Below are 216,147 nucleotides of genomic sequence, written 5' to 3'. Positions count from 1 at the left end.
TTATCTGCGATCTGTTGGGGAATCTGCAAAAAGCAGTAGGTCACATTTTCCCGACTAACGATCTCAATCATTTTTTGGTCAGAGTCAGCTAATTGAGGAATTCCAACATGTTTGGTATCCCAAATCTCCCGACCCAGCCATTGGGAGAACAGGGAATTGCCCCGATAACCTGCCTGATGTATGGGCCTATTTATTTAGTAAACAGACTAACCACAGCATGGGGCATGGCCCTCTTTACCTGATAAAACTTTTGTTTTCATGGGTTCAGTCTGATGACAATGGACTCATGTGAAAGGATCTGCTACTTGTTAGTGGCAAGATTTAGGAGATTTATCACACCTACCAAAGAGAATAAGAGGAGGTGTCAAGGAGCCCCGTGCAATAGGGGAAATGCCCCAATGCCTGGATTGGGGAATCCAACATGTTGTGAATCCTCAAATTGCCGTAAATAAATTATTGTGATTTTTAAGGTTTATTTTCTCATACGTTCTAGAGGATGCTGGGGATGCTTCAAGAACCATGAGGTATAGACGGGATCCGCAGGAGACATGGGCACACTATAAGACTTTGAATGGGTGTGAACTGGCTCCTCCCTCCATGCCCCTCCTCCAGACTCTAGTTAGATTCTGTGCCCAGTGAGACTGGATGCACACTGAGGAACTCTCCAGAGTTTCTCAGAAAAAAGACTTAGGTTTATTATTTTCAGGGAGACCTGCTGGCAACAGGCTCCCTGCATCGTGGGACTGAGGGGAGAGAAGCAGACCTACTTCTGTGAGTTCAAAGGCTCTGCTTCTTAGGCTACTGGACACCATTAGCTCCAGAGGGTCCGATCACTTGGTGCGCCTAGCTGCTCGTTCCCGGAGCTGCGCCGTCACGACCCTTGCAGAGCCAGAAGGCAGAAGCCGGGTAAGTAAAAGAAGAACAGAAGACTTCAGTGACGGCAGAAGACTGCTTTTGAGGTACCGCGCTGCGCGCCATGCTCCCACATACAGGACGGCACTGCAGAGTGCAGTGCGCAGTGGGGGCACCCTGGGCAGCAAAAAAGCCTCAAATAGCACTGGCAGAAGTGTAAAAAGTGCCTAGGCACTAATTACAGACCCCCGCCAGTATAAATATGTAAAATTAAGCAGGACTGAAGCGCGCCTTTAAGGGGGCGTGGCTTAGCCCTCACAGCTCTGACCAGCGCCATTTTCTCTTCACAGAAGCTGCAGAGACGTGGAGCCTGGCCTCCCGCACTACTGTACAAGTAACAGGGTGCAAAACGGGGGGGGGGGGCACAAGAGATTTGGTGCTAATTATTTAAAAGTGAAAGCGCTAACAGGTCTGGGCAGTATTTTACTTTCTTCAGAACCGGGATAGGCGCTGGGTTGTGAGCTGGCAGAACTCCCTCTGTGTTTCTCTAACAGGCTTTGTTGTGGGTCTGTCTCCTACAGCCCCAGTGTGGTTGTGGGTGTCGGTACATGTGTGTCGACATGTCTGAGGCTGAGTGCTCTTCCTAGGAGGAGGCTGGAGTGGGGACAGAAAAGACTCTGAGAGTGACCGTGTCGGCACCGCCGACGGATGATTGAGTAAATATGTTGAGTGTTTTGAATGCAAATGTGGCTCGGTTGACTAAGAGATTTGATAAATCTGAGTCTAAGAACCAGACATGGAGGAAATCCATGGAGGATGCATTGTCACAAGCTCAAACTCCTTCGGCGTCACAGAAACGTGCATTTACCCAGATAGCAGATACGGATACCGAAACGGATTCCAGTGTCTACTATAGTGATGCCAGATTGAATCCTAAACTGGCTAAGAGCATTCAGTACATGATTGTGGCAATAAAAGAAGTGTTGCATATAACAGAGGACCGTGCTGTTCCTGATACTAGGGTCTGTATGTATAAAGGAAAGAAACCTGAGGTGACGTTTCCTCCCTCTCATGAACTGAACGCTCTTTTTGAAAAGGCTTGGGAAAATCCTGACAAGAAGGTACAGGTTCCCAAAAGAATTCCAGTGGCATATCCGTTTCCTTTTGGGGATAGGGAAAAGTGGGAGTCAACCCCCACGGTAGACAAAGCTTTATCGCGTCTATCCAAAAAGGTGGCGCTTCCGTCTCCTGACACGGCATCCCTAAAGGATCCTGCGGATCGTAAGCAGGAAAATACACTAAAATCCATTTATGTCACTACGGGTTCACTACTCAGGCCTGCCGTTGCTTCGGCATGGGTAAGTAGCGCTATTGAAAAGTGGGCAGATAACTTGTCATCTGAGAGAGATTCCCTGGACAGGGATAGCGTGCTTTTGACTTTGGGTCATATCAGGGACGCTGCAGCATATTTTAAAAGAAGCTGCAAGGGATATTGGCCTTTTGGGATCAAGTGCCAATACCATGGCAGTCTCAGCTAGGAGAGCATTGTGGATTCATCAATGGAATGCTGATACTGACTCTAAGAAGGTGATGGAGTCGTTACCGTTTAACGGTAGTGTCTTGTTTGATGACTGCCTCACTGACCTGGCATCTACGGCTACGGCAGGTAAGTCATCATTTTTACCTTATGTTCCTGCACAACAGAAGAAAACGCCCCACTATCAGATGCAGTCCTTTCGGCCCAATAAATACAAAAAAGGACGAGGGTCCTCCTTCCTTGCTGCGAGAGGAAGGGGAAAAAGGTCACAGGCTGTGGCAAGTTCCTAAGAGCAGAAGTCCTCTCCGGCTTCTACCAAATCCACCGCATGACGCTGGGGCTCCTCTGCGGGAGTCCGCACCGGTGGGGGCACGTCTCAAACTTTTCAGTCAGGTCTGGGTGCACTCGGACCTGGATCCTTGGATATTAGAGATAGTAACCCAAGGGTACAAATTAGAGTTTCAAGACGTGCCCCCTCACCGATTTTTTTAAATCAGCCTTGCCAGCTTCTCTTCTAGAAAGGGAGGTTGTATGCGCTGCAATACTAAAGCTGTGTCAAAATCAAGTCATTGTCACGGTACCCCCGTCACAACAGGGGGAAGGCTTTTATTCGAACCTGTTCGTGGTCCCGAAGCCGGATGGCTCAGTCAGACCGATTCTGAACCTAAAATTCCTCAATTTCTTTCTGAAAAAATTCAAATTCAAGATGGAATCTCTCCGAGCAGTGATCTCCAGTCTGGAGGAGGGGGATTTTATGGTGTCGGTCGACATAAAGGATGCCTAGTTACACGTTCCCATATAGCCTCCACATCAGGCATACCTGAGGTTTGCTGATCAGGATTGTCATTACCAATTTCAGACGTTGCCGTTTGGTCAGTCCATGGCTCCGAGGATTTTCACCAAGGTTATGGCGGAAATGATGGTTCTCCTGCGCAAGTAGGGAATCACAATTATCCCGTACTTGTACGATCTCCTCATAAAGGCAAGATCCAAGGAGCAATTGCTGAAAAATGTTGCGATTCTGCAACAACATGGTTGGCTCCTAAACTTGCCAAAATCACAGTTGGTTCCGACGACACGGCTGTCGTTCCTGGGTATGATTCTGGATACAGAATTACAGAGTTTTTCTTCCCGTGGAAAAGGCTCTGGAAATACAGATTCTGAAACCAGCAAAAGTGTCAGTTCTTCAATACACTCGGTTGCTGGGGAAGATGGGGCCGGCCTACGGGGCCATTCCGTATGGCAGGTTCCATGCCAGGGTTAAGGTGGAATTAAGGGCCATTTACAACGGCATTCTGCAAGCAGAACATCATCTTCGCGGTCTGCCCGTCTTGATTCAGTCAGACAACATAACAGCAGTGGCGTACATAAACCGCCAGGGCGGAACAAAGAGCAGAGCGGCGATGGCCGAGGCCACAAAAGTTCTTCGCTGGGCGGAAAGACATGCAAGCGCTCTGTCAGCGGTCTTCATTCCGGGAGTGGACAACTGGGAAGCAGACTTCCTCAGCAGACACGATCTCCATCCAGGGGAGTGGGGTCTTCATCAAGAGGTCTTTGCAGAAGTGACAAGTCGTTGGGGAACTCCTCAAATAGACATGATGGCGTCCCGCCTCAACAAGAAACTTCAGAGATATTGTTCCAGGTCAAGGGACCCTCAAGCAATAACGGTGGACGCCCTAGTGACACCGTGGGTGTTTCCGTCGGTCTATGTGTTCCCTCCACTTCCACTCATTCCAAAGGTGGTAAAGATTATAAGAAGAACAAGGGTTCTGGCAATACTCATTGTTCCGGATTGGCCAAAAAGGGACTGGTATCCAGATCTTCAGGAGTTGCTCATAGAAGATCCCTGGCCTCTTCCTCTACGGGAGGACCTGTTACAACAAGGGCCGTGCGTGTATCAAGACTTACCGCGGCTGCGTTTGGCGGCTTGGCGGTTGAACGCCAAATCCTAGCCCGGAAGGGTATTCCCAGTGAAGTCATTCCCACGTTTCTTCAGGCTAGAAAAGAAGTAACGGCAAAGCATTACCACAGTATTTGGAGAAAATATGTGTCTTGGTGTGAATCCAAGAAGGCTCCTACGGAAGAATTTCAACTGGGGCGTTTGCTCCATTTTTTGCAAGCAGGTGTGGATGCGGGCCTGAAGTTGGGCTCCATTAAAGTACAAATTTCGGCCTTATCAATCTTCTTTCAGAAAGAATTGGCCTCCCTTCCAGAAGTTCAGACCTTCGTGAAGGGCGTGCTGCATATCCAACCTCCATTTGTGCCTCCTGTGGCACCGTGGGATCTTAATGTGGTATTGCAGTTCCTGCAATGTCATTGGTTTGAACCTTTGCGTAAGGTTGAGTTAAAATTCCTTACTAGGAAAGTAGTCATGTTGTTGGCCTTGGCGTCCGCAAGGCGGGTGTCTGAGTTGCCGGCTTTGTTTTACAAAAGCCCCTATTTAATCTTCCATGCTGATAGAGCGGAGTTCAGAACTCGTCAGCAATTTCTGCCAAATGTGGTTTCATCATTTCGCATGAACCAGCCTATTGTGGCTACTGACGCCTTGGCGGAATCGAAGTCTCTCGATGTGGTCAGAGCTTTGAAAATCTGTGTCGCCAGAACGGCTCAGATTAGGAAAACAGAGGCTCTGTTTGTCCTATGGGCTTGCAACAAGATTGGGGCTCCTGCTTCTAAGCAGACTATTGCGTGCTGGATCTGTAATACGATTCAGCAGGCTCATGCTACGGCAGGATTGCCGTTACCAAATCTGTGAAGGCCCATTCTACCAGAAAGGTGGGCTCGTCCTGGGCGGCTGCCCGCGGGGTCTCGGCATTACAACTTTGCCGAGCTGCTACTTGGTCGGGATCAAACACCTTTGCGAAGTTCTACAAGTTTGATACCCTGGCCGAGGAGGACCTCTTGTTTGGTCAATCGGTGCTGCAGAGTCATCCGCACTCTCCCGCCCGTTCTAGAGCTTTGGTATAAACCCCATGGTTATTGAAGCATCCTCTAGGATGTATGAGAAAATAGGATTTTAATACCTACCGGTAAATCCTTTTCTCTTAGTCCGTAGAGGATGCTGGGCGCCCGTCCCAGTGCGGGCTGTATCTGCAGTTTGGTTATGGTTGCGCTCATGTTGAGTTAAGTTCAGTCAGTCTGTGACTGATGTTGGTCATGCCGTTGCATGCGTTGTTGAATGCCATGTTGTACGGCGTGTTTGAGGTGTGAGCTGGTATGTATCTCACCTTAGTTTAAAAACATTAAATAAATCCTTTTCCCCGAAATGTCCGTCTCCCTGGGCACTGTTCCTATAACTGGAGTCTGGAGGAGGGGCATGGAGGGAGGAGCCAGTTCACACCCATTCAAAGTCTTATAGTGTGCCCATGTCTCCTGCGGATCCCGTCTATACCCCATGGTTCTTGAAGCATCCCCAGCAACCTCTACGGACTAAGAGAAAAGGATTTACCGGTAGGTATTAAAATCCTATTTTCTCTTACGTCCTAGTGGATACTGGGGTCTTGTACTTTAGTACAATGGGGTATAGATCGGGTTCACTGGAGCCTTGCACTTTAAAACTTTTAGTGTGTGCTGGCTCCTCCAATCTATGCCCCTCCTGCCAGACTCAGTTTAGAAAAATGTGCCCAAGGAGCCGGGTGCACTTCTCTGGTACTCCAGAGATTTTTTCTTTAAATTTAATTTAGATTTTATTTTCAGGTAGCTCTGCTTGGCAGACAGACTACCTGCTTCGTGGGACTTAGAGGGGGGACCGAACCAACCTCCTGAGGGTTAATGGTTCGTAATCCCAGCTGACAGGACACTGAGCTCCTGAGGTGCTGATCACTCATCGTCAGTAAGTGTGCCCACGCCAGCAGCTAGCCGCCACCCTCTAACAGATGCCGAAGACCAGGTGCAGTAAGTGTTACACAGGGGCCCCGGTTAGCGGGTTCCCGGTGCAGTCTGGCGGCATGTCATGTGGCGGTCACGGGCCCAGAGCTGCTGTACCCGCCGCGGACGAAACTGGCTCAGGGCTATTAGCCCCGCAGTGCTCACTGTCATCTAAGGCTTTGTGTGGACATTTCTGATGTGTTTTACACTTGTGGCCAGTATAATATTGTGAGGGACCGTGCGCCATTGCAAGGGGCGGGGCTTCCCGGAGCGGGACCAGCGGCGGGAAGGCTCAATTCCTGCTGCTGCAGATCAAGGCTGCATGCTTGCTGCTCCTCCAGGACCCACGCTGTTACAGACTGTTTAAACTGGTACCAGGGGGTGATAGTCTGGGAGGAGCATGCCAGTGGTAGCGCCGCTGCTTGCATACACTTATTATCACACATTGTGCGGCTGTGTGCTGGGCCCGTTCCTCAGTGTCACTTCAATGGCTCTCTAGGGGGGTCTGTGTGGGGTGTTTGATAATGGGGCTGTACTGTGGTTTGCCTACATAATGTCTGTGGACTTGGTTGTGTGTGCTGCTTGTAATTCTACCCCGTCTTCAGCGGGGTCACTCATGTGTGAGCAATGTTCCTTTTCTTCTCGGGCTCAGCTCACAGGCACCTGAATGGTTAGATAGCTTTAAGAGCATGATTCAAAATGTAAATTCTGAACTAGCTGCAGCTAAAAGAGATAGACAGGTGTTGAAACACTCCATTGATTGTGTGACTAAGCCAGCAGATTCCAGGAAGGCTTCTCAGCCCCCTCTAGTGGCTTCCCATAAACGCTCACTGCCACAGGTTTTCCAGTCTGATTCTGACTCTGATCAGCCAGATGTGGATGATGATGATGCTTATATGGACGAGGACAGCTCTCTGTCCCGAGGCTCTCATTTTTGCTGTAAGGGAGGTCCTCCACATACCGTTTCAGCAGGTGGAACCAGATGAGGAGTTATACTTTAATGTTAGACCCAGGAGTTCAGCTATCTTTCCGGTGTCTAAAGAGTTAAACTCCCTGGCAAGGGAGGCCTCGTTAAATTCTGATAAAAAATGTAAGATGCCCTATCGGTTGATATATCTGTATCCAGACTCTCTTTAAGAAATTGGTACTACCAGTCCCCGGGGCTGTATCCCTGAAGGAGCCAGCTGACCGTAAAATTGAGAGAATGCTCAAGGCAATTTATACGGCAGCAGGCTCAGCACAGCGCCCCACAATAGTTTGTGGGTGGATCTCCAGGGCTGTGGTAAAGTGGTCTGATAATGTTATTGATGGTTTAGACTCTCTACCCCGGGATGAGGTCGTTACTCTGTTGCAACATATGTAGGATGCTGCTAATTTTATGAGCGAAGCTGTTAAGGAGTTGTGTAAGATAAATGGCCGCACTACTGCTATGGCTGTCTCAGCACGCAGAGCTCTGTGGTTACGTCAATGGGCAGCGGACACTGTTTCCAAAAAGGGTGTAGAAAAATCTACCCTTTATAGGTGATGCCTTGTTTGGAGACCGCTTAAATAAGTGGATCTCCCATGCGACATCGGGTAAGTCTTACCTATCTGCCGTCTGCTGCGCCACCTGCTAGACGTTCTTACACCGGACACTGCTTGCAGTCCTTTCGTGTGGCAAGGTTCAGAGGCAGGGGCCAAGGGGTCTCCACCACTTCCAGAGGAGCTCGTGGTAAGTCCCGTAAACCTGCACCTGCCGTCTCCCTGGACCAGACCACCGGATCCCATCGCTAAGCCTTCTGCATGACGGCTCCAGTAGAAAGGCGACTTTCAGGTAGATGCTCGCCTTCAACACTTCTCCCACGGGTGGGCGGAGTCCTGCCAGGATTTTTGGGTGAGGGACCTCGTTTACCACGGATACTGGCTGGAATTTCAAACACTCCCCCTCAGATTTTTCAAGTCAGGCTTACCAGCAGCAAAAGTTACCTTACAAGGGGCTATTCAAAAACTTTTGCAGACAGGGGTGGTAGTTCCTGTACCACCTCAGTTACGCAACAGGGGTTTTTACTGCAGTCTTTTTGTCGTTCTCAAGCCAGACTGTTCGGTGCACCCCATCTTGAATCTGAAGTTTCTCAACCTGTATCTGCGGGTGTTTAAATTCAAGATGGAGTCTCTGAGGGCAGTGGTATCCACTCTGGAGGAGGGGGAGTTCCTGGTGTCCCTGGATGTCAAGGATGCTTACCTACACATTCCCATGTGGCCCCCTCATCAGGCTTACCTCAGGTTCGCCATCTTGGATGACCATTTCCAGTTTCAGGGCTTACCCTTTGGATTATACACAGCTCCGAGGGTCTTCACCAAGGTCATGGAGGAGATGATGCAGCTGTGCATGATGGGTGTGAACATAGTCCCCTATTTGGACGATCTCCTAATAAAGGCTGTGTCCAGGGAGCGTCTACTGCACAGCATCGATCTGACTACTTGCCTACTACCGGATCATGGGTGGATCCTAAATTTTCAGAAATCTCACCTGGAACCGACCCAACTTCTTCAGTTCCTGGGGATGATACTGGATACAGTATCTCAAAAAGTGTTTCTCCCAATGGACAAGGCCTTGACTATCCAGGCTATGGTCCGCTCGGTACTCGGTCCTCGCAGGGTGTCTATACATCTTTGCATCAAATTACTGGGCAAGATGGTGGCTGCTTACAAGGCAATCCAATACGGCAGGTTTCATGCCCGACCGTTTCAGCTGGATCTGCTGGATAAATGGTCGGATTCTCACCTGCATATGCATCAGGAAGTGACCCTATCTCCGAAAGTCTGGATTTCTCTGTTATGGCGGCTTCAAATTCCTCAACTGGTAGAGGGCAGAAGTTTCAATATCCACTTGTGGATTCTACTGACAATGGATGCCAGCCTCCGGGGTGACCCAAGGGGCCCAGTTCCAAGGGTTCTGGTCAGTTCAGGAATCGGCTTTACCGATAAACATCCTGGAACTTGGCAGTTTACAATGCTCTTCTACAAGCCTCCCATCTCCTGAAGGGTCAGGCGATCCATGTTCAATTGGAGAACGCCACGGCGGTGGCGTACATAAACAGACATGTGGAAACAAGAAGCAGAGCGGCGATGCGAGAGGTGTTAAAAATCCTCCTTTGGGCGGAGGCCAACGCAAGGGCCATCCCAGCCATATTCATTCTAGGAGTGGACAACTGGGAAGCAGACTTCCTCAGCAGGCACGACCTCCATCTGGGGGAATGGGGCCTACATCCCCAGGTGTTTCAACTGTTAATTTACCGGTGGGGCTGTCTGCATATAGATCTGATGGCTTCTCGTCTCAACAAGAAGCTATGCCGTTACTGTTCCAGAACGAGTGATCCGCAGGCTGTAGCAGTGGACGCACTGACGACACCGTGGACGTACCAGTTTGTGTACCTGTTCCCTCCTCTACCGCTGATTCCAAGGGTGCTAAAAAGGCTATGAAGGGAAAGCATTCTGTCAATTCTAATTGCCCCGGATTTGGCTTCGACGGGCATGGTACTTGGATCTCCTGGCTATGGCTCTGGAGGATCCCTGGCCTCTGCCACTCCAAGACGATCTTCTTCAGCAAGGTCCGTTCGTCTATCCAGACTTGGTGGTTCCGGTGTTGTCTGACGCTTCCGTTGGTCCTGAATCCTTGGATGTGGTCAGGGCTCTGAAGATTTATGTCAAAAGGATGGCCCGTCGTCAGAAATCTGACTCGCTCTTTGTCCTTTATGATGCCTCCAAGATTGGTCGGCCAGCTTCTAAGCAATCTCAGCAAAATCCCGGCGCCTTTATTGCCCAGAAAAAAATCTAGCAGCTTTCCCAGGGGTAATTGGTTTAAAAACCCCTTATACCAGAAAAAATAGAAAAAGACAATAGGAAGCGCAAATTTAATCTGTTCGTAGATTTTATAATATGATTATTATATATTAAAACACAAATTCATACCGGCCAGTATGCATAAATTACATATATTTAAGAATCTCTATAAAAATAACCTTAAAAAACCACAATATATATTCCCATCAAATCTATATTAAATGTACTTCAGGTGATACTTTGTAACACACTTGCTGTCTAGTGAACATATACCATGTAATCAATTAGAAGTGCACTTCTGCGACCCTTTCCTATATATTTGGTATTTGTCTGTGATTTATATACTGCAGTTGAATGTCTTGTTATCAAACAATTTAAATGTTACATGTATTCCTGCATGGCCATGCAATATGTTTGTGGATAATTCCGAGCTCTTATGCACAAATCCAAGTCACAGCGTGATGGTACTTAATGAGCAAACCTGGCAGGGTCAGATATTCGTCCTCCCGGCTATTGGTCTCACTTTCAGCCTTGTCTGGAGTTCATGGAACAACTCACTTCGGATGTTGTCCCTCCTGGCTGTTTGTGTAGCCTCAGCCTTATCCGGAGTATACGTACACTTCTCCTCCTCTGATCACTATTAGCAATGGATCAATTATCAGCCGGCCGGCTAGTAGGTATGCAGCACTCGATCCAGTCAGTGGGAGAAAAACACAGACGCGTTTCCCCGCCTTCCAACCTCGGCGGCTTCCTCAGTGTGAATGGCTCTCCCTGACCGCACGGCTTTTTAAAACACAGATATTTTACACAGCCCGTGCTGGCGCTAGCGTAATGCTGCTCACGCCTCATTTCGACAGCTGTCACCTGTACTTGTATATAATTACTTAGCTCCTTAGTTAGATCACAATGCCCCATCTAATCTCATCCTTATAGCCGCATCAATTACACTTATTCCTGGTTATAATCACTTAAACCTCCAGGTACTATGTATGACTATTCATATCACACTAAAAAACAATATAAATGAATACATACAGGTGATTTATCTTATTTATTCTGCATCACTGGTTGCTATCCCCTCTATTCAATTTAAATGGAATGTATATTACCCTTCATAGTACAAGACTTATCTCTATTGTCTACTCTAAAACATATTTACATATATCTAGAGAGTTATGCCCATAGCATACGTATATAAAGATAAATATTTATCATTATTCATTTTTCATTATTCGTTTTTATAATTAATTCATACTTGCTACGTATGCAACAATAAAATAATAAAATATCCTGACACATGAAATCTTAATTATATAGCCCCCCATTTACTTTCTGTATTGCATTTCATTTATACTTCAATTGCACAAGGGTTCCTCTAAAATGGATGGTATATAATAATTGACTCAGATCTTTATAATTATACCATAATATGTAGATATATACCGATGAAGTGTGGGATATTGATATCCTTTTAATTCCAGATTTGATCTTTATATCGATTTTTATTACTTCCTATTATAATTGTCTAGATCTATTTACAATACATATGATTAAATTATATCTGCATTTTTATACTCCATTAAGTTCTATCATGTCATTAAGACCTGAAGGGACCATTGTATCCATTCTAAATGTCCAATATGCTTCTCTTCTTCGGAGTCGGTCAAATCGATCACCACCCCTATTTGTTGCCTTAATATGTTCTATACCAATCATTTTAATATTTTCTACCTTGGAATTCTGACAGTTCACAACATGATCTGACAATGGATGTTTTGCTCCATTAACAATATTTCTCCTATGCTCCATATATCTGACATGAAGGGTCCTAGTGGTTCGGCCTATATATTGTTTACCACATTGGCATGAGATAAGATATATAATGTAAGTAGACATGCAATTCATAAATTCATCTATAGGGAATATTTCTCCTGTTCTAAAGGACTGAAAACTAGAGCTTTTCCTAGGTATATTTTTACAGGATAGACAATTTATTTTCCCGCATTTATGATATCCTACTGGTTTGGTCGGGAGCCATGTATTTTGCATACCTATTTCCAGTTTCTCTTTATTCACATAGTGACTAGGCACCAGTTTATTTCTTAGGTTATCCGCCTTTCTAAAAATTGGATTTACCTGTGGTTTTAAATATTCATCTAGGAGTAGCAGTGATGTATTCTTTCTTATAACTTGGCTGATCTTATGTGCACAACTATTATACTTTGTAGCAAATGCTACACACCTATCTTCATTTTTCTTATCAACCTGACTCCAATCCCTTGGTCTCAGCAATGACTCTCTATCAATTCCTTCTACTTCTACCATTGCTGCCTCTAATAAATCCTGTGGATAGCCCTGTTCCTTGAATGACTCCATAAGTTTTTCTGCTTGTTCACGATATGTAATTATCGAGGTACAATTTCACCTCAATCTGACAAACTGACCCCTGGGAATATTATTCTTCCAGCATCTCTTATGAGAACTGTTATAATTAAGGTATCTATTCTGATCAACCTCCTTTATATATGTTTTAGTAATTAATTCATCATCCTCCACTGATAGCTCTATATCCAAGAAACTAATTTTAGTGTTGCTATAATTGAATGTAAATTTAAGACCATAATCATTAATATTTAAACTATTAGTGAAAACATGCAGTGCCTCCAAACTCCCACCCCAAATTATAAACAAATCATCTATAAAACGGCCATAGTAGACCAGATCCGCCCCGAGTCCCGCACCCCAGATGTGTTGTTCTTCAAATGCTCCCATATACAGGTTAGCGAAACTCGGAGCGAATCTGGCCCCCATAGCCACACCCCGTGTCTGCAAATAATATTTAGTGTCAAAAATAAAATAATTATGTGATAATATAAATGTAATTGCTGTTAATAGGTAATCACGTAGAGAGTCAGAGATATCCCCCTGTTTTAAATATCCATCAATAGCTTTAATTCCTTTTTCGTGCGGTATATTTGAGTACAATGCCTCAACATCGCATGTTAATAAATAATAATTCTTTTTCCATGTTGTTTGATTAATATTATTCAGAAAATGCTTAGTGTCCTTTAAATGAGATCTCAACCTCTCCACATGTACCTGTAAAAAGTGATCAACAAAAAGAGATAAGTTGCTGGTAAGGGACCCCACACCTGAAATAATAGGTCGCCCAGGTGGATTAATTAGTGATTTATGTATTTTTGGCAAATAATAAAACGTGGCAGTGATGGGATGTGCACAAACTAAAAAGTTAAATACTTCCTTGAATATAGCTCCACCTTCAAGAGCTTCATCTAACAGTTCCAAATATTGTTTTTGATATAGGGCAGTGGGGTTGGAATCAAGCCTGCGATAAAAATCCACATCAGACAACTGTCTGTAGCATTCGACAGTATAACTCTCTACGTCCAGGATCACAACCCCACCGCCCTTATCTGCAGGTTTGATAACAATGTTTTTATCACTTTGCAATGATTTTAATGCCTTCCTCTCCCCAGGGGTCAGATTGTCACAATACTTGATATCTTCTGAGTTCTCACAGATCTCCCTAAAACTCGCCAGGGTTGATCTATAGAAACTATCCACAAACGGACCCTTGTATGACAAGGGATAAAAGTCAGTTTTCTTTTTAAAGGGATTAGTTTTAATATCATAGATTGGAGTCTCTCTTTCCATATTTTGATCATTTGTAGCACCCTCCTGTTCCAGGCATTCAAGGACCTCCCTCATTTTATCATCATCTGCATCCAAAATTATAGGGATCTCATCACTTTTGCTTTTTTTCAAAGATTTTAAAGCAAAGTACCTTTTCCTACTCAGAGTACGCACATAGCGATTCAGGTCCACAAATAACTGGAACAGGTTAGGTTTTGCTACTGGGGCATAATTCAAACCTTTTTCTAATATTTTAATCTCCTCTACCGTTAATACTTTTTTTGATAAATTAAATATGCCCTTACCTGTTGTTACCCCTTTTACCTTCTGCGTGGTGTTTTCAGCCTGTTTTCTTCTCCCTCCTCCCCTACATCCTCTGATTCTCTGTTTCTTTCCCTTTTTCCCTGATAATTTGATATCCGCCACATATTTGTTCCTATCCGCCTGTCTAAAAAACGCTGGTCAGGTGTATGTTCTTGTTCATCCTCAGTTTCTGATGGTTTTATATTCCTACCCCTCCAACCATCATTAGTATGATGTTCTAACACCTGAAACCTATTCCTATGTGCGAAACTGTTTTTTTTATAATTAGTAGCATTATCATTATGTATAAATCCTCCACCCCTTCTATAGTTATTTGATTTTTCTCGATACTGTGTAGAGTTATATTGTCTATACGTTTGTCTTTTCCTACTTTGTTCTCTTGGTGTACCTTGATTATACTGATAATTATATTGATTTTCACCCCTCTTATAATTCCGTGATGATCCATTTTTATAATCTCGAATATCCCTTTCCATCTTATGTTCCTTTCTATCCACTAGGGATTCTTCAAACTCCATTAATTTTCTACATATTATGGTATAATTATAAAGATCTGAGTCAATTATTATATACCATCCATTTTAGAGGAACCCTTGTGCAATTGAAGTATAAATGAAATGCAATACAGAAAGTAAATGGGGGGCTATATAATTAAGATTTCATGTGTCAGGATATTTTATTATTTTATTGTTGCATACGTAGCAAGTATGAATTAATTATAAAAACGAATAATGATAAATGATATTTATCTTTATATACGTATGTTATGGGCATAACTCTCTAGATATATGTAAATATGTTTTAGAGTAGACAATAGAGATAAGTCTTGTACTATGAAGGGTAATATACATTCCATTTAAATTGAATAGAGGGGATAGCAACCAGTGATGCAGAATAAATAAGCTAAATCACCTGTATGTATTCATTTATATTGTTTTTTAGTGTGATATGAATAGTCATACATAGTACCTGGAGGTTTAAGTGATTATAACCAGGAATAAGTGTAATTGATGCGGCTATAAGGATGAGATTAGATGGGGCATTGTGATCTAACTAAGGAGCTAAGTAATTATATACAAGTACAGGTGACAGCTGTCGAAATGAGGCGTGAGCAGCATTACGCTAGCGCCAGCACGGGTTGTGTAAAATATCTGTGTTTTAAAAAGCCGTGCGGTCAGGGAGAGCCATTCACACTGAGGAAGCCGCCGAGGTTGGAAGGCGGGGAAACGCGTCTGTGTTTTTCTCCCACTGACTGGATCGAGTGCTGCATACCTACTAGCCGGCCGGCTGATAATTGATCCATTGCTAATAGTGATCAGAGGAGGAGAAGTGTACGTATACTCCGGATAAGGCTGAGGCTACACAAACAGCCGGGAGGGACAACATCCGAAGTGAGTTGTTCCATGAACTCCAGACAAGGCTGAAAGTGAGACCAATAGCCGGGAGGACGAATATCTGACCCTGCTGGGAGTCGTGACAGGTTTGCTCATTAAGTACCATCACGCTGTGACTTGGATTTGTGCATAAGAGCTCGGAATTATCCACAAACATATTGCATGGCCATGCAGGAATACATGTAACTATTGCATGTGACATTTAAATTGTTTGATAACAAGACATTCAACTGCAGTATATAAATCACAGACAAATACCAAATATATAGGAAAGGGTCGCAGAAGTGCACTTCTAATTGATTACATGGTATATGTTCACTAGACAGCAAGTGTGTTACAAAGTATCACCTGAAGTACATTTAATATAGATTTGATGGGAATATATATTGTGGTTTTTTAAGGTTATTTTTATAGAGATTATTATATATGTAATTTATGCATACTGGCCGGTATGAATTTGTGTTTTAATATATAATAATCATATAATAAAATCTACGAACAGATTAAATTTGCGCTTCCTATTGTCTTTTTCTATTTTTTCTAAGCAATCTATTGCTTGTTTGCTCCAGTTGACCATTCAACAGGCCTAGGTTTCGGCGGCGCTGCCTTTGCCGACGTCTATTGAGGCCCACTCGACGAGGTCGGTAGGCTCTTCCTGGGCGGCTGCCCGGGGTGTATCGGCCCTACAAGTTGTGCCGAACTGCGACTTGGTCTGGTTCGAACATGGTTGTTAAATTCTGTTGGTTCGATACCTTGGCCAAGGATGACCTTCAGTTTGGTCAGATGTTTTACAGCGGTCTCTGCACTCTCCCACCCGTTTGGGAGATTTGGGACTTCCCCATGGTACTAAAGTACAAGACCCCAGTATCCACTAGGACATAAGAGAAAATAGGAATTTGATACCTACCAGTAATTCCTTTTCTCCTAGTCCGTAGTGGATACTGGGCGCCCGCCTCAGTGCTTCCTTCCTGCTTACCTGTGTAAGTATTCGGTTGGACCGGCGTTGAGGTCCCGTTATGTTGTTGGAACAGCCGTGCTAACCGGGTTAGGTTGGTGTTGCTACCCTCTGTTCTGGTTAGCACCCTCCTTACGTTCATGGATGTGTGTTGGCTTATTGCCTCACCGCAGTTGTATTGTTCTTCTCTCATGGTATGTCTGTCTCCTGTGTCTGACATGAAATGACCGCTAACATTGGCTTTCTAAGGCCAGAGACGTGTACTCTTCTGCATCTGCCCAGAGACCATCATAACAGATGCTGTTAGATCATTAAATATAGAATAAGAATTGTATATGATATTTGCAAAAGTAGGATTTTGGTACTTACCAGATAAATCCTTTTCTTTGAATCCATAGTGGACACTGGAGTACTCTTGGGATATGGACGGGGCGTAGCCGGGAATGGCACATTTAAATATTTAAATTAGTAACTGGTCACCCCCTCCATACTCCCATAGAGCCTTCAGTATTTTTACTGAGCCGAACAGGAGCGATAGGATGAACCATAGAGAATTACGTATAACCTTATAATGTAACGGTCAACGCTAAAGTTGACACATAACGTAACTGACAACTAAGCAGTTGACACCATAATAGATATCACCGTAATATCGTATCCATCGGTCATAGGGGTATATGCAATTGCGGTCGAATTCCTGAAAATGTCGAAAAACTGGACTTTTTCGGCAAAAAAAAAAAAAATCGACAATGCAATACAGTACTTTTCGTCAAAAAAACGGACTTTTAAAATTCGACTTTTTGAAATTCGACATTTGACAAATTCGACATTTCTGCAATGGTACAAATGCGGCTTTTCGACAAAAGTATATTCAATTGAAGAATGTAAATTCGACAACAGTGCTTTTCGTCAGTAAATTCGTCATTTTCAATCCGCCTCACTTTGCTGGCGAAATGTAATAAAACATTTTAAAAACATGTTTTTTTGGGGTTTTTTTTTTATTGCTAATAGCATATCTATTTATATTAGAAGGGATTAGGTACTTGGTTTGTCTATTTAGGAGGCACAAGTATTATTTATATATTTTTTAAAATATATATTTATTTAAATGGAATGGGTTAAAAAAAAAAACGAAATTTTTTTGCGTGGGGTCCCCCCTCCTAAGCATAACCAGCCTCGGGCTCTTTGAGCCGGTCCTGGTGCAAAAAATACGGGGGACAAAAAGAGTAGGGGTCCCCCGTATTTTTTGTACCAGCACCGGGTTCCACTAGCTGGACAGATAATGCCACAGCCGGGGGACACTTTTATACCGCTCCCTGCGGCCGTGGCATTAAATACCCAACTAGTCACCCCTGGCCGGGGTACCCTGGAGTAGTGGGGACCCCTTCAATCAAGGGGTGTCCCCCCCCCCCAGCCACCCAAGGGCCAGGGGTGAAGCCCGAGGCTGACCCCCCCCCATCCAAGGGCTGCGGATAGGGGGCTGATAGCCATGTGTAAAAATGAAAGAATATTGTTTTTTGCAGAAGAACTACAAGTCCCAGCAAGCCTCCCCCGCAAGCTGGTACTTGGAGAACCACAAGTACCAGCATGCGGGGGGAAACGGGCCCGCTGGTACCTATAGTTCTACTGCAAAAAAAAATACACAAATAAAAACAGGACACGCACACCGCGAAAATACAACTTTATTTCACAGATGCCTACACATACATACTAACCTATGTTGACACGCCGACTGCCACGTCTCCAATGTCGATGAATCCGGGTACCTGAAAATAAACTTATACTCACCTAAATCCAGTGTCCTGTGATATTTGTAATCCACGTACTTGGCAAAACAAAAAAACGCGTACCCGATCCACACGGACTGAAAGGGGTCCCATGTTTACACATGGGACAACTTTCCCCGAATGCAGAGACCCCCCGTGACTCCTGTCACAGAAGGTCCCTTCAGGCAATCAGGGAGCGCCACGTCCTGGCACTCTCCTGATTCCCTATGCGCGTCTGAGCTGGCAGACAGCGCATCGCACAGCACCTCCATTAGTTTCAATGGTGGGAACTTTGCGGTCAGCGGTGGGGTTACCCGCGGTCAGCCGCTGACTGCGGTCAGCGGTGAGGTCACCCGCGAAGTTCCCACCATTGAAGATAATGGAGGGGGCTGTGCGATGCGCTGTCTGACAGCTCAGACGCGCATACAGCCAATCAGGAGAGTGCCACGATGTGGCGCTCCCTGATTGGCTGAAGGGACCTTCTGTGACAGGAGTCACGGGGGGTCTCTGCATTCGGGGAAAGGGATCCCATGTGTAAACATGGGACCCTTTTCAGTCCGTGTGGATTGGGTATGCGTTTTTTTGTTTTGCCAAGTACGTGGATTACAATAAAAGAACCGGACACTGGATCAGGTGAGTATAATTTTTATTTGCAGGTACCCCGGATTCTGCCGACAGACGGAGACGTGGACAGAGTCGGCGTATCAACATAGGTAAGTATGTATGTGTCGGCATGTATGTAATAAAGTTTAACTTTCAAGGTGTGTGTGTGTCCTGTTTTTATTTGGGTATTTTTTTTGCTGAAGAACTACAGGTACCAGCGGGCCCGTTCTCCCCCCCCCCCCTGCATGCTGGTACTTGTGGTTCTCCAAGTACCAGCTTGCGGGGGAGGTTTGCTGGGACACAAAAAATACGGGGGACCCCTACGCATTTTGTCCCCCGTATTTTTGCACCAGGACCAGGCGCAGAGCCCGGTGCTGGTTGTTAAAATACGGGGGATCCCCTGTCATTTTTTTTCCCGTATTTTGGCAACCAGGACCGGCTCAAAGAGCCCGAGGCTGCTTATGCTTAGGAGGGGGGACCCCACGCAATTTTTTCCGTTTTTTTTTAAACATTTTTAAAAATCGAATCAAAATCCGTCAATTGGTCCGTTTTTCGACAGCAGGACTGTCGAATCCGTTTTTTATTGAATATGTCGAATTCCGGCACTCGCCGGCCGGAATTCGACAGTCGAATCGTGTCGAATTTAAAAACGGGCGAAAAAGTGTCGCAATTCGCCCGGAATTGCATATACCCCATAATGTGTTACCATAAGATCCACTGAACTTACCACAAGACAGGTAAACTGCTCTGGGTGGGCGTCCAGTGCCCCCTATGGATTCAAAGAAAAGTATTTATCTGGTAAGTACCAAAATCCTACTTTCTTTTTCATCCACTAGGGGTCACTGGAGTACTCTTGGGACGTACCAAAGTTTCTCCCTTGGGCGGTAGAGCTGTTTGGCACCTGTAACACTAGATGGCCAAAGCTAGATGCTGATGCCGTAAATGTAGCAAACTTCTAAAAGCGCACCAACATGCGCACTGATGGTCATGCACCGATGACCATGTAGCAGCTTGTTTAAGTTGTTTCTTAGAAGGTCCACGACCTGCTGCCCATGACACTCCCAAAGAACGTGTGGAATGGTCTGACACTGATGTAGGCGGTTGTAGCCTATGATGAAGCTAAGCCTGACGTATGGTATAAGGTCTGCTTGGAAGCTGGGCAAGCCATCTTAACTACATTATAGAGAACAAACAATGTGTCTGTTTTACTTACAATTGATGTTTGGGCTACATAAACCCGTAGTGCGCGTACCACATCTAAAGTAACTGAAGTTCCTGAACCTACTGATAACACAGGAACTACAATTGATTAAGTGATGTGTAACATCTTTGGTAAGAAAAAGGAATTTGTGCGAAGTTCCGCTCTATGATCCTAAAACACCAGATACAGTGGCTTGCATGACAAGGCACCCAATGTTAAAACACGCCTTGCTGAGGCTAAGAGAAACTGTTTTCCAAGTGAGAAACTTAACATCCACGTAAGGGTTCAAAATATGAAGACTGTAAAAAATCTAAAACCAGATTCAAGTCCCATGGCGCTGTAGGTGGTATAAATGGAGGTTGTACTCTGAGGACACCTTGCAGGAAGGTGTGTACAATCGGCAAAAGAGCCAAATGCCTTTGAAGGTAAATTGACAAGGCAAAGACCTGCACCTCGAGTGTAGAAACGTAGTCCTTCACCTAACCCAGTCTGTAAAAAATATTAAAAGACGGGATAACTTGAAAGATGTCGAAAATTTCCGAGCTTCCCACCAACCTATATAGGCTAGTGTTCACTCTAGGATTTTTTTAGGGCAGGGTGCTGATCACGGGGAGGGCACATTTTTCATTCGTGAGGGCACATTTTTCATTCGTGAGGGCACATTTTTAAGTTAGAAGGGCAAAAATAGGTACATACTATAACGCTTGGTGCTCCCATTCCTATAGGTGAAAGCATGGACAGTGCGCGCCGGAATTTTTTTTAGGGGCGTTGTTTCGTGGGGAAGGGGCGTGACCACATAATAGTACTAAATAACATTATACCACACAATAGTGCAGCTTATACACATTGCATCAGGTAGAACCTCCTATACACACTGCGCCAGGTAGAGCACATTATACATATTGCGCATATTGGAGAGAGCACTGAGGCACACTGCACAAGGGAGAGAGCAGTTGGGACAGTGCTGGGGGGCAAGGGGATTAGGAGCAGGTAGTACTGTAGGCAGTGTTAGGGGTATGGAGGCATTAGTACCCAGGATACCCACTCCCCAATTACCTTTTAAGATCAGCTCCTCTCTGAGATGTGTGTATGCTGGGCACTATGTGTGGACATGGGATTGTATGTATGCTTGACACTGTGTATGGGAGAGGGGGGGTGTATAATGAGCATTATGTGGGTATGGAGGGTGTTATGGGCACTGTGGGGTGTGTATGCTGGCAATGTGGGAGTGTACATATGCTGGGCACTGTGTGGGCATGAAGGGTGTAGAATAAGCACAGTATGGGTATGAAGGGTGTTATAGGCACCGTGGGGGTGTACATATGCTGGGCACTGTGGGTGTATAATGAGCACTGGGTGGGTATGGAGGGTGTTATGGGCACTGTGGGGTGTGTATGCTGGGCACTGTGGTGGTGTACATATGCTGGGCACTGTGGGTGTATAATGAGCACTGGGTGGGTATGGAGGGTGTTATGGGCACTGTGGGGTGTGTATGCTGGGCACTGTGGTGGTGTGCATATGCTGGGCACCGTGTGGTTGTATGTTGTCCACTGTGGGGGTATTGGGTGTGTTTATGTTGGGCAGTGTGGTGGCATGGGTGAAGTAAATAATAGGCACTGCCCCAGCCCCGACCATTTCTATCATTAGCCGAATTACGCCACCCCCCCCCCCCCTCCGTTAGTTGCTTACAAGTTTAACTTTGTCCCCATGGAGTACAGCCGCATGTAGCCAGAGACATGCCTACAAGATGGTGAAGCTCTGCAATACATGCATTGGGTTAGGGGGCGCGTTGCTCACATGTGACATACAGTATCTACCAGAACAGTCTCCCAGCCCTGCCGTACCTTTAGTTACAACAATGCTGTCAGTAGGTTCCGTAGGGCGGAAGCAGAGAACCTAACCCGTTCCAGCGTCTCCGCTATTTTCCAAGCGACCTCCCACCAGCAACAAGTAGTGTAGTCAGTCCCTGGAGCAGCATGCTGGCGGGCAGGGAGGAGGGAGGGACATCTCAGGCGGGCTTCGATAGCGAGACACTGCAACTGGATGGGGAGACGCTGCCGGCACCGACTGGATGATAAGCCGCTGGCGGCGATTGGATGAGGCGGCGCTGCCGGCGGTGATTGGATGAGGAGGCACTGGCGGTGATTGGATGAGGAGGTGCTGCCGGCGGCGATTGGATGAGGAGGCGCTGCCGGCGGCGATTGGATATAGCGCGTATTTTGTGATCACACGGGGGGAGAAGTGACAGCGCGGCGGGGGGAGAAGACAGCCCTTAGCAGGGCAGCAGGGCGGGCGCAAACGGGCAGGGCGCATTCTGTCACTCAAAAAAGGGGCAGGGCGCAGCGCCCTGCGAAAGAAGCTTAGAGTGAACACTATAGGCACGCTAAATCCTGTGCTAACGAGCTGCCGTAACTGGCTTCTTAGCACGTAACATGGTTGGTAGTACAGATTCTGGAACGCCCTTCCTTCTTAAGAGGGAGGTTTCAACAGCCACCCCGTCAAACGCAGCCGCGCTAATCGGGGTAAAGGAACGGACCCTGTTGTAACAGGTCCGAAACGTGGCGGAAGCAGTCAAGGATAGTCTGTGAGTAGGTCGCGGAGATCTGAGAACCATGCTCTCCGAGGCCAATGAGGCACCACTAGTATGACCGTCGAAGACTCTCGTTTGGTCCGCTTTAGCAACCGAGGAAGCAGCGGAAACGGTGGAAACAGATGTACAAAGCTGTACGGCCACGCGATCGTGAGAGCATCCACTGCCACTGTCTTTGGAGCTCTTGTTTTGGACACATACTGGGATGTTGGATTTTTTTTTTTCTCATACGTCCTAGAGGATGCTGGGGATGCTTCAAGAACCATGGGGTATAGACGGGATCCGCAGGAGACATAGGCACACTTTAAGACTTTGGGTGTGAACTGGCTCCTCCCTCTATGCCCCTCCTCCAGACGTCAGTTAGATTATGTGCCCTGTGAGACTGGTCACACACAGGGGAGCACTACTGAGTTTCTCTGAAAAGACTTTGTTAGGTTTATTATTTTCAGGGAGACCTGCTTCGTGGGAGTGAGGAGAGAGAAGCAGACCTACTTCTTCTGAGTTCAAGGGCTCTGCTTCTTCGGCTACTGGACACCATTAGCTCCAGAGGGTTCGATCACTTGGTGCGCCTAGCTGCTTGTTCCCGGAGCCGCGCCGTCACCCCCCTCACAGAGCCAGAAGACAGAAGCCGGGTGAGTATAGGAAGATCAGAAGACTTCAGTGATGGCAGAAGACTTCAGTGTTGAGGTACCGCACAGCGATCGCGCTGCGCGCCATGCTCCCACACACACAGTGGCACTGGCAGGGTCCAGGTCGCAGGGGGGGCGCCCTGGGCAACATGAACACTGAGGTCTACACTGGCAAATAAGTATTTAAAGTGCCTAGTCACTAAAGACCCCCGCCAGTATAAATATGTGGATTTGAGCGAGACTGAAGCGCGCCGGTGAGGGGGCGTGGGTTAGCCCTCACAGCTCTCTCCAGCGCCATTTTCTCTGACGTCCTAGTGGATGCTGGGACTCCGTCAGGACCATGGGGAATAGCGGCTCCGCAGGAGACAGGGCACAAAATTTAAAAATTTGACCACTAGGTGGTGTGTACTGGCTCCTCCCCCTATGACCCTCCTCCAAGCCTCAGTTAGGTTTTTGTGCCCGTCCGAGCAGGGTGCAATCTAGGTGGCTCTCCTAAAGAGCTGCTTAGAAAAAGTTTGTTAGGTTTTTTATTTTCAGTGAGTCCTGCTGGCAACAGGCTCACTGCAACGAGGGACTTAGGGGAGAAGAAGTGAACTCACCTGCGTGCAGGATGGATTTGCTTCTTAGGCTACTGGACACTAGCTCCAGAGGGACGATCACAGGTACAGCCTGGATGGGTCACCGGAGCCGCGCCGCCGACCCCCTTGCAGATGCCGAATAGAGAAGAGGTCCAGAAACCGGCGGCAGAAGACGTCTCAGTCTTCATGAGGTAGCGCACAGCACTGCAGCTGTGCGCCATTGCTCTCCGCACACTTCACACCAGCGGTCACTGAGGGTGCAGGGCGCTGGGGGGGGCGCCCTGGGCAGCAATGTAATATACCTATTCTGGCTAAAATATATCACATATAGCCCCTGGGGCTATATGGATGTATTTAACCCCTGCCAGGTTCCAAAAAAAACGGGAGAAGAAGCCCGCCGAAAAGGGGGCGGGGCCTATTCTCCTCAGCACACAGCGCCATTTTCCTGCCCAGCTCCGCTGCGAGGAAGGCTCCCAGGACTCTCCCCTGCACTGCACTACAGAAACAGGGTAAAAACAGAGAGGGGGGGCACTTATTGGCGCTATTTATAATATTTGAGCTGCTATAAAGGGAACACACTTATTAAGGTTGTCCCTATATATATTTATAGCGCTTGGGTGTGTGCTGGCAAACTCTCCCTCTGTCTCCCCAAAGGGCTAGTGGGGTCCTGTCTTCTATCAGAGCATTCCCTGTGTGTCTGCTGTGTGTCGGTACGTGTGTGTCGACATGTATGAGGACGATGTTGGCGTGGAGGCGGAGCAATTGCCTGTAATGGTGATGTCACCCCCTAGGGAGTCGACACCAGAATGGATGGCTTTGTTTATGGAATTACGGGATAGTGTCAGCACGCTACAAAAGTCGGTTGACGACATGAGACAGCCGGCAAACCAGTTAGTACCTGTCCAGGCGTCTCAGACACCGTCAGGGGCTGTAAAACGCCCTTTACCTCAGTCGGTCGACACAGACCCAGACACTGACACTGAATCTAGTGTCGACGGTGAAGAAACGAACGTATTTTCCAGTAGGGCCACACGTTATATGATCACGGCAATGAAGGAGGCTTTGCATATCTCTGATACTGCAAGTACCACAAAAAGGGGTATTATGTGGGGTGTGAAAAAACTACCGATAGTTTTTCCTGAATCAGAGGAACTGAATGAAGTGTGTGATGAAGCGTGGGTTACCCCAGATAGAAAACTGCTAATTTCAAAGAAGTTATTGGCATTATACCCTTTCCCGCCAGAGGTTAGGGCGCGCTGGGAAACACCTCCTAGGGTGGATAAGGCGCTCACACGCTTATCAAAGCAAGTGGCGTTACCGTCTCCTGATACGGCCGCCCTCAAGGATCCAGCTGATAGGAGGCTGGAGAATACATTAAAAAGTATATACACACATACGGGTGTTATACTGAGACCAGCAATCGCCTCAGCCTGGATGTGCAGTGCTGGCGTGGCTTGGTCGGAGTCACTGTCTGAAAATATTGATACCCTGGATAGGGACAGTATTTTACTGACTATAGAGCAGTTAAAGGATGCATTTCTTTATATGCGAGATGCACAGAGAGATATTTGCACTCTGGCATCAAGAGTAAGTGCGATGTCCATATCTGCCAGAAGAAGTTTATGGACGCGCCAGTGGTCAGGTGATGCGGATTCCAAACGACATATGGAAGTATTGCCGTATAAGGGGGAGGAATTATTTGGGGTCGGTCTATCGGATCTGGTGGCCACGGCAACGGACGGAAAATCCACCTTTTTACCCCAGGTCACCTCCCAGCAGAAAAAGCCGCAGGCTTTTCAGCCGCAGTCCTTTCGTTCCTATAAGAACAAACGAGCAAAAGGACATTCCTATTTGCCCCGAGGCAAAGGAAAGGGTAAGAGACTGCAACAAGCAGCTCCTTCCCAGGAGCAGAAGCCCTCCCCGGCTTCTACAAAGGCGTCAGCATGACGCTGGGACCTTACAAGCAGACTCAGGGGCGGTGGGGGGTCGCCTCAAACATTTCAGCGCACAGTGGGCTCACTCGCAGGTGGACCCCTGGATCCTGCAGGTAGTATCTCAGGGTTACAGGTTGGAATTCGAGAAGTCCCCTCCTCGCCGTTTCCTAAAGTCTGCTTTGCCAACGTCTCCCTCCGACAGGGCGACGGTATTGGAGGCCATTCACAAGCTGTATTCTCAGCAGGTGATAGTCAAGGTACCCCTCCTACAACAGGGACAGGGGTATTACTCCACGCTATTTGTGGTACCGAAGCCGGACGGCTCGGTAAGACCGATTCTAAATCTAAAATCTCTGAACCTGTACATACAAAAATTCAAGTTCAAGATGGAGTCACTCAGAGCAGTGATAGCGAATCTGGAAGAAGGGGATTTTATGGTGTCCTTGGACATCAAGGATGCTTACCTTCATGTTCCAATTTGTCCTTCACACCAAGGGTACCTCAGGTTCGTGGTCCAAAACTGTCATTATCAGTTTCAGACGCTGCCGTTTGGATTGTCCACGGCACCCCGGGTCTTTACCAAGGTAATGGCCGAAATGATGATCCTTCTTCGAAGAGAAGGCGTCTTAATTATCCCTTACTTGGACGATCTCCTGATAAGGGCAAGATCCAGAGAACAGCTGGAGGTCGGAGTAGCACTAACCCAAGTAGTGCTCCAACAACACGGGTGGATTCTGAATTTTCCAAAATCCCAACTGATCCCGACGACACGTCTGTTGTTCCTAGGGATGATTCTGGACACTGTTCAGAAAAAGGTATTTCTTCCGGAGGAGAAAGCCAGGGAGTTATCCGATCTAGTCAGGAACCTCCTAAAACCAGGAAAAGTATCTGTGCATCAATGCACAAGAGTCCTGGGAAAAATGGTAGCTTCTTACGAAGCGATTCCATTCGGCAGATTCCATGCACGAACTTTTCAGTGGGATCTGCTGGACAAATGGTCCGGATCGCATCTGCAGATGCATCAGCGGATAAAATTGTCCACAAGGACAAGAGTGTCTCTGCTATGGTGGTTGCAGAGTGCTCATCTGTTAGAGGGCCGCAGATTCGGCATACAGAACTGGGTCCTAGTGACCACGGATGCCAGCCTGAGAGGCTGGGGAGCGGTCACACAGGGAAGAAACTTCCAGGGCGTGTGGTCAAGCCTGGAGACGTCTTTTCACATAAATATACTGGAGCTAAGAGCAATCTACAATGCTCTAAGCCTGGCAAAACCTCTGCTTCAGGGTCAGCCGGTGTTGATTCAGTCGGACAACATCACGGCAGTCGCCCACGTAAACAGACAGGGCGGCACAAGAAGCAGGAGGGCAATGGCAGAAGCTGCAAGGATTCTCCGCTGGGCAGAAAATCATGTGTTAGCACTGTCAGCTGTGTTCATCCCGGGAGTGGACAACTGGGAAGCAGACTTCCTCAGCAGACACGATCTGCACCCGGGAGAGTGGGGACTTCATCCAGAAGTCTTCCACATGATTGTGGTCCATTGGGAAAGACCAATGGTGGACATGATGGCGTCCCGCCTCAACAAAAAACTGGACAGGTATTGCGCCAGGTCAAGAGACCCTCAGGCAATAGCTGTAGACGCTCTGGTAACACCATGGGTGTACCAGTCAGTGTATGTGTTTCCTCCTCTGCCTCTCATACCAAAAGTACTGAGAATTATACGGCAAAGGGGAGTAAGAACGATACTCGTGGCTCCGGATTGGCCAAGAAGAACTTGGTACCCGGAACTTCAGGAGATGCTCACGGAAGATCCGTGGCCTCTACCTCTAAGACGGGACCTGCTTCAGCAGGGACCGTGTCTATTCCAAGACTTACCGCGGCTGCGTTTGACGGCATGGCGGTTGAACGCCGAATCCTAAGGGAAAAAGGCATTCCGGAAGAGGTCATCCCTACCCTGGTAAAAGCCAGGAAGGAGGTGACTGCACAACATTATCACCGCATTTGGAGAAAATATGTTGCGTGGTGTGAGGCCAGGAAGGCCCCGACGGAGGAATTTCAACTGGGTCGATTCCTACATTTCCTGCAAACAGGATTGTCTATGGGCCTCAAATTAGGGTCCATTAAGGTTCAAATTTCGGCCCTGTCGATTTTCTTCCAGAAAGAATTGGCTTCAGTTCCTGAAGTCCAGACTTTTGTAAAAGGAGTACTACATATACAGCCCCCGGTTGTGCCCCCAGTGGCACCGTGGGATCTTAATGTAGTTTTGGATTTTCTCAAATCCCATTGGTTTGAGCCACTCAAATCGGTGGATTTGAAATATCTTACATGGAAAGTAACCATGCTACTTTGAAAATATATATTTCAAGGACGGCTGGAGTCAGAAAATCTGACTCGCTGTTTATACTGTATGCACCCAACAAGCTGGGTGCTCCTGCTTCTAAGCAGACGATTGCTCGTTGGATTTGTAGCACAATTCAACTTGCACATTCTGTGGCAGGCCTGCCACAGCCTAAATCTGTCAAGGCCCATTCCACAAGGAAGGTGGGCTCATCTTGGGCGGCTGCCCGAGGGGTCTCGGCATTACAACTCTGCCGAGCAGCTACGTGGTCAGGGGAGAACACGTTTGTAAAATTCTACAAATTTGATACCCTGGCTAAGGAGGACCTGGAGTTCTTTCATTCGGTGCTGCAGAGTCATCCGCACTCTCCCGCCCGTTTGGGAGCTTTGGTATAATCCCCATGGTCCTGACGGAGTCCCAGCATCCACTAGGACGCCAGAGAAAATAAGATTTTACTTACCGATAAATCTATTTCTCGTAGTCCGTAGTGGATGCTGGGCGCCCATCCCAAGTGCGGATTGTCTGCAATACTTGTACATAGTTATTGTTACAAAAAAATCGGGTTGTTATTGTTGTGAGCCGTCTGTTCAGAGGCTCCTACGTTTGTCATACTGTTAACTGGGTTCAGATCACAAGTTGTACGGTGTGATTGGTGTGGCTGGTATGAGTCTTACCCGGGATTCAAAATCCTTCCTTAATGTGTACGCTCGTCCGGGCACAGTATCCTAACTGAGGTTTGGAGGAGGGTCATAGGGGGAGGAGCCAGTACACACCACCTAGTGGTCAAATTTTTACATTTTGTGCCCTGTCTCCTGCGGAGCCGCTATTCCCCATGGTCCTGACGGAGTCCCAGCATCCACTACGGACTGCGAGAAATAGATTTATCGGTAAGTAAAATCTTATTTTCTCCTCACAGAGACGCTGGTCCTTCCTAAACACTGCTGTATAGATCAGAGTGGAAAACGAGGGGGGGCACAGTTGTTGGTGTAATATAAGTTGAAATAAAAACACTATCATTGGCGCTGGGGGAAATGAGCTGGTAAACTCCTTCTGTGTTTCCATGACAGAATGTACTGGGGTCTATCCCTTATAGCCAGTGTAATGTCGGTGGGTGTCCCTGTCGGCACCAACAATATCTGACTGGGTGGATATGGACATGATAATGTGATGCATGTAATATGTATGTATAGTAAGATTATATAGGTCTGTGGCACGATCACAGACGTGATGATATTTATGGAGGGAGTCATATTCATAGAATAGATTTCTCTCAGACCCCTCAGGGTCGCAAAAAAATTATTTTGCCCAGTTACTACTCCCTGAGATCGACTCGTAAATCTTTCTTAGGTCGACCAAAATGTTTCCTGATCAGATCCTCAAAAATTGGCATTCAGTACCTGTTCATACACATTAGAATATTAACGTCACTAGGGACCTTGCTGTTCCTGATAAAAAAAATATGTCTACATACTAGATATGTATATGTAGATATATGTGTATGTATGTATGTATATATATATATATATATATATATATATATGTGTGTGTGTGTATAGGTGCATTGGAAGGTATATATGTATATAGAGATATTTATAATGAATGCTGAGGTAAAGTTTTTCCTTCTCAATGGATAGAAGGTGAGTCACCCCCTGTTCTGCACGGGGATCTGTCACAAAGGATCGTATGCAGGAAGATATGTGATACTCTAAGTATGTGTCCGCATGTACGTTGATTATACTTGCATTACATGCGCATGGGGGAGTAGTTGTATACAACTTAGAGTCATGTCTATATCATTGCAACATACTGCCGTGCGACTACAAGGGATATAGGACTCTTGTTTTCGCGGGCCACTTCCATGGTGGTCTTGACTAGGAGGGCGTTGTGGATTCACCAATGGAATGCTGAGGCTGACTCCGAGAAGAACTGGAGTATCTTCCCTATGAAGGTGAAACCTGGTTTGGGGATGGCTTTGTTAAGTTGATCTCGGCAGATACCACTGGTAAGTCTACCTTCTTGACCTATGTTCCCTCACGACGGTTGGTGACGCATTTTTGTAGGATGCAGTCATTTCGACCGAATGGATGCGGTTTTCCCTTTCTTTGCAGGTAGAGGAAGGTGAAAAAGGTAAGAGGTCAGCAGCCTTTTCAAGTTCGCAGAAGCAGAAATCATCCTCTGTTTCTACCACATCCACCGCATGTCACTGGGACTATCTTGCGGGAGCCTACACCGGTGGGACCACGTCTAATACTCTTCAGTCAGTCCTGGAACGGACATGGACCAGTGAGTTTAAGAATAGAGTCCCAAGGGGGACATACTGGAGTTTTCAGCCGATTCCCCTCACTGATTTTTCAAAATCTCCTCTGGACGGGGAGTTAGTATGCGACGCCATACTAGGTCAGGATCAGGTCATTGTCCTGCTGTCCCGGTCACACAAAAAAAAAGCTGTTATTCAAGCTTTTTCGTGCTTCTGAGGCCGGAAGGCCTGGTCAGAACAATTTCTACTTAAGAAGTTGAACTACAAGATGGAATCTCTCGGGGCAGGGATCTTCAATCTGTTAAAGGATAAAGAGGGTCTAAATACGGTTCTTCCGCATTAGGCTTACCTGGTTTGCTATTCAGGATTGTCAGTGCCAATTCACCGGAGTGATGGAGGTATGATGATTTCCTTCAATAGTAAAAGCATTATTACTCTGTACTGGGACGCTCTCCTGCGTACGGGGAGGGCAAGAAACAAATGGTGCAAAACGTTGTTTTATCCCTGACGGATCTTCAACAAGGTGGTTGGCTCCTGAACTTGCCAGAATCACGGTTGATCCCAACGACGCGGTTGTCAGCGTTGGGAAATATGTTAGATACAGAACTGTTGAGAGTTTGTTTCTTCCAATGGAAAGAGCTCTGAAGATCCAGAGTCGGGTCAGATCTACACAAGTGTCAATCCATCAATACGTTCCATTGATGAAAAAGAGGGTTGCGGCCTACGAGGCCATTCAGTGAGCAGGTTAAATGCCAGAGTGTTTTTTAGCGGGACCAATTGGACATGTGGTCCGGGTCTCACCTGCACATGCACCAGAAAATTATCTTATCCAGGACCAGAATTTCTCTCCTGTGGTGGCTGCTCAGTTCTCACCTCCTAGAGGGACGAAGGTTCGGGATCCAGGCTGGGATCCTGATGTCCATGGATGCAAGTCTCCAGGGCTGGGGAGCAGTCATTCAGGGGGAAATGAATTTCCAGGGAAAATGGTCAAGCCAGGAAGCTTGTCTGCACATAAACTTTCTGGAACATCTTGTTCGTGGTCTGCCCGTCTTAATTCAGTCGGACAACATACAGCAGTGGCGTACGTAAACCGCCAAGGTGGATCGGAGAGCAGAGCGGAGATACAAAAGTTTTCCACTGGGTGGAAAGGCATGTAAATGCTCTGTCAGCGATCTTCATTTCGGGTGTAGACAACTGGGAAACAGACTTCCTCAGCAGACACGATCTCCATTCAGGAGAATGGGGTCTTCATCAAGAGGTCTTGGCAGAAGTGTCAAGTCGTTGGGGAATTCTCAAATAGACATGTTGACGTTCCGCCTCAACAAGAAACTTCAAAGATATTGTTCCAGGTCGAGGGCCCTTCAAGTAATAGAGGTGGATGCCCTGGTGACACCGTGGGTGTTTCAGTCGGTCTAGGTGTTCCCTCCACTTCCACTCATTCCAAGGTGATAAAGATCATAAGAGGGACAAGGGTTCAGGCGATACTCATTGTTCTAGACTGGCCAAGGAGGGCCTGGTATCCAGATCTTCAGGAGTTGCTCATAGAAGATCCCTGGCCTCTTCCTGTTACAACAGGGGCCGTGCGTGTATCATGACTTACCGCGGCTGCGTTTGACGGCATGGCGGTTGAACGCCAAATCCTAGCCCAGAAGGGTATTCCCAGTGAAGTCATTCCCACACTTCTTCAGGCTAGAAAAGAAGTAACGGCAAAGCATTACCACCGTATTTGGAGAAAATGTGTCTTGGTGTGAATCCAAGAAAGCTCCTACGGAGGATTTTGCGCGGGGGCGGTTGCTCCATATTTTGCAAACAGGTGTGGATGCGGGCCTACAGTTAGTCTCCATTAAAGTACAAATTTCAGCCTTATCAATTCTCTTTCAGAAGGATCCAGCATCCTCTAGGACGTATGAGAAAATAGGATTTTAATACTGATAAAGTCAGTAATTACCTATAAACATTAAGCTATATTCTATTACTGACTAAGTACGCTATTGGCGCACTGAGTACCGTAAGGGTACGCACTTAGCGTAGCAGACGCTAGGCCGTGGGCGCGACGCACGAGCGACACGTACGCTCACGGAATGTTACACAGTAACCCTTAGTAACAACACACCGTAAGGGTATGCTTACACTTTAAACCTTGGCAATGTACTACTATAATGATGTAATGCTTATTAACCTTGTTAATATGAAAAGCTGTTTGAGCGATTGAGACGCTCAGAAAACCCTATACAGTAACTAGTGAAAACACAAGACCTGGTTTGGATTTAAAAACCACTCAGGCTCTAACACCTTCGTGGATAATTCTTTTAGAGTAAAAAGGGGAAAACAGTACAGCTTATACACTACAAAACTAACATCAAAATCTGAACAGAATAACAAGGAATAATATGAACAATAGCGAACAATCGCAAACACAAGCAAACAGAATGAGTACACAATGAGAACAAATGGCAAACACAGAGGATAACAAAATGGCTACAGAGAACTTACACACGTGGGAATGATTCGCAAGCGCGTCCTGGATCCAGCCCTCAGCCTTCAATGTAAAAACCTTGCAGAGAGAGTGAGTGACTGGACAGGCAATGGTGGTCTTTATATACACAACATACAGTAACAATACAATGGTCCCTATAATCTCATGGTTCATTGGACACAGGAATGTGTCTCTGCATTATAACAAAAGGTCATAGGTGGGTTCGAACAGGTGGGCTGTGCCTTTCTCCAACTGCTCAGGTGGGAGGTATCCTCAGGATTCCCGCCGCATGGATAATGAACAGCAAATACAGTAAATGTCCATAAACTGCTTTTGTACATAACTATACGCAGGAGCGAGCAATCTCTTCCTAACCAACACCGAAATGTTACCATTAAAATACTCTACAGCTGGATACTAGACACCACCGTTCAACCTTTTTCTGACCCTTCCTATCATGCAAAGAGGAATTTCCCTGTCCAAGAACCGTTTAAACTAAACATACTTGCTGACATTGTTAAGGGGAATATTATCTATAAAACACACTATATGGGTTAAATATGTTATGATCGAGTCGCACGCTAGACGCTTACAAACTCTACCGTAAATGCGCATACACCGCGCGTGATCGCCGAAGCGATCTTACGCAAATTGCGGATATGTGCACGCACGGCAGAGCGTGTGCACGTGCAGCGGGCATGTGCATGAGGGGTTAGTACAAGGCAAGTGATTCATGATATTTTTCGACTTTGACAATACCTACCGGTAAATCATTTTCTCTTAGTCCGTAGAGGATGCTGGGCGCCCGTCCCAGTGCGTACTGTATCTGCAGTTATTTGGTATGTTTACACACATGGTATGTTGTGTTTAAGTCAGCCTGTTGCTGATGATGTTCATGCCATGGCATGCGTTGTGCTGTTATTGGTTGTGTTTACTCACACACAGGTTGTTACGCTTTGTCAGCATATTGCTGCATATTCTTCAAGCCGTCGGCTGGTGTTCTATTGAATACCACGTTCTGCGGCATACTGAGGTGTGAGCTGGTAAGATGCTCACCGTGGTTTAACAATAAATTCTTTCCTCGAAATGTCCGTCTCCCTGGGCACAGTTACTTAAACTGAAGTCTGGAAGAGGGGCATTGAGGGAGGAGCCAGTTCACACCCAATCAAAGTCTTAAAGTGTACCTATGTCTCCTGCGGATCCAGTCTATACCCCATGGTTCTTGAAGCATCCCCAGCATCCTCTACGGACTAAGAGAAAAAGATTTACCGGTAGGTATTAAAATCCTATTTTTTTTGCGAAATGCCATTAGATTCCCTTGTGGGTAATTCCACGCTGGACCAACATCTGGAATGATTCTGAATTCCATGCCCAGTTTCCTGGATGAAAATCCTGACAACTGGGATATCTGCCTCCCAGTTGTCCACTCCCAGAATAAACACTACCGACAATATCATCTGGTGACGCTCGGCCCAATTGAGGATTCAAGCAACTTCCAGCATGGCCATGCGACCTCGAATTCCTCCTTGTTCTGTATGCGACCGCCGTTGCGTTGTCCGACTGCCCTGGACAGTCTGAGACCGGAGCATGTGCACTGCTTGTTGCAGCACGGTGTAAATTGGCCTGAGTTCCAGGACATTTCATTGACCGCAATCTTCCGTGATCTGACCAGAGACCCTGAAGTTGACAATCTTGGACCACAGCTCTCCAACCTCTGAGACTCGCGTCCATTGTAAGAATTACCAATTCTAGACGCCGAACATTCTCCCTGCGGTGAGATTGTGTACTTGGAGCCACCAGGGTAGTGATACTCTGGCATTTGGAGACAACTGCACTTCCTGTTGAAGGTGTAAATGTGTGCAATAACATTCAGGTGAAAATGACCTGAGTGAACTCCTGCGAACTGGAGTGCGTCGAAAGACGCCACCCTCCTTCCTAATAGTCGAATGCCCAAATGCACAGATACAGTCAGTGGATTGCATACTAACTGTACGCGATGACGCACATATTGTGTGTTGTGTTCAGGCAGGGAAATCCGTTTATCCACGGAATCATTCCTATGTTGATTCTTGAGGTTGACAATCCAACCGTGCTGAACGACGCCGTTGTACGTTAGTAAGGCACGTTGCAGGAATAAGCGTTGAGACGGAGCTTTGATGAGCAGCTCTCCAAAGTACGGAACTGGTATCACTCTCAGGGATCTGAGATGAGCTATCATGACAGCCTTTACTTGTGACTACCCGAGGCGCTGATAAGAAGCCAAATGGTAGCGCTTGAAAGTGAGAATGGTTTTTACAGCAAACCATAAGTAGGCCTGATTCGTTTAAATATGAGATACATCGTAATCCGGTATTACTGTGGATCTAACCTGCAGTCACCGACAGCAAGTATTCCAAGTTGAATCTGTAGCAAGCGACGTACTGTCTTCAGGGTCAGTATCGGACTGACAGAGTAATCCAGTTTTGGAACTATCCCAAACCGAAATATAACCGCGACTCGGTTGTTGACTGCGGTATCAAACTACTGAGACTACTAGAGCCTGTGTCTCCGCAGAACCGCCGTCTTGTCCTCTGACCCAGGCAGACCTGCAAATGGCAATGATGGGAAACCGTCGTCTTTCATAATCTGTGAATCCAAATTTACAGGATCCACCCCAATGTGGATGTCCACAACTGATGATTGGAGATGCTGGAAACCCATGATGGCACTGGCTTGTCAGTGGCCTTAGGTGTAAAGGCCACTGAAACTTGGTTAGAGATATCTCGAAGTAGGTGACAGTACCATGACTGTAGCCTACCACATGTTCTGTGTATGGCTGCTCCTGTAGCACGTGTCCGAATGGACTGTGGCGTAAAGCCAATATCCTGAATAGTTACATTCAGGAATTTGCGTATACAATGACAGGAAATCAGATTTTCCCCCTCGGGGTCTGCGAAAGGCAGGTGTCCAAGACACAGGACCATACCTCTAGCCAGCGTAAGGTAATGCCTCTATTCTCGTTTGAAATCCGACTCCGCCGGTTAAGAACGTAGCCAAAGTGGACGTCGTGCCGCACTAGTGAAGCCAAAAATGCAAGAACAAATCTGGCCAACGTCCACAGAAGCCATAATCAGCGAGAAGTGTAAGGTGTTCTTCTTGTAGGGCAAACGTGTACTGGAGTGCCATGCCACTCCAGCTGTGCTAACCCAAACCCCCCACCAAAGCAGGGCGAATCAACACCCCTACTGCTGTATACTGTAAGGTACGCTCCGACGGTTAGTTAAACGTCGTAGACTGAAACTGACAAGGGATATCACCCATAATTCCAATTGTCTCTCATTGGAAATTGGTGAGCCTTTGTTGAGAATCTGACGTACTGGTCTGTTAATATGAGGGCTGGCGGCGAATTGACCGCAAACAATCTAGCTGAAACAGTCAATTGATAAGACAATCACAATTTGTCCCCCCAGGCAGTACCTGCGCCCGCTTTCCCCCTAAAGGGTCCGTCCGTCTGTGCAGTCGTATTTGACTTTGCATTAGACTTACTCATTATGTACACCGACCAGCAAGTACAGAAGGACAGACCAGTATCGTGACTTAGTACCACGGAAGTAAAGTGTCTATAAATCCGCATTACAGTGCTGTTTAACTGCAATAGTTAATGTACAAAAACAAACAAAATAAAATTCCGAACAACACCCTGGCTCCTCAAGTGGCTGAGTGTTGTAGGGCAGCAACTTCCTGGGAAGAACCAGGAAGTAATGTTAAAATGTCCGCCATGTGCTTGCTTATTGCAAGAATAGACTTTTAAACACCAATCTCCATATCTATCTATCTATCTATCTATCTATCTATCTATCTATCTATCTATCTATCTATCTATCCTGGATGAGTATCCCATATCCAAATATTCCGAAATACAGAATTTGAGTGAGAATGAGATAGTGAAACCTTTGTTTTCTGATGGTTCAATGTACACAAACTTTGTTTAATACACAAAAGTATTAAAAATAATAAGAATTTACTTACCGATAATTCTATTTCTCGTAGTCCGTAGTGGATGCTGGGGACTCCGTCAGGACCATGGGGTTTAGCGGCTCCGCAGGAGACAGGGCACAATAATAAAAGCTTTAGGATCAGGTGGTGTGCACTGGCTCCTCCCCCTATGACTCTCCTCCAAGCCTCAGTTAGGATACTGTGCCCGGACGAGCGTGCATAATAAGGAAGGATATTGAATCCCGGGTAAGACTCATACCAGCCACACCAATCACACCGTACAACCTGTGATCTGAACCCAGTTAACAGTATGATAACAACGAAGGAGCCTCTGAAAAGATGGCTCACAACAAGAATAACCCGATTTTTGTAACAATAACTATGTACAAGTATTGCAGACAATCCGCACTTGGGATGGGCGCCCAGCATCCACTACGGACTACGAGAAATAGAATTATCGGTAAGTAAATTCTTATTTTCTCTAACGTCCTAAGTGGATGCTGGGGACTCCGTCAGGACCATGGGGATTATACCAAAGCTCCCAAACGGGCGGGAGAGTGCGGATGACTCTGCAGCACCGAATGAGAGAACTCCAGGTCCTCCTCAGTCAGGGTGTGCCCCTGACCAAGTAGCAGCTCGGCAAAGTTGTAAAGCCGAGACCCCTCGGGCAGCCGCCCAAGATGAGCCCACTTCCTTGTGGAATGGGCTTTTACTGATTTTGGCTGTGGCAAGCCTGCCACAGAATGTGCAAGCTGAATTGTACTACAAATCCAGCGAGCAATCGTCTGCTTAGAAGCAGGAACACCCATCTTGTTGGGTGCATACAGGCTAAACAGCGAGTCAGATTTTCTGACTCCAGTCGTCCTGGAAACATATATTTTCAGGGCCCTGACAACGTCAAGTAACTTGGAGTCCTCCAAGTCCCTAGTAGCCGCAGGTACCACAATAGGTTGGTTCATGTGAAAAACAGAAAACACCTTAAGGAGAAATTGAGGACGAGTCCTCAATTCTGCCCTGTCAGAATGAAAATTAAGTAAGGGCTTTTATATGATAAAGCCGCCCATTCTGACACACGCCTGGCTGAAGCCAGGGCTAATAGAATCTTCACCTTCCATGTGAAATATTTTAATTCCACAGTGGTGAGTGGATCACCAATGTGACTTTAGGAAACTCAAAACAACATTGAGATCCCAAGGTGCCACTGGGGGCACAAAAGGAGGCTGTATATGCAGTACCCCTTTTACAAACGTCTGAACTTCAGGCACTGAAGCCAGTTCTTTCTGGAAGAAATTTGACAGGGTCGAAATTTGAACCTTAATGGACCCTAATTTTAGGCCCATAGACAGTCCTGTTTTCAGGAAATGTAGGAAACGACCCAGTTGGAATTCCTCTGTAGGGACCTTCTTGGCCTCACACCACGCAACATATTTTCGCCAAATGCGGTGAAAATGTTTTGCGGTTACATCCTTCCTGGCTTCGACCAGGGTAGGGATGACTTCATCTGGAATGCCCTTTCAGGATCCGGCGTTCAACTGCCATGCCGTCAAACGCAGCCGCGGTAAGTCTTGGAACAGACAAGGCCCCTGCTGGAGCAGGTCCTTTCTTAAAGGTAGAGGCCACGGTTCTTCCGTGAGCATCTCTTGAAGTTCCGGGTACCAAGTCCTTCTTGACCCATCCGGAACCACGAGTATCGTTCTTACTCATCTCCTTCTTATGATTCTCAGTACTTTTGGTATGAGATGCATAGGAGGGAACACATACCCTGACTGGTACACCCACAGTGTTACCAGAGCGTCCACCGCTATTGCCTGAGGGTCCCTTGACCTGGCGCAATATTTGTCCAGTTTTTTGTTCAGGCGGGACGCCATCATGTCCACCTTTGGTTTTTCCCAACGGTTTACAATCATGTGGAAGACTTCCCGCTGAAGTCCCCACTCTCCCGGGTGGAGGTTATGCCTGCTGAGGAAGTTTGCTTCCCAGTTTTCCATTCCCGGAATTAACACTGCTGAGAGTGTTATCACATGATTTTTCGCCCTGCGAAGAATCCTTGCAGTTTCTGCCATTTCCCTCCTGCTTCATGTGCCGCCCTGTCTGTTTACGTGGGCGACTGCCGTGATGTTGTCCCACTGGATCAATACCGGCTGACCTTGAAGCAGAGGTCTTGCTAAGCTTAGAGCCTTGTAAATTGCCCTTAGCTCCAGTATATTTATGTGGAGAGAAGTCTCCAGACTTGATCACACTCCCTGGAAATTTCTTCCTTGTGTGACTGCTCCCCAGCCACTCAGGCTGGCATCCGTGGTCACCAGGACCCAGTCCTGAATGTCGAATCTGCGGCCCTTTCATAGATGAGCACTCTGCAGCCACCGCAGAAGAAAACACCCTTGTCCTTGGAGACAGGGTTGTCCGCTGATGCATCTGAAGATGCGATCCGGACCATTTTCCCAGCAGATTCCACTGAAAGGTTTTTGCGTGAAATCTACCGAATGGGATCGCTTTGTAAGAAACCACCTTTTTTCACAGGACCCTTGTGCAATGATGCACTGATACTTTTCCTGGTTTTAGGAGGTTCCTGACTAGCTCGGATAACTCCCTGGTCTTCTTCTCCGGGAGAAAACATCCTTTTCTGGACTGTGTCCAGAATCATTCCTAGGAACATTAGACGTGTCGTCGGAAAAAGCTGCGATTTTGGAATATTTAGAATCCACTCGTGCTGTCGTAGAACTACTTGAGATAGTGCTACTCCGACCGCCAACTGTTCTCTGGACCTTGCCCTTATCAGGAAAGCGTCCATATTTCTTTTAGGAAGAATCATCATTTCGGCCATTACCATGGTAAAGACCCGGGGTGCCGTGGACAATCCAAACGGCAGCGTCTGAACTGATAGTGACAGTTCTGTACCACGAACCTGAGATACCCTTGGTGAGAAGGGCAAAATTTGGACATGTAGGTAAGCGTCCCTGATATCCAGTGACACCATATCGTCCTGGTTCGCTATCACTGCTCTGAGTGACTCCATCTTGATTTGAACCCTTGTATGTAATTGTTCAAATCTTTTAGATCTCACCGAGCCGTTTGGCTTCAGTACCACAATATAGTGTGGAATAATACCCCTTCCCTTGTTGTAGGAGGGGTACTTTGATTATCACCTGCTGGGAATACAGCCTGTGAATTTTTTCCCAATACTGCCTCCCTGTCGGAGGGAGACGTTGGTAAAGCAGACTTCAGGAACTTGTGAGGGGAAGACGTCTCGAATTTCCAATGTACACCTGGGATACTACGTGTAGGATCCAGGAGTCCACTTGCGAGTGAGCCCACTGCGTGCTGAAACTCTTGAGATCACCCCCCACCGCACCTGAGTCCGCTTGTATGGCCCCAGCGTCATGCTGCGGACTTGGCAGAAGCTGTGGAGGACTTCTGTTCCTGGGAATGGGCTGCCTGCTGCAGTCTTCTTCCCTTTCCTCTAACCCTGGGCAGATATGACTGGCCTTTTGCCCGCCTGCCTTTATGGGTACGAAAGGACTGAGACTGAAAAGACTGTGTCCTTTTCTGCTGAGATGTGACTTGGGGTAACAAAAGTGGATTTTCCAGCTGTTGCCATGGCCACCAGGTCCGATGGACCGCCCCTTTATACGGCAATACTTCCATGTGCCGTCTGGAATCTGCATCACCAGACCACTGTCGTGTCTATAAACATCGTCTGGCAGATATGGACATCACATCTACTCTTGATGCCAGAATGCAAATATCCCTCTGCGCATCTCGCATATATAGAAAATGCATCCTTAAAATGCTCTATAGTCCATAAAATATTGTTCCTGTCAAGGGTATCAATATTTTCAGTCAGGAAATCCGACCAAGCCCCCCCAGCGCTGCACATCCAGGCTGAGGCGATTGATGGTCGTAGTATAACACCAGTATGTGTGTATATACTTTTTAGGATATTTTTCAGCTTCCTATCAGCTGGCTCTTTGAGGGCGGCCGTATCTGGAGACGGTAACGCCACTTGTTTTTATAAGCGTGTGAGCGCCTTATCCACCCTAAGGTGTGTTTCCCAACTCGCCCTCACTTCTGGCGGGAAAAGGTATACCTCCAATAATTTTCTATCGGAGGAAACCCACGTATCATCACACACTTTAATTTATCTGATTCAGGAAAAACTACAAGTAGATTATTCCCACCCTACATAATACCCTTATTTGTGGTACTTGTAGTATCAGAAATATGTAACACCTCCTTCATTGCCCTTAACATGTAACGTGTGGCCCTAAAGGAAAATACGTTTGTTTCTTCACCGTCGACACTGAAGTCAGTGTCCGTGTCTGTGTCGACCAACTGAGGTAAATGGGCGTTTTTACAAGCCCCTGACGGTGTCTGAGACGCCTGGACAGGTACTAATTTGTTTGCCGGCCGTCTCATGTCGTCAACCGACCTTGCATCGTGTTGACATTATCACGTAATTCCTAAATAAGCCATCCATTCCGGTGTCGACTCCCTAGAGAGTGACATCACCAATACAGGCAATTTGCTCCGCCTCCTCACCAACATCGTCCTCCTACATGTCGACACACACGTACCGACACACAGCACACACACAGGGAATGCTCTGATAGAGGACAGGACCCCACTAGCCCTTTGGGGAGACAGAGGGAGAGTTTGCCAGCACACACCAAAAACGCTATAATTATACAGGGACAACCCCTTATACAAGTGTTTCCCTTATAGCATTTTCACATATGTAATCATATCGCCAAATAAGTGCCCCCCCTCTCTGTTTTAACCCTGTTTCTGTAGTGCAGTGCAGGGGAGAGCCTGGGAGCCTTCCTCACAGCAGAGCTGAGCAGGAAAATGGCGCCGTGTGCTGAGGAGAATAGGCCCCGCCCCCTAAAACGGCGGGCTCTTCTCCCGGAGTTTGTGATATCTGGCAGGGGTTAAATACATCCATATAGCCTCAAGGGCTATATGTGATGTATTTTAGCCATAAAAAAGGTATAATACATTGCTGCCCAGGGCGCCCCCCCCCCCAGCGCCCTGTGACCGCTGGTATGAAGTGTGCTGACAACAATGGCGCACAGCTGCAGTGCTGTGCGCTACCTTATGAAGACTGAAAGTCTTCTGCCGCCCGTTTCTGGACCTCTTCAACTTCGGCATCTGCAAGGGGGGTCGGCGGCACGGCTTCGGGACGAACCCCAGGGTGAGACCTGTGTTCCGACTCCCTCTGGAGCTAATGGTGTCCAGTAGCCTAAGAAGCAAATCCATCCTGCACGCAGGTGAGTTTACTTCTCTCCCCTAAGTCCCTCGTAGCAGTGAGCCTGTTGCCAGCAGGACTCACTGAAAATAAAAAACCTAACTTAAACTTTTATTCTAAGCAGCTCAGGAGAGCCACCTAGATTGCACCCTTCTCGGCCGGGCACAAAGATCTAACTGAGGCTTGGAGGAGAGTCATAGGGGGAGGAGCCAGTGCACACCACCTGATCCTAAAGCTTTTATTATTGTGCCCTGTCTCCTGCGGAGCCGCTAAACCCCATGGTCCTGACGGAGTCCCCAGCATCCACTTAGAGACGTTAGAGAAATTGTTTTAAATGACCTTCAGGCTATGTGTATAAGGTATATATGGAACATAAATGAATTGTGTGTATGTACACAAACTTTGTTTAATGCACAAAGTTATTAAAAATATTGGCTAAAATTACCTTCAGACTGTGTGTATAAGGTATATATGAACCAAATGCATTCTGTGCTTAGACTTGGGTCCCATTGCCATGATATCTCATTATGGTATGCAATTATTCCAAAATACGGAAAAATCCAATATCCAAAATACTTCTGGTCCCAAGCATTTTGGATATGGGATACTCAACCTGTGTGTGTGTGTATATATATATATATATATATATATATATATGTATCACCAATAGGTAACAGAGGCTCTTATATTGCCCATCTGTGACCCCCTCACAGGCTTAAAAGCCTGAGGTGTTTGCTGCCTAAACACAGCTTAGTTATTGGGGCCTCCCTGTGGGCATACCTCCCTCCCCCTCTTTCCTATCTCCCCTGCAGCGTCGGACCGCGGCAGCAATGAGAGCTGTCCGCGGTCATTTGGCCCCGAAGCGGCAGACTTCCCCCCACTGCTCCCCCCTTGAGCTCCGGGAGCGGCGGGTACAGGGAGCCGGGGTGCGCGGTGCTGGGAGCGGCACTGAGCATCCGGAGACTGGGGAGCGGATGAAAGAGCGATCCGCGGCAGCAGGGAGAGCTGTCCGCAGTCAGCTCGCCCGCTCTCCCCTCCAGAGCCGCATGTGAACCGTGGGAGGGCGGCATGTGTGCGTGCGCCGGAGAGGCGGCGAGCGTCCCTGCGGCAGTGCCGGGGACTGCTCGCTGGCTCCCCCTGCAAGTGCCCAGTGGCGCCGGGTTACAGTAGCCGGCGGCAGGGAGCGGGCAGATGTGTGGCAGGCAGCAGTTACATAAATGTAGTTTGATAATGAATAAGCACATACAATCCTCACATAATGGGCGGCAGCGTGAGCTGACTGCCCAGAAAGTAACAGTAAAGTAAGTGAGTGAGCGGCGGCAGTGAGAGCTGCCTAACCGCTCGGTACCTGCACCACCCGTGGAGGCTATGACGGGGCTTCTCTGCTAAGCTCCGTCCTGCGGCCTTGTGCAGCCAGAGGCTGCAATCAGCTCTGCTGATTGTGGTCAATGGCGGGGCTCCCCTTATGAGCACCGACAGACCATCTGCTGCCCTTCTGCAGCACCAACGATCCCGGACCCGAGCTTCTTGATAAGCTGGGAAGGGATCAAGGAGAAAAAATGTAAAACAATCTTGAAATTGAGGTTTCGGTGGAGTTCGTCCACTTGTACCTTCCCGACTAGAGGCACAGAAAAATACTGAAGGCTCTATGGGAGTATGGAGGGGGTGACCAGTTACTAATTTAAATTTCTCTAACGTCCTAGTGGATGCTGGGGACTCCGTCAGGACCATGGGGAATAGCGGCTCCGCAGGAGACAGGGCACAAAAAGTAAGCTTTTAGGATCACATGGTGTGTACTGGCTCCTCCCCCTATGACCCTCCTCCAAGCCTCAGTTAGGTTTTTGTGCCCGTCCGAGCAGGGTGCAATCTAGGTGGCTCTCTTAAAGAGTTGCTTAGAAAAAGTTTTTAGGTTCTTTATTTTCAGTGAGTCCTGCTGGCAACAGGCTCACTGCATCGAGGGACTTAGGGGAGAGAAGTGAACTCACCTGCGTGCAGGATGGATTGGCTTCTTAGGCTACTGGACACCATTAGCTCCAGAGGGAGTCGGAACACAGGTGTCGCCCTGGGGTTCGTCCCGGAGCCGCGCCGCCGACCCCCCTTGCAGATGCTGAAGATTGAAGAGGTCCGGAACCAGGCGGCAGAAGACTTTCAGTCTTCATCAGGTAGCGCACAGCACTGCAGCTGTGCGCCATTGTTGTCAGCACACTTCACACAGCGGTCACGGAGGGTGCAGGGCGCGGGGGGGGGCGCCCTGGGCAGCAATGTATAATACCTGTATGGCGAAAAATACATCACATATAGCCCTTGAGGCTATATGGATGTATTTAACCCCTGCCAGATATCACAGACTCCGGAGAAGAAGCCTGCCGAAAAGGGGGCGGGGCCTATTCTCCTCAGCACACAGCGCCATTTTCCCTCACAGAAATGCTGGTGGGAAGGCTCCCATGCTCTCCCCTGCACTGCACTACAGAAACAGGGTTAAAACAGAGAGGGGGGGGCACTGATTTGGCGATATGAATATATATTAAAATGCTATAAGGGAGGAACACTTATATAAAGGTTGTCCCTGTATAATTATAGCGTTTTGGTGTGTGCTGGCAAACTCTCCCTCTGTCTCCCCAAAGGGCTAGTGGGTCCTGTCCTCTATCAGAGCATTCCCTATGTGTGTGCTGTATGTCGGTACGTGTGTGTCGACATGTATGAGGAAAATGTTGGTGAGGAGGCGGAGCAAATTGCCTGTAATGGTGATGTCACTCTCTAGGGAGTCGACACCGGAATGGATGGCTTAATTATGGAATTACGTGATAATGTCAACACGCTGCAAGCCGGTTGACGACATGAGACGGCCGGCGAACAAATTAGTACCTGTCCAGGCGTCTCAAACACCGTCAGGGGCTGTAAAACGCCCATTTACCTCAGTCGGTCGACACAGACCCAGACACGGACACTGATTTCAGTGTCGACGGTGAAGAAACAAACGTATTTTCCTTTAGGGCCACACGTTAAGGGCAATGAAGGAGGTGTTACATATTTCTGATACTACAAGTACCACAAAAAAGGGTATTATGTGGGATGTGAAAAAACTACCTGTAGTTTTTCCTGAATCAGATAAATTAAATGAAGTGTGTGAGATGCGTGGGTTTCCCCCGATAGAAAATTATTGGCGGTATACCCTTTCCCGCCAGAAGTTAGGGCGCGTTGGGAAACACCCCTTAGGGTGGATAAGGCGCTCACATGCTTATCAGAACAAGTGGCGGTACCATCTACAGATAGGGCCGTACTTAAGGAGCCAGCTGATAGGAGGCTGGAAAATATCCTAAAAAGTATACACACACATGCTGGTGTTATACTGCGACCAGCGATCGCCTCAGCCTGGATGTGCAGAGCTGAGGTGGCTTGGTCGGATTCCCTGACTAAAAATATTGATACCCTTGACAGGGACAGTATTTTATTGACTATAAGAGCATTTAAAGGATGCATTTCTATATATGCGAGATGCGCAGAGGGATATTTGCACTCTGGCATCAAGAGTAAATGCGATGTCCATATCTGCAAGAAGATGTTTATGGACACGACAGTGGTCAGGTGATGCAGATTCCAAACGGCACAAAGATGTATTGCCGTATAAAGGGGAGGAATTATTTGGGGTCGGTCCATGGGACCTGGTGGCCACGGCAACTGCTGGAAAATCCACTGTTTTTTACCCTAAGTCACATCTCTGCAGAAAAAGACACCGTCTTTTCAGCCTCAGTCCTTTCGTCCCTATAAGAGTCATATCTGCCCAGGGATAGAGGAAAGGGAAGAAGACTGCAGCAGGCAGCCCATTCCCAGGAACAGAAGCCCTCCACCGCTTCTACCAAGTTCTCAGCATGACGCTGGGACCGTACAGGACCCCTGGATCCTACAAGTAGTATCCAAGGGGTACAGATTGGAATGTCGAGACGTTTCCCCCTCGCAGGTTCCTGTAGTCTGCTGTACCAATGTCTCCCTCCGACAGGGAGGCAGTATTGAAAACAATTCACAAGCTGTATTCCCAGCAGGTGATAATAAAATTACCCCTCCTACAACAAGGAAAGGGGTATTATTCCACACTATATGGTGGTACTGAAGCCAGAAGGCTAGGTGAGACCTATTCTAAATCTGAAATATTTGAACACTTACAAAGGTTCAAATCCAGATGCAGTCACTCAGAGCAGTGATAGCGAACCGGGAAGAAGGGGACTATATGGTGTCCCGGGACATCAGGGATGCTTACCTCCATGTCCCAAAATTTGCCTCTCTCACCAAGGGTACCTCAGGTTCGTGGTACAGAACTGTCACCATCAGTTTCAGACGATGCCGTTGGATTGTCCAAGGCACCCCGGGTCCTTACCAAGGTAATGACCGAAATGAGGTTTCGTCTTCAAAGAAAATGGACGACCTCCTGATAAGAACAAGGTCCAGAGAACAGTTGGAGGTCGGAGTAGCACTATCTCAAGTAGTTCTACGACAGCACGGGTGGATTCTAAATATTCCAAACCGCAGTTGTTCCGACGACACGTATGCTGGTCCTAGGGATGATTCTGGACACAGTCCAGAAAAAGGTGTTTCTCCCAGAGGAGAAAGCCAGGGAGTTATCCGAGCTAATCGGGATCCTCCTAAAACCAGGAAAAGTGTCAGTGCATCATTGCACAAGAGTCCTGGTAAAAATGGTGGCTTATTACGAAGCGATTCCATTCGGCAGATTTCACGCAAGAACTCTTCAGTGGGATCTGCTGGACAAATGGTCCGGATCGCATCTTCAGATGCATCAGCGGATAACCCTATATCCAAGGACAAGGGTGTCTCTCCTGTGGTGATTACAGAGTGCTCATCTTCTAGAGGGCCGCAGATTCGGCATTCAGGATTGGATGCTGGTGACCACGGAGGCCAGCCTGAGAGGCTGGGGAGCAGTCACACAGGGAAAAAATTTCCAGGGAGTGTGATCAAGTCTGGAGAATTCTCTCCACATAAATATACTGGAGCTAAGAGCAAATTTATAATGCTCTAAGCTTAGCAAGACCTCTGCTTCAAGGTCAGCCGGTATTGATCCAGTGGGATAACATCACGGCAGTCGCCCACGTAAACAGAAAGGGCGGCACAAGAAGCAGGAGGGCAGTGGCAAAACTGCAAGGATTTTTCGCTAGGCGGAAAATCATGTGATAGCACTGTCAGCAGTGTTCATTCCGGGAGTGGACGACTGGGAAGCAGACTTCCTCAGCAGGCACGACCTCCACCCGGGAGAGTGGGAACTTCATCGGGAAGTTTTCCGCATGATTGGGAACCGTTGGGAAAGACCAAAGGTGGACATGATGGCGTCCCGCCCGAACAAAAAACGGGACAGGTATTGCGCCAGGTCACGAGACCTTCAGGCGATAGCTGTGGACGTCCTGGTAACACCGTGGGTGTAACAGTCGGTGTATGTGTTCCCTCCTCTGCTTCTCATAACCAAGGTATTGAGAATTATAAGACGTGGAGGAGTAAGAACTATACTCGTGGCTCCGGATTGGCCAAGAGGGACTTGGTACCCGGAACTTCAAGAGATGCTCACAGAGGACTAATGGCCTCGGGAGCTAAGAAGGGACTTGCTTCAGCAAGTACCATGTCTGTTCCAAGACTTACCGCGGCTGCGTTTGACGGCATGGCGGTTGAACGCCGGATCCTAAGGGAAAAGGCATTTCGGAAGAGGTCATACCTACCCTGGTCAAAGCCAGGAAGGAGGTGACCGCACAACGTTATCACCACATGTGGTGAAAATATGTTGCGTGGGTGAGGCCAGGAAGGCCCCACGAAGAAATTTCAACTAGGTCGATTTCTGCACTTCCTGCAAACAGGAGTGTCTATGAGCCTCAAATTGGGGTCCATTAAGGTTCAAGTTTCGGCCCTGTAGATTTTCTTCCAGAAAGAATTGGCTTCGGTTCCTGAAGTCCAGAAGTTTGTCAAGGGAGTATTGCATATACAGCCCCTTTTGTGCCTCCAGTGGCACCGTGGGATCTCAACGTAGTGTTGGGATTCCTCAAATCATATTGGTTTGAACCGCTCAAATCTGTGGATTTGAAATATCTCACATGGAAAGTGACCATGCTGTTGGCCCTGGCCTCGGCCAGGCGATTGTCAGAATTGGCGGCTTTGTCTTACAAAAGCCCATATTTAATTTTCCATTCGGACAGGGCAGAACTGCGGACTTGTCCCCAGTTTCTTCCTAAGGTGGTGTCAGCGTTTCACCTGAAACAACCTATTGTGGTGCCTGCGGCTACTAGGGACTTGGAGGACTCCAAGTTGCTAGACGTTGTCAGGGCCCTGAAAATATATATATATATATATATATATATATATATAATTCCAGGACGGCTGGAGTCAGAAAGTCTGACTTGCTGTTTATATTGTATGCACCCAAAAAGCTGGGTGCTCCTGCTTCTAAGCAGACTATTGCTCGTTGGATTTGTAGTACAATTCAGCTTGCACATTCTGTGGCAGGCCTGCCACAGCCAAAATCTGTAAATGCCCATTCCACAAGGAAGGTGGGCTCATCTTGGGCGGCTGCCCGAGGGGTCTCGGCTTTACAACTTTGCCGAGCAGCTACGTGGTCAGGGGGGAACACGTTTGTAAAATTCTACAAATTTGATACCCTGGCTGAGGAGGACCTGGAGTTTCTCTCATTCGGTGCTGCAGAGTCATCCGCACTCTCCCGCCCGTTTGGGAGCTTTGGTATAATCCCCATGGTCCTGACGGAGTCCCCAGCATCCACTAGGACGTTAGAGAAAATAAGATTTTACTTACCGATAAATCTATTTCTCGTAGTCCGTAGTGGATGCTGGGCGCCCATCCCAAGTGCGGATTGTCTGCATTACTTGTACATAATTATTGTTACAAAAATCGGGTTGTTATTGTTGTGGGCCATCTTTTCAGAGGCTCCTTCGTTGTTATCATACTGTTAACTGGGTTCAAATCACAGGTTGTACGGTGTGATTGGTGTGGCTGGTATGAGTCTTACCCGGGATTCAAGATCCTTCCTTATTGTGTACGCTCGTCCGGGCACAGTACCTAACTGAGGCTTGGAGGAGGGTCATAGGGGGAGGAGCCAGTACACACCATGTGATCCTAAAAGCTTACTTTTTGTGCCCTGTCTCCTGCGGAGCCGCTATTCCCCATGGTCCTGACGGAGTCCCCAGCATCCACTACGGACTACGAGAAATAGATTTATCGGTAAGTAAAATCTTATTATTTAAATGTGCCATTCCCGGCTACACTCCATCCATATCCCAAGAGTACTCCAGTGAACCCTAGTGGATGAAAAAGAAATATACACTCTGGAATACACAGTTGGATCTTTGGCGCAAAATTGCTGCCAAAAACTGAAACCAATGAGACTGATAATCTCCGATAAACCCTTCAAATATTAACACATAAATGTTATAAATGATATAGAAATACACGCCTATCTCACTGGTTAAAGTATAGAAATCATTTGATATAGACCATGGGTCTGCAAACTCGGTCCTCATTACCCCACACAGTGCATGTTTTGCAGGTAACCCGGCAGGTTATGAATTACTCACAGACATATTTTAAAAGGTCCGCAGGTGGTTAATGATTTCACTTGTGATTCTGTGAGGAGACCTGCAAAACATGCACTGTGTGGCTGCAAAACATGCACTGTGTGGGGTAATGAGAACCGCATTTGCAGACCTATGATATAGACATTATATAAATTATCAATGGAATACCACAACCTGCAGTGTTAGCCCTGTCCTCACTGCATTTACTGATGATACAGATAGCAGTTCCTTTATTTTAGAACAGTAGTATCTATTAAATTACAACTGGTCTCTACAAGTGCAAGTGTGAACTTGCTGGATATTGTCGTTCTGTAAGTAACAGTATGCAATAATACTCATAGGCTGTCAGTGCATGCAGACAATTGTAGAACATGAGCGCGCTGCAACATTATGGGCAGTATTCAATTCTAGTCGGAACTGCCGTCTTGTCGGAAAGACTGCAGTTCCCGACATGATTCAACCTATTCAATCCTCCTGCCATTTTTCTGACAAGTCGGCAATTCCTACTATTCGGAAAACACATGGATCGGTGGAACAGCCACGGATCCATGTGTTTTGTGGGAATTGCAACCAAATCCGACAGGTTTTAGCCCTGTTTCTGACAATGTCAATCAGACTTTTAAAAGAGTTGGATTAGCATTGTCGGGAACGGCTATAACCGAACGGATTTGGACGGTAATTGAATACACCCCAATGTCTCAAGCATCCAATTGGGAGACATTGGATAGCATTGTGTTCTCGTGGTATTCCTTACCCTCCCTATGCTAGAGAATACTGTATTTCTGTCCTTGCGTGATATACTTTTCTCTCAGTTCATTGTGGAAACGGGGCACCCTCTCTTTACTGTTGTTAATTTTGTATTCTTTTGTGGCTTTCCTTATGAGGACCGTTGTTTTGTCTTCTCTCAGTCTGTACTCATGGTTATGTCCTGCAGGGCTTTGTTACACATACAGAGATTCCTACGATGTGCAAGCTATAATAAGCAATGCTTCTTACCTGTACCATCTGATAGGCTCGTTTTGGGATATTGCACTGTATTGAATATGCCCCATATCGGTCTGTGTGTTCCTCCAGACACTTCTTTATCCTTTCTAGATTTCTCTGTTCTACAGCTATTTGCTTTAACACACCTGCCTGTTTTCATGCAGGAGAAAACGTCACATGCTTATGTCACATGATACTGTTCTACAGTTGAAAGCAAGTGAGTAAAGGCAGTCCATAGCTTGATTTTCTAACAAGCACCTTATTTAATGCATCCAATATTTGCTAAATAGTTTTAAAAAAACAGATGACAAATATGAATATTTTATTCAATATACTTTATTTAATATACTTTATTGGTGTACATCAAAGTCAATAAATTCTCTTAGGGGAGATGTTCTCCTTTGAGATTCATGGATGTTTTTCCCTGCCACAATGAAAATGATTCTCGACCTTAACATCAGTACATATATAATTAACTATTAAGGGAAATGTTGGTTGACGCAATTGGCACCTTCAAACATCGTTACACATTTTAATTTTAAAGAGCATGTTCTAGAGCGTTGCAAAAGAAAGCTGATGAGGAGTCACAAAGTTATTTTGCACCATGGAAGCAAACTGCAAGTTGGCTGTTTTTCCCGTAATTCTAAGGGTATGCAGTTAGCATTACAATCGTCGGGATCACGGCAGTCACAATACAGATACGGGAACCAGTCGTGTCCACGACACCCGTAGAGGGCAAATAGGACCAGTGGTGAGCTTAGCTCGCCACTGAGCCCGCAAGGGGCTTTGTTGCGGTGGCCACCCTGCCAGTATACCACCGCTTGTGATGCAGATGTCGGGATAATGACATTCGGCATCTTGGGCGGCGGTATTACATACTGAACCCATTATAAGTATGTGTGGTATGGGGTTCCTTTCTTCAGCTTAAGGTAACCCTGTTAACTGATACCAAGCGCAGACCGCCATGTTGTGGGTTGACCAATACTCATGAGAATGTTTATCAAACAGCACATAGTTGTGACATCTAGGGAGACACAACGATGACTCACGCTGTGATCACCGAAAATAACAGCAACAGCCACTTTGTTTAGCCAAGAGACATTCTAACAAAATGAAAGATTGGTATTCCCATCAGTGTAAGACTACTTATTCTATTGTGGCTTGCTGAAAGCAGTCATGAGCCACAATGGGCAAATAAAAAAAAAAAAAGTAACACTTAAGGGGCAATGCACCCACAATATTCAATAAGAAGATAATGTTCAAGTCTCTGTAATAAAAGACATGCCTATTTATGTCAAGGTTATTTGAACAGCCTCATACTCTGCATAAAAGACACCGCTCAGTTTGGCATGGTCATTTCTTCTGTTCGTATATAAATTTTAAAAGTAAGGTTAGGATTCTGTTGAGGAGAGAGGAAACAAAGAAAAAGCAGCAGCTCTAATCTTGGGATGCTGAGCTGGTAATGCCCTAGCCTGGAGTGGATGCTGGTTATAGCATGGGGTTTAGGAATCTTGAGAAAGCTTGTCAATATACCCAAGTTACTGGTACCCATTGAGAAGAAGCACAAGCTTTATCGAAAGCCCCGAGTAGATCTTGAACAGTGTGCTCCACATCATTATTAACCAGGATTAGATCAAAATATTGTGCGTAGCGGTTGCGAAGAATTTCTGAATCTGCACGAAGCTTCTGGAGTGCATCACTCTGCAAGGAGAACAAACAAATATAGAGAGAATATAAGATGTGGGTAAACAAAGGAGAAAAGAGAACAAAATATAATCTACAACATAAACTAAGTAAACTTTGTTTTTTATGAACACAGTATATGTGGTTGTAGGTCAGTGGGAGCCAAACGCCCCCGGCCTCAGACAGGATTCTGCCGGAACTCCAAAGGTTGTTTAGATTTTTGCAGCAGTGCTGCCCAGCGAGGACACCAGACTGACCACCTGCACAGATGCACATGAATGAGTGCAGACTGCAGTGGAATGCAAGGACCCAGCAAGTTGGCAGCCAGGCAGGCTCCAGTGATTACATTCAAACAAAGACTTGGGGGGGGGGGGGGGGGAATCAGTGGTTGTAGGCTGGCACAAAGATGTCCGCAAAGAACCTTTACCTCGGTGGTTCTCAAACTCTGTCCTCATGTCAAATGCGCTATAACCAGCACTATTTGATCTTACAATCAACTTTGGCATGTATGAAAGCAGATAACGTAGAGAAATATCACTATTTATGGGATCTGTAAACATAAAACGATTTTACTGCAATGGAAAATCAAGATGCATTAAAAAAACTTATCGTGCCCTTTTGTGGTATATCAATTTTTTCCCCCCTATATTGGCAGGATTACCTACGGTGAGTCCAGCTCCACATGGGACATCTTGCACATGTGCAGTGGGGCTGTCTGGGAGGGAAGACGCAGCGTGTCAGCACTAAACTAATGTGCTGTGAGCCTTGCATGGATCATCGGTGTGGGGAGTTTCCTCTTCCCCACTGTGGCGGAGTGGTATTGTTTCTTGCTTTGCTTCTATAGGTGGTGAAGCAGAAAGACTATAGCCCTGATGAAGCTTTAGACAAGCGAAATGCGCATGGGTAGCGTAGTACCCGTTATAGGATTCTAATAATTAGACTTCTTCACAATTGTGACTGGCCTAATGTTTGAGAGTGCATTGCTATATTATTCTGATTACTAAAGGTCATGATGGCTGGAGAACTTATTTACTAACAGAATAACAGTGCATACAGACTTATAAGCTCTTGGAGAAGTGGGGACGCCAACCGCAACCAGAGCAACGTATATAAAGCATATCTGTAACACATCTGGTATTTGATGCATTATAAATGTAAAGGCATTTTTCATTCAACCCTCTCTGTTAGTAGAAGAAATTAAATACACACAGAGAATTGTGCTTTGAAATTGCACACAAATAATCCTGTCTATAAGAGAGTAATAAAAACTGTATTGTTTGTGTAATAACACTGCACTATTGTCAAGTATTGCTGCAGCTGATTTACTAGGTCTGCCGGCAATATACTAAATATTACGTACAGCACAAGTGTGAAGACACTGCACAGGCTAATTATCCATGTAAGCTGAAATAAACCACATGTGCACAAAGGGGAGTGTGTTCCAACGTGACATGCAGTACAAGTGTTAAGTCGCGCTGAGTGAATAATTCTCTACATGAGCCAAAGAAATACAATGGACGCAGAGGGGTTTGTGCTGCAAAATTGTGTGTAAATAGTCCTATGGATATAATAGGGCAAAAAAGAACAGTATATGACATAATTACTTGTGCAATAATATTGCACGGATGCTGAATGTTACGTCAGCTGATACATAGAGCTTACTAGTAATATACCTAGAATTATAAACAGTACAAGTTCTACCAAGATTAACCATCCATGTGATTCGAGAGACTATCAATAGCCACTAATTATTAATCGTCTGACACAAGATAGCTCTTTGTCTGTCTAAAAGGGCGTCTTTTTATTATAAAATGTGGATTGAATGTATATATGTGATCCATCATCTGCTCTCTTGATCATAGCATCATCCTGATTGATATACTTAGTATTACATCACTTTCAGATTACCATAATAGAAGGGTTAAATTCCCAATAAGGCATATTTCTGGACATATTAATTTACACACAAGGTATCAAAACCACTGTAGATACAAATGTATCAGTTAACATTCTGTATGTAAACACTTGGCTTTAGGCTTCAAAACACCAGCAATAAGATCAGAAATCAACATTAGAAGAAGTCTTCAATAAATTATATCCACATGATAGAACGGGTACAAAAATAATTTTAACACTTTATTCACCAACACATATTTAGTTGTTTTCATCACATTATTCTTGTTTTTCTCTCCTTTTTTTAATTCACTCTTTAATACTTCGCTTTACTCAGACCAAAATAAGGCTGAACTGGAAAATAATATGTTTAGCCCTACAGGCTCTTAGATAAGGGAGGTATGTCTATACCAAATTTTAATAAATGAAATAAATTGTATTTTAAACAAATTCAAGGGATGGAGTGCACCCACTAGAATCGGATTCTTTTTCTCCTTGTGAAACTCCTAACATGTTGCTTAGTTGGAGGGTGGCACCCACAAAATTGGTCATAATTATTTCAACAATATAGTTTGTCAATATTTTAAGGACCATTAGTCTCTAATTCTGCTAAAAAAATAATTTGTGTCTCTAGTGCGGATGAAAACTTCCTTCTCTATTTCCGGTGAAGCAGAAACAGCTGCTACCGTGCATCCGGAAAGTATTCACAGCGCTTCATTTTTTCCACATTTCTTTTACATCCACTAGGGGTCACTGGAGTACTCTTGGGATATGGACAGCTTTAGCAGGACAGGCACTGAATATTTAAATTTAGTAACTCTCCTCCCCTCCATACTCCCAGAATACCTCACTGTTTTTTCGGTGCTCACAGGAGTGACAGCACGAGTGGATTCTTCCACACATACTTCGTTTTTTTTATACTATTTTTTCTTTTTAATACTTCAGCACATCCCTTCCCAGCTTAGCAAGAAGCTTGGTCCGGGATAGTGCACGCTGCAAGGGCAGCTACTGGCATGTCAGTCCTCACACAGGGAGCGCCCTCACACCACAAGCAACTCTCGTCTCTGAGCTGCAGGAAAGGCTGGACAGAGCTTATAGAAGAAGCCCCTCACTACAGGAGATCAGGTATGCTGGGGGGACAGGGCGGTCCCGCTGTGTGGGGAACGCGCTGGTCAAAGGTCCAAGCCCGCTTCTATCCGCCGCCGCTCAGTGCCACCATTCCCCCCACTTTCTGGCTCCCAGCAGTGCCACGCCTGCCCGCGCGGCTCCCAGATCACGCCTACCGCTGGGCGCCCGTCACCCTCTAGGCTCCGTACGGAGCTACTAACCGGCTTCCAGCAGTGCGGCTCAAATCAGCGCCACCGCTGGCCACTTCACTCCCCGTCACCCTGCACGCAGCTCCCATCCGCTGCATGGAGCTCAAGGGGGGAAGCAGTGTATCAGGCAGCGCAGCTGCGAGGGGGGGGAAGGGTAGAGTAAATGCCCATAGCAGTAGCAGCATTATAGTAAAGGCTGCATGGGTTTAATAGGAAGATAGGCTGTTAAGTCTATATTAACAGGGTTACAGGTTATAATGTGTATGATAGCCTGAAATGTGACTCTGACTGTAAGCATGGCATGGGGGCCATTTTAACCATGCTTCCTGTTTCTCCTTCCAGAATGTTCCTGTCCTACAACACTACTCCACCGGATGGCACAGGGGTGTTAGTGGGAATTTTGGATCAGGTTTCATATAGTACTGACTGGCCACGTTCGGCCATATACACACCTTAGTAATAATTTTACTGAGTCGTGTGAGCTGTCTGTCTTGTCTATTTGTGTTGTCCGTCTGCATAATGAGTAAGACACCAGCTAAAACAAAAAAGCAGTTTGTCTGTAAGAGTGTGTTACCGGATGGTTCTACCACATGCACAGTATGTTTTGTAAATTCAGCTACACATACAATTTCTACTCCGATTTCATCCCCGGATCCTCAATGGGCAATATTAGCAGATGTAATGGCTGGGTTGCAATCAGAATTGGCCGCCACGAGCGGGAGGCGGCAAGATCTGAGTCTTGGGTGAACCGCCACAGATACCAGAAGGTTCTCAGCCTTTGCCACGGTCCAAGTCCACTTCGGGTAGAAAAGGATCATTTTATTTTGTCTTATAATTTACCAGTTTCGGCTACGTTGTTTTCTGACGATTCTATGCCAGACCTCACTGCGCAAGATGAGCATGAGGAGGGTGAATTGGACCAGCAGTCAGATAGTGAGGATATTGACAGTCCGGGCATTGATGATCTCATCAGGGCGCTGCGTCAGTCTCTGAAGTTTACAGAGACTGAAGAACCTCTGACAAATGATGAGGTGGTATTTACTAAACGACAGAGATCTCCAGTGTGTGTTCCTTTTTCGGAATCTCTTAATAAGATGTTAATAGAGACACGGAAGAATCCGGATAAACGGTTTTCTATACCTCGCCGATTTAAGTCTAGTTACCTGTTTCCAGAGTCTGTGACATCTACAGTACATGGGAGAATCCGCCAATGGTGGATTCGTCTGTGTCTAAACTTACTAAAAAATTAACCACTCCAGTACCAACTGCTACTACGCTTCAAGACCCTTCAGAGCGTAAACTAGAAGCTATGCTAAAGTCCATGTATACAGCAGCAGGGGTGTTGCTTAGACCTGGTTTGGTTGGCATTTGGGTAACTAAGGCGCTAATTGTATGGATAACAGAACTCAGGTCCGCCCTACAGGACGACCACCTTATGCTGCTCGCTGATCATCTTTGTACAGCTTCTACGGACGTCTGTCAGGTCAGTTCTCGCCTTTCATCGTCACTAGTTACGGCACGACGAGCACTCTGGCTGCGTTCTTGGCAGGCAGAGGTCAAGAGAGGAATAGAAGCGTTACCTTACAGTGGCGAGAAGTTGCCTGGTCCTGAATTGGACAAATGGATTTCTAAGGTCCTTTAGACCTCAGCCCTTTCGAGGCCGTGGTAGAGGAACAACCACACCTGGTAGACGAGGTAGAGGACATGGTTTTCAACAAACCACCACCCGTCGTCAGGACGCTAAGGTCACCGACAAGCCAGTGGCATGACGGGCTCCCAGCCCATCTTGGATCTCCAGTTGTGGGGGCACGCCTTCAGACGTTCCATTTGGCGTGGTTCCAGACATCCACAGATGGGTAGATCTGCAATTTAGTGTTAAAAGGTTACAAAATAGAGTTAGACTGTCTCCCACCAGTGCGGTTTTTCAAGACAGGACTGCCTGTGTCGGAAGACAAGAAGGCGGTTCTTCAAATTGCCATTCAGTCTCTGCTGGATTCAGCAGTTTTGATTCCGGTCCCTGTTCACAAACAAGGTCAGGGTTATTATTCCAGTCTTTTTGTAGTACCAAAGCCGGATGGCTCTGTCGGACCAATATTGAACTTAAAAGGGTCTCAATTAGTACATCACTTACTACAGATTCAAGATGGAATCCCTGCGGACTGTAATTGCAGGTTTAGAGCCACAGGAATTCATGATTGCGCTGGATCTCAAGGATGCATACTTACACATTCCAATTTGGCCACCGCATCAGAGGTACTTACGGTTTGCGGTACGGAAAAACCATTACCAATTTCAGGCTCTACCGTTTGGTGAATACCCGAGGCGCTGACGAGAGGCCAAAGGAATGTCTGTGATGATAGCTCATCTCAGATCCCTGGGAGTGATAATAGTCCCGTACTTGGACTATCTACTCATCAAAGCTCCGTCTCAACAGATGCTCCTCCAACATGCGTTGCAACGTACAATGTACTAGTTCAGCACGGTTGGATTGTCAACTTCAAGAAATCAAATCTGATTCCGTCTCAACAACTTCAATTCCTAGGAATGATTCTCGATACGGTGAATCCAAGAATTTACCTACCAGAACAGAAAGTACAAAGTATTAGTCATCTGGTACAGTTGGTACATTTGTGCATTCAACTGTTAGGGAAAATGGTGGCGGCTTTTGAAGCGCTTCAGTTCGGAAGATTTTACTCACGTCCTTTTCAACTGGATGTGCTCGCACAGTGGTCAGGCTCGCATCTGCAGATTCACCAGATGGTGCGGTTGTCTCCACGGGCCAGAGTATCTCTACTCTGGTGGCTCAAAGTACACAATCTCACCGCAGGGAAACGGTTCGGCGTCTGGAATTGGATAATTCTAACGACGGACACGAGTCTCAGAGGTTGGGGAGCTGTGGTCCAAAATTGTCAGCTCCAGGGTCTCTGGGCGGATCACGAAAGATTGCTGTCTATTAATGTCCTGGAAATCCGGGCAATTTACAATGCGCTGCGACAAGCAGTGCACATTATCCGGTCTCAGACTGTCCAGGTGTAGTCAGACAACGCGACTGCAGTTGTGTACATCAACAAACAAGGAGGAACGAGAAGCCGCATGGCCATGCGGGAAGTAGCTCGAATCCTCAATTGGGCCGAGCATCACCAAGTGATATTGTCGGCAGGGTTCATTCCGGAAGTGGACAACTGGGAGGCTGGTTTTCTCAGCCGTCGGGATTTTCATCCAGGAGAATGGGTATTAAATCCAGAATTGTTTCACATGTTGGTCCAGAGGTGGGGTTACCCACAAGTGGACCTGATGGCATCTCGCCACAATCACCAAACACCCCAGTATGTGTCCAGAACACGAGATGCAAAGGCAGTGGCAGTGGATGCTCTCACAATCGCGTGGCCGTACAGCCTCGTGTATCTGTTTCCACCGTTTCCGCTACTCCCTCTGTTGCTAAAAGGATCAAACGAGAGTCCTCATTGGCCTGAGAGGATGGTTCTCGGATCTCCGCGGACTACTCGCAGACGATCCTTGGCCGCTCCCGCTACGACCAGACCTGTTACAACAGGGTCCGTGTTCCTTTACCCCGATTTAGCACGGCTGCGCTTGACGGGGTGGCTGTTGAGACCGCCCTCTTAAGCGAGGGCATTCCGGAATCGGTTATACCAACCATGTTACGTGCTAGGAAGCCAGTTGCGGCAGCTCATTATCACAGAATTTGGCGTGCCTATATAGGTTGGTGTGAAGCTCGGAAGTTTCCGACATCATCTTTCAAGTTATCCCGTCTTTTGTTATTTCTACAGACGGGGTTGGATGGAGGACTACGTTTGTCTACATTAAAGTTGCACGTCTCTGCCTTATCAATTTACTTTCAAAAGCGTTTGGCTCTTTCGCCGACTGTACACACTTTCCTGCAAGGTGTCCTCAGAGTACAGCCTCCATTTATACCACCTACAGCGCCATGGGACTTGAATCTGGTCTTCATATTTTGAACCCTTACAACAAGTGGATATTAAGTTTCTCACTTGGGAAAAAAAAATTCTCCTAGCCTTAGCTTCAGCAAGACGTGTTTCAGATTTGGGTGCCTTGTCATGAAAGCCACTGTATTTGGTGTTTCATGATGACAGAGCGGCACTTCGGACGAATCCCGCTTTCCTGCCAAAAGTAGTGTCATCTTTTCACATCAATCAACCAATCGTAGTTCCTGTGTTATCAGAAGGTTCAGGAACTTTGGATGTGGTACGCGCACTACACTTTTATGTAGCCCGAACGTTTATAGTTCGTAAGACTGATACATTGTTTGTTCTCTATGATGCTGCAAAGATGGGTTGGCCAGCTTCCAAGCAGACCTTATCCAGATGGATTAAACTGACCATACTTCATGCTAGGCTACAGCCGCCTACATCACAGTGATCGCGCTGAGCAAAAAAAATTGTGGGTCCTAGGGACCCCTCACTATAAAAAATTGGGGTCCTACTCCACCGTTTCTGGGTCCCATCACACTTTATGAGGGGTGAGGGAAGGCTGCAGTTGGGACTGTGCGGGGGCCAGGTGGCATTTAGGATAGAGGGGTAAAAAAGCAAGTAGCATTTGGGGCAGAAGCAGGGAGAAGTTGGGGCAGAGCTGGGAGTAGAGGGGGGCTGTAAAGGTAGACAGCACTGGGGGTAGGGAGAGGGCAAGTTCAGACAGCAGTTGAAACTGTGTTGGGGTGGCTAGTGGCAGGCAGTGCTGGGATTAGTTAGGGTTTAATATTAGATAGCAGCTGTGGCAGTACTGGGGGGCAAGGAGGGATTTAGGGCCAGAAAGTACTGGGGGTAGAAAAGAGGCATGGCTAGATAGCAGCTAGGGCAGTAGTGGGGGCATGGAGGGGGTTAGGGACTGGTAGTATTGGGGGTATAGAGGGAGCACGAGTAGATAGTTTGGGTGGTACAGGGTGACAAGGAGGGGGTTAGGGGCAGGCAGTACTGGGGGTAGGGATACGGCTTGGGTAGATAGCAGCTGGGGCTGTACTGGGGGCAAGGAGGGGGTTAGGTGCAGGAAGTGCTGGGGCTAGAGAGATGGTATGGGTAGGTACTGGGGGCAGTGGATAGGTGGGACAGTGCAGTGGGGCAAGGAGGGGGTTAGAGGCAGGAAGTACTGGGGGTAGAATAAGGGTAGATGGCTGCTGGGGAACCGGAGATACGACCTCTACACGTGTATGGCTGGCAGTGGGGACCGTGGGCGTATATGACAGCACCCCTATAGTACTATACACATCTTACCAGGTGCCAAGTGCGGGAAGTAATGCTGAGGAAGTAGCCGTGGCTGTGTGTGGGCACTCTCCAATGATGGCATCCTGGTCAGCGTAGCTGCAGCCAAGGAGAGAATACTGAAGCGCTGGGTTTGTAGGAGGGGCGACGGCTGGTATCTAGGAGGCGATGTCCGGTGCTTGGCAGATGCTCCTTTCGGGACTCGTGAGATGGCTCTGCGTGTGACAGCTCGGCCGGTCTCTGTCACAGGGAGAGGGTGAAGGCTGAAGACAGACATTCTGCTGCCCAGGAGGTACTCTAGCTGCTGCTGCTGCGTGGGTTGTTATTGTGAAGCAGTGGGGTCAGGCCACTCTGATGCGGTTGGCTGCTGTCAGTGTATCAGAGCAGACAAGGGGAGCAGGTCAGTGAATTCTTATTGGCTGACACGGTGCACACAGGCATCAGCGCGTCCTGCAGGACCCGCTCATTTTTTTAAACTGGGTCAATGCGCTATAACGCGTATTTTGTGATCACTGGAGGGTGTTACAGAGAGAGGGGGAGGAGCAGGAGATGGGGAGGGGAGTAAGAAAGAGAGACCGTGTCAGGGAGAGGGACAGAGAGACTGTCAGGGAGAGAGAGACAGCGTCAGGGAGAGAGAGAGGGGCATTTAAGAGGGTGTCAGGGAGAGGTGCATGAGAGAGTATGTCAGGGTGAGAGATAGAGAGAAGCATGAGAGTGTGTCAGGAAGAGGGAGGGAGAGGCGCATGAGAGTGTGTCAGGAAGAGAGGGAGAGGCACATGAGACTGTCAGGGAGAGAGAGGGAGGGAAAGCTGCATGAGAGAGAGGGAGAGGCACATGAGAGAGTGTCAGAGAGAGGGAGGGAGAGGCACATGAGAGAGTCAGAGAGAGGGAGGGAGAGGCACATGAGAGTGTCAGAGAGAGGCACATAAGAGAGTGAGGGAGGGAGAGCTGCGTGAGAGAGGGAGAGGCACATGAGTGTCAGGGAGAGGCACATGAGAGAGTGTCAGGGAGAGAGGGAGAGGCACATGAGAGAGTGTCAGGGAGAGAGGGAGAGGCGCATGAGAGAGTCAGGGAGAGAGAGGGAGAGGCACATGAAAGTCATGGAGAGGCACATGAGAGTGTCAGGGAGAGGAGCAAGACAGTGTATCAGGGAGAGAGGGAGAGGCACATGAGAGAGTGGAGCAAGACAGTGTTAGGGAGAGGCACATGAGAGTGTCAGCAAGAGGGAGTGAGAGCTGCATGAGAGGGAGAGGCACATGAGAGATTGTCAGGGAGAGACATATGAGAGATTGTCGGGGATAGAGAGGGAGAGGCGCATGAGTGTCAGGGAGAGAGAGGGAGAGGCACATGAGAGTGTCAGGGAGAGGAGCAAGACAGTGTATCAGGGAGAGAGGGAGAGGCACATGAGAGTCGAGCAAGACAGTGTCAGGGAGAGGCACATGAGAGTGTCAGCGAGAGGGAGGGAGAGCTGCGTGCGAGAGGGAGAGGCACATGAGTGTCGGGGAGAGGCGCATGAGAGAGTGAGGGAGAGAGAGAGGCACATGAGAGAGAGGGAGAGGCACATGAGAGAGAGAGGGAGAGGCACATGAGAGATTGTCAGGGAGAGAGAGAGGCACATGAGTGTCAGGGAGAGAGGCAGAGGCAAATGAGAGTGTCAGGGAGAGGCGCATGAGTGTCAGGGAGAGAGAGGCACATGAGAGTGGCAGGGAGAGGAGCAAGACAGTGTATCAGGGAGAGAGGGAGAGGCACATGAGAGTGGAGCAAGACAGTGTCAGGGAGAGGCACATGAGAGTGTCAGCGAGAGGGAGGGAGAGCTGCGTGCGAGAGGGAGAGGCACATGAGTGTCGGGGAGAGGCGCATGAGAGAGTGAGGGAGAGAGAGAGGCACATGAGAGAGAGGGAGAGGCACATGAGAGTGTCAGGGAGAGGAGCAAGACAGTGTATCAGGGAGAGAGGGAGAGGCACATGAGAGGGAGAGGCACATGAGAGGGAGAGGCACATGAGAGGGAGAGGCACATGAGAGGGAGAGGCACATGAGAGGGAGAGGCACATGAGAGGGAGAGGCACATGAGAGGGAGAGGCACATGAGAGGGAGAGGCACATGAGAGGGAGAGGCACATGAGAGAGAGAGAGGCACATGAGAGAGAGAGAGGCACATGAGAGAGAGGAGCAAGACAGTGTATCAGGGAGAGAGGGAGAGGCACATGAGAGTGGAGCAAGACAGTGTCAGGGAGAGGCACATGAGAGTGTCAGAGAGAGGCACATAAGAGAGTGAGGGAGGGAGAGGCACATGAGTGTCGGGGAGAGGCGCATGAGAGAGTGAGGGAGAGAGAGAGGCACATGAGAGAGAGGGAGAGGCACATGAGAGAGAGGGAGAGGCACATGAGAGGGAGAGGCACATGAGAGATTGTCAGGGAGAGAGAGAGGCACATGAGAGTGTCAGGGAGAGAGGCAGAGGCAAATGAGAGTGTCAGGGAGAGGCGCATGAGTGTCAGGGAGAGAGAGGCACATGAGAGTGGCAGGGAGAGGAGCAAGACAGTGTATCAGGGAGAGAGGGAGAGGCACATGAGAGTGGAGCAAGACAGTGTCAGGGAGAGGGAGGGAGAGCTGCGTGAGAGAGGGAGAGGCACATGAGTGTCGGGAAGAGGCGCATGAGAGAGTGAGGGAGAGAGAGAGGCACATGAGAGGGAGAGGCACATGAGAGAGAGAGGGAGAGGCACATGAGAGATTGTCAGGGAGAGAGAGAGGCACATGAGAGTGTCAGGGAGAGAGGCAGAGGCAAATGAGAGTGTCAGGGAGAGGCGCATGAGTGTCAGGGAGAGAGAGGCACATGAGAGTGGCAGGGAGAGGAGCAAGACAGTGTATCAGGGAGAGAGGGAGAGGCACATGAGAGTGGAGCAAGACAGTGTCAGGGAGAGGCACATGAGAGTGTCCGCGAGAGGGAGGGAGAGCTGCGTGAGAGAGGGAGAGGCACATGAGTGTCGGGAAGAGGCGCATGAGAGAGTGAGGGAGAGAGAGAGGCACATGAGAGAGAGGGAGAGGCACATGAGAGGGAGAGGCACGAGAGAGAGAGGGAGAGGCACATGAGAGGGAGAGGCACATGAGAGGGAGAGGCACATGAGAGAGAGAGGCACATGAGAGAGAGAGAGGCACATGAGAGGGAGAGGCACATGAGAGGGAGAGGCACATGAGAGAGAGAGGCACATGAGAGAGAGAGAGGCACATGAGAGAGAGGCACATGAGAGAGAGGAGCAAGACAGTGTATCAGGGAGAGAGGGAGAGGCACATGAGAGTGGAGCAAGACAGTGTCAGGGAGAGGCACATGAGAGAGTCAGCGAGAGGGAGGGAGAGCTGCGTGAGAGAGGGAGAGGCACATGAGTGTCGGGAAGAGGCGCATGAGAGAGTGAGGGAGAGAGAGAGGCACATGAGGGAGAGGCACATGAGAGAGAGGGAGAGGCACATGAGAGAGAGAGGGAGAGGCACATGAGAGAGAGAGGGAGAGGCACATGAGAGGGAGAGGCACATGAGAGAGAGAGGCACATGAGAGGGAGAGAGGCACATGAGAGATTGTCAGGGAGAGAGAGAGAGAGGCACATGAGAGTGTCAGGGAGAGGGAGAGGCACATGAGAGTGTCAGAGAGAGAGGCAGAGGCAAATGAGAGTGTCAGGGAGAGGAGCAAGACAGAGTGTCAGCGAGAGGGAGGGAGAGCTGCGTGAGAGGGAGAGGCACATGAGTCAGGGAGAGAGAGGGAGAGGCACATGAGAGAGAGGAAGAGGCACATGAGAGAGTGTCAGGGAGAGAGGGAGAGGCACATGAGAGAGAGTGTGTCAGGGAAAGGCACATGAGAGATTGTCAGGGAGAGAGAGGTGCATGTGAAAGAGTTAAATATAGAGGAACAAGATAGTGTCTGTGTGAGAGAGAGGGGGGGGGGAGGGGGCAGCATGAGATACACTACCAACTACAGCAGCTAGCTCAGGCACAGGTCTCTGATGGGGGCGGGCAGTTCATTGCGTTAAGCCCCGCCCCCTAATTACCCGCGAATCGCGGCACGACCTGCATGTACTAGGGGCAGACACTGCAGAGCAGACTGAGTGGGCCAGGCTTAGTGAAGGGGAAAGGTACATTCCTCCGGCCGGACAGCTGAGCCTCTCCTCCTCCCTCAGCGATGCGGACACCTGCCAGCCCACTATAATGAGTCAGGCTGACTTACTGTAGTACCTGGCTGTCTTGCATAATGTCGCCGGCCGCGGACACTTCATTGAGGCTAGTTCTGCCCCCTCTGGCTCTGCTGCGGGATCGGAGCTGAGACTTCCGATCGTAGCAGGGAGCCAGCGTCCACTACACTACAAACAGCAGCTGTCACTGACTGCTGTGACACCATGATGATTCCTGTCTTATGCGCGCGGAGCAGACGGTGAGGGGAGGCGGGGCGGGAGAACACACTGTGCATGGTCTCCTCTCCTTCCAAGTTCCTCCCTCTGCTACCGTGGAGACGGAACTGACTGACAGCGCAGGACAGCGCTGCTGGTCAGAGCGCGTCCTGATGGACCCTGCGTTTTTTTATTTTTGAGTCCCCATCATCAATTCTCGGGTAAAATACGCGCCATAGCGCGTTTTTGCGATCACTGCATCAGTAACAGCTCATTCCACACGTTCTGTGGGAACTTCATGGGCAGCAGGTCGTGGGGCTTCTACGACGCAGCTTTGCCGTGCAGCTACATGATCATCAGTGCACACGTTTGTGCGCTTTTACAAGTTTGATACGTTTGCGGCATCAGCATCTAGCTTTGGACACCTAGTGTTACAGGTGCCAAACAGCTCTCCCGCCCAAGGGGGGAAACTTTGGTACATCCCAAGAGTACTCCAGTGACCCCTAGTGGATGTAAAAGAAATTAGGATTTTGGTACTTACCAGGTAAATCCTTTTCTTTGAATCCATAAGGGGCACTGGATGCCCACCCAGAGCAGTTTTACCTGTCTTGTGATAAGTTCAGTGGATCTTATGGTAACACATTCTCAACGAATTGTTCAAAGGTTCAAGTTATATCGGTTATGGTGTCAACTGTTTAGTTTCCGTTACGTTGTGTGTCAACTTTATTGTTGTCCGTTATGTTATGTTATATGTAATTCTCCATTGTCATCCTCTCTATCGCTCCTGTTCGGCTCAGTAAAAAACACTGAGGTATTCTGGGGGGTTCACTACGGCTGGCCGGCGGTCGGGCTCCCGGCGACCAGCATCCCGGCGCCGGGAGCCCGACCGCCGGCTTACCGACATCGTGGCGAGCGCAAATGAGCCCCTTGCGGGCTCGCCGCGCTACGGGCACGGTGGCGCGACTATTTTATTCTCCCTCTATGGGGGTCGTGGACCCCCACGAGGGAAAATAAGTGTCGGTATGCCGGCTGTCGGGCTCCCGGCGCCGGTATACTGAGCGCCGGGAGCCTGACCGCCGGCATACAGAAGACCACCCATTCTGGGAGTATGGAGGGGAGGAGAGTTACTAAATTTAAATATTCAGTGCCTGTCCTGCTAAAGCCATCCATATCCCAAGAGTACTCCAGTGACCCCTATGGATTCAAAGAAAAGGATTTACCTGGTAAGTACCAAAATCCTATTTTTGTTATGTTACAGCCTTATTCAAAAATTGAATAAATTCATTTTTTCCCCTCAAAATTCTACACACAATACCCCATAATGACAATGTGAAAAAAGTTTGAGATTTTTGCAAATTTATTAAAAATAAAAAACTAAGAAATCAATATGCTTCAACAAAAATGTTGTATTTTTTAAAGTTAGGGTTTCTGGTCATCTACATTTGTTTTCTGCATTTAAAAATGGACCTATTTGTGATACTTTTGTACACATGCAACCTCTGGTGCTACAGTGCATCTGGAAAGTGCTGACAGCACTTCACTTTTTCCACATTTTGTTATGTTATAGCCTTATTCCAAAATGGAATTCATTCCCCTCAAAATTCTACACAATTTTGAGATTTTTGCAAATTTATTAAAAATAAAAATTCAGTCTTTGCGCAATACTTTGTTAATGCACCTTTGACAGCAATTACAGCTTCAAGTCTTTTTGAATATGATGCCACAAGCTTGGCATACCTATCTTTGGGCAGTTTCGCCCATTCCTCTTTGTCCACTGACACTTCCCATCCAACCTGATGGAGCTTGAGAGGTGCTGCAGCCATTTTCAGATCGCTCCAGACATATTCAATCGGATTAAGGCTGGGCCATTCAAGGACATTCATAGAGTTATCCTGAAGCCACTCCTTTGATATCTTGACTGTGTGCTTAGGGTCGTTGTCCTGCTGAGAGATGAACCGTAGCCCCAGTCCGAGGTCAAGAGTGCTCAATTAGGTTTTCATCCAGGATGTCTCTGTACATTGCTGCATTCATCTTTCCCTCTATCCTGACTAGTTTCCCTGTTCCTGCCACTGAAAAAACATCCCCACAGCATGATTTTGCCACCACCATGCTTCACTGTAGGGATGGTATTGGCCTAGTGATGAGTGGTGCCTGGTTTCCTCCAAACATGACACCTGGCATTCACGCCAAAGAGTTCAATCTTTGTCTCATCAGACCAGAGAATTTTGTTTCTCCTGGTCAGAGTCCTTCAGGTGCATTTTGGCAAACCACAGATGGGTTGCCATGTGATTTTTACTAAGGAGTGGCTTCTGTCTGGCCACTGCAGCAATCAGGCCTGTATGGTACAGAGATGGTTGTCCTTCTGGAAGTTATACTCTCTCCCCAGAGGAATGCTGTAGCTCTGATAGAGTGACCATCGGCTTCTTGGTCACATCATCCCTGCCTAGGGCCCTTCTCCCCCCAATCGCTCAGTTTAGATGGTCAGCCAGCTCTAGGAAGAGTCCTGGTGGTTCCGAACTTCTTCCATTTACGGATGATGGAGGTCACTGTGCTCATTGGGACCTTCAAAGCAGCAGATATTTTTCTGTATGTCTCGGAGGCCTACAGACAATTCCTTTGACTTCATGCTTGGTTTGTCCTCAGACATGCATCGTCAAGTGTGAGACCTTATATAGACAGGTGTGTGCCTTTCCAAATCCTGTCCAACTGAATTTACCACAGGTGAACTTCAATTAAGCTGTAGAAACACCTCAAGGATGATCAGTGGAAACAGTATGTACCTGAGCTCAATTTTGAGCTTCATGGCAAAGGCTGTGAATACTTATGTACATGTGATTTCTTAGTGTTTTATATTTAATAAATTTGCAGAAATCTCAAAAAACTTTTTTCATGGTGACATGCGGTATTGTGTGTAGAATTTTGAGGGGAAAAATTAATTTATTCCATTTTGGAATAAGGCTGTAACATAACAAAATGTGGAAAAAGTGAACCAATGTGCATACTTTCCAGATGCACTGTATAGTACATCTGCCCCCGAGTTTGAGAATCACTGCTTTACCTATTTGCTAGGAGGAAGTCTATGACAAGAAATTACTTTTAACGTAGGGCTACTAATTTTCCTAACATGCACTCAAAAAAAATAAAAATGTAAACATCCAGAATTGTAGCGTCAAAACATGTTCTAACATCAAGGTTAAGGTTGACACAACAATGCCCTATAGTTTAAAGATGTACTACCGAGTAAGGATTGCCTAAGGTGGCACTTCCTCTAGACCAGGGGTGTCAAACTCATGAGGTCTTTTTGCAGCCCAACCGCCTTGCTTGCAGCGAGGGCTGGAGAGTAAATTCTTACCGACGTTACTGAGGTAAGGATGTGACCATCTGTCTACTAAAAGTCGCGTCTCCCCCCCTTAGAGATTTTGACTATATAGTACAGTCTACTGTAAGAGGTGTGGAAACATTTGCTGCCGGGGACACCATCAAGGGGGTACCATTGGGATACATGGTCTGCTGCAAATTCCGTATGGTGAAACGGGTCCCCCGTCTTCCCACCACCACTACAGTAAGTTGATGGTGGGGCCCCGGTTCTCCCGTCTCCTGCTGCCCATGCTGCAAAGTGGAGGGAAGGACACTGGCACTGTAGCAGCTGTACAATAAAGTTTAGTGTAGGGCAGGCATATCAAACTCAAAATCCCAAGTGGGTCAAATAATCAAGGTCTAAATCTTGTGTGGGCTGCAAGAAAAAGAAAATTCTTATATACAATTTTCAAAGGTTACTTAGAAAAACCAACAATGAAGTATAATAAGATGTCAAGTATCGGGAAGAAAACAACTAATAGTGTGAGCTGTGTTATTCCCCCACATATTTCACTGTACAGTCTCCTCTCCTGTGTAATACATATCAGTGTGAGCTAGTAAAATGTGTCACTTTCAGCCCCCCTCTATCCTTCCAGTCCAGACACATGCCCCCTGGTATCCCCTCTTGCTCCCTCTGTCCCTTCCAGCCACAAGCCCTTTGTGCCTGCCCCCTTCAATTTACCTTCTTCATTGGAGACATGTTTTTCTATTCAGAGTCCAGAAGAAACCTCCTGGAATTAGGTAAGCTGGGAACACAGGGCAATTAGGCACACACACATACAAGGCGTGATGGCACTGAGCAGGTAGGATGTGGCAGGGGGCAGATCTTTGCAAAGGCAGCCGTGCATGCGCAGCAGCTCCCGCGTGGACATTTCCCCATCGCTCACTATCTTGTCACGCATGTGCAGAACGGTGAATGCTGCTTGATAGGAGATGAGCTCCAAGCACGCCAGACATGCCAACAGTAACTCATCCGGTGGTGGGCCGCATTCCATTGTTTAGAGAGAGAAAAAAAAACTTGGGCCGCAAAAGTATGCGTTGTGGGCTGCGAGTTTGACACGTCTGGTGTAGGGCACGTGTGACAGCATGACATCACACTGCGCCAATGCAGCAGAAAGTAGCCATGGCACTAGAGAAGCACCGTGGGGTTAGAAGAAAGGGTAAGTTTATAATTGCTGACAGGAAGAAGGGGAGAAAGAAATGTGGCAGACCTCAGCCGGTGGAGTCCTCTATACAATGTATCACAAATAGCAGATAGTGTAACTAATAAAATCTTTTTTAATGAAATTTGTGTTCAGTCTCCTCCTACAGTACATAGATTTATATGGCAGGTTCAGCATGTTACCTAAAGACAGACACTTACAATATGTCCCCCTTGGTTCATGCACATCATGGTTTTTCTCTAGCTGAGGGCATCACTGTATTTCTCAGCGCTCGGTAGTCAGTACCAGGTGCTAGAAAAGTTACAATCCTTTTTAGGTTCAAACACAGTCATTCACACCAGTGGTGACATAAGTATCCATATCGCGCTATATAAAAGGAAAAGCAATATCCCTTGTACCAAATATTTAATATAAAACCTTTTACAGAGACACACATAATACAACAGTATTTGCTGCAGGATCGACAGGTACAATACCCTCTCAGTGTCCTGGAAGGTTTCAGGATATTCCAGGCTAGATGATTTGTGTGCAATCTCATGCTTAATGAGTAAGTCCAATTAGATGTCTCTCAGACAGTCACAGCAAGCACATCAACACATTTCAGAGATGGTGTCTGCCTATTTGGTCAGGCCCCACAATTTCTGATGGCAACCCTGCTTGCTGCATGGGGCAGTGGGATTCCTTGTTGTGGTGTACAAGTTTCAGACTTGCACAGTTGCATCTTGCACCGCGCATGGGGAATCAGCACTGTCACGTTTAAATACAGAAAGGAGGATCACAAATTATGTGTGATTTAAGGTGTGGTGATTACCTGCAGGAATAATCACCAATAATGTTTTCAAGTGACAGTATATATATAATTTTGTATTCTTTTCAGCCTAGATGTGACAACATGGCTGACAGGCAATATCCTGCATTTGACCTCACTAGGTCCAGGCTGGGGCAGATCTGCAGACCATAAAGTTTGAGATGACATGTGCCTGACTGGACCATTGTAAAGGGGGATGACATTTCTACATCAAAAGCAGATATTTGCAAGCTCTGGACATTGAGGGCTGATAAGGCCAATTTGTTTGTTGTGTCAACAGAGGGGCTGTAAACAGACCAGGGATCCTGTTTCCTGGCTAATGTCATAAACCTCACTTTCTTTGAAAGAGATTCATACAGTACACCTTTGGGGCTACACCCCTTACCTCCCCCCTTGGCTGTTGCCAAGCACCAAGTATGTAAAACCTGGTATAGATGTAGTCCAGAACAGAAGTGGTTAAAAACCCCAAGGGAGGGGGCCTGATGAAGCTGGAGACTATATCTGTCCCTCTCATGAAAAAGTTTGTGTGAGCTCTTGGGGAAACAGTACATGCTGGAGATGACCTGAGTAATCCTGTGAAATCCCCCACAGCAGAAATATTTAAAACTTATTTGCGTAAGTGAATAGGGTTTCTGTAAGTTTTTATTTCCTTTTCATTTATGGAGATTGCTGTATTCTGTGTGTGTTTTTAAAATATTCTTAATAATCTTTGTAACCAAAGCTCTGAAGTATTCTTGAAATTAAAATCCTAATTTTAGTTCTGATTCTGTTGTTCTTATGAACTCAAAGCCTGTGTATGGCTCACGCCTACCTATTTTTCGAAGTATTGCAGTGTGTGTATGTGACAGGTAAAGTTAAAGACACCTGCAACGTCCGTAATCACTTCTCTTCATCCATGGCCATAAAGGGGGGTATACACGGGAGATGGGTGCTGAGCGATGCGGGGGGCCGCTCATTGCAGCCAGCGGGTGAAATGAGCGACCTGCTAGATTGGCCTGCACGCAGGCTCAATCTAGAAGCGGCGATAGCGATGTGCGGAGTCGCGCATCGCTATCGCTGAGGGGGCTACACACGAGTGATCTGTGCATGGATCTCTCCGTGAGTATCCCCCTTAACTAGAGCCCTTACAGAGGTCTCACAGATCCCTTTCTCTTAGCTGAGCTGGATGGCTTTAGTGTGGCATACCTTTACATTCTATTAACACTTTTCACTTATTAATTTTCTAACACTTTCTCTATTTTAATTACATTTAATTTTTGTATCACCCTCTCTATAGCTTTGGCTTCCTAAATACTAATTTATTAACACTATAGTTTTTTCAATGGTATGCTACGCTGGGCTTTCTGGCTTATGCTGGTGTTTTGGGCTGCTATACCCTGCACCTAGATATAGCGCTAGGGACCCCAAATATACAGAGACGCCTTGATGCGGCTTTGGGGCTTAACCACACATTTGCGCAAATATGTGTAACGAAGATCTCTGAATTCTATTATTATGTGGGATTTATAGCTGGTTGCTGTTATCATTCAGGGTGCTGGGGGAAACCAAATGCCTTTTTTTCTTGCTTAGACACCCTGTTAGCCAGCACGGGAGGTGCATGTGCCTTACTAGGACAAGGAAGTTGTAGTTCTATAAACTGATCATTCTGCACACAAACATGAAATTGAAGAATGTACATCTACAGATCATGACTTCTAAGTCACATTTGCAAATGTAGAGGAATAATAAACATTTCTGATTATGGAAGCAGTTTATAAAGCAGAACTTAAACAAAATAAAAAAAATGCCAATGCGGATATTTCCACTTCCTGCTGGATATTTTGCTTTAAAATGCAGATTAGTTGTAGAAACAAATAAAATCATTTAATAAGTAGGTTTAAGGTGGAGGGCAGGGGAGAATAAATAAAACAATTTTTTACATAATATTTAGAACTGTGGGAAAGCCCAAGCATGCAAAGGTGTGAGTGTTTATAATGGGAAATGGGCAAGACAGGAAGCATGTGTTTGAATACTGCACTGTAAATAAATGTTCCACAGTCCTTCACTTTTTCTCGGTCCGACGCCGGTACCTGCGGCATCATGCATACCTTCACCTGGAGACACGTGTGAGCAGGGGACTCGCAGCCGCACATACATCCCGCAGCGATGAGTGCATCACCATCGGGAGGGCAGGCTCATGCAGAGACTCCTGCAGCCAGCTAATAACAGAGACATTGAGCGGTAATTATAATACGATATTCTGCCTGAAAGTGAACTGCCGGCGGGACTCTGGCAATACTTACACTCTGATTCAGAACTTTGTTTATTTCGAACGGATACCATTTGGACACAATTGTTACTAAATTATTCATTTCAACTCTGGAGAAGAGACCTATCGGGCGTTCATGAAAAAGACACAGTACAGTGCTACTGTTAGATTAAAAGGTAACTTTTTATAATATGTGCATATTTGGGAGAGAAAAAGCTAATATTTATGCCATTACGCATTCTAAAAGCTTGTCTATTACTGTTTCTAGATTTGTATGTGTAAATGTGATTTTTATTAAATGTGACAATACAATACGGGCATTCTTTAATTATTCACACATTTGGAGGACCACTAGTTTTATTAAAGAAATTTTAAAAATTAATATAACCCAAGCCTATGAGAAATAGGCAAAAAGGAAAAACACGTGTAATTACTGCGCTTGTGGATACCTAATAGGGGTTCTAACCAAATCCTTAATTACATGCAGCTCAGGTGGATTATAATACTTATGAGTGTGATTAATTACATGCTTTGTATTATATATATTTGTATAGTAATTTTAACAGCGCCAGGAGTGGTAGTGTTTGTTACTACCAGTGTTGAAGTATTTAGGGTCTCGATCGGATTCAAGTCTGGGCAACTGAAGGATATTCACAGAGTTGTCCTGAAGCCACTACTTTAATTACGCTTGGCTGTGTTAATCTTTCAGCAGGACAACAACCCTAAGCACAGTCAACAGGTTTTCATCCAGGATGTCTCTGTACATTGCTGCATTCATCTTTCCCTCTATCCTAACTAATCTCTCAGTTCCTGCCACTGAAAAACATCCCCACAGCATGATGCTGCCTCCACCATGCTTCACTGTAGGGATGGTATTGGCCTGGTGATGAGTGGTGCCTGGTTTCCTCCAAACATGGCGCCTGGCATTCACGCCAAAGAGTTCAATCTTTGTCTCATCAGACCAGAGAATTTAGTTTCTCCTGGTCAGAGTCCTTCAGGTGCATTTTGGCAAACTCCAGGTGGGCTGCCATGTGCTTTTTACTAAGAAGTGGCATCCGTCTGGCCACTCTAACATACAGGTACGATTGGTGGATTGCTGCAGAGATGGCTGTCCTGGAAGTTTCCCCTCACTCCACAGAGGAATGCTGTAGCTCTGACAGAGTGACCATCGGGTTCTTGGTCACCTCCCTGACTAGGGCCCTTCTCCCCCAATTGCTCAGTTTAGACAGACGGACAGCTCTAGGAAGAGTCCTGGTGGTTCCGAACTTCTTCCATTTACGGATGATGGGAGGCCACTGTGCTCATTGGGACCTTCAGAGCAGCAGATATTTTTCTGTACCCTTCCCCAGATTTGTACCTTGAGACAATCCTATATAAGAGGTCTACAGACAATTGCTTTGACTCATGCTTTGTTTGTGCACAGACATGCACCGTCAAGTGTGGGACCTTATATAGACAGGTGTGTGCCTTTCCAAAGGATGTCCAATCAACTGAATTTACGACAGGTGGACTCCAATTAAGCAGCAGGAACATCAAGGATGATCAGTGGAAACAGGATGCACCTGAGCTCAATTTTGAGCTTCATGGCAAAAGCTGTGAATACCTATGTACATGTGATTTTAGTATTTTTAATAAATTTGCAAAAATCACGAAAAAATAAAATAAATTGCATGTTGTCATGAGGTATTGGGTGTAGAATTTTGAGGAAATTCTGAATATATTCCATTTTGGATTAAGGCTGTAACATAACAAAATGTGGAAGAAGTAAAGAGCTGTGAATACTTTCCGGGTGCACTGTATACTTCCATTTATATAGCGCACAAACATTCTGCAGTGGAGCTTACAATCTATATTCCCTACGTTATGTACATATGCACACATTCACGCTAAGGTTAATTTTTGTTGGCAGCCAATTGACCTACCAGTCTACTTTTGGATTGCGGGAGGAAACCCATGGAAGCACAGGGATACTAAACAAACACCACATTATGGGAATCAAACCCATGACCTCAGTGCTGTGAGGAAGCAATGCTAACCATTACACCATCCATACTGCCCACTCATAGGAGAGATTAGGTGCTTGAAATTAACTGCTGAGAAAATGCCCACACGAGGCACACTGCAAGATTGACTTTGGTGGAGTAGTATTGAACACACATTGGCTTATTGCAGTGTTTCTCAAGCCAGAACTCATGAAACCTTAGTAGTATAGGTCTTCATACACCTAGCTTCAAAATGCCACATGGTACGAGTAATCCGCAACTCAGTGTATCATTAGCTTGAATGTGGTGGTCACATCTGCTTGTGACTTTGACATACAAAGACGGCTGGTTAATTTCACATGCAACATTTGTATATATGTGTGTCGAGCCTGAATCTCTATACAAAGCAAAGGAATTTGCAGTGGGGAAAATGAAAAAAAAAAAAAAAAAAACCCTCAGCTACCATTTTGCTTACAGATGCAGATGAGGAGCCCAAGTTGACACCAGTGCGCCTCACACAATAGCACATTGTTTACAGTGTCCCCCAGGGATGAAAGCGGTATACATTTGTATTATTACACTTTATTTATAGGGCACCACAAGTGGCCCACAGAGCTGTACCCAGTGCAAACCGTAAGACAGTACAGCGTAAGCATAATAAGAAATATAGGTTGCTTAAAAAAAAAAAAAACATACGCACTTCTCCAGCGATGCAGAAAAAGTAGACAAGCCAGCACTCACGTGTAGATGAAAGAAAAGCAGGATTTATTCCTTCACCATGCCGTTTGGTTAAGTACAGCAAACACAGCCCAACAGCTGTTTCAACCGACTGGTCTTCCTCAGGGGCTACCCCTGAGGAAGACCAGTCGGTTGAAACAGCTGTCGGGCTGTGTTTGCTGTACTTCACCATGCCATTTGGTTAAGGAATAAATCCTGCTTTTCTTTCATCTACACATGAGTGCTGGCTTGTCTACTTTTTCTGCATCGCTGGAGAAGTGAGTGTTTTATATTTACTGCTGCCTTGTACCACCATTTTTTGCTTTATATACATAGGCTTTGAGTGCTGTCGTGATTTTATAATATATATACACATACATACATTTTTTTATTTTATTTTTTTATTTTGATGTGGGGTACATTTTACTCTATAACAGAAACTGATTAGTAGGTTTATTATAAAATGAAAATTGGCTTGGACAGTTTGCATCGCTCAGTACCCTATTGCTAAGGTACTGGGAAAGCTCACATTGGGCTTGGCAGAGATTCTGCAAGTCTCGACCTCTGTAGGAGAACATGTAACACTATTCTAGAAAGATCCAGAATTGCTTATGCACATGAAAAAGTGTGGCTGGGATAGCAATGTCACTCAGTAGATACGGTCTTCGTGTTCAAATCCTTATAGTGACCATTTGAATGGTGTTATCTACCATGGACTAAAGAAATGCTTCACCATAAGATACAGTAAAGGTGATCATGTAGAATGGCTGTCCTTATCTTGCAATTTACTTTCCTCTAAAGGGCATGACTGGATATGAACCATGATAAATAATTCCTCCCTACACAATAACAGAACCAAAAGAAACGGTCACTGTGGGAAACAAAGACCTGTATCCCGCTTATTGCGCATGCCTCACGGATTAGGTCAAACGTCAGAGAAAAAGGAGGATTCCGCTATGCCAGCAGTTCCCAAATTGGGTGCGTTGGCAATACGGTGCTGCAAGGCAGTTGCAGGGCTAGCACGGGTTGGTGATCCAGGACCAAATCAAATTTATGGTCAATGTGATTGCCAGCCACCAGCACCAGTTTTGCTGGTCATAAAATGTGGACTAACAGAAGCGCAAACCTGTCTGTCACCCCATAACTACTGACCCTAAAGGGTGAAAGGTAAGCACAGTTTACTTTGGTTGGTCTTTCATGCTGAACCCTAACCATGGACAACTTAATCACAACCACAGAGAACGCTAGTAGTTAGAATAGAAACCTATGGGGCATGCCGTCTGAAATGGAGGGGCCACAGGGTCCCTCCTTAATACATTCAGGGGATCCTTAATATTTGCCCATATCTCCCACAAATTGGTGTTTTTAGGGGATAGGCTGCAAATATTCAATGATAAATAGGCCCTTAAGTAATTGTATTCTCTTCCAGCTACAGTAGTCAAATTAACGGGAAATGGAGCCTTCCAGTTATTCGTATTAACTTAATAATCATTAGGCATCAGACGGCCAATTGAGACTTGCACGCAAGTCGGTTTTGCAGTTGGATCTCAAACATTTTTGCTTGCCCTTACTTTGTAGAGGAGCATACGCGACTTAGGGCAACAACCAGCGATTCAGTCACACACATACCACTCACATCTCCATTTGCACAGTTCAGTCGGTGTAGCTAGGCGGTCACATGTAGGATAAGTGTTAAGAGGACATGTCATGGGTATGCAGGTGTAATTGTAGGCTATTGCCAGGTGAGCATATGCAGCAATCCATCCGATTTCAGACAGATCTTTTGCACGAAGGACAGAGCTAGTGTAAAATGCACGCCAATAGTGATGACCACTACTTTCGAAAGTTGCTAGATAAGGGTAGTGCAGCCACATAGAGGTCATCAACTCTGAATGCAGGCAAATATCTGCATTTATTTGCCAAATACTAAACACCTGCAACCCGTGCTCTGGTCCTAAATGCTTCCTGCAGAAAGCATTGCTGCTCACCACTTTACACAACTTTCTTTGACTCACCTGATCGGTAACAGTGGGAGATATAAACACAATGAATGGAGCCAATTCTGCTGTACGAACCATCTTCAGGGTCTAGGAAACAAAACACCATGTGAGATGTCAATTAGTAAGGGAAAATACCAACACGCATACATTGGATAACTATTTTAGCACAATATACAAATAATCTGTTTATGTGTGTTGCAGCTACATCTGGGCACTGGTTGTAATGGACAGTTGTAACCACAGGAGGAGAGATGGGGAAGGGGGTAGGGGGGAGTTAGGCAGATAGTGTTCTGCGCACTTCCTGTCACACAAGATGCAGCATATAGGATGTGACTAACAGCACCAAGTCTGCACCCTGGCTGTAGGAATACTATTAATACAATAGTTATATCTTCTTAAAACATGCAGGCAAGGCAATACTGAAATGGAAAGAACATTCATGGGGGAAATGCAGGCCAGTGTAATGGTTATCCTGCATCTATACTACAAAGTCAGAGAAAACAAACTGGGTATTGTCATGTAGATTTAACTCTTACCATGTAAACCTAGTTACCAGTCTCATTAGCTTCCCCAGGTCCCTTTCCTGGCCTACCAACTAGGCAACACTTCTTCCCAACATTACCCACAGGCAGGGCCGGATTAAGGCTTAGGGGTGCCCGAGGCACTTAAGACAGGGGGTCCCTGGTGGAAGGGGGGTGGGTGTATATTAGATTGTGCATACCTCCCAATATGACCCATACTTGGTCTTCCCTCTTATTATATGATTGGTGTCACCTGTGTTGAACTATTTAATGTATAAGAAAGGTGTTTCAACACAGGTGATTGTAATCATAAATTAAGACGGAAGTCCAGGTAGAGAGCATTTTGTCTCTCCTGGAATGGTTCCTGTTGGGAGGTATGGATTGTTTAAATAAAATTTAAATCCATGGTGTATATTAGATTTAAATGGATAGTTTAATAATACCGGAGTACTGTTTATAGCCCCATCTAATTGAGAGACAACTATTTTATAAAATTTTCTTGTAGTGGAACAAAGACAACTTAAACAACCTTAAAATACACATAGAAAAATAAAATCTATCTTCTATGCCTATGGTGTCCCATGTAGAATAGCAGCAGCCTCTGTACTACTTACACACTGGGACAGGAATTAGGAGGACACTGTGTGTGTCTTTCTCTCTAGACCCAAATGCACTTATTACAGTACAGGTTACAAAGGACCCAGGCAGGGAGGAGGAGAAGCTGGGATCCCTTGGTCACTTACAGCTCTCTCCCCCCTTCTAGCTCTCCTCTAGACAGGAAGCTCCATCAGTAGCTCATAAAACCTGATTCTCCTGTGCCTCTGCCTGCACTGCATACTGACCTGCTCACATTCTTGCTGCCTGGGTCAGCTACTGCACAAAAAGGAGAGCTAGTAATATCACTGTGCTCCGGCCAGGGGGTCCCCTGACAGAGGGGGGCCCAGGGTACAGTATGCCCTGCATCCCACTCTTAATCTGGCTATGCTCACAGGGTATGGCTTTAAAACATTACTTCTTATGAAATGCTCACCTGAGGCTCTATATCAAGAACTGCCACCTTTCCTTCTTTATGGATGTCCTTTACGGTCTGGATCTTTGTACCAAACATGAATCCACTAAAGCTACCATACTCCAGAAACTGGTTTTCTGAGATTCCCTGGCTCATATTCTCTGCCGACACAAAATGATAGGAGGCTCCGTCCTCTTCTCCACGCTTAGGGGGTCGAGAGGTGTCTTTGGAGAAAAATAAAATTATGTAAATATGAAGAGTGGTTATATATAAATTTAGCAGAATCTGCCAAATCACCTAATTTCTAAGAAAAATAAAAACCCACATGATCTTGGTAACTGGTTGGACTATGCCGTTAGCTCCTTATCTATGCACTAACACTGCGAACTGTACAGAAGCTGGAATCTGTCACTTTGCTACTTCAATCTAAAAGTAGATTTCTATGGATATATTTCTTTTTATGTCCTAAACTGACGATTTTTCCCTTCAAAACTGTTAAAAATACATTTTAAAAAACAATGTTATAAGGTTTAAAAAAAAAAATTTTTTTAAACATTGTGCACATCTGCAGAATGGATCTCATCAAAAACGGGGGGGCGCAGTCGCATGAGATCTGACCATGCCAGTTAAGTGGTTAATAGACATTGTACATTTGCAATATTATGGGCTTAAGCTGGGTACACCTACACAATCAGCGGCCCGGTCTCCAGAGCTGCACTGTGAAGTGTTCATTTACCATTTTCAGATAAAATGATTGCCCTTCTCAGTCTGGGAACATATATAGTGAGCTGCCAAGGCACCAATCCTGCCACATACACACTTTCCTAGAAATATTCAGCTCCCTTCCCAACAGAAATTTGATAATCATAATTCGCCTTAGCTCAACCATGTGAGTAATTAGAAAGGGAATTGTGTGATCACATATATTAATCTTATCAGGACACCAGTTTACAGAAGTATCCTGCAAGAAAAGCCTTTTATATGATCCTTAATATAAAAGAACCTCTCTTACTCCTCTTAGGCAGCAAAAATAGGATTTTAGTACATTTAGATACATTTTTCTTTGAATCCACAGGGAGCACTGGAGTACTCTTGGGATATGGACATTTAAATATTCAAATGTGTAACCCTCCTTCCCCTCCATACTCCCAAGATGCCTCAGTATTTTTTTGCTGAGCCAAACAGGAGAACGAAGATGAACAGAACTGACACTAGAAAGTTGACACGACAATATATAACAATCACCTTAACATTTCAACAAGTTGGTGAGAATGTGTTACCAAAAGGAACTTACCACAAACCAGGTGAAAGTTTGTCTGGATTCAAAGAAAAGGATTTATCTGGTAAGTACCAAAATCCTATTTTCTTTTTCATCCACTAGGGGTCACTGGAGTACTCTTGGGACATACCAAAGTTCCCCCCTTGGGCGGGAGAGCTGTTTGGCACCTGTAACACTAGACTGCCAAAGCTAGATGCTGATGTCGCAAATGTATCAAACACGTGCATGGATAACTATGTAGCCGAACGGTTTAGCTGCGTAGTAGAAGCTCAATGACCTGCTGCCCATAACGTTCCCACAGAACGCGTGGAATGTGCAGAAACGGATGCAGGCGGATGTAGACTAGCATAAAAGTAGGTGTGACGAATGGTCAGCTTAATCCATCTGGCCAAGATCTGCTTGGAAGCTGGCCAGCCAATTTTGACTGCATCAGAGAGAACAAATGTATATGTTTTACATATAGTTGATGTTCATGCTACATAAACGTGAAGTGCGCGTACCACATCCAGAGTAGCTAGAGTTCCTGAACCTTCTGAAAAAAACGGAACTACGATTGATTGGTTGATTGATGTGAAAAGATACTACCTTTAGTAAAAAAGCAGAATTAGTCCGAAGGTCCGCTCTGTCATAGCAGACACGGTGCTTTGCATGACAACGCACCCAATTCAGAAACACGCCTTGCTGAAGCTAAGGCTAGGAGAAAAACTTTTCCAAGTAAGAAACCTAAAATCCACTTGTTGTAAGGGTTCAAAAATAGAAGACTGACAAAAATCTAAAACTAGATTCAAGTCCCATGGCGCTGTAGGTGGTATAAATGGAGGTTGAACTCTAAGGACACCTTGCAGGAACAAGTGTGAAAGGTTGGCAAAAGAGCCAAACGCCTTTGAAAGAAAATTGATAAGCCTGAGACCTGCACCTTTAATGTAGCTAAACCTAGTCCTCCATCCAACCCAGTTTGTAAAACTAGCACACAAAAAAAAAAGACAGGATAACTTGAAACTTCCGAGATTCACACCAACCTATATAATGTCGCCAAATCCTGTGATAAAGAGCTGATGTAAACTGGTTTCCTAGCATGTAACATGGTTGGTATAACAGACTCTGGAATGCCCTCTTGTCTTGAGTGGTTTCAACAGTCACCCCGTCAAAAGCAGCCACGCTAAATCGGGGTAAAGGAACAGACCCTGTTGTACTTGGTCTGGACGCAGCGGAAGCAGACACGGATCGTCTGACTAGACCGCAGAGATCCAACAAACACTAGTATGATGGTTGTGGACTCTTGATCCGATTTAGCAACAGAGGAAGCTACGGAAATGGTGGAAATAGATACAAGAGGCTGTACGGCCACGCTATTATGAGAGCATCCACTGCCACTGCCTTTGGATCTCTTGTTCTGGACCCATACTTGGGTGTCTGATGATTTTGTCGAGATGCCATTAGATCCACCTGTGTATAACCCCACCGCTGGACTAACATCTGGAACACTTCTGGATGTGAAGCCCATTCTCCTAGAAGAAAATCCTGACGACTGAGATAATGTAACCCCATTAAGTTGGGCACGCATAAGTGAGACAACTTAGTTTTTCTCCTCTTCACGGGAACCTTTAGTAAAAGGCAAAAGATGTGTTTGTTCTGAAGAGAAAATAGACCATTGCTTTCCAGTTGTCCACTCTTGGAATGAACACTGCCAATAATATCACTTGTTGATGCTCGGCCCAATTCAGGATTCAACCAACTTCTTGCATGGCCATGCGACTAATAGGGACTCTTAGTTTGTTGATGTATGCAACTGTTGTCACATTGTGTGACCGAACCTGAACAGGCTGAGACTGGAGTTGTGAAGTGCCCGTCGCAGCAGGTTGTAAATTGCCGTGGGTTCTAGGACATTTATTGACCGTAATCCTTCTCAGTCTGACCACAGACCCTGAAGCGGTCAACGTAGGACTACCGCTCCTTAACTTTTGGAGACTTGGGCCAGTCGTTACAGTAATCCAATTTCAAATTCCCCTTTTTCCCTTAGTGAGAATTTGTATGTGGAGCCACCAGAGTAGCAATACTTTGGCCCTTGGATACAACCACACTGTCCGATGAAGTTGTAAGAGTCTGACCCTATGTGAGAAGATCTAGTTAAAACGGACATGAGTGAAATAGTCCGAACTGGAGGGCTTGGAAAGACGTCCACATTCTTTTTAAAAGTCAAACGCACAAGTACATAGAGACTGTATGTGGTCTGAGCACGTACTGTACCAGATGACTAAGACTTCGTGATTTCTCTTCTGGCAGGTAAATTCGTTAATCAATCATATGCAGAAACATTTGTATAAATTGAATCTGTTGAGACGGATCCAAGCTGGATTATTGAAGTTGACAATCCAACCGTGCTGAACTAGCACCCTGTACGTAGTAAGGCATTTTGAAGGAGTATTTGTTGAAACAAAACCTTGAAAAGAAGGCCGTCTAAATACTGAACTTTACCACTGCCAGAGACCTGATCTGAGCAATCATCAGCTTTGTGAATAGCCGAGATGCTGATGAGAGGCTAAACGGTAGTGTCTGAAACGGAGAATGGGTTTGTTGTACTGCAAACCCCAAGTCCGCCTGATGCGGTGGTCAAATTGGAATGTGTAAGTACACATCCCTGAGATCCAGCAAAAATTATTAATTCCTGTGGTTCTAAATTAGCAATCACTGCCCGCAGGGATTCCATCTGGAATCTGTAGCAAGTGACGTACCGATTTGAACCCTTTAGGTTCAATATCGTTGTGACAGAGTTGTCCGGCTTTGGTACGTATAAAAAGATTTGAAGAAAACCTTGACCTTGGTCGTGTAATGGTACCTGCTGAATCTACAAAAGAATGAAAAAATAAGATTTTACTCACCGGTAAATCTATTTCTCGTAGTCCGTAGTGGATGCTGGGAACTCCGTAAGGACCATGGGGAATAGCGGCTCCGCAGGAGACTGGGCACAACTAAAAGAAAGCTTTTAGACTACCTGGTGTGCACTGGCTCCTCCCACCACGACCCCCCTCCAAGCCTCAGCCAGGACACTGTGCCCGGAAGAGCTGACACAATAAGGAAGGATTTTGAATTCCCGGTAAGACTCATACCAGCCACACCAATCACACCGTATAACTTGTGATACTATACCCAGTTAACAGTATGAAATATAACTGAGCCTCTCAACAGATGGCTCAACAATAACCCTTAGTTAGGCAATAACTACATACAAGTATTGCAGACAATCCGCACTTGGGATGGGCGCCCAGCATCCACTACGGACTACGAGAAATAGATTTACCGGTGAGTAAAATCTTATTTTCTCTGACGTCCTAGTGGATGCTGGGAACTCCGTAAGGACCATGGGGATTATACCAAAGCTCCCAAACGGGCGGGAGAGTGCGGATGACTCTGCAGCACCGAATGAGAGAACTCAAGGTCCTCCTCAGCCAGGATATCAAATTTGTAGAATTTTGCAAACGTGTTTGCCCCTGACCAAGTTGCAGCTCGGCAAAGTTGTAAAGCCGAGACCCCTCGGGCAGCCGCCCAAGATGAGCCCACTTTCCTCGTGGAATGGGCTTTTACTGATTTAGGATGCGGCAATCCAGCCGCAGAATGCTCCAGCTGAATTGTGCTACAAATTCAGCGAGCAATAGTCTGCTTAGAAGCAGGAGCACCTATTTTGTTGGGTGCCTACAGGATAAAAAGCGAGTCAATTTTCCTGACTCCAGCCGTCCTGGAAATATAATTTTTTAAGGCCCTGACTACGTCCAGTAACTTGGAATCTTCCAAGTCCCTAGTAGCCGCAGGCACTACAATAGGTTGGTTCAAGTGAAAAGCTGATACCACCTTAGGGAGAAACTGGGGACGAGTCCTCAATTCTGCCCTATCCATATGGAAAATCAGATAAGGGCTTTTACATGACAAAGCCGCCAATTCTGACACACGCCTGGCCGAAGCCAAGGCCAATAACATGACCACTTTCCACGTGAGATATTTCAAATCCACAGTTTTAAGTGGCTCAACCCAATGTGATTTTAGGAAACTCAACACCACGTTGAGATCCCAAGGTGCCACAGGAGGCACAAAAGGGGGCTGAATATGTAGCACTCCCTTTACAAATGTCTGAACTCCAGGCAGTTAAGCCAGTTCTTTCTGGAAGAAAATCGACAGAGCCGAAATCTGGACCTTAATGGAACCCAAGTTTAGGCCCATAATCACTCCTGACTGTAGGAAGTGCAGAAAACGACCCAGCTGAAATTCCTCTGTTAGGGCCTTCCTGGCCTCACACCACGCAACATATTTTCGCCAAATACGGTGATAATGGTTTGCGGTTACTTCTTTCCTGGCTTTTATCAGCGTAGGAATGACTTCCTCCGGAATGCTCTTTTCCTTTAGGATCCGGAATTCAACCGCCATGCCGTCAAACGCAGCCGCGGTAAGTCTTGGAACAGACAGGGCCCCTGCTGTAGCAGATCCTGTCTGAGCGGTAGAGGCCATGGGTCCTCTGATATCATTTCTTGAAGTTCTGGGTACCAAGCTCTTCTTGGCCCATCCGGAACCACGAGTATCGTTCTTACTCCTCGTCTTCTTATTATTCTCAGTACCTTTGGTATGAGAGGCAAAGGAGGGTATACATAAACCGACTGGTACACCCACGGTGTCACTAGAGCGTCCACAGCTATCGCCTGAGGGTCCCTTGACCTGGCGCAATATCTAGTTTTTTGTTTAGGCGGGACGCCATCATGTCCACCTGTGGTCTTTCCCAACAGTTTACCAACAGTTGGAAGACTTCTGGATGAAGTCCCCACTCTCCCGGGTGTAGGTCGTGTCTGCTGAGGAAGTCTGCTTCCCAGTTGACCACTCCCAGAATGAACACTGCTGACAGTACTAAGACGTGATTTTCAGCCCATCGGAGAATCCTTGTGGCTTCTGCCATCGCCATCCTGCTTCTTGTGCCGCCCTGTCGGTTTACATGGGCGACCGCCGTGATGTTGTCTGATTGGATCAGTACCGGCTGGTTTTGAAGCAGAGGCCTTGCCAGACTTAGGGCATTGTAAATGGCCCTCAGTTCCAGAATATTTATGTGTAGGGACGACTCCTGACTTGACCAAAGTCCTTGGAAATTTCTTCCCTGTGTGACTGCCCCCCAGCCTCGAAGGCTGGCATCCGTGGTTACCAGGACCCAGTCCTGTATGCCGAATCTGCGGCCCTCTTGAAGATGAGCACTCTGCAGCCACCACAGTAGAGATACCCTGGTCCTTGGAGACAGGGTTATCAGCCGATGCATCTGAAGATGCGATCCAGACACTTGTCCAAGAGGTCCCACTGAAAGGTTCTTGCATGGAACCTGCCGAATGGAATTCTGCTTCGTAAGAAGCTATCATTTTTCCTAGGACTCGTGTGCAGTGATGCACCGATACCCGTTTTGGTTTCAGGAGGTCTCTGACTAGAGATGACAGCTCCTTGGCTTTCTCCTGCGGGAGAAATACTTTTTTCTGTTCTGTGTCCAGAACCATCCCCAGGAACAGTAGGCGTGTGGTAGGAACCAGCTGTGACTTTGGAATGTATAGAATCCATCCGTGCTGTTGTAGCACTTCCCGAGATAGTGCTACTCCGACCAACAACTGCTCCTTGGACCTCGCCTTTATAAGGAGATCGTCCAAGTACGGGATAATTAAAACTCCCTTTTTTCGAAGGAGTATCATCATTTCTGCCATTACTTTGGTAAAGACCCTCGGTGCCGTGGACAGTCCAAACGGCAGTGTTTGGAATTGGTAATGGCAATCCTGTACCACAAATCTGAGGTACTCCTGGTGAGGATGGTAAATGGGGACATGTAGGTAAGCATCCTTGATGTCCAGGGATACCATGTAATCCCCCCCTCCTCCAGGCTTGCAATAACCGCCCTGAGCGATTCCATCTTGAACTTGAATTTTTTGTATGTATGTGTTCAAGGATTTCAAATTTAACATGGGTCTCACCGAACCGTCCGGTTTCGGTACCACAAACAGTGTGGAATAGTAACCCCGTCCTTGTTGAAGTAGGGGCACCTTGACTATCACCTGCTGGGAATACAGCTTGTGAATTGCCTCTAGCACAGCCTCCCTGCCTGAGGGAGTTGTCAGCAAGGCAGATTTGAGGAAACGGCGGGGGGGGGGGGGGGGGGAGAGACGCCTCGAATTCCAGCTTGTACCCCTGAGATACTACTTGAAGGATCCAGGGATCCACCTGTGAGCGAGCCCACTGATTGCTGAAATTTTTGAGGCGGCCCCCCACCGTAACTGGCTACGCCTGTGGAGCCCCCGCGCCATGCGGTGGACTCAGAGGAAGCGGGGGAAGAATTTTGATTCTGAGAACTGGCTGACTGGTGCAGCTTTTTCCCTCTTCCCTCGTCTCTGTGCAGAAAGGAAGCGCCTTTGACCCGCTTGCTTTTCTGAAGCCGAAAGGACCGTACCTGATAATACAGTGCTTTCTTAGGCTGTGAGGAAACCTGAGGTAAAAAATTTTCTTCCCAGCTGTTGCTGTGGATACGAGGTCCCAGAGACCATCCCCAAACAATTCCTCACCCTTATAAGGCTCTATGTGCCTTTTAAAGTCAGCATCACCTGTCCAGTGTCGGGTCTCTAATACCCTCCTGACAGAATGGACATTGCATTAATTCTGGATGCCAGCCGGCAAAATATCCCTCTGTGCATCCCTCATATATAAGACGACGTCTTTAATATGCTCTTATGTTCGCAAAATAGTATCCCTGTTTGACAGGGTCACAGACCACGCTGCAGCAGCACTATCTGCAGGTCTCAGTCTAGTACCCGAGTGTGTAAATACAGACTTCAGGATAGCCTCCTGCTTTTTATCAGCAGGTACCTTCAAAGTGGCCGTATCCTAAGACGGCAGTGCCACCTTTTTTGACAAACGTGTGAGCGCCTTATCCACCCTAGGGGATATCTCCCAATGTAACTTATCCTCTGGCGGGAAAGGGTACGCCATCAGTAACTTTTTAGAAATTACCAGTTTCTTATCGGGGGAACCCACACTTTTTCACACTTCATTCACTCATTTGATGGGGGAACAAAACACTGCCTGCTTTTTCTCCCCACACATAAAACTCTTTTTTAGTGGTACTTGGGTTAATGTCAGAAATGTGTAACACATTTTTTATTGCCGGGATCATGTAACGGATGTTTCTAGTGGATTGTGTATATGTCTCAACCTCGTCGACACTGGAGTCAGACTCCGTGTCGACATCTGTGTCTGCCATCTGAGGGAGCGGGCGTTTTTGAGCCCCTGATGGCCTTTGAGACGCCTGGGCAGGCGCGGCTGAGAAGCCGGCTGTCCCACAGCTGTTACGTCATCCAGCCTTTTATGTAAGGAGTTGACACTGTCGGTTTATACCTTCCACCTATCCATCCACTCTGGTGTCGGCCCCACAGGGGACGACATCACATTTATCGGCATCTGCTCTGCCACCACATAAGCCTCCTCATCAAACGTACCGACACACCGCACACACACAGGGAATGCTCTGACTGAGGACAGGACCCCACACAGCCCTTTGGGGAGACAGAGAGAGAGTATGCCAGCACACACCAGAGCGCTATATAATACAGGGATTAACACTATATTGAGTGAATTTTTCCCAATAGCTGCTTGTATATACAATATTGCGCCTAAATTTAGTGCCCCCCCTCTCTTTTTAACCCTTTGAGCCTGCAAACTACAGGGGAGAGCCTGGGGAGCTGTCTTCCAGCTGCACTGTGAAGAGAAAATGGCGCCAGTGTGCTGAGGGAGATAGCTCCGCCCCTTTTTCGCGGACTTTTCTCCCGCTTTTTTATGGATTCTGGCAGGGGTATTTATCACATATATAGCCTCTGGGGCTATATATTGTGATATATTTGCCAGCCAAGGTGTTTTTATTGCTGCTCAGGGCGTCCCCCCCCCCCCCCCCCAGCACCCTGCACCCTCAGTGACCGGAGTGTGAAGTGTGTATGAGGAGCAATGGCGCACAGCTGCAGTGCTGTGCGCTACCTTGGTGAAGACTGATGTCTTCTGCCGCCGATTTTCCGGACCTCTTCTTGCTTCTGGCTCTGTAAGGGGGACGGCGGCGCTGCTCCGGGAACGAACACCAAGGCCAGTTCCATGCGGTCGATCCCTCTGGAGCTAATGGTGTCCAGTAGCCTAAGAAGCCCAAGCTAGCTGCAAGCAGGTAGGTTCGCTTCTTCTCCCCTTAGTCCCTCGATGCAGTGAGCCTGTTGCCAGCAGGTCTCACTGTAAAATAAAAAACCTAAATTAAACTTTCTTTCTAGGAGCTCAGGAGAGCCCCTAGTGTGCATCCAGCTCGGCCGGGCACAGAAATCTAACTGAGGCTTGGAGGGGGGTCGTGGTGGGAGGAGCCAGTGCACACCAGGTAGTCTAAAAGCTTTCTTTTAGTTGTGCCCAGTCTCCTGCGGAGCCGCTATTCCCCATGGTCCTTACGGAGTTCCCAGCATCCACTAGGACGTCAGAGAAACGGTCTGGAGTACTGCCTTCTTGTCTGCTGACACAGGCAGACTCGTCTTGAAAAACCACATCAGTGGTAGACACTGACTATTTTGTAACCTTTGATCACGAAAATGCAGATCCATCTATCAGTGAATGTCCACACCAAGTGGCAAGATTGAAGTCGTGTTCTCACAACGCAAGATCCTAGATAGGCTTGCAGACAGTCATGCCACTGATTTGTAAGCCGACTGTTTTATGACAACAGTTAGTGGGTAGTTGAAAACCACGTCCTCTACCACGTGAATGGTTGTGTGTGGAGCACGCCCTGGAAAGGACTGAGGTCTAAAAAGATCTGAACGCTGGTCCAAGGTACTGCCTTTTAGGAACTGGTGTGGCAATGGTAGGAACACAAATTGTCCCCAAGTAGCGTGAGAAATCGTTGTGTCCAATTAAGGACCAGATAACATAATGCCAGTGTAAGGAAACGCCTGTATTCCTTGCTTGGACTCCGCCTCGGCACGCCAAGACCGCAACCAAAGCGCGCAGTGGCCCGCAACTATAGAAGCAAAAAATTTGAGAATGAACTTGTGACATTTAGCAATGTCATATGCAAATACTCTGGTGAGTCACAAATGTGATTGGTTAGCAGTATAAACTGGTCTGAGGCAAGACCCTGTTGTGGGTCTAACGTGAACTGTATTGACTATGTAACTACCGCCGTGTTACCCCAACCTCCAACTAAAGCAAGTCTAAGCAACAACCCTAGTGTTGTGTAAATGGATTTTAGCAAGTCCTCCAGCTTACGCTCCGACGGCTCTAAGAGTCGTTGCAGCTGGGACTGGAATAGATAACATTTTTGAAAGTGTTGACAATGAAGAATCCCTGTGGTATTTTCCATGTCAGAACCTGTGGATAAGGGTAGGTAGACAAATGGCCTAGGCACAGTAAAGCGTTTATCTGTTTTGAGAAGAAACCCACAGTCACCCTTTTGCCCTTAGCAAATTAAATTTCACTTTGTGAAATATTAGGTGTGGCATTGAATCGGCGGATATGGCTGCTGAGACCTAGCCGCGCTCTTGCCAGCAAAGTGGCCCTTACATATGCCATCATCAGTCAAGGAGGAACAGTCCATGGGTCCTTTTTGGACACGTATTTGCAAAACACACCGTCACGGAACACATTATGAGTTATCGGAGACAAGCTGCTGTATGCACTAGTTTTTGCAGTCATCATACCACAGGCAGTAATACAGTGAAACAATTCCTGTCGGTTGAAATAAAAAATAAAAACTAGATATGCACCCAGGTACACACTGTATGTGCTGCACTGAAATTCCTAGTAACACCCCTGCCCCCTCCAGTGGCCGAGTGTTGTAGGACCAACATATTTCTGTAGGAAGAAGAAGGAGGTAGAGTGAAAATGGCGTGCCAGCATGTGCTTTTTTTTTTTTTTTTATATACAATAATATAAATATATTATACACACACACACACACATTATATATATGTATATATATATATATATATATATATATATATATATATATATATATATATTATATATATATATTATATATATACACACATACATACATACATACACACACATACATACACTTTATATGTACCCTAGAAAGCGCTGATAATCTAGGCTTAATAGCCTGTTATGCCCCTTACAGCCATATATTGTGAGGCATGGCTCCATCCTGCACAGGAAACCCCCCGGCTAGCTCATGTCCCCCTCCTCCGCTGTACACCCAGCGTCTGTGTTCAGTGATGGGTGCCCAGCGGCAGCAGCTTTTTGTACCGCTGCTGGAAGCCGCTGAGCATGATGGCGACCAGCTGCAGCAGTCAGACCGCCACTGGGAGCCGCGCTGCAGGGAGCTGGGGGCTGACCACCACTGGGAGCCACGGTTAGTTCCCAGGAAGCGGGGTCTGACCACTGCTGGGAGCCGCGGTAGGGTCCAGGAAGCAGGGGAGCAGTGCAGCGTGACGGCAGAGTGATCCGACCACGGCTGGGAGCTGGGGGCTGACCACCACTGGGAGCCACGGTTAGTTCCCAGGAAGCGGGGTCTGACCACTGCTGGGAGCCGCGGTAGGGTCCAGGAAGCAGGGGAGCAGTGCAGCGTGACGGCAGAGTGATCCGACCACGGCTGGGAGCTGGATGCAGACAATCACTCTATGCGCTGCAGATTTCTTAGCCCACACATGGAGGGACGGCAGCAGTAGCTGACCGCCTCAATAGTTACATCAATCACACCGACCTGATTGACTCACACTGATGCACACTTGTTATCTTTGTGTAATGTGGAGGCTCCGACGGGGCCTCTAAGCTCCGTCCAGCTCCTGCAGCCAAGGCTGATCAGCTAACGCTGATGAAGGTCTATGGCGGGGCTACTCTGAGCGCCGACAAGCCTTCGCGGGACAACAGCAGCACACACTCCCGGACCCACACTTCTTAAATTGGGAAAGGAGTGTGATTGAAAAAAATCTTTAGAAAAATTAAAAGTAAACCCTGGAATGATTCCAGGATGTGACCTCCCTGGTGAAGGCACAAAAAACACTGAGGCATCTTGGGAGTATGGAGGGGGAAGGAGGGTTACACATTAATATTTAAGTGTGCCTATCCCTGCTATCGCACCGTTCATATCCCAAGAGTACTCCAGTGACCCCTAGTGGATGAAAAAGAACCAAACCGTTTACAAAAAAAAAATAAAAAATTTAAAATCCCACACACTAGCATTTTTATGCGACTCATGTACATTACTACATCACTGTTCTAAATTAAAACCGATAATTCTACAGTATATATTCCTCCAACTGGGCACAGCACATATATGGGTCAGTATTTCTAAATATAAAGCACAGCCCCAGCTAATTATCCACCAGAGTATAACAAGGAGGAAACAGTCATCCATTAATGATTACAGAATCTTCGTTAAAAAAAAAAACAACCAACAACCACACAACAGTTGCTTAAAGTTTACACAAGATAAAATTTAGATGTGATAGAAATACAATACCACATGCTAAAATCTCTTAAAATGGCAAGACCGCTACGTAGAGCAATAATTCAATTTTAAAGTGGCATTAAAATATATTCGACTTAAACATGCATATTTGTCAATTACATAGTAACTATATTCTTTAATTTAGAAGAGAGTCAGAAATAAATGTTTCTCTGTAGAAAAATATCATTTTGTTTGATTGCTCCAAATAACAGACATGACTTTACAGCTTTGGCACTGCCTGCCCCACTAACACTACTTATACCCATTGTGTGTCACCTTCTTTACAGATGTTCATTAATGCAACAACGTTGCGGGCAGCTTGGTGATGAAGTCACAGAAAGTATTCTGTGCTGCTAAGGAAGCATGTCTGTACCTAGACCAAGTCAGTGCAAGCTACACCAACAAGACAGTTAGGTCCATAAATATTGGGACATCGACACAATTCTCATATTTTGGGCTCCATACACCACCACAAATGGATTTTAAATGGAAAAAAAAATAAAAAAAAATGATGAGCTTTAACGGTTTAACTGCAGACTTTCCGCTTTAATTTGAGGTTATTTACATCCAAATCAGGTGACCGGTGTAGGATTTACAACGGTTTCTTTATGTGCCTCCCAATTTTTAAAGGGACCAAAAGTAATGGGACAATCGACTCAAAAGCTATTTCATGGACAGGAGTGGGTTATTCCCTCGTCATGTCATCATCAATTAAGCAGGTAAAAGGTCTGGAGTAGATTCCAGGTGTGACATTTGCATTTGGAATCTGTTGCGGTCAACTCTCAATATGAGATCCAAAGAGCTGCCACGATCAGTGAAGCAAGACATCATTAGGCTGAAAAATCAAAACAAACCCATCAGAGAGATAACAAAAACATTAGGTGTGGCCAAATCAACTGTTTGGAACATTCTTAAAAAGAAAGAACGCACCGGAGAGCTCAACACCAAAAGACGCAGAAGACCACGGAAAACAACTGTGGTGGATGACAAAAGAATTATTTTCCTGGTGAAGAAAAACCCCTTCACAACAGTTGCCCAAATCAAGAACACTCTCCATGGGGTAGGTGTACATGTGTCAAAGTCAACAATCAAGAGAAGACTTCACAAGAGTGAATATAGAGGGTTCACCACAAGATGTAAACCATTGGTGAGCCACAAAAACAGAAGACCAGATTAGAGTTTGCCAAACAACATCTGAAAAAGCCTTTACAGTTCTGGAACAACATCCTATGGACAGATGAGACAAAGATCAACTTGTACCAGAGTGATGGGAAGAGAAGAGAATAGAGAAGGAAAGGAACTGCTCATGATCCAAAAAACATACCACCTCATTGGTGAAGCATAGTGTCATGGCGTGGGCATGTATGGCTGCCAATGGAACTGGTTCCCTTGTATTTATTGATAATGTGACTGCTGACAAAAGCAGCAGGATGAATTCTGAAGTGTTTCGGGCAATATGCTCATATTCAGTCATATGCTTCAGAACTCATTGGACGGCGCTTCACAGTGCAGATGGACAATGACCCGAAGCATACTGCCAAAGCAACCAATGAGTTTAAGGCAAATAAGTGGAATGTTATGCAATGGCCAAGTCAATCACCTGACCTGAATCCAATTGAGCATGCATTTCACTTGATGAAGACATAACTGAAGGGAAAATGCCCCAAGAACAAGCAGGAACTGAAGACATTTGCAGTAGAGGCCTGGCAGAGCATCACCAGGGATGAAACTCAGCATCTGGTGAGGTCCATGCGTTGCAGACTTCAGGCTGTAATTGACTGCAAAGAATTTGCAACAAAGTATTAAAAAGTGAAAGTTTGATTTAGGATTGTTTAGTTTGTCCCATTACTTTTGGTCCCTTAAATAAGTGGGAGGCACATATAGAAACCGTTGTAATTCCTACACCGGTCACCTGATTTGGATGTAAATACCCTCAAATTAAAGCAGAAAGTCTGTAGTTAAAGTACATCTTGTTGGTTTCATTTCAAACCCATTGTGGTGGTGTAGAGCCCAAAATATGAGAATTGTGTCGATGTCCCAATATTTATGGACCTGACTGTAGGTGCAGAAAATGTATGTGGAAATACCTTTGGCTAGGATATGCAATGTTTCAGTTACTTCGGCAGTTGCCTGTAAAATGCTGCAGGCACTATGTGACACTAACATTAAAGATTACATAAAGGGCTATATTACTCCAAAAATAGGATTTTAATTACCTACCAGTAAATCCTTTTCTCGTAGTCCGTAGAGGATACTAGGGTCCATTTAGTACCATGGGGTGTATATGGGTCCACTAGGAGCCATGGGCACTTTAAGAATTTGATAGTGTGGGCTGGCTCCTCCCTCTATTCCCTTCCTACCAGACAGTATAGGAAACCGTGCCCGAGGAGACGGACATACTTCTAGAGAAGAAGAATAGTGGTGAGATTCCGAACCAACACACACACACACACACACGAGGAAAGCCAAGCTAACCAAACTTGAAACATGAAACAGGAACAGCAACGGCTGAACCAACATTACTTAGTAACAGTGCAGGAAGAACGAAGCACTGGGTGGGCGGCCAGTATCCTCTACGGACTACGAGTAAAGGATTTACCGGTAGGTAATTAAAATCCTATTTTCTCTTACGTCCTAGAGGATACTGGGGTCCATTTTGTACCATGGGGATGTACCAAAGCTCCCAAATCGGGTAGGAGAGTGCTGAGGTTCCTGCAGAACTGATTGGCCTCTGAGTACCTTCAGTTTGGTCAAAGTATCGAACTTCAAGAACTTGGCAAACGTGTTCTAACCTGACCAAGTAGCTGCTCCGCAGAGCTGTAAAGCTGAGACACCACGGGCAGCCGCCCAGGAAGAACCCACCGACCTAGTAGAGTGGGCCTGTACAAATTTTGGACACGGCAAACTTGCCGTGGAAGAAGCATGCTGGATCAGACTTACTATCCAATTGTCTGCTTTGAAGCAGGACACCCAATCTTATTGGGTTCATAAAGAACAAACAGCGAGTCAGTCTTTCTGTGACAAGCTGTTCTGTTCACAGACACCTTCAAAGCCCTCACAACATCCAAAGACTTTGAAGTAGCAGAGGTGTCGGTGACAACTGGAACCACAATAGGTTGGTTGATGTGAAATGCGGACACCACTTTAGGAAGAAATCTCTTACGAGTCCCGAGTTCAGCTCTGTCCTCATGGAAAATTAAATAGGGACTTTTGTGAGACAAAGCCCCCAGCTCCGACACACATCTTGCTGAAGCAAAGGCCAACAGTGTGAGTCTTCCACGCAAGATTTTACGTCCACCTCCTGTAAAGGCTCATACCAGTCCGATTGGAGGAACTGCAGGACCAGATTGAGATCCTAAGGTGCCGTGGGAGGCACAAATGGAGGTTGGATGTGCCAAACGCCTTTCAAGAACGTCTGGACCTCAGGGAGAGAAGCCAATTGTTTCTTAAAGAAAATGGACACGTCGAAATCTGGACTTTTATGGAGCCCAGACGCAGGCACACATCCACACCTGCCTGCAGAAAAAGTCCCAGATGAAATTCCACCGCAGAATTTCTGCTCTCACACCAAGAGACGTATTTCTTCCAAATACGATGGTAATTCTTAGCAGTTATCCCCTTCTTGGATTAAATCATAGTCGGGATAACCTTGTTAGGGGTCCCTCTCCTGGCTAGAATCAGCCATTCAACTTCCATGCTGTTAGACGTAGCCACGGTAAGTCCTGATAAACGAACGGGCCCTGTTGCAGAAGATCCTCACGAAGAGGTAGAGGTCATGGATCTTCGATGAGCATCTCCAAAAGGTCCGCGTACCAGGCCCTTCTTGGCCAGTCCGGAGCAATGAGTATTGCTTGAACCCTTTCCCTTTTTATTTGTTTTAGAATTCTTGGGATCAGAGGAAGTGGAGGAAACACGTACACCATCTGATAAACCCATGGAGTTGTCAGGGCGTCTATCGCCACCGCCAGTGGGTCTCTCGACCTGGAACAATACCGCCTGAGCTTCTTGTTGAGACGAGAGGTCATTATGTCTATCTGTGGGTATCCCCATCGACTTGTCAAGCACCTGAACACTTCCGGGTGAAGGCCCCACTCCCCCGGGTGCAGGTCGTGTCTGCTGAGGAAGTCTGCTTCCCAGTTGTCTACTCCTGGAATTAAGACTGCTGACAACGCCACAGCATTTTTCTGCCCAGAGGAGAATTCTTGACACCCGACATTGCTGCTCTGTCCTGTGTTTACGTACGTTACTGCCGTCACATTGACCGACTGGACCTGAACTGCCCGATCTTGACGATGTGAGGCCTGCAGAAGGGCATTGTATACAGCCCTGAATTCCAGAATGTTGATTGGAAGGATGACTTCCTGACTTGCCCATCTTCCCTGAAACTGCACCCTGAGTGACTGCTCCCCAACCTCTGAGGCTTGCGTCTGTGGTTAACAAAATCCAGTTCTGAATTCCAAACTCCGTCCTGCGACGAGGTGATGAAGACTGTAACCACCACAGAAGGGAGATCCTGGGCTTTTACAACCTGTCAGAGTCAGTCAGACTGCAGGATATGTGCCAGAGATCGCTTTTGCGGACAAATGGGAGGGGATCGAGACGTTGTTTTGGGGACAGAGTCTCTGCTCAAAAACTCATCCACAGTCTGTTTTAAGTATTGCGTCTCTTTCTCATTGCGGAACAATGTTGTAGAAAGAGTTGAGATCATTCCTTTAAGAGAATTAACCCATTCCGGTCCAGCCTTGCTAGTCTGTGAACCCCGAGTACCCAGTAGTGAGCCCCCAGGTGAAGAGGAACATTCTGCAGTACAAGAGACACACTCTTTGCCTGACAATGCAAATGTGACAGCACACACACACACACACACACAGGAATGGTTAAGCACAATTAACCCACAAAGAGCCCTTCAGGAGACAGTTGTTTCGAGCCAGCCCCCACGGTGTCCTTATCGCCAATGCCAAGCTTAGCCGGGTCGCAGACCAAGTACCCTGATAGGGGACTTAATACACTAATAGTCACTCCCCCCCCTATGACCCCCTGGTATTGCTGAGGTAATCTGGAGTCACAATGTAGGAGCTGCACGTCCCTGTCCTGTCAGCGTCTGTGTCCACTGCAAAGGGAAAATGGCGCTGAGCTGCTGGATCCTCTCGTAGTGAAGCCCCACCCCTTTAATGGCGCAGTCTTCCTGCTTTTTTATACTGGCTGAGGAATCTGGTGCTTAAAATGGAGAAAACCATTTTACGGCTGTTGTGCCAGTATAGGTACTGAGTACAGTGTACGGGGACGCAGTTGTGTACTGTGTCCGGAGACGCATTCTGCCCAGTGTAGGAGCCGTGCGTCTCCGTACCCTCATGCCGCCATAATGGCCGGTGCCCCGCTAGCCGGGATGCCGGCTCAGTACTCGCCACTCTTCTGGCTCTGTTAGGGCTGGCGGCGTGCTGCGGGAATGTATGCTCGCGAATAGTTCCCTCAGGACCTCAGTGTCCTGCCAGCGGGGAGCAGGACCATTAACCCTTCAAAAGGTTGGGCCATTCTCTCCCCCCTCCCCCTCCCTAAGTCCCACGAAGCAGGCAGGCTGGTGCCAACCATCCCTGCCTAAAAATAACAAACCTAGAAAATAAATGCAGAACACTCTTCAGGAGCTTCCTTCAGCGTGACAGGCTCCCCCTGGCACATTTTCTAAACAGAGTCTGGTAGGAGGGGCATAGAGGGAGGAGCCAGCCCACACTATCAAATTCTTAAAGTGCCCATGGCTCCTAGTGGACCCCTCTATACCCCATGGTACTAAATGGAACCCCAGTATCCTCTAGGACATAAGAGAAATCAGTATTTATTAGAAGGATAACTACACCTAAAGCTGAAGTTCGTGTGTGACATGGAGCCCCAAGCTAATCATTATGCATGCATTTTATTTACCCAGGAGGTTCACCATTTTTCCTCATCTTGTGCCCACTTTCATACTATAGGATTCTACATGGAACATTCATTTTTTACTGATGCACCACTAGACATCACTGCAATGTACAGTTAACATTACAGTTTAATAGGTTAGGCAATAGTCGCTTGTTTTTCTGCATACATCTATAGGGTGCGAGGAAAAGGAGCAAAGCTTTTGGTTGCAAAGCATCTTTTGCCAAAAAATGTATGCCAATACAAACTGACATGCTACCTAAATGTATTAAACACCGGAACAGGGGCTATGGAAGGAGCCCGTCCCTGCGATGTCTTAAAAGTTAAGTAGTTACTAATGTAAACATTTCTCCTTCGGGATCCTCTGCTGTGGCCATTGCAGGGGAGGGGATCCCACAGAACCCTCTCACGGTAAGTTCTGTGTTATGTAGTCCATAGGCTTCAGCAGAAAACACTTACTTCTGCAATCAGAAACAGAGGGACCGCTGCAAATCGGAGGTGAATGCTGCAGTCTCCCCATATTAATTCCTAGGGATAATTAACCGTTTAAGGTATAGCCTGCAAATATTTGATACATAGGCCCACTGGTGAGTTTGAATGCAAGAACAATTTTTGATGTAAAGTGACATTTCATGGTGATAAAGTACCAGCCAATCAGCTCCTAACTTCAATATTACAGGCTGGGTTTGAAAAATGACAGGAGTTGGGTGGTTGGTACTTTATTACTTTTCAAGGCCCATACTGTCCATAAGCTGCAGACTGAGAACTGAAACAAAAACACATGATTTAGAGAATAGCTCTCACCGCAATAATCTAGTTGGGGCATCCAGAGTCTGTAAAATGTCTGGCTTTGGCACATTGTGTGCAACACTTTTAACTTCTGGGTATAGCATCTGAATGCAGCGACTTGGTAATTGAACGGGTCCGCAGGGTTGGCAAAGCCCCTACTACTCCATCCTCTCGGCCATAGGTGATCTTATTCAAGTGTTTAATGTACCTGCACAAAATGGCTTTCTGGACAGCTTCACGTTTCCTTTAACGTGGGAAGGGCACATATTGTACATCTTCCAGGATTATTCCAGAGCAAAAAATACCTTTGCATCTGCATCTCTTCTAAAGGCTAAGCGTAAATTTGCATTAATATACCCAGCTCGTTTATGTATATTTGATGGCTCCACATATAAGGACTTCACTAATCCAGCAGATGCAGTAGCCTTCCTGAAAAAGGAAAGGAAATAAAATCGACATTTCTGACGTTCCGAATATCTCTTCTTGATTTGCAAAGATGTTGTCCTGGATTGCCTGTTTTGTCTAGTAAGCAGTTTGGGGTATTATGTTCATAAGAGGGTTAAAGGGAAACCTGTCAGGTCTACGATAAATTCTTATGTGGACGACTAACCTGAAAGTAATATTAACACATTGAAAGTAATCATACTAATACACACATACTATTAACACACTGAAAGTAATCTTGCAGGTTGGCTAAAAATCCTAGAGACTTAAGGTGGATACACACTGAGATTTTGGCTCTTTGATTTTGACTATGGGGGTCATTTAGAGTTGATCGCTAGCTGCAGTTGTTCGCAGCGCAGTGATCAGGCTAAAAGTCGGCATTCCTGCGCATGTGTACGCACCACAATGCGCAGGCGTGTCGTTTCTGGGTGTCAACTGACCGTTTTCAGGGAGTGCTTAGAAAAAAGCAGGCGTGGCTGGGCGGGTGTGAGACGTCAAAAGCCGTCCCTCCGTCGTTAGAATCAACGCACACGGAGTGTAACTACAGGGCTGGTCTTTTGCACAAAAAGATTTTGCAAGTGCTCTGCTGCACAAGCATTCGCAGTTCTGCAAAGCAAAAATACACTCCCCAGTGGGCGGTGACAATGCGTTTGCACGGCTGCTAAAAGTAGCCAGCGTGCCATCAACTAGGAATGACCCCCTATGTGCTTGCGATATTGGCTATATGCGATTTTGGCTTTGTCCTAGATATTCAAAACTGACTTTCCTGCACAGCCTATCTAGCCTTGCAACACCGACCCCGCGGGAGTGCGCATCAGGATCGCAATGTGGCTAACACCTTGCGATTTGCACTAACTTTTCTTCGATTTTTACTATACAGTCAAAACCGCAAGGAGAGCTCACCATGTGTACACCCCTTACAAATAGATCAGTTCCAATTTAAGCTAGGTTTGTCTGCAGCGAATCTAGACTTCTATAAACCCACCTTAAGTTTTAATAACTCAGTGAATTATTAGAGGGACCCTGAGGTCAACTGGATTTCATCCTTTAAACTACTTAAACGATATCTCAGATCGTTTAAGATCTGTCCCAGATAGTTAAGAGCCAAGTACCAATTTGTTCTTGCTATTATTGTAACAGTATGTTACTTGCATTTTTTTCATTGTTGTAACTTAGATAAATAAATGCTTATCCTTTTTGAAATGTCCTGTGTCAGTCTCCATATTTAACACATTGTATCCCAGAACCAGATCAACTGAGTTTTCATCCGAAATCACCAGAATAGAATAGATTACGCTTGTTTCTAATTTCCTACTGCCTAGAGCACAGGTTCTCAAACTCGGTCCTCAGGACCCCACACAGTGCATGTTTTGCAGGTCTCCTCACAGAATCACAAGTGAAATAATTAGCTCCACCTGTGGGCCTTTTAAAATGTGTCAGTGAGTAATTAATACACATGTGCACTTGCTGGGTTACCTGCAAAACATTCACTGTGTGGGGTCCTGAGGACAGAGTTTGAGAACCACTGGCCTAGAGTTTTAGAGTCTGGTATAAAGCCAGTGTTCATCTCAGGTCATGCTCTAGTCTGGTTTGAACTGTGCAGGGGCAGATTGGGATCAAAAACCAGCCCAGGATATTTATGGAAGCAGCCTAATAGGGGTGGGGTCTGTTCAGGGGGTGGAGTCTCAAGTGGGTAGGATTACTGCTCAGAAGGCCTGACTATATGCAGGTACTGAAAGTGTGTGCATCTCTCTCCCCAGAGCCCAGCACTCCTGATAAACGTTACAACAGCCCCAATGCCATACTAAAGAAGTTAGGCAATTTTTTTTTAGGCGTGGCACTCACCGGACTTATACATACAAATAAAGACACTGCACTACCACCAGCACAGTACTAACGTTTCAAAGTTTAATCCGTCATCAGAGTATTCAGAGTATGTGCGGGTGGAGTAATTCAGAGAATTCCTCCATAGTTTTGGAAAAACCCGCAGCCCATTCTAAATGTTGTTTGCGGGATTCCACCATTTCCTTAGTAAAATTTGCCAGGGCATTTTCCCATGACCCGGACGGACCACTGCTCCCAGGTTGATCGTCCATTCCCAAACTTGTATCACACACCCCGGAGCTGCCAACATTAGTGCTCTTATTTTCCCCCACATTTGGAACATACTTAACAAGTCTTTGTGGTCTTGGTTGGTACTTTAGACATGTTAAAACATACACACACCAATCAGCAGTACTTTCACCCTATTAGAATAGGAGGAGAAAGACCGTAGGGATATAGGGAGCAATGAAGAATATGGAGTCACACAGCTGGAATTATATTAAAAAACAAACCCAAAAAAAAATAAAAAAAAAACATTTAAACCAGCCTGACGTTTACAACCCTCACACCACCAACTGTTGATACAGCTTGAGTTGACCGGGTTGAGAAATCCTGGTGCTCCTCCTCCGCAGGACCTGTCAGCAGTGTCCCTTGGAAGATAAAATGTGTAGTTTTGGATAAATTTGATTCAGAAAGATCTCCGCAGCAAAGCCCTTATAAAACTCCTTTCTGCAAGCAGTGCCAGTAATGACTAACATGTTAGAAGTAAGCATCAGCTCCTATCCACTGCACCTAAAGTAAAATAATGCCATACAATTTAAGTCTCTAGTTCCCCTTCTGTGACAAGACTCTGAACATTTCCCCCCCCCCTCCCCAGAGAGGAACAGCCCACTCAATCTGCGTGCCCGACAAGAAAGTCAAAATGGCCACAACTGATTTTTTTTATAGTCACCTTGCAGCCAGTCTGTCAGCGCAGAGACTATACTCCACTGCCTTCTGTTATCCCGTGCACCCCCATGGAACCCCCATGTCCACCCCCCTCAGCGGCTCTGTACCCACGCACCATACCACTTTTACCTCTACTCTTTCCCTCCCTACCCCGCTGTCTGCTGTAACCGCCGCTCCAAAGCCTTCTGGTCCCGCCGTGGCTTGTCCTGGCTGCCTGCACCGCTCGGTCACCGCCTGCTTCAGCAGGGACCGCAGCGGCTCTGCCATTTTAAACTCACACTGGGGAGATGAACATCTGCGGCTGCTGGGGGGCGGAGTAGGGGGAAATATGGCCACCTTGCTGCCCCCTAACCGGCGCTTGCCAGTTACTCACTGTTCTGCCGATCTTCTGAGAGAGATACAGATCCCTTCCACTGGGATCTTTGTCTGTCCTATACTGCGAAGTATAGTTGTGGGAGCTTTTTACCCTCCTTTCAGACAGGCTGGATCAGCCCACTTATTTATTACAAGAATATAATAAATTATCTTATGAAACAGGAGCTCCTTTCCTGTGCTGCTACCTCCAGCACAGTTTTTCAAACTGGAGGGATGGGGGGGGGGGGGGCGGGGTGAAGGGGGAGGAGCCAGCTGTGCATATTTTCTTTAATAAAAATTGTGCTATCTCCGGTCTGCATCCTTCACACCCAGCAGTCTGGTTCTCCAGTGTCCCCTAGTGGATGAGCGAGAAAATGGGATTTAAGCCCATAAGAGCTTCATCATTCCACTTCTCTCTACATTACTTACAAGAAGAAAAAAAGATAAGATTTTAAACCTACCAGTAAATCTTTTTCTCCTAGTCCGTAGAGGATGCTGGGGACTCCGTAAGGACCATTGGGTATAGACGGGCTCCGCAGGAGACATGGGCACCTATAAAGAACTTTTAGTATGGGTGTGCACTGGCTCCTCCCTCTATGCCCCTCCTCCAGACCTCAGTTAGAGAACTGTGCCCAGAGGAGATGGACAACACGAGGAAAGGATTTTGTTAATCTAAGGGCAAGATTCATACCAGCCCACACCAATCATACCATATAACCTGGAATACCCAAAGCCAGTTAACAGTATGAACAAACAGCACCGGTCCAAGACCGATTCCAACTGTAACATAACCCTTATGTAAGCAATAACTATAACTATATACAAGTCTTGCAGATCTTCCGCACTGGGACGGGCGCCCAGCATCCTCTACGGACTAGGAGAAAAAGATTTACCGGTAGGTTTAAAATCTTATTTTCTCCTACGTCCTAGAGGATGCTGGGGACTCCGTAAGGACCATGGGGTTTATACCAAAGCTCCCAATCGGGCGGGAGAATGCGGATGACTCTGTAGCACCGACTGAGCAAATGCTAGGTCCTCATCAGCCAGGGTATCAAACTTGCAGAATTTAGCAAAAGTGTTTGAACCCGACCAAGTTGCCGCTCGGCAAAGCTGTAATGCCGAGACGCCTCGGGCAGCCGCCCAAGAAGAGCCCACCTTCCTAGTGGAATGGGCCTTTACTGAATGTGGTAACGGCAATCCAGCCGTAACATAAGCCTGCTGAATCGTGTTACAGATCCAGCGAGCAATAGTCTGCTTTGAAGCAGGCGCGCCAATCTTGTTGGCTGCATACAGTTTTCCTAATTGTAGCCGTCCTGGCTACATAAATCTTTAAGGCCCTGACTACATCCAGGGACATGGAATCCTCCAAGTCACTCGTAGCCACAGGCACCACGATAGGTTGGTTCATATGAAATTAAGACACCACCTTAGGTAAAAATTGAGGACGAGTCCTCAATTCTGCTCTATCCATATGAAAAATCAAGTAGGGGCTCCTGTGAGACAATGCCGCCAATTCAGACACCCGCCTTGCCGAAGCTAAGGCCAATAACATGACCACCTTCCAGGTGAGATATTTCAACTCAACCGTTTTAAGGGGTTCAAACCAGTGTGACTTAAGGAACTGTAACACCACGTTCAGGTCCCATGGCGCCACTGGGGCCACAAAAGGAGGCTGGATGTGTAGCACTCCCTTCACAAAAGTCTGGACTTCTGGAAGAGAAGCCTATTCCTTCTGAAAGAATATCGATAAGGCCGAAATCTGTACCTTAACAGAGCCTAACTTCAGGCCCATATCCACTCCTGTCTGTAGAAAGTGGAGAAAACGGCCCAGGTGGAAATCTTCCGTAGGAGCATTCTTGGCTTCACACCAAGATACATACTTCCTCCAGATACGGTGATAATGTTTCGCCGTCACCTCCTTCCTAGCCTTTATTAGAGTAGGTATGACCTCCTCCGGAATACTCTTCTCAGCTAGGATCCGGCGTTCAACCGCCATGCCGTCAAACGTAACCGCGGTAAGTCTTGGAACGTGCAGGGACCCTGCTGTAACTGGTCCTCCCTTAGCGGAAGAGGCTAAGGATCTTCTGCGAGCATCTCCTGAAGGTCCAAGTACCATGCACTTCAAAGCCAGTCTGGAACAATGAGTATTGTCTGTACTCTTTTCCGTCTTATGATCCTCAACACCTTTGTGATGAGAGGCAGAGGAGGAAACACATAGACCGACTGGAACACCCATGGCGTTACCAGAGCGTCTACTGCTATTGCCTGAGGGTCCCGGGACGTGGCACAGTACCTCCAAAGCTTCTTGTTGAGGTGCGACGCCATCATGTCTATTTGAGGAACTCCCCAGAGACCCGTTATCTCTGCAAAGACTTCTTGATGAAGTCCCCACTCTCCTGGATGGAGATCGTGTCTGCTGAGGAAGTCTGCTTCCCAGTTGTCCACTCCCGGAATGAAGACAGCTGACAGAACGCTTACGTGATTTTCCGCCCAGCGAAGAATCCTGGTGGCTTCCGCCATCGCGACTCTGCTCCTTGTTCCGCCTTGGCGGTTCACATGAGCCATGGCTGTGACATTGTCTGATTGAATCAGAAGCGGTAGGTTGCGAAGAAGACCCTCCGCTTCTTGAAGGCCGTTGTATATGGCCCTTAATTCCAGTACGTTGATGTGCAGACAGGACTCCTGGCTTGACAATAGTCCTTGAAAGTTTCTTCCTTGGGTGACTGCTCCCCATCCTCGGAGGCTCGCGTCCGTGGTTACCAGAACCCAGTCCTGAATGCCGAACCTGCGACCCTGTAGAAGGTGAGCACTTTGCAGCCACCATAGGAGAGACACCCTGGCCCTGGGGGACAGTGTTATTTTCTGATGTATTTGTAGATGGGACCCGGACCACTTGTCCAGAAGGTCCCATTGAAACGTTCTCGCATGGAACCTGCCGAAGGGAATGGCCTCGTAGGCTGCCACCATTTTCCCCAGAACTCGAGTGCATTGATGAACGGACACTCTTTTTGGCTTTAGCAGGTCTCTGACCATGTTCTGGAGGTCCTGGTCTTTTTCCAACGGGAGAAAAACCTTCTTTCGTTCCGTGTCTAGCATCATGCCTAGGAACGATAGTCGAATTGTTGGAACCAACTGTGACTTTGGCAGATTGAGAATCCAACCGTGTTGCTGGATCACTCTCAGAGAGAGTGACACGTTCTTCAGTAATCGATCTTTTGATCTCGCCTTTATCAGGAGATCGTCCAAGTATGGGATAATTGTGACTCCCTGCCTGCGCAGGATCACCATCATTTCCGCCATTATCTTGGTGAAAATCCTCAGGGCCGTTGAAAGCCCAAACGGCAACGTCTGAAACTGGAAATGACAATCCTGTACCGCGAATCTCAGGTACTCCTGATGAGCGGGATATATGGGGACATGAAGGTAAGCATCCTTTATGTCCAGTGACACCATAAAATCCCCCCTTCCAGGCTGGCTATTACAGCTCGGAGTGATTCCATCTTGAATTTGAAAACGTTTCAAGTACAGATTTAGGGATTTTAGATTTAAAATGGGCCTGACCGAACCATCCGGCTTCGGGACCACAAAGAGGGTCGAATAGTACCCTTTTCCCGGTTGGCTCAGGGGAACCCCTATAATCACTTGCTGTTGACACAGCATTTGAATTGCAGCTAACACTACTTCCCGCTCTGGGGTAGAAGCTGGTAAGGCCGACTTGAAAAATCGGCGTGGGGGCACCTCTTCGAATTCCAGCTTGTAGCCTTGGGAAACTATCTACATCTGACCGAACCCAGACCTGGCTGAAGAGTCGAAGGCGTGCCCCCACCGGTGCGGACTCCCGCAGGGGAGCCCCAGCGTCATGCGGTGAGTTTTGTAGAAGCCGGGGAGGACTTCTGTTCCTGGGAACCCGCCGCGGCAGGTGTTCTTTTCCCTCTACCCTTACCTCTGGCAAGGAAGGAGGAGCCCCGATCTCTTCTGGGCTTTTGCGACCGAAAGGACTGCATCTGATACTGTGGAGTTTTCTTTTGCTGTTGGGGAACAAAAGGTACAAAGGTAGATTTACCTGCGGTAGCTGTGGAAACCAGGTCCATGAGCCCATCCCCAAACACATCACCCTTATAGGGTAAAACCTCCATATGCTTTTTTGAATCCGCATCACCCGTCTATTGGCGGGTCCATAAGGATCGTCTCGCTGAAATAGCAATGGCATTGGCTCTGGAACCCAACAATCCAATGTCTCTTTGAGCGTCTCTCATATATAAGACTGCGTCTTTAATATGTGCTAAAGTTAGCAAAATAGTATCCCTATCTAGGGTATCAAGGTCAGCTGACAGGGTATCTGTCCAAGCTGCAACTGCACTACATACCCGTGCCGACGCAATTGCCGGTCTAAATAAAGTACCAGTATGTGTATAAAATAAGAATTTACTTACCGATAATTCTATTTCTCGGAGTCCGTAGTGGATGCTGGGGTTCCTGAAAGGACCATGGGGAATAGCGGCTCCGCAGGAGACAGGGCACAAAAGTAAAGCTTTCCGATCAGGTGGTGTGCACTGGCTCCTCCCCCTATGACCCTCCTCCAAGCCAGTTAGGTACTGTGCCCGGACGAGCGTACACAATAAGGGAGGAATTTTGAATCCCGGGTAAGACTCATACCAGCCACACCAATCACACCGTACAACTTGTGATCAAAACCAGTTAACAGTATGATAACAGAGGAGCCTCTGAAAGATGGCTTCTTAACAATAACCCGAATTAGTTAACAATAACTATGTACAATTATTGCAGATAATCCGCACTTGGGATGGGCGCCCAGCATCCACTACGGACTCCGAGAAATAGAATTATCGGTAAGTAAATTCTTATTTTCTCTATCGTCCTAGTGGATGCTGGGGTTCCTGAAAGGACCATGGGGATTATACCAAAGCTCCCAAACGGGCGGGAGAGTGCGGATGACTCTGCAGCACCGAATGAGAGAACTCCAGGTCCTCCTTAGCCAGAGTATCAAATTTGTAAAATTTTACAAACGTGTTCTCCCCTGACCACGTAGCTGCTCGGCAAAGTTGTAATGCCGAGATCCCTCGGGCAGCCGCCCAAGATGAGCCCACCTTCCTTGTGGAGTGGGCCTTTACAGATTTAGGCTGTGGCAGGCCTGCCACAGAATGTGCAAGTTGGATTGTGCTACAGATCCAACGAGCAATCGTCTGCTTAGACGCAGGAGCACCCATCTTGTTGGGTGCATACAATATAAACAACGAGTCAGATTTTCTGACTCCAGCTGTCCTTGCAATATATATTTTTAATGCTCTGACAACGTCCAGTAACTTGGAGTCCTCCAAGTCACTTGTAGCCGCAGGCACTACAATAGGCTGGTTCAGATGAAATGCTGACACCACCTTAGGGAGAAAATGCGGACGAGTCCGCAGTTCTGCCCTGTCCGAATGGAAAATCAGATATGGGCTTTTGTAAGATAAAGTTGCCAGTTCTGACACTCTCCTGGCCGAAGCCAGGGCTAGTAACATGGTCACTTTCCATGTGAGATATTTTAAATCCACCTTTTTTAGTGGTTCAAACCAATGAGATTTTAGAAATTCCAAAACCACATTGAGATCCCACGGTGCCACTGGAGGCACCACAGGAGGCTGTATATGCAGCACTCCCTTAACAAAAGTCTGGACTTCAGGAACTGAAGCCAATTCTTTTTGAAAGAAAATCGACAGGGCCGAAATTTGAACCTTAATAGATCCCAATTTGAGACCCATAGACAATCCTGATTGCAGGAAATGTAGGAATCGACCCAGTTGAAATTCCTCCGTCGGAGCACTCCGATCCTCGCACCACGCAACATATCTTCGCCAAATGCGGTGATAGTGTTGCACGGTTACTTCCTTCCTTGCTTTAATCAAAGTAGGAATGACTTCTTCCGGCATGCCTTTTTCCTTTAGGATCCGGCGTTCAACCGCCATGCCGTCAAACGCAGCCGCGGTAAGTCTTGAAACAGACAGGGACCCTGCTGAAGCAAGTCCCTCCTTAGAGGTAGAGGCCACGGATCTTCCGTGATCATCTCTTGAAGTTCCGGGTACCAAGTCCTTCTTGGCCAATCCGGAACCACTAGTATCGTTCTTACGCCTCTTTGCCGTATAATTCTCAATACTTTTGGTATGAGAGGCAGAGGAGGAAACACATACACCGACTCGTACACCCAAGGCGTTACCAGCGCGTCCACAGCTATTGCCTGCGGATCTCTTGACCTGGCGCAATACCTGTCCAGTTTTTTGTTGAGGCGAGACGCCATCATGTCCACCATTGGTCTTTCCCAACGGGTTACCAGCATGTGGAAGACTTCCGGATGAAGTCCCCACTCTCCCGGGTGAAGGTCGTGTCTGCTGAGGAAGTCTGCTTCCCAGTTGTCCACTCCCGGGATGAACACTGCTGACAGTGCTATCACATGATTCTCTGCCCAGCGAAGAATCCTTGCAGCTTCTGCCATTGCACTCCTGCTTCTTGTGCCGCCCTGTCTGTTCACATGGGCGACTGCCGTGATGTTGTCCGACTGGATCAACACCGGTTTTCCTTGAAGCAGAGGTTCTGCCTGGCTTAGAGCATTGTAGATTGCTCTTAGTTCCAGAATGTTTATGTGAAGAGACGTTTCCAGGCTCGTCCACACTCCCTGGAAGTTTCTTCCTTGTGTGACTGCTCCCCAGCCTCTCAGGCTGGCGTCCGTGGTCACCAGGATCCAATCCTGTATGCCGAATCTGCGGCCCTCCAATAGATGAGCACTCTGCAACCACCACAGAAGAGATACCCTTGTCCTTGGAGACAGGGTTATCCGCTGGTGCATCTGAAGATGCGACCCTGACCATTTGTCTAACAGATCCCTCTGGAAAATTCGTGCATGGAATCTGCCGAATGGAATTGCTTCGTAAGAAGCCACCATTTTTCCCAGGACTCTTGTGCATTGATGTACAGACACCTTTCCTGGTTTTAGGAGGTTCCTGACAAGCTCGGACAACTCCTTGGCTTTTTCCTCCGGGAGAAAAACCTTTTTCTGAACCGTGTCCAGAATCATCCCTAGGAACAGCAGACGAGTTGTCGGCATTAACTGGGAATTTGGAATATTCAGAATCCAGCCGTGCTGTTTTAGCACTTCTTGAGACAGTGCTAATCCCCTCTCTAGCTGTTCTCTGGACCTTGCCCTTATTAGGAGATCGTCCAAGTATGGGATAATTAATACGCCTTTTCTTCGAAGAAGAATCATCATCTCGGCCATTACCTTTGTAAAGACCCGAGGTGCCGTGGACAATCCGAACGGCAGCGTCTGAAACGGATAGTGACAGTTTTGTACAACGAACCTGAGGTACCCCTGGTGTGAGGGGTAAATTGGAACGTGGAGGTACGCATCCTTGATGTCCAAGGACACCATAAAGTCCCCTTCTTCCAGGTTCGCTATCACTGCTCTGAGTGACTCCATTTTGAACTTGAACTTCTTTATGTACAGGTTCAAGGACTTCAGATTTAGAATAGGTCTTACCGAGCCGTCCGGCTTCGGTACCACAAATAGAGTGGAATAATACCCCTTTCCCTGTTGTAGAAGAGGTACCTTGACTATCACCTGCTGAGAGTACAGCTTGTGAATGGCTTCCAAAACCGTCTCCCTTTCGGAGGGGGACGTTGGTAAAGCAGACTTCAGGAAACGGCGAGGCGGATCTGTCTCTAGTTCCAACCTGTACCCCTGAGATATTATCTGCAGGATCCAGGGATCTACCTGCGAGTGAGCCCACTGCGCGCTGAAATGCTTGAGACGACCGCCCACCGCCCCCGAGTCCGCTTGAGAAGCCCCAGCGTCATGCTGAGGCTTTTGTAGAAGCGGGGGAGGGCTTCTGTTCCTGGGAAGGAGCTGCCTGTTGGTGTCTCTTCCCCCTTCCTCTGCCTCGTGGCAGATATGAATATCCCTTTGCTCTCTTGTTTTTAAAGGAACGAAAGGACTGCGGTTGAAAAGTCGGTGTCTTTTTCTGTTGGGGAGTAGCTTGAGGTAAAAAGGTGGATTTCCCGGCTGTAGCCGTGGCCACCAAATCTGATAGACCGACTCCAAATAACTCCTCCCCTTTATACGGCAAAACTTCCATATGCCGTTTTGAGTCCGCATCGCCTGACCACTGTCGCGTCCATAAACTTCTTCTGGCCGAAATGGACATAGCACTTACCCGTGATGCCAGTGTGCAGATATCCCTCTGTGCATCACGCATATAAAGAAATGCATCCTTTATTTGCTCTAAAGACAGTAAAACATTGTCCCTATCCAGGGTATCAATATTTTCAATCAGGGACTCTGACCAAACTACTCCAGCACTGCACATCCAGGCTGACGCTATAGCTGGTCGTAGTATAACACCTGTATGTGTGTATATACTTTTTTGGATATTTTCCATCCTCCTATCTGTTGGATCTTTAAGTGCGGCCGTCTCAGGAGAGGGTAACGCCACTTGTTTAGATAAGCGTGTGAGCGCCTTATCCACCCTAGGAGGTGTTTCCCAGCGCGCCCTAACCTCTGACGGGAAAGGGTATAAAGCTAATAACTTCTTTGAAATTAGCATCTTTTTATCGGGGGCAACCCACGCTTCATCACATACATCATTTAGTTCTTCTGATTCAGGAAAAACTATAGGTAGTTTTTTTACACCCCACATAATACCCTGTTTAGTGGTACCAGTAGTATCAGCTAAATGTAACGCCTCCTTCATTGCCAAAATCATATAACGTGTGGCCCTACTGGAAAATACGGTTGATTCGTCACCGTCGCCACTGGAATCAGTGCCTGTGTCTGGGTCTGTGTCGACCGACTGAGGCAAAGGGCGTTTTACAGCCCCTGACGGTGTTTGAGGCGCCTGGACAGGCACTAACTGATTGTCCGGCCGTCTCATGTCGACAAACGACTGCTTTAGCGTGTTGACACTATCCCGTAATTCCATAAATAAAGGCATCCATTCTGGTGTCGACCCCCTAGGAGGTGACATCCCCATATTTGGCAATTGCTCCGCCTCCACACCAATATCGTCCTCATACATGTCGACACACACGTACCGACACACAGCAGACACACAGGGAATGCTCTTAACGAAGACAGGACCCCACTAGCCCTTTGGGGAGACAGAGGGAGAGTTTGCCAGCACACACCAAAAGCGCTATATATGACAGGGATAGCCTTATAATAAGTGCTCCCTGTATAGCTGCTTTTATAATATAATTTTTGCCACTATTTTGCCCCCCCTCTCTTGTTTTACCCTGTTTCTGTAGTGCAGTGCAGGGGAGAGACCTGGGAGCCGTCCTGACCAGCGGAGCTGTGTAAGGAAAATGGCGCTGTGTGCTGAGGAGATAGGCCCCGCCCCTTTTCCGGCGGGCTAGTCTCCCGCTCTTTAGTGTATTCTGGCAGGGGTTAAATATCTCCATATAGCCCCGGAGGCTATATGTGAGGTATTTTTTAGCCAAATAGGTTTTCATTTGCCTCCCAGGGCGCTCCCCTCCCAGCGCCCTGCACCCTCAGTGACTGCCGTGTGAAGTGTGCTGAGAGGAAAATGGCGCACAGCTGCAGTGCTGTGCGCTACCTTTAGAAGACTGAGGAGTCTTCTGCCGCCGATTCTGGACCTCTTCATGTTTCAGCATCTGCAAGGGGGCCGGCGGCGAGGCTCCGGTGACCATCCAGGCTGTACCTGTGATCGTCCCTCTGGAGCTGATGTCCAGTAGCCAAGAAGCCAATCCATCCTGCACGCAGGTGAGTTCACTTCTTCTCCCCTAAGTCCCTCGTTGCAGTGATCCTGTTGCCAGCAGGACTCACTGTAAAATAAAAAACCTAAGCTAAACTTTCTCTAAGCAGCTCTTTAGGAGAGCCACCTAGATTGCACCCTTCTCGGCCGGGCACAAAAATCTAACTGGCTTGGAGGAGGGTCATAGGGGGAGGAGCCAGTGCACACCACCTGATCGGAAAGCTTTACTTTTGTGCCCTGTCTCCTGCGGAGCCGCTATTCCCCATGGTCCTTTCAGGAACCCCAGCATCCACTAGGACGATAGAGAAATAGACTTTAATGTAGTCTCCTGCCTGCGGTCCGCAGGGTCCTTGAGGGCCGCTGTATCTGGAGACGGCAGCGCCACCTTCTTGGACAGGCGCGATAGAGCCTTGTCCACTATGGGAGAGGATTCCCAACGTGCCCTGTCCTGTGTAGGGAAAGGGTACGCCATAAGAACCCTTTTGGGAATCTGCAGTCTCTTATCTGGAGATTCCCAAGCTTTTTCAAATAACTCATTAAGTTCATGAGATGGAGGAAAGTTTACCAAAGGTTTCTTTTCCTTATACATGCGTACCCTCGTGTCGGAAACAGAGGGGTCGTCTGTGATATGCAAAACATCTTTAATTGCAATAATCATATACTGAATAGTTTTTGCCACCCTAGGGTGCAATCTAGCATCATCATAGTCGACACAGGAATCGGAGTCCGTGTCGGTATCTGTGTCCATAATTTGTGACCAGGGACGCTTTTGAGACCCTGACGGGCCCTGTGAGTCGGTCCAATCCGTGGATTGACCCCCTGATGTCTCCCTGGATTCTGCTTCGTCTAGCCTCTTATGCAATGATGCTACACTTGCATTTAACATATGCCACATATCCATCCATTCCTGAGTCGGCACTACCGACGGGGACACACCACTCATCTCCTCCACCTCCTCCTTTGATAAGCCTTCCGCTTCAGACATGCCGACACGCACGTACCGACCCCCCACACACACAGGGATATAACTAAACGGGAACAATTCCCCAACCAGGCACTTTGGAGAGACAGAGAAAGAGTATGCCAGCACACACCCAGCGCCAAACTGACACTGGAAAACCCAGATAGCGCTTTTAAATATAATGCCAATGCTATTCCCACTCACTGCGCTTGAAATGTGCCCCCCTCCTCTTTTTTTCAGCCATCTGATGCGTTCAGCAGGGGAGAGTCCGGGGAGCCAGCGTTCTCTGCAGCTTCTGTGGAGAAAATGGCGCTGGTTAGTGCTAAGGGATCAAGCTCCGCCCCCTCCAGCGGCAGGCTTCGGTCCCGCTTCAATATCATAAAAATGGCGGGGGATCGTCTATTTGCTGCCTCCGCAGCCTAATATATATATTTGTGGCAAAAACGAGGTTTATTGCTGCCCAGGGCGCCCCCCCTGCGCCCTGCACCCATCTGTGCCTGTGTGTGTTGTGTGGGAGCAATGGCGTGCAGCGTTACCGCATGAATATCTGAAGTCTTCTGCCGCCTTGAAGTCTTCTTTTCTTCTCATACTCACCCGGCTTCTATCTTCCGGCTCTGCGAGGAGGACGGCGGCGCGGCTCCGGGACGAACCCCAGGGTGAGACCTGTGTTCCGACTCCCTCTGGAGCTAATGGTGTCCAGTAGCCTAAGAAGCAAAACCTATGATTTAAGTAAGTTTGCTTCTCTCTCAGTCCCAGGGAGTCGGTTGCCAACAGAGCTCCCTGAAAATCAACCTAACAAAATTCTTTTACACAGAAAACTCAGGAGAGCTCCCTGTAATGCACCCTATCTCCTCCGGGCACAAGATCTAACTGAGGTCTGGAGGAGGGGCATAGAGGGAGGAGCCAGTGCACACCCATACTAAAAGTTCTTTATAGGTGCCCATGTCTCCTGCAGAGCCAGTCTATACCCCATGGTCCTTACGGAGTCCCCAGCATCCTCTAGGACGTAAGAGAAAAAAAAGTTATACCAATTCATTGGACTTCATCTGCTCCCTTGTTGTTAAGAGGTTAAACAAAAAATGATGCACCTCCTATATTTTGATGGAAGGTCCAATATAGCAGAGAGCCATAAAAAGGTTATGAAATTTTATACAAAGTGGGAACCTTTCATTTCCACTATAGATGAATCTACGCGACTACATATTGACAACAAAACATAAGCAGCGTTTACTGCTCTGTTGCTATGCCCAATTTTGACTATGCAATTTTCCTTGAACTCCCCCAGAGTCCAGATTTTGACTCTGTACTTTCGATTTGGTCTATGTACGATTTTGACTAAGTACCAATTTTGACTATACTTTGTACTAGATACTACACTAGATAGTCAATATTGACTTGCCTGCACAGTCAATCTAGCCTTGCGATACCGACCCCATGGCACCACAAGCTGCCAAACACCTTGAGGGGTGTAGTATGGGTTGCCGGAGGCCGAGCTCCCGGCGACCAGCATACCGGCGCCGGGAGCCGACAGCGTGGCGAGCGCAAATGAGCCCCTTGCGGGCTCGCCACGCTGCAGGCACGGTGGCGCGCAACGCTATTTTATTCTCCCTCCAGGGGGTCATGGACCCCCACGAGGGAGAAAAAAGTGTCGGTATGCCGGCTGTCGGGATTCCGGCGCCAGGATCCAGACAGTCGGCATACTGAAGACCACCCCACCTTGAGATGTGCACTGTGTGTACGCCCCTTTAGATGAGACATGCCTTACATTAGACTCCAACATACATATTTACTTCGGGATACTCAAGTTAAAACTTATCAGTTATGCCATTACCTTTATACTTTGTGAGCTGTAGTCTTATTGTTATAGTCACCGTTTTTTTCCTTACCTCCCTCATGTGTTCCTTTTAGTCTTCAGTTTCCTCCCCCATTCATTAAGTTATATATTTACCAGTTACTTACATATTTTCTGCAGCACTTTAGAGATTTGGCCAGTCACATAAGTCCCTGTGCCAATGGAGCTTACAATCTATATTCCTTACCACATGTACACACATTCACGATAAGGTTCATTTTGTTGGGCGCCGATTAACCTACCAGTATATTTTTTGGATTGTGGGAGGAAACCTGAGAACCCGGAGGAAACTGACGCAAGTACGGGGAAAATATACAAACGACACAGTTCGGGCCATGGTGGGAATCGAACCCATGACCTCAGTGCTGTGAGGCAGTAATGCTAACCATTACATCATCCGTATTGCCCATGTTATGTTTCATTGATCTTATAGATTGTTTGGGGGGCACTTTGAAGGTGGTACATAAAGATGTAGATTCTTTGCATATGAATATGGCAGGAAATTTCTCAAATGCACAACTTGAAGTTTCTCACAACTACCAGACATAGGCCCCCCATTTATCAAGCCTTGGAGTGTGATAATTAGCACAGTGATAAAGTATCAACCAGCTTTTAACTTCCATGTCACAGGCGGTGTTTGAAAAATGAGAGGAGCCGATTGGCTGGCACTTTATCACCATGCTATTTATCACTCTCCAAGGCTTGATACATCTGCGTTTGTGTCATTTTATACTTACACACCTTTACATTATACCTTTTGTATTCTTTGTATAAACCACTGACAATTTCCAAAAAAATATTATAGAAAATAAAAAGTCTCTAAAAACACTTTTTGAAGTACAAAGGGTTATTTAAAATATATAGACTAAAATGGACAAAGTTATCAGATACAATTGGAATTACGAAAAGTAATCTAAAAAACGATGTATTAGAGCACTTACGTGGTGCAGGGTAGCTGAATCTTTCAGGATATTTGGTAAGCAAAGTATTTTTTATGTGACTGCGTCCAACTCCATTGACACCTGTGACAAAACACCCAAATATTACACTTCATGAATAAGAAAATAAAAGTCACTGAACATAAAGGTCCCAATTCAGCATTAGTTGCAAGTTTACCAATATATGTGGTTTTTGGGGCACTAGATGCAGAAGTACAGTAATCCAATAAACTTTACACACAGGTGATGTTCTTTATACCTACAGTTGCCAAGATTGGAGATTTTTCTGCAATACTACTTTGATTCCGAAGAATCATTTTACAGGAATGTTCAGGCCCTTTAAGCATTGTATCAGGTGTAGGAGTTTTTTTTCATTTCTAGCTTACAATTGCAACTCTGGCTCCTATTTGCTATGAATAAAGAGCCTGCTTGATGCAAAGGAATCCTAACTGAAATGGCCTTGGATGACAAAGAATGTTTGGGAGGAGAGCTCTCTGGGTGTGCAAAAGGCAGATAGGAAGGGGGTGGGGGGAGGGACCGATAGGTCACAGTGATCTTATAGCAACCACTCCAAGGGCACAACAACCAGCAGTTAAACATTACTTGCTAGGTAACAGTCATGAAAGTATATTGCTCCCACATTACTCCCTGCAGTGACATTCTGCCCTTTACTAATGTTCTATGGTGCAGTCTTAATCTACATAATCATTAATGGACATGTGATAGAGTAGCAGAGAATTATTTTCTCAGTGTAGAAAAGTGTATTTTAAATTACTGACCAATCAGCACCAGGGTTTTCCTTGTGAAAGCTGGAAGAGACACTACTTCTTCATAGGAGACGACATCCAACTGATCAAAAACTGTAGAGGGCAAGAAAGAGTCACATGTATATATGTTAACGTGAACGAAGTGTGTATGACATGATGAGTCCGCATTTATACTCACTAGAACTGTGTTTTGCCAGGTATTTATCTTTGCATTTCTTCTTTTTGCCAAATGGGCTGCAGCTTTGAGGTATCTGGTTACTTGTATTAGAGCTTGCCACACGCCTGAAATAATCCAGACATGTATTAAAAACAGACAGCTGATAACATCACAGGGCCATTAGTATGCCACTATAAGGCACAGCTTTAGAACTCCTTAGGTCAGTCTGAACCTGCATCTGTGGGGGCCTGATGCAGAGTTGGACAGAAAATCAGACACAAGTGCTCCTGCAGTGTACACAGAGATAAATCCCTACACTTGTCTGTGTGCAGGGTAGTACTCCTCTTGTGATGCGTGTACCTTCCCCTCCCCCTCCCCCATGCACTAGATTTGCTACTAGCTGTCTAGATGCAAAGGAAATGCGCACAACTCTAATGAAAGTACTTGTGTATGCAGAGCAAAAACACACAAGGAGCTCCCTGTAAACAAGTGTACAGCTTTACATCAGTCCCTAAGCTTTCTACACAGAGAACACAATATACGTACTAGAGATGTGCGGGTTCAGATTTACCTGGATCTCAAAACGGCATCTCATTGGCTCTGTGGTCACGTTAGCTAATAAGAAAAATCTGGATCAATCCAAACTTGTGTTAATTCTGGCGTTAAGAACAGAGTAAATCCGAACCCGCACATCTCTAACACATACACACAGAAAAGATCATTCATGGGGGGCAATTCCAAGTTGATCGCAGCAGGAAATTTTGTAGCAGTTGGGCAAAACCATGTGCACTGCAGGGGGGGCAGATATAACATGTGCAGAGAGAGTTAGATTTGGGTGTGGTGAGTTCAATCTGCAATCTAAATTGCAGTGTAAAAATAAAGCAGCCAGTATTTACCCTGCACAGAAACAAAATAACCCACCCAAATCTAACTCTCTCTGCAGATGTTATATCTGCCCCCCCTGCAGTGCACATGGTTTTGCCCAACTGCTACAAAATTTCCTGCTGCGATCAACTTGGAATTACCCCCATTGCTTCCATTATCTTAATAAGGATGTGCTCCTAAACTTAAGTTCCCTTATAACCTTACAGTAAGTTCACCAAAACTGTACCCTATATAGTCAACTTGTGATGTAACTACAGCCTTATGGGGCCCATACATCTACAGGCAGATTCCCTGTTCTGACAAACCCGATCCGCAATAAAGAAAAACACAGATCTGACAAATGATCAGAGATCTGTCAGGAAATTAGCAAAAAAACAAAACAAAAAAAATAAGAATTTACTTACCGATAATTCTATTTCTCGTAGTCCGTAGTGGATGCTGGGAACTCCGTAAGGACCATGGGGAATAGCGGCTCCGCAGGAGACTGGGCACAAAAGTAAAGCTTTAGGACTACCTGGTGTGCACTGGCTCCTCCCCCTATGACCCTCCTCCAAGCCTCAGTTAGGATACTGTGCCCGGACGAGCGTACACAATAAGGAAGGATTTTGAATCCCGGGTAAGACTCATACCAGCCACACCAATCACACCGTACAACCTGTGATCTGAACCCAGTTAACAGCATAACAGAGGAGCCTCTGAAAAGATGGCTCACAACAATAATAACCCGATTTTTGTAACAATAACTATGTACAAGTATTGCAGACAATCCGCACTTGGGATGGGCGCCCAGCATCCACTACGGACTACGAGAAATAGAATTATCGGTAAGTAAATTCTTATTTTCTCTGACGTCCTAGTGGATGCTGGGAACTCCGTAAGGACCATGGGGATTATACCAAAGCTCCCAAACGGGCGGGAGAGTGCGGATGACTCTGCAGCACCGAATGAGAGAACTCCAGGTCCTCCTTAGCCAGGGTATCAAATTTGTAGAATTTTGCAAACGTGTTTGCCCCTGACCAAGTAGCTGCTCGGCAAAGTTGCAAAGCCGAGACCCCTCGGGCAGCCGCCCAAGATGAGCCCACCTTCCTTGTGGAATGGGCTTTTACAGATTTTGGCTGTGGCAGGCCTGCCACAGAATGTGCAAGCTGAATTGTACTACAAATCCAACGAGCAATAGTCTGCTTAGAAGCAGGAGCACCCAGCTTGTTGGGTGCATACAGGATAAACAGCGAGTCAGATTTTCTGACTCCAGCCGTCCTGGAAACATATATTTTCAGGGCCCTGACTACGTCCAGCAACTTGGAGTCCTCCAAGTCCCTAGTAGCCGCAGGTACCACAATAGGCTGGTTCAAGTGAAACGCTGAAACCACCTTAGGGAGAAATTGAGGACGAGTCCTCAATTCTGCCCTGTCCGTATGAAAAATTAGGTAAGGGCTTTTATAGGATAAAGCCGCCAATTCTGAGACACGCCTGGCTGAAGCCAGGGCCAACAGCATTACCACTTTCCATGTGAGATATTTTAAGTCCACAGTGGTGAGTGGTTCAAACCAATGTGATTTTAGGAACCCCAAAACTACATTGAGATCCCAAGGTGCCACTGGAGGCACAAAAGGAGGCTGTATATGCAGTACCCCCTTGACAAACGTCTGAACTTCAGGAACTGAAGCCAGTTCTTTCTGGAAGAAAATAGACAGGGCCGAAATTTGAACCTTAATGGACCCTAATTTTAGGCCCATAGACAGTCCTGTTTGCAGGAAATGCAGGAAACGACCCAGTTGAAATTCCTCTGTAGGGGCCTTCCTGGCCTCGCACCACGCAACATATTTACGCCAAATACGGTGATAATGCTGTATGGTTACATCCTTCCTGGCTTTGATCAGGGTAGGGATGACTTCATCCGGAATGCCTTTTTCCTTCAGGATCCGGCGTTCAACCGCCATGCCGTCAAACGCAGCCGCGGTAAGTCTTGGAACAGACAGGGTCCCTGCTGGAGCAGGTCCCTTCTTAGAGGTAGAGGCCACGGGTCCTCTGTGAGCATCTCTTGGAGTTCCGGGTACCAAGTCCTTCTTGGCCAATCCGGAGCCACGAGTATAGTCCTTACTCCTCTCCTTCTTATGATTCTCAGTACCTTGGGTATGAGAGGCAGAGGAGGGAACACATACAGTGACTGGTACACCCACGGTGTTACCAGAGCGTCCACAGCTATTGCCTGAGGGTCCCTTGACCTGGCGCAATACCTGTCTAGTTTTTTGTTGAGGCGGGACGCCATCATGTCCACCTTTGGTTTTTCCCAACGGTTCACAATCATGTGGAAGACTTCTGGGTGAAGTCCCCACTCTCCCGGGTGGAGGTCGTGTCTGCTGAGGAAGTCTGCTTCCCAGTTGTCCACTCCCGGAATGAACACTGCTGACAGTGCTATCACATGATTTTCCGCCCAGCGAAGAATCCTTGCAACTTCTGCCATTGCCCTCCTGCTTCTTGTGCCGCCCTGTCTGTTTACGTGGGCGACTGCCGTGATGTTGTCTGACTGGATCAGCACCGGCTGACCTTGAAGCAGAGGTCTTGCTAGGCTTAGAGCATTGTAGATGGCCCTTAGCTCCAGGATATTTATGTGAAGTGATGTCTCCAGGCTTGACCACAAGCCCTGGAAATTTCTTCCCTGTGTGACTGCTCCCCAGTGTCAAAGTCAGAAAAATATCTCTACACACACTGCCATATTTGCACCTCATACTGGTCCGTGCTGCGCATGCGTACGCTCTCCCGTACGTGCGCATACTCACAGTCGCGGGCACCCGCAGGCGCATGGTATGCGTATTTACGGTAGAGTTTATGCGATCGTAGCGTGCGACTCAATCATTACATATTTTCACTAATAATGTATTTTGAAGATCATGGTCCCTTTGATAGATTCTGAAAGTTTGGTTAATATAGAATGTTCATGAACAGAGAAATCCCTCTTTGTTTGATACGAAGGGTCAGACAGGAGTAATACAGTGGTGTTTAGTATCCATCGGAAGAATATTTAATTAGAAATATTCCGGTGTTGGTTTGAAGCAGATCAATCGCTCGTGCGAATAGTTATGGACATAAGAAGTTTATGAACATTTACTTTATTTGCACTTTATTACCCATGCGGCAGGAAACCCAGTTTCCCTCCCACCTGAGCAGTTGGAAATAGTCACAGCCCACCTGTATGAATCAACCTATGACCTTTTGTTATAATGCGAAGCCGAATTCCTGTGTCCAATGAACAATGAGATTGTAGGGACCATTGAATTGTATTGTGTGTGGGGCATAAATAGGCAGGCCGACCATATCCAGTTCACTCTCTTCAACGGTTCTCATTGCTGATAATCGGGAGCTGGATATCGAGGCGCATGCGATCGTTTCCCCTTGTGCGTAAGTGTTTCTCCGCAACTATATTGATCTTCTTGTTATTGTGGGCCAATCTCTCTCAATCTCTCTCTCTCTCTCCTTCTCTTTCTCACTCATTTTTCCCTTAAATTGTATTGTATTGTATTTCTTGTGTAGTTATCTGGTTAGGTAGTCTATGTTATATTGTAGTGTATGACTTGTATTGTGTTTAACTCTTTTGCAAGTATAGCATTCATAATATATATTTTAGGCGTTGGACCCTGAGCACGGTATCTGTGTGTTTCTTATAGTATTAAGTATTCTCAGAGCGTCGGTGACGCTCAAACAGCTTTTAAGGTAATAAGGTTATACTGTGTTGCATTTACTCTCTAACATTACACTAAGGTTTTACTGCACAATACACTGTTTATGGTTTAGATACAAAGGTTTAATATAGTGAGCGTCAGCTCCGCTGGTGATCTCCTCGTGGTCCCGAGCGTTAGCTACGCTATAGCGAACCATTACTTTAGTTAAACAGCCAATAAAGTGCCTGCCTGTGATCTCTTGGCCGTGAGTGAACGTGACGCTTGAGCGTCTCGATCACGGCAAAGCGATTGTTACGCAACTAGCGTACCCTTACGGTACTTCATACATAAATAGCGTACAGTGTTCTTAGACCTCATAAAGGGTATTATATACGATAAATAATAAGATTTTACTTACCGATAAATCTATTTCTCGGAGTCCGTAGTGGATGCTTGGGTTCCTGAAAGGACCATGGGGGATAGCGGCTCCGCAGGAGACAGGGCACAAAAAGTAAAGCTTTTCCAGATCAGGTGGTGTGCACTGGCTCCTCCCCCCATGACCCTCCTCCAGACTCCAGTTAGGTACTGTGCCCGGACGAGCGTACACAATAAGGGAGGATTTTGAATCCCGGGTAAGACTCATACCAGCCACACCAATCACACCGTACAACTTGTGATCTAAACCCAGTTAACAGTATGATAACAGCGGAGCCTCTGAAAGATGGCTTCCTTCAACAATAACCCGAATTAGTTAACAATAACTATGTACAATTATTGCAGATAATCCGCACTTGGGATGGGCGCCCAGCATCCACTACGGACTCCGAGAAATAGATTTATCGGTAAGTAAAATCTTATTTTCTCTATCGTCCTAGTGGATGCTGGGGTTCCTGAAAGGACCATGGGGATTATACCAAAGCTCCCAAACGGGCGGGAGAGTGCGGATGACTCTGCAGCACCGAATGAGAGAACTCCAGGTCCTCCTTAGCCAGAGTATCAAATTTGTAAAATTTTACAAACGTGTTCTCCCCTGACCACGTAGCTGCTCGGCAAAGTTGTAATGCCGAGACCCCTCGGGCAGCCGCCCAAGATGAGCCCACCTTCCTTGTGGAGTGGGCCTTTACCGATTTAGGCTGTGGCAGGCCTGCCACAGAATGTGCAAGTTGGATTGTGCTACAGATCCAACGAGCAATCGTCTGCTTAGACGCAGGAGCACCCATCTTGTTGGGTGCATACAATATAAACAACGAGTCAGATTTTCTGACTCCAGCTGTCCTTGCAATATATATTTTTAATGCTCTGACAACGTCCAGTAACTTGGAGTCCTCCAAGTCACTTGTAGCCGCAGGCACTACAATAGGCTGGTTCAGATGAAATGCTGACACCACCTTAGGGAGAAAATGCGGACGAGTCCGCAGTTCTGCCCTGTCCGAATGGAAAATCAGATATGGGCTTTTGTAAGATAAAGCTGCCAGTTCTGACACTCTCCTGGCCGAAGCCAGGGCTAGAAGCATGGTCACTTTCCATGTGAGATATTTCAAATCCACCTTCTTTAGTGGTTCAAACCAATGAGATTTTAGAAAGTCCAAAACCAAATTGAGATCCCACGGTGCCACTGGAGGCACCACAGGAGGCTGTATATGTAGCACTCCCTTAACAAAGGTCTGGACTTCAGGGACTGAAGCCAATTCTTTTTGAAAGAAAATCGACAGGGCCGAAATTTGAACCTTAATAGATCCCAATTTGAGACCCATAGACAATCCTGATTGCAGGAAATGTAGGAATCGACCCAGTTGAAATTCCTCCGTCGGAGCACTCCGATCTTCGCACCACGCAACATATTTTCGCCAAATTCGGTGATAATGTTGCACGGTTACTTCCTTCCTTGCTTTAATCAAAGTAGGAATGACTTCTTCCGGCATGCCTTTTTCCTTTAGGATCCGGCGTTCAACCGCCATGCCGTCAAACGCAGCCGCGGTAAGTCTTGAAACAGACAGGGACCCTGCTGAAGCAAGTCCCTCCTTAGAGGTAGAGGCCACGGATCTTCCGTGATCATCTCTTGAAGTTCCGGGTACCAAGTCCTTCTTGGCCAATCCGGAACCACTAGTATCGTCCTTACGCCTCTTTGCCGTATAATTCTCAATACTTTTGGTATGAGAGGCAGAGGAGGAAACACATACACCGACTGGTACACCCAAGGCGTTACCAGCGCGTCCACAGCTATTGCCTGCGGATCTCTTGACCTGGCGCAATACCTGTCCAGTTTTTTGTTGAGGCGAGACGCCATCATGTCCACCATTGGTCTTTCCCAACGGGTTACCAGCAAGTGGAAGACTTCTGGATGAAGTCCCCACTCTCCCGGGTGAAGATCGTGTCTGCTGAGGAAGTCTGCTTCCCAGTTGTCCACTCCCGGGATGAACACTGCTGACAGTGCTATCACATGATTCTCTGCCCAGCGAAGAATCCTTGCAGCTTCTGCCATTGCACTCCTGCTTCTTGTGCCGCCCTGTCTGTTCACATGGGCGACTGTCGTGATGTTGTCCGACTGGATCAACACCGGTTTTCCCTGAAGCAGAGGTTCTGCCTGGCTTAGAGCATTGTATATTGCTCTTAGTTCCAGAATGTTTATGTGAAGAGACGTTTCCAGGCTCGTCCATACTCCCTGGAAGTTTCTTCCTTGTGTGACTGCTCCCCAGCCTCTCAGGCTGGCGTCCGTGGTCACCAGGATCCAATCCTGTATGCCGAATCTGCGGCCCTCCAATAGATGAGCACTCTGCAACCACCACAGAAGAGACACCCTTGTCCTTGGAGACAGGGTTATCCGCAGGTGCATCTGAAGATGCGACCCTGACCATTTGTCCAACAGATCCCTTTGGAAAATTCTTGCGTGGAATCTGCCGAATGGAATTGCTTCGTAAGAAGCCACCATTTTTCCCAGGACTCTTGTGCATTGATGTACAGACACCTTTCCTGGTTTTAGGAGGTTCCTGACAAGCTCGGATAACTCCTTGGCTTTTTCCTCCGGGAGAAAAACCTTTTTCTGAACCGTGTCCAGAATCATCCCTAGGAACAGCAGACGAGTTGTCGGCATTAACTGGGATTTTGGAATATTCAGAATCCACCCGTGCTGTTTTAGCACTTCTTGAGACAGTGCTAATCCCATCTCTAGCTGTTCTCTGGACCTTGCCCTTATTAGGAGATCGTCCAAGTATGGGATAATTAATATGTCTTTTCTTCGAAGAAGAATCATCATCTCGGCCATTACCTTTGTAAAGACCCGAGGTGCCGTGGACAATCCGAACGGCAGCGTCTGAAACTGATAGTGACAGTTTTGTACAACGAACCTGAGATACCCCTGGTGTGAGGGGTAAATTGGAACGTGGAGATAAGCATCCTTGATGTCCAAGGATACCATAAAGTCCCCCTCTTCCAGGTTCGCTATCACTGCTCTGAGTGACTCCATCTTGAACTTGAACTTCTTTATGTACAGGTTCAAGGACTTCAGATTTAGAATAGGCCTTACCGAGCCATCCGGCTTCGGTACCACAAAAAGAGTGGAATAATACCCCTTCCCTTGTTGTAGAAGAGGTACCTTGACTATCACCTGCTGAGAGTACAGCTTGTGAATGGCTTCCAAAACCGTCTCCCTTTCGGAGGGGGACGTTGGTAAAGCAGACTTCAGGAAACGGCGAGGTGGATCTGTCTCTAATTCCAACCTGTACCCCTGAGATATTATCTGCAGGATCCAGGGATCTACCTGCGAGTGAGCCCACTGCGCGCTGTAATTTTTGAGACGACCACCCACCATCCCCGAGTCCGCTTGAGAAGCCCCAGCGTCATGCTGAGGCTTTTGTAGAAGCCGGGGAAGGCTTCTGTTCCTGGGAAGGAGCTGCCTGTTGCTGTCTCTTCCCTCGACCTCTGCCTCGTGGCAGATATGAATAGCCCTTTGCTCTCTTATTTTTAAAGGAACGAAAGGGCTGCGGTTGAAAAGTCGGTGCCTTTTTCTGTTGGGGAGTGACTTGAGGTAGAAAGGTGGATTTCCCGGCTGTAGCCGTGGCCACCAAATCTGATAGACCGACTCCAAATAACTCCTCCCCTTTATACGGCCAAACTTCCATATGTCGTTTTGAATCCGCATCGCCTGTCCACTGTCGCGTCCATAAAGCTCTTCTGGCCGAAATGGACATAGCACTTACCCGTGATGCCAGTGTGCAGATATCCCTCTGTGCATCACGCATATAAAGAAATGCATCCTTTATTTGTTCTAACGACAGTAAAATATTGTCCCTGTCCAGGGTATCAATATTTTCAATCAGGGACTCTGACCAAACTACCCCAGCACTGCACATCCAGGCAGTCGCTATAGCTGGTCGTAGTATAACACCTGCATGTGTGTATATACTTTTTTGGATATTTTCCATCCTCCTATCTGATGGATCTTTAAGTGCGGCCGTCTCAGGAGAGGGTAACGCCACTTGTTTAGATAAGCGTGTTAGCGCCTTGTCCACCCTAGGAGGTGTTTCCCAGCGCTCCCTAACCTCTGGCGGGAAAGGGTATAATGCCAATAATTTCTTTGAAATTATCAGCTTTTTATCGGGGGCAACCCACGCTTCATTACACACGTCATTTAATTCTTCTGATTCAGGAAAAACTATAGGTAGTTTTTTCACACCCCACATAATACCCTGTTTAGTGGTACCTGTAGTATCAGCTAAATGTAACGCCTCCTTCATTGCCAAAATCATATAACGTGTGGCCCTACTGGAAAATACGGTTGATTCGTCACCGTCACCACTGGAGTCAGTGCCTGTGTCTGGGTCTGTGTCGACCGACTGAGGCAAAGGGCGTTTCACAGCCCCTGACGGTGTTTGAGTCGCCTGGACAGGCACTAATTGATTGTCCGGCCGTCTCATGTCGTCAAACGACTGCTTTAGCGTGTTGACACTATCCCGTAGTTCCATAAATAAAGGCATCCATTCTGGTGTCGACTCCCTAGGGGGTGACATCCTCATATTTGGCAATTGCTCCGCCTCCACACCAATATCGTCCTCATACATGTCGACACACACGTACCGACACACAGCAGACACACAGGGAATGCTCCTAACGAAGACAGGACCCACTAGCCCTTTGGGGAGACAGAGGGAGAGTTTGCCAGCACACACCAAAAGCGCTATATATATAACAGGGATAGCCTTATAATAAGTGCTCCCTTATAGCTGCTTTATATATATCAAAATATCGCCATAAATTTGCCCCCCCCTCTCTGTTTTACCCTGTTTCTGTAGTGCAGTGCAGGGGAGAGACCTGGGAGCCGTCCTGACCAGCGGAGCTGTGAGAGGAAATGGCGCCGTGTGCTGAGGAGATAGGCCCCGCCCCTTTTCCGGCGGGCTCGTCTCCCGCTATTTAGTGAATCCAGGCAGGGGTTAAATATCTCCATATAGCCTCTGGGGGCTATATGTGAGGTATTTTTAGCCTTTATATAGGTTACATTTGCCTCCCAGGGCGCCCCCCCCCAGCGCCCTGCACCCTCAGTGACTGCGTGTGAAGTGTGCTGAGAGGAAAATGGCGCACAGCTGCAGTGCTGTGCGCTACCTTTAGAAGACTGCAGGAGTCTTCAGCCGCCGATTCTGGACCTCTTCTGACTTCAGCATCTGCAAGGGGGCCGGCGGCGCGGCTCCGGTGACCATCCAGGCTGTACCTGTGATCGTCCCTCTGGAGCTGATGTCCAGTAGCCAAGAAGCCAATCCATCCTGCACGCAGGTGAGTTCACTTCTTCTCCCCTCAGTCCCTCGTTGCAGTGATCCTGTTGCCAGCAGGACTCACTGTAAAATAAAAAACCTAAGCTAAACTTTTTCTAAGCAGCTCTTTAGGAGAGCCACCTAGATTGCACCCTTCTCGGCCGGGCACAAAAATCTAACTGGAGTCTGGAGGAGGGTCATGGGGGGAGGAGCCAGTGCACACCACCTGATCTGGAAAAGCTTTACTTTTTGTGCCCTGTCTCCTGCGGAGCCGCTATCCCCCATGGTCCTTTCAGGAACCCCAGCATCCACTAGGACGATAGAGAAATTTAGCTTTATCAATTGGCGGCTCGCCCTGTCCTTCACATATCTGCACTAGGTAATTTCAGCAGACATTATCCAGCAGCAAAGGGCGGGAGATCATATTCCTCGTAGTGCTGTTTGGATAAGCGTCTGCTTCTCTTAGTAAAGGGTGCTGAAGGAATCCGGGAACCGGAGGTAAGAACAAAACAATAGTCTTTTTAAAACTGTTTATTTTTCTGTCTTGCGTACACACGCACGCACACATATATATCTGCATTTCCTTTTCATTGGTGTATTTTCGTATGTCACTCTCCTGTTTGCCAGTTCTATAGTTGATAAACGTATAAATTGTGTTACGGTGGATCTTTGCTTTGCGTACGCGTGTCTCTAACAAAAGACTGAGACTTGCGCACGCAATCCAAGGGCCGACGCACGCAGCGTATATTACGCAACGGAGCGTACGGGTACGCCCACGTAACTCAAATCACAAGTTTTTTTCTTCTCCTCTCAACGCGATAAGTAGCGCCACGCGGTAAATAACGCCAGGCGATAAATCGCGCAATTTTTTTTTAATTCCAAATTTAAATTAATAGATCCTTCTCCTAATTTGTAACATATCTGGTCTAAAGAGAAATTTCTGCGCAGAAATAGAAATAGAAACAAAAGTGTACATGTGGTGAGTGAGTGTGTTGTATACAATTTTACAGGTTGAACCACAAGAAAAGTCGAGTACTCGTGAGGTACATGCGTGTAAGTGACGTACATGGTGGCTAGGGAGGCATCCCTGGTTAAATATACAATTTGAGCATTAGAGTGTAGCAGACCAGGAGGTCATACTGTATCAGACCAGGAGGTCATAGCAGACCAACAGGTTCAGGTACAGCAGACAAGGAAGTCCGCTATACAGTCCACAGGCACAACACCAAGAAAGGGTTGGTGCAACACCCATATAGGCCATATAAGCTCTGGCTGAAGGAATTCGCAGCCGTAATTTTCGATTCCACTGGTCGCTCAGTACATAAGATTAGTTGCTTGTGTACTAAACGACTGTACCGCACGTAATTGTGTGCATTAGTAAACCTGACCGGTACTATTTGTGTACGAAGGTCATAAACGCTATTTGTACATTCTAACGTGATTTGTGTAACTTTTTTTTATTTTAAGGGAAGTTCGCTGCACACTCAGGAACTATCCAGCAACCAATAGTTACTGGAAAGAGTAAGTGTTCTTCGGAGCACCCTCACAGGTTCCAGTAAATAGAGGTTCAGGTCGCAGGGGCCCTAGGTCGAGTACGCCAGCACCATATCGGTGTGATCAGGTCGTATTGGTCGGCGTGGGCGAGTGAGTGGGGTACTCGGTAAACCGCCACCGCCAGCCTATTTTGGACATTTGGTTTGCGTAAGGGTTGGTTAAATAAAGCAACACCTTCGAACTATGGGGGCCACTTGTTCAGGTAGGGGGCGATCAACCTCGGTTCGGGTTGATTCAGTGAACCGACCAATTGGGTCGGCAAGGTATGTAATGTGTGAGAAATACGGAAGTCACACAGAAGCTTTATGTGATGAATGGGAGAGAATGACAATACATGACGGGGAGAAATTCCCAAGAGTAGGTAGCTTCAGCACAGAAGTGTTAACGAATTTAAGGAGAAGGATATGTCTCATTAAATCAACAAAGAGACGAATCAAACATTACGATTATTTGCAGTTGTGGCAGCAGGAAGGTGACATACAGAGAGGATTGGCTCAGGCGGCGGGATCTGGCTCAATCAGAAAACTGATAGCCACGGCCCCACCGCCACCATACATATCAGGAGAGAAATTGGTTGCGGAGAATGACGCACTAAGGTGTAACACACAAACACTTAGCAACTGTATAAATGTTAAAGATAATGTTAACCAATTAACCAATGCAAGTATTAACCCGTGCAAGTTGTACCCTGTTTTGAACTTTCCTCAGGAGTGTGATCAAGAAGACGAATCGGCAACAATTTCAGCGCTCTCTCTAGCAGCCACCATAGCAGAGACCACAGTAGGCACAGCTCCACCCACGAGATTAGTAACAAAGGCCCCTAACGGAGGGATAGGTGAGGTCGTGTCTACAGGTAAGTACGGCACCATACACTATGCTGAAGCCATTTCACCACAGGCTGTAGAACCCACACAGAGTGATGTTGTTAGAGTTAATCCTGTTAGGGTAATAGCTGTTCCAAATGGGAAAACTGACACAACAGGGGTCACCCCTGTGAGGAACATTGCCATGTATAGCCCATTTTCCAGAATGGAATTAAGGACCATCGTGTCTGAATTCCCTGACCCTAGAAAAGATTTAGTTGCCAGTCAAAAATACATCAGAGACTTAGGTAACACTGTAGAGCCCAACAATAAAGACTGGCAGATATTGCTGAGAGCATGTTTACCCTCCAATGTTGACGCAACTCAATTTTTAGCTGATTGCGGATTAGATCAGGATGTACCTCTTACAGATGTGTACAACAAAGACAATGTAAAAAGAATAAACTTACAGTTAAAAGAATATTTCCCAGCGGTAGTCAGATGGAACAAGATATTCTCCATTAAACAGAAGGAGTCAGAGACAGCTGCAGAGTATTTTCACAGAGCATTATCAGAAATGGCAAAATACACAGGCATAGAGGACATCAAAACAAACATAAACCATCGAGAAGTAGCAGTATCGGTACTGATGGATGGTTTAAAATAGTCATTGAAGACTAGGGTACAGACCACACAACCATGTTGGCGAGGTCTGTCTGTGGCTACTTTGAGAGAGGTTGCTATTGATCACGATAGGAACATCACCAGACACAGGGAACAACAAAGTGATAAGTTAATGGCCGTAAGTATACAGGCCCGGACCACAAGGCAGCCTTTATTTGTATCACCAAACCCTGTGGGTAAGTCAAGTGTGGTTACTTGTTATTCTTGTCATAAACAGGGACACATGGCACGAGATTGTAGAGTAAAGAATGTACGAAATTCATACCAACCCCCTAGACAACGACACGACACACGACATTGGGAGCAAGGTCCGCAGAAACGGAGTTATGAGCCACATGCAGGGGAAACAAAAAGATACCCCCCAAACAGAGATTGGCAAACCTCTGGTAGTTCCCAGCTAACTCCCTCACAAGTAGTTGCTGCTAGCGGGATTCAGGGAGGTCACCATACCCAATAGGGGTGTGGCCATACCTGTAATCTGCAGCCAGTAAAATTGATTGCAAGTCTTGGAAGTGAACCAGAAATTGCAATCAATGTAGCTGGTAAATCATTAAACTTTCTTGTAGACACAGGGGCGGCCAAATCAGTGATAAATTCGACAGTGGGCATGAGGACCACTGGTAGGACAATTCCAGCCGTGGGAGTAACAGGAGTAGTCCAGCATTACCCTGTTAGCAAACCAGCAGAGATTACAATAGGGCCTTTACATACCAAGCATTCCTTTTTGCTGGCTGCATCGGCACCGACCAATCTCCTGGGAAGAGACTTACTGTGTAAAATGGGGTGCGTCATTTATTGTACTCCTGAAGGTGTATTCTTGGACATACCTGAGAATCACGCTCAGGAAGTACGAGACATGTTAGACTCCCCGTCAAAATTAATGTCACATACCACTATGACAAATAGGACTCCCTCCCAAGTGGAAGAAATGACATCTCAGATACCAGAGTCACTTTGGACTAAAGATGGACAGGACACTGGATTAATGGCAAACGTAGCTCCGGTAGTTGTACAAGTAAAAGATGGTAGGATAGCTCCAAAAATCCCACAGTACCCTCTGAAGCCAGAGGTGGAGTTAGGAGTTTACCCAGTAATAGAGCGCTTGCTACAACAGGGCATTCTGGTAAGAACGTCCAGCACTGCTAACAGTCTCATCTTCCCTGTGAAAAAGAGTGGGGGGAGGGGTTACCGGCTAGTGCAGGATCTAAGGGGGATTAACAAAATAGTTGAGAGTCAGTTCCCCGTAGTGCCAAATCCAGCTGTCATCCTAATGCAAATCCCTCCCACTGCGAAATTTTTCACTGTTATTGACCTCTGCTCCGCTTTCTTTTCGGTACCTCTGCACCCTGACAGTCAATATTTGTTCGCATTTACATACAGAGGAGTCCAATACACATGGACTCGATTACCACAAGGATTCATAGATAGCCCAAGTATATTTTCTCAGGCTTTGCATGATTGTTTACAGTCTTTCCAACCAGTGAGTGGATCAGTATTAATACAGTACGTGGATGATCTACTACTGTGTTCTGATTCATTGGAGGCATCCCTGAAGGATACGAAACAGCTCCTGTTTCATCTTTCAGACACAGGACACAAGGTTTCCAAAGACAAGTTGCAATTATGCCAAACTAAGGTAAAATATTTGGGACACTGTTTAACACAAGGACTGAGACACCTGACCGCTGATAGAATTCAAGCAATTAGAGACATGACTCTGCCACAAACCCAGCAACAGATCAGAACATTTTTAGGAATGTGTGGGTATTGCCGTAATTGGATCCCAGGGTTTTCCATGTTAGCGTTACCTTTGCAGGAAATGGTCTCCTCAAACAAACCTGATCGGATTTCGCATACAGACGAGTCTGAGGCAGCATTTGAGAGACTTAAACAGTGCCTAACGCAGGCACCAGCATTAGGTATGCCGGACTATGGGAAACCCTTTGAACTATACGGAACAGAAAGTGCTGGTTGCGCGGCAGGCGTACTAACCCAAAAGCACGGTGATGCCAGCAGGCCAGTAGCATATTACAGCGCTCAGCTAGACACGGTAGCGCGATCCCTCCCCACATGCTTGCGAAGCGTTGCTGCAATAGCATTGCTAGTAACGAAAAGCGAAGACGTCGTGCTAGGTCACAACCTCACAATTCATACACCGCATGCAGTATCAGCCTTGTTAAATTCTGCCCAAACCAGGCACGTCTCATCAGCGCGGTTTACAAGATGGGAATTGGCACTAATGGCCCCCGTAAACATCACCATAAGGAGATGCAGTGCATTAAATCCTGCAACATATCTCCCAAGTGTGTCTGGACAGACCCAAAGGGTGGAGGATGAGAGTACTGGGGAAGGAGGATTTAATACAAAGGAAGATACTCATGATTGTATAGAATATTTGACCCAAAATTTTACCGCAAGGCCTGACATCAGTGACAACCCACTGGAAGATGCAGAACTTACGTTCTACACGGACGGTAGTTGTCATAGACAGTCAGACTCGGGAGACTTGTGTACTGGATACGCAGTCGTAGATGACCAAGGCACCATAGAAGCGGAACCGCTAGGCCCACCTCACTCAGCCCAGGTTGCTGAACTGGTCGCCCTAACCAGAGCATGCGAATTGGCTAAGGGCAAATCAGCCAATATCTACACCGATTCTAGATACGCATTCGGGGTAGTCCATGATTTCGGAGCCCTATGGCGCCTCAGAAATTTCATGACGGCAGCTGGTACACCGGTAGCGCATGCAGCTCACATAAAAAGGCTTCTAACAGCGATACAGGAACCCGACAGAGTGGCTGTTATCAAATGTAAAGCACATACATATAGCCAAGACCCAGTATCGCTTGGTAACAGCCGAGCAGACGAAGCAGCTAAGTTAGCAGCCGCTACCCCCAGACAGACAGACACCACACAACTGATGGTATTTAATACCATCAACACACAGAAGTTGTGTGAGATGCAAAATTTGTGTTCCACACAGGAAAAGGCAGTCTGGAAGGCAAAGGGATATGGCCAGGAGTCCTCAGGACTCTGGACGGATGGACATGGTAAACCAGTGGCCCCCAGAGCATATCTTCCATGTCTGGCTGAAGCAGCTCACGGGCTGACTCATCTAGGCAAGGAGGGGATGTGCAAATTGGTAAGAGCATATTGGTGCGCCCCAGGATTCTCCTCTCATGCGAGTAAAAGAGCCATGTCGTGCCTTACCTGTTTGAGAAAGAATATTGGAAAGGCAATACCTACAGAACCATCCCATATCCCACCTGCCGGCGGCCCTTTCCAGGTAATACAGATTGACTTCATTCAATTACCCCCTTGTCGAAATTTAAAATATATACTTGTTTGTATAGATGTTTTCTCAAATTGGGTCGAAGCATTTCCAGCGGCCACAAATACCGCTATGTTTACTGCTAAGAAAATTGTGCAGGAATTTGTATGTAGATATGGTATCCCTAGAATTATCGAAAGTGATAGGGGTACCCATTTTACAGGTGATGTCTTTCAAGGAATGTGTAAATTGATGGGAATTGATAGCAAGCTGCACACTCCATACCGTCCCCAGGCGAGTGCGAAAGTGGAAAGAGTGAACAGCACTATTAAAAATAAACTGAGTAAAGTGATGGCAGAGACAGGATTGACATGGCCAGAAGCTTTACCCATTGTACTGTACAGCATCAGAACCACTCCCAGGTCCCCTCTTAATCTGTCTCCCTTTGAAATCTTGTTTGGTCGACAACCGCATGTTATGATTAACCCTCAGGATGATTTGAAGTGTAACAATGAAGTAACTGTAAAATACTTGATTAACATGAGTAAACAGTTGAGGAATCAAAATGATAATCTGAAGTTGGTGATTCCTGATTTACCAGATAGTAATTGTCATGACATTGAACCTGGGGATTATGTAATGATACGGAATTTTCTACGCTCAGGTTGCCTTATTGACAGATGGGAAGGACCATACCAGGTCTTATTGACTAGCACTACAGCATTGAAGGTTGCTGAGAGAGAGACTTGGGTTCATTCATCCCACTGCAAGAAGGTTGCTGATCCAGAGAAGTCCCGTGATAAGGAACAGACGGTAGAGGTTGTATCACTGGAGTGTCTGTTCCAGGAGGACTGAGGCGGCACCTGAGCCGTGAAAATCTCAAGACCAAGAGCTGTTGTCGACTCCCCACTCCCTTTTATTGTTTTTCTCCACTTCCCATCCCCTCTCCCTAAAAAATTTCTTTTTTTCCCCTTCTCATTCTTCTTCGTCTCCTCCTATAAGATGGACTTGCCCCAAGAGACTGTGACCCGGATTTTCCTGTTGACCATGATGTTGACCAGAGCAGTCTGTTCCGGCGAGAGTACCATGGAGGTCGAGAGAGGTTCTGGAATGGGTTCTGATGATAAAGATGGAGGCGTAGTTTTCCGAGAACAACATAATCAACAAGCAAAGGCGAGTATCAGAAAACGATCCGATAGCATTGACCATAGAAGGAATTGTGAAGGATTGTTAGCTGAAGAAAACTGTATCTGTAGGCTCTGTAACAATGTCATTGAGGATGGGTGCATTAAGAAATGCCAATCCAGTTTTAATATCCATATGGACCGGCATCCATTGAGTGACTATCACTCCTTAGTGGGTAATGTGTTAAACAAAACAGATTGTTGGGTATGCTCTCAAGTACCTCAGGGTCATAGCAAATCAGGGCTAGTACCATTTCCTTTAACGATAGAGGAGGTAATTGAGTTAAATGGTGGGAGACCGGTGGACCGGAGGTTTAATATCTCCGGCCCTCCTAGTTTGAAGCTCCACCAATACCATGTGGATAGGTCCCTATTATGTTTCAACATCTCCAATCCCCGAAAACCGGGAAATTGGGAAGTGTCATGGAGTAACCACACCATGACCTTTTCGCATAGAGCAGATAGAATGCCTACAGATACAGAGCTTGTACGCCACATAGCCAGTAGAGGAAAATCTTTCCGGTATAGGTATACCTTAGGAAATAGGATTACTAAAGTTGGAGAGGTATCACCAGGATACTGTGCACATATCGTACAACCTGATACGTGTACTAAGCAGATGGAAGAATTAGGGTTAGGAGATTTCACATGGAAGGTGTGTAATATGGTTATGTCCTACTCCGTCCCATATGTTCTCCCCGATGATGCATATTTCATATGCGGGAGAAAGGCGTACAAGTGGCTTGCCCCAAACTCTGAAGGATTGTGTTATATTGGAAAAGTACTGCCTGAAGTAATGACTGTATCACATGACAAAATGAAAGACATACACCGTGGTGCCCAAGCTCCTTATACTCACACCCATTACGAGCACGTTGTTAAAAGGCACCTGATAGAGAAGACAGAGCATCCGGCCTCTGATCTGATAAGTGAATCCACCGGGATTCAATTCTTAATCGCGTTAGATTTCACCCGCACCGCTAGAGGAGTGCTGAATTATAAATACATATCGGCGCTCGCAAATTTGTTAGATAATATCACTGAAATGTATGATGACACGTTTAGGTATACTGGAAGAGAACTTCAGGCTTACAAAACAGAACTGGTACAGCATAGAATGGTTCTCAATTACCTCACAGCAGTGACAGGCGGATATTGTGTCACACTGGCAACACAATACGGCGTGAAATGTTGCACATATATATTACGAATAGCACCGAAGATCCGGTCGAGGTCATAGACCAAAAGATGGACGATATTCTCCAATTGAAGTGGGAATTTCGCAGGAGACACAATCTCACTCTTGCTGCTGTAGGTAATGAGCTGACTGGTTGGGTGTCATGGTTGAACCCGCGAAATTGGTTTTCTGGTTTAGGAGACTGGGCTCAAGGAGTCATAATGGATGTTGGGAAGTTTCTCCTATGTATCTTAGGTGTTGTCATATCGATTGGATTGATATTTAGATGCGGTCAGGCTTTAATGAAGTGCAATCATCGTACTAGGGTAATGAGTTTAAGGAGTGAGGAAACTGTAATTAACCTGGACTTGATTTATGACCCAAATGTAGAAACAATGATGTGATGAAAATGCGATTTCTACGGTCCGTTTCTTTCACCTGTTTTTCTGTTTTTCTCCAAGATAAAAAGACCCCCTTGGACGAGGAAGTTGACAAGACACTATACAGACAACGGATTGACCAAAGAAGAAGTTTTGACCACTTTAGATACGGACATTTGATGAACTTTGCCATGGATCCCCAGTTTCCCTAGAAATTCTTAAACTCACGCTAGCCCAACATTTTTGTAAATCTATTGGCATTGACAAAGCTTTTTGCTCGCACCTAATGGGCAAAACAGCGCAAAGAAGACGACTTTCAACTGATACCGAACAAAACTTCAACCGACAGATGTACATTAACCTGACATAGAATACCACTGCATTTTCCATAAGTGTTCTTTATCTTCATCTCTACAACCCTCAGGTAATAACACACATAGTCGATAGGAAATACAGGCACAGATATCAGCAACCACATACCTCCCCTATTCATGTATCATCAACTAAAATGTGCTTCCCCATTTTGTTACAACCAAAACCGAAAAGAGCTCGGTAAAGTTTGACAGCCCATCCACAGACCCGTACCACGGGATAAGAAGGAATTCAAATGTATACTTCGCAATACCTCGAAGCTTGATTTACAACACGTACGGCACGATGATACATGACCCCCCAAACATGGACTCATACACACATGCTTCTGCTATCTCACTAGGTCATACTCTCTTCCCACCTACTCCTCACTCCTCCCTTACCCAACCATGGAAATGAATTAACCCCTGACATATATTTTTCTCCTTTTGAAATGTTTTAGAAGGTGGCAGTTATTATTGACTGCCAAAGGGTGGACTGTCAAAGTCAGAAAAATATCTCTACACACACTGCCATATTTGCACCTCATACTGGTCCGTGCTGCGCATGCGTACGCTCTCCCGTACGTGCGCATACTCACAGTCGCGGGCACCCGCAGGCGCATGGTATGCGTATTTACGGTAGAGTTTATGCGATCGTAGCGTGCGACTCAATCATTACATATTTTCACTAATAATGTATTTTGAAGATCATGGTCCCTTTGATAGATTCTGAAAGTTTGGTTAATATAGAATGTTCATGAACAGAGAAATCCCTCTTTGTTTGATACGAAGGGTCAGACAGGAGTAATACAGTGGTGTTTAGTATCCATCGGAAGAATATTTAATTAGAAATATTCCGGTGTTGGTTTGAAGCAGATCAATCGCTCGTGCGAATAGTTATGGACATAAGAAGTTTATGAACATTTACTTTATTTGCACTTTATTACCCATGCGGCGGGAAACCCAGTTTCCCTCCCACCTGAGCAGTTGGAAATAGTCACAGCCCACCTGTATGAATCAACCTATGACCTTTTGTTATAATGCGAAGCCGAATTCCTGTGTCCAATGAACAATGAGATTGTAGGGACCATTGAATTGTATTGTGTGTGGGGCATAAATAGGCAGGCCGACCATATCCAGTTCACTCTCTTCAACGGTTCTCATTGCCGATAATCGGGAGCTGGATATCGAGGCGCATGCGATCGTTTCCCCTTGTGCGTAAGTGTTTCTCCGCAACTATATTGATCTTCTTGTTATTGTGGGCCAATCTCTCTCAATCTCTCTCTCTCTCTCTCTCTCTCCTTCTCTTTCTCACTCATTTTTCCCTTAAATTGTATTGTATTGTATTTCTTGTGTAGTTATCTGGTTAGGTAGTCTATGTTATATTGTAGTGTATGACTTGTATTGTGTTTAACTCTTTTGCAAGTATAGCATTCATAATATATATTTTAGGCGTTGGACCCTGAGCACGGTATCTGTGTGTTTCTTATAGTATTAAGTATTCTCAGAGCGTCGGTGACGCTCAAACAGCTTTTAAGGTAATAAGGTTATACTGTGTTGCATTTACTCTCTAACATTACACTAAGGTTTTACTGCACAATACACTGTTTATGGTTTAGATACAAAGGTTTAATATAGTGAGCGTCAGCTCCGCTGGTGATCTCCTCGTGGTCCCAAGCGTTAGCTACGCTATAGCGAACCATTACTTTAGTTAAACAGCCAATAAAGTGCCTGCCTGTGATCTCTTGGCCGTGAGTGAACGTGACGCTTGAGCGTCTCGATCACGGCAAAGCGATTGTTACGCAACTAGCGTACCCTTACGGTACTTCATACATAAATAGCGTACAGTGTTCTTAGACCTCATAAGGGGTATTATATACGATAAATATTTAGCTTTATCACCAGCCTCTCAGGCTGGCATCCGTGGTCACCAGGACCCAGTCCTGAATGCCGAATCTGCGGCCCTCTAGAAGATGAGCACTCTGCAACCACCACAGGAGAGACACCCTTATCCTTGGTGACAAGATTATCCGCTGATGCATCTGAAGATGCGACCCGGACCATTTGTCTAGCAGATCCCACTGGAAGGTTCTTGCGTGGAATCTGCCGAATGGGATTGCTTCGTAAGAAGCCACCATCTTTCCCAGGACCCTTGTGCATTGATGCACTGAGACTTGGCCTGGTTTTAGGAGATTTCTGACTAGTTCGGATAACTCCCTGGCTTTCTCCTCCGGGAGAAACACCTTTTTCTGGACTGTGTCCAGGATCATCCCTAGGAATAGAAGTCGTGTCGTCGGGATCAGCTGCGATTTTGGAATATTGAGAATCCAACCGTGCTGGCGCAGCACTATCTGAGATAGTGCTACCCCGACTTCCAACTGTTCCCTGGATCAGGAGATCGTCCAAGTAAGGGATAACTAAAACTCCCTTCCTTCGAAGGAGTATCATCATTTCGGCCATTACCTTGGTAAAGACCCGGGGTGCCGTGGACAATCCAAACGGCAGCGTCTGAAACTGATAGTGACAGTTCTGTACCACAAACCTGAGGTACCCTTGGTGAGAAGGGAAAATGGGGACATGTAGGTAAGCATCTTTGATGTCCAGAGAGACCATATAGTCCCCTTCTTCCAGGTTTGCAATCACTGCTCTGAGTGACTCCATCTTGAATTTGAATCTTTGTATGTAAGTGTTCAAGGATTTTAGGTTTAAAATTGGTCTCACCGAGCCGTCCGGCTTCGGTACCACAAATAGTGTGGAATAGTACCCCTTTCCCTGTTGTAGGAGGGGTACCTTGATTATCACCTGCTGGGAATACAGCTTGTGAATGGCTTCCAATACTGCCTCCCTGTCTGAGGGAGACGTCGGTAAAGCAGACTTTAGAAAACGGCGAGGGGGAGACGTCTCGAATTCCAATTTGTATCCCTGAGATACCACCTGAAGGATCCAGGGGTCCACTTGCGAGTGGGCCCACTGCGCACTGAACTTCTTGAGACGGGCCCCCACCGTGCCTGAGTCCGCTTGTAAAGCCCCAGCGTCATGCTGAGGACTTTGCGGAGGCGGGAGAGGGCTTTTGTTCCTGGGAACTGGCTGTTTGTTGCAGCCTTTTTCCTCTCCCTCTGCCACGGGACAGAAATGAGGCACCTTTTGCCCGCTTGCCCTTATGGGGCCGAAAGGACTGCGCCTGAAAATACGGCGTCTTCTTAGGTTGAGAAGCTACCTGGGGTAAAAATGTGGATTTTCCAGCAGTTGCCGTGGCTACCAGGTCTGATAGACCTACCCCAAATAACTCCTCCCCCTTATAAGGCAATACTTCCATGTGCCTTTTAGAATCCGCATCACCTGACCACAGCCGCGTCCATAAACCTCTTCTTGCAGAAATGGACAGCGCGCTAACTCTTGATGCCAGTCGGCAAATATCCCTCTGTGCATCACGCATATATAGAAATGCATCCTTCAAATGCTCTAGTCAGTAATATACTGTCCCTATCTAGGGTATCAATATTTTCAGTCAGGGAATCCGACCACGCCAGGCCCGCACTGCACATCCAGGCTGAGGCGATTGCTGGTCGCAGTATAACACCCGTGTGAGTGTATATACATTTTAGGATATTCTCCAGCTTTCTATCGGCAGGTTCCTTTAGGGCGGCCGTATCAGGAGAGGGTAGTGCTACATGTTTAGACAAGCGTGTGAGCGCTTTATCCACCCTAGGGGGTGTTTCCCAACGTGCCCTATCCTCTGGCGGGAAAGGGTACGATGCCAATAACCTTTTAGGAATTATCAGTTTTTTATCGGGGGAAACCCACGCCTCATCACACACTTCATTTAATTCCTCGGATACAGGAAAAACTACAGGCAGTTTTTTCTCATCAAACATAATACCCTTTTTAGTGGTACTTGTATTATCAGAGATATGCAATACATTTTTCATTGCTTCAATCATGTAACGTGTGGCCCTAGTGGAAGTCACGTTTGTCTCCTCATCATCGACACTGGAGTCAGTATCCGTGTCTGTGTCTGCCATTTGAGGTAACGGGCGTTTTAAAGCCCCTGATGGCGTTTGAGACCCCTGGACAGGCACAAGCTGAGTAGCCGGCTGTCTCATGTCGTCAACTGTCTGTCGTAAAGAGCTGACACTGTCACGCAATTCCTTCCATAAGCTCATCCACTCAGGTGTCGACTCCCTAGGGGGTGACAACTCTATAATAGGCAATTGCTCCGCCTCCATCTCATTTTCCTCCTCAAACATGTCGACACAATCGTACCGACACACCGCACACACACAGGGAATGCTCTGATAGAGGACAGGACCCCACTAGCCCTTTGGGGAGACAGAGGGAGAGTATGCCAGCACACACCAGAGCGCTATATATAGACAGGAATACCACTATAAAATGTGCTTTTCCCTTTATAGCTGCTGTTAGTATTAAAACTGCGTCAAATTAGTGCCCCCCTCTCTTTTTTACCCTTTTCTGTAGTGCAGGACTGCAGGGGAGAGTCAGGGAGACGTCCTTCCAGCGGAGCTGTGATGGAAAATGGCGCCCGTGTGCTGAGGAGATAGGCTCCGCCCCCTTCTCGGCGGCCTTTTCTCCCGCTTTTTGGTGAGTTCTGGCAGGGGTTAAAATACATCCATATAGCCCTGGGGGTTATATGTGGTGTATTTATGCCAGCCAAGGTGTTTACATTGCTGCTCAGGGGGCCCCCCCCTAGCACCCTGCACCCTCAGTGACCGAAGTGTGAAGTGTGCCTGAGTAACAATGGCGCACAGCTGCAGTGCTGTGCGCTACCTTGTTGAAGACTGATGTCTTCTGCCGCCGATTTTTCCGGACCTCTTCTTGCTTCTGGCTCTGTAAGGGGGCCGGCGGCGCGGCTCTGGGACCGAGCTCCGAGGCTGGGCCTGTGTTCGGTCCCTCTGGAGCTAATGGTGTCCAGTAGCCTAAGAAGCCCAAGCTGGCTGCAAGCAGGCAGGTTCGCTTCTTCTCCCCTTAGTCCCTCGATGCAGTGAGCCTGTTGCCCAGCAGGTCTCACTGAAAATAAAAAAAACCTAAAACTAAACTTTCACTAAGAAGCTCAGGAGAGCCCCTAGTGTGCACCCTTCTCGGCCGGGCACAAAAATCTAACTGAGGCTTGGAGGAGGGTCATAGGGGGAGGAGCCAGTGCACACCAGGTAGTCCTAAAGCTTTACTTTTGTGCCCAGTCTCCTGCGGAGCCGCTATTCCCCATGGTCCTTACGGAGTTCCCAGCATCCACTAGGACGTCAGAGAAAAACTGCATGATAAGTTCCCGGCTTGCGGATCTCAATTTGTGGGTGGAATCAAAATCGAGAATTTAAAGAAGGTTAAGACTTCCCCAATCTAGGCATCGGCAGAACAGGGAATTGCCCAGATATCTGCTTGATGTATAGGTCCCATTACACGCATGTGATGCAAACATAGGCCCTCATTCCGAGTCGTTCGCTCGGTATTTTTCATCGCATCGCAGTGAAATTCCGCATAGTGCGCATGCGCAATATTCGCACTGCGACTGCGCCAAGTATCTTTGCTATGAAGATAGTATTTTTACTCACGGCTTTTTCCTCGCTCCGGCGATCGTAATGTGATTGACAGGAAATGGGTGTTACTGGGCGGAAACACGGCGTTTTATGGGCGTGTGGCTGAAAACGCTACCGTTTCCGGAAAAAACGCAGGAGTGGCCGGAGAAACGGGGGAGTGGTTGGGCGAACGCTGGGTGTGTTTGTGACGTCAAACCAGGAACGACAAGCACTGAACTGATCGCACAGGCAGAGTAAGTCTGGAGCTACTCTAAAACTGCTAAGTAGTTTGTGAGCGCAATATTGCGAATACATCGGTCGCAATTTTAAGATGCTAAGATACACTCCCAGTAGGCGGCGGCTTAGCGTGTGTAACTCTGCTAAATTCGCCTTGCGACCGATCAACTCGGAATGAGGGCCATAGTGTAGCCACTTTGTATATCCCCATTCTATAAATACCAGGATTTTATTCACCTTACCTGGCACAGCTCAGCTTTCATTTAAAGAACAAGTATAAATTGCATGTTCCTTTTCAGGACCCTATTTGTCATTCTGTGGAATTTAACATTTATAATATACACAGCCCAGTGTCCTCAGCAAGATGAACAACCTTACTTCCTAGGCCTTCAATGTGGTCATTGGTTAAGAATAAAGCACAAAGCCCAGTGCCACCACTAATAGCTATAGCCCAGTCTGTGTGTCTTACCTACGTATACACATTACCTCCTAGACCCAGTTCTACTCCTAACTCCTCACCTTACTGGAGCAGCCCTACAACATGGCTGCTATATGGCCTTGCAGCAATCAACTTGCACTCTGCCTATGAAAATGCCCTTAAGAGACATGTGGTAGAAAGACAGACTTGAGGAAGACGTGTCCTAGTGTGGACATACCTAGGGTATTAATTTTTAACTATTACCCTTTAAGAATAAGTACGTATCAGGAAGGTACCACACCCCACCAATAATTGTATCATTTTTATTTACAGATACATTTTTAAAATTCCTATCATGCTGCTCTGAATTTAAATTAAATGTTGCCATCTTCATTAACAAAACATGACGTAAATTAGCATTGCTTTGTACCTTTACTCAGTGATGGGCCTGGGCTGCAATATTCTTACAGTCAGACTTACCACTCTTGCAGCTCGGGTGATGGTATGAGGCCAGCCGTCTCTGCCCCTTGTGTCTTCCCTTGCCACCAATTGGAGTCATCCTTGTTTATAATTTGCAGAACGTCTCCAGTGCGGAAGCGCAGGCCTGCCTCTCGGCATGGAATAAGTGGATCAGACAGAGGGTCGTAATCAAACAGCGCTCGCACAAACATCTGGAAAAAAAAATAAAATTATATATATATATATATATATTTACAAAACTTTATTCAGTTAACAATGGTCATAATATTGTTGCTTAGCATTTAACGTACTTTTGGGGATTTTTTTTTTATTTATTTTTTTTGACAGGAACAAAGCAAAAACCTGAGATATTAATACAGAGGCACAGATTGACCTTGTAACAAATGTGGACCATAGTTTGTGTAGTATATACTTTAGATTGTATGTGCCAGTTGGACAGGGTCTAATGTGAATTATTCAGAATTCTTTTAAAAGCACTGTGTAACCATATGAACCCACAAACTAATACGTAATAAATAATAGTACTGCAAAGTACTCCACTTGAGCCCCGAGAAGTCTAGCAGTGGCAAAAAATAAAAAAGGTCTCCCCAGGATCTGGCTTTGTCTAATGGGAGGGAAACTCAGCTTGGAGTTAGCAGAGACCAAGAATGATAACAAGAACAGTTAGGCTGTCCTCAAACACCTTATGATCTAAATATTCAATTCTTGTCGGAAAGACGGCAGTTGACAGGTTTAGGTCGGAAGGGATTCAGACCTATCCAATGCTGGCTGTTTTTTTTCCAGACAAGTCGGGAATACCCAACTTGTCAGAAAACACGTGTATTGTCGGAATCCACGTGTTCTGTCAGAAGCGCGGCCAAACCAGACAGGTTTTAGCCCCGTTTCAGATAAGGTCAATTAGACTTTAAAAAAAATGTTGCATTGGCATTGTCGGGTCATTGAATACTGACCTGCTGGATCCTTTCCGACGGAAAGGATCCGACGGGAATTGAATATACCCCTATGTATTCCAGTGCCATGCTTGGCGAAACAAGAGGTTGGTGTATTCCACTTAGAGGTTTGTAGCTCATGTTACACTAGCTTTAGAGCGTTTGCACATTACCATCTTTAAATATGTTGCTTCACCATTCTATTTCTTGACAGGTTAGTGAAAGGGAGATGGATGTTCGCAGAAACAACTGATCTTTAGGATGCAGATAATGGAAAATGAATGGGTGAATATAGGGCATTCACCGGTTTCCTGTCATTCTCCTCCACTTACCTGTCAACAACCAGTTTATATTAGAAACCTGGGCACATCTAGCCTAAGAGTTCCAGAGTGGCTTCCATGACAACCACATTTGAATAGCTGCTGTCCACTTACACTAACAACTATCTAAGGGCTGAGCTTCAGAATCACCCTTGGGCGAAACAGATAAGCCACAGGACAGGGTTTATGAGCCCTTGTACAGTGTGCTCTTTTATTTGCTTTAAGAATTTTTCTTTTTTTCACTACAGTTCTAAAGTGTAAGTAAAGCACAAGTTAGGCTTTAAAGCTAGAAATCACTTAAGTTAACAATGAATTGTAATTTAATAAGGAGGACTTCTATTACACTGAAAGAATCAATGCATTAAAAAAGGTGCACGTTTATAAAAAATAAAAAAAATAAAAAGGGGGGGGGGGGGGGTCTAAGCAGAGGAGGTTAGGTTAGTGATGTCAGAAGAAATAGCAGAGACGGAATGTGTCAGGTGAGAACACAAGGAAGGTTTTTGGATATAGAAATCGTAGCTCTACCTGCAGCGGAGGTTTGCGGCTGCTTTGTGCTGGTGAAACTTTCACAGTTACTGTTCCCTTGCTTTCTTTCTACAGAGGAAAACAAAATCACATGACATACTTCTGTTACCCGATACCTCCTGTTTATCAGTAATGCTAGAGACATACAGTATGTACAGTGGCAAGATATCTACGTGTTGAAACATTAAATATATGATGCATGTGTGGTCTACATCTTTTCCTATCCCTAAGCCCATTATGCTACACACTGTATGGTAGTGCTTAGCTGGGCTGGTTTCTCACAGGGGTGGTCTTCAGTATGCTAGCTGTCGGGATCCCGGTGCACAGTATACCGGCGCCGGAATTCCAACAGCCGGCATACCGACACCTTTTCTCCCTCTTGGGGGTCCATGACCCCCCCCTGGAGGGAGAATAGATAGCGTGGCGCACCACCATGCCCACAGTGTGGCGAGCGCAGTGAGCCCGCAAGGGGCTCATTTGCGCTCGCCCAGCTGTCGGTATGCCGGCGGTTGGGATTCCGGCACTAGTATGCTGGCCGCCGGTATACCCTACTACACCCTCTCACAGAACAGACTCATCACATATGGTACAGTTCCAAGTGTTCCTGAGATGAAAGCCCTGTAAGAGTGCTACTCTGTATTTGTAAGAGCGCACACACCAGATTCAGGAAGAGAGAAGAGCCCTTTATTTGGAAGTCAGTTCAAAGCTGTAATACCCTGTGCTTACAACTATATGCCCAGTGTCAAGCAAAGGTGGGTGGGATAATGCTTATCTTTATTATAGGCAAACCGACCACTTAAAGTTACTAAGAAAAAAAAAAAAAACACACACACAATCGCTTAGTTGATAGGCTTATATCGTGGGGCACATGCACAGGTGGGAACTTACACATTTTTGCCCATCTCTGTCCTATTCAGTGTTGATCAAACCTTAGTCAGATCAGACTCTGAAACTGGGGGTTTCAGGCAAAGAACAATGGGGCATATGTAGTAACCTGGAGAAGGTATAAGGAAGTGATAAATCAGTGATAAATGCAAGGTGATAAACGCACCAGCCAATCAGCTCCAATATGCAAACTGACAGTTAGGAGCGGATTGGCTGGTGCGTTTATCACCTTCCACTTATCACTTGTTTATCACTTCCTTATGCCTTCTCCAGATTAATACATCTTCCCCAATGTGAGCGCACGGAAGCGCCCTGACTTGTGTAAGTGCTTTGGTCACATATCTAAAGCTCCGTGCAATGCTAAAGCTCAGAGTTGTGTGTATGAGGGAAGTCTGACCTCATGCACCTAGTATGGGCCTGGGGTAAGCACCCATACACATACGAAACCCGACATTATCTGAACAGATTCTGGAATTAGCATAAGGTAATAAATCTGGCTTCCATGGCTGCCTGCAAATACAGGGGACTCTGTTATGTACTAAAGTGCGAGTTTATAGAAGTGAAGATGTTGCCCACAGCAACCAGATTGTACTTTTCTAACATCTTCTAGCCAATGCTATGTGCAACATCTCCACTTCTATAAAACCCCAGAATCAGACTTTACAAATAAGATTTTAAACCTACCGGTAAATCTTTTTCTCCTAGTCCGTAGAGGATGCTGGGGACTCCGTAAAGACCATGGGGAATAGACGGGCTCCGCAGGAGACATGGGCACTATAAAGAACTTTAGATGGGTGTGCACTGGCTCCTCCCTCTATGCCCCTCCTCCAGACCTCAGTTAGAGAACTGTGCCCAGAGACTGACAGTACGAGGAAAGGATTTTTGTTAATCTAAGGGCAAGATTCATACCAGCCCACACCATCCACACCGTATAACCTGGAATATACGCAACCAGTCAACAGCATTACCAATAACAGCATCAGCCAAAGACTGATCTCAACTGTAACATAACCCTTATGTAAGCAATAACTATATACAAGCCTTGCAGAAATACGTCCGCACTGGGACGGGCGCCCAGCATCCTCTACGGACTAGGAGAAAAAGATTTACCGGTAGGTTTAAAATCTTATTTTCTCTTACGTCCTAGAGGATGCTGAGGACTCCGTAAGGACCATGGGGATTATACCAAAGCTCCAGACCGGGCGGGAGAGTGCGGATGACTCTGCAGCACCAATTGAGCAAACATGAGGTCCTCATCAGCCAGGGTATCAAACTTGTAGAACTTTGCAAAAAAGTGTTTGAACCAGACCAAGTCGCCGCTCGGCAAAGCTGTAATGCCGAGACGCCTCGGGCAGCCGCCCAAGAAGAGCCCACCTTCCTAGTGGAATGGGCCTTTACCGAATTTGGTAATGGCAATCCAGCCGTAGAATGAGCCTGCTGAATCGTGTTACAGATCCAGCGAGCAATAGTCTGCTTAGAAGCAGGAGCGCCAACCTTGTTGGCTGCATACAGGATAAACAGTGCCTCTGTTTTCCTAACCCGAGCCGTCCTGGCTACATAAATTTTTAAGGCCCTGACCACATCAAGGGACTTGGAATCCTCCAAGTCCCCCGTAGCCACAGGTACCACAATAGGTTGGATCATATGAAACGATGAAACCACTTTAGGCAAAAATTGAGGACGCGTCCTCAACTCTGCTCTATCCACATGGAAAATCAGATAGGGGCTTTTGTGAGACAAAGCCGCCAATTCGGACACCCGCCTTGCAGATGCCAAGACCAACAACATGACCACCTTCCAAGTGAGAAATTTTAATTCAGCCGTTTGAAGAGGTTCAAACCAGTGAGATTTTAGGAACTGTAACACCACGTTAAGGTCCCATGGTGCCACTGGAGGCACAAAAGGAGGCTGTATGTGCAGCACTCCCTTTACAAAAGTCTGGACTTCTGGGAGAGAAGCCAATTCCTTCTGAAAGAAAATCGATAAGGCCGAAATCTGTACCTTAATGGAGCCTAATTTTAGGCCCATATCCACTCCTGTCTGTAGAAAGTGGAGAAAACGGCCCAGATGGAATTCCTCAGTAGGAGCATTCTTGGCTTCACACCAAGACACATACTTTCTCCAGATACAGTGATAATGTTTCGCCGTCACCTCCTTCCTAGCCTTTATCAGAGTAGGGATGACTTCTTCCGGAATGCCTTTCCCAGCTAGGATTCGGTGTTCAACCGCCATGCCGTCAAACGTAACCGCGGTAAGTCTTGGAACACGCAGGGCCCCTGTTGCAACAGGTCCTCTCTGAGAGGAAGAGGACACGGATCTTCTGTGAGCATTTCCTGAAGATCTGAATACCAGGCCCTTCGAGGCCAATCTGGAACAATGAGTATTGCCTGCACGCTTTTTCGTCTTATGAGTCTCAATATATTTGAGATGAGTGGAAGAGGAGGGAACACAGACCGACTGAAACACCCACGGTGTCACCAGGGCGTCTACTGCTACTGCCTGAGGGTCCCTTGACCTGGCACAATACCTCCAAAGCTTCTTGTTGAGGCGTGACGCCATCATGTCTATTTGAGGAAGTCCCCAATGACTTGTTATCTCTGCAAAAACTTCTTGATGAAGTCCCCACTCTCCTGGATGGAGATAGTGTCTGCTGAGGAAGTCTGCATCCCAGTTGTCCACTCCCGGAATGAAGACTGCTGCCAACGCGCTTATGTGATTTTCCGCCCAGCGAAGAATCCTGGTGGCTTCCGCCATTGCCACTCTGCTCCTTGTCCCGCCTTGGCGGTTTACATGAGCCACGGCTATGACGTTGTCTGATTGAATCAGAACCGGTAGGTTACGAAGAAGATTCTCCGCTTGACGTAGGCCATTGCATATGGCCCTCAATTCCAGTACGTTGATGTGTAGACAAGCCTCCTGGCTTGACCATAGTCCCTGAAAATTTCTTCCTTGTGTGACTGCTCCCCATCCTCGGAAGCTCGCGTCCGTGGTCACCAGAACCCAGTCTTGAATGCCGAACCTGCGACCCTCGAGAAGGTGAGCACTCTGCAGCCACCACAGGAGAGACACCCTGGCCCTGGGGGACAGACTTATTTTCTGATGTATTTGTAGATGGGACCCAGACCACTTGGTCCAGAAGGTTCCACTGAAACGTCCTCGCATGGAACCTGCCGAAGGGGATGGCCTCGTAGGTCGCCACCATTTTTCCCAGTACTCAAGTGCATTGATGGACTGACACTCTTTTTGGTTTTAGCAGGTCTCTGACCATGTTCTGGAGTTCCTGGGCTTTGTCCATTGGGAGAAAAACCCTCTTCTGTTCCGTGTCAAGAATCATGCCCAAGAAAGATAGCCGAGTCGTTGGAATCAACTGTGACTTTGGTAGATTCAGAATCCAGCCATGCTGCTGCAGCACTCTCAGGGAGAGCAACACGCTTTTCAGCAATTGATCTCTCGATCTCGCTTTTATCAGGAGATGGTCCAAGTACGGGATAATTGTGACTCCCTGCCTGCGCAGGAGCACCATCATTTCCGCCATTACCTTGGTGAAAATTCTCAGGGCCGTGGAAAGCCCAAACGGCAAAGTCTGAAACTGGTAATGACAGTCCTGTACAGCGAATCTCAGGTACGCCTGATGAGGGGGATATATGGGGACATGAAGGTATGCATCCTTTATGTCCAGTGACACCATAAAATCCCCCCCTTCCAGGCTGGAGACAACTGCCCGGAGCGATTCCATCTTGAATTTGAACTTTTTCAAGTACAGGTTTAGGGATTTTAAATTTAGAATGGGTCTGACCGAGCCATCCGGTTTCGGGCCCACAAATAGGGTTGACTAGTACCCCTTCCCCTGTTGGAACTAGGGGAACCTCGACAACCACTTGTTGTTGACACAGTTTTTGAATTGCAGCTAAAACTATCTCCCTTTCTGGGGAAGAAGCTGGTAAAGCCGATTTGAAAAACCGGCGAGGAGGCACGTCTTCGAATTCCAGCTTGTAACCCTGGGATACAATTTCCATTGCCCAAGGATCCACATCTGACTGAACCTAGACGTGGCTGAAGAGTGGAAGACGTGCCCCCACCGGCACAGACTCCCTCAGTGGAGCCCCAGCGTCATGCGGTGGATTTAGTAGAAGCCTGGGAGGACTTCTGCTCCTGGGAACTAGCCGTAGCAGGCAGTCTTTTTCCCTCTACCCTTACCTCTGGCGAGGAAGGAAGAGCCCCGACCTCTTCTGGACTTATGCGGCCGAAAGGACTGCATCTGATATTGCGGCGTTTTCTTTTGCTGTGGGGAAACATAAGGTAAAAAAGTAGATTTACCCGCGGTAGCTGTGGAAACCAGGTCCACGAGACCTTCCCCAAATAAATCCTCACCTTTGTAAGGTAAAACTTCCATATGCTTCTTTGAGTCTGCATCACCCGTCCATTGGCGGGTCCACAGGGCTCGCCTAGCAGAAATCGCCATGGTGTTGGCTCTCGAACCTAGCAGACTAACGTCTCTCTGAGCGTCTCTCATATATAAGACTGCGTCTTTAAGGTGACCTAAGGTCAATAAAATGATATCCCTATCCAGGGTATGAATGTCAGCTGACAAAGTATCTATCCAAGCCGCAACAGCGCTACAAACCCAAGCCAACGCTATTGCCGGTCTGAGCAAGGCACCCGTATGTGTATAAATAGATTTTAAGGTAGTTTCCGGTCTGCGATCAGCAGGATCCTTGAGGGCTGCCATGTCTGGAGACGGTACCGCCACCTTTTTGGACAAGCGCGTTAACGCCTTGTCCACCCTGGGTGAGGATTCCCACCGTAACCTGTCCTGCGCAGGGAAAGGATACGCCATAAGAACTCTTTTGGGAATCTGCAGATTCTTGTCTGGAGTTTCCCAAGCCTTTTCAAATAACACGTTCAGCTCATGAGAAGGGGGAAAGGTTACCTCAGGTTTCTTTTCCTTAAACATGTGTACCCTTGTGTCAGGGACAGAGGGGTCATCTGTGATTTGTAAAACATCCTTTATTGCAATAATCATATAATGAATACTTTTGGCCACCCCTGGGTGTAACCTCGCATCATCGTAGTCGACACTGGAGTCAGAATCCGTGTCGGTATCAGTGTCTGCTACTTGGGACAGGGGACGTTTCTGAGATCCTGAAGGGCCCTGGGACAGTCAAAGCCATGGATTGACTCCCTGTTCTATCTCTGGACTCTGCTTTGTCCAATCTCTGATGTAATAAAGACACATTTGCATTTAAAACATTCAACATATCCAACCAATCAGGTGTCGGCGTTGCCGACGGAGAGACCGCAATCATCTGCTCCACCTCCTCCATAGATGAGCCTTCCGCTTCAGACATGCCGACACACGCATACCGACACCCCCACACACTCAGGGATATATCTATATGGAGACAGTTCCCCAATAAGGCCCTTTGGAGAGACAGTTGGCGCTGGGTGTGTGCTGGCATACTCTCTCACTGGAAACAAAATTCCCAGATAAAACAGTGCGTATATATATATATATATATATATATATATATATATATATATATATATATATATATATATATATATATATATATATATATATATATATATATATACATACATACATATACACACACACACACACACACACACACACACACACTCACTGCGCCAATTAAAAGTGCCCCCCCCCCCTCTTGTTTGCCCTCTGTCACCGTGTTCAGCAGGGGAGAGTCCGGAGAGCCAGCTTCTCTGCAGTTGCTGTGGAGAAAATGGCGCTGGTTAGTGCTGGAGGATCAAGCTCCGCCCCCTCGGCGGCGGGCTTCGGTCCCACTCAAAATTCCAATACTGGCGGGGGATTATATAATATACTGCCTATAATAAATATATATTAGCCAGTCCCTAGAGGTTTATTCTTGCTGACCAGGGCGCCCCCCCCCCCCCCCCCTGCGCCCTTCAGTGCCCGCTGTGTGTGTTGTGTGTGGGAGCTGCGCGTTACCTCAGAGAAGATCTGAAGTCTTCTGCCGCCTTTGAAGTCTTCTTTCTTCTTATACTCACCCAGCTTCTATTTTCCGGCTCTGTGAGGAGGACGGCGGCGCGGCTCCGGGACGAACGGCGAGGGTGAGACCTGCGTTCCGACCCCCTGGAGCTAATGGTGTCCAGTAGCCTAAGAAGCAGAGCCTATCAGTTAAGTAGGTCTGCTTCTCTCCCCTCAGTCCCACGATGCAGGGAGCCTGTTCCCAGCAGTGCTCCCTGAAAATAAAAAACCTAACAAAATTCTTTTTCAGAGAAACTCAGGAGAGCTCCCCTGCAGTGCATTCAGTCTCCTCTGGGCACAGGATCTAACTGAGGTCTGGAGGAGGGGCATAGAGGGAGGAGCCAGTGCACACCCATCTAAAGTTCTTTATAGTGCCCATGTCTCCTGCGGAGCCCGTCTATACCCCATGGTCCTTATGGAGTCCCCAGCATCCTCTAGGACGTAAGAGAAATGTCATTCTTCCCATCCCCAACACAATTTCCCAGTATCTCACCAACACACTCTGCAGGTGATCCACACTTTGATTCTGGACACCTTTTCCATTTATTTCAAGGATTTCATCCCCAACATGAAGAGAACCTGAGAGCAAAAACAATCAGATAAGAGATACATATATACCTGAAGCTCAAGCATGAAGTTGACAGGGCAGATACTACATGGGGGGTATTTAAAAAAAAAAAAAAAACAGTATATGATCAGGATAAGCATTTTTGAAGACAGAGCTAGCCAATGAAGAGGACGATGATGGATGGAACTGCAAATTGAAAGCATTCTGTAAGGGTTGGTTGAGCCTGTGGACTTGGGAGACTGTTTTCAAATAAACTGGACATTCTGCTATTGCAGCAGCAATGACCTTCACACTAACACAGTATGATAGGGTGGAAACTTATGAAGTACCTTTAACATGCAATCATTTTTGTTTCTATAACCATAAGTGACATGAGAATACACTTGACTTTATTCCACAAAACCATATGTGGGGGATCCAATTAGCCACGAACAGATCCCGGCTGTATACCGCACATATAGTACAGCCAGACGCACAGATTTGTTTGCAGCCCCATATGGCTACGAGTAAAAATGGGGGGAGTCAGGCACTAGAAGGGGCGAGTTTGGGTGCTGTTGCTGCTGGCGTTTACACACTGTCACAATAGCAACTCACAACCACCACAAGCTGTTCAGATAATAGGATTCCACTCAGTTTTTAAAATAAGAATTTACTTACCGATAATTCTATTTCTCGGAGTCCGTAGTGGATGCTGGGGTTCCTGAAAGGACCATGGGGAACAGCGGCTCCGCAGGAGACAGGGCACAAAAAGTAAAGCTTTAGGATCAGGTGGTGTGCACTGGCTCCTCCCCCTATGACCCTCCTCCAAGCCTCAGTTAGGATACTGTGCCCGGACGAGCGTACACAATAAGGAAGGATTTTGAATCCCGGGTAAGACTCATACCAGCCACACCAATCACACCGTACAACCTGTGATCTGAACCCAGTTAACAGTATGATAACAGCGGAGCCTCTGAAAAGATGGCTCACAACAAATAATAATAACCCGATTTTTGTAACTATGTACAAGTAATGCAGATAATCCGCACTTGGGATGGGCGCCCAGCATCCACTACGGACTCCGAGAAATAGAATTATCGGTAAGTAAATTCTTATTTTCTCTATCGTCCTAGTGGATGCTGGGGTTCCTGAAAAAACCATGGGGATTATACCAAAGCTCCCAAACGGGCGGGAGAGTGCGGATGACTCTGCAGCACCGAATGAGAGAACTCCAGGTCCTCCTTAGCCAGGGTATCAAATTTGTAGGATTTTACAAACGTGTTTGCCCCTGACTAAGTAGCTGCTCGGCAAAGTTGTAAAGCCGAGACTCCTCGGGCAGCCGCCCAAGATGAGCCCACCTTCCTTGTGGAGTGGGCATTTACAGATTTTGGCTGTGGCAGGCTTGCCACAGAATGTGCAAGCTGAATTGTATTACACATCCAACTAGCAAAAGTCTGCTTAGAAGCAAGAGCACCCAGTTTGTTGGGTGCATACAGGATAACAGCAAGTCAGTTTTCCTGACTCCAGCCGTCCTGGAACCTATATTTTCAGGGCCCTGACCACATCTAGCAACTTGGAGTCCTCCAAGTCCCTAGTAGGCGCAAGACACCACAATAAGCTGGTTCAGGTGAAACACTGACACCACCTTAGGGAGAGAACTGGGGACGAGTCCGCAGCTCTGCCCTGTCCGAATGGACAAACAGATATGGGCTTTTTTGAGAAAAAAACCACCAATTTGACACTCGCCTGGTCCAGGCCAGGTCCAAGAGCATGTTCACTTTTCATGTGAGATGCTTCAAATCCACAGATTTGACTGGTTTTAAACCAATGTGTTTTGAGGAATCCCAGAACTACGTTGAGATCCCACAGTGCCACTGGAGGCACAAAAGGGGGTTGTATATGCAATACTCCCTTGACAAACTTCTGGACTTCAGGAACTGAAGCCAATTCTTTCTGGAAGAAAAATCGACAGGGTCGAAATTTGAACCTTAATGGACCCCAATTTGAGGCCCATAGACACTCCTGTTTGCAGGAAATGCAGGAATCGACAGAGTTGAAATTTCTTCGTGGGGCCTTCCTGGCCTCACACCACGCAACATATTTTCGCCACATGTGGTGATAATGTTGTGCGGTCACCTCCTTTCTGGCTTTGACCAGGGTAGGAATGACCTCTTCCTGAATGCCTTTTCCCTTAGGATCCGGCGTTCCACCGCCATGCCGTCAAACGCAGCTGCGGTAAGTCTTGGAACAGACATGGTACTTGCTGAAACAAGTCCCTTCTTAGCGGCAGAGGCCATAAGTCCTCTGTGAGCATCTCTTGAAGTTCCGGGTACCAAGTCCTTCTTGGCCAATCCGGAGCCATGAGTATAGTTCTTACTCCTCTACGTCTTATAATTCTCAGTACCTTAGGTATGAAAAGCAGAGGATGGAACACATACACCGACTGGTACACCCACGGTGTTACCAGAACGTCCACAGCTATTGCCTGAGGGTCTCTTAACCTGGCGCAATACCTGTCCCGTTTTTTGTTCAGACGGGACGCCATCATGTCCACCTTTGGTAATTCCCAACGGTTTACAATCATGTGGAAAACTTCCCCATGAAGTTCCCACTCTGCCGGGCGGAGGTCGTGCCTACTGAGGAAGTCTGCTTCCCAGTTTCCATTCCCGGAATGAAACACTGCTGACAGTGCTATCACATGATTTTCCGCCCAGCGAAAAGTCCTTGCAGTTTTTGCCACTGCCCTCCTGCTTCTTGTGCCGCCCTGTCTATTTACGTGGGCGACTGCCGTGATGTTTTATCCCACTGGATCAATACCGGCTGACCTTGAAGCAGAGGTCTTGCTAAGCTTAGAGCATTATAAATTTACCCTTAGCTATATTTATGTGGAGAAAAGTCTCCAGACTTGATCACACTCCCTGGAAATTTTTTCCTTGTGTGACTGCTCCCCAGCCTCTCGGGCTGGCCTCCGTGGTCACCAACATCCAAAACTGAATGCCGAATCTGCGGCCCTCTAGAAGATGAGCACTCTGTAACCACCACAGGAGAGACACCCTTGTCCTTGGATATAGGGTTATCCGCTGATGCATCTGAAGATGCGATCCGGACCATTTGTCCAGCAGATCCCACTGAAAAGTTCTTGCATGAAATCTGCCGACTGGAATTGCTTCGAAGGAAGTCACCATTTTTTTACCATGGCCCTTGTGCAATGATGCACTGATTTTAGGAGGTTCCTGACTAGCTCGGATAACTCCCTGGCTTTCTCTTCCGGGAGAAACACCTTTTTCTGGACTGTGTCCAGAATCATCCCTAAGCACAGGAGACTTGTTGTCGGGATCAGCTGCGATTTTGGAATATTTAGAATCCACCCCTGCTGTTGTAACAGTATCCGAGATAGTGCTACTCCGACCTCCAACTGTTCCCTGGACTTTGCCCTTATCAGGAGATCGTCCAAGTAAGGGATAATTAAGACGCCTTTTCTTCGAAGAAGAACCATCATTTCGGCCATTACCTTGGTAAAGACCCGGGGTGCCGTGGACAATCCAAACGGCAGCGTCTGAAACTGATAGTGACAGTTCTGTACCACGAACCTGAGGTACCCTTAGTGATAAGGGCAAATTTGGGACATGGAGGTAAGCATCCCTGATGTCTCGGGACACCATATAGTCCCCTTCTTCCCGGTTCGTTATCACTGCTCTGAGTGACTCCATCTTGATTTGAACCTTTGTAAGTGTTCAAATTTTTTTAGATTTAGAATAGGTCTCACCTAGCCTTCTGGCTTCAGTACCACAATATAGTGTGGAATAATACCCCTTTTCTTGTTGTAGGAGGGGTAATTTAATTATCACCTGCTGGGAATACAGCTCGTGAATTGTTTCCCATACTGCCTCCTTGTCGGAGGGAGACCTTGGTAAAGCAGACTTCAGGAGCCTGCGCAGGGGAAACGTCTCGACATTCCAATCTGTTACCCTGGGATACTACTTGTAGGATCCAGGGGTCCTGTACGGTCTCAGCGTCATGCTGAAAGCTTGTCAGAAGCGGTGGAACGCTTCTGTTCCTGGGAATGGGCTGCCTGCTGCAGTCTTCTTCCCTTTCCTCTATCCCTGGGCAGATATGACTCTTATAGGGACGAAAGGACTGAAGCTGAAAAGACGGTGTCTTTTTCTGCAGAGATGTGACTTAGGGTAAAAACGGTGGATTTTCCAGCAGTTGCCGTGGCCACCAGGTCCGATGGACCGACCCCAAATAACTCCTCTTCCTTTATACGGCAATACACCTTTGTGCCGTTTGGAATCTGCATCACCTGACCACTGTCGTGTCCATAAACATCTTCTGGCAGATATGGACATCGCACTTACTCTTGATGCCAGAGTGCAAATATCCCTCTGTGCATCTCGCATATATAGAAATGCATCCTTTAAATGCTCTATAGTCAATAAAATACTGTCCCTGTCAAGGGTATCAATATTTTTAGTCAGGGAATCCGACCAAGCCACCCCAGCTCTGCACATCCAGGCTGAGGCGATCGCTGGTCGCAGTATAACACCAGTATGTGTGTATATACTTTTTATGATATTTTCCAGCCTCCTGTCAGCTGGCTCCTTGAGGACGGCCCTATCTATAGACGGTACCGCCACTTGTTCTGATAAGCGTGTGAGCGCCTTATCCACCCTAAGGGGTGTTTCCCAACGCGCCCTAACTTCTGGCGGGAAAGGGTATACCGCCCATATTTTCTATCGGGGGGAACCCACGCATCATCACACACTTCATTTAATTTATCTGATTCAGGAAAAACTACGGTAGTTTTTTCACATCCCACATAATACCCTCTTTTGTGGTACTTGTAGTATCAGAAATATGTAACACCTCCTTCATTGCCCTTAACGTGTGGCCCTAATAAGGAATACGTTTGTTTATTCACCGTCGACACTGGATTCAGTGTCCCTGTCTGTGTCTGTGTCGACCGACTAAAGTAAACGGGCGTTTTAAAACCCCTGACGGTGTTTTTGAGACGTCTGGACCGGTACTAATTGTTTGTCGGCCGTCTCATGTCGTCAACCGACCTTGGCGCGTGTTGACATTATCACGTAATTCCCTAAATAAGCCATCCATTCCGGTGTCGACTCCCTAGAGAGTGACATCACCATTACAGGCAATTGCTCCGCCTCCTCACCAACATCGTCCTCATACATGTCGACACACACGTACCGACACACAGCACACACACAGGGAATGCTCTGATAGAGGACAGGACCTACTAGCCCTTTGGAGAGACAGAGGGAGAGTTTGCCAGCACACACCAAAAACGCTATAATTATATAGGGACAACCTTATATAAGTGTTTTCCCTTATAGCATCTTTTTTATATATTTCTAACGCCAAATTAGTGCCCCCCCTCTCTGTTTTAACCCTGTTTCTGTAGTGCAGTGCAGGGGAGAGCCTGGGAGCCTTCCCTCCAGCCTTTCTGTGAGGGAAAATGGCGCTGTGTGCTGAGGAGATAGGCCCCTTTTCGGCGGCCTCGTCTCCCGCTCTTAACGGATTCTGGCAGGGGTTAAATATCTCCATATAGCCCCCGGAGGCTATATGTGAGGTATTTTTAGCCAAAAATAGGTTTTCATTGCCTCCCAGGGCGCCCCCCTCCCAGCGCCCTGCACCCTCAGTGACTGCCGTGTGAAGTGTGCTGAGAGGAAATGGCGCACAGCTGCAGTGCTGTGCGCTACCTTAAGACGACTGAGGAGTCTTCATGCCGCCGATTCTGGACCTTCTTCTTGTTTCAGCATCTGCAAGGGGGCCGGCGGCGAGGCTCCGGTGACCATCCAGGCTGTACCTGTGATCGTCCCTCTGGAGCTAATGTCCAGTAGCCAAAGAAGCCAATCCATCCTGCACGCAGGTGAGTTCACTTCTTCTCCCCTAAGTCCCTCGTTGCAGTGATCCTGTTGCCAGCAGGACTCACTGTAAAATAAAAAACCTAAGCTAAACTTTTCTAAGCAGCTCTTTAGGAGAGCCACCTAGATTGCACCCTTCTCGGCCGGGCACAAAAATCTAACTGAGGCTTGGAGGAGGGTCATAGGGGGAGGAGCCAGTGCACACCACCTGATCCTAAAGCTTTACTTTTTGTGCCCTGTCTCCTGCGGAGCCGCTGTTCCCCATGGTCCTTTCAGGAACCCCAGCATCCACTAGGACGATAGAGAAAAGTACATGTGTCCTCATGAATCATTGCTGCAGTCACACCAGACAAGCACCTCTTGGCACACCAGGTCCCGTGAGACTGCCAGCATTTGGCATCTTTGACAACAATGCACACAAGGAGACTGCTGGTAAAATGTGTTACAGGACACTTGCATATCTGGGCAAAAGTGTCTCTGAATCTGTATATGAAGTGCTACAATGTGGCAGGCACAGCTTTTTTCTCCAAAGGCTGCACATTTTTAGCAGAGTTGCACAGGACCTGATGGCTCACTTGCACCTGGCATCTCCCGCTGTGTGGCATACGGAGGCTAGATGAAGGACCCATCTGTAGTAATGAGCACATGGCACAGAGCTTATGGAGACAGATATGGTGCAACTGGAGAGCTAGTAAAACAAAATAATCACCTTGTCGGTGGATAAGTCCTCCGTGTAGAATTCGTGCAACAATACATTTTTGCTGTGGATTCAGCTTGAGCGTGATGCCCTGTAACAATGTAGTAAAGGACAGTCAATACACACAGCTGAAGTGAGCTCTTGTATACACCACCACAGATTGCCTAATGCAATATAAACCTGCTTACAGAATTTCATTTTTTCCCCACCTGTAACAACTTTCTACCACTCCCCATTTTATAAGTTGACTAATGAGTCTATTATACACAATGCCTAGGATGGATGTTAAATAAATAGCTTATAACTTTTTTTACTTTTTTTTTTAAATAGAACCCAAGTTTTCTGTAGCCAGTACAGTGATCACCATACACAAAATAAATCACCACTACATAACAAACCTGTTTCCCCCTCTTACTGAAGACGTATCCTCCCTGACTCTAAAGCGAACCGCTCAGCACACATCTCTCCCCCCGCTCAGCACAGCGCGATGTGTGCTGAGCGTGCGGGGGGAGACGGGGCGCTCATCTCACCCAGCGGGTGAAATGAGCGACCTGCTAGATTGGCCTGCATGCAGGCCAATCTAGAACCAGCGATCTAGTCAGATTGCTTAGATTTTTAGCAGCGATCGCTCCGTGAGTACCCCCTTTAGTAAGCCTGTTCTTGTATTGCCTAATATTGTTTTGAAGAGGAAATGCAGTTCAAGCATTACCAGCTCTCATGTTACTCTGCTCAATGGTATAATTGGTTCCTAAGCAGGGTATAGATATTGATACTTGAGAGAAGGCAGCTTTTGTTGCTTATTAAGAAACAATGTAACATTGTAAATATATCAATAAGTTTTAGTTTCTTAGAACGCAATTCAGGATTAACAAAAACAGATACTTGTGGTTCGTTAATAGCAATGTCACTTTAAGGCGACAAAATTCAGATATTTCTGCATAACCGTTTGGTAATTGTTTATTTTAAACTGTTCCAAGGGAAGCACATGTTTCTATCCAATGTACAACATGATTTAAAACCACGCAGACATGATCAACTTTTAAATAGATGAAGTACAGAAATGTGGGAAAGACCATACGGTTTGAGTGTGGGTTGCCAGATTCTACAGATAGCCATGTGCCACCTGGGCAGTAATCATTAATGAGGGGTCTAGCAGCCCACCATATGGAAAAAGTCTGCCCCTTTTTGCACACGCCTCCTACACGCACGTACGGTACCAGGGCACGACACCATACTATATTACACCAACCCTAGTGACTCTTCTGGTGGTTCCCAAACTCCCCCCCCCCCCAATCACAACACCCTAGAGTATAAAATAATAATAATTAAAAAAAAACAACACACCACCCCATGGCACCCCAAGGCCAGTTCCTTATTGGGAAAAAAAGAATATATAAAATGAAATAAGTTATGCTTACATATCATCCTTAAAGCACAGTTACGTGTGTTGAGGGACACAACTCACTTCTGTTTGCCTACATTTAAGATTGGAAGGCACAAGCACTGGTATTGCCTTTTACATTGAACATAATTAATTTGAATTGGTTCTGGGCCACCAACTTATGGCAGTCCGGCAAGTGCCACGGCACCCAGTTTGGGAACCACTGGGTTATACCATGTGGCTTGTTTGTTCCAGTGTAAGCTTTAGGTAGGGATGCCTCACCAGAGCCTCCAATATCAATACCTCTTATATCCAAACTTTCCACTAATGCTCCTTTCTATTATTCCTCCCTTGTCTCTAAAGGTTTCACAACACATTATCTCATTGAAAAGCTGTTCGTTTCAGTATAAAGGACACACCACCTAGCATTTCAAAGGAATCTGAAGAGGGAAGGGGGGGGGGGGGGGGGGAAGAGAGGTGTGTTCCAGAGATTACAGCTCAGCAGTTTATTATGTAAATGATCAATCTTTGAGATCTATTTAGTCATGAAAAATATCGGTCTCCATAGCAACAAAAGGCTTCATCCGGATGGGCTTTTCATGGGTAGGTAAGCTCTATTCTCGCTTTACCTACAGTATGTGTATACACAACATGCTAGCCTTTGCTTCCAATGCCATAACAAACATCCATCATGTACATGCAGCAAAGATGAAAACCTTTTGACTTTTCCCTTTAAGTGAAACAGCAACATAACCCTTGCAACAAATATATGAATGTAGCCCTGCGCTGCAAAGAAAAAGCTGCTGGTTTAAAATCAATGGAATTTACTCTTCAAAAATTCCCATATAGACTCATGCAAACAAAGAAAACGATAAAAAAAAAACTAGCGCTGCTGATGTTTTATATCATTAAAACAGTGAAAACTTTCACAATGAGACATCTGATAGAGAGGTTCTGGTAACGAACTGCTTCTTCCACAATGTGCCCTCAGATGGTTCCACTTATTTAGAATGACACTCCCATTAATATTCAGCCTTGCGTTCCTATAAAGGTATCTTTAAGGCTCTAGGAAATGGCTGGTACTCATTTCAATCACACTGGACCGTAAGAATAACACTTACATTGGAATTCAATCTCGACTGCACTGAAAGGTTTCTTTTTACTCCTCCACTCACTGCGGACAGGAGACAGGTAGACGGTAGTGCTTAAAAATGTACATGGATTTATTCATGAAGCATAAAAACACACGAATACTGCAACACACGTCCCGCAGCTGATGGATGGTCGTCCAGCACAAAACTTCAACGCGTTTCAAGGATTTTCTCCCCTTTATCAAGAAGTGCTGTATGGATCCCAGGTTTCCAAATTTATCCTGGGTGAATATGGGTCACATGATGTCCTCTAGCCAGTCACAGTATACTCCCCATACATAGACAGGTGATACATAATTGCTGAACAGATCACATACATTTAACCATATATACATCAAACAGAAACAATAAAAGAATGGTAACAGATCTAATATGATCTATAATAACTTGTATCTTACAATACTTAAACTGCATCAGAATAACTCAAGTTTCAGACCGCTGTGTCTGCAGTCCCGGTCACGTGACTGGAAAACACCAATCACACTTTATTATCAGACTCAAGTATACCATGCGGCAATTACAAATAGCTTGCACAGTTTCCATAGTGATCTAACACAACATTCAATACGTATTAGATTGCAGCCAATGGTGTCTAGACCGCATTCAAAATACACAGGATACCGGTCTGCTATACTTACGATCCCCGTCGTCAGACTGGAGCCGCCAGGCTGAATATTAATGCGAGCGAGTGTCATTCTAAATACGTGGAACCATCTGAGGGCAGATTGTGGATGAAGCAGTTCGTTACCAGAACCTCCCTATCAGATGTCTCATTGTGAAAGTTTTCACTGTTTTAATGATATAAAACATCAGCAGCGCTAGTTTATCGTTTTCTTTGTTAGCAACATAACCCTTGTTTGCATTTCACAATTTTGCCCATTTTAGATATGCACCCCAGCCTAGGAGAAGACTTACTGGATGTGCAGAGACTCCTGTTGGTCCCATACGGACAAAGCAGTGTTATTAAATATAGTGACATAGGGCTTCATTTGCTAAGCCTTGGAGAGGGCTAAAGTACCAGCCAACTAGATCCTGACATTTTTCAAACAGCCTGTAAAATGACAGTAGCCAATCAGCTCCTACTTTATTTCTCTCTCCAAGGCTTAGTAAATAGCCTAATGCCAGATAATTGGGTCTATGACATTAGATGTTACACCATTGCCATTAACCCGGTAAAAGTTACCTATGGCATGAAGAGTAGTTTCTGCATTCACTTGAACAGCTATTTTTAGTGGGATACATAACCCTGGAAAGTTACTGGCATGGTCTTAAAAAGGTGCATGGAACACAAACTTACTTTAAACTTTGCTGCTGCTGCCACCCTTCCTCTTACTATAAACTGTACAACTTGGTTGACTAAGGAGGTTATTCAGAGTTGTTAGCAAACCAAAGAAGTTAGCAATTGGGCAAAACCATGCTGCACTGCAGGCGAGGCAGATGTAAAATGTGTAGAGAGATTAGTGGGGTGTGTTCAAACTGAAATCTTAAAAATTGTGGTGTCAAAATAAAGCAGCTAGTATTAACCATGCACAGAAACCACACCCAAATCTAACTCTGCACGTTACATCTACCCCACCTGCAGTGCGGCATGGTTTTGCCCAATTGCTAACAACTCTGAATAACCCCCTAAGTCCCCTGGTGATATAGATTCCTATGACAGTCAATATTTAAAGGACTCCAATTTCCCAACACTCCCACAGAGAGGCTTTGGCTGACCCAAATACATCTATTACAAAATGAAGTAAACATTCTGAGTCCTGATGGTTTTAAAATCTTCAGCTGGCCATACACCTAAAGATGGATTGTCCAATCTGGCTGGTTGGAACGAAAATCTGGTAATGTATGGAAGCAAATGACAATTGACCATTTACTCCGAAATAACTAAAACAAAATCACCAAGTAGGCGCACGGTACCAGTGATGTTGATAAAAACACAATTTAATAACATAAAACCAATAACAAACTGATTGAAAGACACAACACTACACAGAGCATATAACTGAGGTATTATACCTTATAGTTCACACATAAAGTGTATAAATAAGTGAAAGGGACACTAATATGCAGGAGAACCCGTCTCTGTAAGATAGGGTTAATCTCTCACATTAATTCCATATCAGACAGTTTAAATGAAAAGGAAGTCCTGTAAACTGATGTAATTAGCGTTTGTGACCATAAAGGTGTCCAGATAGAACACTCTGCCTCTTGAAGAAGCCGCCTGAGGTGCGGAGAAACGCGTTGAGGGTACAGAAGTAAGGGCCACACTTGACCATTAAGTGTCCCACGGAGCACGACATCCATCACTTTCAGCCGTTTGTTACAAGTTACCGGTGAATGATCCAGCCTGTGATTCAATCACTCCACTCTAACTCTCCTTGCATTTGGAACATTGTTACCTCCTGCCCGGCCGGGCGTCGCTCAGCAAGCTGGAGGATCTGTATGGTGATCTAATACAGGCAACTGGTGCTGCACAGAAAGAAGTGGCTTTCATCTGAATATACCGCTGACGGATGTCTCACCCATGCACAGGGTGATAACAAGCGGTTTCTTAACCATTTATCCCGTACAGCAAGAGATCATTACGTCTCAGTGAGTAACATTAATCGGCTGGTTTATTTTGCTCCAAGGAAACACTATTTAAATCTGGACACCTTTATGGTCACAAACGCTAATTACATCAGTTTACAGGACTTCCTTTTCATTTAAACTGTCTGATATGGAATTAATGTGAGAGATTAACCCTATTTTACAGAGACGGGTTCTCCTGCATATTAGTGTCCCTTTCACTTATTTATACACTTTATGTGTGAACTATAAGGTATAATACCTCAGTTATATGCTCTGTGTAGTGTTGTGTCTTTCAATCAGTTTGTTATTGGTTTTATGTTATTAAATTGTGTTTTTATCAACATCACTGGTACCGTGCGCCTACTTGGTGATTTTGTTTTAGTTGTTTCACTTTCAGGAGGCCGGCTACCTCCTTACCAAGTGGCTGCCATTACCAGTGCTATATTTGCACGACCCTGTTCAGCGCCTAAAAACCTTTTTTCTATTTACTCCGAAATGCCCTAAAACGGACGTTCAAATTGTTTTAAATCAAAATGGATTTAACCAATTTGTCCGATTATCTAATTCTAGCTGACAGAAATGGTCATATAGATATTGAAAATATCAAGGGAGCGCTTTCTGCAGTAAACAAAATATATATTAGATTAGTTGAAAATAAAGGATTGCTATAAGCACAAAAAAAAAAAAAAAAAGCATACACAATAGACCATATTAAAATATACAGTCAGGTCCATAAATATTGGGACATCAACACAATTCTCGTATTTTGGGCTCTATACACCACCACAATGGATTTGAAATTAAACAAACAAGATGCGCTTTAACTGCAGACTTTCCGCTTTAATTTGAGGGTATTTACATCCTAATCAGGTGAACGGTGTAGGAATTACAACGGTTTCTATATGTGCCTCCCACTGTTTAAGGGACCAAAAGTAAATGGGACAATCGACTCAAAAGCTATTTCATGGACAGGAGTGGGCTATTCCCTCTTTATTTCATCATCAATTAAGCATGTAAAAGGTCTGGAGTAGATTCCAGGTGTGACATTTGCATTTGGAATCTGTTGCTGTCGACTCTCAATATGAGATCCAAAGAGCTGCCACTATCAGTGAAGCAAGCAATCATTAGAGAGATAGCAAAAACATTAGGTGTGGCCAAAACAACTGTTTGGAACATTCTTAAAAGAAAGAACGCACCGGAGAGCTCAGCAACACCAAAAGACCTGGAAGACCACGGAAAACTGTGGTGGATGACAGAAGAATTATTTCCCTGGTGAAGAAAAGCCCCTTCACAACAGTTGACCAGATCAAGAACACTCTCCAGGAGGTAGGGGTATATATGTCAAAGTCAACAATCAAGAGAAGACTTCACAAGAGTGAATATAGAGGGTTCACCACAAGATGTAAACCATTGGTGAGCCACAAAAATAGGATTTTAATACCTACCGGTAAATCCTTTTCTCTTAGTCCATAGAGGATGCTGGGGATGCTTCAAGAACCATGGGGTATAGACAGGATCCGCAGGAGACATGGGCACTTTAAGACTGAATGGGTGTGAACTGGCTCCTCCCTCTATGCCCCTCCTCCAGACTCCAGTTTAAGTAACTGTGCCCAGGGAGACAGACATTTCGAGGAAAGAATTTATTGTTAAACCACTGTGAGCATCTTACCAGCTCACACCTCCAGTATGCCGCAGAACGTGGCATTCAATAGAACACCAGCCGAATGGGTAGAATAGGCCTTCACCGATTTCGGTAACGGCAATCCAGCCGTAGAATGAGCTTGCCGAATCGTATTACAGATCCAGCGTGCAATAGTCTGCTTGGAAGCAGGAGTCCCAATCTTGTTGGGATCATACAGGACAACAGAGCCTCCATTGTCCTAATCTGAGCCGATCTGGCTACATAAATTTTCAAAGCTCTGACCACATCCAGAAACTTCGATTCCTCAAAGGCGTCAGTAGCCACTGGCACCACAATGGGTTGTTCATGTGAAACGATGACACCACTTTAAGCAGAAATTGCTGAGGAGTTCTCAACTCCGCTCTATTTTCATGTAAGATTAAATAGGGGCTCTTGTGAGACAAAGCCACCAATTCAGACACCCGCCTCGCAGAGGCCAAGGCCAACAGCATGATCACTTTCCAAGTGACGAATTTCAACTCTACCTTACGTAAAGGTTCAAACAAATTAGACTGCAGGAACCGCAACACCACGTTAAGATCCCATGGTGCCACCGGGGGCACAAAGGGAGGTTGGATGTGCAGCCCGCCTTTCACGAAAGTCTGAACTTCCGGAGGGAAGCCAATTCTTTTTGAAAGAAAATTGACAAGGCCGAAATTTGTACTTTAATTGAGCCTAACTTTAGGCCCGCATCCACCTCTGCTTGCAGAAAATGGAGAAAACGGCCCAGCTGAAATTCTTCCGTAGGAGCCTCCTTGGATTCACACCAAGACACATTTTCTCCAAATACGGTGATAATGTTTCGCCGTTACCTCTTTTCTAACCTGAAGCAGTGTGGTAATTATTCACCGGGAATACCCTTCAGGCTAGGATCCTGCGCTCAACCTCCAAGCCGTCAAACAAAACCGCGGTAAGTCTTGGTACACGCACGGCCCCTGCTGTAACAGATCCTCTTGTAGAGGAAAAAGGCCAGGGATATCCTATGAGCAATTCCTGAAGATCTGGATACCAAACCCTCCTTGGCCAGTCTGGAACAATGAGGATTGCCTGAACCCTTGTTGTTCTTATGATCTTTGTCACTTTTGGAAAGTGTGGAATCGGAGGGAACACATATACCGACTGAAACACCCACTGTGTCACTAGGGAGTCTACTGCTATTGCTTGAGGGTCCCTCGACCTGGAACAATATCTCGGAAGTTTCTTGTTGAGGCGAGACGCCATCATGCCTATTTGAGGAATTCCCCAACGACTTGTCACTTCTGCAAAGACCTCTTGATGAAGACCCCACTCTCCTGGATGGAGATCGTGTCTGCTGAGAAAGTCTGTTTCCCAGTTGTCTACACCCGGAATGAAGACCGCTGACAGAGCGTTTACATGCCTTTCCGCCCAGCGGAAAACTTTTGTGGCTTGTCATTGCCGCTCTGCTCTTCGTTCCGCTCTGGCGGTTTACGTACGCCACTGCTGTTATGTTGTCCGACTGAATTAAGACGGGCAGATCGCGAAGATGTTCCACTTGCAGAAGGTTGTTGTAAACAGCCCTTAATTCCAGAATGTTTATGTGCAGACAAGCTTCCTGGCTTGACCATTTTCCCTGGAAATTTTTCCCCCTGAATGACTGCTCCCCGGCCTCGGAGACTTGCATCCATGGACACCAGGATCCAATCCTGGATCCCGAACCTTCGTCCCTCTAGGAGGCGAGAACTGTGCAGCCACCACAGGAGAGAGATTCTGGTCCTGGAAGATAGGATTATTTTCCGGTGCATGTGCAGGTGAGACCCAGACCCCATGTCCAACTGGTCCCGCTAAAACCACTCTGGCATTTAACCTGCTCCCTGAATGGCCTCGTAGGCCGCAACCTTTTCCTCAACGGAACGTATTGATGGATTGACACTGTTGCAGATCTGACCCGACTCTGGATCATCAGCTTTTTCCACTGGAAGAAACAAACTCTCAACAGTTCAGTATCTAACATTATTCCCAACGCCGACAACCACGTCGTTGGGATCAACAGTGATTCTGACAAGTTCAGGAGCCAACCACTTTGTTGAAGAACAGTCAGGGAGAAAGCAACGTTTTGCACCATTTGTTTCTTGACCTCGCCGTACTCAGAAGAGCGTCCCAGTACAGAATAATAATGACTCTTACTATCGAAGGAAAACCATCATACCGCCATCACTCCAGTGAATTGGTAATGACAATCCTGAATAGCAAACCCAGGTAAGCCTAATGCGGAAGAAACCATACTTAGACCCTCTTTCTCCTTTTACAGATTGGAGATCCCTGCCCTGAGAGATTCCATCTTGTAGTTCAACTTCTTAAGTAGAAATTTTTGGGATTTTAGATATAGGATTGTTTTGACCGAGCTTTGAAAAATCAGTGAGGGGAATCGTCTGGAAACTCCAGTATGTCCCCCTCTGAACTCTATTCTTAAACTCACTGGTCCATGTCTGTTCCAGGATTGACTGAAGAGTATTAGACGTGTTCCCACCGGTGTAGGCTCCCGCAAGATAGACCCAGCGTCATGCAGTGGATGTGGCAGAAACAGAGGATGATTTCTGATTCTGCGAACTTGAACAGGCTGCTGACCTCTTACCTTTTCACCTTCCTCTACCTGCAAAGAAACGGAAAACCGTATCCATTCGGTCGAAATGACTGCATCCTACAAAATTGCGTCACCAACCATTGTGAGGGAACATAGGTCAAGAAGGTAGACTTACCAGTGGCATCTGCCGAGATCAGCTTAACAAAGCCATCCCCAAACCAGGTTTCACCTTCATAGGGAAGAGACTCCAGTTCTTCTCGGAGTCAGCCTCAGCATTCCATTGGTGAATCCACAACGCCCTCCTAGTCGAGACCGCCACAGAATTGGCCCGCGAACCCAAGAGTCCTATATCCCTTGTAGTTGCACGGCAGTATGCTGCAATGATATAGACTTGACTCAACTTAAGGAGTACCCTGCATACAACTACTCCCCCATGCGCATGTAATGAAAGTATAATCAACGTACACGCAGACACATAATTAGAGTATCACATATCTTCTGTCAAAGTCGAAAAATATTGTAATGCATACATTATGTACTAACCACACACACACACATGCCCGCTGCGCTTGTTGCGCCGTGCGTGCACATATCCGCAATTTGCGTATGATCGCTCCCGCGATCCTGCGCGTGGTATGGGTATTTACGGCGGAGTTTGTGAGCGCATAGAGGGTTATCAGAACATTACATATTTAACCCAAATAGTGCACATTGTACACATAGCCCCCCCTGCACCACATCAGCAAGTATCAACAGTTGAAATGATGCCAGGACTAAGGGATTCACCTTTGCATGATAGGAAGGGACAGACTAAGGTTATAAGGTGATGTCTGGTATCCAGCTGTAGGGTATTTTAAGGGTAACATTCCGGTGTTGGTTAGAGGAAGATCGCATGTTCCTGCGTATATTTATGTGCAGAAGTAGAATATAGATATAAACTGTATATTATGTATGCGGCGGGAATCCAGAGGAGACCACCAACAAGAGCAGTTGAGAAAGACATCGCCCACCTTTTCAAATCAACCTATGACCTCTCCTGTAATGTAGAGATGCATCTCTGTGTCCAATGAACAAAGGGATTACAGTAACCATTGTATTGTTTATGGAAGTAGTGTATAAAAAGCCTGTTGCAGCCTGGCCGGTCGGAAGACTCTGAACGCTATCTACCTGATGAGCGGAAGACTGGTCCAGGTTGCGCAAGCGAATAGTCTCATGTATGTACATTGACTGTAGCCATTATTCTGTTGTAGATTTATCTTGTTAGCCTTGTAGTGTATAATTTGTATTGTTATCCCCTTTCAAATAATCCACTGTGGCGTTAGAACCCAGCGGTTAACTACAAATCGGTGTTGTGTCCTCTTTTCCCTGCTAGGGTTTAAAGCATATTTAACTGTATAAGGTTTAAGAGTGTATTGATAAAGTGTGTACGCACTGCGGGTACTTTATACCATCAGCGCTGCGTAAGGTTTAAGGTATAACATCATTGCACTGCATTACTAATAAGGTTTAAAGTTTATCAAGAGTGTGTGCACGCGCTTTGCGTACTTTGTACACCCAGCGCGGCGTGTGTACGCTAAGTCCGCACAACGTACGGGACTCTGTACGCAAATAGCGTACAAAGTGCGTAGCGTGTATATTAAGTATAGCGGCCGCAGCGGCTCCATGGTAAGAGTGTGTTTAAAGGTATAGCTTTATGGTGTAAGATAATATCGACATTATCAATTGGGGGCATCGTCCGGTTTTTCCTCATACCCACAACCTAGCAGGTGATAGCAGACTTTATCAGCAAAGGGCGGACAGGTATCCTACGTAAGCCTTTTCCTGGCCGTAGAATACACTGGTAAACCCTATCTCAATTGCTGATAAGATGGCGTCTGCTCTGCATGGTTTGTAGGGATGCTGGTGGGATCCGTAAGGTAAATACGCAATGCTATTTTAAAAGTCTGTGAATTTCTGTTTGGCACCAAATGCGCACACAACACACGCATACACCTGTACTTTGTACTTTGTATACCTGCTCGCATTGTCGCCATAAGTATTGATTATTAGATTCATTTGCTGAGAAATTTGTTGCTATTTAGTTAAAACATAGACTAGATATTAAGGAAGTAAACGTAAAACACAAATACAGTCTGGCCTAGTTAAACAGGTTTATACAGAAAGATACTGTGTTGTGTTAAGTAAACGATTATAGGTAATATCGCTTACATTTATAGAAGTGTGGGATTTGTACTACTGCGGACGTACGGTCTTTGCACACGTGTCTCGGATAAAGTACAGGACTGCGTACGCAACGTAAAGACATACGCATGGTCGCGTGTTTACGCAACGTGCGTAAAAGGTACGGCCGCTAAGTATAAATTACACAATAGCATTGTTTAGTTTAGGCGCGGGACGGTAGCCACGCGATAATAACACAAATTGCTCAGTGTCCAAGATTTAGTTTAAATAAAACCTTTTTTTACTGTATTACCTTTGGTACTAAGGCTGTTTATCTGAATGAAAGTTAATTTTCTGTACAGAAAAACCAAAAAGTGTATTTGAGTGAACGAACGTGAGTGTGCAAACAATAAAGGTTTGCGGACCCAGGGAATTCGGGATCCCGTAGGAGACCACACCAGGTGAGTGGAGACTTGGTGGCGTGAGAATAGCTTGCTCACGTTAACATAATTAAAGTACAAAGGAGCAAGGTAGCAGATATCGCAGACCAAAAGTCAGCGAGGTTTTTGTTTAGATACTGCAGCCCAGAAACCCATATAGGCCCGTTTTGATATGCTCCGGCTGAGGTTTCGCAGCCTGAAAAATCGATTCCATTGGTTGTACGGCGGATAAGTAACAGTTACCTATACGCTGTGCGATTGGACCGCGCGTTCGTGAGTGCAATACTTAGCGCAAGTTGACACCCTTTTTACGAGCTTTGCGTAAAATCGCTGGATCATTAGCGTTGGGTGTAGCATACGCAAGCGTGATTTGTGCAAAAAAATTTTTTGTTTTAAGGGAGTTTCGCTGGTCACTCAGGAAATCTCCAACAACCAATATTTACTGGAAAGGGTAAGTCACTCCCATATACTTCCAGTAAATAGAGGTTACACAGGGGCCCTAAGTTGGGTACTACCTTCGCTGACGACAGTATTTGGTAGTATTGGCCAACGTGGGCAGTGAGTGGGTGAAAGCACTCGTAGAACTTTCACCGTTGCCTTATATTGAGTATTTTGTTTTTTTGTAGGATTAGCCGAGAAGGCAATACCTGCAAAATATGGGGGCCAGATGCTCAAGTAAGGGACGTTCAACCAGGGTTCAGGTTGACATTCCGCGGCCCAGGGGGTCAGCGAGGTACATAATGTGTGAGAAGCATGGATCGCACACTGAAGTTTTTTGCAATGAATGGGAACGTATGACTGCGGAAGATAGGGAACCATTCCCTAAGGTAGGCAGTTTTTGAACCAGAGGTGTTGCAGAATCTAAGGATTAGGATATGTCTGATAAAATCCCGAAAATAAAGGGTCATACACACAAACGGTTTAAATTTATGGCAGCAAGAGGGCGATATGCAGAGGGAACTAGCTCACGCAGCCGGTTCCAAACCTAGCAGGAAACTGATGGCAACCGCACCACCACCACCGTATATTATAGGGGAGAAAGTGGCTACAGACAATGGCATACTGGTATATGATAAGAGTAAAGTTGATAAATGTACTAATGCTAACCCGTGCAAGCTGTATACCATTTTAAAACTTCCCTCAGGACTGCGAGCAAGAAGATGAGCCCAGCACGATATCGGCACTCTCTCTAGCAGCCACCATACAAGACACCCAGGTGGGCACGGCCCAACCAGTAAGAGCAGTAGTAAAGGCCCCTAGCGGAGGGATAGGTGAGGTCGTGTCCACAGGTAAGTACGGTACCGTACATTATGCAGAGACAATAGCACCTCAGATTGTAGAGTCAACTCAAAATGATGTAATTGAATTAAATCCTGTCAGGGTGATCGCAGTCCCCAATGGGAAGACTGACGCTCAGGGAATCACTCCCATCAGGAACATTGCTATGCATTGTCCTTGGTCCCGGACAGAATTGAGGACAATTATGTCTGAATTTCCCGATCCCAGAAAGGATCTAGCCGCATGTCAGAGGTTTATTAAAGAATTAGGTAATGCCACCGAACCCACAAACAAAGATTGGCGAACAGTGCTACGGGCATGTTTACCCTCCAATATTGACCCCACGAAATTCATTACTGATTGTAAATTAGACGTACAAGTACCTCTCACTGATGAATACACTCAGGAGAATGTACGACAGATCAATCTGCAATTAGGAGTATATTTCCCTACTGTTGTCAAATGGAATAAAATATTTTCCATAAGACAAAAAGAAGGTGAAACGGCATCTGAATATTTCCATCGAGCACTGCAGGAAATGGCTAGATACACCGGGGTCGAGGACATTAGGGAAAATGTACATCACAGGGAGGTAGCTGTGTCAGTATTAATGGACGGGTTAAAAGACACACTAAGAACCAGGGTACAAACCTCTCTACCTAACTGGAGAGGTATCTCGGTGGCTGCATTAAGAGAGTCCGCTATCGAGCACGATCGGAACATCATTAAGCACAGGGAGTCACAGGGGGATAAGCTGATGACAGTAAGTATAAGTGCCCTTACAACCAAACCACATCAGCCAAAACCCCAGACCCCTGATGGTAAGTCGCATGTAGTAGTATGTTATAACTGCCAGAGGGAAGGACATTTTGCACGGAACTGTAATTATTATAAAAGGCACACATAAGGTATATCGACCCCCTAGACCAGGATATGAACCACATTATAACACACATAATAGGGATCAGGGATCGCATAGGAGGAGTTATGAGCCGCATGCAGGGGAAACAAGGAGGTACCCACCTAGGAGGCACTGGCAGACCTCTGAAAATTCTCAGCTACCGCCCTCACATATTGTAGCTGCCAGCGCGCTGCGGGAGGGTAACAATATACAATAGGGGTTAGGCCACACCTGTAGTCTGCAGCCAGTGAAGTGGATTGCTAGCCTAGGTAGTGAACCTGAGGTCACAGTTGATGTAGCTGGTAGATCACTACCTTTTCTTGTAGATACAGGGGCGGCCAGGTCAGTGTTAAATTCAACGGTAGGTATGAAAACCACGGGTAAAACAATTTCAGCAATGGGAGTAACAGGAATAGTGCAACACTACCCTTTAAGTAGACCAGCGGAGATTACGATAGGGCCTTTGCAGACCAAGCATTCCTTTTTACTAGCTGCATCGGCTCCGACTAATCTACCTGGGAGAGATTTATTGTGTAAAATGAGGCGTGTCATATATTGTACTCCTGAGGGTGTCTTCTTGGATATACCCGAGAATCACGTTCAGGAAGTGCAGTATACGTTAGACACCCCACAAAGGTTAATGTCACACTCTGCTGTTATAGACAAGTGTCCATCCAAGGTAGAGGCAATGATCTCCCAGATACCGGAATCCCTCTGGACCAAAGATGGACAAGACACTGGATTGATGGCAAATGTAGCTCCTGTAGTAGTGCAAGTAAAAGATGGTAGGATAGCTCCAAAAATCCCACAGTATCCTCTGAAGCCAGAGGTGGAATTAGGAGTGTACCCAGTCATAGAGCGCTTGCTACAACAGGGCATCCTAGTTAGGACGTCCAGCACTGCCAATAGTCCCATCTTCCCTGTGAAAAAGAGTGGGTGGAGGGTTACAGACTAGTGCAGGATCTAAGGGGGATAAACAAGATAGTTTAGAGCCAATACCCGTAGTGCCAAATCCAGCTGTCATTCTCATGCAAATTCCCCCTAGGATACAGGTTCTACTTGGAAGGATTCACACTCCCATCAGCCGCTGCACCAAAGCATTGTCCGTGCAGAGTAGCCCACTCTTACAGCATCACCACCGGGAGCACCTGCATCTGCACTGCATTTCCCATCCCCGTTGCTACGGCCAACCACGCCATCTGGGGAAGTGGTCACCATCGGTGCTGTTTCCCTGCAACCCGGCGCAGACCGGCGCACTCCGGAATATCAGCTCAAACAGCCTCCTGTCTGCAAGTGCGGAGGTACCGGAGGCAGTGTAATCTACCTGCACAGCTCGGTGAGGCACACTGCACGGCGCAGCACACTTTACCCGCTGAGGCTCTGGTGCGTTTCCCTGACAGCACAGCGGGACGACACCAGGGAGCAAGGACAGAATAGGCTCCTGCCCAGCGGAGGTAACTCAACAAAGTGTCTTTACAATTAAATACCAACTGCAGTGGATTTGTGACTCATTCAGTACCTTTTGGTATACCAAGACGTGAGTGACTTTTGTTATGATAGTATATCAATCAATTAATTATTTACACATATATATTTTATATTTTAATTTGTTTGCATCAAAAATATATTACTGATAGTGCAAATCCTCTGGGCGCAGTTATCTATTTAACATGTGCATTTAAGTTCATCAAATTATAACTGGTTTCCTGAGGAATGAAATAAGCAGCCTTATTATAGGGCACATTTTTATTATTGTGAACTCTGTTACATTCTTTTATTCTCCCGGGAGTGTGTTGTAATCTTATTCATTGTGCTTAAATAAATGTTTTTTTATTTCAACTGATTGACAAGCGCCACCTGTTAATTTGTTTGGTTAAATTCCCCCTACTGCAAATTTTTTCACTGTCATTGACCTCTGTTCTGCTTTCTTTTCGATCCCTCTGCACCCTGACAGCCAATACCTGTTTGCATTCACATACAGGGGAGTACAGTACACCTGGACTCGCCTACCCCAAGGTTTCATTGACAGCACAAGTATTTTCTCCCAGGCTTTGCATGACTGTTTACAATCCTTTCAACCTGAGAGCAGATCAGTATTAATACAGTATGTAGATGACTTACTGCTGTGTTCTGATTCACTCGAATCGTCCTTGAAAGACACAAAACAGCTTCTGTTTCACCTTTCTAATACGGGACACAAGGTTTCAAAGGATAAGTTGCAGTTGTGCCAGACCAAGGTAAAAATAAGAATTTACTTACCGATAATTCTATTTCTCGGAGTCCGTAGTGGATGCTGGGGTTCCTGAAAGGACCATGGGGAATAGCGGCTCCGCAGGAGACAGGGCACAAAAAAGTAAAGCTTTTACCAGATCAGGTGGTGTGCACTGGCTCCTCCCCCTATGACCCTCCTCCAGACTCCAGTTAGGTACTGTGCCCGGACGAGCGTACACAATAAGGGAGGCAATTTGAATCCCGGGTAAGACTCATACCAGCCACACCAATCACACCGTACAACTTGTGATCTAAACCCAGTTAACAGTATGATAACAGAAAGAGCCTCTTAAAGATGGCTCCTTAACAATATAACCCGAATTTGTTAACAATAACTATGTACAGTATTGCAGATAATCCGCACTTGGGATGGGCGCCCAGCATCCACTACGGACTCCGAGAAATAGAATTATCGGTAAGTAAATTCTTATTTTCTCTATCGTCCTAAGTGGATGCTGGGGTTCCTGAAAGGACCATGGGGATTATACCAAAGCTCCCAAACGGGCGGGAGAGTGCGGATGACTCTGCAGCACCGAATGAGAGAATTCCAAGTCCTCTTTTGCCAGGGTATCAAATTTGTAGAATTTTACAAACGTGTTTTCCCCCGACCACGTAGCTGCTCGGCAGAATTGTAATGCCGAGACCCCTCGGGCAGCCGCCCAAGATGAGCCCACCTTCCTTGTGGAATGGGCCTTAACAGATTTAGGCTGTGGCAGGCCTGCCACAGAATGAGCAAGTTGAATTGTGTTACAAATCCAACGAGCAATCGTCTGCTTAGAAGCAGGGGCACCCAACTTCTTGGGTGCATATAGTATCAACAGCGAGTAAGATTTTCTGACTTCAGCCGTCCTTGAAATGTATATTTTTAAGGCTCTGACAACGTCCAACAACTTGGAGTCCTCCAAGTCGCCAGTGGCCGCAGGCACCACAATAGGTTGGTTCAGGTGAAACGCTGATACCACCTTAGGGAGAAAATGCGGACGAGTCCTCAGTTCTGCCCTATCCGAATGGAAGATTAGATAAGGGCTTTTATAAGATAAAGCCGCCAATTCAGATACTCTCCTGGCGGAAGCCAGGGCCAGTAACATAGTCACTTTCCATGTGAGATATTTAAAATCCACCTTTTTCAATGGTTCAAACCAATGGGATTTGAGGAAATCTAAAACTACTTTTAGATCCCACGGTGCCACCGGAGGCACCACAGGAGGCTGTATATGCAGTACTCCTTTAACAAAAGTCTGTACCTCAGGAACTGAGGCCAATTCTTTTTGGAAGAATATTGACAGGGCCGAAATTTGAACCTTAATAGATCTCAATTTGAGACCCATAGACAATCCTGATTGTAGGAAATGTAGGAAACGACCCAGTTGAAATTCCTCCGTCGGAACACTCCGATCCTCGCACCACGCGACATATTTTCGCCAAATGCGGTGATAATGTTTCGCGGTGACTTCCTTCCTTGCCTTAATCAAGGTAGGAATGACTTCTTCTGGAATGCCTTTCCCTTTTAGGATCTGGCGTTCAACCGCCATGCCGTCAAACGCAGCCGCGGTAAGTCTTGAAAGAGACAGGGACCCTGTTGTAGCAGGTCCCTTCTCCGAAGTAGAGGGCACGGGTCGTCCGTGACCAACTCTTGAAGTTCCGGGTACCAAGTCCTTCTTGGCCAATCCGGAGCCACTAGTATTGTTCTTACTCCTCCTCACCGTATAATCTTCAATACCTTTGGTATGAGAGGCAGAGGAGGAAACACATATACTGATTTGTACACCCAAGGTGTTACCAGTGCGTCCACAGCTATTGCCTGTGGATCTCTTGACCTGGCGCAATACTTGTCCAGTTTCTTGTTGAGGCGAGACGCCATCATGTCTACCATTGGTCTTTCCCAACAGTTTATTAGCATGTGGAAGACTTCTGGATGAAGACCCCCCTCTCCCGGGTGAATATCGTGTCTGCTGAGGAAGTCTGCTTCCCAGTTGTCCACGCCCGGGAAGAACACTGCTGACAGTGCTATTACGTGATTCTCCGCCCAGCGAAGAATCTTGGCAGCTTCTGCCATTGCACTCCTGCTTCTTGTGCCGCCCTGTCTGTTTACATGGGCGACCGCCGTGATGTTGTCCGACTGAATCAACACCGGTTTTCCTTGCAGGAGTGGTTCCGCCTGGCTTAGAGCATTTTAGATTGCTCTTAGTACCAGAATGTTTATGTGAAGAGACTTTTCCAGGTTCGTCCATACCCCCTGGAAGTTTCTTCCTTGTGTGACTGCTCCCCAACCTCTCAGGCTGGCGTCCGTGGTCACCAGGATCAAATCCTGTATGCCGAATCTGCGGCCCTCCAATAGATGAGCCTTTTGCAACCACCACAGAAGATATACCCTTGTCCTTGGCGACAGGGTTATTCGCAGGTGCATCTGAGGATGCGACCCTGACCATTTGTCCAACAGATCCCTTTGGAAAATTCTTGCATGGAATCTGCCGAATGGAATTGCTTCGTAAAAAGCCACCATTTTTCCCAGGACTCTTGTGCATTGATGTACAGACACCTTTCCTGGTTTTAGGAGGTTCCTGACAGGTCGGATAACTCCTTGGCTTTTTCCTCGGGAAGAAAAACCTTTTTCTGAACCGTGTCCAGAGTCATCCCTAGGAACAGCAGACGTATCGTCGGAAAACAGCTGCGATTCTTGGAATATTTAGAATCCAGTCGTGCCGTCGAAGAACTACTTTAGATAGTGCTCTTCCGACCTCCAACTGTTCTCTGGAACTTGCCCTTTTTAGGTCGTGCAAGTAAGGGATAATTTAGATGCCTTTTTTCTTTGAAGAAACATCTATTTCGGCCATTACCTTGGTAAAAAGGCCCGGGGTGCCGTGGATAATTCAAACGGCATCGTCTGAAACTGATATTGACAGTTCTGTACCACGAACCAGAGGTACCCTTGATGAGAAGGACAAAATTTGGACATGGAGGTAATCCTTGATGTCCAGGGACACCATATAGTCCCCTTTTTTCCGGTTCGCTATCACTGCTCTGAGTGACTTTATCTCGATTTGAACCTTTTATGTAAGTGTTCAAAACATTTTAGATTTAGACTATGTGTCACCAAGCCGTCTGGCTTCAGTACCACAATATAGTGTGGAAAAATAATACCCTTTTCCTTGTCGTAGGAGGGGTACTTTGATTATCACCTGCTGGATATACAGCTTGTGAATTGTTTCCAATGCTGCCTCCCTGTCGGAGGGAGCCGTTGGTAAAGCAGACTTCAGGAACCTGCGAGGAGAAGATGTCTCGACTCTCCAATCTTTACCCCTGGGATAATACTCGTACGATCTAGGGGTCAACTTGCGAGTGATCCCACTGCGCCCTGAGACTCTTGAGACTACCCCCCCACCTTGAGTCCGCTTGCACGGCCCCAGCGTCATGCTGAGGACTTGGCAGACGCGGTGGAGGGCTTCTTTTCCTGGGAAAGGGCTGCCTGCTGCAGTCTACTTCCCTTACCTCTATGTCTGGGCAGATATGACTGGCCTTTTGCCTGCATGCCCTCATGGGAAAGGAAAGATTGAGGCTGAAAAGACGGTGTCTTTTTTAGCTGAGATGTAACTTGGGGTAAAAAAGGTTGGATTTCCCAGCTGTTGCTGTGGTCCCCAGGTCCGATGGACCGACCCCCAAATAACTCCTTCCCTTTATACAGCAATACTTCCATCTGCCGTATGGGATCTGTATCACCTGACCACTGTCGTGTCCCTGACATCTTCTGGGAGATATGGACAACGCACTTATCTTGATGCCAGAGAGCAAATATCCCTCTGTGCATCTCACATACATATATATAGAATGCATCCTATTAAATGCTCTACATGAATAAAATATTTTCAGTCAGGGAATCCGACCAAGCCAACCCAGCACTGCATCTCCAGGCTGATGGCGATCGCTGGTCGCAGTATAACCACCGTATGTGTGTATATACTTGTTAGGATATTTTTCCAGCTTCCTATCAGCTGGCTCCTTGAGGGCGGCCGTATCTGGAGACGGTAACGCCACTTGATAAGCGTGTGAGCGCCTTATCACCCTAAGGGGTGTTTCCCAACGTACTCTAATTTCTGGCGGGAAAGGGTATAACGCCAATATTTGCTATCGGGGTAACCCTACGCATCATCACACACTTCATTTTATTTTATCTGATTCAGGAAAAACTACAGGTAGTTTTTTCACTCCCACATAATACCCTTTCTTGTGGTACTTGTAGTATCAGAAACACGTAACACCTCCTTCATTGCCCTTAACGTGTGGCCCTAATGAGAAATACGTTTGTTTATTCACCGTCGACACTGTATTCAGTGTCCGTGTCTGTGTCTGTGTCGACCGACTGAGGTAAATGGGCGTTTTTAAAACCCCTGACGGTGTTTCTGAGACGCCTGGACCGGTCCTAATAGATTGTCGGCCGTCTCATGTCGTCAACCGACCTTGCAGCGTGTTGACATTCTCACGTAATTCTCTAAATAAGCCATCCATTCCGGTGTCGACTCCCTAGAGAGTGACATCACCATTACAGGCAATTTCTCCGCCTCCTCACCAACATCGTCCTCATACATGTCGACACACACGTACCGACACACAGCACACACACCGGGAATGCTCTGACAGAGGACAGGACCCACTAGCCCTTTGGGGAGACAGAGGGAGAGTCTGCCAGCACACACCAAAAACGCTATAATTATATAGGGACAACCTTATATAAGTGTTTCTCCCTTATAGCATCTTTTATATATATACACAATATCGCCAAAATCAGTGCCCCCCCTCTCTGTTTTAACCCTGTTTCTGTAGTGCAGTGCAGGGGAGAGCCTGGGAGCCTTCTCTCCAGCTTTTCTGTGAGAGAAAATGGCGCTGTGTGCTGAGGAGATAGGCCCCGCCCCTTTTTCGGCGGGCTCGTCTCCCGCTATTTTTGAAGTTAGGCAGGGGTTAAATATCTCCATATAGCCTCTGTGGGCTATATGTGAGGTATTTTTTGCCTCTAATAAGGTTTTTATTTGCCTCTCAGAGCGCCCCCCCCAGCGCTCTGCACCCTCAGTGACTGTTGTGTGAAGTGTGCTGAGAGGAAAATGGCGCACAGCTGCAGTGCTGTGCGCTACCTTTATGAAGACTCAGGAGTCTTCAGCCGCCGATTTTGGACCTCTTCTCTCTTCAGCGTCTGCAAGGGGGCCGGCGGCGCGGCTCCGGTGACCATCCAGGCTGTACCTGTGATCGTCCCTCTGGAGCTAGTGTCCAGTAGCCAAGCAGCAAATCCACTCTGCACGCAGGTGAGTTCACTACTTCTCCCCTAAGTCCCTCGTTGCAGTGATCCTGTTGCCAGCAGGACTCACTGTAAAGTAAAAAACCTAAGCTAAACTTTCTCTAAGCAGCTCTTTAGGAGAGCCACCTAGATTGCACCCTTCTCGTTCGGGCACAAAATCTAACTGGAGTCTGGAGGAGGGTCATAGGGGGAGGAGCCAGTGCACACCACCTGATCTGGTAAAAGCTTTACTTTTTTGTGCCCTGTCTCCTGCGGAGCCGCTATTCCCCATGGTCCTTTCAGGAACCCCAGCATCCACTTAGGACGATAGAGAAATATTTGAGACATTGCTTGACGCAAGGCCTTAGACACCTTACCGCTGATAGAATACAGGCGATTCGCGACATGACTGCCACAAACCCAGCAACAGATCCGCACTTTTCTTGGAATGTGTGGGTACTGCTGAAACTGGATCCCAGGGTTCTCCATACTGGCTTTACCTTTGCAAGAAATGGTCTCTTCGAACAAACCAGATCGGATCATGCTTCTGACGAAGGACGGATCCCGTCCGAAACGCGTTAAGCGTGGTCTTTGTGTTTTTAGATTCCTGGGGACGCATCAGATTGCTGGAAGGGTTTTTTGGTGTTGATTGTGAGCATCCGGAACTCATTCATCATATTCATCCGAAACATCTGGTGATATTCCATTTCCCCTGAGAAAAAGATCCCAGTGATGGTGATGTGCCCCTTGGAGATTGTTTTATGCCAATTTTCGTTTATATTGTTGTAAGTGCAAATCTGTTTAAAATAAATGTGTTCGTTTTAAGTACTGCTACACCATGATTGGTTTCTCTCCAAGTGCCTCCCACTAATTCCTATGTTAAGAGGAATAGGGGACACGTTTTACAGATCTTTCCCTATAATCCTTGGTGCTGACCGTCTTCTTTAAGAAAAGCGTCCATGAAGGTGTTTACACTCTATGGAGACTCTGATATGCTGATTTCCTAAGGTGTCTTTGTAAGTGCAAATTTATAAGCAAATAAATGTGCTCACCTTCAAGGACTACTACACTATGATTGCCATTTTTTGAAGTGTATCCTAATTCCTATAAAAAGGAATAGGAAACACGTGTCTTTTAGGTTCATCATACAGTGTGTATAATCACGATCTACATCCATCGGTTGGTGTGAAGACAAATAGAGGATATCATATCTTCTTTTTTGGTGAATCAAAAATTGTTTTTTCTTGTGGTGTTCATGGTGTTAACATGGGTCTTGGGGAGCGCTACTATTGATGTACAAACTATATTTCTCCACTATTTCAGAGACTTAAACAGTGCCTATCACAGGCACCTGCATTAGGCATGCTAGATTATGGGAAACCCTTTGAATTGTACGGTACAGAAAGTGCTGGGTGTGCGGCAGGTGTCCTAACCCAGAGACATGGTGATGCCAGCAGGCCGGTAGCTTACTACAGTGCACAGTTGGACACCGTAGCGCGGTCTCTCCCCACATGCTTGCGAAGTGTTGCAGCGATAGCCTTGCTAGTGAGTAAAAGCGAAGACGTAGTGTTAGGACACAACCTGACCATCCATACACCTCATGCAGTGTAAGCCTTACTGAACTCGGCCCAAACCAGACATGTCTCATCTGCACGGTTTACAAGGTGGGAATTAGCACTAATGGCCCCTTTAAACATCACCATAAAGAGATGCAGCGCACTAAATCCTGCAACTTATCTGCCAGGTGTGCCTGGACAGGCACAAAGGGTGGAGGATGAGAATGATGGTGAAGGAGGATTTAGTACAGACACTGACACACATCATTGTATGGAATATCTGAACCAGACTTTCACTGCAAGACCTGACATTAGTGACAACCAACTGGAAGGCGTAGATTTTACTTTTTACACTGACAGTAGTTGCCACAGACAGACGGACTCGGGAGACCTGTGTACTGGATACGCAGTCGTAGACGACAGAGGTATCATAGAAGCCGAGCCCCTGGGCCCACCGCACTCAGCACAAGTTGCTGAGCTGGTCGCCCTAACCAGAGCGTGTGAATTGGCCAAGGGAAAGTCAGCTAATATATATACAGATTCTAGGTATGCCTTTGGAGTAGTGCATGATTTCGGGGCCCTATGCCGCCTCAGAAATTTCATGACGGCAGCTGGCACACCTGTAGCGCATGCATCCCATATAAAAAGGCTTCTAAGAGCAATACAAGAACAAGAGTGGCTGTTATCAAGTGCAAAGCCCACACTTACAGTCAAGACCCAGTGTCACTTGGTAACAGCCGGGCAGACGAAGCTGCTAAATCAGCAGCCAGCAACCCCATACAAACAGATATCACATCACTGATGATATTCAACACCGTCAACACACAAAAATTAAGTGAAATGCAAAATTTGTGTTCTCCACAGGAAAGGCAGTCTGGAGGTCAAAGGGATATGGCCAGGAGTCCTCAGGACTCTGGACAGATGGACAGGGTAAGCCAGTAGCCCCCAGAGCATATCTTCCAAGCTTAGCTGAGGCGGCACACGGTCTGACTCATCTGGGTAAAGAGGGTATGTGTAAGCTGGTGAGAGCCTACTGGTGTGCGCCAGGATTCTCTTCTCATGCGGGCAAGAGCAATGACATGTCTTATTTGCTTGAGGAAGAATATTGGAAAGTCAGTACCAACAGAACCATCCCATATCCCGCCGACAGACTACCCTTTCCAGGTAATAGATTGATTTCATACAGTTACCACCCTGCAGAAATTTAAAATATGTGTTAGTCTGTATTGATGGGTTTTCCAATTGGGTAGAAGCGTTCCCTGCTGCCACAAATACGGCTACATTCACTGCAAAGAAAATGGTGCAGGAATTTGTGTAGATATGGTATCCCTAGAATAATTGAAAGCGATAGGGGTACCCATTTTACAGGTGAAGTCTTTCAGGTTATGTGCAAACTGATGGGAATCAATAGCAAGCTGCATACTCCGTACCACCCACAGGCGAGTGCATAGGTGGAGAGAGTAAACAGCACTATTAAGAACAAGCTGAGCAAAGTGATGGCTGAAACTGGATTGTTGTGGCCAGAAGCTTTACCACTTGTATTGTACAGCATCAGAACCACTCCCAGGTCCCCACTTAACCTATCACGCTTTGAGATTCTTTTTGGTCGACAACCCCATGTAATGATTGACCCCCAGGATGATTTGAAATGCAATAACGAAGTGACTGTAAAATATTTGGTTAAGATGAGCCAGCAGCTGAGGAATCAAAACGGAAATCTAAAGCTGGTGATTCCTGACCTACCGAACAGTAATTGTCATGACATTGAACCTGGAGATTATGTAATGATTCGAAATTTTCTACGCTCAGGTTGCCTCATTGACAGGGGGGAAGGACCGTACCAAGTCTTACTAACCAGCACGACAGCATTAAAGATTGCCGGAAGAGAGACTTGGGTCCACTCGTCCCACTGTAAGAAGGTCGCTGACCCAGAGAGAACCCGTGACAAAGAGCAGAGTGTAGAGAACATCGTATCACTGGAGTGTCTGTTGCGGGAAGGCTGAGAGGCAGGACTGTTGTCACGGCACCTGAGCGCAGAGAAAAAACAAGACCAGAGGCGGTTGTCGCACCAGTTTTCTTTTTCCCTTTTTATTTTTTTTTCCATCTCCCATTACCCTCCTTTCCTCCCCCTTCTTGTTCCCTTTCTCTCCCCTTAACAAGATGGACTTACCCCAAGAGACTGCGTTCCGGGTTTTCCTGTTAACCTTGTTGTTGACCAGAGCAGTCTGTTTCGGTGGGAGTACCAGAGAGGTCGAGAAAGGATCTGGAATGGGTTCTGATGGCGAGGACGGATTTGTAGAATTCCAAAGAGCAACATATCACTCGAGCAAAGGCGAGTATCAGAAAACGATCTGGTAGTCAGGGAACTAGGAGGCACTGTGAAGGGTTATTGGCTGAAGAAAATTGCATTTGTAAAAATTGTGAGAACCTAGTTGAGGATGAGTGCATCCAGAGATGTCAGTCCAGCCTTAATATCAACATGGACCGTCATCCATTGAGTGATTACCACTCACTAGTGGGTAAGGTCTTAAACCAGACAGAATGCTGGGTGTGTTCACAAGTACCTCAAGGTCAGAGCAAGTCAGGATTAGTACCGTACCCTTTAGCAATAAGATGAGGTACTCTAATTACGGGGTGGGAGACCGGTGGACAAGAAATTTAATATTTCTAGGCCCCCTAGTTTGAAGCTCCACCAGTATCATGTAGATAGATCCTTAGTATGTTTCAACATTTCCAATTCCCGCAAACCAGGAAATTGGGAGGTGACATGGAATAACCAAACCATGGCATTTTCGCACAGAGCTGATAGGATACCCATAGACTCTGAACTTGTACGCCAAATAGCCAACAGTGGAAGGTATTTTCGGTATAGGTATACTCAAGGAAGCAAGACCATGCGGGTTGGAGAAGTATCACCAGGGTACTGTGCGCATATCATACAGCCTGATACTTGGACTGAACAGATGAGAGAACTAGGGATTGGGTTTTTCACTTGGCAAGTATGTAATATGGTGATGTCATATTCTGTCCCATATGTTCTCCCCGATGATGCTTATTTCATATGTGGGAGGAAGGCGTATAAGTGGCTTGCTCCAAACTCAGAGGGATTGTGTTACATTGGAAGAGTGTTGTCAGAGGTCATGACCATAACCCATGATAAGATGAAAGACGTTCACCGCAGTGCTCAGGCTCCTTATACTCATTATGAACACATCGTTAAGAGACACCTCATAGATAGGACAGAGCACGTAGCCTCTGATTTGATCCACAAATCCACCGGGATTCAATTCCTTCTCGCATTAGACATCACCCGTACTGCCAGAGGAATTATAAATTTATAGGTACATCCATGCGCTAGCGAACCTGATCGATAATATCACCGAGATGTAGGACGACACCTTCAGGTATACGGGTAGGGAGTTGCAAGCTTACAAAACGTAACTGATCCAGCACAGGATGGTCCTTAATTATATCACAGCCGTGACGGGTGGGTACTGTGTCACTTTGGCAACTCAATATGGTGTGAAGTGCTGCACGTATATTACAAACAGCACTGATGACCCAACCGAGATCATCGATCAAAAGATGGACGATATCTTGCAGTTGAAGTGGGAGTTCCGAAGGAGACACAACCTTACCCTGACTGCTGTGAGTAATGAACTGACCGGCTGGGTCTCATGGTTGAACCCACGCAATTGGTTCTCAGGTTTAGGAGAATGGGCTCAAAATGTTATTATGAGTGTAGGAAAGTTTCTCCTTTGTATCCTGGGAGTCGTCATAATTATTGGCTTGATATTTAGGTGTGTTTGAATTTTAACACGGCACAAAATTGATGAGTCTAAGGAGCGGGGGCATTGTTACAGCAGCAGATTTAATTTACGACCCATCCATAGAGACAATGTTGTGATAAGGATTGCAAATGAATTCCACGGGCCGTTTCTTTCACCCGTTTTTCCTTTGTCTCCCCCTTTGCCCAGATACATCGATCCGGAAAAGACATCAACTACACCCAAGAATGATTACGCAAATGTTATGTGAATGTATTTTTGATATGTGTCTTATCTTCAACTCTACAACCTTCAGTTAGTGACACACATAATTGACAGGTGATATCCACATATATTAGCACTCACATATGTTCCCCCTCCATGTATTATCAACTAAATGTGCACCCCATTTGTTGGAACAAGAAGCCGAAAAGAGCGCGGTAGTGTTTGTTGGCCCACTTACAGACCCTTAATACGGGATAAGAAGGATTTAATGTATACTTCGCAATACCTCGAAGCTTATCTAGAACATATACGGCACGATGATACATGCCCCTCAGACATGAATTCATACATACATGCTTTTACTATCCCACTTGGTCATACATTTCCCACCTACACCTCTCCTCCTACCATCCAATCATCTGTAGATATTGTATTGTATATTTTTCTGTTTAATGTTTAGATAGTGGCAGTTATTGTTGACTGCCAAAGGGTGGACTGTCAAAATCGAAAAATATTGTAATGCATACATCATGTACTAACCACACATACATGCCCGCTGCGCGTGCGCTTGTTCCGCCGTGCGTGCACATATCCGCAATTTGCGTATGATCGCTCCCGCGATCCTGCGCGTGGTATGGGTATTTACGGCGGAGTTTGTGAGCGCATAGAGGGTTATCAGAACATTACATATTTAACCCAAATAGTGCACATTGTACACATAGCCCCCCTGCACCACATCAGCAAGTATCAACAGTTTAAATGATTCCAGGACTAAGGGATTCACCTTTGCATGATAGGAAGGGACAGACTAAGGTTATAAGGTGATGTCTAGTATCCAGCTGTAGGGTATTTTAAGGGTAACATTCCGGTGTTGATTAGAGGAAGATCGCATATTCCGGCGTATATTTATGTGCAGAAGTAGAATATAGATATAAACTGTATTTACTGTATATTATGTATGCGGCGGGAATCCAGAGGAGACCACCCACAAGAGCAGTTGAGAAAGACATCGCCCACCTTTTCAAATCAACCTATGACCTCTCCTGTAATGTAGAGATGCATCTCTGTGTCCAATGAACAAAGTAGTGTATAAAAAGCCTGTTGCTGCCTGGCCGGTCGGAAGACTCTGAACGCTATCTACCTGATGAGCGGAGGACTGGTCCAGGTTGCGCAAGCGAATATTCTCACGTATGTACATTGACTGTAGCCATTATTCTGTTGTAGATTTATCTTGTTAGCCTTGTAGTGTATAATTTGTATTGTTATCCCCTTTCAAATAATCCACTGTGGCGTTAGAACCCAGCGGTTAACTACAAATCGGTGTCGTGTCCTCTTTTCCCTGCTAGGGTTTAAAGCTTATTTAACTGTATAAGGTTTAAGAGTGTATTGATAAAGTGTGTACTTTATACCATTAGCGCTGCGTAAGGTTTAAGGTATAACATCATTGCATTGCATTACTAATAAGGTTAAAGTTTATCAAGAGTGTGTGCGCGCGCTGTGCGTACTTTGTACACCCAGCGCGGCGTGTGTACGCTAAGTCCGCACAACGTACGGGACTCTGTACGCAAATAGCGTACAAAGTGCGTAGCGTGTATATTAAGTATAGCGGCCGCAGCGGCTCCATGGTAAGAGTGTGTTTAAAAGGTATAGCTTTATGGTGTAAGATAATATCGACATTATCACTTCCTGCATACGATCCTTTGTGACAGGGCCCCGTGCAGAACAGGGGGTGATTCACTTTATTCTATCCACGGCGGGAAAATAATAAACTCGGAATCCTTGACCCAGCGTTTTTTTAACAGAGCGCTCAGCACATGAGAATAACTTTACCTCAGCATTCATTATAATTCTTTTTATAATAGATTGTGTATATATATATATATATATATATATATATATATATACACACACACACTCACACACACACGTATACATATCCTTTTGTCAGGAACAGCAGGGTCCCTAGTGACGTCAATACGTTCTAATGTGTATGAACAGGTACTGAATGCCGATTTTGTGGATCTAATCAGGAAACATTATGGTCGACATAAGAAACATTATTAGAGTCGATCTCAGGGAGTAGTAACTGGGTAAAATAAAATTTTTGCGATCCCGAGGGGTCTGAAAGAAATCTATTCTATGACTCCCTCCATAAATATCACGTCTGTGATCGTGCCACAGACCTATGTAACCTTACTATACATACATATAAGTATAGCTCTTTCTGATATGCATCACATTATCATGCCAATTTTCACAGAGTCAGACATTGTTGGTGGCGACAGGGTCACCCCCCACGTCTGTCTCCCATATAGTTTTCTCTTGGGAAAAATATACCTCTACCGACATGGTGACATTTACTTACATGTACCAAGTACCATTAGGAGTCGACAGCGCCGACAGTCATTCCCTTTGTCTCAGATATGCCGACACACGTGTACCAAACACCCACCGACATTACACTGGCTATAAGGAATAGACCCAGTACATTCTGTCATGGAAACACAGAAGGAGTTTACCAGCTCATTTCCACAGCGCTCATGATATAGTGTGCTTTTATTTTTAACTTATATTGCACCAAACAACTGTGCCCCCCCTTGTTTTTCACTCTGATCTGTACAGCAGTGCTTTGGAAGGACCAGCGTCTCTGTGAGGAAAAATGGCGCTGAAATGAGCTGTGAGGGGGAAGCCCCGCCCCCTTAATGGCGCGCTTCAGCCCCGCTATTACTTACATATAATTTATACTGGCGGGGGTTAAATATAGTGCCTAGGCACTTATATATTCGATTACCAGTCTCTGTTGAGGATTTATATGCTGCCCAGGGCGCCACAGTGCCTGTGTGTGTGGGAGCAGGGAGCATGGCGCACAGCGCGGGCGCTGCGCGGTACCTCAAAGCCATCACTGAAGTCTTCTGATCTTCTACTCACCTGTCTTCTGACTTCTGGCTCTGCAAGGGGGGTGACGGCGGGATCTGGGAACAAGCATCTAGGCGTACCTAGCGATCAGACCCTCTGGAGCTAATGGTGTCCAGTAGCCAAAGAAGCAGAGCCTTGAAACTCACAGAAATAGGTCTGCTTCCCTCCCCTAAGTCCCACGATGCAGGGAGACTGTTGCCAGCAGTGCTCCCTGAAAATAATAAACCTAACAAAGTCTTTTCAGAGAAACTCAGTAGAGCTCCCCTGTGTGTGACCAGTCTCACTGGGCACAGAATCTAAACTGGAGTCTGGAGGAGGGGCATAGAGGGAGGAGCCAGTGCACACCCATTCAAAGTCTTAAAGTGCCCATGTCTCATGCGGATCCCGTCTATACCCCATGGTTCTTGAAGCATCCCCAGCATCCTCTAGGACGTATGAGAAAACAGGAAGACCAGATTAGTTTGCCAAACATCTAAAAAAGCCTTTACAGTTCTGGAACATCCTATGAATAGATGAGACAAAGATCAACTTGTACCAGAGTGATGGGAAGAGAAGAGAATGGAGAAGGAAAGGAACTGCTCATGATCCAAAACATACCACCTCATCAGTGACGCATGGTGGTAGTGTCATGGCGTGGACATGTATGGCTGCCAGTGGAACTGGTTCCCATGTATTTGATAATGTGACTGCTGACAAAAAGAGCAGGATGAATTCTGAAGTGTTTTGGGCAATATTATCTGCTCATATTCAGTCAAATGCTTCTGAACTCATTGAACAGTGCTTCACAGTGCAGATGGACAATGACCTGAAGCATACTGCGAAAACAACCAAAGAGTTTAAAGGCAAGTAAGTGGAAGGTTATGCAATGGCCAAGTCAATCACCTGACCTGAAACTGATTGAGCATGCATTTCACTTGATGAAGACAAAACTGAAGGGAAAATGCCCCAAGAACAAGCAGGAACTGAAGACATTTGCAGTGGAGGCCTGGCAGAGCATCACTAGGGATGAAACCCAGCGTCTGGTGATGTCTATGCGTTCCAGACTTCAGGCTGTAATTGACTGCAAAGGATTTGCAACAAAGTATTCAAAAGTGAAAAGTTTGATTTAGGATTGTTTAATTTGTCCCATTACTTTTGGTCCCTTAAAAAGTGTTAGGCACATATACAAACCGTTGTAATTCCTACACCATTCACCTGATTTGGATGTAAATACCCTCAAATTAAAGCGGAAAGTCTGTAGTTAAAGCACATCTTGTTTGTTTCATTTCAAATTCATTGTGCTGGTGTATAGAGCCCAAAATATGAGAATTGTGTCAATGTCCCAATATTTATGCACCCAACTGTAATTAAACTGTAATTACTGAAACAGCCGTCTCCGGAAGTATAAAGGAACTTAATTACTGATTCTCTTCGACCAGCCACCTCACTTAGGTATTAAACAGAGGACGTCATCCCGTACAAAGTCATCTGTGACAATAGGCAACTTGAATTGAGGGAGAGAGCCGCTTTCTTATTTATATTCTTGTTAGATATGCTCTGCTCACATCTTTAATTATCCTGTACAGCTGATGTTGCATTAAACAAGGGCAGAGGGAGGGCGCTGCTGCCAGTGCGTGTTCAATACAGCGCTATACTCCACTGTGCCCATGGCGGTATACTTGCAGTTGCCGAGACGTCCTTCTAATAGACGGTGAAGATTTCCCTTGCCAGGTGCATGCCCTCTTCAGCTACCGATGAGATACAACCCCTGGGGCAGCGGAGCTATAGCTGGTTTAGAGTGTTCTGTTGAAGCAGTAATGCCAGTATACAGTGGGGCAGATGTATTAAGCCTGGAGAAGTGATAAAGCACTGATAAGTGCAAGGTGATAACGCACCAGCCAAACAGCTCCAATATGTATATTGACAGTTAAAAGCAGATTGGCTGCTGCGGTATCACCTTGCACTTACCACTGCTTTATCATCTCTCCAGGCTTAGTACATCTGCCTCAATGTGTCCAGATAGCAGCCAGTGGGTAAAAGTCTTACACGTTTCTCCGCACTCGTAATATGGCGGTTTTCGTCAGAGGATAGTGCTAGAGCTGTGCTAGGCAGCTTTAAAAAATAAATAATAAAAAACCAACCAACAATTGATTAGGTTGATTTTTGTCAGCTATTCAGTGTTTGGGAGCAAATGATCAATTGTCAGTTGTTCCCGCACGTTACCAGATTTTTGTTCCAACCAGCAATCATAAAAATTTTAATTTGTTCTATTTAATATTTTAAGAAGTACAATTTAAATATTATGCGCATCTACAGAATGGATTGCCTTGTCAAAAACTGGGGGACATAGTGGGGTAACGCAGTCACATGTTATCCGACCATGCCAGTTAAGGGGTTAAATTAGAGGTTGCACTCACATGGGCAGATGCTTGTTTATTTTATAAATGTTCTGAACACCCCCGTTTAGTGGATTCAAACAAAATCCAGATTCTGATCTTCCAGTGGTTCAGAATTCTGGGTTTTGGATTGCAAAAATTACATGATTTTAGCTGTTTTATCCATCTTCAAGAAACCAAAACCCAAGATTGGGATTTTAAATCTGAATTCCAAACCAAAACACTTGTGTTTTGCAAAACCAAAAGCAATCCAAAACACAAATGTGAATCCAGAGCCAAAACACGGGGGAAGGGGGTCAGGACACATCTCTAGTTTAGTCATTTCATTTAGTCTCCTTTCTATTGCCAGTTTATCAGCCTTTTCCCAGATGAGGATCTTTTCTGTGCCATCCTTTGTCTAATGTCAAAACTTATTTACGGTTATATATATATATATTTTTTTTTTAGTGTAATGCTACAATTTCAGTCTCCTGTTTCCCAGAGACTTGTTTGTGGAAAAAATAATGTTTTTCCTCTGATTTGCATAGGTCATGTGTGCAAAAAAAAAAAAAAAATTTTTTTTTCGAAATAAATGTTTGGAGAAATCTATGCATATATTTACAAGGTAACAGCGCTGTTTGAAAAATAGCTTATACCTTGTGGTTAATAAAACGAAAGGTTAGACGTCAATTTATAATTTTCTGTTTGTTTTGCTTGCGTTAAATAAAACCTAAAATTTCATATAATTGATAATCCCTTTAAAATTTGAAGGATTCATGATAGAGCATAAAGAATGAAATGGTTACTCTGAGAATTGTAAAGGTGGTACACACATAGGTGTGCTGTGCGATCTATTACAGACCGCTCAGCACACATCTCTCCCCCCCACTCAGTGCGACAGCGTGCTGAGCGAGGAAGGAGGGGCAGGACGGTCACTTCACACAGTGGTGAAGTGAGCAACCTGACTAGATTGCATGCAGGCACAATCTAGAACCGGCGATAGCGACACGCTATGGGGCACACACATGGAGAGATCCATGCTTAATTTCTAAACTATCTAGTCAGATTGCTTAAAAATTAAGCACGGATCTCTCAGTGTGTACCCCCCCCCCCCCCCCCCCCCTTAACAGACACTAGAGTTAGAAATATAACTTCAACCATAATTAAAAATAGACGTAAACCGTTAACTCATTGCTAGTTTCTTACATTAGAGACTCTTAAATCAATGTATAAACACCTCACCTTCTTAAAGTATACAGTGATTCTTAAGTAAGAATTGTTCTCTAAAGCAATTTGAAGCATTACTACAGATTTCATTCCTGGTTTTACCACTACTTTCTTTTTTCTAAAGAACTGAAAAAAGGATTCTATGTTGCATCAGATTTCTGTGCCTACACTCAATTTTTTTCCCAAAGTTAGAAACTACATAAATTTCTCATATATACTCACTCAATTTTTAAATAACCAGAATGTACACTTTGAGATAATACATTTCATAGCACTTGCTTATTTCAGATTACAAATGTCAAAAAGGTGTTCTTTAAGGTCTGCCAAATGGTCTCAATTTTATATATGCATGTTGTTTTCATGCACCAAAGTTATAGAAGTCTATTTTCTCATCTTCTTCTAACACTATGGGGTATATTCAATTGGTGTCGGATCCAGACATGCATTTGTCGGAATGGATCCGACAAGGCCTATTCAATGCAGCCAAATCAGACTGTCTGATTCGGCCATTCATGGTGTCCTGTCCGTGCTGCTACCGTCAGCAGTCAGCCGTCCCTGTGTGTGAGCTCACAGGGACGGGCTGGAGGAACCCTCAGATCCCTACAAGCTACACTGCGCTGCCAGGATAGAGAGGCTCCTGCCTGTGCCCTGCAGCCCTGTCTCCTCACCTCTGTCCGACTTTTTTGAAAGTCGGATTGAGATTGTTGGAAACGGGGCCCAAACCTGTTGGATTTGGCAGTTTCCAACCGAAGCACGCGGATCAGCGGCTATTCCAACGATCCACGTGCTTTCCGACAGGTCAGAAAATTCTGGGGTCTACCGAATACCTCGGACCCCCTTCCGACCTAAAAAAAAAATACAAAAATTGAAAACTACAGTCTTTCCAACAGACGGCAGCTTTCGGCTGCAATTGAACATACCCCTTTGAAGGTCAGACCTCAATTGGAGGTCTAATATTTGTGCTATGGGTGTTTTAAGCCTCATCTGAAAAAATATGCTGGCATTCCATTCTAAAACTTGGATAACAGAAATCAGTGGCAGTTAAGAAGAGATTTTGTTATATTGCACAGTATCCACTAACATTAACTTTTTTGACTATCCGTATTTTATAATTGTACTGTATAATTGTTTTAAGTCAAAGCATAAGTGTTTTTTTTTCCCCCCATTTTGTAATACTTTTCAGGACTAATTATAAGTAATAAGCAGGACTAATACTTAACATTAACGTTTTCTCACTTTCAATGTCCTCTATCTTTGAGTGTACCTTGAATGTTTTAATATGTTTAATATACATATATTCAGATGCAATAGGAATAAAAAGCGGTAGATATGGCTTTTTCTTGAAAGACATAAAAAATCCTATCAACACTAATAGCTTGGGACTGTTAAAGTTAGAAAGCATTAATACAGAGCAATGATTCACAGTATTATTGTAATAAGCAGGATTCGGTTATCTTCATTAAAACATTAAGGCATTCAGGCGGCATTCAAAATTCTGCGAGTCCAGGCAAAGCTCAGTCCGCAACTTGGACCCTCATGACTGAAACGACCCATTGCAGAATTAAGAAATTTAAAAAAAAAAAAAAAAAAAAACACGTGCAAAAAAAAAAACCACAGACCTCTTTCTCCGGCAGGGTCCACAGGATAGCAATGGGATATGATGGAGCGACAGTGGATTGACACCAAACGATCACAAGCTTTCAGGCCTCCCAGGATGAAACGGGCTCGTCCATATATCCCCGCCCACTGGCTCAGGCAAATCAGTTTTTTGTTTGGTGCGGCAGGAGCCGGACAATGGTCACAGGGCTGCTGTGTTTGGCAGCCCTAAGCTTTATTATTTTCTTTTTATAGTCTACATTGTTTTTGAGTGATCTTTCCTAACAGCGTCTTACACGCATATCGGAAAGAGTCGCTCCAACAACTCTCCGCCGGGTCGCAACAACGCTTACCCATGGTACAAGTGCCGTCTCGATGGACGTCTGTGTCGGATATACTAGCAGGTCCAGCAGACGTTACCAGGCTGTGGCCAGAGCATGGAAAGAAGGTAAGGCATCGGTTCCGCTTAGAAGGGGAATACGGACACAGCCGCACTGTTTTGGGAGGAGACTACCAAACAGTAGCTGGCGCGCCGCCAACACGGGTGCTCCAGCGCTAGGCCTTAAGGATCATAAGGCACCAGGAATAGTTTGAGGCTGCGATCCCTAGGGTTGATGTCAGCGGTGGGGAGTCAGATGCTCTCCTGGTCGCCCCTCCCCCAGTTCATGACCAGTTTCCGCACGTCTCCCGCCATGAATTAATTGCCTAATTTCCGTCTCAGACGCTACCACGAGGGGTCTCGGTCGCAGCATAGGCCGCTGCGTCTGTGTACACTAAGGTTACCACTAGGAGACTGGATCGCAGACAGGTGCGTATGCATGCACTAGTGTTCACTGAGCGTCTGTCCACTAAAACGTTCCCGGAGCGGCAGTGTACACTAGTAGCGTCTGGATCCACTCAGCGTTTGCGAACGTATTGATCGATCCTGGAAGTGGGGCAAGTCTCCCAGTATCCCACTCTATGGAGTACGGGTTATACAGCACTAAAATGCCATCTACTTTTGTTAGTAGGAATAGTTAACTTTAGTGCCTATTGCATACGAGTCTGTGTACATTACTGTGGTTTTCTTTGCAATGTGTCTGAATACGTTAAATAACTGTACAGAACAGAATTCAGTAAATGTACTCCTACATACTTGAAATGTGTTCGTAGTTGATAATATGCTCATATGACTAATGTATAACATGTGACTGACTGCTAGGGTGATTGCTGACTTTGTCAGTGGTTTCTTCTGAGCCTCAATGCTGGTGCTTGGGGTCAGATTGATATCACCTTAATACAGTTAAGTGCTTACAGTCACAGATTGTGTAGTATACTGTGTAAAACTGATTATTTATCATGTCTAAGAGCAGCAAAGGTGACGAGGTTACATTAAGAGTAACACCAACACTCAACATGTTTATCCTGCAAGGTGGGATTATCAATTTAGCATCTGGCACGATGGGTTATGTGCAAATTGTTTTCCGTTTCAGCAGATGGCAAGGCAGATCCCTGTTCAACGACAAATAGATCCACCTTGGGCTATGTTTGCACAAACCTAATCCAGTATAGCCGGCAGGTTGGTCCCTACAGCTTCAACCTCAGGAATAGAGTACACTATTAACCCATACATGCAGCTCCCGTCTTATGGTATAGCCCTAACTGCTTCTACAAATCAACAAGCTGATAAACCAAGGGTAAATATATAATCAAATTCACAGGATGATACAGCAGATGAGGATAGCTCCATATACTCTACTTCAGCATATGTAGAACAGGTAGAAGGTTTCAGCTCAGAGGATATAGCGGAGTTAATTGGAGCAATGAAGGCTATTCTGTCTCTAGAGGATTCAGCAGAGCCAGTAATAAAAACTAAGGCACCCGTGTTTAAACGTCCCGAAACAGTTAGGGTAGCGTTTCCAGGGTCAGAGGAGCTGACGGAAATTAAATGATGTCACAGACAGAAGAGTGGATGGTTTTTTGAAAAACATTCTCTCTATCAGGGGCAGTCATAAGGCCAGCTATTGCCTCAGCCTGGATGGCAAAGGCGGTAGCTGAATGAGCTGACGAACTGGAAAATGGGCTTTCGGCACCTACTAGGGAGCAGGAATCCCATATAGCTCATATGAAACAGGCTGCGCTATTCTTAGAAGAAGCAGCAATGGATACAGGTACGATTGCTTTCAAAGCGGCAACCTTAACGGTAGCTGCTTGCAGAGCAATCTGGCTACGTACATGGGAAACCTTCTTGGATTCTGAAATCTTTGCCTTTTGTTGGGAACACTCTTTGGTAAGGAATTAACAGATTCTGGAGTCAGAAGCAGAATCCAAGAAAGTCAGGTTTCCTGCCAGTTATAACCCTAGGCCTAGGGGTTCGGCCATTCGGTAGCAAGGCCAAACAAAAGGCAAAAATTATTCTAAGCAGACCCAGTACAATAAGTCTGGCAAACCAAGGGGGGCGTGGCCTGGGATAGGACGTGCATCCTGAAGCTCCCCAGCCTATTGATCCTGTTATTTATCCTGTTGCCGGTTACTGGACTCCTTTTTCCCTGTACCTGATGGGTGTAGTATGGTATGCCGGCGGCCGGGCTCCCGGCAACCAGCATACCGGCGCCGGCATACCGACAGTGTGGCGAGCGCAAATGAGCCCCTTGCGGGCTCGCTGCGCTCGCCACACTGCGGGCTCGCTGCGCTCGCCACACTGCGGGCAAGGTGGCGTGCTACACTATTTTATTCTCCCTCCAGGGGGGTCGTGGACCCCCACGAGGGAGAAATAGTGTTGGTATGTCTGCTGTCTGGATTCCGGCGCCGGTATACTGAAGACCACTCGTGCCTGATATACCATTGATACCTGTGGAATGGTTTTGAGGCTGTGTACCTCCTTCTGTGGCCTGCTACTGCTCCGGTAACCTGTGTGTGAGACGCGCTGCTGCGCCATCTTGGATCTGGCTTGCTGGCTGCCTCCTGTGAACTCCGGTGGTGCTGCGTGCCCCTGTGTGGTCTGGAGACGGTGACCGATTCTGCCTGGCTGCTTGTGCAGGTTCCCTGCACATATTAGTCTTCTGCTTCGCGCTGGTGTCCTGACGAGCGGTGGCCATCTTGGTTTCTACATAGCTGTCTCAGTGCTCGATTTCGTGGCTGCCCTTGTGCCTGCTGCTGCCGGACTGTGCTCCTGTTTACATCGACTGTCCCTCTGCGGCTCAACGCTCCCAGTCTCCTTTTTTCCTGTATATCTCATGGAGCAGGTTCTTCAAGCTATCTTGGAGTCGGGGGATAGGATGGTGTCACGAGTGGCAGGGCTTCATGCTGATTTATGCCTTGGCAGCTTGGATTAGCACCCTTCGTGATCTGCCTGGATGTTGTGCCAGAGAGGATGGGGGAGATTGTACCTTTGCAGGGTGCAACATTAGTCACATCACCTTTACATTGTGAACCTCCTGCTGTTGTGTACCTGGATGCTGTGCCAGACAGAATAGAGACTGCACCTTCACATGGTACACTAATTGCCACATCACCTTTCAATTGTGAGTCTCCTGCTTTTGTGCGGCTGGATGCTATGCCAAAGAGAGTGGCAGGGAATGCTCCCGCGCAATTTCTGGACTCCTGGTCAATACTCACCATTGCACGTGCTCCTCCTGATTTTCCGACTACTTCTATTTGGAGACTTCCCTTGTCTGCTGTTGGATTTTCTGCTGGGACCGGAGTGACATTCGTTCTTGACAGTTGGGGAAAGGAGTTTCTTCTGAATTTCTGTTTGGACTCATTCTCCTTTCTGCGTCTGTCTGTGGGGCATTATGGTGCTGCTGGTCATGCAGGCCTCCAGTCGCTTTGATCCACCTTGAAGGATTTTGCTGCACTTCAGCTATGCCTTTTATTGCCACTGAATGCATTACCCTGTATTGTCTGTTTGTTGTTTTCTATACAGGTTGAGTATCCCTTATCCAAAATGCTTGGGACCAGAAGTATTTTGGATATTGGATTTTTCCGTATTTTGGAATAATTACATATCATAATGAGATATCATGGCGATGGGAACCAAGTCTAAGCACAGATTGCATCTATGTTTCATATATACCTTATACACAGCCTGAAGGTAATTTTAGCCAATATTTTTAATAACTTTGTGCATTAAACAAAGTGTGTACATTCACACAATTCATTTATGCTTCATATACACCTTATACACATAGCCTGAAGGTCATTTAATACAATATTTTTAATAACTGTATTAAACAAAGTTTGTGTACATTGATCCATCAGAAAACAGATTTCACTATCTCACTCAAAAAAAATCCGTATTTCGGAATATTTGGATATGGGATACTCAACCTGTATTATCCTTTGTGTTTGTTAGAAGGCTTGGTCTTCCATATCTGAGTCTACACACTGGCTCTTCGGTCCGAGGCTGGGTTCACCACTCCTTTTTGGGGATTTATTTTGCGATATGTACATACCATGCCCTTAGGGTTTACGGGGGTTGGTTCCTCCCACGTTTTAGTAGTTTAGTTAGGGAGGGGTGTTTGGGGATCCAGGTAGACCATAAGTTGGGGGGTTGGTTCTACGGGGGGGGGGGGGGTTGTCTAGTCCATGCTTTAGGGATGTTGGGTTGACGCACATTTGTCGTACTCCGCTTTAATGGCAACACATTACTTATGGTCTGTGTAAGGCAGAGGTTCTCAAACTCGGTCCTCGGGAGCCCACACAGTGCATGTTTTGCAGGTAACCCAGCAGGTGCACAGGTGTATTAATTACTCAAGACACATTTTAAAAGGTCCACAGGTGGAGCTAATTATTTCACTTGCGATTCTGTGAGACCTGCAAAACATGCACTGTGTGGGCCCCCGAGGACCGAGTTTGAGAACCTCTGGTGTAAGGTTTTGGGAGGACATGGTTGCACCGTGAACCACTGTACTCTTGTTCCAGTGGAGTGGGGGCTTAGATGGCGCCTCTCTGCCCCTGCCTCGCTCCTTACATATATATTTGGGGGTTTTCTGTATATTTTACTTGTTTTTCATGCTATGCTCTACACTCCTGAATATTATGCCACCTACATTTATTGTCTTTATGTTGATATACTTTCTGCATTTCTTATATATCCGTGTGCTGACCTTGCATACCGTAATTATGCTGTTTTTGTGGGTGTAACTGTTAAATCATAAACAATTTAAAAAAATAAAAAAAGTCTGGCAAAGCAAAGAAGCAATGGGCCACCAGAGGGCCAGCTTCCAAACCAGAACAGAAACCATCAGCCTGATGGTGCGGGCCTCCACCTGGGGGACCCCAAGGTAAGGGACCGACTTCTTCAGTTTGCACACATATGGCATCAGTCGACAACAGATGCTTGGGTGCAAGAAGTGGTATCTCTGGGTTATGTTTTCCCTTTCAAGAAGCAGCCTCCTCTAAGGTTTTTTTGCACCAGCCCGTCTCATATAGAGGCGAATGCCAGAGCCCTGCAGGAAGCAGTTCAGAAATTGCTTCAGTCTGGGGTAATTATTCCAGTACCCCCGACACAACGGGGGAAGGGTTTTTACTCCAACCTGTTTTTGGTTCAGAAGCCAAATGGGTCATACCAGCCAATTCTCAATCTCAGTTGCAGTTAATGACTCAGGAATTGTTACACAGTCAGACAATATCAATTCACGCAGCAATGCAAGTGATGGGGTTAATGGTGTCAACATTCGACATGGTGGATATGCACAATTCCACTCAAGACCTATGCAGCATCTGATTCTGACCAGATGGAATGGAGTACATCAGACAAAAACAAAAATTATGGTACTTCCAGTAAAGGTAAAAAGGTCATTAGCCTGGTGGCTACAGCCATACCATCTAGACAAGGGAAGACCTTATTGGATATCAAATTGGGAAATCCTGACAACGGATGCCAGTCTACAGGGCTGGGGAGAAGGTCCGGAAGATTAGTCGCCTGCCAATAAACCTGTTGGAACTCCGGGCCATATACATGGCACTTATTCAGGCAAAGGACATTCTTTCTGCAAGGAAAACCAGTCCAGATCCGTTCAGACAATGCAACGGCAGTAGCGTACCTCAACCATCAGGGAGGAACTCGCAGCCAAAAAGCAATGAAGGAGGTAAGTCACATACTAAAGTGGGCAGAACTCCATCTTCCAGCATTGTACGCAGTGTTTGTTCCAGGAGTCCTAAACTGGGAAGCGGACTTTTGCAGTCGACACACCATTCGAGCAAGCAAATGGGCTTTATACACCTTGAAGTTTTTCAGACTCTAGTAAACAAGTGGGGTTTGCCAGAGATCGATCACGACATCCCGTCTGAACAACAAAGTTCTGGCATACGGAACAAAGTTCTGGCATACGGGTCAAGAACAAAGGACCCCGGAGCGATCCTTGTGGACGCACGGTCAGTGAAATGGGACTTTCATCTAGCATATCTGTTTCCTCCCATCTCCCTGCTACCCAGGGTGGTGAGGAAAATAAAGCAAACAAGGGGTGCCGTGATTCTAAAAGCTCCGGCTTGACCCAGAAGGCATTGGTACATAGATCTGCAGAGGATGTCGATGGATGCTCCATTTCTGCTCCCTCAACGTCCAGATCTACTGATGCAGGGTCCTTGTTATCACAGGCATCTGGATCGGCTGTCTTTGACGGCGTGGCTATTGAAACCTCCATCCTGAAGTCAAGAGGTTTTTCACAACAGGTAATACAGACTATGCTCAGAGCAAGGAAAACCTCCTCAGCTCACATTTACGAATATGGCAAACCTATATTCATTGGTGCAGTGAAAGTAGTATGGATCCAAAATCTTTCAGAGTATCCAGAATCTTAGCTTTCCTTCAGGCAGGAATGGATAAGGGTTTGAAAGTGGCTTCCTTGAGAGTGCAAGTATCAGAATTGACTATGGTTCCAAAAGAAAATTGGCACTTTACAGGATGTGCGTACTTTTGCAGGGAATGCTGCGCATTATACCACCATTTGTTTCTCCTGCAGTACCTTGGGATTTAAGTCTGGTCCTCAAAGCCCTTCAGGGTGCTCCATTTAAGATACACTTTATCAAGTGGTTCAAATGGTTGACAGCTAAAGTGCTCTTTCTACTGACTGACATCAGCTAGACAAGTATCAGATTTAGGAGCGCTGTCATGGAAGTCTCCTTTTCTTATATTTTTATCCAGATAAAGCAGTTCTCAGAACTAGGTCTGGTTATCTTCCTAAGGTGGTCTCTAAGTTTCACCTTAACGAATAAATTGTAGTCCAGTCTTTTCAGGTATCAGGACTTTCTGCGGGAGACGCGTCGCTGGACATAGTCCGTGCATTAAGAATCTATGTGGATCGTACCAGTGCCATCAGAAAGATTCTCTCTTCATTCTCTACGGATTTCACAAGAGGGGATGGCCTGCTACTAAACAGACGCTAGCAAGATGGCTTTGAATGACGATTTCAGAAGCATATTCTCGAGCTGATCTCCCTGGCTAATGTCTCTGCTCACTCTACACGTAAGGTAGGTCCTTCATGGGCAGCACAACATGGTGCTTCAGCAGAACAGATATGTAAGGCAGCCACATGGTCTTCCATTAACACATTCATTAGACATTATGCCTTGGATACTTTTGCCTCATGACGCTGAATTCGGGCGAAAGGTTCTCCTGTCTAATCAGGAGCATCCCCACCACTAAAAATTGCTTTGGGAAGTCCCATTGTTATCCTGTGGATAACCAGTGGACCCTGCCGGGGGAAATATATACGTTATGGGAAGAACTTACCGTTGGTAACGGTATTTCTCCCATGTTCACAGGTTTCCACAGGGATCCCACCCTGACGCACCTGATTTGAGAATCCTTCTACTCACTAACCTCTTCCCTCTTGCGTGGAAGGGTGTGCATGTGTGCTTCTCGCCTGAATAGGGTTCTACATAATGTTTCTGCCTAAATGCTTTGAATACAACTGATTTGCCTGAGCCAGTGGGCGGGGATATATGGACGAGCCCGTTGCATCCTGGGAGGCCTGAAAGCTGGTGATCATTTGGTGCCAATCCACTGTCACTCCATCATATCCCATTGTTATCCTGTGGAAACCTGTGGACATAGGAGAAATACAGTTATCAACGATAAGTTCTTACCATAACGTATATTTATAATATTAGGATTTTTTTCAAAGGTTTAAAATTAAACAAATTGTTTAGAAAAATAGCTAGCACAACTCTGTCGATATACTGCAAGAGTAAGAATAAACTCCTGGGGGCATGGCCTACCCGAGCGAACATGCTCTTTGGGCCCATGGAGCGGTAACTTACAATTTATCTGAAAATACCAGGCATCTGTCTTCAAAACTGGGCACAAGAGTCTGTAGTGGCAGAGATTCGGTACACAGAGCTGGAAGACACTCTGGGAGTCTCTGCAGGTTGAAACCTACCTCTGCCCCAGAAACTGCAGTCTCAATGAGCTCACATTCACCGGTGATGCACTTCCAGCGCAAAGGTCCAGGTGCATTTGTCACTGCTCCGGGGATCTGCAGCAGCTTCAGAGCTCACAGTGTGGTGCCACCACTTGCCCTGCTCAGTGGAAGAGTCAGCACTTAAGGTGCAACTGACGGGGACAACCACAGAATTGGGCATCAGGACACAGCGAGCCCCCCACCGCTATCTATTATATAGAACAGCGCTGCTGCTACTGGAGGTGCATACCTACACACTAGCTTCTGCAGCATCCACAGGACATCAGACCCTACTGCCTCCCCTACCATTCTGATAATTACAGGGAATCTCAACCCCTAGCTTTTACGCTGATGTGGCTGACCGCTATCTATTTGTAGGAATCTTTTCTGGCATTGGGACCCTGCTCTATACCTGTGAGGCACCAGCCCGGTTACTGCTGCAGACACCTCAGAGTTTAGTTTCTGGAGCACTCTAACCTATTAAGGCTGGCCCTGGTTTCAGAGTGCCTCATTCCCTGGACCCTAGAGTGCCTCATTCCCTGGACCCTCAGGCTGGTGCAGCTTATGCCTTAAGGACCGCATTGGACACTCAGCTGATAATGTGATCCCTCTCCTCAGTCTACCACCCATGTTTTATATGCACATCTAATTGTCATTCTTGAACCACCACATTACTATATCCTAGCAGAGTCACAAATTTCTCTAGGGTGACTTACTCCCATATTTGTCGCTTTTTCTTACTAATATCTAATCATGCCTTCCAAGAGGGCTAAGGGGGTGCTCTATCCAAGAGTGCCCTTCTCCAATCAGAAGGTTACCCACATTTCTCACTCCTCATCCGGGATTTCCAGTTCTACCACCGTGAGGAGTCCCATTATGAGTAGTGCTTTGGCCTGTTGTCTATTTCAGGGATTGATTGGACTCCGATGCCCTTCTCATTGTTAAAACCCTTTGCAAAGTATTAACTGCTGTTAAGACTGATGTTACTCAGGATCTAATGGCTGCTATTCGTGAGGTGAAAACAGCTTGTTGCTATTAAATACTGCACAGATCACATGGAACATAAGACGGAAGAATTGGTGGCCTCCCACAACAACCTCATTACCACTCATGATCAAAAAAGCAGAATTGGAGGCCTTTAAAGATAAGGCAGCAGTCATGGAGTACCAAGCCAGGAGAAATATTAAAATGTGAATTCTGTCACTGCTTCAGAACTATCGGACAAAGCCATGTCCGATGACATCCTATTTACCGGCTTCGCTGGAGACTGGATGCGTTTCTTAAAATGTAGATTTATTCTGAAGGCTGGGAACATGCAGATTACTGGTTAAGTGAACACTAACCCACACCAGGTTAGAAAGCATCAGTCACTGTAGAGCTTCCAGGCAGCAAACAAAAGGAGATAGAACCGTAATAAAACCCTTTTTCAGACTAGCAGCAACCCAGGATTTTGATTACTCTGAAAGAGTTATACCCCTTTTCCACAAGCTTTAAAAACACTGGTAAATACGTGGGGGAGCGCATGTACCCGTGTTTTTTCCTAGTGGAAACGCCCCCCCCCCCCCTGCATATTCCCGGATCAAGTGATCCGGGAATCCTACCCAGGTATCTTGCCGGGTTGAACCGGTAAGGTGTGTAGTGTGAACGGAAGCTGTGTCGATGCGACACTGCTCCCGTTCACAGTGAATGGAAGGGTGGCACCATGTGATCTCCCAGCACCACCCCTGCCGCGTCACTAGCAGCGTCACCAACTTGGCAATATGCCGGGTTGGTGAGCACTGTGGGAAAGGGGGCTGTAGCACGGGTCACAGCCGTGTCAGGCTCCCGGCTGCGACCCGTGCTACAGGTAGAAAAGGGGTATTAGTCGAAGGAAAAAAAAAAAAACACTAGGTCGAGCAACCAAGCATTTCAATCCAGGTAGTTACCAGAGTTGAATCCAGAGTAGTGTAAATGGGTAACCTGGGTCTGACCAGAGACCAGTTTACAGCATAGGAAGTGCCTGTGCTTGCCTGCACTGCACTTGTGTGATGACGTTTCCGACCCAGTAATAAGCCGGGTCCAGCTGCTAGTTTGAAAAGGGTCTCAGCCAGGTCGTATCCAGTTTGGACGAGTGTACAAAATCCATGGTGCGACCCAGCATTTGTAATTTGAAAAAGGTATTAGCCAGGAGAAAAAGTTACCATTATATCCAAGCTGCAGTAAACCACCATCATTTGATGATTGTTTCACTAGCCTTAGGGCCGAAACACACGAGGTGGCTGGCGCCGCCCGGCAAACACCCGGCCGGCTTTAAACCGCTGCCGTGATGTAAAGACACATGCAGCGCAATGTGTCCTTACACACGGCACAGTCCCGGCACGGCTGCCGGGCGGGCGCCTGGCCGTCTTTGCAGCCAGTAAACAGTTTGTGTGAAGGGGAGCTTTCACACACAACGTTTTTTCCCAAGCCGTGTCTAATGCTGCGCATGCGCACAGCATCACACACGGTTCAAAGCCGTCCTGTGTGACAGACTGCCGGTTTCTCCCGGATGGCAAAAAGCCGGACAAAGTTTGTCCGGCTTTTTTCCATCTGGGAAAAACTGGAGTGTGTGTTACAGCCCTTACTGGCCCCTTCTCCTTATTCACAGCCTCTTAATATAGGAGTTGTCCCAGCAGGACTTCAATGATAAAAAGACATGTTAATTACCCTATTCTCGCTGTGAGTAGGGACGATAAGAGATGTTAATTAAATGGCAGTATTGTGGACAAAAAAAAAAAAAAAAAAAGGGCATTTTACTAACAAAAGAGGTAACTGGCTCTATTTAGGATGTATACTACAGTCCTTAGGAACAACTAAGCCTAAAAAGTACAAGAGCAAAAATGTCCTACCTCACTTCAGAAACAAGGCTTCAGAACAGAAAAGGTTCTCTAGCAAAGACAAGTTATAACCCCTTTATTGCCATGTCAGGATGGCAACAGAAAATTAATGTTCAATAACCCGCTGTGCCCCCCCCCTCCCCCATTAGTTAGTTATTTACGTAAGCCGCTTACTATGCAATGCTCATTTGAGAGCCATCAAAGCCAGCCAAGCATGCGAATATGTATACAGGACTAGCAGCGACGCAGTACAACTCCTTACTGCTGCCTGCTGATTACTGAATTTCTATCGTCACATTAGTAAACAGGCAATATTGTGCGCTGTACTGGAAAATATTTACACATATGCAGATGCTGCAATTCCAGCAACACACCCTTCCTGAACATTTCCTATGTAAGAAGACCCCATTACAGGCCAGCTGCGTCAATTCAGTCACAAATGGAAACACCCTCAGTTCTGGTAGGTGCACAGTGCACACTCACCCAATTTCTGTTCCTCAAACTGGTTTGTATTTAGCTCTGCATTAGCACCAATATTTATACACTACTCCAAGCACAAAACAGGCCCTAATTAAGAATACCTTAAACAAACGGCTGTCCTATCTTGCAAAACGGAACACCCATTAGATGTCCTCCTATAACTAAAATTACACTTCTGTATTATAGACAATGAACTTCAGCAGCTTGTACAGATATGCATTAACAAAAAAACAAAAAAATACCCAAGAAAACACTAATTTAATCCTGATGCTAGAACAGCAGACAGCAAGTCTATACATAGGGAAGATACCACAGAAGAATTACTGCAAAGTAATTCAGCCTGTAAGCAGCTGCTCTGCCTAACAAAGGAGATCTACAAGAAAGGATTTCTGCATCGGTCATGGAACATATAACACATACAGGTCTATATTGCACAGCATTACCAGGTGACCATTAACTTACATGCACAAGATCATTTTATGGTTTGAGATTAGTGGAACTTTGTAATTCAGGGCAGGTGTGTGGGGACCCGAGAGCAACAAAGTTGTGGGGGCCAGTAATTCTCAAAGTATGCTGGCAATGGTATTAAGAAGCAGGTGCAAGTACTCCCAGCACCGCAAACGCACTGCATACACTGTAGTGCCCTCAGCTCACATTGTTACCCCCATGCTGGAGATATAGAATGGGGGTCACACAGAAAGAAAAAAAAATACTATTACCCATAGCATTTAATAAACACCCCATTGTTATGTTCACTCTGTTCTTAGGTTACTCCTAGGCTACGGGCTACTCTCCAGCCCTGCATTGTGCTGCATGCACCCTGCCACCCTCGTATGTATAGGGAAACCCCAAGTGCTTTCCCCCTCCTACTCACCATGGGCTCCTCCATCGCCCTCTCAAACTGCACTAGCCGGACCTTCTTCTTTTCCTCGGGGCCCCCGTGGGCCGCGGACCCATTAATGTAGAACTCCTCGGTCATAGCCCCGGGAGCGGAGGTAAGAGCCTGGAAGACAGAGACAGGAGGAGAAGTACACGGGACAGCACGGGTTAATTAGCCCCCCCCCCCCTTCCCCCGGACAGTCACACAGCCTGCGCCTCATCTCCCCGGAACTTCACGCTCGCCGATTCATCATTTCTTCACGCTGCAGCGATAAGACGGAGCAAAGGGCAGTCTGCAGATGATCGCACCTCCTCCTCTGCCCGGCAGAGCATCTCCCCCCCCCCCCACCCACCCCACAGCCGTGCAGGCAGCGGTCCCTGTTACCTGCGCCGTAGCCCGGTTCTGCAGCAGGGTCTCCAGGTAGAGATCGGAGAGCGCGGAGCGCAAACCGGGACCCTCACACTGATGGCTGCCCATCTCCGAGCGCTCCAGCTTCAGCGTCATCTTGCTCAGCAGCAGCTCCCCGGGTCCGCCTGTGCTCTGTTCCCCGCTTCCAGCAGCCGCAGCCTCTCAGCCCGTGTCCTGCTCTCTCTCTGCCGCTTCCTCGCTACCCGCGCGCCGACACTATCTATCTCAGTGGAAGAGGCTGAGTCAGGGAAGAAGCGATATCTGCCCGGCCAGCACAATCCTCACACAGGGGCGCCGCGCCGTCCAATGACATCGCCGTACAGGGGAGCGATCAGCCGCCCGCTATATAAGCGCCACAGCCGGGTGTACGCGCAGCAGCCGGGGACAAAGGCAGCCGGCAGCCTCCCGCTCAGCTGTGCACAGCGACTACCGGGAAGCGAGAGCGATACGCGTACACCCTGCATTATTTATAGTGTGTTCGCCTGGGTCACATGACTCCCAGAAAGTGATCATGTGATAAGAGCCTGGCTGCTGCGGAAGGGCTCACGTGACTGGGCGCTGGAGGAGGAGCCATGTTGTTATTGATGATTCTGGGCTAGCCTGTGGCACACATTGGTAGGCAGTGTCACTGTTCATTGCAGGCCATAGTAGGGCATTGTTGTGCTGTAGGGAAGCAGCACTGGTCTTTGTTGTGTACTAGAACGACGTAGGTTTCAGTGCAGGCAGATGTGTCTGTTATTTCTGCTACACTGCTAAGATTTCTATATTTTACTATTTATGGTTTATACCAGTGGTTTTTACTCCAGTTCTCATTGAGCACCCTCGAACAGGTCATGTTTTCAGGATTTCAGTCTGTGGAAGCAGGTGGGACAGTTATTGACGCAGAAAGATAGATCAACTCACCTGTGCTTAATTAAAGAAATCCAGAAAACAAAATCTGTTGGAGGTTCTTGAGGGCTGGAGTTGGTAACCACTGTATAGTTGGGTATGTGTGACTGGCGGTCTCCAGACCACCGGTCACAATACTGACGGTAGGATCCTGGCATTTACATGGCTGGCGGGGGATGAGCGCAACAAAGCCCCTTGCGGCTTGGTGGCGAGCGCACTCTATGGGTGTCATTGACACCCACGAGTGAAAATAGTCCCTGTTGGTCAGCATGCCAATCGTCGTGATAGTGAGGGGGTGGGATGTAGGTGCCAGTATTGTGACCGGCAGTCTCCTGACCACTGGTCACATACCTACATCCCGTATAGTTTACTCAGTATCATAAAATCCTTACATGGAGTACAATAATAGGTATGAAGGCAGCAGTTCCCTAAAGTGGTACTAACGCTAGTTTTACTCCCAATGGAATTACATGCCATTTATTATTCACTAGCTGAATACCTGTGCTTCGCTACAGAATTTAAAGAATAATGCCAATCTTTGTCAGGCCACACCTCTGGGCCTCCCCGGATTGATGCTGTCAATATGCTTGTGCTGAGAAGAATAATCTGCCTCCTTCTTTGCCCCGTCCCGCCTCTGATGCTGCCCTGCTCAGTGCTGTACATGCTGGGACGACAGGCCAAGCTCCACCCACTGTATATTAAATATGTTAGGTTTGCAAGCTGACTCTATGTCAAAGGGCCCTAGGTCTCCTTGCTTAGCTTCGAAACTAAAGTATGCCTGTGCCCCTTCTCATGTGTGCCTCTGCCCTCCGTAGGTGCCTATGCCCTACCCGTGTGCCCCTCTGCCCCTACCTGTGTGAGCCTCTGCACCTACCTGTGTGTGCCTCTATCTTTACCTGTGGGTGCCTCTGCCCCTACTCGTGAGTGTCTCTGCCCCTACCCATGTGTGCCTCTATCCTTACCTGTGGGTGCCACTGCCACTACCCATGGGTGCCTCTGCCCTTATACGTGGGTGCTTCTGCCCCAACCCATGTTTGTCTCTGTGTAAATTGCTCCAGGCATTCCAGAGTTATGCCGAAAAGTACAGATTTTCTCTGACGTCCTAAGTGGATGCTGGGACTCCGTAAGGACCATGGGGAATAGCGGCTCCGCAGGAGACTGGGCACAACTATAAAGAAAGCTTTAGGTCTAACTGGTGTGCACTGGCTCTTCCCACTATGACCCTCCTCCAGACTTCAGTTAGAATCTTGTGCCCGGCTGAGCTGGATGCACACTAGGGGCTCTCCTGAGCTCCTAGAAAGAAAGTATATTTAGGTTTTTTATTTTACAGTGAGATCTGCTGGCAACAGACTCACTGCAGCGAGGGACTAAGGGGAGAAGAAGCGAACCTACCTAACAGGTGGTAGTTTGGGCTTCTTAGGCTACTGGACACCATTAGCTCCAGAGGGATCGACCGCAGGACCCGACCTTGGTGTTCGTTCCCGGAGCCGCGCCGCCGTCCCCCTTACAGAGCCAGAAGCAACTAAGAGGTCCGGAAAATCGGCGGCAGAAGACTTCGGTCTTCACCAAGGTAGCGCACAGCACTGCAGCTGTGCGCCATTGCTCCTCATGTACACCTCACACTCCGGTCACTGATGGGTGCAGGGCGCTGGGGGGGGGTGCTCTGAGGGCAATATATGACACCTTGGCTGGCAAATCTACATCATATATAGTCCTAGAGGCTATATAGATGTAAAATTACCCCTGCCAGTATTCCAGAAAAAGCGGGAGAAAGTCCGCCGAAAAAGGGGCGGGGCCATCTCCCTCAGCACACTGGCGCCATTTTTCCCTCACAGCTCCGCTGGAAGGAAGCTCCCTGGCTCTCCCCTGCAGTCTGAACACTACAGAAGGGTAAAAAAAGAGAGGGGGGGCACTAAATTTAGGCGCAGTATAGATATATATATATGATATATAAAAAAGCAGCTATAAGGGAAAACACTCATTTATAGTGGGATCCCTGTGTTATATAGCGCTCTGGTGTGTGCTGGCATACTCTCTCTCTGTCTCCCCAAAGGGCTTTGTGGGGTCCTGTCCTCTGTCAGAGCATTCCCTGTGTGTTTGCGATGTGTCGGTACGGCTGTGTCGACATGTTTGATGAGGAGGCTTATGTGGAGGCGGAGCAAATGCCTGTAAACGTGATGTCACCCCCTGCGGGGTCGACACCTGAGTGGATGGTGCTGTGGAAGGAATTACGCGACAGTGTCGACTCCTTGCATAAAAGGTTTGACGACATACCTAATGTGGGACAGCCGGCTTCTCAGCCTGTGCCTGCCCAGGCGTCTCAAAAGTCATCAGGGGCTCTAAAACGCCCGCTACCTCAGATGACAGACACAGATGTCGACACGGATACTGACTCCAGTGTCGACGACGATGAGACTAATGTAACTTCCAGTAGGGCCACACGTTACATGATTGAGGCAATGAAAAATGTGTTGCACATTTCTGATGTTACCCCCGGTACCACAAAAAAGGGTATTGTGTTTGGAGAGAAAAAACTACCAGTAGCTTTTCCTCCATCTGAAGAGTTAAATGAAGTGTGTGAAGAAGCGTGGGCTTCCCCTGATAAAAAGCTGGTAATTTCTAAGAGGTTACTAATGGCGTACCCTTTCCCGCCAGAGGATAGGTCACGCTGGGAAACATCCCCTAGGGTGGATAAAGCGCTCACACGCTTGTCAAAGAAGGTGGCACTACCGTCTCCGGATACGGCCGCCCTGAAGGAATCTGCTGATAGAAAGCAGGAGGCTATCCTGAAATCTATATATACACACACAGGTGTTATACTGAGACCGGCTATTGCTTCAGCCTGGATGTGCAGTGCTGCTGCTGCGTGGTCAGATTCCCTGTCAGAAAATATAGATACCCTAGACAGGGACACTATATTGCTAAACGTAGAGCATATAAAAGACGCACTTTTATACATGAGAGATGCACAGAGGGATATTTGCCGGCTGGCATCCAAAATTAGTGCAATGTCCATTTCTGCCAGGAGAGGGTTATGGACTCGGCAGTGGACAGGAGATGCAGATTCCAAACGACACATGGAAGTTCTGCCTTATAAGGGTGAGGAGTTGTTCGGGGATGGTCTCTCGGACCTCGTTTCCACAGCGACAGCTGGGAAGTCTGCATTTTTACCCCATGTTCCCTCACAACCAAAGAAAGCACCGTATTATCAGGTACAGTCCTTTCGGCCCAATAGGGGCAAGCGGGTTAAAGGCGCGTCCTTTCTGCCCAGAGGCAGAGGTAGGGGAAAGAAGCTGCAGCATACAGCCAGTTCCCAGGAGCAAAAGTCCTCCCCCGCTTCCTCTAAGTCCACAGCATGACGCTGGGGCTTCACAGGCGGAGCCAGGTACGGTGGGGCCCCGTCTCAAATATTTCAGCAATCAGTGGGCTCGCTCACGGGTGGATCCCTGGATCCTTCAAGTAGTATCTCAGGGGTACAAGCTGGAATTCGAGACGTCTCCCCCCCGCCGTTTCCTCAAATCTGCCTTGCCAACCACTCCCTCAGGCAGGGAGGCAGTGTTACAGGCAATTCACAAGCTGTATTCACAACAAGTGATAGTAAAGGTGCCCCTACTTCAACAAGGAAGGGGTTACTATTCCACAATGTTTGTGGTACCGAAACTGGACGGTTCGGTGAGACCCATTTTAAATTTGAAATCCTTGAACACATATATAAAAAAATTCAAGTTCAAGATGGAATCGCTCAGGGCGGTTATTGCAAGCCTGGACGAGGGGGATTACATAGTATCACTGGACATCAAGGATGCTTACCTGCATGTCCCCATTTACCATCCTCACCAGGAGTACCTCAGATTTGTGGTACAGGATTGTCATTACCAATTCCAGACGTTGCCGTTCGGTCTATCCACAGCTCAGAGTGTCTTTACCAAGGTAATGGCCGAAATGATGATACTCCTTCGAAAGAAGGGAGTTTTAATTATCCCGTACTTGGACGATCTCCTGATAAAGGCGAGGTCCAGAGAGCAGTTGTTGGTCGGGGTAGCACTATCTCTGGAAGTGCTACAACAGCACGGCTGGATTCTAAACATTCCAAAGTCACAGCTGGTCCCTACGACACGTCTACTGTTCCTGGGGATGGTTCTGGACACAGAACAGAGAAAAGTGTTTCTCCCGGAGGAGAAGGCCAAGGAGCTGTCATCTCTAGTCAGAGGCCTCCTAAAACCAAAACAGGTGTCGGTGCATCACTGCACGCGGATCCTGGGAAAAATGGTAGCTTCCTACGAAGCGATTCCATTCGGCAGGTTTCATGCAAGAACCTTTCAGTGGGACCTGTTGGACAAGTGGTCCGGATCGCATCTTCAGATGCATCGTCTGATAACCCTGTCTCCAAGGACAAGGGTGTCTCTGCTGTGGTGGCTGCAGAGTGCTCATCTTCAAGAGGGCCGCAGATTCGGCATTCAGGACTGGGTCCTGGTGACCACGGATGCCAGCCTTCGAGGCTGGGGGGCAGTCACACAGGGAAGAAACTTCCAAGGACTATGGTCAAGTCGGGAGACTTCCCTGCACATAAATATTCTGGAACTAAGGGCCATTTACAATGCCCTAAGTCAGGCAAAACCCCTGCTTCAAAACCAGCCGGTACTGATCCAGTCAGACAACATCACGGCGGTCGCCCATGTAAACCGACAGGGCGGCACGAGAAGCAGGACGGCGATGGCAGAAGCCACATGGATTCTCCGATGGGCGGAAAATCACGTGTTAGCACTGTCAGCAGTGTTCATTCCGGGAGTGGACAACTGGGAAGCAGACTTCCTCAGCAGGCACGACCTCCACCCGGGAGAGTGGGGACTTCATCCAGAAGTCTTCCAACTGATTGTAAACCGTTGGGAAAGGCCACAGGTGGACATGATGGCGTCCCGCCTAAACAAAAAGCTAGAAAAGTATTGCGCCAGGTCAAGAGACCCGCAGGCGATGGCTGTGGACGCTCTAGTGACACCGTGGGTGTACCGGTCGGTTTATGTGTTCCCTCCTCTTCCTCTCATACCAAAGGTACTGAGGATAATAAGGAGAAGAGGAGTAAGAATTATACTCATTGTTCCGGATTGGCCAAGAAGAGCTTGGTACCCGGAACTTCTAGAAATGATCTCAGAGGACCCATGGCCTCTGCCGCTCAGACAGGACCTGCTGCAGCAGGGGCCCTGTCTGTTCCAAGACTTACCGCGGCTGCGTTTGACGGCATGGCGGTTGAACACCGGATCCTGAAGGAAAAGGGCATTCCGGAGGAAGTCATTCCTACGCTGATTAAAGCTAGGAAAAAAGTAACCGCAAACCATTATCACCGTATATGGCGAAAATATGTTGCGTGGTGTGAGGCCAGGAAGGCCCCAACGGAAGAATTTCAGCTGGGCCGTTTCCTGCACTTTCTACAGTCAGGGGTGACTATGGGCCTAAAATTGGGTTCCATTAAGGTCCAGATTTCGGCTCTATCGATTTTCTTCCAGAGAGAACTGGCATCACTACCTGAAGTTCAAACTTTTGTTAAGGGAGTGCTGCATATTCAGCCCCCTTTTGTGCCTCCAGTGGCACCTTGGGATCTCAACGTGGTGTTGGATTTCCTAAAGTCACATTGGTTTGAGCCTATAAGACCGTGGATTTGAAATATCTCACGTGGAAAGTGGTCATGTTGTTGGCCTTGGCTTCGGCTAGGCGTGTATCAGAATTGGCGGCTTTGTCATGTAAAAGCCCTTATCTGATTTTCCATATGGATAGGGCAGAATTGAGGACTCGTCCCCAGTTTCTCCCTAAAGTGGTATCAGCGTTTCATCTGAACCAACCTATCGTGGTGCCTGCGACTATAAAAGACTTGGAGGCTTCCAAGTTGTTGGACGTAGTCAGGGCCCTGAAAATATATGTTTCCAGGACAGCTGGAGTCAGAAAGACTGACTCGCTATTTATCCTGTATGCGCCCAACAAGTTGGGTGCACCTGCTTCAAAGCAGACTATTGCTCGCTGGATCTGTAGTACGATTCAGCTTGCAAATTCTGCGGCTGGACTGCCGCATCCTAAATCAGTGAAAGCCCATTCCACGAGGAAGGTGGGCTCTTCTTCGGCTCTACAACTTTGCCGAGCAGCTACTTGGTCGGGGTCAAACACATTTGCAAAATTCTACAAGTTTGACACCCTGGCTGAGGAGGACCTAGAGTTTGCCCATTCGGTGCTGCAGAGTCATCCGCACTCTCCCGCCCGTTTGGGAGCTTTGGTATAATCCCCATGGTCCTTACGGAGTCCCAGCATCCACTTAGGACGTCAGAGAAAATAAGAATTTACTCACCGGTAATTCTATTTCTCGTAGTCCGTAGTGGATGCTGGGCGCCCATCCGAAGTGCGGATTGTCTGCAATACTTGTATATAGTTGTTGCTTAACTACAGGGTTATTGTTGAGCCATCTGTTGAGAGGCTCAGTTGTTATCATACTGTTAACTGGGTATTGTATCACGAGTTATACGGTGTGATTGGTGTGGCTGGTATGAGTCTTACCCGGGATTCAAAATCCTTCCTTCTTGTGTCAGCTCTTCCGGGCACAGTATCCTAACTGAAGTCTGGAGGAGGGTCATAGTGGGAGGAGCCAGTGCACACCAGTTAGACCTAAAGCTTTCTTTATAGTTGCGCCCAGTCTCCTGCGGAGCCGCTATTCCCCATGGTCCTTACGGAGTCCCAGCATCCACTACGGACTACAAGAAATAGAATTACCGGTGAGTAAATTCTTATTTTTACACCCCCTGCCCACCCCCCACAGTATTTTTTTTCCAGAGTGTAAGTCATATGTGTACCAAGTTTGGTGTAAATTGCTCCAGGCATTCCAGAGTTATGCAGAAAACTATGTATTTTTACATGTCACCCTCTTCCCACTCCCACCCCTAGGGGTGTCTTACCCCCACAGTATTTTCCCCTAGATTGTAAGTCATGTTTACCAAGTTTGCTGTAAATTGCTCTAGGCATTCCAGAGTTATGCCAAAAACTATGGATTTTTACATGTCACCCTCTTCCCACCCCCACCCCTAGGGGTGCTAGGGGTGTCTTACCTCCACAGTATTTTTTCCATATTTCTAAGTCATACAGGTGAAACTCAGAAAATTAGAATATCGTGCAAAAGTTCTGTTATTTCAATAATTCAACTTAAAAGGTGAAACTAATATATAGACTCATTACATGCAAAGTGAGATATTTCAAGCCTTTATTTGTTATAATTTTGATGATTGTGGCTTACAGCTTAAGAAAACCCCAAATCCAAAATCTCAGAAAATTAGAATGTTACATAAAATCAATAAAAAAGGATTTTAAATACAGAAATGTCAGCCCTCTGAAATGTATAATCATGCATATGTACTCAGTACTTGGTTTGGGCCCCTTTTGCATGAATTACTGCCTCAATGCGGTCTGGCATGGGTTCTATCAGCCTGTGGCACTGCTGAGGTGTTATGGAAGACAAGGATGCTTCAATAGCGACCTTTAGCTCTTCTGCATTGTTCGGTCTCATGTCTCTCATCTTTCTCTTCGCAATGCCCCATAGATTCTCTATGGGGTTCAGGTCAGGCGAGTTTGATGGCCAATCCAGCACAGTATACCCACGGTCATTAAACCAGGTTTAGGTACTTTGGCAGTGTGGGCAGGTGCCAAGTCCTGCTGGAAAATTAAGCCCCTACCCGTGCCTTGGTAAGGACTTGAGCTCATAACCTGTAGGCTGTTAAGCAGTATCGCTAACCACTATAGCAACTGTGCTTTCCCATATCTTTTACGCTTGTTTTTATTAATTCACTTGGTCTGAATTATGCAAGTGATGTCTAAATTGGCTTTCCATAATATATCTTTAACCCTCAGTCAGGCGCAGCTGGCCTGACAGGCGCCGCAAAGCTGTTCTCGCTCCCCTCTCCGCCCTAAGCGGGCGCAGGGGCCTGTCCCACCTAGTACCTTCCTATCTCTAGGTGCTGTTCGAAACCCCCCTAGTCAGTTTTCCCGCCGCCTGCGTGGAGTGCAGTTGTGACCCTCCTGGCCTCTCAGGCACACTGCACCCAAACGCCGACTTTTGAAGGTTAGTTTTTCCCTATTATTTTAATCTATTGTTTATTTTGCTTATTTTATGAATGAAAATTACAAAGATTGTGGATATTTTGCGGAAATATGTAAGTTTGTCCATGGTGGCCTCTCAGGCACACTGCTCCCAAACTTATACTCATGTTCCTGTTTTCTCTTCTCAGAAGTTCAGATTATTTCTAATAAATATTTAAAATGCCAGCATTAATATATGCTGCGGACGCAAGGCGCATCTTATTACCATATACAATAAAAGTGCCCTTTACGTCGCAAACACTACATCCCTTAAGAGAAAACAAGTACTCGCACACATTGTATGAGGTCCAACGCTCAGAGATGTATATATTTGATATTAAAAGGATATGTATACGATATATCACATGTACAGTATATATC

General features: G+C 46.5%; 1 protein-coding gene and 1 non-coding gene across 2 annotated transcripts; both read right to left on the bottom strand.

The window, feature by feature from the left end:
* Positions 1 to 50,873: 50,873 nt before the first annotated feature.
* Positions 50,874 to 207,227, bottom strand: MPP1 (MAGUK p55 scaffold protein 1). The gene is made up of 12 exons (XM_063936896.1): positions 206,749 to 207,227; positions 206,359 to 206,487; positions 158,501 to 158,579; positions 151,853 to 151,938; positions 144,459 to 144,527; positions 142,685 to 142,875; positions 116,352 to 116,455; positions 116,186 to 116,266; positions 115,410 to 115,490; positions 78,877 to 79,079; positions 77,341 to 77,412; positions 50,874 to 52,256 (listed from the first exon to the last, which is right to left on the bottom strand). Exons 1-12 carry the CDS (start codon positions 206,866 to 206,868, stop codon positions 52,080 to 52,082), a joined length of 1,392 nt encoding a protein of 463 aa, XP_063792966.1. The 5' UTR covers positions 206,869 to 207,227; the 3' UTR covers positions 50,874 to 52,079.
* Positions 81,675 to 81,786, bottom strand: LOC134953805 (U5 spliceosomal RNA). Its single transcript, XR_010185794.1, has one exon. It is a non-coding gene; the product is annotated as a U5 spliceosomal RNA (small nuclear RNA).
* Positions 207,228 to 216,147: the final 8,920 nt, after the last annotated feature.

This window comes from Pseudophryne corroboree, chromosome 8 (genome assembly GCF_028390025.1).
Source record: "Pseudophryne corroboree isolate aPseCor3 chromosome 8, aPseCor3.hap2, whole genome shotgun sequence".
Taxonomy (NCBI): domain Eukaryota; kingdom Metazoa; phylum Chordata; class Amphibia; order Anura; family Myobatrachidae; genus Pseudophryne; species Pseudophryne corroboree.
This window is presented reverse-complemented; position numbering and strand designations above follow the sequence as displayed.

Excerpts from the sequence above, each read along its gene's own strand:
- MPP1 (XM_063936896.1), bottom strand. The coding sequence starts at position 206,868 with ATGACGCTGAAGCTGGAGCGCTCGGAGATGGGCAGCCATCAGTGTGAG. Across the intron at positions 151,939-158,500 it reads AGGACTTATCCACCGACAAG|GTTCTCTTCATGTTGGGGAT; the intron begins GTGATTATTTTG and ends TTTTGCTCTCAG. Across the intron at positions 52,257-77,340 it reads CTCCCACTGTTACCGATCAG|AGTGATGCACTCCAGAAGCT; the intron begins GTGAGTCAAAGA and ends TTCTCCTTGCAG.